Source organism: Malaclemys terrapin, chromosome 9 (assembly GCF_027887155.1).
Source record: "Malaclemys terrapin pileata isolate rMalTer1 chromosome 9, rMalTer1.hap1, whole genome shotgun sequence".
Lineage (NCBI taxonomy): Eukaryota > Metazoa > Chordata > Testudines > Emydidae > Malaclemys > Malaclemys terrapin.
In genome coordinates, this window is record NC_071513.1 from 30,467,915 (window position 1) to 30,756,272 (window position 288,358).

The window sequence follows — 288,358 nt, forward strand, 5'->3', positions numbered from 1 at the left end:
CAACCAGCTTCAGGATGGAGTGGCATGGAGCCCAGGTGCCCCTGCTCTCTGTCTCCTGGAGTTGATGCCCAGGCTGAGTGCCCAGGTTCTGTCTCTCCAGTAAGCTGTGGAGAGTGGCTTTCTGGCTGCCCAACATGAAGCCTAAAAATTATGTTTTAGTTCTCCTAAAATGGAATAATTCTTTAAATTTCTTTCTGTGCAAAATTTTTGGCTGTTTGTCCAAATTCAGGACATTTTAAAAAAAATTGAAATGTTCCACAAAAAGGGATTCCCTTTTATTCACTCAGCTCTGATATCAACTTTGCTCCCAGGTTACATTTCAAAGTTTGGCAAACCTTTGCATAGGTTATGTTCTGTTTTGGGGAGGTTGAGAAATCCTGATGTTAAGCTCTGAAGTGGTGGTGTCCACATTTTTGAGTTGCAGAAACAGAATTCGCCTCCGAGGGAAGTTAAGCAGTTGGAGCCCTTACTCCAGCCCCATTGATTCTAAATCCAAAGACAGTCATTTTGGGTACTATAAACCTTTTCACATACATTTTATTCTATTCATTGTAGGTTCTTATATGGCACCCATTACTGTAGTATCCGAGGGCCTTCCAGTAGTTCATTAAGTGACATGACTATCAGCCTCTCCCCAGGGAGAGAAGTGAGTGCAGTGGAGTGTCTTGTGTGGTATGGTGCTTTTTGTTTGTTTTTTATTATACGTGTTGCTGTAAATTTATGTTAGAGAAGGCAAGGTGAAAGAAATGCTCCTTGCACTTGGAGTGGAAGGTGGTGAGGTTTGTGATCATCCTTAGTTCCTGGGGGAGCTCAGACAGGGCCCTAAGATATCTAATTTAAATCTATTTTGCCCAGTACAGTTCTGCTGACATATTAAATATTATCTGTATTTTTCTTTTTGTTCTCTATTAAGGATATTTGCATGAAAACAGGATTCTTTGTTTAGCTGCTCATCAGCTCCTGCAGCTCATTCCTCACCTGAAATCATAATCGTCTCTTTGTGATGATTCATTTGCTGCTCTGAAAAGACTTAAGATGTCACAAAAATAGGATTTATGACTTCAAGGGTAGCTGAAACAGTAGGAACAGATGAATGTTTGAGAAACAGATTCCCCCACCCCATTCAAATACCTTAACAACAAAGATAAAAACTGAATCAATTGAGTAGGCCTGTTGATAAATTGTTATTTCCAACATTTTCTACAAGACATCAGCAGCTCTTTTAAAGAGTTTGTATGTCAATTTATTCACCAGTTAAAATGCTTTTCAATAAATTTTTGCAGCAGATCCTCAGATTGAATCTAATTAGGTTTGATTGGTTTAGAAACTGAGAAAAATATAACTATGAACCAATGACTGATTGTTTTGAAATTAACTACGTCAGCCTTTTTATACACATCTGAAACAATAGCAAGCATGTGGACCCTACAAATCCATGTCCTACGTTACCTTTCATATCACTGGAGTTCAATTGACTCCCATCTGAGTGTGCATTATAAGCATTCAGTTAATTTGCTTTTGTCACTTTGTATACATTGCCTCTTAGGTCTGTGTTTTGAGGAAGGATGTTAACCATCATTACAACAATAATTCTTAAATTGTATTCCACTCCCAGGAGACTGTTTCCCTAAAATGTGCAATGTTAGATTTCCCTAACTTGTCAGTGTTTCTGCACCTCTTCCACCTTGCAGTATATTCAGAGATAAACAGCAGCTCAGTTGCGTGCCTCCATGGAACTTTGAGCTAAAACCTATTTTCATTGTCCTATAAACAGACAGTCCCTAGAAGGCTGTAAAACTGTGTTTCCTGCCAGCTTGTTTTCCACTTTTCCAGTTTTCCACTTCCTCTATTTTTTTCTTCTCAGATCCTAACTATACGTATTGTGCTTGAGTCATGGCAACTCTTCATGAGATTCTACCATAGCAAACACAGTCCCGTCTCTCTACTCATGCATACTGAATACTGCTATTGTTTAACTAGAAAAATAAAATCATTAGAGTATGTATTCTCATCAAAATTAATCCAAGTAATCTGTTTTCTGTTAGGACATGTTTATTTTTCCAAAATACAGTTGAAATCAAATTCTGAGCAACACTTTTTTCATCTGTATATTTTGAACTGGTTTTTAATCCAAAATGATCAATGTAAATGTGTTAGAAGCAATTTTGTACCAATTTTGGTGTTATAGGCTGTTCGTCTTCTTAAAGTAGCCACAATAAAGATAACTTAGAACAAAAAATTTAATTTGTTTTATCAACTACAGTACTTATCCATTAATATATATTTTGGATAGTTAGGTCTCTAACAGAAGCCAATTGTTTTTTCTGTTTTTGATTCTAGAAGGAATTATATTAGTAACATTTTTTACAAACATTAATAGGTAGAAATATAACACTTTATTTTTATGTTAACTACTCAGGGAGAGGAATTTATAGGTAAGAATACAGTTATTACTGAGTTAATAGGAAGCATCTGCAAGTTATTATACTGAAACATACAGTATAGTTACATACCGTAAGTCTGCATCTAGCAGTAGGAAGAAACAAGTTGAAATGGCTGTGCTTATTGAGACAGATACAAATATGATCTCAATTGGAGTATTTGGATGACCAACTTTTTAGGTAGTTGGAACAGATTTGAGTACTGTATCATCAAAATCTTAATATCTGCCTCTGTCTCCCTACTCAACAACAACTTGGGAATGCTTATCCCCTATCTATATCCTGCCCCCACAAACACAAGCACCCCATTCAAATCCTCCACTCACTTGCAAATGGCTCATGGGAGATAAGGCCCAGTAACATTTCAGTCCTCCCTTCTTCAGAGACACCCAGGTGAGCCACTTCTCTTTTCCTAAATCAACACAGACCTATCTTCCTAAATCTCCCCAATAATTTATAAGGGAGGGGAGATTCTGAGCGATGGTCTCCCTGCTTACCTAACCTGCAAGGGGAACTGGTGGATAAATTCTCCAGTCTACTAGATCTCAGTGTCAGGAAGTTTTTCCTAAGACTACACCTTGGAGCAACACTATTAAGTGACCTGGAGGGATAGTTAACATAATATTCACTACATTCTTAAGTATAGCAAAGAGTTAAAAAAATAGCAGGAAAAAGGTATATGGAGAGAAAAAACTTATCCAAATCTTGTATTTTATATTCCTGCCATATATATTTCTCAATTTTCTGAGTTTTAAGTTTTGCTTTATATTCCCTTGTATGCTTTAGTCCATAAAGAGCCCTGAAGTTCTAATCTATACACAATCTCTTCTTCAGGTTTTCAATAAATATTTCTGGGATGTGGAATCATTTTAAAATCCTCATTATTAACTAACCAAGCAAAAGCAACACCTTTAATATTGCTTGTTTGTATTCAAAATTGGCGGTCATTAAAAGACCATTTTAAGCAACGTAGTTAGCAACATGGGTAGTTGATATAGGCAGTGTAAAAAGCAATCAGGCAGATTGTCATAAGCTGGCACCATGAACTCTTTCCTCCTTGCATTATTATAACTACTACTAAACAGATATATTATACTCTACAAAGTTTAGATTGAGTTTTGAAGATGGATTACAGGAAGCAGAGTTCAGTTTGGAATATAGAACAGATGTTATTCCAACTGGAGCAGCATGAGAAAATGCACAAATGGGAGAATGGAATGAGAAAACAAAAGCAGCAACAAGAAAAGATTGGGAAATGTATTTGGTGAATACAGAATGGAAGAGCTTGTCCCAATAAGAGCAAACATAAACAAACAATAGGAGGACAGTGAGAAAACTGGAGAAGGAATATGGAGGAAAGAGCACATCTAGTGATCAATGGTTCCATGTCTAGTTGGCAGCTGTTATCAAGTGGAGTGCCCCAAGGATTGGTCCTGGGACCGATTTTGGTTAATGTTTTCATTAATGATCTGGAGGATGGCGTGGACAGCACCCTCAGCAAGTTTGCAGATGACACTAAACTGGGAGGAGTGGTAGATACGCTGGAGGGTAGGGATAGGATACAGAGGGACCTAGACAAATTAGAGGGCCAAAAGAAATCTGATGAGGTTCAACAAGGACAGGAGCAGAGTCCTGGACTTAGGATGGAAGAATCACATGCACTGCTACAGACTAGGGACCGAATGGCTACGCAGCAGGTTACAGTGGAAGAGAAGCTGGATATGAGTCAACAGTATGCCTTTGTTGCCAAGACAGCAAATGGCATTTTGGGCTGTATAAGTAGGGGCATTGCCAGCAGATCGAGGAACGTGATCATTCCCCTCTATTCGGCATTGGTGAGGCCTCATCTGGAGTAATGTGTCCAGTTTTGGGCCCCACACTACAAGAAGGATGTGGAAAAATTGGAAAGAGTCCAGCAGAGGGCAACAAAAATGATTGGGGGGCTGGAGCACATGACTTATGAGGAGAGGCTGAGGGAACTGGGATTGTTTAGTCTGCAGAAGAGAAGAATGAGGGGGGATTTGATAGCTGCTTTCAACTACCTGAAAGGGGGTTCCAAAGAGGATGGATCTAGACTGTTCTCAGTGGTACCAGATAATAGAACAAGGAGTAATGGTCTCAAGTTGCAGTGGGGGAGGTTTAGGTTGGATATGAGGACAAACTTTTTCACTAGGAGGGTGGTGAAGCACTGGAATGGGTTACCTAGGGAGGTGGTGGAATCTTCTTTCTTAGAGGTTTTTAAGGTCAGGCTTGATGAAGCCCTGTCTAGGATGATTTAGTTGGGGATTGGTTCTGCTTTGAGCAGGGGGTTGGACTAGATGACCTCCTGAGGTCCCTTCAAATCCTGATATTCTATGATTCTGTCTATAGTACATACAAAGCTTGCACCAGCTGTGCCTAAAACTCTCTTGAAATCTGGTCTGTTCATACAGCAAGACAGTCTAATAATTTGCAGCATAAATAATTTTTTAAACTAATTTACCTGGGGCACTTAATATTCTGAAATAATGTTGCCTGCTATGCTGGTGGAAATATAGTTAACAAAAATCAACACAGTATTTCAATCGTTATTTGTTTTGATACACAGAGAAATGAGCTGAAGATAATGTATTTGGAATACTATATTGATTCAGACAATGTGAGTTGGGGCGGAAAGCTTGATTATGACACTGTACTTGAATTATGGCTGCATCAACATTTTCATAAGTTTATAACATGCAACTTGATTCAGCCTTAGTCTCAGCACAAGAGCAATTAAAATGTTTGTGCATCAATAAAAACAAGGCATAACAAACAACATTCTTTAAATGATAAAATTACCCCCCCAAAATCACAATTGCTTTAGCTTAATGAATTGTTTTATTTAGACCATTGATCAGGATTAAAATAATTGTTTTAAGGGGTGGATGGAAATGTAACACTTTTTATAATCAAGCAGTTACTATTTTTAGTGTGTTTTATTCTAAGTGCGGTGGGCTTCCTCCACCAATACTAGATATACATATTTATATACGCAGAGATATCTTCTTAGCAAGAATTGCTTATTCAAATTTGTGTTTCCCCAACATTATTCATTGGTCTTATATTGTTGCATATACTAGTCCGTTTGTATCCTATGGATTTTCCCCTTAGCAGCATCCGTAGGGTTGGCCTTGGTGCCCCCTGGAGTGGTGCCTTCATGGCGCCCAATATAGGGCCCTGCCGACCCTCCACCCCCTCATTCCTTCTTGCCAGCTATTCCGAAAGAGGGGTAGGAGGGTAGGTATTGGAATGGACATGAACAACACATCTCGAAGAACAACAGTTACGAGAAAGTGAGTAACCGTTTTTTCTTCTTCGAGTGATTGTTCATGTCCATTCCAACCAGGTGATTCACAAGCCAAAGCTTAGGAGGTGGGATCGGAGTCATGCATTGATTGGAGCACAGCGCATCCAAAGGTCGCATCGTGTCTGGCCCGTTGTGTAATTGCATAGTGCGTCGTGAATCTATGTATTGAAGACCAGGTGGCCGGCCTGCAGATTTCCTGGGTGGGGACTTACGCCAGGAATGCCGCCAAGGAAGCCTGGGCCCTGGTAGAGTGGGCGGTAATCGGCGGAGTGAGCACCCTCGCCAGGCCATAACACTTCCAAATGCAAGATGTGATCCACAACGACATGCGTTGAGAAGAGACAGGGAGACCTTTCATTCTGTCCGCCAGGGCCACAAAGAGTTGGATGGACTTCCGGAATGGCTTAGTCCTCTCTACGTAGAAGACTAGGGCCCTACGTACATCCAGTGAGTGCAGCCTGTGCTCCCTATTGGAGGAGTCTGGCTTGGGATAAAACACTGGGAGGAAGATGTACTGGCCCATGTGAAACTGGGAGACAACATTAGGGAGAAAAGCCGGGTGAGGTCTGAGTTGGACCTTGTTCTTATGAAAAACTGTGTAAGGAGGCTCAGATGTGAGGGCCCTGACCTCCAATACCCGTCTAGCTGAGGTAATTGCCACGAGGAATGCGACTTTGTATGAGAGAGAGAGCAGGGAACAGGTTGCCAGTGGTTCAAATGGAGGGCCCATAAGTCTGGAGAGGACTAGATTAAGGTCCCAGGCCAGGTTGACACATCTGCGGGAAGAGCCTGTCTAGGCCCTTGAGGAAACAACTGACTAGAGGGTTTGCAAAGACCGAGAAGCCGTCTATGCCCAGATGGAAGGTGGAGTTGGCGGCTAAGTGGACCCTTATTGATGACAGGGACAGATCTTGTTGTTTTAGGCGAAGGAGGTAGTCCAGTATGAACGGTATGGGGGCGAGCAATGGCAACTGACTGCGTTGCTCCGCCCAGATGGAGAACCTCTTCCACTTGGCAAGGTACGTTGCCCTGGTTGAGGGCTTTCTACTACCAAGGAGGACTTGTCTGACTTGATCCGAGCAAGACAGCTCCGCGGTGTTTAGCCATGGTGTATCCAGGCCGTGAGGTGGAGCGATTCTAGATTCGGGTGCATGAGTCGGCCATGGTCCTGCATGATCAGAGCCGGAGCCAGCAGTAAAGTAAGTGGTGCCACTATGGACATTCCCAGGAGCGACGTGAACCAGTGCTGGTGCGGACATGCTGAATAGCTGAATAGCTGACATTTCCTGTTGCCGCAAGTGGCAAACAGGTCTATTTGGGCAGAGCCCCAGAGACGGAAGATTGAGCTCACCACGTCTGGCTGGAGGGACCACTTGTGGCCATGGAAGATCCTGCTGAGACTGTCTGCCAGCCTGTTCTGCACTCCTGGGAGATATGATGCTTGCAGGTGGATCGAGTGCTCTACACAGAAGTTCCACAGCGCGGGGGCTTCCTGGTACCCCCCCCCGTTTGTTGATATAGAACATCGCCGAGGTGTTGTTCATGAGGACTGAGACGCATCTGCCTGCTATGTGAGTTTTGAAAGCGTGGCATGCCAGTCGTATTGCTCTCAGCTCTCTGACATTGATGTGCAGAGCGAAGTCCGTCTGAGACCAGAGGCCTTGAGTCCTGAGGTCCCCTAGATGAGCTCCTCAGCCCAGATCCGAGGGGTCTGTCACCAATGAGAGAGAGGGCTAAGGGCTGGCAAAGGGCACTCCCGCACAAACCATTCGTGGGTCCAGCCACCATAGGAGGAAGTCCAACACCAGGCGGGGCAAGGTTATGATGCTGTCCAGAGTGTCTCAGACTGGCCAATTCAGACTGCATGCACCTACGTGGTACAGCCATGTGTCCCAGCAGCTTTAGGCAGTTCCTTGCCGTGGTCGTGGGGAACTGACTGAGGCCCTGTGTGATGTCCCCTAGTGAGCGAAACATGGCTTCTGGGAGGTATGCCCTGGCTTGAGTTGAGTCTAAGACTGCGCCTATAAACTCTATCCTCTGCACCAGAGACAGAGTAGATTTGGCCTTGTTTAGGAGGAGACCCAATTCGAGGAAGGTCCTTCTTATGAATTCGACCTGACCCTGCACTTGGGCTCTTGAGCGGTCCTTGATCAGCCAGTCATTGAGGTAAGGAAAAACCTGTATCTGGCACTTGTGCAGGAATGCTGCAATGACGGCAAGCAGATTCGTGGTGAGCAGCGGCCACTATCAGAGGTAGCGTCTGTGATGTGGTACTATTGCGATGTGAAATTACGCGTCCTTCAAGTTGAGGGCAGCGTACCAGTCTCCCGGATCCAGTGAAGGGATAATGGAGGTTAGTGAGACCACGAGGAACTTGAGTTTCTTTACAAACTTGTTGAGCTGCCGCAGGTCCAAGATGGATCTGAGGCCCCGCTTGGCCTTTGGTATTAGGAAATACTGGGAGTAAAATCCCTTGCCCCTTAGCTCCTGAGGAACCTCCTCCACTGCCCCCACCAAGAGGAGGGACTGCATTTCTTGAATTAGAAGTTGCTCGTGAGAGGGGTCCCTGAAGAGGGACGGGGAAGGGGGTTGGAGGGGAGGGGGGGCACAGAATTGGATGGAATATCCCCTCTCTACCATGCAGAGCATCCAACGGTCTAAAGACATTCGGGACCAGGCATGGCAGAAAGGGGATACATGGGACAAGAAGGTAAGAGGAGAAGGATCCAGAGTCCCTACTGGTGAGCTGTGCTCGACCGCACCTTCAAAAGGGTGGTCTAGGCCTGGGCGGAGGTTTGGGCTGGCCAGAGTTTTGCCCAGAGGAGAGACGTTTCCTCCTTCTACCACTCTTGTTTTGCCTACGTGGAATGTCCTGGCGGTTCTGCAGCTGGTAAGGCTGACGGGCAGGCTGAAGCCTAAAATGCCTGCGCTGGGTAGCTGGCGTGTGGAGCCCCAGCGAGCGCAGAGTAGCCCTAGAGTCCTTCAAACTGTGAAGTCTCTTATCTGTTTTTTCAGAGAAAAGGGAGGATCCCTCAAAGGGGAGGTCCTGTGTGGTCTGCTGGACCTTGTGGGGAGGACCAGAGACCTGTAGCCAGAAGCCTTGCCTCATCACCACCCTTGTGGCCAGCGTGCGCGAGGCTGCATCCGCTGCATCCAGAGCCTCTTGCAGAGAGGCCCAGGAAACCAATTTCCCCTTCTCCACAAGTGCGGAGAACTCCACCTGAAAGTCCTGAGACAGGAGCTCTGCGAACTTAGCCATTGCCAAGCAGGTGTTATGTCCATAGCGGATTACAATGGCTGGTTGGCTGCGGAGCTGCAGGCCCCCGGTCAAATAGACCTTTCGGCCAAATAGGTCCAGCTTCTTGGCATCCCTATTTTTAGGGGTGGAGACTTGGAACCCCTGGCGCTCTCTCTGATTGGCCGCATTGACCACCAAAGAGTCTGGGGGAGGGTGGGTATAAAGGTGTTCATACCCCTTAGTACGAAGTAGCGCCGCTTGGTTTTCTTGGTTGTAGGGGCCAGAGAAGCGGGGGTCTGCCACAGATTTTTTGGATGTGTCAACTACTGTTTTTATCAATGACAGAGCAATCCTGTATGGGCCGGAGGAAGCAAGGACATCCACAACAGGGTCCAAATCCTCCTCCACCTCCTTGGCATGTTTCCCCAGGCTTTGAGTGGCCCGTCTCAATAGCTCCTGGAGAACACGGTTGTCCTCGAGAGCCAGGGCTATCGATTCCCCGTGACCGCTTCATCTGGCAAGGACGAAGATGAGAGGATGGATAGCGGGTCCCATTCGCTAACCTCAGCCCCTCTGGGGTCCCTCGTCCCTTGAGCTCTGGTGCCAGTGCTGATGGGGGATTTGGCACTGCAGCTGGTGCCAGGGCAGACAAATCCGGTGGTGCTGAGCCCGACGTTGCTGGTGGGGTCGAAATTGGAGCCCCTGGTGGTGTCATTGTCTAGAGATACTGTGCTGGAGCTGGTTGTGCCAGAAATGCCGCTCCCTCAGACGATGGTGCTACTGGCGGTGGTGCCAGCACTGTCTGTGGCACGAAAGATGCCGAAGACACCAACGCAGTCCTGGATTGCGGACCATGGACTTGACCCTGGCTCTGATGGTAAGCCCAGGGTGTTCAGTAGGACTATTGAGCAGACGGCTGCCACTGTTGCTGCCATGGTGCCGGGTATGGCTGGTGACTCCGTCGAGACCTGGACCTCCTGCTCCGTGATCTGCTGGAGCGATAAGAGCCCATCTCCGACTCCGAGGTCTCCAAGGAGGAGGACCACGGAGGCGCAGTACCCTGGGTCACCAGCGAGCAGTGCCGCGAAGCCAGGGAACGGTGCAGCCCTTCTGTCTGTGTGGGTGGTGGTGATGGAGACCGGCAGGCCATCATGGCAGGCTTGCCTCTGGAGTGGAACGGGGGCGCCCAGTCACCGGTGACTTATCCCTCCTCTGTGGGGAGGATGGCATCGGGAAGCGCATCAGGTCTGCAGTCGCCTCGAACGCCTCTGGCGTCGTTGGTAGCTGTATGTCCCCTTGGTGGTCCGGGAACCAAGGAGGGTTTGGACTCAACTGAACCCCGGCTGGGGCAGGAGTCATCAAGACCCTCAGTGGAAGGAAGGAGGGGGTGGTCTGTCCTGACACACCCATGGATACCGCAGACCCCTTAGGTTTCAAGAGAGGCGATTGACCCCTTACCGACCTCTTCTTCTTTACCGGCACTGGGGATGGAGAACGGTGCCATGCTGAGGCCGACTTCTTATGGCCCGAGCTGTGGCAGTACCGAGGGGCCTTAGAGTCCTTAGTCGGGGCCATTTCGCACGCTATTGGTGCCGGAGCACTGCACACCGATGAGGACGTGCTCAGTTTTTGAGAGTTCTGGGATGGAAACCTTGCAGATATGGCACTTCTTCTGGTGACTCTCACCAAGGCACCGCAAGCAGGAAGAGTAAGGATCACTCTTGGGCATAAACTTGCCACAGGCCTCACAGAGCTTAAACCCTGGAGACTCGGGCATACCCCAGGAGGGGGAACATTGTGTGTGGGGGAGCCCCCAAACCAACTAACTAAACTATAAGGAACAACTATTAACTATATACACGATATGCTATCAGAAACTGCTAGAGCGCTTGCTGTAGGAGCAAGCGAAGTTCCAGTTAGCTGTCACCAGCAGTAAGAAGGAACTGAGGGGGTGGAGGGTCGGCAGGGCCCTATATTGGGCGCCATGAAGGCGCCACTCCAGGGGGCGCTCAGGCCGACCTTATGGATGCTGCTAAGGGAAAAATCTTCTGGCTGGTGTGCACGCAGTGCACACACAGCTGGTTGGAATGGACATGAACAATCACTCGAAGAAGAAAAGCTGTTATTTGCACAGCTCTAGTGAGCAGTTCTCTGAAATTAGCCCAGCATGAAGATAAGTGAAAGGTGTATGAAACCACTAATTTTTTCATCTCAAATTTGTTTTAAGTGTTATTTTCACCATTTGTGAGTTTTGTTTGCATGAAAATGTGATCATTTTCATTAATAAAGACTATTTTAGGTGAAAACTACATTTTGTCTTCTGGGAAAAAGCATGAATGTTCATTATTTCTATAAAGTAAAATTATCTCTTTTGTGAAAAAAAGTCATCATTTTCACACTAGAATGACCCATTTAGAATTTCACAAAGATTTTAGGGAATCTTAAAATTTTACTGTAGAGGAATCTACATGAAACATTCATCTCCGGCCCCGCCCGCAACAGTTTTCCTTTCCATCTATTTTCTCACATTGTGTATTTTTCATACAGGTTTGGAAATGTTTTGCAATAAAGTCAGTCAAAGCCTAAACTCACCTAATGAATTCTAAGGTTCATATTATTTCACTTTTTGGTGAATTTTAAAAGAACCATCCTTATTTTAATATGTATATTGTAATGGTTGATACTGCTATAGGTCTGTATGAACTAGAAACAAAGTGTGTTATCAGTGACAGGAAAACAGTGCTAACATTCATCTTGGAACCTCCTATATACATTTACCTGTTTTGTTTTGTTTTGTTTTGTTTTGTTTTGTTTTGTTTTTTCACATAACTGTTCTACCAGAAAGCTCCATAAGCTATTTTCTAGTACAAAAAAATAAGAAAAAATATTTGGGGTCACTTTTTGACAAATGAGGAAACAAAACACAACAGTTGCCTACTGCAAATATCCACCACATCTGACCCAAATGATCTCTCTAATTTTCTTATAGTAGCCAAAAAACAGTGTATTTAACTTAAAAATCATACTAAAAATGTAAGACTGTGCTATGAGCGCTTAAAAAAAATTCCTTCTCCTCCATATCCACCAGATTAGCACCCACTATTTTCCCCTATTGTTCCTCCTCTCTCTATTGTAGCCTGCTGCTGTTCCTTAAATTTATCCTACTTCATCTACCACCTAATAGTTGCCCTCCTTAGTTCAAAACCACACAGCTGCACAAGGCTCACAGGAAGCCATCTCCATCATGCAAGCCCCACAATGTGGCAGCACAGAAAGAGTGGCCACACACAGGGAAGGCTTCTGTGTCCTTTGAGTCATGGAAGGTGTCTAAGTGTCAGTCTCAAGTAGATAGTGTATCTTTTTTATTTATCCCCTCCATGCCACCCTTTGTGCTACTTTAACACACACACTATTCCATAGGCTACAGCAGCCGTCACAGGGGTTCCACCGCAGCCCCATGGCCTGTTACTATGTTGGTGGCCTGGATTTAATTCAGTTCAGAGATGCACCTGAATTCTGGATGCTTAATCAAAGCTTAGAATGTTAATAAAAGGAATTAGCAGCAGGGGTTCAGTTTGTAGGGCTACTGAAATATAATTTAAAACAGTGCCATTATGTTTGTGACATTATGTTTTTACTTTAGTATTTTGAATATTTATAAGGCTGCTCCTTCTACAGTTAATAGGAGTTTTTACATTGTCTTTTACAGAAGGACCAGATCCTATTTGTAAATACAGTATCACACATATTAACCCTGAAAAAAGAGTTTTAAGGGGAGAATTTACCAGCTCTACAGAGCACAAGATGTCTTTAATGTTAAAGTGTTTATTAAAGATACAGAAAGTTTGTTTTACTAAAGAAAGAAGGTAAAGAAAGTTAAGCAAATTTTTGTGTGTGAAAGTTAATGTTCTTAGGGTCCAGGGAAGACAAAGCACAGACATGAAACAGGCAAGATGGACAGCTGAATTAAATGGCCATACTGCTTGTTATGCCAAGAACATAATCTTTATCCTCTCTCCATTCAAATACTTCTGAGATACACATTTTTTAAAAACCTTTCCAAAAAATCCCCCAAGAAAAGATATTTATAAAATTCTCACTTCACTAACTCTGTTATGTAATTGTTGGTTCTGAGAGCAGTGGAGACATGTGCCACCCCCTTCCCTCCCTTTGGGTGGGAGAACTCTGGCTCTCCAGTCCCTTCTGCTGTAGGTGGGCTGTCCCTCTAGCAGTGTCCTACTCTGGGGATCAGAGATGATTCCAAGATGGGTTTTGGTGAATAATTGCCCAACCAGTAAATATCAACCAGGTGTAGAAGAAGTGAATCAGGAAATTAGTAAGTATATCATCACCTTAGGGGGTTCAGAGATTTCCCATTCAAGAATTATTTATACCTCCCCAGAGCTGTTTAGAATGGATGGAGTACATTTATCTGACATGGGTCAGAAATTTTCTTGGAGGACCTCAGGCAATGGGTGGATTCATTTCTAGATGCCCAGAAACATGAGGGGATAGACAGGGGATAATAGCAGATTCCAGTCTGGTGGGTGTGTTAAGAATGAGCTGCTTGGGCATGGGATGCAAACAACATTGCATGAGACAGCATAGTGCATGCCTTGTGGACTGTGGGGCTCCCCTTATCTCCTCTCTCCTACCTTGGGTGAAGATGAGGGGAATGACTTGGGACTATGACTGCCTGCCAGGATCCCTGGGAAGGCACAGGAATGTAGAAAGGGGTATTGTCTTTATACTCATTCTCAGGTTTGTAGAATCCACAACCATTGGTGCCCAGTTAAATTCTGCAGTGGAAGGGCCTTGCCAGGTAGCTTAGTGAGTGGTTCATTATTGGTTTATAACTTAATAAATTTGCATTCTCCACATTTAACCATGTTGCGGTAGAAGGTGATTGCTGAAATAAATAATGTATGTGCATGTGTGGGGGTAAGGTCAAGAAGAGAATAGCTATCATAAGGATAAAAAAAATGTGAAGAGCTGCAGAAGTTAGCAAAATGATACAGTGGACAATCTGGAGGTAACTATATAAAGCAACTGAGAAACTGCAGTTTTTAACAGAAAGGTTATGGCTTGCTCCCCCCACCCACTTTTTTTTTTAAATGGAAAGTGAGAAGAAAAAGAGCGACAGTATCTTAAAAGGATTTAGCTCATTCTAATTTTATGAGGCAATTAATGGGAAGAATTACCCACAAATTCAGACATATTTCTATGCCAAGTTCATAGCAGTTGTACAGATTCTGCAATGCCTATTCTAATGTATGCTGTAAAGAAATCAACACTATTAAATATTCCTTCTGATTAATATTATTTCCATATTTTGTTGCACTAACACCTGCCATAAACCTTGCAAACTTCATGCAGGAAAGTGTCACAGCTATTGGGGTGTCATTGTTTTATCATCAGTACGTTTCGGATACACCATTTTTTAATCTGATAAAGTAATGTATGTTTGAGCCAATTTAATGTGCAATAAATACATACTTCAAACTAATGCTTTTGCTGTCATTTTGATTTACTATAATTTTGCTTATGCCAAGATGATCACATGGCCTGTTTAATCCATCTTGAAACACATTTTAAAATAATTCCACATTGGTGCAGTTGGCCAGAGTGGCTTCAGCTTCAATTGACTCATGACAACTGTGCAATTAAGAATCATACCAACTAAGAGCCAGCTCTCTTCTTTGACTTTAATGGGAGTTGGATGGGCTCTAATCCCTTTATTTATAGCGAAAAGCTGATGGTCACATGTCTGGCTTTATTCTCTGCTAAGGCACTTCCCACTGAGCAACAAAGTCTGTTTCTTGTAAAAACAACAAAGAGTCTGGTGGCACCTTAAAGACTAACAGATTTATTTGGGCATAAGCTTTCGTGAGTAAAAACCTCACTTCTTCGGATGTTTCTTGTAGTTGCAGCCAGTACATGCTTGTTATATTTTTCAGTCACTCCTAATGCTATATCAGAGTGGGTGCTTGCATCGGAGAGAGAGCTCATTCATTTAACTAGAAATAATACAAAACAGTAGTCTTATCACATAAGGAATTACCAGCAATCAGACTTCAGAGGATTCCTTAGTAAAACTGCAAAGATATTATATCAATTACAGTGTGAATGAAGTACATTTGGCGATGGCTCTGAGTGATCTTTTTTTCTGCAGCTGCCTGAAGCTTGGGATTCTTCCTCTATCGTACAGAAAGATGCCTGTAATATATCCAGCAAAACCTTATCTTCAAGGATATGAACCTCATCTATAACCCTTTCATTCGAATTTAAAGTGGGTTCCTGCATAAAGGGTTTTATCCTTCCCTCCTGATTCCTTTAAACTTGTAAAATTCTTTTTTCAATTTGTTTTTGAAACTGAATAGCCTAAAGGTGTGAGATAATGAACAGTTGCTACAGACAATCTACCTGCAGGCTTTCCACCAAGGTGACATTGGGAGAGTAAAGAGTAAGGATTTCTCTTTCTCACTAAGCTCTAATGTGTGTGAAACACATTTTGATACATTAATAAAGACTTTATATTTATATTTGACCATAAAGTAACTGGAGTCAACCAGTTCCAGAAGGAAAAGAATGACTATTAAAACACACTGAGCAGGAAAAACACATTATCAAATGAAAAAGGAAACAGTAATCTAAAATAACCTTAAATGAAACCTTTTCATGTTTTATGCTGCACTTTTCATTGTACAGTAGATATAGCATTCAGTGCCATTCACTGACCTGTCTCGTTATTCTGAGGCACATACCATGACTGTCTCACAATTTCCCAATTTAATTAAATGGGAAACAGCTTTCTGAGTCACATCTCAGGAAGTAAAGAACTTCTGCTCTCTCTCTTGCACACACTTATTTCTTAAACAATCGACCTTTAGAAGTGGAATCAGAAATGCTTTCTCTGTATAATAACCTTTTATCTTTTCTCTCACCACCTCCTCTGTCTCAGTGCTATACTTCCAAAAGTTCTCTGTCAACCCTCAGAAGTCAACTCTATTTAGCTTTCTAGATCAACTTGGAACATTTTATTTGTTGAAAGATCGCATATTCAGATTTATGTTGTACTTATCTAGACTGGGGATTGAGATGCTGTATTGAAACAGACATCTCGCAAGACAATTAAATTGCTAAATTAACTACAGAGTTCCATAGTCAATCAGCAAAAGGCAGTATTAGAGAGACATGACTGTGCAGAAGAACATTTGAGAATTTTCCATATTACCAGTCAAAATGCTGCTGCCATTAGTGTGACATTACACCCCATATTTTTCAAAGAAATATGGTTATGATATGAATATGGCATAACTAAGATATACTTTATGCAAGATGGCTCATATAAGATACCATTGGAAAGGTTATGATTTACTGAATGTGATTATCCAATTTGTATGCATGTATCATTTCTGTATCTGAAGTTAGGAATATTGACTACGTAACAATTACAACTGTGTGTGTACTTGGGGAAACGTCCACCAGACAGTAAACAATCAGCCTTAATGGGCCATTAGAAAAAGACAATGAGTCTTTGAAGATGTGGATCTCCCATCTGCCTGGAGTTCCTTATGGTGGGCACTGCAAATAAACTTAGGCCTTGGCTACACTGGCAATTCACAGCGCTGCACTTGCTGCGCTCAGGGATGTGAAAAAACACCCCCCCCCCCGAGTGCAGCGAGTGCAGCGCTGTAAAGAAGCCAGTGTAATCAGCGCCTGCAGCGCTGCACGCTCGCTTGCAGTGCTGCAAGCTATTCCCCTCGGAGAGATGGAGTACTTGCAGCGCTGTAAGAGAGCTCTCGCAGCGCTGGTGGCGCGACTACACTCGTGCTTCACAGCGCTGCCGCGGCAGTGCTGTGAATCCGCAAGTGTAGCCAAGGCCTTGGTTTCATAGTTGCTTTGACACTGCAAGGTCAGGTGATAAGATCACCTGATACAAAATACCACCTTGGACATTGTTGGTACTTTTCCTCTGTAGGGGAATGGGGATGTGTAGCAAGGTGGTGGGACATCCCACAGCCCCGCTGAGGGCTGAACCTCCCCTAATCCCAACGTGGGCGGAGCCACCGGGTCCGGCACCCGCCCCTCCGAGGTCACAGCCCCGACCTGAAAGTATAAAAGCTTGCCTGCAGAGCTCAGCGGAGCCCAGGCCAGCGGAGAGAGCAGACGTCCGTGGTCGAGCTCCCGCTTGGGAAACAGCCACAGGCCGCGACCGGCCTGCTGAGTCACCGGGCCGGTTGAGCCTGCTCCGTGCCAGGTACCCCGAGGACTGGCCAAGCCTGCCCCGTGCCAGGTACCCCGAGGAGGACTGGCCAAGCCTGCCTCGTGCTAGGTACCCCGAGGATGAGCCGAGCCTGCCCTTCACTACCTATCCAGAGGAGTCAATGCTGGTGGAGAGCACCGACGACACCAAGACAGCCCAGGTACCATACGAGAGGGAGTGTGGAAGTAGCCCGGGGGCAGCCGACCCCAGTCTGGCTGCTGCATTGCCAGAGCTGATGTCAGTGTGTTGCGGCCAGGATCCCCACTGACAGCAGCGAGTTTCCGTCGCTGCTAGGGCCCCGGGCTGGGACGCAGTGGAGTGGGAGGGCCTGCGTCCCCCCTGCCACCCACTCCTTGGGTGGCAGACTCCCCCCTTTTTCCCTGGCCTAGAGAGGCTGGGGGCTGCCACAAATTGACCCAGACCCTGCTTAAAGGCCTGGGTACCTGACTAACTGTTTGCTTGCTGCCCGCCCTGACTTAGGGCCTGGGCTGCTATAGACTTTGCCTCAGCCCTTGCTTAAGGGCCTGGGTTTTGCACCTCTGGACTCAGCCCCTGCTTATGGGCCTGAGCCCCTAACTGTGTGCCTGTTGCCCCGGACTACCGCCGGACCAGAGCGAGGCGGTGGGACACCCCACAGCCCCGCTGAGGGCCGAACCTCGGCCCAAATCTACTACACGTGTTACCAGAAGTGGGGACCTCTTGCCCAGAAATGTGGGCACGAGCCGTTGACCCCTGTGAGAAGGGGTCTGGGGGGGAGCGGTCCCCCACAGGAGACATGGATATAACCAAGCTCTTCACGCTCCTGACGGAGAGCCAGGAGCGACAGCAGGTGGCCCAGCTCCAGCAGCAACAGCAGCAGCAGGCCACCCAGTTCCAACAGCTCCAGCAGCTTGTCCAGCAGCTGGGAGCCCAGAAGCAGCAGCTGATACAGGACTTGACGGTGCAAAAGTGGGAGTTCCAGCAACAATGCTTACAGCAGTTGGCAATGGCCCGGCCCGTAGGGCCTCAGCCGGGAGATCCGGACGGGGGTCCCCGATTCACCCTGCCTGTAAGACTGACCAAAATGGGACCCCAGGATGACCCCAAAGCCTTTCTGGTGACCTTCGAAAGAGTCGCGCACGTTGCCGGGTGGGCGCCAGACCAGTGGGCCACCCTCCTGGCACCATACCTGACAGGGACGGCGCAAACGGTCTACCGGGATTTATTTGTGGAGGAGGCCAGAGATTATACCCGAGTAAAGGCGGCCATTTTAGATGCCTTAGACATCAGCCCCGAAACCTTCCGGCAGCGGTTCCGGGCTCTGTCCTACACCCCGGGCGCCTGGCCTCAGTTGGTGGCCCAGGAGCTGAGGGACCTGTGTCGGCAATGGTTGCAACCCAAGAGGTGGAACCCCGAGGAGCTCACCGAGCAAATTCTGTTGGAACAATTCATTCATATCCTCCTGTCCCGGGGGAGGGCTTGGGTCCTCCGCCACTGGCCTCCAACTGTAGCGGCTGCCGTCACCCTCATAGAGGACTTCCTGGCGGCGGAAACCCCGGTGGGGCTGGGTATGTGGGGCTTAATCGCCCCAACCCCGAGAGACGGGTGAACCCCCGAGTCAAACTACGGAATCCCCCGGGGAGTCAGGAGCCCCGGTATCGACGTCCCGAGGGTCCCCCTCGGCCTGCCCCTGTGGGACCCGAGAGCGAGACTGGCCGTGACCCGCGGAGTCCCCCTAGGAACCAAGTGCGGGGCTCAGCCCGACCCGGGCGACCAGAAATCAGGCCCTGTTTCTCCTGTGGGTTTCTCCTGTGGGAAGCGTGGGCATCTCCAACGCGACTGCACTGAGATGGACTGCAGCTTTGGGCATGTGTGCGCTGGGGAGAACCGTGCCTGACCCCTGCAGGCCGCCAAGGTCACCGTGCCCGTCGTTGTTGGAATTGCCAGACCCGAGCCCTGGTTGACTCGGGCTGTGGACAAACCCTAGTCCGCCAAAGCCTGGGCTTCCCCGAAGTCTCCCAGCTGGGGAACATCCTCCTGCAATGCATCCATGGGGACGTTTGACCTTACGCCAGTGCCCGAGTCCCACTGACGGTTGACGGAGTCACGCGGACCATGGTTGTGGGCCTGGTCCCGCGACTTGCTTACCCCGTGATCTTGGGGCGGGTCTGGCCAGAGTTCCCGGGCGTCCTAGGCTCCCATGCGCAGGAGAGCCCCAATATCACCCCCGCCTTGGAAGGGGATTGCCACGAGGACCCCCTTGAGGAAACTGAAGAGGCGGGACATCGGAGCCAGGAAGGAGGGCCTAAAGACCTCCCACTAATGCCGACAGATGACCCTCAGATCGCTACGCACTTCTGCCGAGACCAGAGGGAGGATCCCACCCTGAGCAGGGCCTATGAACAGTTGGCCGCGGTAGACGATGCGCTGATTGATCCCGCCCGGGCCAAGGGGTGGCCCCGGTTCGAGCTACGGTGTGACCGCCTCTATCGGGTCGACCGAGATGCCCGCACTGGGGAGGTCCAGAGACAACTGATGGTGCCCCGGTGCCACCGACGAGCAGTGATGAAGCTCACCCATGACGTCCCCGCAGCCGGGCACCTGGGTCAAGAGAAAACCCTCGCACGGATTCTGTCCCGGTTCTTCTGGCCTGGAGTGCACCAGGAGGTGCGAAACTATTGTAGCTCCTGCCCGGAGTGCCAGCTTGCTGCTCCCCCACGGACGGCCCCAGCCCCACTAGTCCCCATGCCCATTATGGAGACCCCGTTCGAGTGGGTAGCCATGGACTTGGTGGGACCCCTCCCGAGGAACTAGGCTGGGTTTTTGTACATCCTGGTCATAGTGGACTATGCGACCCGTTTTCCTGAGGCCGTCCCGCTCTGGAGCATCACCGCAAGGACCATTGCCGATGAACTCGTCAAGGTCTTTGCCCGCGTGGGCCTGCCCTGGGAGATCCTCACCAACCAGGGTACCAACTTCACCTCCCGGCTGCTGCGGCAGGTCTGCAGACTCCTTGGGATTAAGCAGCTGTGAACCTCTGTGTACCACCCGCAAACCGATGGCCTAGTCGAGCGGTTCAACCGCACCCTGAAAGACATGCTGTTCTTCCCTGAGGACCTGTGCCGATGGGACCAGTTGATCCCACCATTGCTCCTGGCCGTCCATGAGGTACCCCAAACCTCCACCAAATTCTCTCCCTTCGAGCTGTTATACAGCCGTTGTCCGAGGGGACTGCTGGATCTCATGAGAGAGACCTGGGAACAAGCCCCGTCACCCACTCAGGGCCTTCTCCAGTATGTCCTCCAGCTGCAGGGACGCCTAGCACAAGCCAGAACTCTCGCTCGAGAGAATCTGAAAGTCGCGCAGGAAGCTCAGGCCCAAACATATAACAGCGAGGCCCAAGTCCGCGAGTTCCAGCCTGGCGACCGGGTTCTCCTTCTCTTACCCTCCAGTGAGTCCAAACTACTGGCACGGTGGCAGGGGCCATATGAGGTGATCTGGAAGATTGGGATGGTCATCTATGAGATCAACCAGCCCAACCACCGGAAAAAAGCCCAGTGATATCACGTCAACCTCCTGAAACCCTGGCGGGAAGGCCTCTTGATTAATCCCTGTCCACCAGAGCCCGAGTTAGGGCCTCGGGTTACACCGACCGAGGATGTCGGCACACCGCAGCTCGGAGAGTCCTTGACTGTGGAGCAACGGAAACAGACAGGTGCCTCTTGCAGGCGTTCCATAGGATGTTCACCACCCAGCCGGGCTACACGACCCTCGTGTACCATAACATTCAGACGGAGCCAGGGGTGGTGATCCGAGAGTCAACAAGACCCCTTCCCTATCGTATGCGGCAGGTCGTCGAGGAGGAAGTCCGAGCGATGCTAGAGCTGGGCTTCATTGAACCAGCCCAAAGTGAGTGGCGCAGCGCAGTAGTCCTGGTTCCTAAACCGGATGGCACACAGCGCTTTTGCATCGATTTTCGCCGGGTGAATTCCATCTCAAAGTTTGACCCCTACCCCATGCCTCGGGTAGATGAGCTGCTGGACTGTTTAGGCAAGGCCCGCTTCCTCACGACCTTTGACCTAAGCAAAGGGTATTGGCAGATTCCTCTCTACCCCACGTCACAGGAGAACTGCTTTCACCACCGCCACGGGCCTCTACCAATTCACCCGGATGCCCTTCGGTCTCCATGGTGCCCCCGCGACGTTCCAGCGGCTCATGGACCGCCTCCTGCTTCCTCATCGGGAATACGCGGCTGCATACCTGGATGATGTAATCATTTATAGCGACCGATGGGAGAGCCACCTGGAGTGGGTAGCGGCTGTCCTGAGGTCCCTACGAGCCGCTGGCTTAACCGCCAACCCAAAGAAATGCCGTATCGGGTGGCAGAAGACCACCTACCTAGGCTACATGATTGGAGGAGGACAAGTGAAGCCACTTGTCGGAAAGGTTCAAGCCCTAGCAGCATGCCCACCACCCACTACGAAGCGCCATGTACGCCAATTTCTGGGACTGGCGGGCTATTACCGGATTTATCCCTGATTTTGCCTCCATTGCAGCCCCCTTAACAGAGCTCCTCACCAAAACCAGTCCCAGACGGGTGGAATGGACCCCGGAGTGTGACAGCACCTTCCGGGCCCTCAAAGACTGTCTCTGCCGCGAACCAGTCCTGTACAGCCCTGACTTTGACTGAGGATTCGTCCTCCAGACCGATGCCTCAGAGGTAGGACTAGGGGCGGTCCTGTCTCAGGAGGTGGATGGGGAGGAGCACCCCGTTATATATCTCAGCCGAAAATTATTCCTGCGAGAGACACTACACGGTAATAGAGAAGGAGGCCCTAGCGGTGAAATGGGCCTGTGACGCCCTGCGTTATTACAACCTAGGGGCCCCCTTCATACTAGTCATGGACCACGCCGCGCTTCGGTGGTTGGCCCAAATGAAGAACAATAATATGCGGTTAACGCGGTGGTACCTGGCATTACAGCCCTATGCTTATACCATCCGCCATAGGGCCGGTAAGGACCACACGAACGTGGACTTCTTGTCCCGCATGGGAGAGTTAGATGGGTCTGGCCCCGAGGGACGGGAACCAGCCTTGAGGGGGGGTGTGTATGTAGCAAGGTGGTGGGACATCCCACAGCCCCGCTGAGGGCCGAACCTCCCCTAATCCCAATGTGGGCGGAGCCACTGGGTCCGGCGCCTGCCCCTCTAAGGTCACGGCCCCGACCCGGAAGTATAAAAGCTCGCCTGCACAGCTCAGTGGAGCCCAGGCCGGCGGAGAGAGCAGACGTCCGTGGCCGAGCTCCCGCTTGGGAAACATCCACAGGCCACGACCGGCCTGCTGAGTCAGCGGGCCGATCGAGCCTACCTCTTGCCAGCTACCCCGAGGAGGACTGGCCAAGCCTGCCCCGTACCAGCTACCCTGAGGATGAGCCGAGCCTGCCCTTTCTTCGCCACCTACCCAGAGGAGCCAATGCTGGTGGAGAGCACCAACGACACCAAGACGGCCCAGGTACCATACGAGGGGGAGTGTGGAAGTAGCCCGGGGGCAGCCGACCCCAGTCTGGCTGCTGCACTGCCAGAGCCGATGTCAGTGTGTTGTGGCCGGGATCCCCACTGACAGCAGCGAGTTTCCATCGCTGCTAGGGCCCCGGGCTGGGACGCAGTGGAGTGGGAGGGCCTGCGTCCCCTCTGCCATCCACTCCCCCCTTTTTCCCTGGCCTAGAGAGGCTGGGGGCTGCCACAAATTGACCCAGACCCTGCTTAAAGGCCTGGGTACCTGACTAACTGTTTGCTTGCTGCCCCGCCCTGACCTGGGGCCTGGGCTATCACAAACTGATCCAACCCCTGCTTAAGGGCCTGGGTCTCTGACTTACTGTTTGCTTGCTGCCCGCCCTGATTTAGGGCCTGGGCTGCTATAGACTTTGCCTCAGCCCTTGCTTAAGGGCCTGGGTTTCGGACCTCTGGACTCAGCCCCTGCTTATGGGCCTGAGCCTCTAACTGTGTGCCTGTTGCCCCGGACTACCGCCGGACCAGAGCGAGGCGGTGGGACACCCCACAGCCCCGCTGAGGGCCAAACCTCGGCCCAAATCTACTACAGGATCAAACAAAGGTTCCCCGCCTTAAGTAAATTCTTTTTAAGGATGGGGAGAGGGGGTTAATCTGGACTCTCCTCTATTGCCTACCCAAGAAGAAAGACTGCTGAAAGTACCTGAAGGGACGAAGGAAGTAACCTGAGAGTAAAACAGGGGTGAGTCCAAACTGAGACAGGGGTCTAGTCTATAAGAAGAAATAACTCCAAGCTACAGAAACTCTGCAACTTGCCTAAAATAACATTTAGGGTGAGAAATTACTTCTTGAAACCAGTTTATTTAAGATCTTAAACTTAGTATCCATATTTTGTTTAATTTGCCCAGTAATCTGCTTTGTTCTGTTTGCTATCCCTTAAAATCTGCCTTTTATTGTTAATACATTTGTTTTGTTTATTATCAAACTCATTTTGTGCAATTTCTAATGGGAGGCAAGAAGTTGTGCATCTCTCTTTTCACATTGAGGGAGAGGGCGAATTTTGATGAGCTTGAGGTGTGCATGTCTTTCTATACCGTGCAAGACAATATATCTTTGGGTTTGCACTTCAAGGGAGGTGGGCACCTGAGTGCTGGGGCAAGTCCCTTAAGCTAAATCTTCCCAGAGCTGATCTCAGTGCCTGTGTCTTTTTGAAGCTGGATGTGGACCTGCCTGTGTGTGTACTAGAAGACGCTTAAGAGCCTGGCTCAGTAAGACAGGGTAAAGGGGGCCCAGACAGGGGAACAGGTGGGCTCAGTAGTATCCCAGCACATCAGGTGGTACCTTAAAGGTGGGCAACCCATCAAAATTAGTACTATCAAAGGGTAATCATGAAAACAACTGCATCAAGATTGTTGCTTATGTGAATACTCCTTTCACAGATAGAGAAGTTAATTTGATTGCAAAGGGACACTCATCTAGACAAACATTTTCAGGACTGAGACCAACTAAAGTAAGTATTTGCAATTAAGACTTTTTGCACACCCAAATCCTAAAAACTGAGTGCACATATTTTGCATGTATAATTTCTATAACTGTATGTGCAGTTTCTGTAATTGGGCACACATTTGTTTTTATGTGATTCTGAAGATTTGACACTTAATTCAGTTGTTTGTGATATATGCTCTCAATTTCTCCATTAAGACAATTAATATTAATCACTAGCACAACTACCACCCTTGGTAGATCGGATTGCCATCTACGTAGTGGAGAAATGGGGGGTCTGTGCCTGTGAAAGTTAGGGGACAAATTGACAGCACTGAAAACTGAAAGCCCCTTTCCTTACTTCAGGAAAATTAGGTTATATACTTAGGGCCATATAACTATGTGTCAGTTTGGCTATTATTTGTATTACAATACCACCTATGGGCCAGATGAAAATGGGGTCTCGTGTTATGCACTGCACCAAGATAGTCCCTCTCCTGAAGTATTTTCAGTTTAAACAGAAAACACAGATAAAGGATGGGGGGAACAAATTGTATGTACTGTAAAGCATTGGGCACACTATCAATGTAAAAATAATTTAGTATGAATACCACCATTATGCAGTAAAATTGGTTCAATATGACTTATGAATCAGGTCACCTACTGTCCACCAACCCCATTGTTTTAACTTGGGGGCCTCCTCCTACCGAGGCATCCCAAATACAGTTTGAGAGTTCTAATGGGATCCCAGGGAAAGGTAGGATTACTGAAAAGGAAGAAAGAATTTAATATATTTCAAACAATGGAGTGACAAAAATGAATAAAGAGGATAGGCATTTCTCCAGAAACTTTGAGATAATAGGCATTTCTTCCCACTTAGATATGTAGTAAGATAGAAGAGAAAAGCCTTCAGGAAATGACTGATTTAGTATTTAGGTCTGTCCAATTTATCTTGAATACTATTTTCAGTAATTGTTTAAGTTGATATATCAACATTTTGTAGATAGTTCAACAGCCTGATGAATGAAAAATTATAATTTGAGCATATCACATTAGTATCCCAGATGGAAACTGAAAAACTGGGATGGTATTCTTTAACAATGAATCCAGCTTGGATATTTTTCCCCTATGCATATAAAATACCTGCAACAGATACTCTTGTCAAGAGCGATATTATCTACATTTAACAGAGGATCGTAGTATAAAATACCTGACTATTCAGGGAAAGAAATACTGCATGTACTATAGAATAAGATAAGATATTAATCACTTACTAAGTTTCAAGTGACTAAAGCTGAGAGAAGCAAATGAATCATGGAAATTTAGCATTTAGAATTCATTTGAAAAATCAAATACAATGAATCACCGTGACAGCAGCATGGAACTTTGGGAGGATTTGTGCTGGAGTAGCAATGGTAGTAATAGTAAGTCAGTCTTAGCATAAGAGGCCTCTTTCACCCCTTCCCTGTCTTCATGAAACAATAATGAAAAGTGGGTAGTACGTGGAGCATCACAGAAAATTATAAATATTAGAAAACATTGTGTCTTCCTTGTTCTGCCTGAGTGACAGTAGTAGTTCTAGTTTTATTTACTTCCCTACTTTTCCTCTCTTACTGTTCTACCACTATCTCACAGGATAATGCAGTGGAAATTGCTGTTTTATTTAAAGCCATTTAATTACTTTCAGTTGTTATAAAGCAGTGGTTTTGGCTTTTCAGTTACAAATGTCTTGTTTTCCATTGCTCTTTGCTGTCTAATCTGTCCCTCTCTCTCTCTGTTTTATCTGCTTAAAAAAAAAAATTACACGAGAAAATAGATTATTTTAGTCAATTCAATTGAATAGTCATGAAATAACGTGTTGGTTGATACAATTATGGTATGAGACTTTTAGGGCTTGCTATTGATACACACACTTGCAAATAGCAAAATATTAGGAAGTCTTGAATGTTAATAATAGCAGGCCCTGGTGACAATTCGTTATTATTAATGGACCTGATAGAAAGCTTTTTGAAATCAAATTGACCATTGTTTTGTTACTAGCCTGTCTATTCAAATTTTATCGCCACTAAGTTTTCAGTGGAGTGTGGGGTTTTAACTGAATACTTTATTTGCAAATAGTGAACAATAGAGACATATTTAAGTATAGAATTTTTAAAAACAATTTTAGTTGAAGATTTGACCATTTCACTCAAAGATTTCACTGTATACTTAGTTTGGAAATTCTTTCACAGTATTACCTGAAGCAAAATGAACATACTGCCCTTATTGAGGTAAATGAGAAAGAAAAAGCTCTTCAGTGCTCTGAGACAGAGTTGAGAATACCAGCAGGCAGCTGCACAAGTTGATTTTTAAAGGGAAAATCCTTTTATAGTAATAATTTGACTTTATATAAAGAAGGGCCGTTTCATCCATCATCTCCAGGCTTTTTACAGTTTATGTAACACTTCTGTCAGTTTATGTAATGCAATGCTTTACAGACAGTTTATAGATGGGTAAACTGGGCAGAGTTTCAATCAAATTTTCATTTTATCTGTTCAATTAATAAAATATTAGTAAAAAATAAAACAAACATCCAATGCCAATCTCCCCACTAGCGATCCACCTCAAAAAACAATAAAGATGTTGTAGATTTGTAATAAATACTAGAGCTTACATACAGGATAGACATCATACTATTAAAAAGATAAGGGAAGAGGCCCTCTTCCACAGTATACGAGTGGTAGTGTAGGAAGGTATGCTACTTGTGAGGTGGATTTTGTTTTACACTAGCCTATAAAATAACTTACGTTTACTCAGACTATTTTGATCTAACATGCAGTAAAGGAGATGCCAAGCAACCTCAACTCCCATTGACTGATGGGAGCTGAGGCCATACTAGACTTCACTAGACTGGCCCATTAGATGAAAACCTAACAAGTACATTTTTATTGCTTCAAAATAAAGACAGGTGGGTAGTTTTTCCCCTTAATAGTTTCGTTTATTACAAGATCCATTTCCCTTGATTTGTGTGTGTGAAAAGAGGTAGAAAAAAAGGTGTGTATAAAATAAATGGCCTCACATATGGCATACTATTCCATTTTTGTAAACATCTCATTTGTGTGTAGCAGCTTATGCCAACATTTTCATTGCATTGGAATAGAAGTTTGTCTCCTACAAATCTCTTTCAGGCAGTACAGTATCTGCATATAGGAGGTGGTTTGCAGTCCAAGCAATATTTAAATGGGATAGAATTCATCTATGATAACAATAAGAGCCTTCGAGGAACAGTTTGCCTGACAGAAGGGAGTTTTAACAGCACAAAATGTTCACTAACTGCACTCTAAGCCAGGGCAGAATGGAATAGCGGCGAGAAAATGTGTATTCCCCCACCGCTCCCCCACCGAATGTTATGTGAACAATTTTTTTTTTTACACTGATATCTGATTTTCAAATGTGGTAATATATGACAATGATGATAGTGGGGTATTTTATAACAAGGTCTCAGTTAAAAGATTTTTGTGGGATAGAGCTGGATTTAGGAATAATCCCTTTATCCCAGGACTTGTCTACACTACACAATTAAGTCAATTTAAGTTGTGTGAACGTACAAGCCACCACTGCATGTCCAAAGTAGCAGCACTTGATCAGTGGTAGCTATCCCACTGTGCAACTCACCACTATTTAGTGCAGGGTGATTTAGGAAGGGTTTGCAATGCCTCATGGGAGCAGGTTCAGCATCCTATGATGCAGTTTTCTCCATCCTCTCATTCCATGGGCATCGTAGGATGTTTCATGTTGCTTTTCAAAAGCCTCTGTAACCTGCACATCCACCATCTCTGTCAGAAAGCATGGATCCTGTACTGCTCTTCAATATTGCGCTGAGCATTACAAACACAATGCATCTGATCCTGCAGTATTTCCTGAGCTGTGAGTCTGATGATGGTGCCTTGGAGGCTGCCTTGCTGTGTGCCATGGCATTTGTGGAGCAGCTGCACGTGGTGGACGGCTAGTTCTGTGCACAAGAAACGAGCACTGACTGGTGAGATTGCATCATTAAGCAGGTATAGGGTGACAAGCACTGGTGTCAGAACTTTCAGATGTGCAAGGCCACCTTCTTAGAACTGTGTGTGGAGGTTGTCCCAGCCCTTTGGTGCAGCAACACCAAAATGAGAGCTGCACTCATGGTGAAGAAGCGAGTGGCAATTGCTGCATGAAAGCTGGCACCACCAGATTTCTACAGATCAACCGGGAATCAGTTTGGAGCTGGGAAATTCACCATGGGGGTTGCTATGATGCAAATGTGCAGGGCACTTAGTCACATCCTGCTACGAAGGACTGTGACTCTGGACAATGTGCAGGAAATAGTGGATGGTTTTGCAGCAATGGGGTTCTCGAACTGCGGTGGGGCAATAGCAGGCACACATCCCCTTTTTGGCCCCAGACCACCTAGTGATGGATTACATCAGCAGAAAGGGTTACTTTTCCATGCTATTACTACTGGATCACTGGGGTCGTTTCATAGACATCAATGCGGGCTGGTCAGGGAAGGTGCATGACGCATGTACCTGTAGGAACACAGGTTTGTGCAGAAAGCTGCAAGCAGAGCCTTTCTTTCCAGACCTGAGGATTACCATTGGGGATGTGGAAATGCCAGTAGTGACCCTGGGAGAGCCAGACTACCCCTTCCTCCCATGGCTCATGAAGCCATACACCAGCCACCTCAACAGCATCAACTGTTGGCACTGCAACAACAGGCTCAGCAGGTGCAGAATGACTGGTGAATGTGCCTTTGCCTGTTTGAAGGCTGCTGGTGCTGTATACTCAGAATGTTAGGCCTCAGTGAGGACAATATCCCCATGGTAATAGCTGCCTGCTGTGTGCTTCATAATAACTGTGACGCAAAAGGGGGAAACGTTTCCACAGGGGTGGAATACGGAGGTGGATCAGCTGTCTGCTGATTTTGAGCAGTCAGAAACCAGGGTATAAGAAGAGCTCAATGAGGAGCTATTTGGCTTAAGGGGGCTTTGAAGGAGCATTTTAACAGTAAGCCTCAGTGGTGTGTGTTGTTGTGGGCTGAGCCTGGCTCTTTTTTTTTTTTTGGAGTGTACTATAAACTTCATAATGATTGCTATGTGGGCACTACTATAACAATGCAAATGCACCTATTGCTATTGTCTGTCAATGTTAGCAGCAGCCAGCATACGTTGGAGACTAATAAACAAATTCAGTTTCCATAAATAGATTTTTATTCCCCAACCATACAAACATACCTATGTAATGCTGAAGTAAACTTCATATATACAGGGAAGAGTATCTTTAAAGGAGAAAGAACAGGGAATTCACAAGCACAGACACCAATAAGGCTCTCACACCTGGGTGTATGTGCAGCTGTAATTTTGCGTGGTCTCCCCCCTGGTGGAGTGCCTGGAGCAATGCTGTGGCCCCAGTAGATATGTGGAATGTGGAAGGGACAGAGATACTATTGTGAGTGCATTCACTTCCCTTGATCCACAGAAGTTACAAGCACAACATTTTCACTTCCCATTGTGATTTAGAGAGAATGGTGGCAGTCCCAGTCCCATAGTGTGTATGGCCTGGAGGTCAGGGGCCAAGTTTGGACAATAAGGTGGGGGTAGCACTTGGGCATCAGTACAAGTGGATAGTGCAACTGAACTAAATGCTGGCACAGTTCTCCACAGGCTGTGGTGATTTTAGCCTCACTCATGAGGATAACTGAGGCTGAAAGGGAACAGCTCCTGTATTCATTTGGCTGCAGACCAGGTCGGTACGCTGCTAGCCTGTGCGTGGCAATGGTGCTTGCTGAACTAATTGCTGAATGGCGTGGCAAAGTATCCTACCACGGGGGAAGAAACAAGGCAATCCTCCCAAGAAACCTTTGGCAGAGGATTGCAGATTACCTCCAGGAAAATGTCCTAGAGATCTCTATGGAGGATTCACGAGACACCCCATAAAAAAACTGTTCCGCAGGTCCCCCTCTGCATAGCTATACAGGGGAATGAGAAGCAGATAGCAACTGTACCTTTACTGGTTATTTCACTACCTCTTCTAGCCTGATTTAAAAAAAAAAAAGTACATGAGGAGATTTCTCCCTGCAATACTGAAGCAAACCACAGGTTCCCTCCCCTGCATCAGGCTTGTCAGTGTTGGACTGCTGGGAGTGATTTGACTAGTCAGGGGTCAAAAGCAGGTCCTGGCTCACCATGCTACTGGAGCCCCTGTCACCTGTCCCACATACTCTTCCTCCTCCTCCTCCTCCAGCACCTCATCTTTAGGCAGGGCCATCCTTACCCATACGCAAAATATGCAGCTGCCTGCTCCTCCAGCCCCTGCTCTGTCTCTTCCCATGGCCCTGCCCCTGCTCCACCCCAGCCCCGCCCCCCACTTCACCCCTTCCCCTGAGGACTGTAGGAGAGGTCGGGCCTGCCCTGCACTCACTGGGTGGTGGGAAGTGGAGTGACCTGGCCCCAGCCCACTCTACTCTGCCATCTCGTGCTGGGGGGCAGTTTCCCCCCTGCCTCCCAAGCCTCCTCCTGCCCCCCCCCACGGGGGAGCTGCATAGGACACCAAAATGGCTAGGGATGGCCCTGTCCTTAGGGTTCACTGCAGTGGTGTGTGACTCCAGCTCCCCTGAAGTATCCACAGGGCACTTGTCATTGGAGATGGGCCGCCGCCAAGGATGGCATGCATCTACTGGTAGAAGCAGCATGTCTGCAGTTCTGCACCAGAGTAAATATTTGCCTCTCTTGCCTTTTGGTACACCTGCCAGAGCTCCTTGATTTTCACGTGGCACTGTTGTGTATCCCTGTGTACCTTTTCTCCTCCACACCCTGAGCGACCTGGTCGCAGATGTCGAAGTTCCTATGGCTAGATCAGAGCTGTGACTTCTCAGCCTCTCACCACTCCCCACAGCCCCAGGAGACCCACCACCTCCCATGTACTCCAGGCATTTGCTGTATGGAACTGGTATAGTCAGCTGGGCAGTTGCTATGTTTGCTTTCCACACCAAGCAAACAGGAAGAGCAATTTCAAAAATTCCTGGGACTATAAAAGGGGACAGGCATTTAACGATGTAGCTGGCTGCCGGGCAGCAGAGTTCAAAACTGACAAGAGTGGTCATGGTGGAGCATTGCTGGACCCCTCCTGGAGACTACTTAGGTCAACATAAGCAATGCAATGTCTTACTGCATCGCCCTAACTACATTGACCTAAGCATTACACCTCTCCTTGATGTGGTTTTATTAGGTCGGCACAGTGGGTGAGTTAAAGCGGTGTGAAAGACACTGTAGTGCAGACACCTTCGTATTTAGGTTGATGTAAACTGCCTTATGTTGACCTAACTTTGTAGTGTAGACCAAGCCCCAGAGGACTGACAGGCTATCTTCACCTTGCTCCCAGCCCCTGCTAACATGGAAGAAATTGATCATGTTGGCAATCTGAGGAAAGCAAACAGACACCTGGTAATCCCATGGCACCTTATAAGTCACATGTCAAAGTACGAATTGCCAGACAAATAAAACTGATATATGTTTTTGTACATCTCTTGTTCTTTCTAAGCCACTGAACTTCTTGGCTGTGTGTGGAAGGCAGGATTTAGAATATGTCAGTTCCATATTCAAACTAGAACCAAAAGAAACAATTGTTACTGAGCATGTTAGTTCTTTATATAGAAACATTGAGTCAAATGATTAGAACAGCATGGCTTGTTGATGCAGTACCACAGACAAAACCCATCAGGTTCCAAAGCATCATTTTTTGAATTCAAAGGTTATGAGATAGAGTATATATACCAAGCTAATAAAAATAATCTTTACTTAGATAGCTCATCAGTTTATTTGAAAAGGTATATGTCAAAATGAATTCAGTAAACTTCAGTGTGAAAAACAAAAAATAATTGAGAGTCTTCAGAAAACTACAGAGAAAAACTTTATATGATGAGTAAAGGATTCCATGTCCTTTGTGTCAAGTATCAAAGGGGTAGCCGTGTTAGTCTGAATCTGTAAAAAGCAACAGAGGGTCCTGTGGCACCTTTAAGACTAACAGAAGTATTGGGAGCATAAGCTTTCGTGGGTAAGAACCTCACTTCTTCAGATGCAAGAAGTGAGGTTCTTACCCACGAAAGCTTATGCTCCCAATACTTCTGTTAGTCTTAAAGGTGCCACAGGACCCTCTGTTGCTTTTTACATGTCCTTTGTGACACACCATATTGTCTATTTGTATAGGTTTCCTCTTGATTAGATCCACACAAACCTATGCATCACAACAGTGTGACTGTACCCAAATAGGACCAGAGTTTAATTCCCTCTGTAATGGTATTATAATAGTGTTATACTGACAGTATATCAAAAATCACAACAAACATAATATGTATACAATGATGTCACACAGCTCCCTCGGCAGGATCCTCACCGGACTGCTGTGTTTATGTCCTGCCATACTGGCCCCATGTTCTCTAGGCTTCTCTGGGTCTCAGTACGCTCCAGACTCTTGCTGGTTCCAATTCCTCTGACACTCTTCCTTGGTACAGACTATCTCGTACCCCTCCACAGAAATGGGATCTCCCAGTCCAGCTGCATTAGGCTCCCAGGAGCAGTCCGGACAACTATCTGCTCCAGTAGCTTAAACCCACTCTTTCCCAGAACTCCATCCTTGTGAGAGCTCAGAGTCTACAGTTTTACCTCTTCTGGGACATGTGATAGTTGAAGGAGACAGACATGTAGGCTTGGCAATGGTTTCTAAACATACTTAGTCTTTACGTATCACAAAAGATACAGATACAGACAAATATTAAAACCCTGTACGCTTCCCTTAGTCCGGACAATACTTCTCAGTGATAAGGAGTCTAGGATCCCCTTCCTGCACATGGCTGCTGCTTTGAATCATGAAGGATCTCTCTCGTATAGTCGATTTCCTTCTTTTTGGCTCGTTCCACAGTTGAACAAGAGCCCCTGCTATGAAAGCATGTCCCTCTCTCTCTCTTTCTTCTTCCCGAACTTTTTGTGAGTCACCTCTACATATTCACAGTCTTTGTGTTTTTAAAGGACTGTACCAATTTCCACTGCTTTACACCCCAGGCCCTGAAGGGAAGTTTGAGAACAATGGTTTACCCTAGCCTTTAGCCATCCCATTGTCCCACGTGCTCCCATTTCAATAGGAGCCATTCAGGTTAACGACTCTCCATTGAGTCTTTCCTCAGGAACCCTTGGAATTTCAGTGCAATACAGAGGTAAAAAGACAAGAGAAGGCAACAAGGCCCATACATTCCAAATGGAATTTTCTGTCTGACAAACACACATGTAGGATTCCCCAATATGAAACGGAATTCTTAAACTGTATATAGACAGATTCTTCAGATCATCACACACACATATATATATATATATATATGTTATATTTATCATCATAAATAAAACTGCTTGACTAGCCAACCTGAAATTTTTAACAGGGAAGAATGCATTTAGCAATCCCTGACAAATAGCACAATAATCCTTTTCCCAGAATCCATACTAGTGTGACTAATTCTTTATCCCAAAAGCTCAACTGCACTATGATTCCTGGTCTAATTCAGATTCATACTCTCCCTCTGGTGCACCTGTGGCTATAGGCCAGACTTCATTAAAGTTGGTGCACATATTAGGCCCTGCTGGAGCTGACAAAAATCAGATCTCTGTGTGCTGAACAATAATGGAAAAACACAGCACTTAGCTTATAGCTTTCCTCCATCCACTTCAAGACCCTTTTCACAGGCTCTCCTCCACCAGATGCATCATATTCTAAAATCTCCAATATATTCTCAAATTCAGGCTATGGCAAATAAACAAATCAGTAATAAAAACAAAGCCTGTTTGCAAATAACTTTAAATTAAGAGAAGCTACATTAGTTGAATTAAACTACTATGACTAGGTTGAATAGTAGTGTGGCCAGATGTCTGAATACAGCCAATAATCCCACGTGACAATCCCGTGGTTGTCATATTGGCCACGAGATCTTCAGCTAACTTGTAAAACATAATCTGTATCAATAATCAAGTTAACCACAGCAAATTGGTCCTGGAAACTTTAGTGTCAGACCAAGTAAGGTAATGTGTACACTAGTATCAATTCCACTTTAGCTACATTCTAGAACTGACTTCTAAGAACTGCTAGAGAGAGAAGCCAAATGCAAACAATTTGGCCACATCATTTGAAGCCCCAGGTTTTCAAACATGTCCATGCATGGCTTGATCTGTGCCTAATGCACATATGCAAGTCACGGCTGCATACACATTGGGTATTTTGCACACCATTTTGCATGTGTATGTTTGAAAATCTGAGCCACATTGTCATCCAAAGTCTCCTGCAAGCATGCAAACACACTCTCTACAGATGGTGGCAACTTTAGTAACTGCTGGCCTCAAAATTAACAGCACAAATCAAAGATCAGGGTCATTACCTGCCAGAACCCTGCACTCCTGATATAAAACTATCAGGAACCAGACATTAAATACTGCACTCTAGGCCTATGATTTTCAGTGGCCTATGCCCATGTAATCTCCCTCAGCCTGTACTAGAAGGGCTCAAAAGGAGCCATGGTAAGGAGACATAGTTCTTTGATATAACTAAAAGGCTTGAATAATCGGTTGTCTTTTGCTTAAAACAGCAAGGAGTTGTAATGCCCCTTTATCACAACCACTACAAAGACCACCTTACTTGGACTGACAGCCTTTGGGAGGAAGATCCATGCCAATGGCCACTTCATATCCTGGCAGCTAAAGTCATTTTTGGAACCTGGAATTGGGAAACACCAGGGCACATCATAGCAGCAGCAAATGCCTGTCTACTGGGTATCCCTGACACTATTTTCACCTCCCTTGTGTTCAGGGGCGGCTCTATGTATTTTGCCGCTCTGAGCACGGCAGTCAGGCGGCTTCGGCGGCATGCCTGTGGGAGGGCCACCGGTCCTGCGGCTTCAGCGTACCCGCCGCTGAATTGCCGCGGAAGCTCACGGCGACCGGCAGGCCACCCCCTGTGGCTTGCCGCCCCAGGAACGCGCTTGGTGCACTGGTGCCTGGAGCCACCACCTGCTTGTGCTGGGATCTGACTTAACAGTACTAAGAGTGCCTGGTCTGTAAGCCCAGAGCAGGCAGCATGAGTTGGGCCCAGCAGAAGAGCTCCCAGACCAGCCAAAAGGTTTTGAATTTATAAGTAATCCCTGCAATTTATGGCTTTTTAAATTCAGGGGGGAAATCCTTAACAAATGAATGCTCAGAATGATACAAAAATAACATTTTACGGATAATCTCATAAGAAGGCAGATGCTAAATTTGACAGACCTATGCCTCTGGATTTAAATTCTTCTGTTTTAAAATTAAAACATAAAACAATGTAGCAAAAGAAATGCCTTTTTTATTTCAAAGGTGCATTAAATAGCAATAGCAAAAATGGGTCTAGCTAGGTCTTTTTCTGAACAGTGGTTTCACTCTTCCTCCTTCAGAGAATTAAACACCTCTCAGCATTGCTGTCTTCTAGGGAAATCTAAATTAAAAGGTTATTGTGCCATTAGCATACACATTCCTCTCAGTTAAAGCAATGGATTGCACAAAGCTGCACAGGAAAGAGCAAAAAAAGCTCATTCACATTCATAAACTCTAACGATTGTGGCATTTGGGTGAAATGCTTTAAACTACTGCTCTCTTTTTTTCCCCTACTCCTCACACACTGTATATGTTCCTTCACAGACAAACTTAATTCACTGGAACAATTCTATTTAGCTTTAGAGATTATATAATTTGTCATTGAACCAACACACTAGTGGTTGAGGAGACAGAATTTTCCCATATGCTGCCAAAACAAAAGTATGAAATATGGTTTGGTTTTCATTAATGTATAATTAATGCCTTGAATTTTAATTACTTCAGCTATAATTTGGAAGGGAAAATATTCTTCTGCCAGAATAATACATAATATGAAATGGACATGCTTACTATTAATACCCACTGTTTATCTTCAATAATGAGCTCCTTTGATTGAGTAGCCTGCATGTGTCTGTCAGAATATAAATTTAGTGCTGCAAATAGAACCTATTCATTCTACATGGGTTGCAAAAATAAAACTGAAGTCTGATTTTTGAGCACAGTAGGCTTTCAATTAGGTTTTCTTTATACCTAGTTGATGTGAATACGGAAAAATACTATATGGTTAATGGCAGGGGATTTTGAGTGACATATTGAAATCAGAATGTACTTCCTAAACACCGATACTTGAAATTTAAACTGAACTGGAGAGATATGAGCAGGCAAATTTACCAACCTGCTCTACACAGACAGATCACAATCTAAAGCATCAATATCAGCTTGCTTCAGAAATTGTGACTAAATCTTTAATATTCAAACTGGTAAGTACTAAACCAAAGATTTGGCTTTAACTCATCACTATATCTAGTATCACTAATACAAGGTTTGTTGTACCTGACAGAGTTTTGGTTAGAACTGTGTAAAACATGCATCATGAACCCCAATAATGTGGAACATGAGACTGGTTTGGGGTCAGTAAAAACCACAGAAGTCTGCATGGTTCTTCATCATGCATCAGCTCTGTCTACTTGTTTCTAGATAAGGTATCCTCAAACAGGGTTACAGGAGAGCATATGGAAATAAGGGGACAGGGATATTTTTACTGAAAAAGATATTCATTAGAGAAGATAAAGTTTCACTCCAATGTCTGTCCCTCCTTTGCCACTTTATAATTTCAACAAATTAATCCTATAGAATATGACCACTTGATCCTAAAAGATTACTTCTATTCAATGCTTCAGGAAGGCATAATCCCCATACAGATACCTTACACATATAACCAAAAGATGACTCTCTGATTAGCACAGAATGTTTCTATGAAGTTCTCCCTTTTCCTCTCTCTCTCTCTCTCTCTCTCTCTCTCTCTTTAAAGCTCATTCTTTAGGTATAAAAAGACTTGTGGTACAGAACATTCAGCTCAGGTTTCTGGAATCCTAAGCTTTGTAAGTTAGCTAACCTGCAGATTTATATAGCAGATACTATAGTAAGGCATTTATATTGTAGCACAGTTCTAAGGAACAAAGGAAAGCTCCCTCACTCTTTTAAAGTAAAACATTTTAGCATTGACTGTGGCTTTTGACTGCTATGCACCTATTGTTCAGAGTTTTATCCTTGATCTTAGTTTGTTGGTGACTAATTGTGAAATCTCAAACTTCAGATATTGAACTTCCATATATAGGGCGGTTTCAGGCATTTTTTCTGGCTTTCCTGTATCATTCTCCCCCAAACAGGGGATTAATAGGCAGCAGGTTTAAAACAAACAAAAGCAAGTATTTCTTCACACAATGCACAGTCAACCTGTGGAACTCTTTGCCAGAGTATGCGGTGTAGGCCAAGACTATAACAGCGTTGGAAAAAAAAAAATAAAAAAAAAAAACCAAACCCCACACAGATAAATTCATGGAGGATAGGTCCATCAATTGCTATTAGCCACGATGGGAAGGATGGTGTCCCCAGCCTCTGTTTGCCAGAAGCTGGAATGAGCAACAGGGAATGGATCACTTGATGATTACCTGTTCTGTTCATTCTCTGTGGGGCACCTGGCATTGGCCACTGTCGGAAGACAGGATACTGGGCTAGATGAACCTTTCGTCCCAATATGGCCATTCTTATGTTCATTACAACAATAAAGTGTGACCAAAAATCCAAAGAACTGACAAAATATACTACATCCTGAGAAATAAAAATTCTTGAAGACTTTGTGAAGCTTACTTGGGTACAAAGTCTACAGTGACAGACTGGAGGTTTTTCTTGAACTAGTAAAACCAATTAGAAAAATCATAGAGCAGGGTAAAAATCCTGTTTCTTTAGGATGAGCAAAAAAATAGATATCAACATGTCTAATGTCAAGTGACAGAAACTGCTTACAGCCTTGTGAAGAAAAAGCTTAAATTTCAAACAGTGTCTCATGGGCACCACAACCTCATAAAAGCAGACAAGATTTAATAAAATAACTTGAGCCAGGCTATCAGTCAGCTTTTCATAGTTGGAGGCTATAGTCTCTTATGGAGTAGGAATGAGAGTTAATACAGCCCAAGAGACAAATTAAAGTTATTAAATATTTATTAGTTTACCAAAGCCACATTTAACAACCACCCAGAACAAGGAAGGGAAATACATAGTTTGACTGATTAAATCAATTCAACATGCAGGATGACAAGGATAGAAAATAAAACTTTGTTAGCAATGTCTTCCTTAAATAGACCCTGATCACACCTCCAGAACAATAAAATCTATCTGTCGCTAAGTCCCGCAGGACTGAACACACCTTGTCAAGTCCAATTCTTTACTCAGTGGAGCATTGGTTTTTTTATCCTCTTTAGAGATCCGTTAGGAAATTTGATTTTATCAGAGCCAGCCTTACCATTTGTGAGTGGGCCTGTGAAGCAATGTTTTGCCCCCCAAAAAGTAACTAGTTCCTGGCCACCATGATCACACTACTATTGACTGGTCTGAAAACAAAGTCAGCAAGAGGATTCTTTAGGGATATATCTTCAAACATAGATGACCTCCTTTTCAATTAACAATGAGTATGTGAAGGAGGAGGAAATAACCTTTTCGTTCCTCAGCACTCTGCTACTCAACAGCCACCCAGCTGGTTGTGCTGGATTCTGCATAAAGCTGCCAACATTTAAACAGATTTTGCTAAGGACGATTGTTCAAATGAGAGAGAAGTCTGTGCAACACTAGGTCCCCTGCCACTAGAGGACTGCAGGCAATTTCTAGTGAACTTGGTACTACATAGCACTTTGCAAACATTTAGTTAGGGCTTGTCCACACTTGAATGTTGTTGCGGGTTAACTTGAATTATTTCACAATAAAGCGACCAGACAAGTTTGTGTCTGTGAATCAGCTGGTACTAACTCTTGCTAATACACTCACTTTGGAAGTAGGTTTACTGAGTTGCAGGATGAGTATACACTCAACAAAGTAGATATGGCTGCATTGCAATCCTGAAACAACTTTTCTGCATCTGCTAATCCTCCCACTGTTATTCCACACTGCTTTGAGATCTTGCTGGATTGGCTGGTCAGTTTATCTGCATGCCTTCACTGCTCAGGGGTCCTCCTGGCCTTTGTGATTTCAGCTCATGGCAAGTTCATACACTTGGAGTCAAAGAATTGTTATATAACAACTGTGCCTCGTCCTTTGGGGCCCTGTGCTGCGGTCCTGGATTTCACTGCACATTAGGGAGAGGACTGTGTCCAGGCCGATCTTGAATGCACAAAAAAAGACCTACAAGTGACTATCTGGACAAATGCATGAGAGAATGCACTCCTGGGACCTGCTCCAGTGCCACAAAACTGGAAAGGCACTCCAGCTAGATTATAAGAATGTTAGGGACAATAAGAATATCTCTAGGGAGTTCACATGGACGGCAACTACCATGAGGAGCTGGACCATATATTTGGCAGAGAGACCACCACTGAATCATGGCACATTGCAGGCTTCTTATGCCAATCAGTACATAGGAGATTGATATAGAAATACAATATCTTGTCAATTCAATCAATCAATCTGCTGAAATCTGAGGCAGATGCAGTGTTAGAGACCGGAGATCCTCTTCCCCAAACACACATAGCCATAGTACCAACTTGAACCACTGACTGAGAGACAACCTGTGAAGGGGATTTCTTCCAGTAAATATTACATGCTACATTAGACTACAACTGTACTGGTGGATCAAACAACTCAGTTCTGGGCACCATTAGGATACCACTATGTTGGGCTAGCCTTCTTTAGCCTCCTTAGCTTTTAATCTCCCTACCTGATGCTCAAAATGGCAGCCATACCAGAGATTTAAAACACTCTGTACCATTTATTTCTCCAAAAGTGTGCAAACAACCATTGTTCAAGCTTACTCAGTCCAGCCCCACACCCCTTTGCTACAGTGCGTATTGCTCCTCATTCAAGGTTGCAGCACCACGTAGGTTACAAACGAGAGTGATTGAACAAATGGCATGTTGTAGCTGCAGATACACAAAAGAAAAGCACTAGAAATATTTTTCTGACTCACCGTGTCATTTGTGTCTTCAGCTTTGAGAAAACTTGAGCTGTTTTGAGAAAAGGAAATATTTTGAAAAAAAGAAAGAAATATTTAAAACCTTTTAAGGCATCCAAGCATACTCCCCCTTAGGGTTACTGCGGAATACTAATTATTTTGCAGTGGACTTTACACTGATCTGTGGTTGTTATAAGAGAACTTAAACCAAAGCTAATTCTCTATTTTGGCATGAAGATTGCATGGCAATGCAGCTGTCTTGGCAATGCCCATATAGCTTGTGGATGGTTCCCTTCCACTCCTGTACCAGCTCTGGGGGCAACATCCTGGCCCCCAACAGTGCAGAATTTGTTCTCAGGTTTTCCATTGTCTTTCTGAACATAATCGTACTCTGTCTTTTGGGGACACACCTCAAAGTTAAGTGAATTGACCAAGGCCACAGAGGGAGTCAGTATCAAAGCCAAGATTCCAAAGTCTCTTGATTTCAGTACAGGCTTATTCCTTAAGATTATGCTCTCATATATACTCCTGGACTGACCCCTTCTTGTGGGAATGGTTTACACTGGCTGCTCATCAGAGGAACCAGCTCGGTTGCATACAGACAACTGGGATAGACCTTGCAATGACCTTATTACCAAAAATGAAGGCTTTGGCAGTACTGCCCTCAAAGACATGAAAAAGAACTAGAAGCTTACTTTAAAATATTTTTCTTTGCCTTTCTAGGTATTCACAAAACAGGGGATGAGGAGGGCATGTGGCTGCTGGATTCTGGCCATAGTTTCAGTTCTGAACCTACAGCTCTTTGGATACAGGGGGGTGTCCTAAAAATCAGACAATGATTTGTATGCCTTAAAAAAATAGGCCCAACACAATGAATGTTTAAAAATGATCTGTTCACCCAAATCCAGATACCAAAGACTCACATAGGACATAATTTTAAGCAAATATTTTTCTTTGGTTTTGTTTTTATAATGTCCATATTTCTCCGTTCACCTTCAGCTAAGGTGAAAATGTACTATAACAGCTTATGTTCTACTTTGGAATCATTCAGGTTATTTCCTGAACAGACTTTAGAGAACAGACTTTTTTGCAGAAACAAAATGTGAATCACGGACTTCCCAGCATAAAACCCTAAGACACCATTACCAGTTTTTCCTCAGAACATCAGTACTGAGCCGATGAAAAGGGTTTGATGTCTGTACATTTCCTTTTGAAGATTTCAGGGTTAGGTAATAAATAAGAGTGGTATTGATAGACACCCCTTGTCTTCTTAGTGCATGCCACAATGAAATAAAAACTACCGGATCTATGGAATAGAAAATTATTTTTTCTCTCTCTATCACTTATGACTAACACTCTAGATATCCCATACCACTAAGATGGCTTAAAAGAGTTGCTGTGCTATGGCATCCATGGCAGTGGACCAAAAATCTCTCTTATGATGCATTGTTTCTCCACTGTATCTGAGGTTAAGTTAATTTTATTCAAGCATATTTAGTGATAAGTGCCTGCAATTTTCTTTCCCTACTGGTTTTTAACAGCATAACTGTAAAACATGAAGATACATGCTTCTATGATACATAAGTATTCAAAATTCTATTAAAAGCGGTAGCTTGTAAATTTATAGTGAGCAAGTAGGTGAACATATTCAGTTTCAACAGAATGAAGATATACATGAACCAACATTAATTCAGAAAACTTGGGAATGAAAAGGAGTTGGTATCAAATACTGTAAATTAAACAAAGGAATGAATAAAGTAATGCTTTATTTCCTTTGGATTTTCTTCCTGAGTACTGATATCAGAGTCAATGGATAAGCAACGCTAGTTTTCTTATAGATAAGAAACACAGGATTGCCTCTTTTTCCACTTACTGGGGAAATACACTCAGGGCCGGCTCCAGGGTTTTGGCCGCCCCAAGCAGCCAAACAAAAAACAAAAAACAACAACAAAAAAGCCGCGATCGCGATCTGTGGCGGCAATTCGGCAGGAGGTCCTTCGCTCCGAGCAGGAGTGAGGGACCGTCTGCCAAATTGCTGCTGAACAGCTGGACGTGCCGCCCCTCTCCGAAGTGGCCGCCCCAAGCACCTGCTTGGTAAGCTGGTGCCTGGACCCGGCCCAGAATACACTAGTATGAGCACTGCATTGGTGTACGTACCCTGGTGGTTACCAAATAACTGAATTCGCACAATCTTACCAAAAGAGCAATTAATTTATTCATATTTGTAAAACCATTCACTGTAAGGGTAACTGCCTCCCAGACATAGCAAATATGATTTCTCAAAGACTTCTGTGATGGAACACATGTTTAGAACACATGCTTTAGCAGAACTCTAAAGGCCTAGATATTAGCAAGTTACATCAGAGGTAAATTTTCATCAAGAAAATTATCAAATCCAAGGAAAGTGCATTTAATGCTGTCATAGTCTTCATTTCTTCTGAAGAATCATTCTAGTGTTGGCAAATTCATATTCAATGATGTCATGAACTATTTGCCCCAAGCCATTATTTGGCCAGAGATACACTGCACTGAATCTGAGAATTCTTCTTCTTTAATGTAGAGAGTGGAAAGGTGTGTCACTGCTCTCCAGTATGTAGAATATGCTAGAACCTACTCATTTTAAGATGCTAAATGCTTTGGAGCAGAGACTGTCTCTCTGTTCTGTGTTTATACAGCACCTAGCACAATGGGGGAACCTGGGCCATGACTCAGGCTCCTAGGTACTACATTAATACAAACAACAGTTTAATCAGTTTACAATGATTATAAGCCTCAGGCCTGAATAAAAGAGGTGTGCTATTACTGGTGATGATTTAAATTAAAATATTTGTCAATTAAGTAATTTTGGACTAGATTTCTATGTTATGCTACATTCATGCAGTTAGCTAGCCAGCCTGACATCCATTTGTGTATGTAGATGGATACTAAGCACAACAATTAAAAAACAAAGTATTATTGAAATAAGTGGCCTCAAAGCAATGGCACAGCAACTATAGAGCTAAAGATCACATATTTATATCCATATAGCTCATTTTCAATATTGTTCTAGAAGCAGGAAAGATTCTGTTAGGGTTGAAACAAGACCAAAAATGTAGCATAAATCTAATTATTGTAACTGGCTGCTGCACTCTAGCCTCACTTCAGAATTTCATATATGTTTTCTGGACGACATGATATTTAGAGTGGGTAAGACTCTTGTATAGCTAGGGTTGCTGGGTGTCCAGGTTTCAACTCAAAAAGGGACCCTGGCAGCTCCAGTCAGCACTGTTGACCAGGCTGTTAAATGTCCGGGCAGTGGGACTAAGGCAGGCTCCCTGCCTGCCTTGGCTCCGCGTGGCTCCCGGAAGCAACGGCAAGTCCCGCCTCCGGCTCCTAGGCATAAGGGCAGCCAGGGGGCTCTGCACATTGCCCCCACCCCAAGCACCAGCTCTGTAGTTCCCATTGGCTGAAAACCATGGCCTATGAGAGCTGTTGGGGCAGCACCTGGAGAGGGCACAGTGCACCTCCGCATAGGAGCTGGAGGGGGGACATGACATTGCCTCTGGGAGCTGCTTGAGGTAAGCACAACCCGGAGCCAGCACCCTTGCACCCCCCCCACACCCTAACCCCCTGCCCCAGCCCTGATCCCCCTCCCGCCCTCTGAATCCCTAAGTCCCAGCCCGGAGCACCTTCCTGCATCCCAAAGCCTTCATCCTCATCCCCACCACAGAGCCCTCACCCCCAGCTGGAGTCCTCACCTCCCCCCCACACCCTCCTGAGCCAGCCTGGTGAAAATGAGCGAGTGAGTGAGGATGGGGAGAGCGAACGACTGGGGTAGAGGGAATAGAGTGAGTGAAGGCAGAGCCTCAGAGGAGGGGCATGGCCTCAGAAGAGGGGCATGGCAAGGGTGTTCCGTTTTGTTCAAGGAGAGGGCTGGCCATCCTATGTATATCCCTTTTACCATTGGTTAAGGGTCTGTGTACAAGCATATATCACAGCTGAAATTGGCATCAAGAAATTTCTTCAGCATTTAGCTCCCTCCCATAGTTTGAAAAGCAGAGTAAACTAGTAATGAAAATATAAAGAGAGAAGCTATTTTTCTAGCTCGCCAACATTACTTGCAGCACAATTTAAGAACAAGTGTTGTTACAAATTTCTGTGCTTAAGATTTAAAAAACTGACAAAAGTCATCAAATATATACTTCATTAGTGGTATATGTCACAATACCATAAAGGAAACTATCACAATATGGAAGATCATTGAATCAAAGTGCCTGACAGAGCTCCATGGCAACCTTGCATACATAAACCTGCTAAATTACCAAGCTCTGGATTGAATTCCCCAGGAGTATATTCTTTGTTGTTATTATTTTCATTTAGAAAGTAATGTGTCAAGGTTCAAAAAAATTGAGTTCATAAAAACCAATCAAAGATTAGTTTGCGTTTAAAGATTAGTATGTTTCATACTGGCTCTTCTTTCTATAAATTACAACACCAGAGATCAGTTCAGCTAAAACAATGAGTTTGGGTTTGACTGGACTAGCTTTGGTGTCTAAAATTTAATATTGTTAACAATGGATAAATGTATTTGTTACCACTTAATAGGATTGTGAATGACAAACAATTCAGAAGACCTAGAAAAGAGAGAAAATACGGTACAAGATAGAAAGACTTTAACTACATTAAGCAATGATAAAAGATCATCAAAATTCTTGTTCCACTATAAATTTATTTTTTAAAGTTAAAAAAATGTTCTCTTTCCCCAATAAAACTCTGGATGATTAAATATAAAATTATCTACATGATTGTAGTAAATTTTGTAGAGTCATAACAAAAAAACCCTTTCAAATTCAGGATTGGGTGTTTTTGTGTGGTTATGCAAGATACATTTAGTTTTCCATTCCTCACAGTGCTTTGTTTTTTACTGTTACCATTTTTTTTTTAAAAAAATAGTAAAGAACACTGTTTATTCCATATAATGAATAATAGTTAAAAATAATTTGAGGATGAAAAGGAACTTGGGTATTTGAAACAGAACTTCTAAGACCTATTTGCTGGAAGTATGAACACTGGCAGTTCAGAACCTGAAGGCTGCCTTAAATTCAGATGCGGGGCTCTACTAACCCTTTAGACATCAGATTTGTGTTGGGTTTGCTGAGACACTTCAAAGAAAAAAATAAAATCTTCTGAAGCCATGACCCCTGATGGTGTGCTGGATGAACCAATATAAAGAGGAAATTGATCAATGCATTTGTAACAGGTTTTGACTCTCTTGCACTGGATGTACTGGGATTTCATTGACCCTCTCTTGCTCAACCAGCCAGGGTTTCCTCTCCCTCCTTTGCTGAATTAGGCTCTCTGGCCTCTTGCAGCACCCCATTGCAGTCACAGACTGAAGTCAGCTGTGTGTGTGAGAGGACTCCCCCAGCACTCATGTGCACACACCTTTTGGGGGATAAACCCAAAATAATACTGTCTTGCACTGTATAGAAAAATCTGCACAGCACACGCTCATAAAAATCCACCCTCTTCCTCAATGTGAAGAGAGATGTGCATGGCTTCTTGCCTCCCCCAGTTAAAAATTACATAAACTGGGTTTTATTATAAACAAGATATAAGTTTAACAACTACAAAAGGTGAATTTTAAGTGGTTAAAGGAATAGCAAACAGAACAAAGCAGATTACCTGAGTAAATAAACAAAAGCCGCAGACTGAGCTTGACACACTAGATAGGTAAAATACAAATTAACACATTCTCACCAAGTGATAAACAGGCTGGCAGATTCTTAAGGAACAAGTTGCCTTGGCTTTCCCAGGTTTTCTTACACAGGTTAAAGATCTTAGCCTGGGACCCTCACTTCTCACAGTTCAGTCTTTATTCCTCTGGTGGTTTCAGGTGTGTTGTTGTAGGTAGAGTGAGGACCCCCTCATGTTGTCATTGTCCCTCTTTTATATCTTCCCCACACTTGCTGGAAAGCTTTCTTGCAGCGAGCTGGGTCAAACAGTTCCCATTGTGTAGAGCTATCTCTCAGAGGTTTCTATCGCACACAGTTACTGGGGTAATCCTTATGCTTGTGTGCATGTCTTCAAAAAGCCACCAACATTGTCTGGCCTCATCCAATGTAGCACATTTGAAATACAGAGACATGGTCAATATTCCCAGCTTCAGACACAAAAGTGATACATGCATATGAATTGGATAAACACATTCAGTAAATCATAACCTTTCCAATGATAACTTACATGAGCCCTCTTGCATAAAGTATATCTTAGTTATACCATATTCATGTCATAACCATATTTCTATGAAGAATATGGGGTGAAATGTAACAGCACTCATAACCCTGGGAGAGACCTGAGTCTTTGGGGGTAGGGAGGGGGGGAGAGAGAGAAAAAAACAAACAAACAGGTGAAGCTGGAAGGGGTTCTGAGGGAGAGGAAGCTGACCAGGTATAGTCTATATTATATACAAACAAACAGCACTTTGAAAAGCAGAGAGAAGATTGGAGGGTGTGGGGGGAGGGAAGAAGAAATACTTCTCCATTGGAGTCTCTGTTGTACCACAATGATGCACAAAGAATAGTGTCTGAGAGAAGCTTTCCCTATTACTATCAAGGGATTAATGGAATGCTTATACGGTAGAAAATTTAACTGTACAAATAAGTGTAACATACCATGAAAGGAATACGAAGCAGGAATAATTGTTGAACGCTAAAGAAATGAAGGGCAAATTACCATATTAATAAAATAAATGTGGGGAGGTAGAAAAGTTACACAGCAGCTGAATTAACTTTAAAGAAAATAGCGAGAGGAAACCATTAGACATCAGAAGAGCTGCTCTACAGCTAGAGCAAATACAGCTTAAAGTTATTACTAAATAAATAGTAACTTCTCCCAAATACTCCTCAAAATGAGGTTAATTGCTGATATAAACACAGCAACATTAAAAAAAAATCCACAGGATAATGAGGAAACACAAGTTTTATGTGGTCTGAGGATACTGTGCCCAAAAATAAAACAGCCCCTGCCCCAAAGTGCTTACAATATAGGAACTAGATACTGAAACATTTATGCATGTGCCTAACTTAACTCCTGTGAAGTGTCCCTACATAAAGTTAGGCATGTGAGTGAGTGTTCACAGGATCGGGCTTTAAAAGATTGTTCTTCCCTCTCTCCCGCTATTTCCCTCAAACTAGGAAGGAAAGAATAACTATCCAAAAGTACAAAGGAAGAGAGAGCAGAATGCTGTTGGAAAATACTCCCAGGAAGCTGACACCTCCAGTACGGAGGTGTCAGCACAGAGATATTTTTAACACATGACAGACTTTTTTATTGCATGCCTGCCTGACACTTAAAATCATTTACCTCTTAAGATCTTATGTGGGGTTATTTTTTGGTATTAAGGTAATAAAACAAAAAAATGTCAGTGAGAGAAATACATTAAAAGTGGTAATGAATAGAAACACTTGTAATTTTCTAAAGGAGACCCAAATCAAGAACTGGAAAGAATCCTATAAATATAGAAAAATGAAGCCTCAGACATATGTGGTAACATATTGTCTTAAAATGCACAAGACAATTTTTCCTTAAAAGAAGAATTTATCTAACCACAAGCTGTGGGGATCTTTCACACACAAAATCAGCTATTTGTGTATAAATAAGATTGCTACCATAATGAAAGATGTAACAACAAATTCTGGACTTCCAAATGGGAGAGAAAAAATCCCAACTCATATCACCTTTAAAAACCCAGCAAAAATCATGACTACATGACCCAATACCTCTAAAATCAAGTGGCTCAACTTACTGGACCCAAATGGCAAAATATTAAAATATACTGCCAATACAAAACCAACATTCCCGATCACATCAAACCCAGATTACCTATCATGCTCTTGCTCATAACACAAGATAACAAGGGCCAGATCTTCAGGACCTGGTACAGTTCTAGAGGGAAGTGCATGAAGGTGGAGTTAAGCCATCATTACAGCTCCTCGATCCTGATTCTGCCAACTATCAATCCAGACCTGAGGTGCAACTTGGGGCAGACCTGAAACAGCTCCGAATTGCACCAGCTGGTGAGAGTCCTCAGTAGGCCATTACTGCAACCGGAGATTGCCAGAACAGATGACTCTGGCCACTTGTGTACATAGGGGACTGTGGTGTCAAAGAGCTGACTACACCAGCTTGGGGCTGGGGGTGTGGTGGGTTGGGAGGCAAGTATGAAGGCATTAATGCCAGAGAGAAGATTACTGTAGTCAGGCGCCAAGATGATCAAGGCTTGGACAATACACACCTGTGCGTGGGAAAATAGGTTTCTGGATATAAAAGAACATTCCATTAAAATACTAATTTATAGTAGTTTCCCTTAGATGGGACACAAAACGTCGGTTCAGAAAACAAGCACCAAATCAAAGGTAATTTTATCCTTTCCTACTTTCAATAAGTAAACTTTATAAAATGGTCTACAGGCAGAAAGTGTCATTTCATTGCTCATTGGTAGTATTAGTTTCATTCCTTCAATTTTTGTCCCTTTTTGAAATATGTTAGTTTTATGATTAAAAAAAGTGAGGAAAATGGAATGTATACATTTAAATGACTAGCAACACTACCAAATGGAACTGCAGCACTCATTATAAATCAGTATTGAAAATAAAGAGAATGGGTTTATTTAAAATAAATATTTCCTTGCAGAAAACACAAAGGCAGAAGATTACAGGGTAACAGGGGAGGTATTTTTTCCTTGCATTTCAGAGATCTTGTAAGTAACGAAGTGTGCACATTATGTAAGACAAACAATTCATCCATCTATGTGCTTATACAGCTCCCATCATTACAATATGCAAGCATGATATAAAGACATTTTTTGAAAGTTGAGTAAGAGAAGGTTTGTAAGAACTGCATAAATTATCAGCCTCTAAGTGTATGCTGAAGAAATGTGACATTTTGGTCTATTTTTTTCTTCTTATGCATGTTAAATATTTAGGGGACACAGTTGATTTTTTTTTTAAATCTGGGCTTGCTGTGGTTTGGAGGAATGCAGCTCCTGCAGTATGAGTGGCACTTGTAATTGTTAATGCTTCTATTTTTCCCCTTCCCCACTTCTCAGTGCCAAGAAAGTGATTGCTGACTATGTCCCTGAAGCCCCTTTCTGCTGCAAACTTCCTGGCTTTATGCCTTACCCAGCTTCTTCCCCCAGCTGGGCTTTATCAGCTATTAGCAATTTTCAATCAAGTCTGATACTCCCCCAGGTGCAGCCTATAAGGTTAATTCCAAGACACCTTAACCCTTTCAGTGCTGATGTGGGGTGAATACCCCAACATGGAGTGCAAGAAGAAAGAAGCTACAGAGAGCCAGTCCTTTCTTAGCCCTGCACTCCTGCAGATGAAGCTGCCACTCTTGTCACATCTGTGCGGTGAGCACAAGGTACAAGAAATCACATCACTGGTTTTGAGCCTACACACCCTAAAGGGGAAGTTGCCAGGTACAGAAATAATACAATTCCATTTATTATTCCATTTTATGTTACTGGTCCACTGTAATGATATATAACACCTAGCCCGTTGCAGCTCTGTTTAGAGGAAGCAGAGAGAAGACACGTTTGGAGTGTGGGTAATTTGTTTTCTCATCTCCTTTGCATTCCTTTCACCTCCTTAAACTAGAATAATGAAGATGCACTTCACCCATTTCCTCATTAAGTACGAGCTAAATCATTATAGGTCAGCTCCTCAGATGGTGTAAATTGGGACCGCTATTAAGTCAATGGAGATTGCCTGTTTAAACAGGCAGAGGAACTATCCCTATATTTGTAACAAAATTCAGAAGTCTGAATTAGTGATAGCCATTCATAATATGCCAATTCTTGGCCTTCTGCCTGATTGCTTTGCCATGCACAAGCATCCAGAAAGTTCCATTAATGGGGCAGATGGAGATTTCCTTGATTCCTATAGAAAGCAGGTTGCACTAGTTCTGCGCCACCTGCTCCTGGGCCCCTCCTGTCCAGGATAAGGGCCTTTTCCCAGGCCAAAGGAAGCTACATTCTGGCAGTCTTCACTAATTTATTGGCTCCTGGAAGCCATTACAAACCCACAGAATTTAAAGCAGTTTCTATGCTGCTTTAACTTATGCCTGGGGCTGGTTTAGCTTACTGCCAGCAGCTGTACCCTGGGGGCAGAAAGGCAGTTTCATCACCTTTTGTCAAGCTCCGCTCTGGTACAGCTGAAGATTTAGCTGGTTATATTGTCATGACATATTTTAACACGATATTTCAGTCATAAGCAAATTCTAAACCATCAGACATTGAATGCCTCACTTAAAATTTTTTCGTTTCTGCAGAATGAGTTCCAAGAGGATATATAGTTGGGGCTGTGCAAAACTTGGTGTTCTGCTCTATATGAGTTTATGAAAACAGTTTCGTTTTTTGGCCAGGCACATTCACATCCCTGAGAATTTCAGGTCTCAAGCAATGGAAACAAATTGAAAGCCAAACTCACCTGACACTGACAAGTGTCATGTCATGAATGTGAAATTATTAATTATGTGTGCTTTCTATGTGTCTCAGTAGGTCGTGTGTGCAAACTGGGCAACAATGGAAAACCACGAGTCTGCCCAGATTCACATAAAAGGGTTATTAAATTGAAAATGAGTTAACATTCACATGGTTTGGAATTTTGTTGACATTTTATCACAGCTCTATTTATAGCATACATAACCATGAAGCAGACAAGTGTGAATTCAAAGGGGAAAAAAAGATGAGAAAAAAAATACCCCCCCCTCAATTACTTTTAAATATTGAAACGATTATTATCTGCCATTTAACAGTATTAACTGTATAGTAGAAAAAGTCATAGCAAAAACAGTAAGACCTCATTGATAAGGCATTTAACTCATTTATTTTAAATAAGAAAGCAACAGATCCTCTGTTTAATCTTGTACTCTAGCTGAATCAAGGAAAAATCTAGAATAATAGGAGAGTGGTGACATACTTCGGATGATATCAACATGGTTATCATACATAATTTATACTCCAGTATAAATTAAATGTCAAATTAACTGATCTATGTAAATATAAACTGCTCTGCAGTTCTTTACTATTCGGGGGAAAATATCCAAACTAGAGTATTTTTTTTTCCCAGCCTACAATGTCTGCCTCTTGTAATGAAGGCTTTGATGCTTTTGGCAAATCATTTTAGTCATCATCAATTTGATGAAACTGTTATTTTTGCATAGTTTGATATTCATTTCTAGTTGAGGTTTATTTTCTGTTTATATTCTAGCCTGACAAGTGAAGCAGGGTAGAAAAATTTCAAAATGTCCTTGTCACAGAGAAATGGCTTACGATGCAAGAGCTACTGAAATCACACAAGAAATCCACAGCAATGAGGCTTTTGGACTAACCACTGTTTTAACTGGAAAGCTGTGCACAAGAAGAATGTTTAAATAATTGTGACTATTTCTAGAACAGGAATAAAAATAGTCACACAGAAGAGAGACCCGAAGGTTTTGGATAAAGGCCAAAAATACAGAAAATGTTTGGAGAAAATATTAATACTGTAGTAATTTACACATGTATAGTGCCTCAAAGATCTTACTCAAAACTTTTGTTTTCTTGTTTTCAGATGTTCAGTGTCTATATCATTCATAAGAACATAGGAAATGCTATATTGGAACAGACTGCTAGTCCAGCATTATGTTTCTGACAGTGCTCACTATAGGTGCTTTAGAAGAAGGAATAATCTTATTAACCCCCAATAAGGGTACAAATTAATACCATGCTGGAAATACTTTCTGATCCCAGCTGGTGATATGTGTATGCTAATGGTATAAACACTTTATAATTTCAACCTAATTAGTATATGTCATTATTACATCAACCTAAAAATAAAGAAAGAATATTTAAGATGTTTTATTGACAACTTTATTATAAGATGTGTGCTCAGAATGTTATATTTACAAGAGGGATGAGTGATGTCCTAAAATGCATTCAGGTTTGGTTAGTACAAGACAGATATGTACATGACAGATATGATCTGGAAATAGATCTTGAAATATGATGAAAGATTCCTAATATTTCTTTCTACTTGACTGAATATAGTGCAATAGTAAGTCCTTTGCAGGCTCATGTACTTTTGCTTCTTGTTCGACCTTTGTTTACATTCAGGAAGTGTACTGAAATGATGCAATGAGAAAGGGCAGGCTCTGCAAATGACCCTCATTCTGGATGCTCAAAATAAATATGGGTATTATCAAGTGTTGAACATTTTATTCAGGTCAAATGGAAGGATTTGATACATAAGCCAAGTACTATGGGGAACTTAAATTTTGTATTTTTCCACGAGGCGTGATTAAATGAGCTGAAATTATTAAAATACTTGGTGCAATGTTCTAAGCAGTTACAGTATCTATTTGCAATAGATATTTGTAATAGAGTATTTTAAAGAATTTAATTCTTGGTAATGCAAGAGATCTCACCTGTGGCAGTATGCCTTGAGGGGGAGAGACGTTCAGCAGAGGCACTCAAGGTATAAACAAGAGGAGACTGCTGGAAGAATATTCTCTGTGATGGGATCTCTGTTTTGGAACTCAGTCCACATCTTCATCTGCTTGTGCCCAGAATTGTTAACCTGTAGGGCATGCTTCTAAGCTCATATTTTTCTTTCTTCTTTGAGGCTGTTCAGGAGGATATGGGCTGAAATGCATATAGGTATGGGCAGCCCTTTGGTTATGTTGTGATTTTTAATTTATGAGAGAAGCACCCAATGCACAGGAAAGTTGTAGGTTAAAAGTCTGAGTAAATATGTACATAATTGTACATTACAGTAATTTAAGATAAAGATATATGACAATATTTTATGAGAACAAAAGTATATGCTTGTTTTTATAAGTAATTTTGTTTCTTATTTATTATCATTTTTGTTTGCTTTATATAATAACAGTGCTACAACGTGGTCCAATACATTAAGCTAAAATATTATTCATTTGAATTCCCACTTCCAAATCCTAGTTCCTATTCTGGGGAAGGCTCTATCCCACTGCCTTTATGGAAGAACATGTAATCTCTAAAGCTGCCATCAGCACTGAACTGTGGATGAGCTGGCAGGAGTTCACTAATACTGGTGTTATGTCATGTGTAACCTTGGGAACACATCTGCTTTTTCCTAATCTTTGGACCTGAAGTTTAAATGCCAGTCCCAAAGGAAGGTCTCCATCTTAACTTCACCAAGTTATATTGCCTCAAAAGGCAGAACTTTTTCCTTCCAGAAATCCCACAAGAAACTTTAATGTCCCTTTACCCTGCTGTGGAAAGCTAGGTTTCTCTCAGTTACTAAGAATTCTTGACTGCTTTTGGTTCCATGAACCCAAAGATGTGTGCACTGTGTTTTAACCAGCTATTGCAGCACTCCTCTGATATTTGTTTTTTTTCCAAAGCCAAAATCTATTTATTTTATATGTAAAGAGAAAGAGGATAGTTGTGTGATTGAGGCATAAATTAGCAGGACTGGGAATTGGATTAGATCTGGGTTACATTCCCAGCTCTGTCACAAACTTCCTGTAAGACTTTGAGCCACTCAACATCTGTGCTTCTCTTTCATCATCTGTAAAATAGGGCTAATAATACCTATTTCATAGGAATGTTGTGGGGCTTGATTTATTGTCTGTAAAGTGTTGAGGAACTTGGATGCAAAGCATCACAGAAGACTTCAGCACTAGCAATTCTGAAAGCGCTATATTTACAAAAGAGTTGAGCTCCCAAGAAGGCTTCTAAGCGAAGAGGCCAGATTTTCAAAGGTGATCAATGCCCAATAGCTGCTAGGTGATGGGCAATGTTGAAAATCTGGCTCATGATACTTAAGTCATGCTCAGATTCCACTACAAATTTCAGACAGGATTTTACTGCAGTATTGAGTGTTGTCAACACCAAATCCCAAACATTTGAAGAGAGTTGTACTCCAAAAATTCTAACATATTTGCTATCACATTGAAATTTAATTTTTAATAATCTGTAGTAATCTGAATTACTCATTCAGTATACAAGACAAGATTATTAAACCAACTCAGAAGAAGAAACATATTCAGTATCTGCATGTTATGCATCCAGCAACCTCTGATATAAGCAAAGATCTATTTTTGACACTAGGTCACAGCTCAGTTCCTTCAAATGCAATGTTGCAAAATTGCCATTTTTACTTTACGGACCCTTTTGCCATTTATTTTTGTTGCATAAATCATAAGTGGCTGCACAAATGTTATCCACTTCACAGAGGTCATAGCATTGACTAGCTTATGATAAAAAAAGGTTTTCCTTAATACATGGTTTATTACAGTAAAGTATAAGCAATTTGGTGCTCCCTTGTTTAAAATCAAACACACGAACAACCACATGCAACTTCTAAAACACAATCTCTATCAGTGTAAATTACTGCAGTTACACCAACGTACACCAGCAAAACATTTGGCCCAAGCTGTGTTCACCTATGACATTGTTTGCACCGTATGTCATTCTTTGTGATGTTTACGAATGGAGCTCCCCCAATTATAGAATTTTAAACAGTGAAAACACAAATGTATAATATTGATTAAATAAGTCACATGTATTATGGTAAATAATTGAGAATTTTAATAAGATGCAATTATATATTCCAGCAAGTAATAGATATAGAGCAATGGTGGGCAACCTGAGGTCCACACACAGCCCATCAGGGTAATCCGCTGGCAGGCCACCAGAGAGTTTGTTTACATTGACCATTTGCATGCACGTCCACCCACAACTTCCAGTGGCCGCAGTTTGCCGTTCCCAGCCAATAGGAGTTGACAAAGCCCTGGCTGGCTGGGATGATTTAGCTGGGAATTGGTCCTGCTTTGAGCAGGGGGTTGGACTAGATGACCTCTTGAGGTCCCTTCCAACTCTGATATTCTATGATTCTAGGAGTTGCAGGAAGTGGCGTGGGCCGCAGTCAATGTAACTGTCAATGTAAACAAACCTAACTCTCCCAGTAACTTTCTAGTTGTTTCCTTAGACTCCTGATCAAGAGTAAACAGTTCTTAAAAGAAAAGTCCTCACGAAGTTTTAAAATCATAGATCTGTGTTTCTAAGACACTGCAGAACTGCACAAGTTAGTGGAGTTGCATTATAAGGCAAAGTTGTGAGGGAGACCCCAATCAAAAATTGTACTAGCATTTTGAAGAGTATAAGCACGTTAAACTCAAAGAGTACAATCTTCCCTTTTATGTGGGTTCACACAGTTATGTATTCTTGTCATGTTCCTATGGAGCATGTGTACATCATACTAGCAGGGGATTACAGAAGATGAGATGCAAAGTCAAGCCCTTATAGAGGAAAAAGTGGAATGATGAATTGATTCCAACCTAGATACACAAGTAGAACCTGTAAGAACCCCTGCTGTAAGCAGTATGGTGGTTGAAAAGAACAGTAACAGTACTGACAAAGACAGACCCCACTGGATTACTAAAATGTATCACAGATCTTAAACTGAGCTACTCAAAAGTTATTGTGATATATAAACACTTATTGACCTTGATAAAGCACGCAGAATAGTCCAATATAAAGTGAGCCAAGACAACTTTATTCATGTACATATTTAAGCACTATGTAAAATGAGAAATACTGGCATTTGCCAGTTTTGGAAAAATAATGAAACAGTTACTCTTTAGCGCAGCTCTACACTACGGGGTTAAGTTGACCTAAGTTACGCAACTCCAGCTATGTGAATAAAGTAGCAGGAGTCAATGTAGCTTAGATCAACTTATTGTGGCATCAACACCGTGCTGGGTCGATGGGAGAAACTCTCCTGTCAACTTACCTTATGCTTCTTTTTCCAGTGAAGTACTGGAGTTGACAGAAGAGCGATCTGCAGTCGATTTAGCAGGTCTTCACCCACTAAATCGACCCCCAGTGGATCAATTGCCATAGCGTTGATGCATGGTAAGTGTAGATATACCCTTAGTGTTATCCAGTTGCCACACATTCTTTTCTCCACTACTGAACAGAGTATGAAACTACCAAAAGCTTTCTGTAATAAAGTCAACACACAAAGACAGACTTGCAGAAGGTATTACACATAAAGAAATGGAATAATATAGTAGTGCCACCTATGCCTGTCTAATTATATCTTTTCATTTATGGATAAGGGAAGAAAGGAATAGGAAGAGATATAGTGATTCAGTCACTGATACTTTTTTTTTTTTTTTAAAGGATCTCCATGTACTCTAAATTCTCCTACTCGGAAACACTCAGGGATGTTCCTTTGATATTTCTCAAACTGTTTGTCCTATTAGCAAATACAAAATAAACTGCATCCATTTATATGGTGTTATGCCAATAAAATTCCAGAGTTTAAACCTCACAGCTGAGATTCACAATCTCTCAAAGTATGCTGCTTCATGATAGACCCAAATGCTAAAGCTGCGCCTGCATTGGAGAATAGCACCGTAGCATAGTTATAAAATCTTTTATTTTGTTGTAGTATTATGCTCTTTATTACAAACAAAACACAATCCCCCCTTACAAACAAACAACCCTCCCCCCAAATGAAAACTTGTACAGTGACAAGAAAAATATAAAGATTTGGAGTCAAACCAATAATTCCTGATATAAATATGGTAAGCTCAGACAGTAAAACCACATCAAGATTTGTAAAGGTCTCTCTCTAAAGCATCTAATACTGGGGGACTGGATGCAATTTGCACAGCTGTGGGGCTTATGTCCTGGGGTTCCTATAAGAGCAGCAATTGTCCCAAATCTCATGGGAGCTCCGATGGTGATTTGTTTTTTGCATGAAAAAAACAAAATTGTTTACCAGATGTGTACAGCAGTCTTTGTATCTCTGCTGATCCACATTGGCCTGTACAGACTGTACATATTTTCCTAGCCTGTTGCAATCTTTATTTCCTTCATTGCGCTTGGTGTGACGTTGTGCAGTCTATATGGTTTTATAAAAACATGATAATAAGTGAATATAATGTAACTGGAATAGTTTTATAAAAACATGATAATAAGTGAATATAATGTAACTGGAATAGGCTTCATGCAAAAGGTCTCTTGTAAGGTATCATTACAAAGCTTATAATCTACTGAGTGTGATCATCCTATTTGTATAAATGTACCACTCTTGTATCTGAAACCAGAAATATGAAATATAACTCTGAGGGCCTGTTGTAATTATGTAAAGTGTGGGACATTAGTGGTGGTTTGGAATCTTAAGGACTCCCATTGTCTGCAGATGGCTGTGTTTACCTGTGTCTTACTGTTTGTGTGTGTGCTGGCAAGTGGGTAATGAAGTCTTGCAGTGACATGTGATCATGTCACCTGAACTGGAATCCATCTTTAACCTGGTGCTTTTCCAGTGGGGGGGGGGGGGTGTGGAAACCCAGAGGGATAAATCTTTTCCCGCCTTATGCAAAAGATATATAAAAGGGTGGAAGAGAACAGAGGAGGAGAGGAGCCATCATAAAGAATCCCCTAGCTATCACCTGAGCTGCAACAAGAGCTGTACGAGGGGAAAGAATTGTGCCCAGGCCTGGAAGGTGTCCAGTCTGAGAAAAAAACTTCCTGAAGCATCTCTGAGGGTGAGATTATCTGTATTCAGTTTGATTAGACATAGATTTGCGCATTTTATTTTATTTTGCTTGGTGACTTACTTTGTTCTGTCTGTTACTACTTGGAACCACTTAAATCCTACTTCCTGTATTTAATAAAATCACTTTTCCCCTTATTAATTAACTCAGAATATGTATAGCAAACAGCTGTGCATATCTCTCTATCAGTGTTATAGAGGGCGAACAATTTATGAGTTTACCCTGTATATAGCTTTATACAGGGTAAAACGGATTTATTTGGGTTTAGACCCCATTGGGAGTTGGGCATCTGAGTGCTAAAGACAAGCACACTTCTGTGAGCTGTTTTCAGGTAAACTTGCAGCTTTGGGGCAAGTAATTCAGACCCTGGGTCTGTGTTGGAGCAGGCGGGAGTGTCTGGCTCAGCAAGACAGGGTGCTGGAGTCCTGAGCTGGCAGGGAAAACAGGAATAGAAGTAGTCTTGGTACACTGGATGGCAGTCCCAAGGAGGTTTCTGTGATCCAACCCATCACACTTGGTATCTCCCTGGACTTGTAAATTAGCTCAATGTGTGGTTCCCCTACCAAACACTCACATTTCTAAATTGGTGCACCATGTGAAACAAAACTGAGCTATACATTTGTCTGTGGGTCTGTAGTTTCCCAGACAGACTCTTATGATGTGTACCTTGGGCCTGGTCTACACTACGAGTTTAGTTCAAATTTAGCAGCATTAAATCGAATTAACCCTGCACCCATCCACACAACGAAGCCATTTACTTCGACATAAAGGGCTCTTAAAATCGATTTCTGTACTCCTCCCCGACGAGGAGAGTAGCACCAAAAATCGACATTGCCGGTTCTAATTAGGGTTAGTGTGGCCTCAATTTGACGCTATTGGCCTCTGGGAGCTATCCCACAGTGTACCATTGTGACCACTCTGGACAGCAATCTGAACTTGGATGCACTGGCCAGGTAGACAGGAAAAGCCCCGCAAACTTTTGAATTTCATTTTCTGTTTGCCCACCGTGGAGAGCACAGGTGACCACGCAGAGCTCATCAGCACAGGTAACCATGCAGTCCGAGAATCGAAAAAGAGCATCAGCATGGACTGTACGGGAGGTACTGGATCTGATCACTATATGGGGAGAGGATTCCGTGCTAGCAGAACTACGTTCCAAAAGACGAAATGCCAAAACATTTGAAAAAAATCTCCAAGGGCATGATGGAGAGAGGCCACAATAGGGACTCACTACAGGAGCTCAGACAAACCTACCAGAAAACCAAAGCAGCAAACGGAAGGTCCGGGTCAGAGCCGCAGACATGCCGCTTCTAAGCTGAGCTGCATGCAATTCTAGGGGGGACTGCCACCACTACCCCACCCCTGACCGTGGATTCTGAGGAGGGGGTAATCTCAGCCAGGCCTGAGGATTCTGTGGATGGGGAAGATGATGATGAGGAGGAGCTTGCGGAGAGCACACAGCACACCATTCTCCCAACAGCCAGGATCTTTTTCTCTGCCTGACTGAAGTACCCTCCCAACTCTCCCAAGGCATTATCCCAGACAATGAGGCCATGGAAGGGACCTCTGGTGAGTGTACCTTTGTAAATATAAAACATGGTTTAAAAGCAAGCGTTTTTTAATGATTAATTTGCCCTGAGGACTTAGGATACATTCGTGGCCAGTACAGCTACTGGAAAAGTCTGCTAACGTGTCTAGGGATGGAGCTGAAATCCTCCAGGGACATCTCCATGAAGCTCTCCTGGAGGTACTCCAAAAGCCTTTGCAGAAGGTTTCTGGGCAGTGCCGCCTTATTCCATCCTCCATGGTAGGACACTTGACCACGCCATGCTAGTAGCAAGTAATCTGGTATCATTGCATGACAAAGCCTGACAGCATATGGTCCCGGTGTTTGCTGGCATTCAAGCAACATCTGTTCTTTATCTCGCTGTGTTCTCCTCACGAGAGTGATATCGTTCATGGTAACCTGGTTGAAATATGGGAATTTAATGAAGGGGACAGAGGTGGCTGTTCCTACTGGGCTGTTTGCCTGTGGCTGAAAAGAAATCCTTCCCTGCAGTTAGCCAAGTGGGGGGTTGGGGAGGACGGACATTGGCCCTGACCTTTTTGTGTTTGGCTAGCAGGGATCTTCCCTGATACCAGCCACGTGGTGGGGGGAGGGATAAAGTGATCTTCACACAGAATTGGATGGGTGGTGGTGGGGTTTAGTTTGGTTTCTGCTGCTGAACGTTAACAGGAAAACCGCAGCACTCAATGGGCTTTGCTTGGTATGGGAAAGAAGGGTGCTGCTTTTATGAAGGTTGCAGAAGCCGAATGACAATGGATTACCATGCATGCAAGCCGAATTCTGTTGCCTGGCCCTGCATCTGTGATCTCTAACACCAAAGCCGCAGGCACTCAATATAAGATGCAAAATGCAACCTTGTACCGAAATCACATGTGCTATGTAATGTGAATAGTGTTGTTCACGTGAAAGAGTATAAGCATTGTTCTGTAAAATGTATCTTTTTAAATATTTCTCTCCCTTTTTTCCCTCCCTCCCGGAGCTGCAAATTTTTCAAGCCTCCCTCCTCTATCCCGAAGGCTATCTCAGATAAGGTGGCAAAAAAAAAAAAAAACGCACACAAGACGACATGTTTTCTGAAATCATGCAATCGACCTGCGATGAAAGAGCTCATCTGAATGAGTGGAAGGACACGGTATCAAAGTACAGGAAAGATGCCGGTGAACATGAGGCCATGAGGGACGCTTGAGATGAGAGGTGGCAGGCTGCAACACTGGGGCTGCTGCGTGATCAAACGGACATGCTCCGGCATCTGGTGGAGCTTCAGGAACTGCAGCAGGATCACAGAGTGCTGCTGCAGCCCCTGTATAACCGCTCTCCCCCCTCTCCATGTTCCATAGCCTCCTCACCCAGATGTGTAAGAATGCGGGGCGCCGTGGGGGAAGGCTCCGTGCACCCACCCACTCTACCCCAGTGGACAGCCCAAGCAAAAGGCTGTTATTATTTTGAACTTTGGAAGTAGCCTTTTCCTTCCCTCCTATCCTCCTCCCAAACCCCACCCGGGCTACCTTGTCAGTTCTCTCCCTATGTTTATAATCAATTAATAAAGAATACATCATTTTTAAATGATAGTGACTTTATTTCCTTTGAAAGCAAGCTATGATCGAAGGGGAGAGGGTGGTTTGCTTACACAGAATGAGTCAATCAAGGGGGCGGGTTTTCATCAAGGAGAAACAAACAGAAGTTTCACACCATAGCCTGGCCAGTCATGAAACTGGTTTTCAAAGCTTCTCTGATGCGCAGCGCTTCCTGGTGTGCTCTCCTAATCACCCTGGTGTCTGGCTGCGCGTAATCAGCGGCAAGGTGATTTGCCTCAGCCTCCCACCCTGCCATAAAGGTCTCCCCCTTACTCTCACAGAGATTGTGGAGCACACAGCAAGCAGCAATAACAATGGGAATATTGGTTTGGCTGAGGTCTGAGTGAGTCAGTAACGTGCGCCAGCGACCCTTTAAACGTCCAAATGCACATTCTACCACCATTCTGCACTTGCTCAGCCTGTAGTTGAACAGCTCCTGACTACTGTCCAGGCTGCCTGTGTATGGCTTAATAAGCCATGGCATTAAGGGATAGGCTGGGTCCCCAAGGACAGCTGTAGGCATTTCAAAATCCCCAATGGTTATTTTCTGGTCTGGGAAGTAAATCCCTTGCTGCAGCTGTTTAAACAGATTAGTGTTCCTGAAGACGCGAGCGTCATAAACCCTTCCTGGCCATCCCACGCTGATGTTGGTGAAACGTCCCTTGTGATCCATCAGTGCTTGTAGCACCATTGAAAAGTACCCCTTGCAGTTTATGTACTGGCTGCCCTGGTGGTCCGGTGCCAAGATAGGGATATGGGTTCCATCTATCACCCCATCACAGTTAGGGAATCCCATTGCAGCAAAGCCATCCACTATGACCTGCACATTTCCCAGAGTCACTACCTTTGGTAGCAGCAGCTCAGTGATTGCTTTGGCTACTTGCATCACAGAAGCCCCCACAGTAGATTTGCCCACTCCAAATTGATTCCCGACTGACTGGTAGCTGCCTGGAGTTGCAAGCTTCCACAGGGCTATTGCCACTCACATCTCAACTGTGAGGGCTGCTCTCATCTTGGTATTCTGGCGCTTCAGGACAGGGGAAAGCAAGTCACAAAGTTCCATGAAAGTGCCCTTACGCATGCGAAAGTTTCGCAGCCACTGGGAATTGTCCCATACCTGCAACTCTATGCGGTCCCACCAGTCTGTGCTTGTTTCCCGGGTCCAGAATCGGCATTCCACAGTTATAACCTGCCCCATTAACAGCATGATCTCCAAAGCGGTGGGGCCCGTGGTTTGAGAGAATTCTGTGTCCATGTCCTCATCACTCTCGTCGCCGCGCTGCCGTAGCCGACTCCTCCTCGCCTGGTTTTGCAGGTTCTGTCTTGAGCTGAGCAGGCGCCATGCTTGCCATGGTATGGTGTCTGCACTGTTCACCCAGGAAAAAAAGGCGCGAAACGGTTGTCTGCCATTGCTTTCCCAGAGGGAGGGGGACGATGTACTCAGAACCACCCGCGACAATGTTTTTGGCTCCATCAGACATTGGGATCTCAACCCAGAATTCCAATGGGTGGAGGAGACTGCAGGAACTACGGGATAGCTATGAGATAGCTACCCACAGTGCAACGCTCCGGAAGTCGACACTAGCCTAGGTACATAGACGCACACTGCTGAATTAATGTGCTTTAGGGTGGCCGCATACACTCGACTTTATACAATTGGTTGCCAAAAATCAAATTCTGTAAATTCGGAGTAATCCCGTAGTGTAGACATACCCTTGGGACACTGCAGGAAACCAATGCTTCTGTGTCAAGTGACATGGAACCATTAACCAGGTCACCAGGAATCCAACTAAGGGTTTTTTTACTTTTGTTTTTTAAATACACAACCTCAGAAATCCTTAAAAAGTTATTCCAATATACATTACCTCAAACTAATGTCACCAATGTAAAATACTGCTAAAATGTTTCCTCACATTATTTGACTCATTGCAAAGCCACAGTATCTCGAAACATGAATATATGTTCAGAGTGCATTATAGTATATATATTACAGACAAAAGAGCAAGAAATTTTTAAATGTACCAGATGTTTAAAATAATTAAGTATTTTCAGGTGGTCAGTTAAATGATGTTAATACCTGCCCATGGCAAATGTTCTAAAGGATCAACTGCATAAACTTCCCACTTAAATGCAGTCCAATATGCTTACTTGAAAAAGAAGGGCCAAAGTTTAAAGCGTGGACCCTAAATTTGTTTACCTGAAGACTGCATTTGATTTTCTATTAACATAAAATTTAAATTTGTTCACTTAAAGGAAATACTGAGATGGTTACCTGATTTTGACATGCAATTGTCATGAATATGCACAATTCAAATCTTAGACAAGCTATTTCAGATCTTCACATTTATGGAAAGGTTTGAAACAAAATTGAAAATTTGATCTTAAATGGTCATCTGAATTTTAAACTGTAACTTCAGCAGGCCCACATTATTTTACACCTCCTAGATGTCATATAATAGAAATCATATTTCAACATTTTAATTTTGATTATGAAATGCTTAAGGTGCTTCTTTAAATTACATTGGATACCTGAATTTTCTATGCTACCCAAAGAATACTACTTCCGCATAATATGTCAAACAACTGATTAACAATCAATGATTCAATGGCTAGAAAGAATGATATATAGATCTCAAATTTCCTTGAGATAATATTAATACATTTGCAATTTCAAATTAGATATTTAGTGCAAATGATCAAAATGGTATCCTGTTCATGGGGGGGGGGGTAAAAAAGAGGTGGCTCATTATCTTTTTGATGATGTTACAAGTTAGCTTATGTATTTAGCACAAGCTCACTATATCTGACTAAATAATGTTTCAGGAATTAATGCTATGGAATATATTATGGATTTTATATGACAGACATTATTAGTATTCTGCAGAATTGGAATTCTTTGAATTCCTTTAATCACTTTGCCTCATATAACTATTAGCATTACTTATAGCTTGAAAACGTTGTCTCCTTCCTTCTCTAGAGATGAGTCAGAAACAAAAGTTGGGGGAGTAGGGAATGGGATAAATCATTTTTATTCATGTCTATGTTAATATTACAAAATATTATGATTCCATCTATATATAAAGTGGTTACCATTGAGAGTCACCATTCAACCACACTTATTACACTATGATTATTTCTAATATTCTTTTATCCAAGATATCACAGCAACTTGATATGTAGCTAGATAGGCCTAAATTGGAAGAGTCCCTTTTGCCAATATCACATATTAGCTAGATTAGAAAGAGAAGGTGGGTGAGGTAAATTGGTCCATAAAAAATGTTACCTCACCCACCTTGTCTCTCTAATATCCTTGGTCTGACATTGCTATAACACAGCATATTAGGTAGATGTCAGCTATCAAATCCCAGTCTAGAGAAATATAGTAGAGTGTCAGTAATCAGTACATGACACATACAAATTATACTATCTTTCTTTGAGTGCTGTCAAAACAAAACAAATCATAAGTTCTAGAGGGAAGTTTATGTTAAGGTTCATTGACTCATGCATAAAAAGTAATCACTATTTTTTATGAAAAATATTTTTGCTGAAGAAATCTCATTTCTCTCTTTTATGTTAATTAGGATGTCTATTATACAGGACACATCGGCTAAGGTCAGAATGCTTCTTCCTGTTCCCTCTTTGCACACAGTGCATATATATTCCCATTATATTTGTTTCCCAAACAAATGCTATCTTCCTTTACAGGCTATGAAAACCATTAACTACAGAAAACAGAGTAATCCCTCTGACTTTCTAGGACTTTCACATACTTTAGGGCTACTCTTTTAGAGTGAAATTCATCCCTATGGTGAGGGCTAGCAAAATGCCTTTGCACAACTCAATTCACCCAATAATTAAAACCTATTCTGAGGAATTTATTGGGAATTAAGTGGCACACAAACATTCTGCTGGCCTTTTAAACAGGGGTCAGTTTGAGCCCTACTGTATTTATAACACTGCACATCTGGCTAATGGGTTTGCTGTTAACAAAAAAATGTAATGAAGAATTTAAAAGAGGGGAATCTTAAGGCGTTATTTCCAGGAGGGTGTTCAATGTACAAGGGGCAGCATGAAAGAAGACCATCAGTATCAGGTTATTTCATTAGCAGTGATGTAATTATAGGGGCTGTTCACCAAACCCCTACAATACCAGAGGCAAGCACTGTAGGCATGCAGCAGCTAGGCCTTGTGAGGTGCTAGCAGCAATAGTCCCAGTGGCCAGACACATGACTAAGCGTTAGGGTATTTATTAGGGCTGGCAGGAAAAGGAAAGTTTGCAAATACCCTAGGTACAGAGGCTTAACAGTTACAGTTCAAAGTGAGCAACAGTGGTTGTTTTGGGTCACCACTAGTGTTGCCAACTTTCTAATCACACAAAACTGAACACCCCTGCTCCACCTCTTCTCCGAGGCTCCGCTCCCATTTGCTCCATTCCCCCTCCTTCCGTCACTCACTCTTCCCCACCCTCACTCACTTTAACCAGGCGTTGGGTGCGGGAGGGGGCATGGGCTCTGGGCTGGGCATGCAGGCTCTGGACTGGGGATGAGGGGCTTGGGGTGCAGGAGGGGAGTCTGGGCTAGGGCTGAGGGGCTTGGAGTATGGGAGGGGGTGTGGGCTCTGGGGTGGCTCTGGTGCAGCAGGGGTCTCTGGGCTTGGGGAGGGGTGAGTGCTCTGCTGGGGGCGAGGCCAGGGATAAGGGGTGCAAGAGGGGGCTCTGGGCTGGGGCAGGGGGTTGGGGTGAGGGTCTTGGGAGGGGACTCCAGGCTAGGGCAGAGGGTTGGGATGCAGGGGGGTGAGGCAGGGATGAGGTGTTTGGGGTGCAGGAGGGGACTCCAGTCTGGGGCAGAGGATTGGGGTGCACGAGGGGGGGGGGAGAAGAGATGTCCCGGTGGCACTTACTGCAGCTCCAAGGAAGAGGCCGCCAGGTCCCTGTGGCCTCTAGGCACATGGGCAGCCAGGCAGCTCTGGTGGTGCATGCTGCCTTCATACCTGCAGGTGTCACACCCCGCATCTCCCACTGGTCGCAGTTCCCAGCCAACGGGAGCTGCAGAGCCCGCACTGGTGCTGGGGGCAGTGCGCGGCACCTTCCACTCCCTGGCTGTCCCAGCACCTAGGGGATGCAGGGACCTGGCAGTCGCTTCCCAGAGCTGCACAGAGCTAGGGCAGGCAGGGAGACTGTCTTAGCCCTGGTGCCAACCAGAGCCGCCAGGGTCCCTTTTCGACCGGGCATTCCAGTAGAAAACCAGACACCGGACAACCCTAGTCACTGGGACAGTGCCTGGGGGCCTCTCTTCAGTCCAGTCTCTATTCAAGAGAATAGGCACTTGCAGCTTTCCCAGCCAGGATCACTTAGTATCTTTCATTAAGGCTCCTCTGCATTGACACACTACTCTGCTGCTCTCCTATAAGTCCGACACAGACCTGCACTCAGCTGTGATGTCTGGCAGTCACAGCTTGTTTGATACGTGGCTCTATATATAGTTCTTGGGGATTCCTCTCTGCATCTAGCTGCTTTCCAGTTCCTGCCACACTATACAGCTGTTGCTTCCCCACAGAGCCCAGGAACTTCCCAGTTCAGGACCCTTCACCTTACCTGGACAGAGGAAAGGGAAAAGCAACGGGAAGGGAGAGGGCTGATGGGAAACAGTTCCTGCTTTCCCAGGAAGAAGAGGATGTGCAGAGGGGGAGGAACTGATGTGATTTGTTGTCCCCTGCTTACTGGATCCATCACTATGACCTTAAAAATTGTTTGTATCCTTAAGTGAAGATGTCATCCTATCCCCTGGTAGAGATATACTATCTTCAATAATACTGGACCCATGGAGTTTTTACAAAATTTTATCGGCTAAGTGTGACCTATAAAACCCTCTATACCAAATGGCAAGGAGTATGTAAGTAATGTTACAAGAACATTTTGATTCTGATATGTATATTCTGGTTCAGCTTTGAACTGAACTATCTTGAGTAATTTTGTATTGCCTGCAAATTTTACCACCTCACTATTCACCTGCTTTCCCAGGGGGACCCTGCTATTTACCTTTCTCCATTGTAAAAATTGACCATTTATTCCTATCCTTTGTTTCCTATCTTTATCCAATTACTGATCTGAGAGAACTTTCCCTCTTATCCCATGACTGCTTATACTTTGCTTAAGAGCCTTTAGTGTGGAACCTCAAAGAATGCAAGTCCAAATGCTCTATATCAACTGAATCAGCCCTATCAACAAGCTAGTTGACTCCTTCAAAGAATTCTAATAGATTGGTGACGCATAATTTCCCATAACAAAAGCTGTGTTGATTGTTCCCTAACAATGTCTTCATCTAGGTGTCTGATAAACCTGTTCTTTACTATAGTTTCAACCAATTCTTCTCATACTGTAATTAGGCTTAGCACCCTGTAATTACCAGGATCACCTCTGGCACCACTTTAAAAAAAAATTGGTATTACTATAGATATCCTCCAATCATCTGATTCAGAAGGTGATTTAAGACAGTGTTTTTCAAACCATGGTTCATGACCCTCTACTGGGTTGTGGCATATAAGGCGCTGGGTCGCTTTGCTCTGGTCAGCACTGCCGACCAGGATGCTAAATGTCCTGTCAGTGGTGCTGCCCAGCTAAGGCAGGCTAGTGCCTACCTTTTCTGACACCATGTTGCGCCCCAGAAGCAGCCAGCAGCAGGTCTGGCTTCTAGGCAGGGGGGCCACGGGGCTCCGTGTGCTGTCCCCACCCCAAGCACTGGCTCCATTTTTGGCCAATGGGGACGGGGGCGGGGTTGTGCCTGTGGGTAAGAGTCACGTGGAGCTGCTTGCGCAGCTCCGCTTAGGAGAGCCAGACCTGCAGCTGGCTGCTTCTGGGGCGCAGCGTGGTCCACGGTGCCAGGGCAGGCAGGAAGCCTTCCTCTTCACCCTGGCTGTGCTGCTAACCGGGGACTGCCGGAGATAAGTCCACACCCCAACCCCATGCCCCAGCCCTTAGCCCCTCCCACACTCCAAACCCCTCATCCCCAGCTCCATTGGGTCGTGGGCATCAAGAATTTTCTTCAACTGGGTCCCTAGAAAAAAAGTTTGAAAACCATTGATTTAACCAATAGGTTACACAGAGAATGCCTTGCCACTTGTCTTATATCTGGGGGGAATCTAGCATCAGAACTTCCTGAGGAGTTCAGGTGTCATGTGCTTTCTATAAATTGTCCTGCTTACCAAGCAGGCAGACACCTTCAGAACCAGTTCCAGCTTCCAAACTGATTTAAGATATGGCAGAAACATTTGGAAGTGGAGGGAAGAGAAGTAGAACTCAAGGAGATTTAATTTAACTGCTAGCCAACACTTTCAATCTGTTAAGATAGACATATAGAGGAAAGGCACATTCTATGTAATGTGCATAGAATGTGCCTCCTCCTAACACACAATTGAAAACCCTGGCTAATTCAGCTAAATTGCTTTAAATCATATTATTCTAGATGTCTCTCTACTGACATATTGGATGGTGCTTTTAGGTGACCGAGAGGATATAGGTAAAAAAGGATGGTGCAATGCCAGGGGTTGTGGTTGAAAGGAGGAAATAAGGAAACAGTGACATCACTGCTGCATGTTTTTCAAATGGGACTGTGCACAGTGTGCTCAGGGCCATTCAGAATAGCAACACAGTGCAAGGAATGAAACTATTCTTGGGATTGCCTTCAAGAACTCTTTTCCTTAGGCTTCCCAAGAACTCAGTTCAATTCCAGACTTGATCAGTCAGGTATCCTTATTTGACACACAGCAATGCTGTGCTGAGTTGATCAGACTGAAACACACGGGGTGGATGCAGAGTACATCACAGATCCAAAGTTACACAAAACCACTCTCCCCCTTTATATACATTTACACATTTCATTGCATTTACTATAATATTGCATTACACATTTTGAGATGGTCTCAGTTTCTTTGTAGAAACCAATCCCCATACAGCATGCTTTGTCCAAGCACTGTTCATGTTTGACCTACGCTTTATCTCATTTTTACATTCCCAACTTATCTTATCCTTTGTAAAGGGTTCTCTGGGCATTCCTGCCCCTTAGCTAGGTCAGACATTCTGTTTCTTAGCTCACCGACGCATTTACTCATCTTAGTTAGCACATTCTGTTTTCAGCCTGCTGATCTATTTATTTCCCTAATTCTGTCTTCCAAGATTTCTATCTCCCCGCCATGTTTAATTATTTATGTTAAGCCAGGACTACAACTGCTCCTTTTATTTTTCTGGGATGAAAACCATCCTGACCCAAAGCTTCTCAGACTCGGATGTAAATCTTATTGTGTACAACCATTACAAATGTGTGGGGATACTGAAAGACAGAGGTGCCGACTCTGATTTTCCCGGGGGTGCTGGACCCCCGCTCCACCGCAGGCACTCCACCCCTTCCCTGAAGCCCCCACCCACACCCCATCTCTTTCCGACCCCTCCCTCTTCCTGCCCCCACTCCTCCCTATTCCCCCATCCAGAGCCTCCTACATGCCACTGAACAGCTGATAGTGGTGGGCAGGAGGGATGGGGAGGAGCTGATCTGTGGGGCTGCTGGTGGGTGCTGAGCACCACTATTTTTTTTGCTGTGGGTGCTCCAGCCCCAGAGCACCTATGTAATTGGCGTCTATTCAATAAGAGAGACATCATTTTTCACTACAGGCATCACAACCATTGCAGCACGTGTATGATCATCTGGTTGAGTGTCATGATAAACTAAGTATTAAAAAAACTCCACCAATAATCTTAATGAACAGGGCTTGATGCACGGGGCATTGAATTCAATCCTATACGCACTAACAGCAATATATGCAAACTATTATGGCAAATCATATGAGCATGGGCTTGCATATACCACCCAAAAATAGAAACAATGTACTTCCAAAATAATATCTATCAAAGCCGCTGAGCTAACAATTTTATGACCTCTTTCTCCTCATCTTCTCTCACCATGATAATGGTTTAGTGCCCTACTCACATCTGTGGCCTAATAGCCAGGCTCATCGTGGCTGTAGTCAATGAAAACTGACATTTTCCATATCCTGGGGTGAACATCACATTAATTAAACACCAAAGAGGTCTGTAGCCTTATAACTGTCTAGAATTTTGTTTAATTTATAAAAATCAGGCTGCTTCAGAATATAAACACATCCTAATATCAAGATCTATGCACATCCCCTACCAGTCAGTTCTACAATGAGACAACAGAATCTTTTCTACTTCAGTGCTAGCAGCACTAGCTCTGCTGACAGTAGATAGCAGTGGTGAAACAGATGACATTGAAAATCTGACATTCCACATTACCTTGCAATGAGAAAATGCCTTTCAGTCACAGACAGATCATTGTGAGCAACAAGCTACACCATGCTGTTGACTCCTGCACAATAAGGGAGAGGAGTAATGTCCACAAAAGTGAGTTTGTGCAAGAGCCCCTGTGCTGTAGATCCCTATACCACCCTGGTATAGCTGGGGATGCAGGAGCAGCCAGGTATCCTAGAAGATATGGATTGGAAGAGACCTCAGGAAGTCATCTAATCCAACCCCCTGCTCAAAGCAGGACCAATCCTTGACTAAATCATCCCAGCCAGGGCTTTGTCAAGCCTGACCTTAAAAACCTCTAAGGAAGGAGATTCCACCACCTCCCTAGGTAACCCATTCCTGTGCTTCACCATCCTCCTAGTGAAAGAGTGTTTCCTAATATCCAACTTAGACCTCCCTGCACTGTAATTTGAGACCATTGCTTCTTGTTCTGTCATCCGCCACCACTGAGAACAGTCTAGCTCCATCCTCTTTGGAACTCCCCTTCAGGTACTTGAAGACTGCTATCATATCCCCCCTCATTCTTCTCTCCTGCAGACTAAATAAGCCCAGTTCCCTCAGCCCCCTAATCATTTTTGTTGCCCTCTGCTGGACTCTTTCCAATTTGTCCACATCCTTTCTGTAAAGGGGGGCCCAAAACTGGATGTAATACTCTCGATGTGACCTCACCAGTGCCGAATAGAGGGGAATAATCACTTTCCTTGAACTGCTGACAATGCTCTTACTAATACAGCCCAATATGCCATTAGCGTTCTTGGCAATAAGGTCACACTGTTGCCTCATATCCAGCTTCTTGTCCACTGTAATCCCCGGGTCCTTTTCTGCAGAACTGATGCTTAGCCAGTTCTGCACTTGTCCTTGTTGAACCTCATCAGATTTCTTTTGGCCCAATCCACCGATTTTTCTAGGTCACTCTGCACCCATATCCTACCCTCCAGCATATCTATCTCTCCCGCCCAGCTCAGTGTCATCTGCAAACTTGCTGAGGGTGCAATCCATTTCATCATTCAGATTATTAATAATGTTGAACAAAACAGGCAGAGGGAAATCAGTTTTTCCATCAGCTTACATGTTAGCAGGCTAGGGGTTACTGGATAAAAACGTACATGGAGCCAGTGGCAGGGAATCCCATTACAGGGGTGTCCACTCAAAACAATGTGTCTTGAATAAATCCAAAATCACTTATCCCCCCATTCAGAATATTTTTTAGTTATGTGATGAACAATTAGATAATTTTTTTCCTCTCTCTCAATCAGATATGACTTTAGACCATAGTGCCCTTACAAAATAAAGTTACCTATTAGCATCAACCACCAGTCAAAGCATATACAAAACCGGACAAAATATGAACATTTTCCATTTGATCCAAAAATGACCGAATGTGCATGTCTTTTAATAGGGGTATTCTGAAAATGACCTAACATTTCACTCTATGTCAACGCACCTCTCTAATGTACAGATAGAAGTATAAATGAATTTTAGAAAAATATATATTGTTAAGAGCCAAATTTGACTAGCTTAATAGTCCATCTGATTACTGTGTATTAAACAAGAAAAACCTCATTCTAAAATCCTTCTGTTAAATTCAGACTACTCTGGGCCTATTGTCTTTGAACAGTACTGATCATGCAGAAATGCTGCAGATTTCCTTTCAAAATCTCCTTCTATTTTGTGCATTCTCCTTCTGTAGCTGAATGTTGGTTACCTAAGAAACCTGTAGCATGGCACTAGATTGGCCATTTTTTTAAAATATGGATTGTCAGCGTAGGCATAGTTTTATGTCGCTGAGGTTTATTTCTAAACTAGGAGATGTTGTAAGTAATAGTTTAAAAGTATGACTATTTACCATTGTTTATCATCATTCAAAGATTGATGACCGAGCCTCACTGTGTTAAGCAATGTAGAAACACAAGGAAGACATAGTCTCTTCCCTAACATGTTCCATACTCCAAGGGATAAAGTAGGATAGGGCCACAGTGTTTGGAAACTCCATCTCTTCCTTCCCTCCCTCATCCTCTCCATCACTCACTTCACTGTATTGTGTAGCCAGCTGACTAAATAATGATTAGGAGTCATCAAAAGTAGACAACGTACACTATTCATTAGAAATGGTAATAGACCCTTGTACAGACCTCACATCATGGTTATATAGTGTAACCTATACATGCACATACATGCAGCATTGCCCCAGTGGTTGAAACATAATACTGGGAGTCAGGAGACTTGTGTTCCACTAATGAAAAACCCTATGTATATGTCAGAAAAATGTATAAACTATGTATCAGTATTGCCACAGCTATAAAACTGGGATATTATCACCTTACTTTTATCACAGGAGTGCTATAAAACTTAATTGTATTTGTAAAGACCTCCAAGACCCTTAGATGGAAGATGCTGGAGAACTGTTAAATATTTTATTATTGTCATTATCTCTTAGTCCAAGGTTGCCATCTTTTGATCAGCCAGAAGGGATATAAAGGTGTTGCCTAAATGTTTCTTTAAGCCCTGCTGGTACAGAGAATGGGAGATTTGTCCTCCAACTTATCTCAGGTCTTTCCATAAGCAGCAGGAGCCAATGCTGAAATGCTAGGCTATCAATCTGACTTTCTCCTTTTTATTAAAACAGCAACAAACCATACCAAATCTTATCTGTAGCTGGACAGATGTCTCGTGTCCATTCAGTTTTATAGCTATACAATACTGATTCACAAATGAGAAGCAGTCATTAGAAAAAACTGTGTTCAGTTATAATGTTGCTGAGAATCAATAAAAACTGCGTTATTTACTCTGCTCTTATGATAAGCAAAAATGTAGCAACACATTATGCTTACTGAACTAAGCCTTTGTTAACTCATATTTGTACATAGCAACATAAAACAATTTCTTAGAACTGTATAAGTAATGAGCGCTGTACCTTAAACTAATCAAGAATGCATGACTGAGACTTACTAGGTTGTCATTATATAGCCTAGCTAGCAAAAACTTCACTTGAAACTGTAAATCACTGTACAATATCTGCAAACAGGCATCCCATACAAAGTAATTAAGAAATAATAGAAATCTGGAATGATTTATGGCTTGGGAAATGTCTGCTGAAACCCAACAGCTTTCTGACAAGAGTGAACAAGAATAGACCAGGCATAATAACTGTACTGGCAGAGAGTATCATTTCCTGACTAAGGAAAAACTAAAAGAGCATGTATATTACTTACAATTACTCAAAAAGCAAATAATTCAGGAGTTTGTGTCAAAACACTTCAGAAAGAACAGATTTTATAAAATAAGTTACCAATGGATTCTATAGCCATAAAGTATAGCCACAAAAAAAAGAAGAATTTGGTCTTAACTAGTTTGATTTGAGTTCTAATTTCATTGCTTTAGCTAAACTGAAGGTAGGAAATGTGTTTGCTACCTACAGGTATATTATGTTCTGCATGACAGGTAACCTACTGTAGTAGAGACATTGCAATTACAATGTGGAAAATCAGCTGTGAAGGATAGAGAAACAGAAAGCACAACAGTTGATTTTTGCCTTGAGCTAAAAATTCTTAATAAAAGTGAGGAAGGTATTTGATCAAATCAATGGATATAGTAGAGCCTTCACAGGAATAATAGAAGGAAGTGACGCACAAAAAAATTTAAGCTGAGTTTCAGGAAATATTTTCTAATAGTGGGATGCATATGGAAGACTTCCATCAGGAAATTGGAAGCTCTACCACTTCATTTAAAATTTTGCTAGAGAAAACAATTGAGAATATAATGTCGGGAACAAGCCAACATTGACTGAGAGCTGGACTCGATGGCCCACTGGTCTTTCCCATCTCTAACTTCTATGAATACCAAAAAAATGAAAGCTTAATTTCCAGTTTGTAGAATATGAGCTGGAGAGATGCAAGATAAGTTGTTTTTGTAAAGAAATCAAACAGTGAAGGACAGAAAACAAATGATAGTTACTGAGAACTATCAACAACTTCTCATAGAGAATCAGAAAGTGCAAAATGGCATCTTTTAGCTCCTACAGACAATAGAATACAATGTGTTTTCCAATACAGATAAATGAAACAACTACCAGAACAAGAAAAGCCAAGGATTCCTAACTGTAGTTCTGATTGACTGAGTGTTGGGCATTGAGTAAGAAAGTGAAAACATACAGATGAGAATAGGACTCTACTGATACGTGGAGTGAGAAGATTAGAGAACTTCCAGGAGTTTTTGTTTGATAAATAACATTTATCAGTGGATACATTAATGAGGAGTATATGGTCAGGTAAATAAGAAGGGAAATTTCTAAATCAATGTTTTTAAGCAAAAAGTTAGTGCTAATTCAACATTTCAGATTCAGGAAGTAATTTTACAACAGCAAGAGAAGAAAAAGTTACAAGGTGTGTTTATAAAAAATAAAAGCCATATTTGACTTTAGTGGTACTCTGCAGATGCATTATGGTTTATTCAGATAGATCAGATCCCAGGATCAGAGACCAAGTTTTTATAAAGCTAATAAACTGTAAAGCACTATGTAGATGCTACAACTATAACAAACAAAATCACAAGAACGTAGGTAATATGGAAGCAGAAATGGAATTTTTCAGATTAAATGAATGAGGGAACCAAAAATGCTTGCTTTGCAATAGCTAAAGATGTTTAAACCACTAGAATAACTTTTAAGCTTAATTATTTGCACAATAGCATAGTTACAAATAGATAAACAAAACAACTATATACATACTAGATATGGATGATCTGTAACTTTTGCATTTTAAATATTTTCTTGCAGAATTTCACCCTCACCCCTCAACATATGGGAAATACAATAAATCATCATCAGCAGACTCTTCCTGCCCCTGCTTCTCACACATGCAAATAAAAAAACCCATCACAACTCATAAACCAATACAGAACTGATTTTAGCCTAAAAGAGTCATTCAGGAAGAAACATCCCAACAATGAAGAATGTACTTTCTATTTCCCTTTACGTAAAATACACCACCGTAGATCCTACACTGTTAAGTAAGGCTTCTTAGGTTTTACTTCAGTTTGCCCTATGGACCATGTTTCGATATGATTCAAAATTCAACACAATCACGACAGCATAAACATTTTTAAAAGAGTGTATTTTGATAACATTTTAGGAGGGAAGTGTTTAATGATAAATTGGATTCTGTGAAATAATGAACCTTTTAATTTGTCAGGAATTTCTTAACACATTGTTAAGAAGGTAGGTAATGGCAAATTAATCAATTTATGCAATAGTTAAAATATAAATCATTGAGGTCTGACACAATGACCACTGAGGTTAATAGGCATCTTTTCATTTAATTCAGTGGGTCAGGACCTTTTTGCAGAAAACGAGAAGAGATCTAAAACAAAAAGGGTCCATCTTTCTTCATTTTTATTTGGTAGGGCAACTCCTCTCAAAATAAATATACCACCAATATACCATCTGTTTGTTTTTCAAATGGCACTACGTACATTCATAAATGCCTTAGCAATGAAATGTGACTTTCGTTTGAGGGGAAAAAAAGGAGTAACTTTACCATACAAAATGGGAAGGTTGACTTTAAACAATCTAAGACTTAATTCTGCAGCCGCTTAGGCACTTGCTTAACTGTAAGCATGCATATTGTCCCACTGAGATCAACAGGACTACTTATGTGCTTAAAGTTAAGCACATGCATAAGTACTTTCAGGAGAAGAGCTTGTAAGCTTTGTCATTGCACTGTGAAGTTTAGCTCTCTAATTCCACTATTTACTGATATTTTTATATCTTCAGATGGACCGGCTTGTATTTTCATCTATATCCAGTTGGAGTTAAATAAAATAATAGAAACTGTGTGTCAAATCTATCTCTACTAGCCAATGATGACACATGCTAAGTGGTTAACTACTGCTTATAATGTTCTACAAAACACACTGACATGGAACAGTCTCTGTAATATCATGGGAGCATTGAGTAGGACTATAATTTCCCTGTGCAGAAAACTCAAATTCTGTGCTTTCATTAAATAAAAATGCAACAATTTTCCCCATGTAAGCATGCTTAGGCCATGGTCTTGCAATTAGATCTCTTCAGGCAGACTCCTGCATCTGTGGCCAGAGCCTTGCTGACTTCAAAGAGGCTCCACACAGCCACAAGAGTCTAGCCATTTGGATATGACTGAAGGATGGGCCTTATCTTGTTCACGATTTAGCCCACAGTCCTGAAAAGACTCACATGCATGCTTAACTTAATGGAACTACTCATAGTGCACCAAGTTGGGTACATGCCAAAATCTTTGCATGATTGGGGGCTTATACCTTGTTCTAGTAAAACTTCATAATGTAAATACAGACGTTTCAGGAGCAGGGACGGATTAACCTTCTGTGGGCCCCCATGGAGGTAATGGAGCATGGTACAGGGAGGTCAGTCCCCAGAGTGAGGGGCCAGCCAGAGGCAATGGGGCATGGCATGGCAGGGGCAGCCCTTCTCCACCCAATGTGAGGGCACTATTTACAAACCAGCAGTTGTCAGACTCACAGTGGCCTGCCCGCCTTGTACTGCCAGCATGCCCCTTCCCCTCTGGGGTGGGTCCATGCCATGCCACACAGCCCCCCCACCGAACACCCCCAACTCCCTAGGCCAGAGGCCCCTCAGACCAACTATGCTCAGCACCCCCCCAGACCCACCCACAAATGCACAGTGCCCTGCACAACACCAGCCCTGCCCACAGCCCCACCACAGCTGCCCAGCACCCCCCACAAAACCCCCACTCCCTAGTGCCCCAACATACACAGATCTTCCCTGCCCCTTCACAGCCCAGCTCCCCCCTCATACACCCCACAGACCCACTCCCCCAAGCCCTGCCTCCTGGCCGCACTCACCAGCCCTGCTGGAAGGCGACTGTGTCTGCCAGGCTGAGCCAGCAGCGCAGCCAGGGCTGGTCCCAGGGCCGGGAATTGCTCTGGCCCCTCGGGAGTGGCGCGATCAGCCAGGCCAGGACCTGCCCCGGCCGGGGTCCCTCCAGATGCACTTGCCTGGAGGGCAAGTATGAGAAAGAAATTGAGCAACACTAGTTTTGTTGAAGATACAAAATATTAACAACTTGGTAATTAATAGAGATGTGAACTTAATGCAGATTTCCTGGCATGTGAAAGAGAATGCATCATTTTTTATTAAATTAATTCAAAATTCCCCTCAAATATGTGGCTAACATTTTACAACCTGTTACGCATACTCTGAAAACATGTAAAAAGCTTCACTAGGTAAAACTGACCTGATGTTAAATACTTGGTGAAAGTAACTCCGCAAAAGCAGCAGCCAATTTCCTATGCAAATTACTTATGCCCCAATTCTGGAAAGAGAACCATGTGGTCCCACTACTACACCTGTGTGGGACCCTCTAATTACTTTATAATTTTGTTTTTACCTTATTAAAATATTTAACGTTTTTATTTTACTCTATCAAGCCATATTATAGCCAGTTTAAGGAAAATAATTATAACATAAATTCTTCAGTTTTTACATTAGTCAAATATATTTTATTTAGCAAAAAAAATCCAAAATTATTATTAAAGCTGTTAGAGATTTGGATAGCACTGTCAGGAAAATTGGGATAACTAAGAGTATTGAAGTGAAGAGGAAAAAAAAATCAACTAAGAAAGATGGTCAATCTTGGAGACGTTGAAAGAAGAATGTGGAAAGGTGCCAAACAAATTATTCCACAGAGTCTGAATTTAGTGGGTGAGCACTCACAAAAGCTATTGTATTCCAAGCAAGAGGCCATGTTCATAGTGAAAGTAAGAGCACAGGGAAAGCTGTTGGAATGGAGTAATTTTAAATGTCAGAGGAAGGAGATAGCAATGATTATTGAGTTAGGAGGAAATGAATGAATGCTGAAGTAAAGATACACAGACTTGAATCCTTTAGATTCTACCTGTCCTATAGAAAAAAAATGGGCCTTTTCTACAGAGGTTTCAATGGAATTCATTGGATACATGGATAAAAAAAAATCCCTTATAGTACAGATAGAATTTTAAAGTGTCAAGATTTCAATCTCAGACTCAAGAATCATAAAAATTAAAAACTGAAGAGACCAATCAGATCATCTAGTCTAAGTTCCGTAACTGCATGTTCGTAGTGTTCCGGCATTATATCTCAAGAGCTTTGTTCAGACTAATTTTAAAATTACTCTAGTCAAAAATATCAAGTAGAAATATCAAGAAAAATATCAATTAGATGAGGGAGCTCGGGTTATAAAGGAAAGTTTAAATGGTGGCACAGATTAATCTAGTATAAACTATATTTAGTACGTATACTGTAAAGTTCTTTATGTCTTTAAAGGACTGTACAAACATGAATTAATCCACAGACCCTTGAAAGCAAGTATAATCACTTTAGTTTTACAGAAAATGAGTGTAAAAGGCCAGCAAGAATAATCCTAGACCTTTATAAATATTTCTTATGTTTAGTTGCAGCTATTCTAAATGAAACACGATGATAAACTGAATGGTGCTATACTCTTCTTTCAGGCTTTCTGAAATTTATTTGATTACAGGAAGTTATAGGGTTATATCCTTAACAAAGACACAGAGCAAGTAAGCTGAAGAAAGATTGACTGAAAGAGCATGCTATAGCACCTTTTGGGTCAGTCAAAACAATGAAGTGAGTTAAATGAGGAAGTATTTTTACTCCAGGTCCTATATCTTCCTACCTAACTACCGGCAGAGAAATATATTCTCAATACCTATTACCATTGTATTTAAAAGTTGGTCTATACTCCAGGTCAGAGGCATAATAGGGAAAATAAATCACTGAGGTAATCTGAAGAATATATTGTCAAATTTTTGTCTCATGCTGTTTGGCATCACATGTACAGAAACTTCAAGGTTTTAAATTCCATACTATTCAATAATCTGAAAGGATGTTCACAGTACTGAAAGGATATTACATTTGCATTTGAACTTCGTAAATATTAAAACATTATAATTGTCAAACAAAACTAGCTTGTTTTCTCAGGAAGTACAGAATTTTTTTTCCCTAGAATTCTTATTCTCAGAAATGTTTTCATTACAAAAGATGCATGCTTTAAGATCCATATGTTAAGTGCATGACTTGTTGGCCACAGCAGTTATATATCACCATTTCCACACCAGTAGATAATATCTTCCACCCTTGTTGAGGGGGATGTAGTTTAAAGCCCCTATGACACAAACCATCAATTTTTCAACCAATATTTGAATGTATCCACAATTTTGTGGAGTAGATAAGTGTGACATGTAGCTTTATTGTAATGAAACAGTTAATAATTAGAATTAAGTGATAAATTTTCTCTTCTCCAAATGTTATACATACACTATAGCACAGTTCTGCTCTTAGTGATAAAAAGCTGTTGGACTTCAGAGAAGACTAATTATAGCATTGATGCTCTAATGGGAAACTACTGCATTCAGAAAGGTTTATTGTTCCAATAACACCACAGAGATAAAGCATCTTCACTGACTAGAAATATCCCATAACCCTTAAGGCATGGAGGAGGACAAGAGAGTTTGCCATTGTCAACCTAAGACATTTACTGTAACTTAAAAGGACAAACTCGAACTCATGATAAAAAGTGAGTCTAGATGGTAATGTATTGTGAAAGCAAGTCGGCCAGAGACCAAGCAATCTGACCTAGAGTGACTTCATAATAATAGAATTGGTAAGGAACAACAGACAAAGTAGTCCAACAGGGAGAGAAATTCATTTTCAACTTTTTAGAGTAACGTAACTCTCCTTTAAGAAAAATACAAACAAGGGAGAATCAGAAAATGTTTCTCCAAACTTACTGAATGATGCAAGTTCCAAATAAGAGTACCCTTGACTCTGTTATCTTTTGGTTTCCTTTTACCACAATGCAGTAATAGTCAATACTGTCAAAGCATCTCCTATATTTTATTGTAGAAAGCATAAAATGTACCCAATTTATTGCATAAGAAGAGTGTGCTCCTTTACCCTTTTACTGAACAATATTATGTTTATACTATCAACTAAGTGATACAGGGTGGCTCTCCAATTTCAGTTTTTAACATGGCAAACAGTAATCCTATGCTGTTGGTATTTGCCACAGACAGCCTTGCTTTTTCAAAAGTCAGTTGTTTTGTGAAACATATTGATTCACACAACCAATTCCAGCTCCAAAATGTACTTTTGTGTTACTGGAACTCAGAATTCTCCTCAAGAAGCAAGCAAAAAAAGTCTCTTTACAAATCAATTGCCTCTTCCCCAAATCAGTTTAAAATTTAATAAAAGTATTGGAAATCTTGAGATCTAAAGCCCAAGCCTGTTTGTAAATATTGTGTTTGAACACAGATATGGGAAACAGATAGATCTCCTCAATTCCTTTGTGTTGACTGACATTCTGTGTCTCCCTTCTCCCCACATTTTTGACAGATGCTTCTACTGTCTGGCCTCCTCTGTGTTATGTTCTCTCTCCCCACCCCTACACAGAAATGTGACTGAACTCAGTATCCTGACAAGGCATTTAACAGTAGTCATTTTTATATAGAGGGAACTTCCTCCTGACCAAGAAAGAGAGAGAGGAAGGGTTTTTTGTAGGAGATATCAGTGCAGGCATTTCCTCTTAGTACGGGATGCACAGAGGCAGTACCAAAGGGAGGTTGACATTGGAGCTAACCAGAGGACTAACTTTCCATTCATGACTGGTAACTATTTAAAGTCAGTTTTGTTTTGTATTGGAACGAAACCAGAACGTTTTGAACATTTTTGTGAAAACAAAGTTGTGTCATAATATGCATTCTTGCATCAAAACCTGAAGGCATAAACATGGTGGCACTGGCCTGCAATATGGGAGACCCAGAGTGGGCTAGGATGAAGAACTGTGCTCTGAATCAGGCAGAGCAGGGAGATGAACCTGCACCTCCTAAGTCAGTGCCCTAAGTGAGAGTGTCATCGGGTCTCTCTACCCTTCCCTAACCTTCCAGATGAAAACTTTATTGACACTGATATGTCTCCAGCTTTGAAGAAACAGCATATTTACATACAACTTCATTTAGTCAAAAATGTTATGACCAATTGTAGTTGCTACACAGTTGCTCTTCTAGTTCCTGCTCCTAGTATTACATGTTCAGAAGCAGGACAAGGGGCAACTATGCCTGGTAGGACTTCCTTTTAGTGCTGGATATGGTGGGGAAGGTGAAAAGGGAGATGACACAGCAATGTTTCTTCTCAAAGTCATGTTCTCATGGCTGGTACCAGTAGGGTTGGAAGGCGCCTGGTTTTCAATTGGAAGGCCCAGTCAAAAATGGACCCTGGTTTGTCTGGTTGGCACTGCCAACCAGGCCGTTAAAAGTCCAGTCGGCAGCACAGTGGGGACCTGCGGCTAAGGCAGGCTCCCTGCCTGCCCTGGCTCCTAGAAGTGGCTGCCAGGTCCTTACAGCCCCTAAGTCCATGGGCAGCCAGGGAGGTTCCTCGCGCTTCCCCCGCCCCCAGCACCGGCTCTGCAGCTCCCATTGCGCAGGAACCGCACCCAATGGGAGCTGCAGGGGTGGCACCTATGGGTGAGAGGGCCACACACAGAGCCTCCCTGGCTGCCCATGCACCTAGGGGCTGCAGGGACCTGGTGGCCACTTCCTGGCAGCTGCAGTAAGTGACGCCAGGACCTTGCACCCTAGGCCCCCTCCCACATTCCAAACCCCTGCACCAGCCTGGAGTCCCCTCCTGCACCTAAACTCCCTCCCAAAGCCTGCAACCCCCACACGCCCCTAGCCCTGAGCCCCCCCCTGCACTCCAAAGTTCTCATCCCCAGGCCCACACCAGAGCCCACACCCCAGCCAAAGCCCTCACCTCCCTGTGCCCCATGCCACAGCCCTCTCCTGCACCCTAAAGCTTTCATCTCTGGCCCCATCCCAGAGCCCATACCCCCAACCAGAGCCCTCAGCCCCCTCTGACACTCCATCCCCCGGCCCCAGCCTGGTGAAAGTTAGTGAGGGTAGGGGAGGGTGAGTGATGGAAGGATGAAACGAGTGGGGGTGGGGCCTCAGAGAAGGTGGTGGGGCAGTGGTGGGGCCTGAGGAAGGGGCAGGGCAAGGGCATTCAGTTTTATGCAATTAGAGAGTTGGCAACCCAGAGTGGGACACTGGAAACTTCAAAGTCTAAAGTTTTGCTTCACCATGCCACGTATGCCTCAGAAGTACAATCTTGAAGTGTTGGTGGTAGCATAGCACCCTCATTGGAAGAATATACACCAATTGCATATACCACACATAGTCAAACAAAGGGCTTTGTGAAGAGAAAGGTCAATTTGAGACAGAATTTGAGCTTGAGTTAAAAAAAAAAAAGGAAGGAGGATGGGGGAGAACTGTGAGATGCAAAACTGAAAGGAAACAGAAGAGAGAGAAAAGTAACCTGGAGCCACATGAGGCACCAATCACCTTACACAGCACAAATCCCAGTCCTTTCTTCCTCCAAACTGACATACTAAGAGGCAGGAAAATTTAGTTTAAATCAACAATCAAAAATCAAGTTCACCACAGGATTTGAATTTAAAATGATTCCAATGATTGCTACAAAAGATGCAGTATAGGGCACTTCCTCTAACTGCATCAGCAAAAAAGGAACTAATGACAGTCAACAACTGCTAAGGTTGCTACTCCTGATCAGGGGTCAGTCACACCTGCTTATAATAGGGGTAGTTATCAGCCCACAATTTCAGGCACTCAGATACCAATGCTTTCCAGGAGTTCCTGCCAGTAATGAGCGAGGAACACAGACCCAAGTTTGAAAGTCTGTTGTAATGAACCACTGTGGAATACCAAATACAAAAATAAATATAAGGCCTTTTATGCTTAAGGCTTACAAATCAACCCACCAGCGGCAAGGAGTTTAATTTTACGGAAGATGTGAGAATGGCAAGAATAGTAAGCATGCTAATAAATCCTAGGCTACTGGATCGGTAAAGTCAAAATGGTACAGTGGTAGTTTTAATGGTGTCACAGCTCTGAGAGGCTGATGGAGAGTAAGTTCAGCTTGAACTAACCCTCTGAAAAGTGATTATTAATTTATCATGTTCATGATATTTTGATTCCTTACAATTAAAGCTCCAGTTTAAGATTCAGGATTTCTTGTGGACATTGGCTTTTATTAGCAAAGGTAAGGAGTGAGCCCCAGAGAAATCTAAAGCCCAAGATATATAGGTCATTAACTGATGGCAGTTTGTCACAACAACAACTGTTAGCTAATTCCAAGATAGGATTAATTTAGACATTTGACCAGTAAGCCAAAGGCTCAATTGTCAACCCCTGAGCTATCTTATCTCCATTTGCACAGATATAAAATATATATAGCAATCAAACTTACATCAATAGAATTGCAGTGCAAAGTGTTGCCAAATAAACACTAAGGTAGTTACCAAACCATCAATTTTTAATATAGAAGATGAACTATTGATTGTAGATTGTGATGAATTTAACACTATTTAAGTACGTCAAAGAATTAAAATGCAAGACATATGCAATCTGATAAAGATAACTATCACCAGATAATTTTTAAAAAGCAACAGAGGGTCCTGTGGCACCTTTGAGACTAACAGAAGTACTGGGAGCATAAGCTTTCGTGGGTAAGAACCTCACTTCTTCTTGCATCTGAAGAAGTGAGGTTCTTACCCACGAAAGCTTATGCTCCCAGTACTTCTGTTAGTCTCAAAGGTGCCACAGGACCCTCTGTTGCTTTTTACAGATTCAGACTAACACGGCTACCCCTCTGATACTTGACACCAGATAATTTTTGTTATCAAGTTTCCTTTGTCATGCCCTAGGGCTGGTCCACACTAATCCCCCACTTCGAACTAAGATTCGCAACTTCAGCTACGTGAATAACGTAGCTGAAGTCGAAGTATCTTAGTTCGAACTTACCGTGGGTCCACACGCGGCAGGCAGGCTCCCCCATCGACTCCGCGTACTTCTCTCGCGGAGCAGGAGTACTGGCGTCGATGGCGAGCACTTCCGGGATCGATCCCAGAAGATCGATTGCTTACCGCTGGACCCGGAGGTAAGTATAGACGTACCCTTAGTTTGATGCTGCTTAGCACAGACTGGGATTTAAAAAGCAAGGAAGAAGTTGTGTCCTTCTTTAAAATACTACTACTAATTTATTTTTATGCCACTGTACAGAAGACTTGCAAAAAAAGTTATGAAAACTATTCTCAGTAGCTTAGCAAAAAAAAAAAAAAAAAATAGATTTGCTCACCCTTCCATCAAGAGATTGAGAAAAATTAAGATATTTCATTTACCAATCCAAAAAAATTACTTGCCCTCGGTAAACAATCAAGTACAATTTTGTGAGGCTGATGTAAGGAAAATAACTGTTACATTGGTATAAGTAGCATAAGTGTAATTCACCCTTTTATTCTATCTGCCTAGTGGCTACCAAGTTCCACAACAGATTGATTCAAAAGGTTCTTGACCTGTGAATCGTTTGAATCACAAACATGACTTTTATAACTTTGTAGGACTTTTTGCATTCTTAAACAAAACTTTCTTTTTATGGTAATTTCCATATAAAGTATACACTGTATTAATATGGGAAAACCTTTTCTGACACATGCAGCTATTTATTATGTGGGTAAAAGGTCTGCAATCCAAGCTGATGAAATTGAGTCAGACAGAAAAAACAATGAGCTCTGCTCCAGCATACAGAATGCAATTTTACAGAGGGGAAAAATACCCAGAGGAATCTGTGAGAAAGGGCTTATATGATAAGTGAAGTCCAGCAGTATTTATTTGGCACTGGCTTCCCCATACCTTTTTCATAAACACACAATGAAATCATGGGACAGAACATTTAATTAAAATGAATTATTGAAGATATATCATATGACCTACAGCAGCTAAAAGTGGTCAAAGCAAACACTTGTTTTTTTAATCTTCAAAGGTTATTTGCCTATTGCATTTATAATAGGGGAGGAAATATTGTAATAATACACTTTTTCTCACCATGAATCCCAGAACCACAAAGAAAACAGATTTTAAGAACCTCTTCTTTAAAGTCAACTAAGTGTCTTACTTTGAGATGTTGAGGATACTCACCTGCTTACAGAAGTTCAAGGTATCCAAAGAGCATGGGGTGCAATAAATCAAGAAAGGCATAGTTAGTTAGGGGACAAATACCAACAAGTCCGAAAATCCAGTTGACTGATTTGGCCAGGCATTTTAGTGCACGGTCAAACATTTTCTAGTCAGTGATTTAAACTGAGAACTAAAGGCTTAATTCAGCCTGGTTTCCAAATGAATTTAATCAAGAAAGGGCAACTTCCTGTGCTTATAGCCACCCCCTGAAATAAACCATCTGCAGCTAATATAGCTTACTTACTTCAAGGAGATTCTACTTCTCAATGCCAGGCAGCCTCAGCTCCCCCAAGCACTAGGGCTAGTGTACTAGGGAAATGACTTAATCTATCACAGCGGGTCCAGCTTTGGTACACTGACAATCACTGCAGTTATGGCAGGCAGCTGTGGCATTTTCCTTACTCAAAACGAAAGAAAACGTTAACTCTCTCTCTGCCAATTCCTTGGCAAGGTATACTCACCCTATCACTGATGGGCACTTATACACATCATTTATTCCTACAGTACCTGTATGTCTGTGTCAGCAATAACACTGGACTACTGGATGTAATCATATTCCTAAAATTACTGAATTCTCAATATACATATGCGTATTACTCAGATGCCCAATAGTGCGCTAAGGGTTTTAAAAACAACTATAAGTTCAAACGCAGAAGACCTTGCTTTGTAAGGCGCTGAACCTACCATTCTAAAGGTTGTATCCATACAAAGCACCCCTGAAGTCACTGGGACTCCACGCAGGCACAGCTATACACCTGTCCACAATGAACTGCAGGGTCAGGGCTTAAGGACTAGATCCTCCCATCATTATTATTAATCATGTTTATTAGGGTAGTGCCTAAAGATCAGCCAAGAGTGGGCCCCCATTGTGCTATGTACTGTAGAAACACACAGTAGCAGACAGTTCCTGCCCTGAGTAGCTTACAGTCTAACCAGACAAGACAGACACAAGGTGGGGAAAGGATACAACACCTAAGCAGAGTGAACAGTGTGATGGTGGCAAACATCATGTTAGTGCTCTGATTTTTTGGGGGGCAGGGGGTTGTTAGAAGGGGATAAACTAAATGGAAAGATAAGGGGACAAAGAGGGGTGCATGGCAGGGAAGAAGGTAAAAGGGGCACGTTAGGGTTGCCTGGTCGAAAAGGGACACTGGCGGCTCTGGTCAGCACCACTCACTGGGCCATTAAAAGTCTGGTTGGCCGCCTGCAGTGAGCAGGCAGGGTGCCTGCACAGCTCCCAGGAAGCAGCCAGCACGTCCCTCTGGATCCTAGGCGTAGGGGCGGTCATGGGGGCTCCACATGCTGCCCCAACCCTGAGCGTTGTCTCCACAGCTCTCATTGGCCGGGAATTGGCTGCCTGGCCCTGCCTCCGCCTAGGATCTGGAGGGACATGTTGCCGCTTCCCAAGAGCCACCTGAGGTAAGCGCCACCCACAACCCGCACCACTCAATCCCTCCTGCACCCCAATCCCTTACCCCAGCACTGAGCCCCCTCCCGGAGCCCATATCCGCAACCCAAACCCCTGCCTCAGCAGGGAGCGCCCTCGTGCACTCTGAACCCCTCATTTCTGACCCCACTCCAGCCCAGAGCTCATACTCCCTCCCATGCCTCAACCCCCTGCCCCAGCCTGGAACCCTCTCCCAAACTCTAAATCCCTCGGCCCCAACCCTGACCCCAGAGATCCCTCCTGCACACCAAACCCCTCATATACCCCATCCCAGAGCCTGCATCCCCATCCGGAGCCCTCACCCCCTCTTGTAACCTAACCTCCTGCCCCAGCCAGGTGAAAATGAGTGAGTGAGAGAGACGGGGGAGAACGAGTGATGGAGGGAGGGGGGATGGAGTGAGTGGGGGCAGGGAAGGTGGTGGGGTAAGGGTGTTTGGTTTTCTGCAAATAGAAAGCTGGCAACCCTAGGGCAGGTGTGCAGGAAAGCTGAGGCAATGAGACAGACGGATGGGGAGGGAGACAGTTGTAACACACAGACAATTGGCACAGGGCAGATTAAGTCCAGTCAAAAATGTCAGAAGTTCTCTGAACATCTGAAGGTCCCTGTTTTGGCTGTATCTGCAGCCACCAGGCTGCACCCTATGGCTGGTTAGGTTCCAGCTTGCAACTTTTCTCCAAGACCACAGGGCAGGAGGGAAACTCCACGTGGGTCCTAGTGCCCCCAGAGTATGGCAGGTCCCCCCTGCACATTTCTAGATCCGAGGCATGTTAGTGGGAGGGATAGCCCTGGCTGGGCCCATTTTAACCTCTTGCCTCCAGTGCAGCAGTCTCTCCTATGTCTGCTTCTGCAGCTGCTCATGTTGTCATGTACGCCTTGCTCACAGTAGATACTAGCAGGTCAGGCCCCTGTTCCAGATATAGATGGACTACAAAGCTTCAATCACAGAGAGTGATACTAGAAATGTGTCTTCCATGAGATCCTTTAATGCATAGCCAGGCATATTTGTTATATGCTCAAATAAGGTATGTTACACACAGCACCATCTAGTGGTGAAACGCGATGGCTTCCAATTACACCTACTGGTTGAACTCCATATGTATTCAGGCACAGCCTGATTTCTGATCAGGGTCTAATTTTAGCCATTACTCAGGAGTATGTTTAATAAACAATGTGGCAGAAGGCAGGATGAAGATTACAGCAATTGTAAGGAGCTGATTCTGTAATCAGTAGCTCGCAGGTGGAATGCTGTGATCAATGCAGTGATCCAACTATATGCTACATGTTTCAGGACTGGTACTTTAGATCATCCAGTCATCAATAGGCCCCTGCTCCTGCACACACTTTTCATAGACTTTAATGGGACTGATTACACTGCTCTACAGCCAAAATGCGTCTGAAATAAATGTAGTCAAACTTTACTAAGTCTGGGTCACTGAGAACCAAAATGATGCTTAAAATTGTTGATTGGCTCTAGTTTTCAAGATATGCTATTGGGTCAGTATATAAGACCCTTGACTTGGGAATGGCAGAGGATAAATGAGTTATAAAGGGAAGGGATCTCAATTTAAACCAGAAATGACTAAAATACATCTTTGACTGAATCTATGAATAAATCTATGACTGGGTTTGGACAGTACTTGCTTTTTAGGCAAAACAATGAATGATGCAATCTGAAGCTGGTATTGCGTCATACATGATATGAATTGCATAATGTTATTCCTAGAAGTCACGGATGATGCAATCATAATGAAGCTTACATCACTCTGCTGAACAAATTGCCTTATATCAGCTCTAGAAATCATACAGTGTCGTGCTCTCTTATTTGTCAGTGTTTGATTTTGCAAAGGGACACATTTCTGTTTAGCCAAAGTGAGCAGAGATGCCTCGTACTTGTGTGAACAGTGCAGATAACTTCTGCTATGTTTGTGGTGAAGTGACTTTTGCATCACAAAAGCGCAGTATAACCACTATGGTTAAGAAAGCCTACCACCTTTATTTTGGCTGCAAAATTGGAGATCAGGGCAAGAGGTGGGCCCCACACATATGCTGCAACACTTGTGCAACAAATCTTCACCAGTGGTTGAACAGGAAAAGGAAATCTAGGCCTTTTGCAGTGCCAATGATTTGGAGAGAGCCAACAGATCAGACCAGCAATTGTTACTTCTGCATGGTGCCTCCAGTTGGGAAAGGTGTGTCAAAGAAGAAAAAGTGGACTGGGCATTATCCAAACATTCCATCAGCTATACGCCCAGTACCCCACGGAGAAGGACTGCTGGTTTCTGATGCACCAGAATCATTCTCACTTGAGTCAGACGAGGAAGAGGAAGAGGATGAAACTTCTGGTCCTGAACCATCAATGTCACAGGACCCACATTTTCTCCCATCCTCCTCCTCTGAACCACACCCCATACACAAGGTGAACTGAATGACCTTGTCAGGGATTTGGAACTACCCAAGAGTAAGGCAGAGCTGTTGGGCTCCAGACTACAGCAGTGGAATCTCCTGGTAGGTGATGTTAGGGTTTCCATGTTCCATGACCGTCAAAAGAATCTTGTCCCATTCTTCTTCATGGAAGGTGATCTTGTAGCCTGCAACAACATCGATGGTGTGATGGCAGCCCTCAACATCGTTCACGATCCAGATGAGTGGCGACTGTTCACTGATTCATCGAAGACGAGTCTTAAAGCTGTTTTACTGCATAATGGCAATGTTTTGCCATCAATTCCAGGTGGTCATGCAGTCCATATGAAGGAAACCTATGACAACATGAAACAACTTTTGAGGTGCATAAACTATGACCAACATCAGTGGCAGCTTTGTGGCGATTTGAAGGCTGTTGCTCTCTTGCTTGGTCTGCAGACTGGATACACAAAGTACTGCTGTTTTCTTTGCGAATGGGATAGTCATGCAAGAGATTCCCACTACATCAAGAAAGATTGGCCACTCCGACAGTCATTGGAGCCTGGGAGGAAAAGTGTTCAGCATCCACCACTTGTTGAATCAAGGAAGATTTTGTTACCACCCTTACACATCAAGCTGGGTCTGATGAAGAACTTTGTCAAGGCCATTGACAAAACACAAGCAGCTTTCAAGTACCTCCGTGGAAAATTTCCAAGGTTAAGTGAAGCTAAGATAAAGGAAGTTGTCTTTGTTGGTCCTCAGATTCGTGAACTTCTTCAAGATGATGCATTTGACCATGCACTGCGTGGCAAGGAAAAGACGGCATGGAAAGCCTTCCAGTTAGTGGCAATAAATTTTCTCAGAAACAACAAGGCAGACAACTACAGGTTGTTGGTGGAAAACCTCCTCAAGGCATACAAAAGCCTTGGTTGCAACATGTCACTAAAGATACATTTTTTGCACTCTCATCTAGATTTTTTTCCACCGAACTGCGGAGAAGTGAGCGACGAGCACGGCGAGCGATTTCCCCAGGACATTGCAACAATGGAGAAACGCTATCAGGGCAAATGGAGCCCATCAGTGCTTGCAGACTATTGCTGGACAAGTTTCAGAGTAACAGCCGTGTTAGTCTGTATCCGCAAAAAGAAGAACAGGAGTACTTGTGGCACCTTAGAGACTAACAAATTTATTAGAGCATAAGCTTTCGTGGACTACAGCCCGAAATGCATCCGAAGAAGTGGGCTGTAGTCCACGAAAGCTTATGCTCTAATAAATTTGTTAGTCTCTAAGGTGCCACAAGTACTCCTGTTCTTCTTATTGCTGGACAGTGACAAGAGATGCTCCATTTAATGAATACAAGAGACAAGCCAAGAAGCGCCAAGTAGACACTGAATAGGACTAAACCATGTACATAATAGTTTTTTGCCTTTTGTTTCATAATAAATTTTATTTATATAACCCTTTTGCTGATTTTTAAAGTGTTACATAAACAGGACAGGTGAAATATTATCATGTAAAGCAACCATAAACACATGAAAAGACCTAGGTTTACAATTTATGATTAAAACTCTACTATCTACACAATATACACAGACATAAAATATAAAAACTTAAATATCTTAGAAACAGTAGCCAATCAGTTGTTTTAATTGTCATATTTGAATTCAGCACATCAAAATACATAATAAATAGCACATTTTATCTCTGAAGCAGATGACTTCTCAAAAATTGTAGACCAGTGTTACATACACAAGTAAAATTAAAAACATGAATAATTGTTTACAGTATCATGGCTAAAATATATGCACATCTGTCTGGATCCACTGAACTCAGTTTTTATAAAACTTCATTCTAGTTGTACCTTTACTATCCTAAATTCCCATGCCTTTTTGGTGTTTACACTTAACTTGGGTCTCTTATCCCCCGTAAGCATCCCTTGTCCCAGCAATAGATATCCATCTTCTTTGAATATTTCCTTGTAAATCAATCCTTACAACCCTAATAATTTTGTTATTCCTCTCTGAATTCCCTAATGATGTGTCAAGATCTTTCTGGTAATGTAATAACCAGAAATTAATGCAATATTCCACATGCAGTTATACACATGGGGTGAAATCTTGGCCCCATCAAAGTCAGTGACAGTTTTGCTATTGACTTCAGTGGGACCAAGATTTCACCCAGTATTGCCTCTCTACTCTGATTTGATGTCTCTAGGGTACGCAGCCCAAAACTTGTTTTTTTAAAAAACTCTTCCTTCAAGCTACATGCTCATGTTTAATTTGCTGGCTAGATCCCTAGATATCTTTCAGCATTCCAGATTTCTCCCTTTTGCTGTGAATCTGGGAGTTTGGGGGATTATTTTTCTTCTTCAGATGCTTGTATCTGTCCATGCTTCTAAATTTTCTAGAACTCTTTGTATTATTTCCCAATTCATAGGATGTTTGCAATTTGGTATCAACTGTAAATTTAATTTCTGGGCTGTTTATTACCTTTTAAAAGGTAATTAATGAAGGTATTAAACAAGAAGAGACCCTTTGGTGTCACTAGACACTTCCTCCCCCTACTTAGTATCTTGCATTTTATCAGGGGGTTCATCAGTTCTCAGTTTAAGTGACAACACTCATATCCAAGTTCATTTTAATTCTGAGAATAATATTTTGTAAAACAATACCAAAAACTTCACTAAAATCCAAATACCTTGAACCTGATCGATTTCAGCTTGGCACAAAAATGATGGTGGGGGAGGGGAAAAGGTGGTTTCAAGGCCATCTTTGCACCTCTTTATATTCTGGGTTTGCCCCACCCAGTGTAAACTACAGTAGCTCCAAGGCTGTTTGGCAGCTGATAATAGTCAGAGCATAATTGTGATGTAGTCATGCCCACTTGCCTCAAGCCACCACCTCAGTTTAACACCAGGATTGGGAGCATTGTTGGCATAGAGCTTTTCAACAAGTTCTAACTGTAGATTTATTTTGTCATCCAAAATTCTTCACTAATGAAAACTTGACTAGATATTTAGGGTTTGAAACAGCGCTGTCCAAAGTCCTTTTTTGGTCCACCTTCACACAGGCTGACCCTCATCCCCAATTTGGAGAGACACTCTCCTACCCTTCTCTACCAATGCAAGAGGTGAAGTGGAATTAGTCAGATACAAGGAACATAATAATTCAGGTCTTCTAATTTATCCAGCCTTTTCAGGTCATTTAAGAGAAAGAAGAAACACTAATTCTGGCTATATGTTTCTATCATTGGTTTCATTCTCATTGATAACCCAGTGCTGACACAATGTTGTTGGCTGATCACAGAACTGACTTAATGACTTTTGTCAGTGATATTTAACACAATTGCTTCAAAGAAATTATCAGCAGCCTAATGCCATTAATTGGTCTTTTGTTGAGGTTACAAACATTGCAGAGCCAGAGTGACCTGGTGACAATATTGTAAGTTTAAAACATGGCTTGCTCTATACATTACATGTGAATCAATAGCAGAGAAGTGCAGAGAAGCCTGCCCTGGCATACCAGACAAACAGGAGGACACAAATCAAGGACATGTGTGAAAAGCTATGACAAAGTTTCATTAGAAGCCTGTGGAGTAGAGAAATTAAATCTTTATCTAATATAATCAGACAATACAAGCACTTCAAAGTACAGTACCAGGCAGATGTCTTTATTGTTGCTGCAGAGAGCAAGGATAGATAAAACTCCAAAGATTTTGGACATGCATCTAAAAATGTGAAAACCTAAATAGCTAAAATTTCTGTGTACCTAAAGCATCTCAAAATGTGGGTATCTAATTGTAAACTTCAACCATAAACTACACTGCTCTTCTATCACTAGCGTTCCCTCTCCCTTACAGTCCTGATCTTCCCTGACATCTCTGACTCATACACTTCAGACTGTCAGGCCAGAAGGAACCATCATGTTCATCTAGTCCAGGGGTGGTCAACTACAGCCTGTGGGCTGCATCCAGCCTGTCGGACCTTTTAATCCGGCCCTTGAGCTCTCACAAGGGAGGTGAGGTTGGGAGCTTTCCCCGCTCCGGTGCTCCAGCCAGGGATTGGGGTCGGGGGTTTGCCTTGCTCCGCTCTGCATGTAAAGCAGCTCCGGCTGGCTCCTGGAAGTGGGGCAGCCAGGGGGCTCCATATGCTGCCCCTGCCCCAAGTGCTGGCTCTGCAGCTTCCATTGGCTGGGAACGGTGGCCAATGGGAGCTGTTGGGGTAGTGCCTGAGGATGGTGCAGCGCGCAGAGCAGTGTGGCCCTGCCTTCACATGGGAGCTGGAGGGGGGACAGGATGCTGTTTCCAGGAGCCGCTTCAGGTAAGCACTGCCCAGATCCTGCACCCCTGAGCCTCCCCCTGCACCCCAGTCTCCTGCCCCAGCCCTGATCACCCTCCAACCCTTTGATTTCAGCCTGGAGCACACTCCTGCACCCCAAGCCCCTCATCCCCAGCCCAACCTCAGAGTCTGCACCCCCAGCCAGAGCCCTCATCCCCCTGTACACCCCAATCCCGTGCAGCAGCCGGCCCGCCAAACAATTTCCATACTGAGATGTGGCCCTCAGGCCAAAAAGTTTGCCCACCCCTGATCTAGTCTCACCTCCTGAAAATTGCAGGTCACAGAACCTCACCCAACCAATCCTGAAATAGACTCATAACTGCCGGCTGAGTTACTGAAGCCCTCAAATCACAATTTAAAGGCTGTCCTAGCCCATAGACAGTAAGGCCAGAAGGGACCACTAGATCATCTAATCTGACTTCCTGTCTATCACAGCCACAAAATACTCAGCGCCCGCACACTGAACTCAACCACCAAAATTAGATCAAAGCATTATGGCCCATGGCAGACTAGAGTATTATGTGCAACAGAGAGAAAATAGGAGGGGTTGAGGTGCACTAGTGCCTGAGGCCCCTCCCATGGCAGGATAATGATTAGGTAAGGTATACCCAGATAATCTTGACAAGTGTTCCACAACCACAAACTGAAGAGGAACATGAAACCCCAAAAAATCTGACCGAGAGGAAAATTCCTTCCTGACCTTACATATTGTGATCAGTTTGACCTGGAACCTGTGAGCAAAAATCAGCCAGATAAGCACTTGAGAAAGAGAGAATGCTTAGTGCCACCTCAGAGCACTGGCCCACCCCATTCAGTGTCCCAAGTGTTCCATCTCCAGTAGGCTGTACAGTGAGACCTATTGTATTCAGAAAATGAGTTTCATTCCGGCAACAGGGACTCTACTTATTCTCTTCAGATTTATACAGCCACTAACTTCAGACACCTTATGATAAAAGTTATCTGCAAGAACCCTGAAGTTCCGTTACAGCACATACAAAGTTACCAATTTTGACACCATACCGATAAAGGATTTTTTCCCACAACATCATTATTATTTTCCCCCTAAAGGGCAAGTTGGCTGAAAATGATTGAAATGCATATGGAGGCATATTAAAGGCAAGTGAGTAGAATGAGGAACTCAAAAGTCATACACAAGAAAAATATTGCAAATAGTCAATTTTGGTGAAAATTCTTTAATTTTTTTAAGTATTTATTGACAATAAAATATGCTAAAGAACTAAAAATTCTTGCCCTCTTGGGGTGTTTTAATACATCAATATTTTCTACAATCATAAATCTAACAGATAATATGCAACAAATTAGAATCATAGAATCGTAGGACTGGAAGGGACCTCGGGAGATCATCTAGTCCAGTCCCCTGCACTCAAGGCAGGACTAAGTATTATCTAGACCATGCCTGACAGGTGTTGGTCTAACCTGCTCTTAAAAATCTCTAATGATGGAGATTCCATAATCTCCCTGTTGTGGAATCCAGTGCTTAACTACTCTGATAGTTCAGAATTTTTCCTAATATCCAACCTAAACTGCCCTTGCTGCAATTTAAGCCCATTGCTTCTTGTTCTCTCCTAAAAGGTTAAGGAGAACAATTTTTCTCCAACCTCCTTGTAACAACCTTTTATGTACAGTAAAAGCTTTTTTATCCGGCATGTTGGGGCAATGTGAGGTGCCGGTAAGTGAAAAATGCCAGTTAACTAAGAAGGAGGGAGTTTGACTGTGGGAGGGGGCTCGGGGTTGGGGGTTGGGGCAGGGAGGGTGCTCAGGCTCTGCGAGGGTGTTGGGGTGCGGGAGGGGACTCGGGGCAGTGGTTTGGGGTGCGGGCAGGGGCTCGGAGTGCTGGATCGGGGAGAGTTTGGGTGCAGGAGGGGCTCCGGTCAGGGGGTTGGGACATGGGAGGGGTTTTGGGGTGCTGGATCCAGGGGTGCGCTCACCTCAGGTGGCTCCCCGCAAGCAGCAGCCTGTCCCTGCTGCTTCTAGATGGAGGTGTGGCAGAAGGCTCTGCATGCTGCCCCCGTGCCACCCCGAGCGCTGGCTCCGCAGCTCCCATTGGCCAGGAATCATAGCCAAGTGGAGCTGCGGGGGGGAGGGGTGCCTGCAGGTGGAGGCAGCATGCAGAGCCACCTGCCACGCTTCTGCCAAACTTCCTCCCAGAACCTGCGCCCCACACTCCCTCCCACACTCCAAACCCCTCATGGCCATTCCTCTGCCTAGAAGCAGCAGGGACATGTCGCCGCTTCCGGGCAGCCACACAGAGCCAGGTATGGATCCTACCGGCCCTGTGCCAACTGGACTATAAACTGGACTTTCTATGAAGATTAAAAATGCCAGTTAATAGACTTTTCAGGTTGGTACAGGGCTGGATAACACAGCATTTACCGTACTTGGAAACTGTTATTTCCCCTGAGTCTTTTCTCCAGACTAAACAAAACCAATTTTTTCAATCTTCCCACAGAAGTCATGTTTTCTAGACTTTAATCAGTTTTGTTGCTCTTCTCCGGACTTTCTCCAATTTTTCCACATCTTTCCTGAAATATGATGCCTAGAACTGGACACAATATTCCAGTTGAGGTCTAATCAGCATGGAGTAAAGCAGAAGGTTTATTTCTTGTGTCTGGCTTACAACACCCCTGCTAATACATCCCAGAATAATGTTTGCTTTTTTTGCAACAGTGTTACATTCTTGACTCATATTTAGCATGTAATCCACTATGAACTCCAGATCCCTTCCTCCAGTACTCCTTCCTAGACAGTCATTTCCAGTTTATATGTGTACAACTGATTGTTCCTTCCTAAGTGTTTATCTTTTGGTAGTAAGTATAGGTCAAGGTATCACCTCATCCCCATAATTTGTTTTTATTGGCAATACTAGTCTTTCACTGTAAGACTGGATTATGTTACCATTTACCCTCAAGAAAAATGTTTGTACAACAGTCTAACTACGTGACATGAAAAATTTAATAAATCTGATACATTTTTCTATGTAAATATTATTTTCCTTGACAACCAGCATAGTTTCCTCAGCAACAGCACTAAAAAAGAAAAACACAAACCTTTTAGCTGGAATCCCCTTGTATATGACATTTATTTCTCAAATATTTATAAGTAACAGCTTATTTGGATTGTTATGAATTGACATAATTATTGATATAAATCAAAATTTTATTTCCTTGTTCAAATCCACTGTTCGTTACCAATTATGTGCACTGCTATTGGCACTGTGGTACTTATTCCCCAAATAAAATAAATTTTTATTTCCCAATCTGACATGGCATCACTATTCTTGCACTTCTGATACTTACACAAGTCTGTGCAAGAAAGCTGAGTAGCAAGAGAGGAACACATTTCATAATGCACTGCTTGCAACATACTGTCTGGTACTAGACTTCCTGTCATCCAGCTGATGGCAAGTTCCTTGTTTTCTAAATGCTATCCATGGGAAGGAGCATGCATCCAATTTATAAGAGAGAGCACCTCATAATAGCAGCCTGGTAATTTGCCTGCTTACTGCGTTGGTATAGAGCATCACATGTTAGCCGCAGGCTCCGTTCAGGCAGTGAAAATGATGCTAGGTAGAACATCTTGTATCGGGCATCCTTGACATCCTGCGGTGAAGCTTGGCCATACAGGTGAACACAAATTTCTCAAGCACAAGGAATGCTGAGTCTTGAAGTGTGAAATCTTTCCCAAAGTCTGTGAGAGCATCAAACATCTTCACTGTCAGAGGCCTCAGCAAATGCCTCTTTCCATCCCCATAGAAGGCACATGTGAATGTGTGGAGTCCTATATGGGGAGGTAAAAGACCTTTGGATCTAGAGTTGAAGGGACTTTCTCCAAATCAATAATGCGACTTCGATTCCCAGCACAATTGATGAAATGCAAATTAACTAGCAGTTGTGACTTAAGACTGATGCCTATGACTGCAACATCTGTATCTGGGCTCCTAATGATCACATTCTGGTAGTCCTTGGCAGCATGTTTCATGTGAAGAAATAGACATGTGTCACATTCTTCATGGTCACCATTTACTTCATGAACAGCTGTGGCTGTCACTGAACCCTTCTGCACAGCCAGGCAGTGACAAGCCTACAGTATGGAAATATGCATCTCTTCACTCTGTGTATAAGAATATCTGAAGTACTTTCTTTTTGTTGCCATCAGAAAAAAAAACTTCTACTAACTGGTGGTTTTCTAGTCCTTTCTGTGGCTATGTATAGTTTGGGAGAAACCAATTCCACATTTTTGATGCTCATATTAGAATACTGATCTATGACAAAATCTTGATACTGATCTATGACTGATCTATGACAGAATCCGAGTGAGTACACTTGTACTTTCCTGCTAGCTTGATCATGTACAGTAAAATGGTGTCTGCAAGCTCACCAAATGTTGAAGGAACATCATGTAGTGCTTGGATGACAGACATTCCAACAAAAAATATTGCACCATTCGCTGGAACATGGTCAATACAGCAGTCTTCACCTTTGGATTGAAGCAGATCACGCAGAGCTGATTTGTTGTTTTTTGCCAGAGTATTGTCAGTACTAGCAAAAGGGCAGGAATCTGCTCCCAAAGAATACAACAAGATTTCCCTGAGATCAATTTTCCTACTTTGACCTAATACAATAAGTCTTGCAAAGTGTTTCTTGTCACTGTGAAGAATCACATCTTTGTTTTTCCATCAGATTTGTGGTGTTTAAGCACATATTGCTTGGTCGATGACCAAGACTTCATGCTTAATTTCAAGCTGTTCAGCTGTAGAAATACTTCTTTTCAGAGTAGTGTAGACAGTAGACATCTCTGTTGGTGATGTGTCAATGACTGGAAGGTAACAGATAGCTGAATTCTTGAGAAAGCACTGCCTCCTATTGCAGTGTGGGCAAGGGAAGGCAGCTATTATTCCCTTTCTTCAGTGACTGCCCAAGATTTTGGGTGGACAGAGGGCAATGGTGCTGCTTAGCAGCCCCTGAAGACAATGGATGGGAGAGCTGCCCATCCACCAACAATAGTGTAAGGACACTAGTCCTCACACAGAAGAGGACAGTGCTAGTAATGTAGAGCTGAAAGAGGACTCCATGGAGACAGACGGTCTGAAGTGATGGATATCCCACAGATTCAGTTTAGGTAAGCCTCTAAACTCTGAAATTTTTGGAGTTTTCCCCCATCACTAAGTTTATATGTAGTTTGACTGAATAAGGGCTGGTTAATAATGTGATTTTACATGGAGTTTTGGCAATACAAAAGCTGGTTTAGGCTGTGCTTTTACATGTACTATTACAGAGGCTTGTTCATAGTGTGCTTTTATATAGTTTGGGTATTGTGCTGCTGGTTTAAAACATTCTTTCACACACATATGTTGACTATAATGCTTGATGTTTGCAACTGTTTTTTGAAAGATATTACTTTCCCTGTAGGATAGTGTATAGGAATAAGAATCCATAATACTTTAGGTAAACTGGTGGAAACACTGATGGGATTTTAATAGTAAAAGCTGTGGTTAATCTACTGCCACACTATAAACGCCTCTCCACCCCCCCCCCCCACACACACACCAATCACAGCCTCATACTCCTTTCCTTTACTCCTGGTATCCTGGTTTAAAGCTGCATGCCTGAATGGGTGTAGAGTCTAACAGAGATTCCTAGGTTACTTCTAGTAGTTAAATCAGATGGCTTTTTCTGTCCCTGCCTGCCCTGATGTGCATATCTGTGTCCCCCTGTACTACTCAATATGCATAGGTGACATTGAATCAGGCGATTAAGAAGAAACATTACAGTTTATGAAATTCACCAATGGCTGGCTCAGGTCCTGGCATCAAACCATACAAAACACTCAATCTTAGGCATGTACGTTATGCATGACTAGGTAATAATATGACCCATCTCAGAACCTCAGATACCTCTATCCCTGGAGCTTTGAGCTACATGCTTTTCCACATTAATTTCATTATTAATAAATTATTGATTGGCACCTTTCAAACATCTCAGAAGTGCATTATTGATTGAAAAACTGTACAAATCTAGGGATCATTTCATTTCACCCATCACTGAAATGCAACCACCTCAGGGGCATACTCTTTGAAGATTAGAAAAGTTGTTCATTGTGTTTTAAGTGACAGTGAAGAAAGATACTCTCAAAGATGAACATGAGAACTACCAGAGAATGGAAGATTGACCCTAGGCATAAGTCCTTATTCTGTCAAGGCCCTTAGATGTCATTTAATGAAAATCTATACTGATGAGTGCCAAGCCTACATGCTAACTGTGTTTAGAGGTATGCCCGCTCCCTTGCACACTTTTTATCACTAGTGAATAAATGAAAAATTCCAGATATGTTGCACATCGAAATTCCAACCATCCATGGATGTTTGAATCCCTCTGCTCAAATTATTTGCTGACAAAAGGTTGGACAGTTCATATTTCAGTCAAAAACTTATTATAAACATATTGTTTAATTAGTTGTTGGATGACAACAGTGCATGTGGTGCTGTGCAGAAGAATTCATTTCTTACAATTTTACTAAGACCCATACAATAGAAAGGCTATTTACCTTACTGTAACTGGAGCTCTTCAAGATGCTTTTCTCCACACAGACCCCATTGGGTGTATGCACCCCATTCACATAAACCTGGAATCATTTAGTCAGCAGTATCCGGTGAGGCTGAGTATGCACCCTGAACACCCTTGCATGCCCTCCTTCAAGGGCATAAAGGGTGGAACAGCTCTACATGCCAACAATTCCTTTGCTAATACAGATATCCAGGTATAGGACTTTGCATCAGTGGGGAAGAAGGGCAGATCATTGAATCCATGTGGATAAAGGCATCTTGAAGAACTCCAGTTACTGTAAGGTAAGTAACCTCTTTTTCTTCAACCATTTGTCTAGATGGATCCCACTGTAAGTTTTTAACTAGAAATTACCGTTCACTTGCTACTAGTGTGAATTCCTCACTTCTCTTCACATGAGCCTGAATTTGATTTAAGAGAGACTTTTCACTGTTGTGGTCATTAATCAAAGATATTCCTCATGAAATACCACTGAAATTAGATAAAATTACTTACTGTACATATAAAACATAGGCAGAAATGTATCAGAGTGAAAATATAATGGAAATATCACCATACCTCTCAGACATTTGTTTTTACCCACTCACATTTAGTGTCTGATCATGCTAGATATGTTGACCATCTCTGGCAAGAGGCCTACTCATTTCAACAGGATCAACAACCAAAGGGGAAGTAAGGTAGCAAAGAGAGTTCAATAAAATGACTAAAATTATGATGCTACTGAAACAGGCCCTGAAGTTAAAAGTAAAGAAAGTAGAATCCGTGGGGTATGGATGCTACTCAGAAAACACAATAAAATATCAGAAGTCATGTGTACTACTGAACAAAAACTATGTGATCTCTCATTAAAAATAATTTCTATTCTGGAGGACTGGAAGGTAATGTATAATGTAACAATTTTACAGAAGGTTGAGCTCGACCTGTGAGGCACTGAGTGCCATAAACTCACAAAGAACAAAATGGGTGTTAAAAGCGTAGAGCACTTTGTAGGCGTGGACCCCAGCAATGTTGCTTCTGGGGCTGACCAAAAATGAACCAGAACAAAAAAAGTTGAAATACCAAAATTTTCTGTGGAATCAAAACATTTAAACTCAAAACATGTTGCTTTGGCATTTCCAGCCAAAAACAAAACATTTAGAGATATTCAAAATGTTTCATTTCAGTTTGTTGAGATAACTTGAAATGTTTTCTGTCAAGTCATTTCATGATTAAACTACACTATCATATTGTGGCACATAGCCACATGGGAGTTGTAGATCAAGTTGCCTGATGAACCCATTCTTTCATATTGACCAAGATCCCTGGCCAAAGTAGGTCTTCCATGATGTACCTGTAGTCATGGGACTCCCATAATGCACCCACACTGCTCTGTCAGAGGGAAGACTGTATTGTGTCATGGAAGATTAAATCCAATCAAAAAGCCCAGCCAAGAGGAGAAAATGGGGGCCCAAACTACAACACCCAGGAGGTACTGCACCAGAATATGGAAATGCAGTTTAATGTTGAACTGTCTCAAAATGAAAAGTTTTGGGACAGTTCAACAACCTGAAATATTCCAATCTGGGTCAAACTCATCTAAAACAAAATTTTGATTTTCCTGTCAGAAAACTGAAGTTTCAGCAAAATCAAAATTTTCAGATGGAAACTGCATTTTCCATCTGAAAATAATTCCAATTAAAAATTCCTGACTGGCTCTACTCGCTACAACTATTTTATATAGAACTGGTCAGAAAGTGCTTTTCCCTCCACTTTGCCACACAAAAGTTTTCTGATTTTCAGCCAATAAATGAAAACTTTATTTTTTTTGACTGCAAGTCAAAATTTTCTGTGGCAAATATACTTTTTTGAAAAAAAATCGCTTAGTCAAAAAAAATTCCCACTGAAAAACAGTTTTGTCAGAAAAATTTTGACCAATCCTAGTTTCATGTCTTAGCAAATGTCTTGAAAGTAGAGAAATGACATTAAATTGAATAGTGCCAAGAAGAAAAATCACTATAAAGAAAATGCACACATGAAACTATCTGAAGCGTAAGTTAGTGGCATATAATAACAAAAAATACCCATCTTTCTCTGACTCTAATTTTACTGTAATTTTATCTGATGAAATTACCAGACTTTTGTATAATTTGTCATCATTTTGATGCTGCAGCAGCTTGTTAATGTTAGTTTCATTTTCTTTAATAAAACTTCCCTTAATGCATTTGAGAAAGTCATATCACTTAATGAGCAAAGTAACAGGAAATAAAATTCTTATATCTCAAGACAATGTAATATATCACATATTGTTCATTCTTTAAAAGAGCAACATTTACTCAGAAATTTCAACAATCTACTGTATTTATTCACTTTTCTCCATTAATTTAGTGCACTCGAAGGGCACCACAACTGGGAAAATATTTCTACTCCCAAAGCTGCTCTAATAAACTCATGGTGAGACTTATGGGAGGGATCACAGAGCATCTGCTCCATAACTCACTAGAGCAGGTGCAGTGGGAGTAGGAGAGTTTAAGTTATCATGCATTACAGTAGGGGAAGGAACCTCCTATGGCCAAGATAATTCATCTTTCAGTTTCGGAGTGGCATTGATTCATTTTGAAAACCCTGTTCAGAGGGTCATCCCAGCATCCCCTCTCAGGTAAAACAGAGGGAGCAGCCACCATCCCCTCCCAGATAGACATGAAATCAGAACATGTGTTTGGGGGGAAAGGGAATGGGTTGAAGCACTGGCAAATGCGGTTAGGGCCATCTGAATAGTATCACACTATATTTGTGAGTAATCCTGAATGTGGAATGATGCTCATGAATACCCTCATCTTGGATAGGTTCTATGCAAACTGTTTATGCAGCTCTAACTGGGATATTTCTAGTACTTCAGTACTTGTCTGATCTAGTAGGAGGTATTGCTTTTCTGGCAGTACCCCCCAAATGAGGAAAATGCAAGGTATGTAAAAAATTAAAAACGAGAGTAGTCAAAGTTTTTTCAAATGTCAGAAAAGTTGTTTTGTTGAGTTTTACGCATTTATTTAAGTGCTACACTGGTTAAAATAAAATATTTTAGTGAGTTAAGGAGCATAACTTTTCCCCATAAAAGAACATGGCAATGAAGAACACTTTCATCATTAACACTGATCCTAACCTAGTGCAAAAGTAAAAGGAAACTCTAGTATCTAGTAAAATTACTGCACCTCAAATTATCACCTATGTGACCTCTTGGACACAGAGGAATGAGCACTGGACAAGTTTACAGACAGGGCAAATGAGTAATAGAAAATGAAGAGACTTTATAATGGTTCCAAAGGAAGTTTGTGGAAAACTAGAGTGCAACCTCATATTTTATGTGGTAGAGCCATCTTTTATCCATTAGTACCTCTTCTACAGAACCATGTCCAGTTCTGGTGTCCACAATTTTACAAAGATATTGAAAAACTGGGAAAGGCTCAGAGAAGCGTTACAAGAATCATTCATGAGCTAAAAACATGATTTTACAATGAGTGAACTAAAGGAACTCAATCTATTTAGTTTAACAAAGAGATGGCAAAGGTGTGATTTGATCTTAGATTGCAAGTCTACAGTGGAAAGAGCGATGCTACTTGTGGGTTAATTAATCTAGAATCTAATGGCTGAAAGTTTAAGTCAGCAAAGTTTAAACTAGAGACAAGTATAAAGATGTTAATTAACCATTGCAACAGATTATCAAGGGATGTCATAAAATTTCAGTTATCTGGAGTTTTTCCTATCAAGATTAGATGCCTTTCTAAAATTTAAGTCCTGACTCAGCAACAAGATGCTGGGCTATATCACGGGACAAAAATTCTATGGCCTGTGTTATGCAGGTGGTCACACTAGATGATCATGGTCCTTCTGGCCTTAAAGTCTGTGAAATAGGTTTAAATTAGATTGACTTTAAAATGTGTTTAATAAAACTTATTCACATTTGTAAAGTGCTTTGAGATACATAGTTTATATTAAGTATAAAACCATATTAGCCATACTTTTCAGATGCAGTAATTTAGACTCAGAAAGATTCAGCAAATGAGCTTGGAGACAAGGTGTCTTATTGGACTATGCAGTAGTTCTGCAATGAAGATTCATAGGTTCTAGCCTTGTATTTTCTATGATATTTTAGCACTTTTTCCAAACATTGTGAGGGAGGGTGGGCTGTTCCACATACATATTTGTGGCTTATTTAGATACACCTCTACCTCAATATAACGCTGTCCTCAAGAGCCAAAAAATCTTACCGTGTTATAGGTGAAACTGCATTATATCAAACTTGCTTTGATCCACCTGAGTGCGCAGCCCCGCCCCTCCGGAGCACTGCTTTACCATGTTATATCTGAATTCGTGTTATATCAGGTCGCGTTATATCAGGGTAGAGGTGTATGTAGTGAACAAGTGTATTTTATTAGCTGGATGCTAAATGTGGCATCACTCCATAGAAGAAGCCATTAGCTTGACCACATCCACTGAATTCTTTAATTACATAATCCGATAACACATATATCCTATATATTAAAAATTTGAATAGACAGACAAAATTGTGAGCCAGATCATCAGCTTGTTTAAATTAGCATAGTATACTTATGAAAACAATCCTATAGATTTTAGGATTTAGAAAAATCCTATAGTATTTTGTAGAAAACAGGATCCTTTCTGCAGAAATTTTAAACTAATCTGTAGGTTTTGAAACAGGATTATAATTAGTTAATAAATTTTATAATTTAGTTTAGATTTTAATAGAAAGTGTCTTCAGAATTTTTAGAGGTGATTAGTGTTATATTGATGTTCTATCTGATAAGATTTTTCACTAAGCAATGGAAAACAAGATCCCCACAGAACATTCATAAAGCTATTTCTCTGGGGACAGAAGAAAGACGGAAGCACAGCATGAAATCAGCATTCCCTTCCACACCTTCTCACTTGCAAGGATTCATGGTGATTTTGGTACTCTCCACTTGTAGAACAAGATGTTATTTGGCTGAGAAAGAGAAGACTCAGCTTGGATTTTTCATTGCTTGTGTACTTTGTTTTAATATTTAGTGCTTTTAAACATTGTTTTTCCTCATTCTATTGCAGACCAAGATACTGTCACATTCTTGTCAATCCATGATGATAACTGTAGATCTTTTGGGGGACGGAAAACATCTAACTGAAGTACACACAAATTTATGCAAATGGCATACATCCCCCCAAAAAAACAGTTATTAAATGACACCTTCTGTTTCATCCTGTCAGACAGGAGATGCTGATTATAGCTGCTGCTGCCACCCTGCCAAAGAACAGGAAAGTCAGTTGCCTAGTGGTCAGAGGCAGGAACTTGGAGTCGGGTCTAACTTCACTTCCCAACGTTAGCACTGCCACTTGACCTTAAGCGAGGTATTTTAACCGTCTGTAAAGAGAGTATAAAAAAACCTAACTTCCTCAAAGTGATGTTCCAAGACATAATATGTTAGTGTGCTTTGAGATTGTTAGATGAAAGAAGCTAAAAGTGCAAATATTTAATACAGAAATAACTCCGTTTATAAGAGCAGAAGAAAGCTGTTTGAACAAATTTTAATTTCACAATTCAGTTACCTCTAAACTACAGGATGCTGAGGCAGCTATTATGCCTCCAATTTTTACTTTTTTTCTTTTTGTTTTTGTTTTGCTAAGCTTATCCTTATCTCTGATTCATTCACTTCCCTCTAAAGTTAGATAAGAGAAATATTCTAGCTGAAGTGCAAAAAGCATGTTTAGAAAACAAACTGTCAGGCATGCTGAATTGTGGCAGATTCTATCTTTTTAAAAGACATTGGATATGAACACTGTTTTGTATTGCATGAACTGAACATTTCTTACCAGCCACACTGTTAACGTGCAGTTGTTATTCATACATAGAAATGGAAGCTGCATAAAAATGCAGCTATTATTTCTAGTCATATTCTTCTCTCAAATTTTATTTTTAAATTGGGAATTTCTGCAACTTAAAAATAAGTATTTCCAAAGATCATGGTGGCATTATGGAAAAATGGACAGCACCATCTTTTGCGCAACATAAGATTAATGTATCTGATCAAAAGTTATAATTCAATTTTATTTAAAAAGTGATGACTTTTTTTAAAATTTCCTCACCAGAAAGGCACAGGACACTGAAAAAACAGAAGTAGAAATTGTCCTTCGCTTTGTCCAAACAGTAAATGATGAGCAATTTTTCTTTAGTCGGTAAGCCTTGAGTTCAAGGCTCTGGACCAAATTCTGCTCTACTACACTGGCGTAATCTGGAGTAATGTCAATGAAGTAAGTGTTTACACTGATGTAGCTGAGCAATATTTGACTGTACCGCTTTTGTTGGTGACATTACTAACACTAAGGTAGTGCATAAGCTTTCTGCATTGTTTAGGTATTTGTGCTTTCACTGATACTTTCAGTGGGAAATATATCTGAACTCATGTCTTGGAAGAGAAACCTCCATTCAGGTCACCTTTAAAATGTATTGTTCTGCTTCTGAGGTGTCAAAGCAGGTTTAAATCAGGGAGTGGTTAATTCATGTTGATAGAGAAACTGGTGAGGCATTCTTTCCTATTCTGTTTTTATTGCCATTATGCACATTGTTCCTGTTGCTTTGAGCAGCAATAGTAAACGAAAAAAGAAGAAAACTTAAAACACACCTAAATTAAAAAAAAATAATGGAGATATCCTATCTCCTAGAACTGGAAGGGACCTTGAAAGGTCATTGAGTCCAGCCCCCTGCCTTCACTAGCAGGAGCAAGTACTGATTTTGCCCCAGATCCCCAAGTGGCCCCCTCAAGGATTGAACTCACAATCCTGGGTTTAGCAGGCCAATGCTCAAACCACTGCACTATCCCTCCCCCACGGGGAAACTGTGACGTTACACTCCATATCATTCATAGAAATAAGATATGTTTTATGCAAGATGGGTCATGTGAGATATTATTGGAAAGGTTGTGATTTGCTGAATGTGTTTATCCAATTTGTATGTCTGTATTATTTCTGTATCCAGAATTAGGAATATTAACTATGTAACAATTACAACTGTGTTTTCACCTGGGAAGTGCCCACCAGACAGTAGGCAAAGAGCCTGGATGAGCCATTAGGAGAACAATAGAATTTTGAAAATGCTAATATCACTCCTTCCTGAGAGGTTTACTGGAATGCTACATTAACACAGCAGGGTCAGATGACCGTGTCACCTGGTACTGGACAATATCTTAACTTGCTGGTATTTTTCCACTGCATAGGGATGTGGATCAAACAAAGGATTCCCGCCTTAGGTAAATCCTTTCTAAGGCTGGGGAGGGAGTTAATCTTATCTCTCCCTCCATTGCCTGCCCAAGAAGGAAGACTGCTAAAAACAACTAGGGGGAAAGGCAGGGTTGAGTCCAGACTAAGACAAGGGTCCAGTCTGTAAAGAGAAATATCTGGAACTCTAAGCTAGGGAAACTCTGCAACTTGCCTAAAACAACATTGAGAGTGAGAAATTACATTCTGTAACCTGTTTGTTGAGTGTATAAAGCCTAGTTTGTTTTATCTGCTTTGTTCTGTTTGCTATCCCTTATAATCACTTAAAATTTACCTTTTGTAGTTAATAAACTTATTTCTTGTTCATAACATAACCCAGCTTGTGCAATTCATATCTGGGGGAGGGGAGGCAAGAAACTGTGTATAGCTCTCTCCACATTGAGGGAGAGGGCAATTTTTATTAGCTTGTGCTGTGCGGATTTTTCTATATAACGCAAGACAATATTATTTTGGGTTTAATCCCCAAAGGGAGTATGCAAATGAGTGCTGAGTAAATCCCCAAGCTGATTCTTCCCACACAGTGCTGATTTCAGTCTGTGTCTGCAGCTTGGTGTGACCTTACGTATGTGCATGCTAGAAACGGTTTGAGGGGCTGGCACAATAAGACAGGGTGAAGAACCCAGGCTGATGGAACGGGCGGAACCAATGGGACCCCAGCACATCAGGTGGCATCCCGGATGGGGGGGCCTAATATGTCCCAATACCAGTACAAAATATTCTCACTCCAACAATATAAAAGCTGTGTCCAAAATCTCCAGCCATACTGTTCTTCTCATTGCCTCTTTTCCAAGGCACTGCTTTCAACTGCTACAGTCCAAACACACTGAAGCCCTGGTATAAGAACATATGCTTGCCCTGTCACTTACAAATTATTACTCTAACATAGAAGTACAAAACTGAATTTGAGGGTTGTGCAAGTGAAATGCCATCTCCAGACATCCTTAACCAATCTAATTGTGGTTATCTTGCTTACAAATAAGGAATAATTTTAACCTACTACATCTGAAAGCAATTTCCGCCTGGCGCGCAATGTGGTAATTATCTTCTAAATTCCTCATTCAATACAAGTGCATTAAGAAGTGATTCATTATCCACAGCCAAAGGAAAATTAGAGCCGCTTTTCATAGAGCCAGTGCTAATACATTGTTGCTTTTACTACTTGGTTACTGTATTTGGACCCCAAGCTGAAAGGAACTGAGTGCTCCCTGCAAACTATTGAGTAGCCTCAACCTGCAGTGCTGTCATTGAGAGATGAGGGTACTCAACTCCCTACACCAGTAGTTTTCAACCTATGGTCCGCACCCCCCCTGTGGGTCCGCAGACTATTTCTAAGGGGTTCTCAAAAAGTCGTCATTACCATAGAACAGTGGTTTTCAACCTGTGGTCCGCAGACCACATGGCATCTGCAGACTACGTCTAAAATTTCCAAAGGGTCCATGCCACCATTTGAAAATGTTTAGGGTCCCCAAATGAAAAAAGGTTGAAAACCACTGTCCTACAGGATGAGGCACTTTATTTTTAATCTGCTAAAGCAAAGTAGAATGCTAAATTATATAGCAGTGTTTCCAGTAGGAATTGTAATGAAATTAACTCATTTAATTTAGTCCACTGAACTACCATACATCGGAATGACTCTCACTCTCTATCAAACTGGGCTGGATTTTAACAGCTGACCTGGAGGTAAAAAGCTCCATATCACAACATTCTTTAGAGCAGTGGTTCTCAAGCCTTTTTTTTTTGCGGACAACTTGAAAATTGCTGAGCGTCTCGGCGGACCACTTAATGATCTTTCCGAATGTTGTTTGTACCGTTAGCTAACTATCGAAAAGCGCTTTGGATAAAAGCGCTATATAAAAAAACCCTTAATAATAATTAACATTTTTTGTTCTACAAATAAAAGCACAGAACTCATATTTTACTATCAATAGTATTACCTTTCTAATGCAATGAATGTGTCCTTTCTCCCCTGCCGTGGCAGCCCCGAAGCTGGGGCTGGGAAGGAGGGGGGGGTCTCTCCTCCGCCACAGCAGCCACAGAGCTGAGGCTGGGAAGGAGGGCTGTCTATCCCCACCAGCCACAGCCCTGGAACTTGGGAAAGTTGCCTCTTTCTCTGGCTCCTGCAGCCCTGCACGTCCCAAGTTCCCCCCATCCCCTCTTCTCAACCCACTGCCCCCTCCCACCTAGCCCTATTCCCCCCAAGGTCACCACTTCACCTTACATGTGTGTCTTCTCCAGGGTCCAGGCACATAATTAGTAGAGCCACACCTGCACGGCTCTACTAATTAGGTGTGTGGTCCTTCATTCTCTCATGTGCAGCTGCCCAGGCGCGCCCTTTACAGGGATCTATCCGCAGACCACCTGAATGGAGCTCGTGGACTACTGGTGGTCCACGGACCACAGTTTGAGAACCTCTGCTTTAGACAATTAGCATGAATTGCATGTAGCTGGCCTACAGTAATGCTGTAAGTCGATCTAAGTTACACTACTTCAGTTATGAAAGTCGATGTAGCTTAAGTCAACTTACAGCGGTGCCTATACACGCTGTGTTGTGCTATGTCGCTGTCCTGCCGACTTACCTTCCGCCTCTCAGGAAGGTGGAGTACAGACTTCAATGGGAGAGCGCTCTCCCATCAACTTAGCTTGTTTTCACCAGACCCACTAAATTGATACCACTGCATTGAACACAGCAGTGCTGATTTAGCAAGAAGTGTAGACGTGACCTTAGTCTCTACTCATAGGTTATACTAGAAAAGTGTCTTATGACTTGGAGCATGTGATAGGTAGTGGATTCATGCCAATTCTAGATTATTGCATCTATGGCCTGGTCCACACTAACCCCCCACTTCGGACTAAGGTACGCAAATTCAGCTACGTTAATAACATAGCTGAATTTGAAGTACTTAAGTTCGAACTTACCGGATCCAGACACGGCAGGCAGGCTCCCCCGTCGATGCCGCGTACTCCTCTCACTGAGCTGGAGTACCGGCGTTGATGGCAAGCACTTCCGGGATCGATCCGGGATCGATTTATCGCGTCTAGACAAGACGCGATAAATTGATCCCAGAAGAACAATTGCTTACATCCGGACCATGAAGTAAGTATAGCCGTACCCTTGGTGTTGTAGCATTAAACTGGATAGTTACTGGAGCTTGATTCTGCAAGATGCTTAGCTCTCCTCTAAGATCCTGAGTGTCAGTTTAATTTTTTATTGACTATATCAATTTATTTATGGACAACAGCAATGTTAGAACTGTAATTTTATAAAAGAATTGCAAAAGGGGAAAAGTAAGCATTTCATTTATCAATTCAATTTATACTGGGACGATGCTTTCTTGCAGGCTGAAATCAAGGCTTGACTGGAACTTTCTGAGACTCTCAGTCCTGGTGAAAAGAAAACATATAAAAGCAGAATGTTTTCTTGGGGAACTTTGTACATGATACATGTTTCATTGTCCTCCAAGAGCCAAGATATCCATAGATTTTAAGGCCAGAAGGGACCATTATAATAATCTTTTCTCATCTCCTGTATAAACACAGGGCAAAGAATTTTATCCAGTGATTCCTGCATCAGGACCATAACTTCTCTAACAGAATAAGGAGACATTTTTTTCCTAAATCTTCAATCTTGTTTTAAGGATTTTAAGAGACTGAGAATCCAGCATTTTCCCAGGCAAATTGTTCCAATGGTTAATTACTCCCATGGTTAAACATTTACACATGTCTAGCCTGTAGTATTCCAGGTGTTGGTTCAGCTTCCAGCTATTGGATCATATTGTGCTTCCTCCTGCTAGACGGAAGAGCTCCCTCTAATCAGAAAACTTCTACCTACAAAGGTACTTATGGACCATGATCAAGTCACTTTTTAATCTTCCCCTGGATAAAATGAACAGATTGAGCTTCCTAAATCTTTCACTGTAAGATTTTTATTCTAGACCTCAAATAAATTCTTGTAGGACTTAATCCTTTTCAATTGGTCAACATCCTTTTGAAGTGTTCGCACCAGAATGGGACACAGTGTTCCGGAAATGGTCTCACTAATGCTCTATACAGAGCATTGCCTATACTCCGAACAGAGTAATGCCACCCCCTTACTCCTAATCAATATTCCCTTGCTTATCCACCCAAGAATTACATTAACCCTTTTTGTTACACCAGAAGCTCATGTTTGGTTGCTTATCCACAATGAACCCTAAATCCTCACAGAATCACCTATTACACTTTGCAAAATACAATCGTCATCCTTGAAGTCTGACTACATTCTTTGTTCCTAGATATATGAGCTTGCATTTGGTTGTATTAAAAGGTATGTTGTTCAAATGACTCCATTTTATCATGAAATCCAGATTGCCCTATAGAAATGACCTCTCATTATTTGCCACTCCATCAAATTGCCATCTGCATACTTTATCAGCAATGATTTTATATTTTTCTTCCAAATCATTGAATCATTATACACCAGCAAAAGAAGCACACCTTGTTACCTTTAAATTATCAATGCTATTGATGGATAGAAAATTGCTGAACATTAAAGCACATAGCCAAGGATCAAAGAAAAAAGTAAACAATTTCTGAAAGATATAAAAGGACATACATTTACCTAGGGCAGTGTAAGGGATTATGGCTTTTAATTTTGTTGTATAATTTTCTGAAATGCCAACTCAATGTACCAGCTGCTAGGTTAAATTGCACTGCAGGTGTAATGAAGATGCTTAGAAATATGTAGAACTCATGCATGAAGAATGATTTTTTCTATCTTTCTAAAAATACATTTTTGTTGTGATAGACATTAATGAGCTCTGGCCTTTCTTAGAATGGAAAATACACAATCGTCTTTTTAGCAGGCTCATCCTATTCTTTAGGGAGTGTCATATTTTAAATTAAATTAGCAGACATGTTAAAAAGCAAGTCAAATAAACACTGAGTGAAACTGTTGAAAAACAATTACATCTCTCAATACTGGGGAGTTTGGAAATAAGAATGCATGTCTCAATCTATTATCATTCTCGTGAATCAAAGTCAGTTATGGAATCTATACTGTCATTACTAACAAAGCATAATATATCATATACTAACTGCATGTGATTTGTTAGTGTAATTAAAAGTTAAACAGACCATCTTATTACTTACCAGTTCCAATGACAGTAAGGATAAAATACATGGTATCAACTGTATTTTGATACAGTGTATGTTAGGTTAAAAATAAAACTGTAAACAGTGTGTTGATTTGAATTTCCCCATGGCTAACAATGCCAAGTTCTCAAAATCTCAGCCTCGGGGGAATTGTTTTCCCCTTTGATTCAGAATAGCAATGAAATAAAAAGTAATATCCCAGCTTCTCTAACAATCTCAAAGCAGGGGCCATGCAATTCAACTGCTGACACATTTAACAAGCAACCAGTGTGGGTATGTTTGCAAATGCTCCAATCTGCTTTCCTGAAAACTGCTTTTGTAGATTGAAAACACAACCACCAAAAAGGAAAATGTCACCACTCAACAAAAATTGGACACAGACACACTATAAAAAAAAATCCACTTGCAACAATTACTTCTCAGATATTCATCTCTTGTTGAAGTTATCTGGTCACTATATTTGTTTTCATAACTAGAGCAAAGACTTTTTATATTACCAACATTGTCAGAAAAATACATTCAGACCACAGCAGGCTAATTAGCATTCAAACTTATTACACTATATGACAAACTAATTCTTTGATGCATTCTTGTGTTTATATGCTAGTGATTTGCACACCGTTTTTTGTAATAGAAAGAGGTAGCTTAAATTATTTAAAACAATACATACAAGAGAGCTTTATGAAAAGGTAATTACAGACCACTGAAAAGAGACAGCAGTGATTTTGTTCTGGATTACTTGAAATTCTTAGGACACATTAGGAACATACTTGCCAAAGCAAAAACTGCTTCATCGACAATGAATTCATCTGAGAAGGGAAACTCACCTTTATTCACATTAATTGCTGGGTGATTTCACATTTCCATTCTTGTCAAGGTTAACAGGGATAAAGAGAGACTTCCTACATTCATAAAAAGAAAGATAATGTTAGTTTTCCAAGCACTTTCTACATCTTGCAGGAAACATATGCTATAAAATATAAAGTAGTTCTAGTGAAAATAAAAGTATGGTTCCTTGTCTCTTTCAATATTCAGATCTGGCAAGTTACATTGGCACTTGCTTGAACAATGCCACCAGGCTCATTTTGACAAAGATGAGTCAAGTCTGGTACTCAGTAGCCCTGTCTGCCTATTGGTAAAAAAGGTGGTATGTATATATGGGTTTTTTCCCCGCCTCGAGAGATTTAAGATACCTTAGCCTCCCACCTAAGCTACAACATTAAGACAGTTTGTGTTCGTTAAGGTGTTAAACCATGTTTGCGTGGGTGTTAAGTGAAGGGACAGGTTCAATTGAGTTAAGGAAACATGATTGAAAACCAATGCCCCCCTTTTTGGCCTATGTAGAGACAGGACCACTGATACCATTTTGTTCAGCACAAAGTTCATGTGAGTGTGATATAGTTACGTTATTGAACCATAAACTCAGATTAGTTCTAGAATGGTCTTTCTGGACCTTCTGACTGAAAGTGCCATTGACTCTGATACACTGTGGTGCTCTAGTTGAATTAAACTTGGATTTCTGATGATGATTTTTATGGTCCTCTAACTTCCTTGAGACTCTGCCCCTTGATTGCTTATAGTAAGTAACAGTATCATAGCCACATTATAACATACATTAATAATGTATTATGCCAAGAAAAGAGAATGCCAACCATCCTCAAATGGACAGAAGTTTTGTTTTTGAGAAGACATCTCTTGATGAAGGTGTTCTTGCTTCACTCACAAAAGAAATTGCTGCTGTTTCTGGAATTGTCCTCAAGTTGTTCAATGTCTTGCCCTTTTTAGGGAAGGTGATAAATAATGTGGTGGCTATTCAGGTACAGGTGCAGTCAGACACCCGTAGGATTCTGGCTTTGCTTAGCAGTTGAGAATGCTCTGCTGATTTTAAATGAAGGTCAATAGGCCATTTTGGTTAGCTATTATGCTTGATATGAAAGAACATGGGAGCTGTTTTGATGACAAAGGAACATGACTGAACTGCTGTCCAGTGGTTCATGTTATAACTAGAAGACATTGTAAGAGTCCATTACTGATTGATATCTCTGTACCACAACCTGGGGGTTTGGTATGTAGCATCTCAAGGATCTGTCCATCTTCCACTATGTGCAAAACATCTGAGGCCTCTTGGCAAGGTAGTTTGTAAACACATGATGGAGTATTATCAAGATGCCATATGTCTTGTCCTATAAATATTGCAATTTTCTCTTGAGGGTTATTTAGATAATAGCACTAACTAAATGTATCTTAGCTCCATATCCTCACCATGGGAAAACAGATATTGCAGCGCAGTGGAAGTTGCCATTGTGAAGACATTCTCATTTTTTTCATGTTCTATCTTATTGAATGGACTTGTTTACAAGGAGTTGAGGTAAAGATCTTAATGTCACAATAGAATTTTCCCTTTGCCTAAAAAGCCGCATAGTACAAAATATTTTGTGTCATGGTTTAGCGAGTGCACCCAAATTTATCACATGATGACCTGCAATACTTACATACTACTGATTACAAGGTTTGATTATTGAGATTCACTGTTAGCAGGGCATCTCTTCTACCTGCAGATTGTTCAGAATACAGCAACATATTTAGTCATTGGCCCTAATTTATGTTCTTTACGTTGACTGTCTATAAAGTGGCAAATTGACTAGTTTGATCCAGTTAATTTTAAAACCTTACATATTGTAAGCCATATATATATATTCAAGCCCCCTATTGATCAGTAGCTGAGCAGACACATATCCTGTATCCCACAATCACATTCTAAGTTGGCCTGTGAACATGCCTTTTTTGTAGTAGGCAGTAGGATGTAGAACTTCTTCCATCACAAATTTCTTCTCCTCAACTTAACACTTTCCTGTTAGAAATCTGGTTTTATTATTTTATTATTGACTCCATATTTTGCATTGGAACCTACTGGCTTTTATTTGAACATGATTTTAATAAAGTTTTCACGGTATTTAAACACATTTCAATATGCTGTACAGCACTCTGACATATTGTAGAGGGTGCTTCCAAAATAAAATGATTATTCTTATAAAGCAGCATGCTAACAACATTGGTTCCAGCTTGAAACATATTGCACATTGCAGCCTGCTTTTCTCTTTGGTGATCATAAATATCTTGTAGAAATTATTTGCTTTCCACATAAACCCCAGCAATTTCATAGCCAGGAAAAAAATAATTTAATGGTAATATGACAATATACAATTAAAATATTGTAGAGAAAAAACATTGGGTAACTGTAACAGTAATTAAATTCAGACTAATGTCTCTACAAAGTATAGGGCAGAGCTTATATTTAATTATTAAGAATTACATCTAAGTAAAGGGAAGATTTTTGTGAAGTCATAAAATAAAAAGTCTGATTCTAAGACATGCTGAGTATAGAATCATAGAAGATTAGGGTTGGAAGAGACCTCAGGAGGTCATCTAGTCCAACCCCCTGCTCAAAGCAGGACCAATCCCCAACTAAATAATCCCAGACAGGGCTTTGTCAAGCTGGGCCTTAAAAACCTCCAAGGATGGAGATTCCACCACCTCCCTAGGTAACCTGTTCCAGTGCATCACCACCTTCCTAGTGAAATAGTTTTGCCTAATATCCAACCTAAACCTCCCCCACTGTAACTTGAGACCATGGCTCCTTGTTTTGTCATCTGTCACCACTGAGAACAGCCTAGCTCCATCCTCTTTGGAACCCCTCTTCAGGTAGTTGAAGGCTGCTATCAAATCCCCCCTCACTCTTCTTTTCTGCAGACTAAATAAGCTCAGTTCCCTCAGTCTCTCCTCATAAGTCATGTGCTCCAGCCACCTAATAATTTCCGTTGCCCTCCACTGGACTCTCTCCAATTTGCCCACATCCTTTCTGTAGTGGGAGGGTGGGGGAGGGGAGCAAAACTGGACAATACTCCAGATGTGGCCTCACCAGTGCCGAATAGAGGGGAATAATCACTTTCCTCGAACTGCTGGCAATGCTTCTAGTAATGCAGCCCAATATGCCATTAGCCTTCTTGGCAACAAGGGCACACTGTTGACTCATATCCAGCTTCTTCTTGTCCACTGTAATCCCCAGATCCTTTTCTGCAGAACTGCCACTTAGCCAGTCGGTTCCCAGCCTGTAGCAGTGCATGGGATTCTTCCATCCTAAATTCAGGACTCTGCACTTGTCCTTTTTGAACCTCATCAGATTTCTTTTGGCCCAATCCTCCAATTTGTCTAGGTCACTCTGGATCCTATCCCTACCTTCCAGCGTATCTACCTCTCCCCCCAGCTAAGTCTCATCTGCAAACTTGCTGAGGGTGCAATCCATTCCATAATCCAGATCATTAATGAAGATGTTGAACAAAACCAGCCCCAGGACCGACCCCTGGGGCACTTCGCTTGATACTGGCTGCCAACTAGACATCGAGCCATTGATCACCACCCGTTGAGCCCGTACAGCAACTCCTAATCATGGCATTAAATCTCTCAGGAATGGGTCAGTAAGTTCAGGCTGAAAATTTCAACTAGCAGTGGAAAAAAAAGGAACAACAAAGAGATAAGAAATTTAAGTCTTGTGTGTAGTGAAATCCTTTTAAGAAGACAGTAGCTTGTTAAAAATAACTAAGCCAAAATGCACCCATCTGTCCTCTCCCTTATACACAATAGCAAAGCATCAAGTTGAATGGATCACTTATTTATCAGGATAGTGCTAATCTTCTTAACAACAAGGAGTAGGATACTTGCATATTGGGCAGGATTCACCTACGTGCAGCTGGTCTGCGCAAGTCTTCTTAGCTTAAATCTCATGTGTGTATGAGGCTAAAGGAATGTGTGCAAGGGGTCTCTCATTTGGTTTAGATTAGGCCAGTATGAGGAAAGGGAGATCACCTACATAAATCCCACGTACACTCCCCCCTACACACATAATTGTCATTCCAGCAGATAGGAACAACCTCCCTAGATGGGATGTATTGCAGCCCCCTGGCATACCTGTGTATTAAGTCAGTGGATTCTGGAAAACACCCGAACCTGGCTGCCGGTCTACACTAACACTTCCACTATCACTACCATTGGTGGAGTTTGCAATATTGTAGCAAAAGTGTGAAATTTTAAGGGGGGGGGGGGGAGAAAGTATTTTCAAGCATGACCGGTATTTTAGGTACCCAGCTCAGAACAACTTAATGATTATTAGAAAGTGTTGAACTTCTTCTCTCAATAGCAAACCAGTCTCCAAGGTGTCTCAGATTAGATACCCAAACTCATAAGTCACTTTGGAAAATCTTGGCTCTGGAGACCAAAATTTGTGTCACTATTAAGAGCTACTGGAATTTAACCAACCTTTCTGAAGTGGCAATAGGCCCATGAGTGTGAAATCCAAATGATGAACACTGTTTTGTGGACTTAAAGTACTTATCAGTTTAAGGAACTGAGTTAACATTGTTATGTGGACCAGAAATATGGGTGCTACAAGGGACTTAATGCAGTAGTTCCATGCATGCAACTATTGTGTTACTAAGCAACTTCCATGCTGCTGCATCAGCACTGGACATATTAGGATATTGCAGCTCCATCTATGTAATTGGAACCAGCATATATTTCATGCCAGTAAAGTTATTTTCCCAGGAATCATTGTATTCTCTCTTTTGAAACATTATTACAATATGCAGCTATACAAGTAATTTGTGTGTGGTAGTTTTGGTGGTAAAGGTTGGGGAGACTTAACAAGGTTACATCTGCTGTATAATTTAGGCGAGTAATGACATGTCTCCTTCCCATGTGTGAATTTCATTGCAGTAACTGTTTAAAGGCATATCTAACATTTTTTTAAAAGCAAATCCTCTGGTGGCAACTTAGTAAAGTTTTTCTTTCCCTTCCACTTTATGAATGCTTGATTTTCTATATCAATAAGTATTGAAACATCATTCATAACAAAAGGCTTTGTGTATATTTTTCTGGAGTGGAGCACTTTGATTTATCAAGAAAATCACATTACATAGATGAAAGTGAACAGGTTTAATCAAGTGATGTCTGGCACTACCCAGAATAAATCTAGATAACCTTATTTTTGTAGCTGTGACATTTGTACACCTGAAACAAGTACTCTTTCCTGATATTAGCCTATTATAAGGGTTTAAACGAATGTAGGCAGAAAAATGTAAAGCTGAAAAATGAAGTTTAAAATAGGCTACCGAATCAGAACTACAATTGGTATCATAAGCAATCATTACTTAACTATAACTTTCCACCATTTAACTATACCTTTAACCACTGTCATTCAGGCAAAGTAATGAAACCTAAAAAGACATATTTACTTCCCCTCCACTACATGTGGTTATCCTTTTTCCTTATGTTTTCTTCACAATATTTTTTTAACAAGATATTTGTTTCTAAATCAAACTATCCCCTCCATTCTCAGTCTCTTCCGTCTGCCAAACTGACTCACTGAGACCATGACCATTGTTTCTGATATCAAAATTCAGCACCACTGGCTCAATAATGATAATATAGACCCTGGGCTTTGGCATCACTTGACGAATAAGACATGTGAAAAGAAGTACAGGTTCCTTAGAAAGGGGAAAGCTCCTGTTTATTCTAAAATATTTTGATAATCAGCAATGCTGAGAAAGGCAATATAAAACATGTAAATATGTGACAGCAGTTTTAAATTGATTAACCTGCAGCTTTCTGGAAATCTTTCTTATTTTTCCAGACTGACTGCCAGATTTTCATCTTACATCCCGAAATATCAGGATAAATGTGTCACTGTGCTTACACATACATGGAAAACAGCAGACTTTTTGATTAATTTGGCAAAATAAACTGTATGTCATGATTTAGACCTTCTGGTCCTGTCATATGTTTTAAATTAATGTGGGGTTGCAATTTGAATCTTTTCATAAGTATTTAAACTGCTAATAGCAACCTCTACCCCTATATAGAGGTGCTCATTGATATTTTCAAGAACAATCAATAACTGACAGAGAAAATTCATGTTCCAAAATGAATTAACAAACAAGCTTCTTGAAAATATTTTTGTTACAAATGGACAGGAAAGATTTCTTTATTTAAAAAATGCTAATTACCTATTTCCAGAAACTGTACAAACATTTCTTTTGGAAAAATGCTTAAAACATGGCTTGGGAACAGGAAGAGTCACTCACTTCCTTTTTGTTGTGAGGAAGTTTATATTAAGAACAATTTTGTACATCTCCTAATTCAAGAGCAATACTAACCAATTACAGTTATAATCTTTGTAAAACTCTTTTCTGCTCTTATAATCTGAATAATAGATTTCTCTCAAAGATTCAATTTGCTTATCCAACCCATTTGAAGCCTCCCTATTTTTCCTATCTTCCACCATAACCAAACCCAACATAATCTCCTAAATAGATAAAGAATCTTCAGGGACAACATCTCCATGTTTGCTTTCTCAATAATATGGTTAATGGATACTTTTTGATCAGGCTGAAGTGTCTTTTCCAGAATCTGTCGGGACCCTTTGGGATGCGGTGTTCTGAAGATACCCATAACCACACCCACATGCGTGCCTCCCAAGCAGCAGGTAGTGGTGCTTAGCAATGCTGACCCCAAATGTGAAATTTGGTCTCGCCAGGATTTCCTCTTTATTAATGCCCCAGAGTACCATGAAAATACAGTTAGCACAAAATTTAATGCTGCTTAAGTGCAGTCTGAGGCTTAGTGTCAGAGGGTGCTCCACTCACTGCTTGTTTGGCACCTTCTCCTGGTCACTCTGGGGATTAGCTATGCAAGGTCAATGCCCCTTTTCATGGTTGTACACTATCACTCAGTCTCTCACTCTGATCTGCAGCTCCTCACTCATCCCAGGAATTGCAGCATCCTCTTCATGACTCAGCCCTCCAGCTAGGTCACTGAGGGCTTGTCTTCACTACCAGGGTAAGTTAACCTAAGTTACGCTATTCCAGCTACATGAAAAACATAGCTGGAATCAACACCATTTAGGTCGACTTACCCCGGTGTCTTCACTGCGTTGTCTCAAAGGGAGACGCTCTCTGGTCAACTTCCCTTACTCTTCTTGGGGAGCTGGAGTACCAGAGTCGACCGGATAGTGCTCGGTCATCAATTTAGTGGGTCTTCACTAGACCCACTAAATCGACACCCGCTGCATCGATTGCAGCAGACTCGATCTCCCTGGTAGTGAAGACCAGCCGTCAGTGTTCCCCTTTCTGGGGTACAATCCTTCAATTCTCTGCCACTCCCATAGTGACCCAGGCAGTCTTTCCATTTGCTGCCTCAAGTGCCAGTTCTTCAGTGACTGGTGGAGGAACCCAGGCCTGCCCAATACTGCAGGTTCCAATCTACAGATCCTGCACCTAACAGTTCTGGGTTTTCCTCTCCAAGCCCTCACTGCTCCTTGCCTGGACTGCTTCCTACAACTTCTGGTTCCCCTCCTTTCTCTGGGTATACCAAACCCTCTTCCCAGGGAGTAGTTGCCCTATCCCAGCAGCAACCCTTATGCATTGCTAGCTTCCTGGCTTTATAGGCCCAGCCTGTTCCTGCCCAGCTGAACCTGCTTGCAATTAATTCCCTGATCTCTGGCTCTCTCTCCAGGTGTAGCCCATGGAGTTAATGGGCCTACCTGGCCACCTTAACCCCTTCCAGTCCTGGGTGGGGTGGATGCCCTCATCAGAATTAGTCTACACTTAAAACGTATACTGGAATAACTATGTCAGTTTGGGGTATTATAAAAAAAAAAAAAAAAATCTCTGACCAACATAGCTATGCCAACAGAACCAATGTAGATGCAGCTATGCTGAAAGGAGAGTGCTTCTGGGGAGGTGGAAAACATCAGCTGGAAAACTCCTTCTGCTGGTCTATGCTGTGCCCACACTATGGCTATGCTAGCATAGGCTCTGTAGTGTACACATAGCATGAGATATCACAACAAAGAAAGCCACAAAGCAATATTAGCAGTAACATATCTGCTTGATCCAACCATTAAAAATAGCAGGAGGACGACGTGGTGGTGAAACTTAACCAAACTACTCCCAAACCTAAAAATCATTTTGTGGAGGGGGGGAGAAGGCTCAGGCGAGTACTTAGTCATTCAAAATGGATTCACTACTCCATTATTTATAATGCTGTAGTATACATACATATTTCAGAGCTTTCCAAAGTTAGAATGAATGAGATATGCCATATAGCTGTGGGGCAGGAAGAAGAAAATATCTTTTCACAAGTTATTGCAAAGCTATAATCATATTTTAGTTCCAGGGCCTTTTGCACTCACAGAATGTTACCAATTTATTTTATTTATAGTCATTTCTATAGGGCTTATTATATTAGTTTTTTTTTCCCCCTCAGAAAAGGGCATAATTCTAATGTGAGCTGTTGTGTGTTAAATGTCCAATGACTTTTGAAAATCTGGCCCTAGGTTCCTAGCTAAAATGGTAGTAAAAAAAAAAAAAGATACTTAGATTTTAATAAGGACAAAGAGTAGAACAGCATCTCTGGTGCACTTATAGCTAAACATACCACATCTTAGAACATGCAAATACAATTCCTGTCCCACTTGCTTCTTTTTCTCATGGCCCTAATTACCTACCACTAAACTCAAGCACTGTTAATAAATAGTCATAATATTTTTCACTTATCTGAAGATTCACACATTTTTAAAGCAATGTGTAAAAAAAAAAAAAAAAAAAAAAAAAAAAAAGATAAATTGATCAACATAGCAATCCAGTGAAAGAGATAGGTATAAGTACACAAATTAATTTTTACAGAAAGCACAGAAAAGTTAAAGTAATTTGTTCAGTGATAAACAGCAAGTCATACACAGAGCTCGAATTAGAAAGCTCAAATAATTATCATATACTTGAACACTACTACACTGTCCATCTTGGAATAAATAAATACATTCATTTCCAAGAGTAAAGAGAAGAGAAAAATATGTACCTCCATATTTTGAAGCAGGGATTTGAAATTTGGCAAGGGGTATCACCATGGTGTCAGAGAAATGCCTGTTGCCTTCATCATGAAAATTCAACAAATTTTGGCCAAATTACAAGCCTCAGAAAAAACTGCAGTTTGCACGTGTTCAGTAAAGATTTGTTGGAATTTGCAGCTAAGTTCTCTGGACTGTCTGTATTAGGCATGCTCCCGCCCAGGGCTGCAGGAGCTGAGAAGAACTTTCCCTGTAATTGTTTCATTATGCTGACAGAGGCTGCTATGGCACTGCATATGTGAACAGAGAGCAGAGATACTGTCTCTCCAATGCTTTCAATATTCCTGCTATTGGAGGTCAGGCAGCTAAAGGAGCAGAAGGTGGCCTGAGTAGAATGCAAAGAGATGATGCGTGGATATGGGGGATAGTAGCAAGAAGACAGAGGGTGGGGAGAAGCCTGAGAGAGCCAGGGGATGTGGGGGTGGACAGGAACAGAAGGGGAGAGGGGTAGGAACTGGAATGGGGGTGTATACAAAATAAGAGGAATGGGAACAGGAGCCAAGTGTTTGGGAAGGGAGAAAATTAAGACAGAGACAAGACAGGAGTTATTGTGGGGTGGATAGAAGCAAAAGGAAACAGACAGATTGGAGACAGAGGTGGAAGGGTCTATAACCACTAGAGAACACAACCCCCCCCGAACCTGGAATTGAAGCCAGGAACCCTGAATCTCTACATTCTTCTGCTGTCAGCAGATAGCTAGGAAACCCAAGAGCAAAGTGTGTGTGTGTGTGTCTCATCCCCCCCTCTACTGGTTGGTTCACATAGGGAATAACAGTTTACTGTTGTTAGCAGTTACTCAGTTCGAACAGTAAAGGTCTATACTATGGATTTAAAGGTCCAAACTTTGCTGATGACCCAAGCACAAAATCTTCATGGAGCCATATGATGGAATTTCTGTTTTATCAGTTGTTTTTAAATTTAATTTCCTATTTTAAAAGAAAAGACAACTATGTTAAACAAACATTACATTTATGAAAGAGTTAGAAAACAGAGTTAGAAAATTCCAAAAATAAGGTCTCAGACCCCTTGTGCATATATATTATGATACAGTCTATGATTACATAAGATATCCCCCGCAGACTGGGCAGCTGTAAGTAGCTTTGTGGCTCCACTGGGGATTGGTGGAGGGTAGGAGAAGGGGAAGAACTAACCCTTTGAGAATCAGTTAGTGCTCCATGGGAATAGAAGTCATCCAGATTGCAGAGCTCTGCTCAAGCTTAACGTCAGGATTAAGACATGAGGCTTGTATTGGAAGCTTTTTAAGAGCAGCGTACATATCTTCATACCTGCCTGTAAAGCACAAAGCATAGTTTTTTGCTATATGAATAAATATATTTATTTTGGAGACTATTTTTTTAGTACTTCTTGTTTGGCTTTATTCATTGCACAGTCATCCTGATTCGCATGCATAATTTACAAACAGTAGACTTGGGTGCACTCCTTGATCTATTATGTCTGTGATTCTCCCTGCAGTTAAGTTGTTTAAACTGCTGGAGTCAAATGCTACGACCATCTTGTGGTTTCTGAATCCAAATTTTCAAATGCTGAAACGTACAAAGTGTACAAAACTAAAATAGATCAACTAAAGCCAAATAGATCAAGAGGGTAACAAATCTTACAAATACAACAAGGAGTCTTAAAGACTAACAGATATATTTGGGCATAAGCTTTCGTGGGTAAAAACCTCACTTCTTCAGATGCAAATCTTACAAATGAGAGCAACTAAGTGATTACATTTTATAGAAAATATTCAAACAAGTATTTCTTCACTACTTTTGACAAAGCCTTTTTTTTCATCTTCACTTTCATATCCATCATATTGCTGAAGTAGTGATTTATCTGCTGCAGACTGCTTAGGTTAGAAGATTGTCAGTGTACACAAAGGCAGAGAACATGAACAGATTTTACCCTTGGAAAATAAATTACAGTATCTGTTTCTCAAACATTATAACATTTTTGGTGGCTCTATCACTGGTACTAGAACAAACTGCACAGTTCCAGCTAGTTTACTGGAAAGCTGCATAGGGAAGGAAGAAGAAATAATTACCCCTATTTAAAACCAAATTTAATTAATGGATTCAGTTTTTAAAAACTTATCTAATTTATCATTATTTGTGCCTGGTTGTAAAATATGTAGTCCCCTTATTAGTTTGCTCCTGCAGTTAAAGGGAACATGTACTTTCCTTATGAGTTGTATCTGCCTGATCCTTCCTTTTAATCCTGCAAAATTGCAGTTTCTGGAAACAGGAGACAATTATATTTTTTAAATAATGTACCTTTTAGTCTTCAAAACAATGTTATTAAAAGTTGTCAACATGTTATCTAGTGACAGTTAATTTGCAAAAGTTTAGAGGAGTAATTCAGTCAACATAAGTATCTGAAAGCCTTATTCAAAAACTCTTTCATCTAGTAACTGGGGTGGAAATCTCATGAAAATGTCCTCCTCTGAGTTTTCCAGTGCTTTTTGTTTTTAGACTGTTAGCCATAATGCAAGAAAAAAAAAGAGTATTTTATATTCCTGCTTCCTGTCCTAGATGAATCAGGAAGTAAAGACATGTAAAACTATAAACAAGTTTAAAAAAAATTATCAGACCTTTTCAAATTTCTAAAACTGTTTCAGTTCAGTCAGTTTATTTACTACCATTCATTCACACAGCCTTGCTAACTCCAATTTCCAATTACTTGTCAACAGATTCAGGTAACAAGGTATCCCCCCAAGTCAAATATCAACTTGAAAGTGCAGACAGGCAGTAATGGGATTTCTTGAAAGCTGCAACTGTATCACTTAAAGATACAACCCTAATATTGATGAATAAACAGGAATTTGGGGGATAATAAATAACTATGTGGCTCTTTACCACATCTGCTTTGCTCTTACTTTTCTACAATAGTTTTTTCTTAAAAAGCTATCAACATTTTATTTTTAAAATATTAATTAATGGCTTGGGTTTTTTGCATTTGATCTTACAGATGGGTCAAATTTTGAATAAGAAAGCCTTTTGAAGCAACTGAAAATATTATCCATATTCTTTTGTTCCAGAACTTGGCTCAAGTTCTTTTGAGTTGTTAACCTGGTAGTTTAAAGCAAGTAAGTGTAAGAGCTCATAGGGAAAGTAGAGCTGTTGCAGGCTTGGGCAAAGGACACCAAACAACAGAGGGAACTGGCTGAAAGAAAGAGTGACCAAAGCACTGCAATATCTAATGAGAGTGTGTTAAAACTATAGGCACAAGTACTGAGATAAAGGGAATCAATATAGAGCCTGGTTGCAGTAACCAATAAATGTTAGAAGGAATTGGCTGTGTTGGAGTGGCCTGGCAGCAGGCCCTGTAAGAAAGGAATCAGTTATTCAGTGATGTCAAGAGGCTAGAAGGTGAATTAAGTGTGCTACAGGTGGGGCTGGCTATCTTCCCTTTAATGGCAAGTCACCCTTTGACAGCACTGTACAAACACAGAACAAAAAGACAGTCCACAGCCTAAAGAGCTTACAATTTATTAACATAAAGCATTTATATTTGCAGTTTCCTGGAGAAGTGGTAGAAAACTGATATGGTGTTACAATTCCTTCATAGTTCTGCTAAAAATCTTAACATAACTCTTATTATTACAGTACACGTAAAACTGGGGTTGTACAGACTGATTTGGAGAAACAAAAAAGATTATCTCTGTCCCTTTTCATTTATAGAATTTATAGAAGTCCAATTAAACTATAAGGTTCTGAAAAATTCGGATACATTTCCCCCCCCAATCTTCCAATTCCTGTTTCTGTCTGGAACCAGATGTGCTGAAAGGCTTGTATCATTGTATACTGGCTGTAATAAATAGCCAGTTTTCCCCAGAGTGTAGATTTGAGGAATAGGCTTGAGGGCCCTCTAAAAACTTTCATGAGACATAGATCAGTTGGTTGGCCCCAGAAGTTAGAAAAGAGGAGTAGATTGGCCTATCAGCCAGTTACCTTAAGAAATGGGTTTTGGAAAAAGAGAGAAACAGCCACAGTCACCTCATTAGGAGATGACATTGGAAGAGGGTCTCTCTACAAGAAGATATTCCAACAAGTTGGGGGAAGTAGGGGATTTTGGGACTAAAGGTATTTATATGACTTGCCTGGTGGGAGTTAAAAGCAGATATGGATTAACAACTGAATTTTTCAACCCAAACTATCAGTGAATTTGAGGTTCATGCTCACTATGGGTATGTCTACACTGCAATTAAAAATATATGCCTGGCTCATGCCAGCAGGTTTGGGCTCAGGCTAAGGGGTTGTGTAGACATTCCTTCTATGAGGGGGAGGGTCCCAGAACTCAGGCTCCAGCCCAATCCTGAACATGTATACACAATTAAATAGCCCCATAGTCTGAATCCCTTGAGCCCAAGTCAGTTGGGCTGGTCAGCCACACATTTAATTGCAGTGTAGATATACCATATATAATTTCTCATCTTTCTACCACTTTAAGCCTTTGATACAAAGTTATGACTAGAGCTAAGCAAGCACAGAAATTCTATTTTATGGAGGATTTCAAGATCTCAAAATTTGCTTTTGTTCTAATTCCGTCAGAACAAAATCTGAAAATTTCCAAATTCTCCATGAAATGAAATTCTGATTGTTTTTTATTCATAGATTTTAGGACTGGAGGGGACCTTGAGAGGTCATCGAGTCCAGTCCCCTGCCCGCATGGCAGGACCAAATACTGTCTAGACCATCCCTGATAGACATTTATCTAACCTACTCTTAAATATCTCCAGAGATGGAGATTCCACAACCTCCCTAGGCAATTTATTCCAGTGTTTAACCACCCTGACAGTTAGGAATTTTTTCCTAATGTCCAACCTAGACCTCCCTTGCTGCAGTTTAAGCCCATTGCTTCTTGCTCTATCCTTAGAGGCTAAAGTGAACAAGTTTCCTCCCTCCTCCTTCTGACACCCTTTTAGATACCTGAAAACTGCTATCATGTCTCCTCTGTCTTTTCTTTTACAAACTAAACAGACCCAATTCTTTCAGCCTTCCTTCATAGGTAAAGTTCTCTAGACCTTTAATCATTCTTGTTGCTCTTCTCTGGACCCTCTCCAATTTCTCCACATCTTTCTTGAAATGCAGTGCCCGGAACTGGACACAATACTCCAGCTGAGGCCTAACCAGAGCAGAGTAGAGCAGAAGAATGACTTCTCGTGTCTTGCTCACAACACACCTATTAATACATCCCAGAATCATGTTTGCTTTTTTTACAACAGCATCACACTGTTGACTCATATTTAGCTTGTATATAACCCCTAGATCCCTTTCTGCCGTACTCCTTCCTAGACAGTCTCTTCCCATTCTGTATGTGTGAAACTAATTTTTTCTTCCTAAGTGGAGCACTTTGCATTTGTCTTTGTTAAACTTCATCCTGTTTAACTCAGACCATTTCTCCAATTTGTCCAGATCATTTTGGAATTATGACCCTGTCCTCCAAAGTAGATGCAATCCCTCCCAGTTTGGTATCATCTGCAAACTTAATAAGATATTGGCATAGAAAGTACGCTAAGTCGTTAATGAAGATATTGAACAGAGCCGATCCCAAAACAGACCCCTGCGGAACCCACTTGTTACGCCTTTCCAGCAGGATTGGGAACCATTAATAACTACTCTCTGAGTATGGTTATCCAGCCAGTTATGCACCCACCTTATAGTAGCCCCATCTAAATTGTATTTGCCTAGTTTATCGATAAGAATATCACACGAGACCATATCAAATGCCTTACTAAAGTCTAGGTATACCACATCCACAGCTTCTCCCTTATCCACAAGACTCGTTATCCTATCAAAGAAAGCTATCAGATTGGTTTGACATGATTTGTTCTTTAGAAATCCATGCTGGCTATTCCCTATCACCTTTCCACCTTCCAAGTGTTTGCAGATGATTTCCTTAATTACTTGCTCCATTATCTTCCCTGGCACAGAAGTTAAACTAACTGGTCTGTAGTTGTCTGGGTTGTTTTTATTTCCCTTTTTATAGATGGGCACTATATTTGCCCTTTTCCAGCCTTCTGGAATCTCTCCTGTCTCCCATGATTTTCCAAAGATAATAACTAGAGGCTCAGTTACCTCCTCTATTAGCTCCTTGAGTATTTTAGGATGCATTTCATCAGGCCCTAGTGGCTTGCAGGCATCTAACTTTTCTAAGTGATTTTTATCTTGTTCTTTTTTTATTTTATCTTCTAAACCTACCCCCTTCCCATTAGCATTCACTATATTAGTCATTCCTTCAGACTTCTCGGTGAAGACTGAAACATCTCTGCCATTTCCAAGTTTCCTGTTACTGTATCTCCCTCCTCACTGAACAGTGGGCCTACCCTGTCCTTGGTCTTCCTCTTGCTTCTAATGTATTGATATAAAGTCTTCTTGTTTCCCTTTATTCCCGTAATTAGTTTGAGCTCATTTTTTGCCTTTGCCTTTCTAATCTTGCCCCTGCATTCCTGTGTTGTTCGCCTATATTCATCCTTTGTAATCTGTCCTAGTTTCCATTTTTTATATGACTCCTTTTTATCTTTTAGATCATGCAAGATCTCGTGGTTAAGCCAAGGTGATCTTTTGCCACATTTTGTATCTTTCCTAATCAGCGGAATAGCTTGCTTTTGGGCCCTTAATAGTGTCCCTTTGAAAAACTGCCAACTCTCCTCAGTTGTTTTTCCCCTCAGTCTTGATTCCCATGGGACCTTACCTATCAGCTCTCTGAGCTTACCAAAATTTGCCTTCCTGAAATCCATTGCCTCTATTTTGCTGTTCTCCCTTCTACCCTTCCTTAGAATTGCAAACTCTATGATTTCATGATCACTTTCACCCAAGCTGCCTTCTACTTTCAAATTCTCAACGAGTTCCTCCCTACTTGTTAAAATCAAGTCTAGAATAGCTTCCCCCCTAGTAGCTTTTTCAACCTTCTGAAATTAAAAGTTGTCTGCAATGCAGTCCAAGAATTTGTTGGATAGTCTATGCCCCGCTGTGTTATTTTCCCAACATATATTTGGATAGTTGAAGTCACCCATCAGCACCAAATCTTGGGCTTTGGATGATTTTGTTAGTTGTTTAAAAAAAGCCTCATCCACCTCTTCCACCTGGTTAGGTGGCCTGTAGTAGACTCCTAGCATGACATCACCCTTGTTTTTTTACCCCTTTTAGCCTAACCCAGAGACTCTCAACACTTCCGTCTCCTATGTCTATCTCCACTTCAGTCCAAGTGCGTACATTTTTAATATATAAGGCAACACTTCCTCCCTTTTTCCCCTGTCTATCCTTCCTGAGCAAGCTGTACCCATCCACACCAACATTCCAATCATGTGTATTATCCCACCAAGTTTCAGTGATGCCAACAATGTCATAGTTGTATTTATTTATTAGCACTTCTAGTTCTTCCTGCTTATTACCCATACTTCTCGCATTTGTATATAGGCATCTAAGATACTGGGTTGATCTTGCCTCCCAGTTTTGTCCTGACCCTCCTTTCTCTCTGCCAATATAGCCCACACTCCCTCTCTTTTCTGACCCATCTCCCAGGTCTCCATGTTCCCCACTTACCTGTGGCTTTGCTCACCTGTCCCCATCGAACCTAGTTTAAAGCCCTCCTCAGTAGGTTAGCCAGTCTGTGTCCAAATAGGGTCTTTCCCCTCCTTGAAAGGTGAACGCCATCTCTGCCTAGCAGTCCTTCCTCGAATAGCATCCCGTGGTCGAGGAAGCCAAAGCCCTCCTGGCGACACCATCTTTGCAGCCAGGCATTCACCTCCATGATGCATCTGTCTCTATCCATGCCCCTACCTTTGACAGGAAGAATCGAAGAGAATACTCCTTCACCCATACTCCCAGAGCCCTGTAGTCACTATTGATCCGCTCAGTGTCACATCGCGCAGTATCATTTGTGCCCACATGGATGAGTAGCATGGGGTAGTCGTCAGAGGGCTGGATAATCCTTGACAATGCCTCCGTAACATTTCGGATACGGGCCCCCGGCAGGCAGCATACCTCCCGAGATGAAATGTCATGGCAACAGATGGGTGCCTCCGTCCCCCTCAGCAGAGAGTCTCCGACCACCACTACCCTACGTTTCCTATTCGCAGTGGTGGCAGCAGACCTCCCAGCCTTAGGGGTACGAGGCCTCTCCTCCTTTACTGTAGGGGGTGATTCCCTCTCTCCTGTATCAAGAAGAGCATAATGGTTACCTATTACCACGGCAGGAGGGTTCAGCGCAGGGGTGGAGCACTGCCTGCTGCCAGAAGTAACCAGCTGCCAGTGTCCACCCTGAGCCCTCTGTATCAGCAGTCCTGTGTACTGGGACAGCTACCTCAGCTGTCTCCACATAGACACTGTCCAGGAATTGCTCGTGGATTCAGATGCTCCTTAACCTAGCCACCTCCTCCTGTAGCTCTCCCTCCTGCTGCCTGAGAGATTCCACCAGCAGGCACCTTTCACATTGGATGGTCCCCACAGCCTGGATATCAGTAAGTGGAAATTGCAAGTTACAGTCTCTGCAAAACCACACCAGGGTCTGGGTAGAAGCATCCATGCTCAGGTGCTCTGTCTGGCTACAGGTGCAGGTGGGGGAGACAGAAGCAGTGCTGTCACAGATGTTGCGGGTCTTCCTAACCATAGTAAGCCCCCCTCTGTCAAACTCCCATCTGCAGCCCCCTGTCTGCTGAAAGGGTTGTTTAAGCAAGAAGTTTTGAATGTAGTTGGTTTATAGGTTTTAAGGGGAATAAAGGGAAAACAGATAGAACCGGCAAGGGACCCTTGCCCCCTTCCCGCTCCCCTTGGGAAACTCCCTGTTAGCAGCCCCTGTTCGCAAAAGCTCTCTGGTCACTTGTGCTCTGCTTTATAAATCCCTGGCCTGTATGAATGTCCCACCCACTGATTAAAGCTCAGCCACTTACCAGAGGCTTCTAGCTTTCAAACCTTCCTTTGAAGCTCACAGTTTCCAACTGCCAGCCACAGCACACAGTCCTTCAAACAACCAGCCAAACAAACAGACTGACAAACACAAGCTCAACACACAGCAAGTAACCCCCAAACACAAACAAACACACACTACAGACAGTCACTTACCCCAAAAGGGTGCTGTATTGCTCCTCCTTCACCTGGAGAACTCCCTTGCAAAACTCCCTGTTAGCAGTCCCTGTTCGCAAAATCAGATCAACTGAAATGTTTTGTTTCCACAAAACTGAATCATTTCTTTTCAATATTTACTGAACATTTATATGATATTATGATATTGTGACAAAGTTCCTCCTCTATCTTGGTGGGTCCTGCGCTTATTGGCAGATTTTCTTGCCTCAGAGATTCACCATGTGGGTTGGGGAACAGCCCAGAGACCTTCCCTCACAGGACCTTCCTCCTGTTGTCTGATAATGCTAGTGCTCCTAAGTCCTCCAGCAGCACACTCTCTCACTCTCAGCTCCTTGCGCCTCTTGCTCCCAGCTCCTCACACTCGCACCACAAACTGGAGTGAGCTCCTTTTTAAAACCCAGGTGCCCTGATTAGCCTGCCTTAATTGATTCTAGCAGCTTCTTCTTAATTGGCTCCAGGTGTCCTAATTAGCCTGCCTGCCTTAACTGGTTCTAGCAGGTTCCTGATTACTCCAGTGCAGCCCCTGCTCTAGTCACTCAGGGAACAGAAAACTCATCTGTGACCAGTATATTTGCCCTCTACCAGACTCGTGTACCCCACTGGTCTGGGTCTGTCACATATCCCTCCCCCCTGCTCAACGCCAAGGGGTTGGGCAGCTTGGGACGCCAGACAGTGCACACGTGACAAGCCATCGATGTTGTCATGACGACTCCCTGCTCTGGGGTGCACTTGGAACTGGAAAGGTTGGAGGGATAAGAACCATCTGGTCACCCTTGTGTTCTTCTCCTTGTTCCGCAGCATCCATTGAAGAGGGACATGGTCGGTCACGAGGACAAATCTGCGCACGACCAGGTAGTAGCGCAATGTTTCCATGGCCCATTTTACAGCGAGGCTTTCTCTCTCCACCACTGCATATTTTTGTTCCCTTGGAAGGAGTTTCTGCCCGTATAATAACTCAAAGGGGGAAAACCCAGTTGAGGCTTGAGGTACCTCCCGGATAGCGAACATAAGGTAGGGTAGTAGGGTGTCCCAATCCCTCACGTCCCGACTTACCAACTTCTTTATCATAGCCTTGAGGGTTCAGTTAAACCTTTCTACCAACCCATCAGTCTGTGGGTGGTAGACCGAAGTTCGCAGGGTATGTATATGGAGAAGCGTACAGAGGTCCTTCATTAGCTTCAACATAAATGTGGTTTCTTGGTTGGTTAATATCTCCTCCGGTATCCCCATTCGGGCAAAGATTCCCACCAGCTCTTTGGCTATAGTTTTAGAGGTCGTGTTCTGCAGGGGGACGGCTTCTGGGTAGCGAGTAGCATAGTCCAAAACAACAAGTATATATTGGTGGCCCCGAGCCGTCTTCTCCAGGGGTCCCACTAGGTCCATGGCTATTTGCTCGAAGGGGACATCTATGATGGGAAGGGGTACTAAAGGTGCCCTCAAGTGGGGACGGGGACTGTGCAGCTGACACTCCGGGCAGGAGCCACAGTACTGCCGCACTTCTTCATGTACTCTGGGCCAGAAGAACCGTTGTAGGACTTGTGCCAGGGTCTTCTCTACCCCCAAATGCCCCCCAAAAAGATGACTATGAGCAAGACTTAATACAGCATTCTGGTGTTTTTGAGGTACTAGGATCTGCTGTACCTTCTGCCCCTGTACTGGTGCAACCCGGTATAAGAGATCCTTCTTCATTATGAAGTAGGGTCCTGGTCCCTGGGTTTTCCCTTCCATGGGGACCCCATCTATTTCAGTCACCTTCTTCCTAATGTTGTCATACCTTGGGTCTTCTGCCTGGTCCCGTCCAAAATTTCCTCTCCCAGGGCTAATCTGCCCAAGATCTAGGGGCCCAGTCTCTGTTGCTTCTACTGGTTCAGAAGCATTAGGGTGGGGGTCAGACTCAGGTGCTTCTCCCTCCTGCATGGCCTCCTTTTCAGCTGCGCGGGTCCGCCTACTGACAAGAGCGACTCTCTGGCTTTGGGTCAGTATTCAGGTTCCCAAGGCCTTAGCTGCCCTTCTTGTCTTTCTACCCTGTCTGGGAGTGGAGAACAAATCTGGGGATATTTCAGAGAAGATTGGGGGTTGACAGTCTGCTGTGGATGCCTCACCAATTTTAGGGTCCCCATCTTTCTCCAATCCCCCTACTGGGAGTAAGTTTCCAAACCCTGGGAAGTCCCTCCCTATGTGCACCGGGTATGGGAGTTTAGGGACTACACCTGCTGCTACCTCAGTAGTGTTCCCTTGGATCTCGATTTTTACTGGGAAGGTGGGGTAGTAACTAACTGTCCCATGGACACATGTTATCCCTGTACATTTAGCCTGTAGCAGCTGACTACGCTTCATGAGCTTCCCTGAGATAAGCGTGATACCACTCCCCAAATCAACCAGTGCCGTGGTCCCTACCCCATTTAGTTTCACTAGTCTGGTATACACATGTGGGGTTAGTGAGACCCCCACAAGGTGGATTAGGGAGGATGGATCTGCCCAGTTCCCCAGGTTACACTGCATAGGCTCCTCAGCATTGGGACACTGTGCAGCTATGTGTCCCCACTCCCCACAGGCATAACATCTGTATGGAGCCCTAGGCATTCCCCAGTCTCTTGGTTTGGGCAGTCTAACATCACGATCCTCTTCTCCTTCAGTGCTCCGACTCTTTGTGGCCTCTGATGGGCCTTCAGCCTCTCTCTTTTTCCACCTGGGCCCTCCTGGTGGCCCAGTCACCCGAACTTTAGGGCTTGGTGCTGCTAGTTTAACCCGGGGTGCCTCTTCCTTAATTGGTCGGGTCAGCTCCCTCGCTGTCCTTCACCTCTCTACCAGGGCGACAACCTTGTCATAGGTGGTGGGTTCGTTCTGGCTTACCCAGGCATGAAGGTGGTAGTCCCCTCATGTATCGGTCGATGACCAGAACCGCTAGTATCTCTTCCAGACTCCGGGACTCTGTTTGCAACCACTTTCATGCGAGATGGATGAGGTCATACAATTGGGACTGCGGGGTTTTGTCTTCCTGCTACCTCCAACCATGATACTGCTGGACCCGCACTGCTGTCATTACCCCAGATCTGGCCAGGATTTCTGCTTTCAGCTGGGGGTAGTCTGCAGCAGCCTCTTAAGGCAGATCATGGTAGGCCTTCTGGGCCTCCCCACACAGGAATGGGGCAAGGATGCCAGACCACTGATCTCGAGGCCAGGCCTCCCGTAGGGCTGTCCTCTCAAAGGCCAGAAGGTATGCCTCTACATCATCCTCCCGTGTCATTTTCTGCAACCGATGGCTGGCCCATATGAGACACGTCTCATCATGGCCGTGTCTCATCATGGCTGCGATTCAGCTCTGTAAGGGACGTTACCTGGTTTACCAGTTCCCGCAACATAGCTCAGTCTTGAGCAGCCTGGTCCAACAGCAGGCAATTAGTCTCTTGCTGCAGCCGCACTGCCTCCTGTTGGGCGGCTGCCTGGACATGGGTAGCCTCCTGCTGGGCCGTGGTAGCTTGTATCAATGCCCGCACTACATCATCCATTGTGGTGAAAAAAAATAAACCCTCTCCTTTAAATCACCCTCCTTCTTCCGCCACGCACCCCAAGATCCCTCTCTGACACCAGTGTGACAAAGTTCCTCCTCTATCTTGGTGGGTCCTGTGCTTATTGGCGGATTTTCTTGCCTCAGAGATTCACCATGTGGGTTGGGGAACAGCCCAGAGACTGTCCCTTCACAGGACCTTCCTCCTGTTGTCTGATAACGCTAGGGCTCCTCAGTCCTCCAGCAGCACACTCACTCTCTCACTCTCAGCTCCTTGCGCCTCTTGCTCCCAGCTCCTCACACTCGCACCACAAACTGGAGTGAGCTCCTTTTTAAAGCCCAGGTGCCCTGATTAGCCTGCCTTAATTGATTCTAGCAGCTTCTTCTTAATTGGCTCCAGGTGTCCTACTTAGCCTGTCTGCCTTAACTGGTTCTAGCAGGTTCCTGATTACTCCAGTGCAGCCCTTGCTCTAGTCACTCAGGGAACAGAAAACTCATCTGTGACCAGTATATTTGCCCTCTATCAGACTCCTGTACCCCACTAGTTTGGGTCTGTCACAATATAATATAAAATAAAATTAAAAACAAGTCATTTCAAAAGCTAAAAAATCAAAATGTTTGATTAAAAAATACCAAAATGCTACTTAGCTACACTGTTGGAACTCCTCCCTGCCTTTTTTTCTGTGAAATTAAATTTCAGCAAAAATCAATAAGCTTTCCCAAAGCATTTATATTTTGACAAAACTGCATTTTCTGATGAAAAACTGTTTCTAAGTTTTTTTCCAACCAGCACTAATTATCATGATGGAACTGGAAAAAAATCCCTTGTTTTAATCCTATGGTAAACAACTGGTAAACATAGTGGTGTTGGAAGAGTGGAAAAATGGCATATTTAGAGAATTCTGGATAGACAGAAGTTTCTAAAAGGTGATTGTCTATTTGATTTTTATTATTATATGCATACAAAACTGAGAAGTTAGAATTCCAGAATGCCACATTTGTATTTTGTACAACTGTGAATATTACTTCTGAGAATACGAGGGGTTAAGCTGGACTATAATGATGCGGGGGTTGGCTCCCTGCTGTACCAATCATAGGAGTCTCCAACTGCCCCGGCACTTCTCCTTAATTCCTTTTCCAAGCCATTTTCCTGTTCTTTTGTGCCTTAATTTATGGAGTACCTGCACTGAACATCCGCTATACACTTAAATAAAGAGTTGTGACATATGACCTACCACCCGTCATGCTATGCATGAACGGAGCCCAGCTGAACCTGCTGTGAGGAAGGCGTATCCCCCCCTTCTCCTCTCCCCTCCCCCCCCCCCCACTGCACTTGGCCAATATGGCGGTAAGGGAAAAATTCCTTCCCAGCCCCGCTTAGTGGGGTGGCTAGCGTAATATCCACAGCAGATATAGTTAAACACCTGACATATCTGTGACCTAATTAGGGAGGGTGGGTGCTGCCCAGCCTGTTCCGAGTGATGAGGGGAGGGGCCACCACGTTGCTTGCTCTTCCAGCAGTTTTACTTCTCTCCTCTTCCCCCAAGCCAGAAAGCATTGCCTTCTTCTCCCAGCCAGCCAGCCAAACTCCTCCCTGCTTAAAGTGCAGGGCAGTGATTTACACATAGCTACTGGCAGAAACCTAGGTGCCTACAAGATTAGGTAGCAGGTGAGTGGTGATTTTGAAATAGTCAGTAGTGCCTAAACAGTGGATGTATAGAGGCAGCTAGGTGCCTAAATTCCTTTTTGGATCTTGCCCTTAGTGCCCAACTTCCTTAGGCTCCTTTAAAAATCCCAGCCTAAATTTTTATAACCCATCTTCTAAGGTGAGAATTCCTATTCCCTTCATCTTAAAACACAAATATCAAGATTTAGGTCTAATTAATTAGAAGCAAGTGTGTGGCATACTGGTGTAAAATGGAGGTGATGTTCCATGCTAAAAGGCCTGGAACATCAGTTCACTTTTACCATACTAGTAAAATACTTAGAGATTTTACTTGAGATTTTGAATGGTGATATGAAGCTATAAACACAAATAAAATATATTATACATTATCTGTGTGACGAATAATCCATTTATGCTCTATCTGAGGTGTGCTCCACGCCTCAAGATAGCATTCCAAGTAAAAAAGACTGTTCAGAGAGTGTCCATTATTAACTTTTTAATACTAGCATGACACTCTTTATCTCTGTCTGGAAATGTGCTTGAGTTAGCAGAAAATAATCTGTAGTTTGTAATTCACAAACTGGAATGCATACAGTGCATGCTTAAGCAACATTCAAGTAATGTACTTTTTAATCTGCCATGATCACTTCAAATATACTAAATTACTATTGGGGATGGCTTATGATCAGGCGTAAAGGAAATACTAACAGAAATGCTGAAGCTTTGTGAAAAGATTGAAGAAATATGGGTTAAATATAGCATAGTTGCTGCTAAGCAGAAATGACAGAGCTGCTGCTGTAACTCAATGACCTGATTAAGAGGATGCAGTGAGATACCATGGTCCTTGTCCATCTTAACAACATTCCACCATAAATTAGTTTATTATCCTCCTAATATGTAGAGAATATCTCTACTAAACTGGTAGTTAGATTGTTGCAAGGCATATATTCATGTGTTCTCTGTTGCTTCTTTGAAAGTAATAGGAAAATATCACAATATAGATATTAAGGTTGAAATCCAGAGTTTAGGATAGTTTTTTTTCTGGTACAAGGGTTAGTAAACATTAAATAAAACCTCTTAAAAACAGTAACAATGAAAAATAAATACATAAAAATAAAATAAAATTAACATCCCCAGTAACTTTCATATTGTTACTAATGTTATTCCCCAAACCAGGAGTGATTAAGTATATTCTAAGTGTACACTAAATTTACACCCATACAGCAGTCCTGGAACAAAGGTGGTCACAAACAGCATGCACTTCCTTCTTTCAAGAGTCTCAGAATGCTAGGTTGCCATGGAGTACTGAGAATCTAATCAGAAACTAACTTAAGAGAGTAAACTCTCCAGTGGCTAACAGAGACCCCCCGCCCCTTACATAACAAAACTGATACCACTGCATAGCATGTCTTCCCAAGATTGAACATCTTCTAATACCATGCAAAGAAAAATAGTTTGGAAGATCATGCCTAACAGCACTACTTTGCTGTAAGTATACACTATGGCTGACAAGAGAAAAGAAAATCTATAGTTACTATGTGGATAAACAAAATATATGGCACAGACCCTACCTCAGATTAGACAATCCAGAATGGGATGGATGAGTGCTCCGCTTAACTAAGGATTGCCAGTACTTTTAATGTGACCTTGACTAAACACCCAGGGATCCTGGAGTCTGAACAGAGTCCATGCACTGCCCCTGTATTTTGGGGACTCTAAGCACACTCTTGGGGTACAGATAATTTATTTAGTACCCCCGTACTCAGAGCTGCGATCACATGGCCTACTGCCCACTGCTGGGAACCAGAGGCAACCCCTCAGGTTCCATCAGGTTCCCTCCATAGTTTAAACACACTTTCTGAGAACTCCAGCCATGTGGATGATCTGGGCCCCCAGTTTACCTCTTCAAACGGCATGAAAAGAGCATAATAGAAAGACAGACTTTGCACAGGATTCTAAAACCATTACTCTTTATTTAATTGCATTAGAAACAGATATACACAACAATAAGGCATATCCTACAGGCATATCCATACCACTTCAGAGCATTCTTTAGGCTGGGGTCAGGGTCTTTCTGTTGCAGTGCATGACTTGTATTCTGAAAAGAATGGTTACTCATCTTTCATAATTGTTGTTATTCAAGATGTGATGTATATGCCAATTATACTAGGTGTGAGTGTGTCTCATCCTGACTACAGTTAAATCAAGGACTGCTTTGATAAATTCTGTTCTCCGGAGGGGTACTAGCATTGATTTCTCCTTTCTCACTTCCAGGCCTAGACATCGAAACAGGAGGAGTATTTATTTGATGGATACTTCCTCCACTCACTGACAAGAGCAGTCCCACAGCAGCCAGTTGTCCTAGTAGGGGTATACTTGGACATCAGCAGAGGTATGCTTCTAGCACCGACATGCATTTGTTTACACCCCTCAGTACAGATGATAGGCTAATGCATGGAACTGTAAACTGTAAGTGATCTCCTCCTACTATGAACCTTAAATGTTTTCTGTGGCCAGGGTGAATAGTGATTTGGAAATATCCATCCTTCAAGTCAAGGGCAGCACACCTGTCTCCAGGATCTAATGAAGGGATAAAAGTTGTAGCAAAGATCATGGAGAACTATAATTTCTTGATGTATTTGTTTAGGTTCTGAAGGTCCAGCATGGGCCTAAGACTCCTTTTGCTTTGTGTATTAGGAAGTATTGGGAGTAGAACCCCTTGTCCAGATACTGAGGAGGCCCTCATTCTATGGCTCCTAAAGAACATGTCTGCCCTCAGAACTGACTTGTGAGATGGGTCCCTGAAAAGGGAGTGGGAAGATGGGGAGTAAGGAGGGGAACACAGGATATATCCTGATTCCACTGTGCTTAGCACCCACTTGGTAGTGGTGATGGACTGCCATGAGATTAGGAAATGTGACAACCTGCTCCCAATGAGGACAATGTATACATAGAAGGCAGGTTAGAACCCTCCTGAGGCTGGTTGAAAACTGCAGACATAGAAGGCTGTCTGAAACCAACAATAGGCAGTCCCAGTCCTGGGTGCTGCACAGAAGGTCAAGGAACCTATCACTATCACACAGGGACACTTCGCCCCCAAGGGATATATTTCTGTAGTGCAGCAGTTGCCTGGTACCAATTTCCAACTATCTATTGGTACCAGGTGGAGAGACTTCCCTTCTTGGGGGTTGGTTTCTGCAGTGCAGCGGAGGGCCAGTGATGGAGCTGGTATAGTACTTGAGGCCAACTATGTCTAGACCAGACCCTCCAATCTCTCTATCTGCTCTTGTCATGATGGCTCCTACAAGAGCAGTCACCATCTCTAGACCAGTGTTTCCCAAACTTGGGACGCCACTTGTTTAGGGAATGCCCCTGGCAGGCCGGGCTGGTTTGTTTACCTGCCGCGTCCGCAGGTCTGGCCGATCGCAGCTCCCAGTGGCTGCGGTTCGCTGCTCCAGGCCAATGGGACTTGCTGGAAGTGGCAGCCAGTACGTCCCTCAGCCTGCACTGCTTCCAGTGGCTCCCATTGGCCTGGAGCAGCGAACCGCGATCGGCTGAACCTGCAAATGCAGCAGGTAAACAAACCGGCCCGGCCTGCCAGGGGCTTTCCCTAAACAAGTGGTGTCCCAAGTTTGGGAAACACTGCTCTAGAGGATGCTCTAGATTCCCTGTAGTTGGAGACTGAGAAACCCATTTCAGACTCTGAGGAGGAGTATGAGTACTCCGCAGGCCAGGGAGGTGTGATACTGGGTGGCATCATCAGAGATTGGGACCAAGATCTATGACTGGATTGCAATACCAGTGGCAACATAATGGACTTCCTGGCTATCAGTACTGCATGCTGAGGCAGAGCAGTTACTGTTGGTATTGGAGCTGACATCATGATAGATGAATGTGGTACTAGACCTGAAGTGGGGGGAGGGATAGGTCAGTGCTTTGAGCATTGGCCTGCTAAACCCAGGGTTGTGAGTTCAATCCTTGAGGGGGCCACTTAGGGATCTAGGGCAAAATAAGTACTTGGTCCTGCTAGTGAAGGCAGGGAGCTGGACTTGATGACCTTTCAAGGTCCCTTCCAGTTCTAGGAGATAGGATATCTCCATTGTTTTTTTTTTTAAAAAAAAGCAACTGGTGTCATAATGGATGCTGACACAGAAGGCAACATATTCATCATGTGCAACAGCTCTGAGAAGACACTATTGGTCTGATTAATCAGCAGTGGTGGTACTGAGGGGCTCAAGAGATCTTTTGCAGGTGTGTAGGCCTCTGGGCTGATTGGCCCATTGTGATCAAGGGCAACAGCTCTAGTGCTGGCTACAAGGAAACAGCCAGCCTTGATGGTACCAACTGAGGAACCAGACAGTCAATGGTTTTGCCTTGATGGAGCCAGTAGGGAGCAGTACTGGACAGCGCCAAGCTAAAGGGTGTGCTCTGCCTTTGATACCAAAATAGCTAGCCTTTGCAGCTGAGGATTCCCACAACAAAGATTTTGACAACATGGAAGCTGTCCCTTTCTTTGGCTTCAGAGGCTGAGAGGGCTTTGAGCAATGATGTCTCTTTGAAGAGTGCCTTGGTGAAGGAGATCTCCTCCTATCTCTTTCTTCTGGTAAGGCCAGGGGAACATTTCTGGGCAGAGAGGAACTCCCTGTAGTCGGTCGAGGTGGTAACAAGACAATGCATGGTGAAGGGAGGCCTCTATAACAATGTACCTGAGTGGTTCTTCTCTCACCTTCTTGTTTCTTGTCTTGAAGCCTTGGCAAATGAGACACCTGTCCCTGACATGATCCTCACTCAAAAACTTCAGGGAATGAGACCATTGCTCACGAGCCTCTCTGGAGCAAGGTTTGAAGCCAGGGGCTGTAGGCACAGGCTCCCTGCATACCAGGCAGAGTCTGGAGTTGCCTAATTTATAAACAGTGGAAGGAAATAGGTAAAGAAAAAGAAGGAAAAGAAAGAAAAGAGGATTTGAGGACCCCCTTATGAGTACCATTAACTAGGCAAAACACTAACTGCACATTCACAGAGGAACAATTGACAGTATATGACGACCACTGACCATGGGTGGTAAGCAGGAACTGAAGGGTGGGCAGGATGGCCCTGCCTTTTTATATCTTCAGTTTGAACCGGGGCTGCGGGGGTGGGGAAGCAACAAGGCAGAGATGTCATCACCCCTAGAGGTACTGCTAAGGAAATCACTTCAGCACCAGAGTACCCGAGGCACACACACTTAGTCTAATGGAAATATGCAATCACTTGAACAACAAGGAACTTTCTTTCCTCAGCTTATCTCCTCTGACCTGGCCAGTCCACCCCCTTCTCCTCTCCTGCCCAAAACTTCATGTGTGGCTCTCAGTTCCCACTCTGAGAGTCCTTTTAAAACTCCGACTTTGTCCTCTGTCTCAATCTGGTTTGGGAATTTTGCACTTCTGCACTCCTTGTGGACAAGTTGGGGGAAGTCCCCAGGTCTAGCCAGCCCATTGTAATTCAGGTGTTTCCATCTGAATAGGTGGTCTTTGAGTCCTAACAACATACTATTGACCCCTATCTGGAAAGGATGTAACACACCCTTGCCAGCAGTGGTGGACAAACAGATAGAGAGGCGTTCCACGATAAAGCAATTTCATAAAAACTTTGCAATACCAACCAGAATTCACAGGTTGTACAGATAGATTCCCTGAAGCACCAAACCTGCAAATAACTACTTTCCCCTCCCTCATATATGTAAATCACTCTTGTGCTCCTCCATTATTTCACTTCTCCCCCTTCCCTCAAACTCTTTCTTCCCTTGCTCTCCCAATTAATTTCACACTGCTCCAACCCCTGATGCTATCTAGATTTGGCAAGGATGCTGGGAGTAGGAATGAAACCTCATGACCCAACATAAATAAAGTCTGATGGTTCTTCAATCCTATCCCTCATTCATTTTGCCTTGTCTTCGCCCCATACTCCTTGGATTTAAACTATCCCTGACTCTAAGGGCCAGGACAGGAAAGGGAAAGTGGATTTCAGAATCTGAGTGTTGTTGGACAGTGAAATTTTGGAGATCAAGAAAAGAGAAATGTTAGGAAAATAGAGAACAATATAGGTAAGTTGGAGGAGAGAGAGCAAAAAAATTGGGGATGGGGGAAGTGCTGCATTAAGTTTGGATCAGTACCTCTCAGGGCTTATCCAAGCTGAACTGCAGTCTTTTGAGGTTTGACTATCACTAGCAGTTATTTAAACAGTACTTAAAGAATGGTACACAGACAACTACACATGATATATTGCCAAGTAAGACTAACTGAGTGTCTTTTTTTAATACTATTAGTTTTTGTGTGTCACAAAGTTGTGCGCGTTACTATCTAATATTTATAATACATTTCACACAGTTCTGAACATTTAATGCTTGTCTAATAAAGAATCTCTAAAATAGAATTAATTTGGTTCAAAACATGTTTTGATGCACACTATCAAAAGAATGGTTTAAAAAAAATCCCACCCTTTTACAGAGTCTGTACAAGGGCAAGAGGGTGTTTACACAGGAATTTAGCCAGGAAGCACTGTGTTTTTCACAGATATGGTCATTTAGGGAGGGTTTCTCCTCCAATATTTATAAGCTCTTCCTTTTCTCGTACCCACACTTAGTCAGACCGATACACCAAAAATGCTATCCCTAGTTAAAAAAATATTTCATACACTATGGCACAATGTTTTTTAAATAAGAAACTTCACTTTCTTTTAGGTAAGCACTTTGACACTTAAGGTTATTTATAGATATTTCACATAGTAAAGTGAGGTCTACTGCAATAAATGTAGTAAACCTGTTAAGGAAAATGTGAGCTGCAGGATACTTTCACAGTGAATCATTAGCAAAATCCACATAAGTAGTTCACCATTCATAATTTTGTAGCGAAATGCAGTATTGTTTATTAGCAGGCTTCATGCAAATCCTCATGGGAAACAAGATCTTATCACTTTATTTGTATGTGCTTCTCTGCATCTTAAGTTGCTGCCTAAGATCCCTTAGGATCATGTGAGGCTAGGTTATATCTGAGAGCTCTGTGCTGTAGTGCTGTATGTAAGCTTAGCAGCTGGGTAGTGTTATGGTAGCTGCTTTCCTGTGCTAAGCTGATTTACTTGTTTAAGGTCTGACCTCATCATCCTGTCAGTATGGATTCCCACCTATACAGTTAACAGCAGCTTAGCATCGGCTTGAAGTGCTAGCAGTATATTAGTCAGAAAAAAAGAGGGCTACTGGTATTTGTTCCTTTGTTGTCTTTTCTTAAGAAGAGGTGCTGAAACACAAGAGATAACAAAGAATCCATTTCCTTTCTAAAAGAATAGGCTTTTGTTCTTTTTTCCTGCAAAAATGTCAGTTTCTGGAAAGAAAGAGTTTGATGTGAAACAGATCCTAAGGCTACGCTGGAGGTGGTTCAGTCACCCCTCTCAAGGTTCCACAGGCACTGGAGGCTGCCTTCAGGAAGGATATGAGCATAGAGGGACACCGGTTCAGAATAGGTTGAAGAGCCACTCTCGGGACAGAAATGGGCTAAAGAAAAACAACAGTCCTGTTCACCACAATATACTGGCACCAGTGCCAGGTCCAACCCCTGTGCACCACCGATCTATTCAAACCTGGCATCAACAAAACCTCATAGAACAGCTGCGAGCAAATGAGGATATCCCCAAAGCAAGCACAGAGGAAAATTGTGTCAAAGAAGATTCAAGTAAAAATATACAGGAGCTGCAGATGATCACAGACGAAAATACAGATGAATCCACTGAGAGGTAGGAGTTTTAGATGTCTGTCCTGTGAAAGCTATACTCCAATCCAAATATTCCTAAATAATGTCTTTGTTTTTAACTAGAGTTGCCTTCTACATTCCTTGAACTTGCACTGTAAAATACAGATGTGACTGATAAAGAATATTTATAAACAAAAAAGTGTTCAAAATGAACCTGAGCCTTGCCATGCATTTTTTTATATATTTTATGCTTCGCATTTTTCATTTTTGAGATCTAGCTCCTAATGAATAAAATCTGTCACTGTTTCCTTTGTTACTGCATATAGCAGCTCCAAAAAGCATGTCAATTTGTTGCCCTAATTTGTTATGCATAAAAACAATGAAAAACGATCCATCACAAAACACAGTCCTCATTCTGATTTTATCAATAACTGCAACTTTGAGAAATGTAAAACGTTGGAGACGCACCCATTATGTTGTTGCCACCAGTCTGTTAGCATCTTCACTGCCCCTTTTTACTGCCCTCTTGATAAATATAATTAACCTTGAACCATGTGGAAAGGAACCTACTTGGCATGGCTTTGAAAAGGTTCATTTCAAATTATATTACCTTCACAGCTAATTTGCTACAGTGAGAGACTAAATACTCTCTGCAAGCTCAGGTAATGAAATATTACTTACAGCTATGAGATCTTAATGCAGGAAGCTCAGGGTATGAGTTATTTTAAAATGTTAATATTGAGGGCTAAGATATTTATACAAGTCATTTGACTGAGGGTGACATGTAATATGCTTATTTTATTTTTGCTGATTTTTTCTAAGCAGATACCAACATTATTTACAATACCACATAAAATTAGATCCAATCAAGTGTATATTTTAACATGGCAATTTATTTGTTGTATTTTGTGGGTTTGCTATCACTCTACCAGGAAAATTTACACTAATGAAAATGCAAGACTAATTTACCTAGAGACAGTTTCTGTCAGTAAGACACAGTTGACAGTTTGTGTATTTTTAGCAGTTATTTGTTCAAATTGTGAAATCTGGCATATAGGACATCTGGCACATACAGACTTAAATATGTCTGTACAAAAGAAGATGCATTCTGAAATTTCTTAGCTTGAAACTTCATTTCAAGTAGCATCTTAGCAGGCAGTGTTTAGTATACAAATTAATCACAAAACAAAATCAAATAGGGAACAGTGTATATAAACAAGTCACTGAAGTTCTCAAATGCAATCAGATCAGATAAAATTAGGTGTATGCAGGTTAACTTGGTCAATCATTTGTAAGAGGTATGAAAAATCTAAAATATAAGGTCAGAACATATTTTGTTGAGATAATACTAGATATTTGAACTGTTATGAAAAAAAAAGTCAACATTTCCTAAAAATTAAGTCTAAGTATAAATTTGCTGAGAAAGTATGTGAATGAAAACACTGCCAACAAGAAATGTATTGAATCAGAGAAGTGTCCACTGACTTTTGTGAAACTACTGACCATCAAATTTAAAAAAAAAAACTATACATTTTGACATTCTGTCCCTCTGAAGTGAAAAAAAACAACAACAAATGATCAAATTCAATTAGAGAAGTTATTAAGGATCTGTCTCTCAAAACAATATAGTCACAATATTTACCCTTTTGTATATGAACATTCTATCATAATGTGACAAAATTCTGTGACCTAACATTTCAGCCAATGAGTCATTTCAAGAATCTGTAAAAGTACTAAAGTCTACTTCTTTCTTAAAAAAAACCCCTACATAAAAATATACTGCATATGTTAGTATGTGCACACAGCGAAAACAAATCTCTCTTGACCCTTCTCCTTTTACAGTCTCTTGGAAAAGTTTTATACTGAGATTATCAATTTTTTACAAATATAAGCCTCTTATGAAATAATACAGCTATTCAAGCTATTGTTTTTTCCACAGAAATATTAAGAAAAGATTCTGCTTTGTTTTATGTTTTAAAAAAGCCAGTTAAACTTGAAAATATAAAATCTAACTTCAAGGGTGGAGGAATAACTTAAAATAAGTTTTAATACATACAAACAATCTTACTTTAGTACATACAAGCAATCTTACTTTAGCTCCCATATCTCAATTTCCATCATCAACCCCCCCCCGTATGTTATTTCCATGCCATACAACACTATACACAAACCACACACACTAATTCACATTGTCATTGCAAGAGTAGACGTTAAATACTAGGTGCACTACAGTTCATAACAAATACAAAGACTTTACTATGTTACCAATAGAGGTTGTTGCTGTCATAAACTGACCCATACATTTTCTGCTCTCTAATGCTCTAGTTGTTCAGTTACCTATGAAAGCAGTCATCTTAAACCACAAAGGACTTGATTTTTCCCCAGAGATGTTAGAAAGCCATGATTTTAACTGGAGTCACTGGGAACCGCCAATGCTCAGGACTTCTGAAATATCAGTCCCACTCAGTCTTCTGGATCTGCTTAATACATCTTACTACACTGTTAAAACTATGGCAGATTACCACAGCCATACACTCTAAATTTCACATCCGCGCCTGAATCCATACAAAAGGCGTTATCAACCATATCTCTTGTTTTAGGAGTGTAATGCCTCCACAGAAGTGTCTTGCTGCCATACTCTTTAAGTGTGCACCTGGAATCACTATACTATAGCCATGGGATCACTATACTATAGTAGGTAGCAATCAGGAGGTATGCACAATCCCAGTATTCAAAACACAGAAAGTGTAAGTACCATGATTTCTCTAACCATCCCTCTGCTCCTCTCTAGATTCCAGCTACAAATAGGGCTTCTGACGCTAAAGAAGAGGGGAGGAGTTCTAAGGGTCACTTTGACCATACCAGAGTCAGTAAGAACTCTATGATAAATGGGAAAGGACAGGAAACCAGGTCAAAACCTTTACCATAAACAGACTTTTGAAACCACTTCCATTTGACAGTGTAACTCTTCCTAATGGATAGGTTTTGAGACTTTAATATGATTGTCTTGGTCTCAGAAAAAAAAAAAGACATCTTGTTTTAGAAATCCAGCAGCCATGACATCAGAGGAAAGTACTGACTCAGAAGAAAACTCAGTGGATCATTTCTGGAGAGAGCAAAAAAGCTCCAAGAAACTATTCTGCCATGTCCATATTTGAGAACCAGTTGAGTGGCTCAATTCCAACAAATTTATTTAGAGCCTGGACTCCTTAGCTCTCCCAAGACCATGATTAATAAAAGGCCCAAGATGTGGTCTCCAACCTGGACTGGCAACATTTGTGTCTGTCATTATCAGAGGAACAAGCTCAGAGAACCATTCCCTTCGAGATATCGTCTGGCAGTGTCCTAGTAGAGGGTCTTTGATCTGCTAACGGAGAAACACTATAATGTCCAAGCTATCAACGCTTGGTTTGCATACTGATTTCAATTATACTTGTAAGAGTTGCATCTGCAAATCTGTAGAAGGGACAATAAAGGTGCAGTCAGCCATCAAGCCTAGCAATGACAGATAAAAATCTCACTGGCCTTCTATTGTGTCCACGGTCTGGATGAGATCTTGGAATCTGTCCTTGGTTCGAATTTAGCCCTTATATTAGTTAAAACCTGAGTTGGTGCCAAGGTAGATCTTGTATTTACTCACAGAGATCTTTAAAGAGGAATCAAGTCTGTGACAGGCATGAACTTCTCCAGTGCAATATTGGGGATTGTGGCCAATCATATAGATATACCTGGAAGATGGTATGATGCAGATAAACTGTAAACACCACCAAACACTTGCCGCTTGATTGAAAGTCAGTGGAAGCCTTTCCAGGGACTTCACTGGGCTTTAAATTAAGGCCCTGGTGAATACTACTGCTATCTCAGACATGCTGGCAGACTGTCATGAACCAAAGGTATTCTTCTAGTAACTATTGCCTGAACTGCTGAAACCACTTCTTATGGAATCTAGGTGAAAATTTCCTGCAAAAAACAAATGGACTCAAACCTGAAGTTCTGGCCAGGGTGTTTGAAGCTTTCATCTTTTCCTAAGGACTCATCTGTCTTCTAGTTGTAAAGGTCTGTGCCTACAGAAGACAGTAATAAACTTCAGCCTTGGGCCTCAGAAAGACCACAATTCCTTGAGGCAGTCAAGCCCTGAGAGAGAGATGGCAGTGACGCCAGAGAGATCAAAGGAAGTCCTGAGCGAACATTTGGACACATAAGCATTTCTTTTCCATTCCTTTTTTCTGGAATGTTCTGGGCTCAAGAGACAGCTTTGTGTCATGTAGATAAATATATTTCCAAATCTATATAGATATATCTACAACAGCTGATAATTGGTATTTCTCAATCTCAGGAACCCTAATTTATTCAATAAGCAAACTCTTTCAAAGTACGTGGAGGCACCTGTCTTCAAGCAGACAAATACAATAAAATGCTTGGTATTTTTAGGCCAAGCTGTTTTTGAGACACTATGAGCCAAAAACACTAGGGAGCTTTCCAAAAAGCTGAGAAGATAATACCTAATTTTTAAAAAGGTTAGCATCTCTAAAATACATGGTAAAATTTTCCTTACACTTTAAAAATAAATATCTATTCTGGTATCAGAATCTATATGGACAGTCTTATTTCAATTTGGCAAAATTAGGGGGAAGGGCACTAACAGATTTTAACAGAAATTTAGTTCTAATGTCAGATATGGACAGAGATAAAATGCAGAAGTGAAAGTCTGATAAATGGAGGCTACTTACATTATAGAAGTCAAGTTTTTGAGGGGAAAAATATACATACATACATAATAGTATACCAGAAGGGTGATTAGAGAAGGGAAAATGCAAAGGCTGCTTAGATTACACACTAATTGGAAGACAGATTAAAATTAACAAAATAGACTATCGAAGAGTGATCCCTGTAGAAAACCAAAAATTGACTAAACAAATAAATTCCAGATAATATTTTGTAGGCAACTTCCCACATCAAACCAATATATAACCTGGATATTAAATATCTGTTAGCTATATTTTTTATGAAAACATTAATCTGGAATTGATGCCTGATAGATGTGACTATGTATCTGGATCTGTGGAAGCATACAGTATCTACAAAAGCAGAGATGTATTATTCCACACCACCTGTGTATTGTTTAACACTATATTCATCCAGGTTATTGTACAGTATATGAGAATTAGAATTAACTGTGGTATGCAAGATATCACAGCTATTTCCATTTTTCAGCAGAGAGAGAACTGTGGTGTCTATGATATCACTATGTGTTACCTATGGGTAAATGTGAACACTGTCCAGGTATGGGGCTTTTGAAAAATCTCAGCCTTGGAAATTTAGATGTACAACTCCCATTAATTTCAGTAGGAATTTTCCCTCTAAATTGTAAGGTGGTTTTGAAAGTATTAGTACTGGTGTATAGTATGGTGAAGTATATATTCAGTAGGACTCCTTTCTCTATTGAGGCAATGTATTTTCTGTAGTTTCCATTTACAATTTTCAGTTATGTCTGGTAATTCATTTTGAAAGATTTTGAAGTTTCTGAGATTCCACTTGAGGAAATGTTGAGAGAATAGTCTGAAGTATCTTATAAGAAATGTGTAGTAGATTTCTTGTTTAAGACTGAAAACTCATTTAAATGTCAGCTACGTATGCCATCCACACAGAGAAACTTTATTACAAATCTTATTCTTCACTCTCCCTAATAGACATCTATCTATACTGTAGGGCAGTAGACCCTTCATATATTATCTATTACAGTGAGGGTATCTCTCTCATAGCTACTCAGGAGGGGGTGAATCCCATCACAGGTTGAAAAGGGAAAGTTAATTATAGCACAGGTGCAATCGATGTACCTAATGAAATGCATCTCAGCCACAGAGTGTGGGATAAGATTCATTAGGTAATAACTTCATGGACACTTGGCTGTGTTATGTGTGAAGAAGGCTATCTTAGACCACTTGAGAGCAGAGCCTTTCCCAAAGGGCAATGCCTATTGACTTGATGACATGGTGGTTGCATCCTGATAGGAACTCATTGGATAAAGTATCTGAGTGAATAATTTTAGAACAGTTTTAATGAGTCTTGCCTGCTGGATCCCAAAGTTGGGTCGAAAGGTTTTGGCCTTGCTCCACCAGAGAGGTTATAGAGATGAAAGAGGCCTATCTAGATGCTGAGGTCATTGAACAGCTCAAGAGATGGGCAAAGCTAAGGGTCAAGAGAGGAGGAATGAAGGGGAACCCCAAGCCCCAGAGGGCAAAGGCAACACATGAGGAGAAAAATTTCTAGACAGTTCTAAGTCCCAGGGACAAGAGGAGCTAGCAACACCTCAGAAGTTCCCATAAACCCATTACGGACCTTCAGGCAGCAATCAAGAACGCCCTGTGGTCTGTTTTTGTAATAGCCAGTATGGCTATATAAAAAGAAACTGCCCTCATATGGAATGCAGTTACCTGGCATGCTATTATAGCCTTGTTTGTGGACTGGGAGGTTCCCATAATAGGGTTGAACCCTACCATAAGCCATTAGATTAGGGAACTGGTAATAAAATCCTCTAGACTAATGGAATACGACTCTGACTGCTGGTTAATCCAGGGCAACAATAATAAAGGTGGGGAGACACTTGCTGGTACACATTTCCTGTATGCATGGTGAGATTCACATGTACCTGATTGTGGAGGTGGACATTGAAGTATGAGGTCAGCAGGGCCAGCTGAGGGTTGAGGTGGTAAGGAACCTCTCCTGGTCTGTAATTGTTGGCCAAAACTAGTGGTGTTTCATGACCCTCATACAACACAAGATATCACTGAGCTGATAGATGACAAGGTAATGCTGGCCCAGAAACCTAGGCTTAGGGCTGGTTAATCTTGCTGAATAGGCTGGAAGTAATCAGACACACCAGACAGGCTTGGCAATGCTGAAAGAGTCAAAGATGAGGTTTTCAGTTGTCTCCAAAGCCTGGAGGTGCAATTAAGAGACCAGACAGCTTATGCAAGAGATGTTGAAAGGACAAACAGGAAGCTTTAAAGCATCTTTAATGCCTGGCCATACAATTACAAAAGGTGAGGTGAGAGGTGGAGGAAGTGAAGGCCTCCTGGCAGAAGGTTATGATGGAAGAAAAGAAATAGGAACAGGAACTGATCCAAACCAAGATGGAGCTGGACCATATATCAACTGTTCAAAGAGGGGCTGGATATGTTGTGGGTAGCAAAATAATTTGGACCCTTCAACCCAGGAACAAACACCCGTGGGCTTGAAAAAGAAGGAAATTGGGTAGACCTCTGGGAAAAGGATGCCCTCAGTGAGAAGACAGAGGAGGCTGCACTAACGACAGAACCGGATTCTCACCTTGGAGAGACACCAGAAAAGGATGAGGGGAAAGCTCAGGGTACACAGATTGTTGACTGCTGATCAGGCCATACAAAAAGTCACAAGACAAAGAACAGCTGGAGGAATACTATCAAAAGAGTCTGCAAGAAAAAAAGATCTATGGGTTATGTGGGTGCATGAACTAAAGGAAGAACTAGAACAGGAATTTGGACCAGCACAGTAACCTCCAAAGAGTACCCCCAATGGGTACTGTTTAAAGGAGGAGGAGGAGGTAATGTGTGATGGGATAAAAACAATCACAGTCTGGAAAGAGGTTAATTATGAAATGGATGCAATAGATTACTTAATTAATTATATCTCAACCACAGGGTGTGGGGCTGGAAGGTATTGGGTGATAACTTAGTGGACACGGAGGCCCCAGAAAAGGCACGAAAATTCTCTCTGATCAGAGAAGCCACAGGGAGCAGACAAGATCCTATGAAAGGCTGAAGTGCCAGAGGCTGTTGAAGGCTGGAAGATCTAAGAGGCTTCATACCAGAGCTGGAGAGAGGCAATGGAACCCCAAGAAAGGGGTTATGCACCAGACCCAGAAGAGAGATTGATTCTCTTCAGGACTTTAGACTGTACTGGGACATCTGTTGCCCCAGAAGGGGGTTAGTTTAGCAACTTCTCAGCTAGAGGACTGAGTGGTGCACAAAGAAAGATGAATTGCAGGGGGCACCAGAGACAAAAATCCCTGCAAAATCACACCCTGACACAAGGGGGCACACTGGAGGTGAGTATGGTAGACAAGCACTACAGTTCTCTTTCTTTTTTGAATAAATATCTGATATTATCAGATAAAAGCCTCAGCTGACATTTTTCAGGTAGGAACATTATGAAAGAATTATCCATTTGATTGTTGCAATATCCCAACAGGTTGGGAGAGTGTAGAATATTAAACAATGGAAAATAAATCAATTAGAGTTCTCTGGTCCTAATTGCCAGTTCAGAGTAATATAATTTTGTCTTAGTTAATGTGGCATTTGCCAGTGGCACAGTCTGTCACATTTCTTATTAATAAAGGACCCTTTTGGGGATGCTTTCACACTACACACTCATCACGGCCATATACATTTTGCAACAGACATTCAGTGACACATGATGTCATTTTAATTTCTCAGGAGCAAAAGATCAGTTCCTATCAAAAAGGATGAGAGTTGATAATTTCTTTGAAAAGAGAACATATGATTTTATTTTTTTTTTAAACTGAGCATATTCAGGCCAAAAAAATCCTCTTTACTGAGAATACAACTCTGAGTATTGAACTTAAATTTCTAGACTGGTTAATAATGCTTGATAATAAATAAAAAGAAAAATTGATGAGTTAATTGAATATAGCACTCAGGAATTAAGACAGTATTGTTCTGTAAAATGTCATTATTTTAGTTATTTGAGCAGGCTACTCAGTAACTGTCTCAATGCAGAATGTGAGAAGAATAAAAATGACAAGGCACTCACTTTCCAACCTTAACTAGAACATGGATAGACCGTGATATATTTATTAGAACAGGTGAGCAACTACTGTGTTCAATATACTTCATCAGGAGACTAGTTCCCTGCCAAGAGTAAAGAGTCAGACTTGTAAAACAATTTCCTGATGCTTCAGGCAAAGTTTAGAAACTACTATTGCTAATCTCATCCAGCAGCAACCTTTATTTTTAAATGAAGCCATTAGCTGTTCTATTTTATCCCATGCTTTCTCTGAACTTCTAGTGTTGTAAAGGAAACCTTTCAACACTATTTGACATACTCACTAATGTAATAAAGAATGCTAAAAATGTGGCTAGACAAGAAATAGTTTGCCTCTGATCTTCATCAAGAGCTGAAAACTGATTTTAAAAGCGTTTACTGGATGTGAGGCAAGCTACATGTTACAGTCATTTAAGACAGAGGAAGAGGTTTGGAAAACAGCATAAATAAAATGGAAGGGTTAAGATTCTGAACACAATGCTTTCATCATTTCTAAGTGAAAAAGGAAACTCTAAACTATACCAAAGGTCTAACTATTATATTGGAGAAAAATTATAGAGTTTGCAGAAGATGGAAGTTCCTTTTCAAAAAGGATTTTAAGATTTCAAAATGTGGCTTCATTCCAACCGAACAACCCCCCCAAATTTAGAAATTCTCTGTAAAGGAATATTCAGGGGAAAAAATCATTTTGGGTCAAAACATTTCATTTTCACAAAATCAAAGTCATTTCAGAGCAAGAAGACAAAATGTTTCATTCTGCAAGTGTGAAAGGGAGCTGCAGTGGGAGGTGGGAAATAGGGACTGTGCAGAGGTAGCTTCCCTTCCTGATCTGAGAGCAATGGTACGAATCGTTGGCATAAAGGGTACCTTATACATAGGGCCCTACCAAATTCATGGTCCATTTTGGTCAATTTTACAGTAATAGGATTTTAAAATTAGTAGATTTCATTATTTCAGATATTTAAATCTAAAATTTCACAGTGTTGTAGCTGTAGGGGTCCTGACCCAAAAGGGAGTTGTGGGGGGGGGGGAGTCACAAGGTTATTGTAGGGGGGTTGTAGTACTGCTACCCTTACTTCTGCACTGCTGCTGGCAGCGGCACTGCCTGCAAAGTTGGGCGGCCGGAGAGCAGCAGCTGCTGGCCAGGAGCCCAGCTCTGAAGGCCCCGCTGGTGCCAACAGCAGTAAGGATGGCATGGTATGGTATTGCCACCCTTACTTCTGCACTGCTGCCTTCAGAGCTGGGCCCTCAGCCAGCAGCTGCCGTCCTCTAGTTGCCCAGCTCTGAAATAATGGTTGCAATACCATGATTCTCCCCACCCCACCCTTTTGGGTCAGGACCCCAGTTTGAGAAATGCTGGTCAGGGTAAAAGTACAAAAAAGACCATATTCCATGGGGGACACCAGATGTCATGGTCCATGATGTGTTTTTCACAGCCGTGAATTTGGTAGGGCCCTACATATACACTCTAGTAACCCTTGCTTTGATACACATGAATGGCCATGATCTGGCCCTTTCTCTCTCTCTCCCCTTCCCCTCCCCCCGAGAACTGTGAAAAAGTTCTTAATATTAAGTTCCCTTACCAAGATAAGACATTTTTGCTAAAAATCACGTGCAAATATAAATAAGTAAAGAAAAATGCATTGGTGAAATTTTATAAACTGAGAATAAAAATAAAATTAACGTAAGTATTAGAAGAAGCGTGTGGTCAGAATTATTCTGGAGGTTTCTGGAAATCTATAGCACTGAATGACAAACCTACTCTTTTGGTAAATTTGACACCACGATTTTCAAGCTTCCTTTTTATGAATTAGTATTTACCTTTTCTTATAAGTTTTCAACGCTTGCCTCTACAAATAGACTGTTCACTGGAGTCTCCAGTGTTGTTGTGCTTGTGTCATACATAACAGGGTACGCTTTCAGAGTGATGCACTGTGTTTTAGCCACATAACTGCCTTCAGTATTCTCCATGTACCATATACAAAAGGATGTTCAAGCAAAGACAGTCATACTCCTCCAATTGGCCAATTCTCAAAAGAATTTTTACACTGAACAATTTACATGACCCCATGAACATGGCTCACTAATTAACAGATTAGTTTTAATAGGCTGGTATTAGAAATCCTTAATTGGAATTTTGTATATTCCTTTAAGTGAATGTTTTCAATTGCTCAAGGAAGAGGAAAAAGGAAATAAAGGAGGAGACTCCACCAGTCTTTATTTCTGATTGATAATTCCATTGACATTAGGAGCATAATATGCATACCATGAGATGGGTAAACTTAAAAGAAAGACGTGTACTACTTATGTACTTATGACTTGCGTCTGATGAAGTGGGCATTCACCCACGAAAGCTTATGCTCCAATACTTCTGTTATTCTTAAAGGTGCCACAGGACCCTCTGTTGCTTTTTACTTATGTATTGACTGCCAGTGGGTGTATAAATGCAACAATTAGTATACATATACAAAAACAAGTATAAGACTCAAATCTGTTCTTGAATTCAGATGTTCTACACCTCAAGGTAAATGTGCTGCCACTTCATTAAAATAGACATGCTAACTTGCATCACTATAAAAAATTGTCAAAATATGTCTGCAATTACTTAAAAATATCCTCCTCAAAATCAGTAACTCTGGGACCAAAATCTCTAATTCTAAAAAAAGTTATGAGAAGGTAACCTGTATAATTTTGCACAATACCATTGACCTACAAGTGTTAACATATCTAGCCAGTCTTTGCAATCACTGCAGAAAACCAGGCCATCTGAAATATGTGCCTTTTTTTTGCTAAAACCACTAAGTGCTATCAAACGAAGGTCTGGAAAACCCAAGAAACTTTGAGGAAACAAGTGCATCATGTGAGTCTGAAATGAAAGTACATTTTTAACATATGACCTGTTATTTGCAAGGAGCGGTTTTCCACTTTGCAGGAATACTCACACAGACAGAACTCAAGGAAATGTCAGTTTCTTGTGATTTTTTCCTCTCTATACAGTATCTCAGATTATATAAACAGAAAATAATTTTAACATTGGAAAACCACTGTCCAAATAGAGCCAAATCCTAGCCTTATTTGTCAGCAAGAGGCACAGTACCCACTTTCTGACAATATAGCTATTGACCACACTGAACAGACTAATCTTAATGAGGGTTGGGCCAAGTGCAGAATAGGGCCCTAAAGTTTTGAGATCAGAATCTGATGAACAGCTTGAATGGAAGGGAAACTCTTCCTACCTCTCCTCTTGAGCAATCCTCTACAGATCCTGTCCCTTTCCCTTTCTTGTGCTATAGCTTTCAAAGCTCAGCAACACCCAGTTAAACTTGCTTGGGAAGAAAGAGAAAAGCCTAGGAATGTGGAGTGAACAAAAGAAGAAAAGAAAAAAAAATTCATTGGGGAGGAGTTAGAGACTATTGGGGGTGAAGTCTTCCCTAATGTTGCTAGAACCCCAGGTGTTACATTTCACTTCCACCCTAGGAAGGAGACAGAGCTGACTGAAAGTATATGAGTTGTGTGTCAGCCATCGGGTTGGGAAGGAGTCTTTCTGGAGCATCTCCAAAGAGCACAGAAGAAATATACAAGTCTTGAGTGCTCTGCCTTATGGAGGCAGAAATCATAGATATGGTTAGGCACTTAGTGAATCACATCTAGGTGAGGATGTTGACCAACAAAGTTAAATTATATTTTGTTCTAAGGCTCAAATTCTATCTCCTCTATTTCTGTAGTGGTAGAATGTAAAGGTCCAGGAGGCAGGCAGTCTGGCATAGTGGTCACAGCTGGGTTGAGGCCTGCACACCAGGTCGCTAAGCAGAGGTAGGAAGAATCACAAGAGCCAGATCCTGTAAGCAAGAATCAGGGTCAGAGTCAGGCCAGAGTTGTTGACAGGAAGTAGCACCAGGCTGGAATCAGAAGGCAAGAGTTAGAATCAAGCTAGAATCAGAGACTAGAGATCAGAGGCAGTACCAGGCTAGAATCAGGAGGCAGGAATCAGGGTGAGAGTCAGGCTGGAGTCAGAGATCGGAGATCAAAGTCTGGCATTGCAGCAAGCAAAGTCTGTGTAGTTGCCCAGATAACTTCCTGGGGCAACCCATGGGGTTAAATAGGGCACTAGTTACTTCCAAATCACTGGAAGGTCCTCAGTCCATTGGTTAGAATGCTCCCATTAGTATAAGTTCATAGTCCAGAGGCTAGAGCAGAATAGAGGCTGGAGCAGGAAAGAGGCAAAATGGAGGTGTTTCCAGGGCCTTTTATAGTTTCTGCTATGTTGAGGGAAACCCATTGTTTCAAACAAAGCCCTCAGCATAGCTGGTGGAAAATTAGAGGTAAAAGATGGGAGATTGGAGTCACATGGGCAAGTCACATGTCACTGCATAGTTTCACTTAGTCATAGCAGGAAAGTCCATTATCTGTAGATAGGTGTCTCCCATGGTCCATTGTGAGTTAAGTGTCCCTTGATGAGCCAATTAATTTGAATAGTCCCTTCAAGATGTGCAGGCTGAATACCTTGTGGGCCCAAACATTTGAAATATAGGTATAGCGCCAATACTCATGATTTCAAATACAAAAATTATAATGCATACAAATAGCATAATCATATTCAGCAAATCATAACCTTTCCATAGACATCTTACATGCCACATTTTGTACATGATTTGTTGCAAATATATAACAATGGTTGCAACAATCATCTATATAGTCATATTTTAATCAGATAACGTCACAGTAGGAGAATAGGGTGGAGATGGGAACTAAGTATGAGGCTAGTAAAAAGCAGCAACTAACCAAACATTGAGCATAGGTTAAGAGTAACACTGTCCCACAGCCCCTAGAATTGCACTAAAGGAAAATCCCCTTTACGTAATTTAATTTCTGAGAGGCAAAAGTGGTAGAATTAAGGCAGAGACAATTTAACAGGAACAAATGTAGCTAGATAGGCAGGGCAAGAACCAAGGGTAATGTTGGAAAATGAGAAGCAGATCATTCCCTCCCGCATGACAACCAATGGAAAGGGATTTCTTCGATAAGATTCTCCTGTAACATACTGCTAAGCTGGTGGGGTTCACTCCTATGTAAAAGTCACTCCAAACCTACTGGATCCCAGGAACTCCCAGAATGCCCTGTGCCTCTGCAGGGGGTTCGCCCTCCACAGCCCTCTGCTAACATAGCTCCAATGGAACTGTGAATTTCTGGCCATGATTTTTCTCTAAAGGGGTAGCCTTCAGAAAAATTAATAAATGTTACATTAACTTTTCTTTGTAACATTGTCAACAGACCTGAATGGCTGACTCAGCTTGTAAGTATTGACACAAGTGCTCTGGTGAATCATGTAAAGAATAAAGCTAATTTATTATCTGCCATTTCTTACCTTAGGAAACATGGGCCAGCACCAAAAATAGACAGCCAACCAAAACACATACCTCAGCTTGTTAACGCAGTCTGCATCACCAGAAAATACTAAGATTCAGGCCTCTGAGTCCCAACTTTGCTCCACCTATCTCCTGCTTAAGCCCCAGAGTGATTCACATTCAAGTGCTTGGCTATGACTACCCAGACACTTAGGAAATGAATTGGGGGAATGGAAGGGCTGCCTTGCTAGAGTGAGAGAAAGGATTTAAACAGGGGTTTCCCACCTCTCATGAGAGGTGCTCTAGCCCCTGAGTCATGAGATAGTCTGCTGGGGGACTCTTCAGTCTCTACCCTTGCAGCAGCTCCACAATGCATAACTAACAGATGAGTGATTGGAGCAGAGAGACTGGACCTGGGTTTTCCCACCTCCCTGGTGGGTCCTCTAAACATTGGACTGCACAGTCATTCTTTCCTTCTCTTTATCGCTCTCTGTGGTGCAACAGCTACAGTAGAACCTCAGAATTACAAACACCTTGGAAATGGAGGTTGTTCATAACTGTGAAATGTTCGTAACTCTGAAACTTATGGTTTTTTCAAAAGTTTACAGCTTTGAAACCTTACTATGCAGAAGAAAAATGCTACTTTCCCTTGATTTTTTTAGTACACCTCTACCCCAATATAACGCTGTCCTCGGGAGCCAAAAAATCTTACTGCGTTATAGGTGAAACTGCATTATATCGAACTTGCTTTGATCTGCCGGAGTGCACAGCCTCCCCCTCACCCCTGGAGCACTGCTTTACCGTGTTATATCAGAATTCATGTTATATTGGGTCACGTTATATCGGGGTAGAGGTGTAGTTTACATTTAACACAGTACAGTACTGTATTAGCTTTTGTTCCTTTGTCTCTGTTGCTGCCTTAATTTGTACTTCTGGTTCCAAATGAGGTGTGTGGTAAACTGGTCAGTTTGTAATTGTGGTATTTGTATTTAAATATATATTTAGGCCATAAAGAAGCAAGAGAGAGAGTGAGAGTATGTACTTTTGTGGATCCCATGCCTTTTGACTATGTACATTTGGGTCTTAAAATCAAAACTGTTATGGCCTATTCCAAGTTTTGTTGTTGACCTGCTCTATAAACTTGAACAAATAATCCAAGTTCTCTGTGCCTCAGTTTACCCATGTTAAAGGTAAGTATCAATTACCTACCTGTCAAGGACAATGTAAAGCTTAATCAGTGTTTGCAAACACCCATGATTTTTGCATGAAAGATGCTATACAGGAGCAATGTACCACTTTGCTTCAAAGCTCATTTTTCCCATGACATTATCTGGCACAAAAATCTCAGCTACACTATTTTACTATTACTACTGTTTAGATCATTGTATTGCAAGAGAAAATGTAACAGTGTTTTCATCAGAGAAAGAGGGCATGGACTGTCAACATTTGCTATGCTTCAGTCCCCCTTACAAGTTAGAAGTTAAGAGCAGAGGATGCCAATCTTGCAAAGTGCTGAGTATTTTCAATGCATATTGATTTTAATGAAAGTTGTGGAAATTCAGCACCTTTCAGAATTGGGCGATACATACCTGGATAAAAAGAAGAACTGGATTACTTGTGGCACCTTAGAGACTAACAAATTTATTAGAGCATAAGCTTTCGTGGACTACAGCCCACTTGCATCCGAAGAAGTGGGCTGTAGTCCACGAAAGCTTATGCTCTAATAAATTTGTTAGTCTCTAAGGTGCCACAAGTACTTCTGTTCTTCTTTTTGCGGATACAGACTAACACGGCTGTTACTCTGAAACCTGACATACCTGGATGTAAATGATAACTGATGTGTGAACCACTGAAAGGTAAGAAATCTTAAGTGTGGAAGAAAAGCTATTCTCAGATCTTTCATATGGTGTGTGTTGCCAGGGAAACCTTTTTTTTTTTTTTTTTTTTTTTATAAACACAATATGAATTTAGCACAGATGCTCCGCAGGCTCTGTGTATGTTATCATTTTAGATTGCACTGGAATATTAGGAATTATATATATATATATATAGAGAGAGAGAGAGATTCTCATATGAATTTATATATGAATTATATATTCTTAAATATTTATTATTTGAATATGTATCTGATTAATTATATTTTACCCATGTCCTGTATTTGCAGGGGATCTCTCTTGTGTTTTGTCTCATTTGCCACATTCATTGTGATTTTCTTGCATCTGGGACACAAGCTTAACTTTAAATGCAATTTTTTTAAAATATCAGGCTGCAGTTCTGAGTTTACACAGCAAAAGTGTTCACTCAGAGTTTCTTAAAATCTGATCCATACAGGTTCTGCATTTTAGATTATAAAATGTTGGGGGCAGTGATCTTATCTTTGCATGTTTGTACAGTGTCCAGTATAGTGGAAATAAGTCCACCTCTGGTGTCCAGACATTATAGTGGATGTTGAAAGAGTAGACAGTGTTCAGAGAACAGCTAGAAATGATTTGTGTTCTGAGACAACAAAAAAGCTCCTATCTTTACCTTCAATAATAATATAATAAAGTGCATCTAAGACTGTCATGTTAATCCATAATCTGATAAATTCCATGATGGGCAGTTACCTGCATTGACAAATTGCTCATAAACTCTAGAGTTGTTTTATTTTGTTTGTTAGTTAAATCTATAACATTACAAAAAGTTCTTTACCGATAAAGAAATGAAATGAGACGAGTGTCACTAAAATAAAAATTGTGATGATGTGTATATATTAGATTGGAACTACAATTTAGAATGATGACAACAAAACTCACCAAATCTTAAGTAGTGCTATGTAATGTAGAAACTGGACAAATTGTTGTTTATTTGTGGACCATGCCGTTCATTAAAATATCATTGGATAACAGGTGGAGAAAGAAAGAGATGCATAGTTGTGCAGCTGTAAAGTCTCAGAACTACCAGAACAGCTTGAGGCTGGATTGGGGAGGAAGGGGGAAATTGATTCTTGCTATGAGGCAATCTAGTTGCTGTAGTGAAAGGCACCATTTAGTTATGAAGCAGACATCAGCCATTCCACACAAATTATTCCCAAATCATCAGATTCTATCTTTTCCGGTGCACCAATAATTCTGAGATTGAGAATTTTCTGCTGATTTCCCTGCTCTTCAGCTCTGACAGCTTCTTATAATTCAAAACTGATGTAAATATTAAACCAAAGCAGTACGAAGAATTTTAAATCTGACACACAAACACACACCGCTTTGTGTTGTACCTTGTCAGAAACATTCAATCTTTTTATCTACTCTACTAAAAAATATCCTGCCATATGTCTACTTCAGTATTTTGTACAGTAAATCCTTACATTTGGCAATAGCAATTTTCCCAGTTTCCTATTGTAGTAACCCAGGCAGTTATTGTTGCTCGACCAGACAAAGTCTCAGCTTGTGATAACAGTCCCTCTAGACAGGGAAGGTTATGGAGGGCAGGGGGGAAAAAACACAACAAAACAACCACCATAAGACTGCCAGGGACTTTTTTTTCTTTTTTCTTTCTTTTTCATACATTTCACCATACCTACATGAATCTTGAAGGAAAACTAATGGCTTTAGATCACATTTCTGTTAAAATATACAAATAAAGATGCTCCGTATGAAGCTTTCATGTGAGTCCTCTAAGCCATAGCACTCAGACACATGCTCTCCATTTATCCTTATGAGCAAATCACTATCTAGTTCAGTTACTAGTTAGATTTGTTTAAATTAAGGCTTCATTACACTGTTGTAGTTAGTGTTACAATGCATTCAAAACTGAATTTAACACAACCGGCCACAAACGTGAAGTAAGGTCTGGAACAACTGTGCAATCTGTTTAATAATTCAAGAGTATTCATTTGTCAGATATAAAGCTCCTATTTGTACTGCACAAAGTATAAGAACATAAGAACGGCCGTGCTGGGTCAGACCAAAGGTCCATCCAACCCAGTATCCTGTCTGCCGACAGTGGCCAATGCCAGGTGCCCCAGAGGGAGTGAACCTAACAGAGATCAAGTGATCTCTCTCCTGCCATCCATCTCCACCCTCTGACAAACAGAGGCTAGGGACACCATTTCTTACCCATCCTAGCTAATAGCCATTAATGGACTTAACCTCCATGAATTTATCTAGTTCTCTTTTAAACCCTATTATAGTCCTAGCCTTCACAACCTCCTCAGGCAAGGAGTTCCACAGGTTGACTGTACACTGTGTGAAGAACTTCCTTTTATTTGTTTTAAACCTGCTGCCCATTAATTTCATTTGGTTGCCCCTAGTTCATATATTATGGGAACAAGTAAATAATTTTCCTTAATCACTTTCTCCAAACCACTCATGATTTTATATACCTCTATCATATCCCCCCCTTAGTCGCCTCTTTTCCAAGCTGAAAAGTCCTAGTCTCTTTAATCTCTTCTCCTATGGGACCTGTTCCAAATCCTTAATCATTTTAGTTGCCCTTCTCTGAACCTTTTCTAATGCCAGTATATCTTTTTTGAGATGAGGAGACCACATTTGTACACAGTATTCAAAATGTGGGCATACCATGGATTTATATAAGGGCAATAAGATATTCTCCGTCTTATTCTCTATCCCTTTTTTAATGATTCCTAACATCCTGTTTGCTTTCTTTGACTGCAGCTGCACATGGCATAGACGTCTTTAGAGAACTATCCACAATGACTCCAAGATCTCTTTCCTGATTAGTTGTAGCTAAATTAGCCCCATCATATTGTATGTATAGTTGGGGTTATTTTTTCCAATGTGCGGTACTTTACATTTATCCACATTAAATTTCATTTGCCATTTTGTTGCCCAATCACTTAGTTTTGTGAGATCTTTTTGAAATTCTTCACAGTCTGCTTTGGTCTTAACTACCTTGAGCAGTTTAGTATTGTCTGCAAACTTTGCCACCTCACTGTTTACCCCTTTCTCCAGACCATTTATGAATAAGTTGAATAGGATTGGTCCTAGGACTGACCCTTGGGGAACACTACTAGTTACCCCTCTCCATTCTGAAAATTTACCATTTATTCCTACCCTTTGTTCCCTGTCTTTTAACCAGTTTTCAATCCATGAAGGGATCTTTCCTCTTATCCCATGACAACTTAATTTATGTAAGAGCCTTTGGTGAGGGACCTTGTCAAAGACCTTCTGGAAATCTAAGTACAGACCCCTTCAAAAAACTGTAATAGATTAGTAAGACATGATTTCCCTTTACAGAAACCATGTTGACATCTCCCAGGTTTTTTTTTTTGTTTTTTTGTTTTTGTTTTTTTTGCAAAACACCACATTGATGCTTCATCTGTAATATATACAGGATGAACTCTTGAATCAAACGTAGTTCTGTATCGTTAATAAAATATCCTCTGTTATGTGCCACATGTGAGACCATTAGAGGAAAAAGCCATTATTTCATTCCTGCTGGTTACTACTGTGACATTTCATAAACCAAATTGATGGCGATCATTGATCTGATTTTCCTGTGCGTCATCTTTTAATATGGAAGTCATATCATGTATTTAAAAGAGGTTAAAAGTGCTACAAGTATGAATGGCAAAATATTTGTATTGTTTGTTACTTGTTTCTTTTGTAATCAGCCCATCACATTTATCGGGGGTTTTTGTGTTGTCCTACATAAGCAGATCCTTAAAATAAAACACTCCTGTCCTGAGTGTTACGATATACTTAAAGCTAAATTTTCAATGTAAGTATGGCTGGTACAAAGCAGGAAAGGATTGCCATAGCTTTCAGTGGTCTGTAGAAAACTCACAAGATAAAAAGGAAAGCAACAGGAAAAAAGGGTCCTCACCCAATAAAATATAAATATTGTTTCAACTTTGCCTGTCCATTTCTTACATCAGCACTTTACGTTGAATTTTCTCCAGTAGACTATGTTCAAAAGCATGTCTGCGTTTAAACAGGGGATAGTATATAGGACCTACCCTAAAAAAGTTACATCAGTTTTGGAATAACCATGTTTTGGTAAAAGTTGGGAGTACAGTTACTTAATATGGCGTACACCAGTGGTTCTCAACCTGCAGCCCAATCAGCACACAGCTATGGCCCATCTGACATCCCCAGGGCCATATAGGTAGTACATATATTGTGTGAATGTGGCCAGGGTCGGCTCCAGCTTCTTTGCCGCCCCAAGCGGCAAAGCAAAATTAAGAAAGAAAAAAAAAGATAAAGTTGCGATTGGTGGCAGTTCGGCGGCAGCTCTGCCTCACTGCTTCGGGAGCAATTCGGCGGGGGGGTTGTTCCCTCTGAGAGGGACTGAGGGACGCACCGCCGAATTGCCGCCGAACACCTGGACGTGCCGCCCCTTCCCGTTGGCCGCCCCAAGCACCTGCTTCCTTGGCTGGTGCCTGGAGCCGGTCCTGAATGTGGCCCACATAACACACAGAAAGCTGCATATGCAGCCCACAATGGTAAATAAGTTGAGAACAACTGGCCTACACCAACAACCAGTAGGAACATAGACGTTGGCATACAGGTTCAGACCAGGACCAGATGTTTCAGAGGAAGGTGAAAGAAAACTTGCATGAAAAATTAAGGAGTAATCTGCCTACAGAGAGCCAGAGCATGGCCTTTATACCACAGCCCTGGGCACCACATTAGCAACTTCAACAGGTTGTGTTTGAATCACTATTTTTATTGTTGAAATGCTCAAATAAAATCTACTAAAGAGGCACTTGTTTTCTTTTGCAGAAGTTCTGCTGGTTTGTTCCAGTTATCTTCATTGGTGTTTTATAATTCTACTTTTAAATTATAATGTCATTCAATTTATTTATTACTGAAGGAAGACCAAAATTTCAGTTTCATTCTGGTTTCTTTTTTAAAACTAGGTACAATATTTGCTACTCTTCGGTCCTTTGTTATGGAAGTTGATACTAATGAGATATTGCAGGTTTCTGTTAGCAGTTCAGCCACTTAAAAATTAAGTTCTTTAGAACTCTTTGATTAATAACCAGCCAGCCCCAACAACCAGTTGATCTTCAATTTATTACTTGGTTCCAGCACTACTATTTCTAGCACCTCAATTTCTGACAGAACCGCATCTTAACCTGCCAAAGTAAACCTTTTGAGGGATTTTTGTACAAAAACTGAGGACTTCTGGCAAAAGTCAGATATCCTGGAATAGTTTTAGCTAACACATGTAGAATTTCTGAAGGGCTTATTCATTTCTGTTTGGTTTGGCAATACTCAGAGTTCTATTTAGGAGAAAATCCCAGTATTAAGAAGAGATGGGCCCCCAAATCAAAATGCAAATGCTGCAATCACAAACTTTGAGAACATTTGAATCTCACGCAATTAACTCAAAAAAATTGATCATGATTAAAAAAATTAATCGTGATTAATTGAAGTTTTAATCACCCTGTTAAACAATGGAATACCAATTTAAATATATTAAATATTTTGGATGTTTTTCTACATTTTCATATATATTGTATTTTGTGTTGTAATTGAAATCAAAGTGTATATTATTTTTTATTACAAATATTTGTTCTGTAAAAATGAAAAACAAAAGAAATCGTATTTTTTCAATTCACGTCATACAAGTAGTGTAGTGCAATCTCCTTGTTGTGAAAGTGCAACATACAAGTGTAGATTTTTTTTGTTACATAACTGCACTCAAAAACAAAATAATGTAAAACTTCAGACCCTACAAGTCCACTCAGTTCTACTTCTTGTTCAGACAATCACTCAAACAAGTTTGTTTACATTTACAGGAGATGCTGCTGCCCTCTTCTTATTTACAGTGTCACCAGAAAGTGAGAACAGGCATTTGCATGTCACTTTTGTAGATGGCATTGCAAGGTATTTGCATGCCAGATATGCTAAACATTCGTATGCCCCTTCATGCTTTGGCCACCATTCCAGAGGACATGCTTCCATGCTGATGATGCTCGTTAAAAAAATAATGGGTTAATTAAATGTGTGATTGAACTCCTCGGGGGAGTATTGTATGTCCCCTGCTCTTGTTTTACCTGCATTCTGCCATATATTTCATGTTATAGCAGTCTCAGATGATGACCCAGCACATGTTCATTTTAAGAACACTTTCACTGCAGATTTGACAAAACGCAAAGAAGGTACCAATGTGAGATTTCTAAAGATAGCTACAGCACTCGACTCAAGGTTTAAGAATCTGAAGTGCCTTCCAAAATCTGAGAGGGACGAGGTGTGAAGCATGCTTCAGAAGTCTTAAGAGAGCAACACTCCGATGTGGAAACTACAGAACACGAACCACCAAAATAAAAATCAACCTTCTGCTGGAGGAATCTGACTCAGATAATGAACATGAACATGCGTCGGACCGCATTGCTTTGGATTGTTATCGCACAGAACCCGTCATCAGCATGGACGCATGTCCCCTGGAATGGTGGTTGAAGCATGATGAGGCATATGAATCTTTAGTGCATCTGGCACATAAATATCTTGCGATGCCAACAACAGTGCCATGAGAACGTCTGTTCTCACTTTCAGGTGACAATGTAAGAAGTGGGCAGCATTATCTCCTGCAAATGTAAACAAACTTGTTTGTTCTGAGTGACTGGCTGAACATGAAGTAGGACTGAGTGGACTTGCAGGCTCTAAAATTTTACATTGTTTTATTTGAATGTTGTTTTTTTGTACATAATTCTATATTTGTAAGTTCAACTTTCATGATAAAGAGATTGCACTATAGCACTTGTATTAGGTGGTGTTGGAAAAATTCCTTCCCAGTCCCCCTTTAAAAGGGGGCGACTAACGTAATGCCCACAGCAGGTCCTAACCCAGCCTGCCATTTGCCACTAGGGGAGGGAGGGTGAGTGCTGGCTTCCTTGCTGCTTTCACGTAGAGACTTGCCCCAACCAGGTTTCGAACCTTTATGCACACTCCGGGGGGGGGGGGGGAGGAGGGAGCGGGGAGAGGAGAGGGGGGAAGTCATTGCTGCAAAGTTGACCACCTAGAACCTTTTGCAGCAGTTTCTGACCTTCTTCCTCTGCCCCCCCCCCCCCCAACCACAAAGCAGAGCTGCCCTTCTTTGGGTAAGTCCAGACAACTTCTGCCCCCCGCCAATAGTTGTGGTGCAGTCATCATACAACAACATATCTTACTTTTGGCAAATCTCTCTTATGATGACACTATAACCAACTTGATAATATAACTTGAGCTGGTCAAATAGTAAAAGAAGAGATCCATAAATATTTTCTTGAATAAATGTAATGAAATCACTCTGACCTTATTCATAGGATCCTATTTATAATAATCTGTTGATGATGAGTTTAATAATAATAAAGATGTTGCAAATCTTCAGTTTTAAAAAATTAACCAAGAATGATTATTTTAGAAAATTCCTCCCCATAAAGTATTACTCATAATTATCCATTCATTATTCTCATATTTTAGAAGTTTCAATCATCTGCTTAGGGAGCAGAATCAATATGATGTGACCTAGATGCCCAATCACACACCATAAATAAAGAATTGCGAATAGGTAAAGTCAACATTTCACTATCAACCATACTTTGAGAATTGTTCATGTAATACTTGCAAATAACCTATGTATTTATAGAAATTGGGACCTATTCACAATAGGAAAAAGGTGATTCATCAGTGATAATCAGGATGGCCCATTTCAAACAGTTGACAAGAAGGTGTGAGTAACAGTAGGGGGGAAATTAACATGGGGAAATAGTTTTTAGTTTGTGTAATGACTCATCCACCCCCAGTCATTATTCAAGTCTAATTTAATGGTGTCCAGATTGCAAATTAATTCTAGTTCTGCAGTTTCTCATTGGAGTCTGTTTTTGAAGTTGTTGACGTTTTTTGTTGAATAATTGTGACTTTTAGGTCTGTAATTGAATGACCAGGGGGAGGTTGAAGTGTTCTCTGACTGGTTTTTGAATGTTATAATTCTTGACATCTGATTTGTGTCCATTTATTCTTTAGCGTAGAAATGGACACAAATCAGACATCTTGTCAACTGTTTGAAATGGGCCATCCTGATTATCACTACAAAAGTTTTTTTTCTCCTGCTGATAATAGCCCACCTTAATCAATTAGTTTCATGAGAGTTGGTATGGCAACACCCATTTTTTCATGTTCTCTCTCTCTCTCTATATATATATATCTTCCTACTGTATTTTCCACTGCATGCAGCTGATGAAGTGGGCTTTAGCCCACGAAAGCTTATGCTCAAATAAATTTGTTAGTCTCTAATGTGCCACAAGTACTCCTTGTTCTTTTTATTGTTCCATGGGCATCCTATTACATTGCCAGCTGCTTTTCAACTGAAGTGTGTGTGTGGGGGGTGAGAGTGTGTGTGTTTATGGGGGTGGGAGAAACAGTGCCTTTTTGGGGACAGTGTGTCAGCATGCTGTCTTGTAAGTTCAGACAGCAGCAGGAAGCAACCAGTGCTGAGGCAGGGGGAAGGGGAAACCCCAACATCAGCCCCCACCTCCCTCCCTGGGCGCTCTCTCTCTCTCTCTCTCTCTCTCTTTCTCTCTCTCACACACACACACACCCCACAGCATGCAAGGGCTGTCAGAAACCATGCTTTGAAAGGGGAGGGGCTCATGTCTCCAGGGCAGCCAAGTTCAAAACAGTGAGCAGAGCAGTCTCTTGAGGCATTATGGGACAGCTCTGAAGGCCAATTACAGCACAGAAAGCAATCGAGTGTCTACACTGGCAATAGAGTGCTGGAGCCTCTGCACAAATAGCCTTATGACTCTCGTCAATGTGGTTTTTTTTGCAGCATTGCAACTGAGTAGTTTCTGCGCACAAAGTGGCTTGGCAGTGTGTACACATCTGCAGTTTGAGTGCAAAAAGGTGCTTTACTGTGCAGAAACTTGCCAGTGTAGACAAGCTCTTACACAGAACTCTTCTTCAGGTTTGGGAAATTAACCCAGAGTGTCACTACTAAATACAAAGTGGAACAGATTGTTTAGCATAAATAGTTAACACATATTCCAAGGGACCAATCAACGTGAAGTGGCCGGTTAACACCCCTCCAGTCATAAGGAGGAAAGTAAGGGGGGAGGGAAGCAGCTGGGGATGTGATTGTTAGTGGGTTACAGATTGTTGTAATAAGCCATAAATGCAGTCTCTCTATTCAGTCCATGAATAACGGACCACTTCACCTTCACCACATTAGACGATAGTGCTAGCATTGCCAGCAATTAAAATGGTGCTTACCTTTCCACGGCAGGGGAAATTTTCATCATCACAAAGGGCCTTTGATAGTCTCACTCTCTCTACCACAGCTTAATATGTATTTTTATGAAATTACCTTGATTTCATTGCTCCATTAAAATTTTACAATCCAAACCATTTTCAACGGCAGGACTAAAGAACAAAGCTTTTAAAACACTGTATTTTATGTTGTTCTCCCCCTACCTTCATCCATACCTATCCATTTTTTCTTTCGTTTTTCCTCTTACTTTCACCACTTACTTCTAAACTACCTCCTTTGGTGCTGACTATAATCTTCTATGTCACCAGGGCACAATAGGAACGTGGTGGTTACACACATCAACATCACAAGTTATGTCCTGATGCCCCTGTTTCTATGGAACCAAAGGTTTGCAGTTACCATAGCCATCCCAACCTTCTATATACATCACTTTGGGGGAAGGGGAAGTTGGGGCAATATTATCTCTTCCCTACCATATGGATTAACTAAAGCTTCTCCTACATAATTCACATTGTTCTGGTTCCCATATTAATTGTTAGTGTTTTATGTAAATATTTTATTAAGGAACCACAACTGAAATTAGATAGCTCAGTAGCAGTGATGCTTTAAGTAAAGTTTCTGTCATTCATAACAACATCATATTAGCGCTTCAGATTTTATTTGATTTATTTTATATTTTTCATTGTCCAAATTCAGTTAAATGAAGTCTTAAAAAACATATTTGACAAAGAACCATTAAAATAGTGGACAGGCTATTACCACTGCATTCTTTCTAGATATACAAAAAAAATGTCCATCAACTTTAACATCAAGAATGGTATGCTTCTGTAAGTCAGACTATTTAAAATATAGTATTAAATACTTGATGTTCTCAGATAAAGACAGCCCCATATAATGTAATCTCAAATTGTAAAGATGATTTAATATAATTATTTCATTACCTTACACTCAGAGGCTAAAAACCTAATTCATAAAAAAGACAAAAATGATTTTCTGAATAATGAGTACATATGTCAAAAAAATAGGAAAAGGATTTTATTGCACTTGTAAAGTAAACTACATAAACAAAAGCTAAAAGAAATGCATCAACTGCCTTTTCTGAGAGCATGAATAAATAATATGCAGCGCAAGTTAACATCTCACCTTAGAACAGGACAGAAGCAGAAAACAAAATATTTGCATAGTCTTCCAGAAACTAACACAAATATAAAGAAGAGGGCTAGAAGAAGAAAAAGCAAGCTGTAAAGCAAAATAGTATTTTAAATAATTTGGGGTTATAGACATATTTATTGACATCTTATAGTTCTTTCTAGCATACGCACAGCCAATTCAGTCAGGGCGTAAGCTGGTGTAATTTTATTAGCTTCAGTGTAGTTGCACCTTCTTATACCAGGTCTGAATTTGTCCTGCTGTGTTCATTCTAATTCTCGTTCCTTTAGCTAGAGCAGGGATAGGCAACCTATGGCACACATGCCGAAGGCAGCACGTGAGCTGATTTTCAGGGGCACTCACACTGCCCGGGTCCTTGCTACCGGTCCGGCGGGCTCTGCATTTTAATTTAATTTTAAATGAAGTTACTTAAACATTTTAAAAACCTTATTTACTTTACATACAACAATAATTTAGTTATATATTAGACTATATAGACTTATAGAAAGAGACCTTCTGAAAATGTTAAAATGTATTACTGGCAGGCGAAACCTTAAATTAGAGTGAATAAATGAAGACTCGGCACACCACTTCTGAAAGGTTGCCGACCCCTGAGCTAGTGACTCAGGGCTAAAACATGCCCTCTAATATGTAGTTAATAATCAGCTGGAAAACACTTAACTTAAAGCTTCAGAATCTCCATGGCATCATCCCATTGAGTCACTGCAAGTAGGCAGGATGTCTGTGGATGTGGCCACATAAGGCCATTTTGGCTCTAGAGAAGTGTGGAAAGCTCCCAACAGTTTGAGGGAGACAGCATAACCACACATTTAGGAAGGGGGAAGGCAGTAACTGGTGTCAGTGCACCTACAGAAAGCCGAGAGTGAAACTATCCTGCCAGCCCACCCAGCACAGGGTGCTGCTTATTGGAGAGCCAACAGAAAAGCTAAGAGGTTGGCATTGCCAGGGACTAGAGAAAGAGAAGGGCAGTACATAAAATACTGGAGATAGGCTCATTATATTTAAATCCCGTTGGGTTTGGAGGGGGATGATCGCCACTCGAGACAGGCAGTACTGCCATGGCCATTGGTGTCAAATGAGGACTAACTGTATTATCACACATTTTATAGTGTGGAAGGTAACTCTCTCTGAAACAAGCTTTAATTTCAGTCCATTGTAGATCCAGCGTTCTGCAGTGTCTTTCACTAGTTTGGAGGAGGTGGAGTGTGTCTGATATATGTAGGACAATACGTTTCTCAGTGTCTTTATGGCCTGCGTGACTGAGCCAAACTCAGTCAAAAACAAAAAAAGGCTAAATGACCCCCCCCCCTCTGTCTTTCTTTGTTCTTTTTGAGACTAGCTAACCCATTTCAGATTTGTTTATCTTTTCAGTGAAATAGGCAGCCAGCTCCTCATGGTGGGAGGGTACTCAGCTACGGGGATGAGCACAGGCTGTACTGATGTAAGTGGTTTTCTGTGTAGTGTAGTGTTGCTGATTTAGATCCAGCTGGATGGAGAAAAGATGATTTTGGCTTCCTTCACAGCTAAAAAAGAATAAAACGGGTTTTGCTCTTTCCATTGAAATCAGAGATGATGATGCACCACTAGCATTCTAATCCTCTGCCATCGCACATCATCTGATGCGGTGTATCCTTGAAACATGGTGAGCAGTACTGTTAGTGAATGAGTGAGAATTTGGGGTCAAAAAGATTATTATAAAATTCTAGCTGACTGTCTAAGAATCTCACCAAGATTGGCACACCATTGTTTTAAATGCTGTACAAACATAGGAAGATGCTCTCTGCTCCAAACAATTTAAACTGTAAATAGACAAAGCAGCTAGAGGTGACAGAGGGGAAACAAGAAGCACAGAGAGGTGAAGAGGCTTGCCCAAGTCAATGGCAGAGCCAGGGACAGAACCCAGGTCCCCTCAGTCCCAGTCCTCTCTACTGGACCAGGTCTATGATAAAAAGGGGGAGATCCACATATAGAAGCTACCCTCCATCTACAGATCTTGAAGGTACATCAGGGGCATAGGTCATCAGAATCTTAAGACTGTTGATACAGCAAAGGTAGCTTTAATGGGATGTACTGGGGCATTGCTGAAAGAGGGCAGTTAAGTTGCATGGACATTAACATAGTTTTTTGCCATTTAATTACCTAGGTTTTTTTTTAAACAGGAATAGCTATATTGTTGTTAGGAGTTAATAGTCACTTAGGCAGTTGTAGCATATTCAGCCAGTCCTCCGCCCCCCCAGCATTTCCTATCCTGCAAATCAGCTGTGCCCCACCAGCCCTGCTTTGGCACACCTCCCCAGCCATGCCCCTGATCCAATCCATGTGTCCCGCTCTAAACTGGCCCCTCCCCACTTCTGTATCCAGACCTCCCCATAGCAAGCAGGGAATGCCTCTTCTTACAGCCTTCTCTCCCTCATATACAAATGTTTCTACTGGTGTTACTTTCCCAATTGGTGTTTACTATAACCCAACTTACACGGAGTGCTGGAGCGAAGGATAACTATATTAGAGTGGAATAGGTTCCTGGTTGTGTTTCATGACAGGGCTGGTGAGAGAAATTACAGGCATGGTTTCTCTTCCAAAATACTGACAGTTTTGTGTTTGAGAGAAAGATTCCCTGACTCCTGTACAATAGATGTCCCCTATCTCTGGGAAACAGTGAGGTGTCAGAGCTTATAATGTCTCTATACCATACAGTATACATTTAGCCATCAACCTGCCAATTTCTTGGTTTATGTTCTTCCAACACTTATTGCTTTCATGCAGTGTTGGGGTACACTAACAGAGCTGTGGGGTGCATGGGGTTAGGGTGCCCTGGCAGAGTTGTGGGGTGCAGGCAGGTTAGGGTTCAGGCACGTTGGGGTGCCCTGGTAGAGCAGGGGGTGCCATGCCTTCCTCACCTGAGCTCTCCCCCCACCTTTCATCTCCTCTACTATCTATCCTCATTCATCTCCCCTCCTCATAACTCCCCTTTCCCTTGCTGCAGGCACAAACCCCTCACCCCCTATTCAATGATTCCTCTGCCCTCTAATACCCCTTCCTTCCTAGGAAGGATTCACATGTCTAAGTTTTGTCCCTCAAAATACTTTGTTTACGTTCCCACCCAAAGAAACAAACCACAAACTTCCATCACTGTCCAGCATCTAGAGTAATTACTTTTTGTTTTCAACATTCTTTGACAACTTGACACGTCTTATCTTATGCCTTCTAGTCATTTTAATTTATTGTGCTCTCTAGAAAGAGGTTATTAAACTATTTAACAGTATGATCACCAGCTTAATGAAAATCACTGAGGAGGACAAGAAGAAAACTACACTGAATTTCTCCTTGAGAGACTTAATTTCTCACAATATAGTCATGTAATATAAAAGGTTAAATTGGATTATAAATCATGCATTGCAAGTAGTGGCTGCATAGTTCTCCTTGCACAATCATTAGAGTCTGTCTGTACCAAAAAAGAATGTGCAAAAATAATCACAAACTCAAATTCACTGTGCAAGATGTATTTTCTAACGTATGCGGTGAGGCAAATTCTATCTTGCACCAAGATCTGCAAGAGACTGGGGTTGCGAGGTGTTAGTAGCTAGTAACTGGTCCCTGCTCTCTGTAGCCACAGCATGAGTTAGAACAGAGGTTCTCAACCTTTTTCTTCCTGAGGCCCCTGCAACATTCTATAAAAACTCCATGGCCCAGCTGTGCCACAATTGTTTTTCTCCATATAAAAGCCAGGGCCAGAATTAGGGGGTAGCAAGCAGGGCAATTGTCTGGAGCCTTACACCACAGGAGACCCCGTGAAGCTAAATTGTCCAGGCTTCGGTTTCAGCCCTGGGTGATGAGGCTCAGGGCCCCGGGCTGCAGTCTTGCACGGTGGGGCTTTGGCTTTCTGTCCTGGGCCCTAACGAGTCTAATGCCGGTCATATTTGGAGGACCCCCTGAAACCTGCTTGTACCCCCCAGGGGTCCCCAGACCTCTGGTTGAGAACCACTGAGTTAGAATACTCATGGGACTGCTGGAATTTATGCCAGCTGAGTACAATCCTTAAATAGTGCAAAGTAGCTGTTTCAGAGAAAAGAATCTGCCTTTGCTCGTTACAGTAAGTAATAACTACATCTCTACCCCGATATAACGTGACCCGATATAACACAAATTCGGATATAATGCGTTAAAGCAGCGCTCCGGGGAGGGGGGGGGCAGGACTGCATGCTTCAGCGGATCCAAGCAAGTTCGATATAACGCAGTTTCACCTAGAACGCGATAAGATTTTTTGGCTCCCGAGGACAGCCTTCTGTCGGGGTAGAGGTGTATGTAGTAGAATCACCAGCGGCGTAATGCAAACCCAAACGGCATTGACTTTGCTGGAACTGCTCCTGCTTACATCAGGGTTTAATGTGGTCCTTTGTCATCAAATGTTTCAGTTAGTTCTGATGAAGAAGTGGGCATTCACCCACGAAAGCCCATGCTCCTGTACGTCTGTTAGTCTATAAGGTGCCACAGGACTCTTTGCTGCTTTTACAGATCCAGACTAACACGGCTACCCCTTTGATATGTAACTATAGTTCACCAATCAATCAACACCTAGATTAGTTTATTTCCTGAACCCACACAGGTATCTGTCTATCTTGTATAGATAGATTAGATTAGACAGATTTTACATGAAGATTTACATTAACAAATTTTGAAATTATTTTCAACTAAATTCAATTTCTGATTTTAAAAAAATTCAAAAATAAAATACATAAAATTTCTATAAAAACAATAATCAAAAGACTTAATAATTAGTCAAACTAACTGATACGATTATGGGAAAAAGAAAAAAACAAAGCAGAACTGAAGTAAAGATATCTCTATCTATCTAGCTAATTGAAGTGAGTAACCCTTCTTCCCCCCCCCCCCCCCCGCAGAAGATGCCTGGTAAATAGGACAATAATGTATCTGTCTTATTGCTTTAACATTATTTTACTGGGGATATTTTTCTGAATGATTGTATAACTTGCTATGTAGTCCAATAGCCATAACTAGAACCACTAATGGGAAGGGATGCAAATGTCAAATGAAAGAGGGAAATTACTGATGTCAGCGTCTTCAATTCCTTTAGCATCCCATTCTATCAAAAAATGTTTATGCTGCTCTGGGAAGAAGTAATGTGATTCCTTACATATTTACTAAGTTCCAAGTATTTCACATTCGGCACAGTATCAGGCGTGGGTAGAAATATCACCCACAAATGATCGAGGTGCCCCCATAAAAGTGAAATGAAAATGCTAATTGCATGATCCAGGCATGTTATTTTCTTCTTTCTGCTGTGCATTTGTTGGTCTACTGAGATGAACAAAAATGGTTTCTCTAAGTGCATGGACACTTCTCCTCCCAAGATAATATAAAGGAGATTTTCTTTTTGAATTTTGGATCACATGTTCTGGCTGTTCTTGCACCAGTGAGCTAGGGAATGGTGGTGCAAAATAATTTAAACAAAAACAAAGAAAAAACACCCATACAGGATGAAAGTTCCTACATAGAACAATAGACCACTCCATCTGCCTAGAAGGAGATCACATATTCTGTAGTTCTATAGAAATGTCAAACGGTAGTGGAGATGGGAAGGCAGTCAGCTACATGTAGGAAGTTACCACTTCTCAGGCCACAATACTTTAGGTGTAATAGTAACTTTACAGAGGCAAGGAGCATGCTGAGGTCTGTTCTGATTTCAGGAGCCTTCTCTAAGGCTCTAGTTAAACAAGAGTCTGGTTTAAATGAAAATATCTTAAATGAATTGTTCTGTGATAAATCCTACACTGCCAATGACTGCAGTGTGGTCCCCCTTCAAAACTCTGGAGGTCATTAGTTTAAGCTAATATTGACAAAATGAAAAATAATTTGTTTGACAAGGCTTTAAAACTTACATCAAAGGGGTCAAATGCACACAGCATTTGGCAGGGAACTAATGGCAGCGCAGCATGCTATCAAGGAGAAGCATGACGACAGCATTCTATGGAATCACAAGAAAATGCAAATGTTAAAATGGAAATTCACAGAATCTCTGGTGTTGTTACCAGTCTTTTTGGCTTATTAAAGTAGTTCAGATCTCGTCCTCTGCCGCATGTGACCAGAAGTTTGGTGCACAGAACTTGGATAATACAACACAGTGTCTCATATTCTTATGCCATTGATCTTTAAATATAAATTCTCTTCTTCCATAGGAAGTGAACATATGGTCCTTACAATATACTGGTAGGTGTGAATCTGCAAGGGGCAGAGCACTCTGTCTCTGATCCAGCAAACTGCTTAAGAACGTGACTAACTTTAAACTCATGAGGTCTGATCCAAAGCCCACTGAAGTCAACGAGAGACTTTCCATGGACTTCAGTAGGCTTTGGATCAGAACCACAAGTTGTTTAAGACAACACACTACTCATATCCTTAATAAAGGAGATAATTTATTTTAACCAATTCCAACACTGAGAAGTGACAAGATTATGTCAATAGTGAGATTCTTTGATGTATCAGGGACAGTTATCAGCAACTTTCACGACAACCCTCAAACAACAGCAGAAAAATCACTACTGTGCATGTTGACACTTCAACAAATAGTTTATTTCACTGATACTTTATTATTATTAGAGATTTGTAGCGGTCATAGCCAAAGGAGAACTGAACCATGTTATTTTCATTTTGCTCAATAAGATACTAGTGACAATTTTACATTAAAGCCTCCAGTTATATAATATACCCTAGAAAGCAAACTGTTGGTATAAAACTGTAAGGCAGGCACAGGATGTCAATACAAAAAAAAAAAAAATCACAACATGCTGGCTTAGATAAAGTGCTTCAGATAATCTACCATATTTAATTAAAAAAACCTGAACAATGGGAATACCCACAATCATTAATAATCTACGTTGCAATCATCCTGAACATTAAATTTTACAATTAACCATACAATTAACCTAATATCAGTATAAGAATTTGGGGACAACTTCCTGAGAATGTTTCAGGTAAAGTTATATCTTTTTGTATTTTCCTGACTAGTTCATAGAATGAATAGTAAGTTTATTGTTTGGACTGTTTATCAGTTTATGGCAGCTCTAAATGTTTTTGTATCCTGCCAGTGTTTCCAGCTTCTTTGTTTGCCAGTAGATTTTCCCAAATTGTATCTGGTGCAAATTATAGTGGCATTTCTTTATACATCATTGTGCTTGGGGGATGGGGGAGAGGAAATACAACTGCTGTACTTTTTTTTAATATATACATTTTGAATGCTACACTTTGAACATTTCTGTATAAATGCCAATGAGTACATTTCTACGTGTAATACAGGAGATAACTTATTTTAACCATTTCCAACACTGAGAAGTGACAAGATTATGTCAATAGTGAGTCAAAAACATTACTATAAGCAGGCAGCTAGAGCACGTACCATGTATTACAGCACTGTGAAATTACCAGTTTAAAGTTTGCTCTAGATGTGTTGCATTTCAGCAATCACTCAACAAAGCAAGAGAATCACACATATAATTATGATCAAAAGTAACAACTACTGAATGTACTACAGTTATTGTATTCCTTCCAGGAAATAGACATCTATCATTCTTATCATAATAGAAATTTAGGGCCCTGATGCTATAATAAGCTAGATGACACCAGACTCTTGTGCTTACATATGGAAGCTTGCAGGATTAGGGCCTAAGAAAATTACTATGTTTCTAATACAATTCTATCGCCTGCAATGTTTACTTTAGTTAATTAACATAAAATAATTAGTTTGGGAGGAAGGACACAAACTAATATTTGCTAAATGGAAAAAATTATTCAGTATAAGGAGCAGGAAAAGGAGCTGGGACAAACATGACAAAATAAAAATCTATCAGCACAGTTTAACATGACAAAATGCAAACAAATTACCAGCTTCTATAGGTGTTTCATTCATAAAACAAAAATGATCTTGTGACTAGAGCTTGGCAGGAACTAGATTTTCTGTTTAATGGGAAATTCCACAACTTTAAAAAAAATTCCATTCCAAAATGGAACAAAACCAAAACAACTGAAATTTACCATTAAACAAAGTTCTGGGGAAAAATTATTTTGGATCAATTAAAATGTTATGTTTCAATTAAATTGAAACATTTTGGTCTAATTTTGATTTTTAAAATGTTTTTATTATGCTATATAAAATTTTAAATCAAAGTTATTTAGAAATAGAAAATCAAAATGTTTCATTTGAATATGGTTGAAATGTAACATTTTGATCTTAATATTCAGTTCCATTTCTTAATATGAAATTTAATCAAAATCAATACATTTCCACAATGTTTCACTACCAATTAATAGTAAAATTTATCTGTGCCTTACCTTAAGTTTCCTTTCTTGGAGTAATAAGGTTCACAGACACTGGGTCTCTGCTTTCTGCAGCCATGGAAGATGACCGACCTTGTCAATCTGTGGCAGTGAAGGGTAGTCCTACCTCTGAAAAATGTAGGTTTATGGAAAACAGATCCTGTCAAACTAACTTGATTTTTTTTATGAGATTATAAGTTTGACCGATAAAATGTTGATGTAATATATTTAGACTTCTGTAAGGCACTTGACATAGCACCACATGACATTTTGGTCAAAACCCCCACAACCATACAAAATAAACATACCACACCTGAAACAGATTAAAACTGCCTGACAGGTCTCTAAATGTAATTGTAGATAGGGATTCATCATCAAGGTGGTCATGAGGCAAGCAAACTGAAACAGGAGGTAGGAGCAATAACCTGAACATGAAGGCCTGGTGACCCACAGTGCCAACTGGAAATGACAGCCCAAAAATTAGGACACAGTGATCCACAGCAGCTGCTGGGGAAGACAAACCAATACTTTCCCAATCTCAGGTGTGGCAGGAGATCCCTGTGATGGGTTGAGTCACAGAAATCCCCTTGTGAAATGCCACCTGATGTGCTGGGACTACCTCTGAGCCCATTTTCCCTGGCAGCTTGGGACTTCAGTACCTTGCCTGGTTGTGCCAGACTCATTAGCCTGCTACAAATACAGACCCAGGTTTGAACCACGTCCCCCAAAAGCTGCAGGCTTAACTGAAAACAGCTTAAGAAGTGCTCCTGTCTCCAACACACAGATACCCAATTCCCAATGGGATCCAAATCCCAAAGAAATCCATTTTACTCTGTATAAAGCTTATACAGGATAAACTCAAATTGTTCGCCCTCTATAACACTGATAGAGAGATATGCACAGCGGTTTGCTCCCCCAGGAATTAATAGTTTCTCTGGGTTAATTGATAAGTAAAAAGTGATTTTAGTAAATATAAAAAGTAGGATTTACGTGGTTCCAAGTAAAAACAGACAGAACAAAGTAAGTTACCAAGCAAAATACAATAAAACACGCAAGTCTAAGCCTAATACAGTAAGAAACTAAATGCAGGTAAATCTCACCCTTAGAGATGTTTCAATAAGCTTCTTTTGCAGATTAGACTTCCTCCTAGTCTGGGGCCAGCTATCACTCACACCCCTGTAGTTACTGTCCTTTGTTCCTGTTTCTTTCAAGCATCTCCTTGGGGTGGAGAGGGTATCTTTTGTGCCACCTCAAGACAAAATGGAGGGGTATCCAGGGGCTTATATAGTCTCTGTCTTGGAGGTGGAAACCTCTCTCCCCCCGAGTAGAATCACAGCTACAAGATAGAGTTTTGGAGTCACATGAGAAAGTCACATGTCCATGCATGACTCAGTCTTTAGAGGCCGACGCCATTGCCCACATGTTTGCCCGAATGTTCCCAGGAAAACTCAGATGTGGACTGGTGTCTATCAAGGTCCATTGTTAGTTAAGTACTCCCAATTACATGAATAACCCCTTCACACTATGCTTACCAAATCTGACTTAGGTGCTTCCTACAGCAAACACTTTAAATACAAGCATCGAGCCAACACTCATAACTTCAGATATAAAAATGATACATGCATATGAATATGATGAATACATTCAGTAGAACATAACCTTTGCAAAGATATGTTACATGGCATATCTAGCATAAAACATATTACAGTTATTTCACATTTACATGCATAAGCATATTTCTATAAAGCATTATGGGGTGCAACATCACAATCCCTAACCCACTATTAAACCTCCCAGGGTACATGACAAGGAATACAGACCATAGTTTCTCTAGGACAGCTGAAGACCTCCTAAACATCATTTACAATATTCAGTGCATTGTTGCCTGAAAGAATCTATTCTCTTTTGGTTTTTTGAGGTGGGAGGTGGGAGAGGAGGGTTTTTTTTGTTTTTGTTTACTTTTTGAGTCTTTATCTGATCTGGAATGCTGGCCTTCCTTTCCCATGGAGGAAGAATTCCCTTTGTTGAGAAGAGCATATGCATACCTACAGGAATCAATACAACACTATGGCCTGGTGTTTTCTGCATTGATTTGCTATGCTGCACTCTGTGAGGGTGACCATGGGAAGCTGGTGGGGATGATTTTCCTTCATGCTGCACACTCTGAAGGGGAGTAGGGGGGAAAGTGCTGAGGAGTATCTGCCCTGATGCACTCCGCAGATTGATGTGGCTTGAGGGAAACAGAAATCTCCTAGACAAGAATCTTCAGAAGACAAAGGGAATCAATGGGCTTTTCTTCTCTTCGATTAGTACTTTTTTGGAGGGTGGGAGGGTGATTAGAGGGGTCTCAACTTATGTGAGACCTCTTCTGAGCAGTTTTTTCCCCCGTAAGAGAATAGTTCACACCAGAGGTTTGTGCTAGCCTAGGTACAGTAGAGGGCTTCCCAGGGTCCCATGTTTTATTCAAGGAAGATTCCAGGCCATGATCTTGAGGTAGGCTGATCCCATCCTGGGGCACCCCAGGATCCAACCCTGAACATTCAAAAGGAGTTTCAGAGCCTCTGGTGGTGAAAGATAGAGCTTGACAATGAAATCAAATGTTTATTCAGTTATCAGTTTCTAAAAATAAAACTTTCAAGGGACATATTTTCATGTAAGGTGAGAGTCCGAGACCCTTACTTACCTGTGTGTGCATTTTGGTGAATTTTTGGTTATTATTTCTATATATACAGTCCTCACTTAAAGTCATCCCAGTTAAGGTTGTTTCATTGTTACATTGCTGATCAATTAGAGAACATGCTCTTTTAAAGTTGCACAATGCTCCCTTATAACATTGTTTGGCAGCCACCTGCTTTGCCCACTGCTTGCGGAAAGAGCTAGCTGGTGGGAGCTTGGAACCAGGGTGGACCGGCAGCCCCCCTATCAGTCCCCCACTCCCCTAAGTTCCCTGTGCAGCAGCCGCCCAGCAGGCTATCAATTGCCCAGCAGTTCAGCTGTCCCTCCCCCCCACTGCCATGTGCTATTCCTGCCTTCTGCCTTGGGAGCCTCCTGCTTGCTGTTGCCATGTGGGGGGAGGGAGGGGAAGAAGGGTGCTAATGTCAGGGTGTACCTCTGCCCCCCCCCCCTGCTTACCCCATCTCCATAGAGCAGGGGGTGGGGGTTGCGACAGGGCTCAGGAGGGAGGGAGTTTGCTGGCAGCAGCTACTGTCTCAACTTGTGGATCTACTTAAAAGGGCAGTGTACTTAGAGTGGGTCACAGTACTTAAAGGGGCAATGTGTGTCTTTCTCTCACATACAAGATGTATGTCTCTGTCTCTCTCTGCCATGCTGTCTCCCCTCCCTCCATTTGTGCTGCCTTGTAGAGTGTGGGCTACATTAACAACAATGTGTTAACCCTTGAGGGCTCAGCTGAGTGCTAGCTCATCATTTAGCAGCAAGGCATTCCCTGGGAAATATCCTACCCTCTTCCACCCTCTGACTTCACCACCTCAACCAAGCTTCACAATCATCATTGCTGTGTACAGTATTAAATTGTTTGTTTAAAACTTATACTGTGTATATGTGTGTACATTATATATATATACACACACACACACACACACACACACACACACACAATATAGTCTTTTGTCCGGCAAAAAAAATTTCTCTGGAACCTAAACCCCCCTATTTACATTAATTCTTATGGGGAAATTGGATTTGCTTAACGTCGTTTCACTTAAAGTAGCATTTTTCAGGAACATAACTACAATGTTAAGCAAGGAGTTACTGTATTGGGTTTTAGAAGATCAAAAAAGGCAGACAAAAGTAGCTAGGTAGCAGGGAGGCCAGCCTATTTCTTGGGTGTTTCTAAACTTCTACCTCTCACTTCAGAATCACTTTTCCCTACTTATATCACCCCCTGTAGAGCACATTCTGCTTCATGCCATGACATCTTATTGTTCTGACTGGGGATAACCAGCAACATTTGAAAGCACTTTTTTTAACAGAACCTCTAGAACTTTTGAGGATCACCAATCAACACTGTTTACCTATACCTAAAAACTGGACTACAAGTGAGTTTGTAGATGGCACTACAGAAGCAGCACATTCCATAGCTTAAAAAGAAGACAGAATACCACGTCAACAATAAGCAACCTGTAAGCTTTAATTTCCTCTCTGCACCTTCGCCAATCACTATATGCATGGTTAAGGAATTAAGACAACAATCTCATAGAGAAATAAAAAAAATATTGACACATCTTGCTATAACTCATGACTACTCCTGCCAAAGAGAAGATCGTTGTATTTTTGATCCTCCTCTCACTAATCTCCCCCAGAATGACTTAGCAGTCTGCAGCACATCAGACTTTCTAGAGGAACAAGGATATGCATTCCTACTTTTAGAATCAAAGAGCATTAGAATCCTCAAGTTCCAGAAGGGTACATTTTTTAAAAGGTAAGAAACATGCAATGCTTTTTAAACTTAAAAGGAATGGTCCCAATTAAATACAAAGACAGAATTAAACATACATGCCAAACCTCTGTGAACCCATTTGCTGTGTGGCATATGTGCATCCACACTAAGTTTGTTGGGCTTGTACAAATGCAACAGAAGTATTTGGCCCAGCGTTTTTTGCACAAAAATATACATATCTGTCGTATCATCTCCAATCCATAACCTCTGTTGTAATTCTTTAGTTTTAGCGTCTGTACTTAAGGTTTTGGGAAATTTTCAAAAACCAATGTCATTTTCCATAAGAGTATTATAGTTCCTATTACACATTACGCACTTAGGCCCCAATCCCCCCCAGCTCCTCCTGCCTACCAGCAGCCCCGCAGATCAGCTCTTCCCCCTACCTCCTAGTGCCTCTCACTTGCTGCGGATCCACTGTTCAGCGGCATGCAGGAGGCGCTGGTTGGGGTGGGGGAGGAGTGGGGGCAAGAAGAGGTGGGAGTGGAATAGGGCGTGGCCTGAAGGGGCAGGGCGGAGTTGGGGTCTTGGCGAAAGGGGTGGAGTGAGGGCAAGGCCTGAGGCAGAGCGGGAGTCGAGTACGCTCCAGTATCTGAGTAAGTCAATACCTATGCCTAATCCTGTAAAGACTTCGCAGGACTGGGACCTAAGCCCAAGGGGTTTTTGCCTTCCTCTGCAGTGTGGGGCCTGAGTCACTTGCAGGCTTAAACTAGAGTAAATACGGATTCTCTGTAAATTGAAATCATGATTTGAGTACTTCAGTAACTCAGCCAGAGGTTATGGGTCTAATACAGGAGTAGGTGGGCAAGGTTCTGTGGCCTGCAATCTGCAGGAGTTTTTAATTATTTTTTTTATTTTAGGTTTTTATTATTATTATTCTCAGTAGTCTTCTCACAGAGATTTTAAGGTGTCTGGATCCATTTCATTATATATTATATCTATTGATAAGTCACATTCCTGAGTCCAGTGTACTATAATCAAATTTTAAATGTATGCTCTTATGTTCACAAATAGTAAATAATTATTATTAGGTAGTTGGCTGAACAATTACAGAATCCAGTATAATTAGGCCAACAGGTAATCAGTGTAGATAAATCAGCTCTGCAATTCCTGTATATTGCATGGAGAATTTCTGTTAAATGAATTTCCAATTAAAATATTTATTCTGTATTTCCTACATCCAATGGGCTTGTTCAGACAATCAAACCATTACTGGTGATTTAATTAGAAAACAAACAGAAAAGAATATTGAATGCTTAAGGACTGCATGTTTATGGATTTTATGGTACAAGTAAAGTTTTAAAGGTGGGGTTTTTTTGGGTAATTAAACAAGAATTTTTTTTGTCCCTGGATCTTTGTTGTATTCAACGTAGTGCACATGGGGAACCACTTTATTCTGTTAAAGATTTGCTGCACTTAGGCCCCCACATTGATTTTTCTCAAGCTGCTTCTTCATAAATATAAACAAGGGGTTGGTTTAAACAGATGTGTAAGGGCACTGATGCAAGCAGAATTAGCACAGTAAACTCCACCTCATAATAGATTGGAGCTGATCACAACAGGCAATCAATAACATACCCAAAATATTTTCCAGGTTAAACATATTACATTTAATCCATGCTTCTCTTATTATATTGGGCAGAGACCACCACTTCTAATAGTCATATTCTTTTTCTTCTCTATTAGAAAAGGGAAGTGGTCAGCTGGTGTGTATAGCTGACAGGTGCAGACAAGATGAGATGGCAAACTGCAAAGATTTCCCACAATATAATTTCCCTACCCTCTGCTAAGAATGTATTTATAGCATTTGTTCCCCAGTTCCTCTGTGTATAATAGGCATTTGATATAATGTACAAAAGATCTGAGCACAGATATGCCTGCTAGTTATATAAAAGGCACGTCACCACAATACTAATGCAAAGAGACCATCTTAATTTCTTGTAAATGGGTTTTCTAACATATTATCAACCTTATTATTCTGTTTGCCAATGAAACGGAAAAAAATAAACAAAACATTAAAATCAAACAATGAAAACTTGTATTCTGTCAATAAGAATACATAAGAGAAGAAAAATCACCTCAAATATAGACAAATATCCAACTCAATTTTAATTTTTCTAGTTTGGTTACTAATTCAACATTCATCCCTCTCCTTCCTGGCCACTTCCTGGCCTCTCTTTCCTTTCTTCTATTGATATGGCTGTTTCTCTCCATGCTTCACTCTCCTCCAATTTTAACTCCTTTGCCCCTCTCCCCCATTGCAAGGTCATCTCCGTCAACTCCTAGCCGTGGCTCACCTCCCAACATCCACTTCTGCTTTCACTCTGCAGTACATAACTGCCAGAAATTCCATGACAGAATGACTTTCTCCACTACAAATTCATTTTTTCCTCCTTTGGTTCTGCCTTCCTAACTGAACAACTCTATTTCTTCAATTTAACTGAATTCCACTCTACAATCCCTGCTGCCTTTTCACCACCTTTGATTCACTCCTCAAACACTCACCCTTTCCTACCACCACTTTTCTGCATGCATAGAATCTTCTTGATTTCTTCCAATAGAAGGTCATGTAGCATTTTGTCAAATTTCCTCTTGCCTCAGCTTTTGCTTTCCCCTCTATAACACTCTCCCTCCTCCTTTCACTGTCAGAGAGACAGAATTTTCGTATCTGCTCTCCTCCTCTAACTCCTCCACTTGCCCCAATGATCCTACCATATCTGCTCATCTGCTCATCAATTCCCTTACTTTTCTCCTTAACCTCTCACTCTCCTCTGGCTCTTCCCCTCATGATATAAACAAGCTTTATTCTCTCCCATCTTAAAACTCACCACTTGCTTCTCCAAGTACTGCCCCATCTCCTTTCTCCCATACATCTAAAGCTCAATGAATAAGCGGCTACAATTGCTGTCTGGAGCTCTCCTCCAATTCCATACTAGACCCACTCTAATCCAGCTTCTCCCCATTGCATTTAGATAAAACCACTCTCACCAAAAAGTCTCTAAAAACCTCTTCCTAGCACAATCTCAGAACTGGTTTTCCATCGTCATCCTTCTTGACCTGTTAGCTGTCTTTGACACTCATCCATGCTCCTCTTTTTGAAATCTTTTCTTCCCTTGGCTTCTATGACTCTGTCTTCTCCTAGTTGTCCTCTTACCTCCAGTTGCTCATTCATAATTTTCTGTGGCGGATGCTTTTCATTCCTCCCCCCCTCCCCCCCGTAGCTTTCTGTGGAGGTTCCACAGGGCTCTCTCCTTGGTCCTAATATCTTCTTCCTCTATACTTTATCTATTAACGTAATCTCATTCACAAACACAAATTCAACCATATCGTTATGATGATGACTCAGATCTGCTTCTCTATTCCTGACCTGTCTCTTTCTGTCCAAATTAAAATCTCAGACTGTCTCTCTGACACCTCCTCATGAATATATAGCCATCTGCTCAAGCTCAACAAGTTCTAATCAATTGCTATTCTAAATTTAAACCTTCCCCCTAAACTCTCCATCAATTCTTGATCACTGCAGACACAATCACTACCCTGCCTGTCACTTAAGCCCATAACCTGCATGTTATCTTAGACTCAGATACCTCTCTATGTCCTCACACCCAGGTTATGTCCAAATCTTGCAGATTCTTTCTGCACAGCATCTTTATGATATGGCGTTTTGTACACTTATAAAATTTGCAGATGATACCAAGCTGGGAGAGGGTGCAAATGCTTTGGAGGATAGGATTATAATTCAAAATGATCTGGACAAACTGGAGAAATGGTCTGAAGTAAATAGGATGAAATTCAATAAGGACAAATGCAAAGTACTCCAATTAGGAAGGAACAATCAGTTGCACACATACAAAATGGGAAATGACTGCCTAGGAAGGAACAGGAGTACTTGTGGCATCTTAAAGACTAACAAATTTATTTGAGCATAAGCTTTCGTGGGCTATAGCCCACTTCTTCGGATGCCCATGAAAGCTTATGCTCAAATAAATTTGTTAGTCTCTAAGGTGCCACAAGTACTCCTGTTCTTTTTGCGGATATAGACTAACACAGCTGCTACTCTGAAACCTGCCTAGGAAGGAGTACTGCGGAAAGGGATCTGGGGGTCATAGTGGACACAAGCTAAATATGGGTCAACAGTATAACACTGTTTCAAAAAAAGCGAACATCATTCTGGGATGTATTAGCAGGAGCGTTGTAAGCAAGACATGAGAAGTAATTCTTCCACTGTACTCTGCATTCTTTAGGCCTCAACTGGAGTATTGTGTCCACATTTCAAGAAAGATGTAGACAAACTGGAGAAAGTCCAGAGAAGAGCAACAAAAACGATTAAAAGTCTAGAAAACGTGACCTATGAGGGAAAATTGAAAAAAATTGGGTTTGTTTAATCTGGAAAAAAGAAGACTGAGAGAGGACACGGTAACAGTTTCCAAATGCATAAAAGGTTGTTACAAGGAGGAGGGAGAAAAATTGTTCTTCTTATCCTCTGAGGTTAGGACAAAAGCTATGGGCTTAATTTGCAGCAAGGGAGGTTTAGGTTGGACATTACGAAAAACTTCCTAATTGTCAGGGTGGTTAAGCATTGGAATAAATTGCCTAGGGAGGCTGTGGAATCTCCATCACTGGAGTTTTTTAAGAGCAGGTTAGACAAACACTTGTCAGGGATGGTCTAGATAATACTTAGTACTGCCATGAGTGCAGGGGACTGGACTAGATGACTTCTCAAGGTCCCTTCCAGTCCTATGTTCCTATGATTCTATACATACACATAGCTAAAAATCACATCCAGATGCTCATCAGCCCAATTACTGGAACCTCCTTTTCTCTTCTCTTGACAAATGTAATCTTGCCCCACTAATATCCACTCAGAATGCTGCTACTAAGATTACTCTCCTAGGCCATCACTTTGACCATGTCACTCTACTCTTTGTATCCCTCAGCTGTCTTCCCTTTCTCTATCACATCAAACATAAGCTGCTTGTCTTCACTTTTAAGGCCCTTCATGGACTATCCCCATCTTAACTATCATCTCTCATTCATTATCCAAACATCGACTTCTGCCCCCAATCATTCCATGATGCCAACCTCCACCATCCACTTTTTAAAATTTTTAAACAAGCACCTTTGTGCTTTCTTCCATGCAGCCCCTTACACTTGCTCCATAATTAGGGCTCCTAGGAGTTATGGTAATACAAATAATTAATGAAATGATATAATTATTAATTCATAAAATCTGCTTCTCCGGTATGGTTTTCTGAATAAAACTGTCCTAGACATAACTTAAAATAATTACAGCACTGCAAGAGCTAAATTAAATCTGTACGGCTCTGTTCATGATGGAGTTGCCAAACTGAACTCATAGAGTTCAACTAGAATTATAATGGGAATTACAATAAATTTGAAACACAAGATGGTGGCTAGAGCATTGACCTTTATTTCCTGAACCCAGTCATCTGACCTTGGTCAGGGTTTTGTTACCATTCCTGTGACACTGTTTCCAGTGGTTAGCATTGCAGGGAGATAATTAGATACACAAATGTAGAGAAACTGAAATCATCTGCAGTAGAAAGACACATCAAGCATCAATCTAAATCCACTGCTACCTAAATTTTTATAAGCAATGTTAGTTGTAAAAAGGAATATTTAATGCTTGTATCTAATCTGTATCTAATCTAACCTGTTTTACAGGTCATATTTCAATGTGTCACATACTCCAGTTTGCTTAGTACATTTCTAGATGCACTGGTAAAGCAATTTAACTTGCTCACTGCATTAAACAACACATATTAGCTGTTTATTTGCTAACAGAAATGTTTACCTAGTTGAATTGGTTTTTATTTAAACAGATTACCATTGTAAATAAAGATAACATTAAATTACAAATTATATAGCCATCTACTACGAAATGGTACTTTTTCTATATTGGGAGAAGTGGGGAAAAAAAACAGGGTGAGGTATTCCTCCAAGGCTAGAAAGGAGAACAGCTGATACTGATGGTAATAAACCATCTACAATACTAATACACACAGACTACATCCTTTAATTTCCTAGAATATTATACACATGCAAGTGACACTGAGCTGATTGCCAACCAGTGAAAATCCGTATCATTAATGTAAAGAGATCATTGTATTAAAAATGTATTTGACAACAAAATGATGGTTTCTAACTTATAGATGTTTCCCCCCCCATAAAGCAATTATTTCCTCAGCTGTTTGTTAACTAAATGCACAGCATGCTTTTGGAGACAATATTACACACTAGTTTTCTAATTAATCATTCTTCTAATGATTTTCTTTGGTGATAATGTCATTTACATTTTGTAAGAGCAATTTCTTCTAGAAGCCCTTCATGGAAGCAAATCCAAACATAGAAGAGAATAAATGATGAGTGTACGCTATAATGATGTTTAAAGTTAGAATTTGGAGGTGAAGTTGAATGTGAAGCTTGAGGCACAAGCAATGGAAGAGGGGGCACCCAGTTCTATGTGCCATTAGCAATACAACATGTGTATGCCACATCACTGCTGAATAATAAATCCCAAAGTGCAACATTTGTTTAATGTGCTGTACTGAAAAGATGATTGACAAGCAAGTCTAAAGCATAATTAGAAACAGAATAGAAAAGACAGATGAAAGCTGAATATGTCGCTGATTAGTACTATAGGTTGGTTTAAAGGACAAAGGAATGGGAAAGGACAGAATATTTTCCGGTGAGTCATTTCTTAATCTCTGTTAAGCATGACATTGAATGTCACTCTCACGTTATTCTGCTGGACTGTTTTATTTCTCCTTTTGTTTATTACAAACATTTTATGAGAAAAGAGATAGAGATATTAAATATTTTATCTCAGTGTATCAGAATATATCAGTGGGACTATGGGGGCAAGTCTGTGACAGCACATTTGATAAGGTAATCATTCATTAATTGAACTGAGTAGGAGAATTCTATTTTTCTGAATCTGCACGTTACATTGGGCCATCAGCATAGCTATTATTATTTTTTGTTTCCAGAGGCACCCATATAGCCAGATTTTCCCACCCTTCTTCATGGTGTGTTGTATCTTACTCATTTCAATGGGATTCCTCAAGGAATAAAATACACTGCTACCTCGATATAACATGACCCAATATAACACGGTAAAGCAGTGCTCTGGGGGGGGGGGGGGGGGAGGGCAGGGCTGCGCACTCCAGTGGATCAAAGCAAGTTCAATATAACTCAGTTTCACCTATAACGCGGTAAGATTTTTTGGCTCCCGAGGACAGCGTAATATCGAGGTTGAATAAAGGTGGCAGAGTCCGGCCCATAGCCTACTGGGTGCTGTACAAACACAAAGATGACATGGTCCCTGCCCGAATAGCTCACATTCAACACTTTGTATTTTCCTCAAACATTCTGGGAATCACTCCTCCATTTTGAATTATCTGTATTTTGATTATTGAAGCAGGATACTTGTGTAACTCCCTCATTTTCCCCTCCTCCATTGTGATTTGTTAACTTAGGAGGAGAGTGACTCATTTTGGAGCGGGTTTAACAAATCACAAAAGCAGTATATAATTTATACCTTATTCTGAAAAGTCAGAGAAAAAAACATCAGTGTGATTGTTATGTAATGAGTAGAATGTTAGCGGACACAAGACTGGAACTCATTGAATTCTCTAACACTTAGTAAGAATACAATTTAGCATTAGTACTGCTGGTCTAAAATGTGAAAAGAGTTGTGAAAAAATGTTTTGTTTGCATTTGCCTACATTATTCCTCAGCATTCTGAAATTTTTTTGACTAGCTCTAATTATAATATTGTTTTGCTATAGGCATGTTTGAGACAGTTACTTGGCAGTCTTGCATCTCACTGTTGATTACCTGAATCTTATTACAGTAGTTTGAGGGAACTGAAAGGGATCACAGCACAAGGCGTAATGGTTGCACTTTTATCCACAGGCCACTCTGCACCACAAAGTAGAGACAATCATTGGCTGCTTTTGAAATTGTTGGTCTTAATGGTCTAAGCAAGATTCCAAGAGGTCCAAATTATTCCGTAATGAACAAAACAAAACACCAAAAGAAAACAAAACAAAACAAAAAACTAAGAAAAAAACCCCAACCAAGTTGCAGAGTGGTCATTTTTTGCACATATTATGGAGTGTCAAAAATGTACAGCTTCTACTGTGTGAAAATATAATTTTTGTAGAGGAGCTTTTTGTGGGATGGGGCCTAATTAAGTGGAAAATTGTATGCAATTCACAGTGACGTGAAATCTTTCTTTGGAAACATTTCTGTATTTTCTCTGAGTTTTTTCTTCAATCACAGGGTGTTTTTTCCAAGGTGTGGTTTAAGTGCAGATCCAGAGAAACTCTAGTCTTGCAGAGATTAGGCAGTTTAGCCACTAAACTCTTCAGAAACTGGATTTTTCAATGTGGGTTTTTAAAGCACTTACGTAGCTCTGCAGTCTACACTGTCTGCTGGAAACACCTACATGTATATACACTCAAAAAACCACCAAGTAAAATGATAAGTGGACATTTATGCACAAGAATATGTTTGCTAAAGATTTTCTTGGAAACATAAGTAGACAATTTTTATTGTATTCTAACTACACAGGTGAATGAAAATGCAAAATGAGGGAGAGGCACATGAAGTAGGCGGCATACCAATTTACAAAAGCAAATTGTCGCACAAGCTGCTAGGCAGTCATGGATTACTGCATGAAACAAAAACATTTTATAGCATCCATTTCCAAAATCAACCATATGTGAAATTATGCAACAGTTTAGCTTTCTACTATATGATTATGAAACTATACCAGATAATCAGGGGTGGGGCAAATTCAAATAATTTTGATGTTGTTTTCCTCCTGTCTACCTTTCACCATTTTTGTCTTTATGTGTTAATTAAAATAGTTATAACCATACCTAGAAGTTTCACTTGTCTTCAATCACTGTCATCTAATGTAACTATAATGTCTGTAAAAATAGATTATTTGCCAAAATTTACTCTGATTTTCTCAAAGAAAATCCCAACAAATCATGAAATGACATAAATACAGAATTGTATATAGAATGGCATACAATGAGGGCATGTCTACACTACAAATGCTTTGCTGGTATAGCTATAGCACTAACTATACCAGCGGTGCCCATAATGCAGATGCAGCTTATGACAACACTGGTCTACAATTTTTGAGAAGTCGTTTGCTTCAGAGATAAAATGTGCTATTTATTATGTATTTTGATGTGCTGAATTCAAATATGACAATTAAAACAATTGGTTGGCTACTGTTTCTAAGATATTTAAGTTTTTACATTTTATGTCTATGTCTATTGTGTAGATAGTAGAGTTTTAATCATAAATTGTAAACCTAGGTCTTTTCATGTGTTTATGGTTGCTTTACATGATAATATTTCACCTGTCCTGTTTATGCAACACTTTAAAAATCAGCAAAAGGGTTATATAAATAAAATGTATTATGAAACAAAAGGCAAAAAACTATTATGTACACAGTTTAGTCCTATTCAGTGTCTACTTGGCGCTTCTTGGCTTGTCTCTTGTATTCATTAAATGGAGCATCTCTTATCACTATCCAGCAATAGTCTGCAAGCATTGATGGGCTCCGTTTGCCCTGATAGCATTTCTCCATTGTTGCAATGTCCTGGTGAAATCGCTCGCCGTGCTCGTTGCTCACTGCTCCGCAGTTCGGTGGAAAAAAATCTAGATGAGAGTGCAAAGAATGTATCTTTAGTGACATGTTGCAACCAAGGCTTTTGTATTCCTTGAGGAGGTTTTCCACCAACAACCTGTAGTTGTCTGCCTTGTTGTTTCCGAGAAAATTTATTGCCACTAACTGGAAGGCTTTCCATGCCGTCTTTTCCTTGCCACACAGTGCATGGTCAAATGCATCTCAAAGAAGTTCACGAATCTGAGGACCAACAAAGACACCTTTCTTTATCTTAGCTTCACTTAACCTTGGAAATTTTCCACTGAGGTACTTGAAAGCTGCTTATGTTTTGTCATTGGCCTTGACAAAGTTCTTCATCAGACCCAGCTTGATGTGTAAGGGTGGTAACAAAATCTTCCTTGATTTAACAAGTGGTGGATGCTGAACACTTTTCCTCCCAGGCTCCAATGACTGTCGGAGTGGCCAATCTTTCTTGATGTAGTGGGAATCTCTTGCACGACTATCCCATTCGCAGAGAAAACAGCAGTACTTTGTGTATCCAGTCTGCAGACCAAGCAAGAGAGCAACAATCTTCAAATGGCCACAAAGCTGCCACTGATGTTGGTCATAGTTTATGCACCTCAAAAGTTTCACGTTGTCATAGGTTTCCTTCATATGGACTGCATGACCAACTGGAATTGATGGCAAAACATTGCCATTATTCAGTAAACAGCTTTAAGACTCGTCTTCCATGAATCAATGAACAGTCTCCACTCATCTGGATCGTGAACGATGTTGAGGTCTGCCATCACACCATCGATGTTGTTGCAGGCTACAAGATCACCTTCCATGAAGAAGAATGGGACAAGATCCTTTTGACGGTCACGGAACATAGAAACCCTAACATCACCTGCCAGGAGATTCCACTGCTGTATTCTGGAGCCCAACAGCTCTGCCTTACTCTTGGGTAGTTCCAAATCCCTGACAAGGTCATTCAGTTCACCTTGTGTTATGAGGTGTGGTTCAGAGGAGGAGGATGGGAGAAAATGTGGGTCCTGTGACATTGATGGTTCAGGACCAGAAGTTTCATCCTCTTCCTCTTCCTCGTCTGACTCAAGTGAGAATGATTCTGGTGCATCAGGAACCGGCAGTCCTTCTCCGTGGGGTACTGGGCATATAGCTGATGGAATGTTTGGATAATGCACAGTCCACTTTTTCTTCTTTGACACACCTTTCCCAACTGGAGGCACCATGCAGAAGTAACAATTGCTGGTATGATCTGTTGGCTCTCTCCAAATCATTGGCACTGCAAAAGGCATAGATTTCCTTTTCCTGTTCAACCACTGGCGAAGATTTGTTGCACAAGTGTTGCAGCATATGTGTGGGGCCCACCTCTTGCAGTGATCTACAATTTTGCAGCCAAAATAAAGGTGATAGGCTTTCTTAACCATAGTGGTTATACTGCGCTTTTGTGATGCAAAAGTCACTTCACCACAAACATAGCAGAAGTTATCTGCACTGTTCACACAAGTATGAGGCATCTCTGCTCACTTTGGCTAAACAGAAATGTGTCCCTTTGCAAAATCAAACACTGACAAATAAGAGAGCATGACACTATATGATTTCTAGAGCTGATATAGGGCAATTTGTTCAGCAGAGTGATGTAAGCTTCGTTATGATTGCATCATCCATGACTTCTAGGAATAACATGATGCAATTCATATCATGTATGACGCAATACCAGCTTCAGATTGCATCATTCATTGTTTTGCCTAAAAAGCAAGTACTGTCCAAACCCAGTCATAGATTTATTCATAGATTCAGTCAAAGATGTATTTTAGTCATTTCTGGTTTAAATTGAGATCCCTTCCCTTTATAACTCACTTATCCTCTGCCATTCCCAAGTCAAGGGTCTTATATACTGACCCAATAGCATATCTTGAAAACTAGAGCCAATCACCAATTTTAAGCCTCATTTTCGTTCTCAGTGACCCAGAATTAGTAAAGTTTGACTATATTTATTTCAGAAGCATTTTGGCTGTAGAGCAGCGTAACGGAAGGAGTTTTTCTATCAGCATCATAACATCACCTCCCTGACCCATATTAACTATGTTGACAGCAGCACTCTTATGGGTGTTTTGCCAGTATAGCTATATCGGCAAAGAGTGTAGCTTTTTCACACACTCTGACCAATATCACTATCCCGACAAAACTTTGTAGTGTAGAGCTGGCTTGAGCGCATGAGACACCAAAAAGAAAGGAGTATTTTCCATACCAACTTTAAAAAGGATAAAGAAAGAATAAAAAAGCTCCTCTGCATTTTCCTAAGAGAACACACCTAACAGCAACTACCCTCTCAAACCCCAGTAACCTTCCCCCTTATTTATATTTTGCACTTTTATGTGTGCATTTCAAGATCATCAACACAATGGGTTTCTGTAAATGAAGATTTTCATTCTCCAGAATTATGCCACTTCAAAATATTTACAAAACTTTCCAACTTATTTATGGTGTGCTACTTCTAAAGCTAGGATGCATTTTCTAACTAAACTAATTAGACTACAGACCCACGATATTTGTGATCCATATCATCCTAATCTAAAATGTACTAGGCCTACTGATTGCATTTATATTATATAATATGTACATACATATAACACTACTAGCTAATTTTTCCTTTAGCCAGAAACAATACACATTATGAATTCCTGAGAGCTCACTGTAACTTCGGAGATGGCAGGAAAGATAACACGGTAATGCTTTACAAATCTTTGTGCTCACATAGCTATTTGACAGAATAGCCAGATTATTGTTTAGGTAAAAGTATAAAACAAGTGGCTAAATGGAAAACACTTCTAAATTCCTTCAGCAGTATTACTATTCTGTCAGCATAAAAGTTAATGGAATGCTTTAGCAGAAATTTATTCGGTGGAGAAATATCACTGTATGTGCATTCTCAGGTGCTAAAACATTAAAGACACAAGGGTTTAAAAAAAGAACTTATCACACAACTTAAATACCAATTAAGGCATTTGAATCACTACTTCTAGTTAAAGCAGAAGTGTTCTTGAGTAATAGCAGAAGTGTTCTTTAGTAATAGTGGTCAGAATAACGTAAAAGTGTAATGGCATACAGAAGTATGGTTCAGTATTGGGGGTGGGGGGGGAGAGAAGAGGGAATAAGACTGGAGCCACTTCAACGTAGACTTAATTTGTGTAACAGCCAGCCAACTCTGTCTGCAGCCTCTCCATTGGATTTCTTCTCTGCTCGTCAGTGAGGACCCTATTGTCCGTGTCAGATTCCCCCAGTGGTGCCATGGAGCCGGGCCCATGCTCAGAAGGGGCCCCAGCCTGCTCTGCTTGCACTGTGCCCTAAGACCCCACCAGCCTGCTGGCTCCCCACCACTTGCTCCTCTTGCCCTGCCTGCCGAGGGCTCCTCTTCACCCAGGCCCCACCCACCGGCTTCTCTCTGCTCCCTGGCCGGACCCCAGTGAATCTCCGTCTCCGGGCAGTCTCTGCATCCCACCACCTGAGGGGCCCCACCTGTCTCCCTGGAGCTGAGCCAACTTGGACTGGTGCAGAATCCTGGTCAGTCTCAGCCAGTTGGGGGGAACAGTATGGGGGGCTTGACTGGTCCCCTCCAGGCAAGTGGGTCCTGAGGGAGGCTGGCTGGGGCAGGCCCTGGCCTGGCTGATTGCACTACTTCTGAGGGGCCAGAGCGATTCCCTGCCTCAGGACCTGCACTGGCGGCTCAGCCCAGCAGACAGTCGCCTCCCAGCAGGATCAGTGAATGCTGCCGGGAGGCAAGGCATGGGGGAGGATGTGTCTGGAGGGCCTGGGGTGGGGGTGCTGGGCGGTGAGGGGGGATCTGTGTATGCTGGGGTACTAGGGAGTGGTGGTTTTGTTTGGGGTGCTGTGCAGTTGTGGTGGAGCTGTGGGTGGGGGTGCTGGGCAAGGGTGGTGTTGTTCAGGGCGTTGTGTATTTGTGACAGGGTCTGGTGGGGGAGGGGTGCTGGGCATAGTGGGTCCGGGGGAGCTCTGGCCATAGGGTATCGGAGGACTGTTCCAGTGTTGGGTGAGAGGGGCTCTGTGGCATGGCATGGGTTCACCCCCAAGGGGAAGGGGCATGCTGGCAGCACAGGGCTGGGCATGCCACTGTGCATCTGGCTACTGCCGGTTTGTAAATAGTGACCTCACACTGGACCCTATGCTATAGGCCCCTGGCCAGCTGCTCACTCCAGGGACTGACCCCCCTGCACCATGCTCCATTGCCCACGGGGGGCCCACAAATATGTTGGGCGCTGGGCCCACAAAAGATTAATCTGGCTCTGTCCCTCTCTGATGTGTGATTTTATTGTACTGTGTCCAAGTCTGTACAGATCTTGGAAGGACAGGGAAACTATAATTAATACATTTTAAAAAATGATAAAAATGACCAAATATAGCACTTCTATGCATTTTTATCATGACTTCTGCACATCTGTGAGAAAAAGGGGAAATATTTATTTTCAATTTTATTTCTAAACTAGTGTCACGCCTGTGCGCAGAGGCTAACGCTTTTGAGGGTGAAAACTCAACATTTGAAGGTACCTCCTTGCTAACCCCTCCTTTGGGCACATAATACTTTGGTGCTTTTCACTTGGAACACGTGTACCTATAATGGCAAATCAAGTCAGAAATATTTCCCCCTAATCATAGCCAAGCAGAACAAATTTTTGATTATTTCTGCCAGATGAGAGAAGAAGCGCCCAGGCCTTACTTATACTGGAGGTGCTGAAGTCTTTCACAGAGATAGGGAGAAACTCTGGCAATAGGGAGGGAGTGGGACACTACACTGTAGACATGGGATGCACTGCTTGGGTGTAGAGAGCACCATGTAGGGTATATATCCTAGACATTACTATAAGGTGGAAGTAAAATATATGAAAATTAACTACTCTTTTAGTACAGTTTATCAATGGTTTGCTGTCAAACAGATTGTGTAGGGTCTCTCAGACCTCTATCCTGGGTCTGGTACTATTCAATATTTTCATTAATGACTTGGATAACACAGTGGAGAATATACTTAATAAAATTTGCAGATGACACCAAGCTGGAAGGGTTGCAAGCACTTTGAAGGACAGGATTAGAATACAAAGTGGCCTTGAGAAATTGGAGGATTGGTCTGTAATCAAGAAGATTTAAATGTATTTAATAAAGACAAGTGCTATACTTAGGTATAACAAAATCAAATGCACAAGTACAAAATGGGGAATGACTGGCGGAAAGATCTGGGTGTTATAGAGTATCACAGATTATGAATCAACAATGTGTTGCAGTTGCAAATAAGGGTAATATTCTGAGGTGAATTAGCAAGGGTGTTGTATGTAAGACAAGGGAGGTAATTGTCCTGCTATACCTGGCACTGGTGAGGCCTCAGCTGGAGTACTGTGTCCAATTCTGGGTGCCACACTTCAGGAAAGATGTGGACAAATTGGAGAGAGTCCAGAGGAGAGCAACAAAAATGAAAAAAGGTTTAGAAAACACAACCTATGAGGAAAGGTTAACAAAAAAACTGGGCATGTTTAATTTTGAAAAAAGAAGACTGAGGAGTAACCTAATAACAGTCTTCAAATATGTTAAGAGCTGTTATAAAGAGGACAGTCACCAATTTTTCTCCATGTCCTATGAGTATAGGTCAAGAAGTAATCAGCTTAACATGTAGCAAGAATGATTTAGGCTAAATATTCTGGGGGTAAACGTTCTAACTTTAAGGACAGTCAACAACTGAAATAGGTTCCAATGGAGGTTGTGGAGTCCCAGTCATTGGAAGTTTTCAGGAACAAGTTACACAAACACTTATCAGGAATGGTCTAGGTATAGCGGGTACTGCCTCAGCACAGAAGGCTGGACTAGATGACCTCTCGAGGTTCCTTCCAGCCCTATATTTTTGTGATTATATTATTTGATTGGCATCAAGTAGAGGCCCCTAGTTGGTCAGATTGTGGGTCATTAGTTGTCTTATCATCTTGCTAGAATTTTACTTGTTACTACTTCATGGGAAACCAGCTTAATTTTTATTCAGTTTCACTTTATGTATTGAGTGAAATTTACACTTGCTTCATTGCATACTAGATAAATGTATCATATGCAATTAAACGTCTATCATCAGCTTTCTCGATCTGGCATGAAGCACCCAAATTACAAGATTGTTTGTGACAGAGAGGTTTGATATCAAATACTTTTTGAATTACTTACTGCACCTACAGTTTGCCTTTGTGTAAAAAAAATGAAAAAAAAACTGCAGAAAAACCTTGACTGGAATAAATAAGGAATATATTCAATTCCTTAACCAGGAAACAACCAATACTCCCATAATCCCCAAACATCTACAAAAATATATCCAATCTAAATAGTATGAGTATGATAAAATTATTCTGTTTTCATCTTTGGGGGTCACAAAAATTGGTCTGCACTCTAGATGGCTAGACTGAAGGATACAGACATTATGGACACATGCAGAACAGAAGACGTTTCTTAGCAACAAGAACTACGCAAAAGCTTCTGGAACTTCTTATTACCTCAATTTATTATTTCTTCTATGTAATATTGGATTGCACATTCTGTATGGTTAACAAGCAGAATCAGACCCACAGTATCCAGTTCCATTGCACAAGACAAACTGAATAACTGCAGTTGTTATAAAGAAGGAAAGAATGAGAAATAAAATGAAGAAATTCCAAGGATGAATGGGCAGGGAAAATCTAAATTTCATTCCAAACTATTTAATGTGAAAAGGAAACCTCACTTTAAAGAATAAGAAAAGAGCTCATTCTGTTTCGGGGGGCAGGGAAAAGAGCTAAAGGGCATGTGAAAATGCTGCCTCCCACTCCAGCAGAATCTTGTTGACAGGCCTGCTCTCTTTTAAGTCAATGGAATACCTACCATTCACTTCAATAGAAGTTGAATTAGGTGCAAAAGTAATGGCCTCAGGTAGACTTTGAAGTTACACTTTCTCAAATGACTGGTTTACACTACAGACCTATGCCGGTATAACTACAGTTGCTTAGGGATGTGGAAAATCCATACCCATGAGTGAGTGACCGATATACTGACCTAACCTCCTCCCCTCCCCCGATGTAGACAGTATGTCAGTGGGAGGGCTTCTCTCACTGACTTAGCAACTGCCTCTCGGGAACGTGGATTAACTAGGCCCACCAGACCTCTCTCCCATTGGTTTAGAGCATCTTCATTAAAGCACTACAGTGGAGCAGCTGCTGCAGCGTTTTAAGTGTAGACTTGCCCTAAGTAAATAGGTTTTACACAATGTGGAGATAGTGCCAAAATACAAACACAAACACAAAGTGTCCAGATCTACACTAGAAAACTTTGCTGGCATAGTAATGTCAGTGAGGGGTGTAATTTTTGAACAACACATCTATAGAGGCAAAATCACTAGTGTAGATGCAGTTATACTAACATTAAAATGCTTTTGTCAGTGTAGCTAGTTTCACTCAGAGAACTGGTAGATGTTATATCAGCAACAGAACTCTTGCCTGCATAATGTACATTTATACTAGGAGATCTCTTTTACTGCGGACCTGATCTAATGCACACACACAATGGCAGCAACCCTACAGGACCAAAGTGTTATATTATGAAGACTACATTTGAAAACAGTAAAAGTGAGAAATTTCTTTAAAATGGAAGCTTTGATTCTACAAAACCAGAACATGTTGCTGAAAGACCTTAACATCATGAAAATTTCTTGTTTCTTTCACTTGAGTTTTCACATGCACAATGCATGAACCCAAAAGAACTAAGGTTTGCTGCTGCTTCTTGACAGCTTCAGGCCCATTTTAAATCCAAATATAACTGTAAAGATAATTTGCCAGTTTAAATGTACCAAGTAGCAGGAAAAAATATAGCAAACTAGATTTCATCAACACGATAAATGGTCAAAGAAATGATTCATCTTAGCTCAAGAAGAGTTAGGAAAGCGTAAACATCCATTAAAAGTTTCCAAAAAAAAAAAAAAAACCCCACATCATTTGGAGAGATGATTAAAAGAGCTGGGGAAAATAATATGCATATCAGACTGTTAAAGTCTGAATAGGAATGACCAGCAGATTAGGTACCTACTTGTTAAAAAAATAAAAAATCATGCACAGGGTAATATGGTATTCAGCAAGAAGAAGAGCAGTCCAATCATGAATTCATTGAGACTTTTCACATTACATTTATTGACACTTATGTGCTTGCTGATGAATTTAATATGATTTATCAATAAAATGTTTGATGGTCAAAAACCAGTGTCTTTTTGATGTGTTTTTAGGAGTATAATGTAATCTGTTATTTTTGTATTGAAGTCTGGGATTTGCGATGAACCTTTTAGACCCTGACACTTCTATCTTCATAGGGTCTACCCATGTAAACCTTTACTAGCAGGAATAGTTTTCTAATTGATGCCCATGGAACTGCTCTTTGTAGAAATTGCTGGACTTAGTTGTCTTTGCAGGATCAGGCCCACAGGAAATAATTCTAAAATCAAGTTTTTTAACTATCAGTATTGCATTAATATTAATAAATTGGTAAACGTACTTATGACAGTTGCCTAAAGCACACATCTGCTGAGTAAAAATAATTTAAAATAATTGGAAATACCCAAATTATATTTGCTGTATGATTTAATAGAATCAGCTTAGTAAATGAGAAGGAAGTAGTATCTGGAGGAAAAAAACAGCCCCACCCACCCCTGATTCATAATCTTTTACACTCAAATCTAGAATCCTCTACCTGACCTCATAGAACTCACTAAAATAGTGTAATATATCCTTAAAATTATTTATATTTGCCAGATATGAACCCTTTCTTTTTATTTTGTTTTTCTCTCGTAGAAAATATTTATTATAGTTACAATAAGTTTTAAAATAGTTTACAAAAGGTCTGAAGTATAATTAAAAGAAACAAATGGAAAATGACACATTAAGTCCACTCTCACCAGATCAATATATTTAAAGACTTCCTGTTATACTGCAATTTCCACAGCTCAATTAAAGATGAAGTGAAAAAGCATTCTCAGGTTTGATAGTGCTACAGTAACCGCATTTTCTCCTTTCTTTAACAGATTATCAATAACTAGCTGTTCACCCACTGGAATGAACACTAATGGCTCAGACGAATACTTCCAATCCACAAATCATGCAGAGCAGACATTCCGCAAGATGGAGAACTATCTCCAGCAGAAGCAGCTGTGTGATGTTCTTCTCATTGCTGGAAATCACAAGATTCCAGCTCACAGGTGGAATTTTCCTTATTTTTACAAGCCTTTATAGCCTGATAGTTCCAAGAGCTCAGATAATGTGAGTTCTCACCTTGTTCCTGATTAGTTATGAATGAATGGTTACAATAATTAACACATCAGCTGAAGACAGTTAAATGATATGATCATAGCTTTAAATTCATTATTGTAAATAGAAAGAAATTCAAGTATGAACCAGTTTCTCTATTTTGCTACAGTCAAACTTTAGAGAGATGAGTGAAACAAACAGAACAAACATACCCTCTGAAAGAAAATTAGATTACTTAGTTACCCTTTTAACTTCTCTGCTAAACACTGTAAGGATAAAGTCTTAGGGAGAAGATATGTTTCTCCAACACAGACAAATGAATTGTATAATAATTGGCTGAGTTATTGCTTCCCATTGAGATTATGAACTAATTTAAATCCCCCTAAAATATTTCTATTTCAAGATTGGTTCTTAGTGCCGTGTCTGATTATTTTGCTGCAATGTTTACTAATGATGTGCGTGAAGCGAAAGAAGAGGAGATCAAAATGGAAGGAGTGGACCCAGATGCACTGAAAGCTTTGGTGCACTATGCCTATACAGGTAATTCCTAATCTAATTCTCCAGTCTGTAAAGAAAGGTGAACACTGTCCAGTATGCAAACGTTTTTCACCTCATCCATTTTATGTTAGTTCTTAGATACATACTCAATACTAGAAAATATATTTGTGAAGTATGCTATTTACCAAATATGATGACAAAATAAAAATAACCCTCAACAACCCTAGCTAGCTCTTATTGTGAGGAAAAATAAGAATATATCATAGTTACAGGGTAAGCTGAGATTTTGTGTCCTCTGAGTGAACCCGTAAGGTGAAAGTTTTGGCTTCATTCATCTCTCTGAAGAGATGGTTCAACCCCTATGAGACTGGACCTCTGCGTGGTAAATTCAATTCAGTCCAGTTACTTTCATCTCAGCTGGGAGAAGCAGACTGTCTTGCTGCATTCTTTCCCTCCTTCCATGAGTCTGCATTGGCATCTCCATCTCGATATGCTTCTGACAACTGACTCAATCCCTCTTCTTACCTGTGTCAACATATTTAAGGTTTCAGAATCTACTTAGATCCTAGGTGTCATAACTATAAAGGGAAGGGTAATAGCTGTCCTGTGTACAGTACTATAAAATCCCTCCTGGCCAGAGACTCCAAAATCCTTTTCCCTGTAAAGGGTTAAGAAGCTCAGGTAACCTGGCTGGCATCTGACCTAAAGGACCAATAAGGGGACAAGATACTTTCAAATCTTGGTGGGGGGGAAGGCTTTTGTTTGTGTTCTTTGTTTGGGAGTGTGTTCGTTCTCGGGACTGAGAGGGACCAGACATCAATCCACGTTCTCCACATCTTTCTAAACAAGTCTCTCCTATTTCAAACTTGTAAGTAAATAGCCAGGCAAGGCATGTTAGTTTTCCTTTGTTTTCTCAACTTGTAAATGTACCTTTTACTAGAGTCAAGTATCAGGGGGTAGCTGTGTTAGTCTGTATCTACAAAAACAACAAGGAGTCTGGTGGCACCTTAGGTGCCACCAGACTCCTTGTTGCTTTTACTAGAGTGTTTATCTTTGTTTGCTGTACTTTGAACCTGAGACTAGAGGGGAGTCCTCTGAGCTCTTTAAGTTTGATTACCCTGTAAGGTTAATTTCCATACTGATTTTACAGAGATGATTTTTACCTTTTTTTCTTTAATTAAAAGCTTTCTTTTTAGAACCTGATTGATTTTTCCTTGTTTTAAGATCCAAGGGGTTTGGATCTTGATTCACCAGGAGTTGGTGGGAGGAAGGAGGGGGGATGGTTAATTTCTCCCTGTTGTAGATCCCAGGGGGGTTGGAACTGTATTCACCAGGAGTTGGTGGGAGGAAGGAGGGGGAATGGTTAATTTCTCCTTGTTGTAAAATCCAAGGGGTTTGGATCTGTATTCACCAGGGAATTGGTGAAGGTTTTTCAAGGTTTCCCAGGAATGGAATCCATTGAAATGGTGGCAGCAGAACCAGAGCTAAGTTAAGCTTAGAAGTTTTCATGAAGGCCCCTACATTTGTACCCTAAAGTTCAAAGTGGGGATCCAGACTTGACACTAGGTTTGGCTCTGTGGAGAATAAACCTCACTGGAGTGAAGCAGAGGGTGAGGGGGTATTCCCCTATTACTAACTACCCCCATTGTTTCCTTAAGGGACCCCATGGTATTTTCTCAGACTGTACCTTCTCTTTGCCATTGTTTTGTTTCCTGTTTCTCTCCTACCCCATCTCCAAAAAGCCTCCTTTGGTTCACCTTTATGCAGTCAGGCAGAATAATATCAAATAAGTAAACTGAAGTGCATGTGATATATATAAAAATAGACAACTCCCTCACACTCCATATCTTGCATGAATAGCTTATTCTTTTATTGGACCAATGTCTGTTGGTGAAAGAGAGAAGTTTCTGAAGCTGAGGAAGAGCTCTGTGTAACTTGAAAACTTGTCTCTTTCACCAACAGAAGCTGGTCCAATAAAATTATCTCACTCACCGTGTCTCTCTAACATCCTGGGACCAACATGGCTATATCAACACTGCAAGTAGATATACAACAGATATACAAATATAAAAAGATTCTGTTACTCTGAACTTGATTAGAACATCTGCTATTTTTAATTCAGACACAAAGAAGAGCAATAGTAATTTAAATTAATAAAGGTCAGATTCTACCTGTTACTTTGCTCGTGAAGTTATATGGGAGGAGCATGCTGAGAACCTTTGTGCTTTGGATGGCCCAACAAATGGCCAGATTCAACTTCAGCAACTCATCTCCTTCAGGGAGAGACGCACTGGCCCATTCTTGGAACTGGACTAATATAGTAAGGGGAATAAGATATACTCTTTAATGTCATGAACTAGCCACAAATTTGAAAAATTAACTACTGATGTTTACTTGAAAAAAATTGGTCTAAGATATTTTATGTTAGTAGCAGAGTATTTTCAGGCTTTCTAGTCTACTCTCCCCCCTCTTTTCAGTACAATTGCACCCCAATGTTTACATTAATTATTAATTTGATTCTGAGACCTTACTCAATAGCCAAAAAGACCAAACCAGAGAAGTGTGAATTGTCTTTTTCTTGCTGTTCTGTAATCTGTGGAGAAAAAATGTTGTAGAACAGATTTCTGTTACTCTAGCGTGCAATCCAATTAAAAATATACACAGCATTTAAAGTTATGCAAGCATTGAAAGGCTGCAGATACTAGCTCTTTGGGAGGTTATTCAACTCAGAAGAAAGTTCATTCTGCCATAGATACCAAAGGAGTTCCTTCTCCCATGCCTGAATCTTGAGAAGGGGGAAAAACAGTCTTCCAGAATGTAGCAGCACACAAATTACCAGAACACCATCCTTGCACAGGGAGATGATCCACCATTCATTCCATTCTCCCTTTCTTATACATGCACTATCTCATTGATTTGCTTTGAATGAAACAACTTTCTACAAGCATGAGCCTCCAGAATGGGACATGAAGAACTGTGGTTCATACCTGTTGAGTGGGTCCAACCTTTCCATGAATTATTTCAAAGAGAGTAAAAAATTATTTCATGGCAAACATAAGTAAAATTAAATTTTAAAAAGGGTACAGTGTAAGAAGGGACATTTAAAATATTTTCCAAGTGCCCATTTTATTTACTGTGTTTTGATATTTACATTAAAGTGGTAAAAATATAGAAGACTGTTTTCACTTTGATTGTCTTAGAACCTGTAGAAATATTTGGTGTTATGTAAAGAGATGATTGTCAAAAGAGAAAAGTGCAACTTACACTACAGATTTTACACCAATATCTAATAAATCTCACAACAATGATATAATTGAACAAAATTCATAAGCGTAATTCAAGGAAATGTATGAATGCAATTATTTTATAAAAAAGTTTAACACATTTTAGTTGGTCAAATTAGAAGAAAAATGTGATTAATATAAATTAAATGTAAAAGTCTTAAAAGTCAGATATAGGAAAAGCTTTAATTCATAACTAACATCAGAATTTAAATTAATCTACAGGCATAGTATTTTATTTGAAAATAAATGCATAGTATATAAGCATGAAATAAACTTTCCATGTTGTTAATATTAGTTGACCCCTTCAATACTATGTTGCATTAAACAGAGTCTACCAACCCCCTACCAACTACAAAATTACCAGTTTTCTGGGGTTTGGGTTAGTGGGTAACTCAAACAAGATGCCGTGAATCTCAGCCTAAAATTGCTCCCCATTCTGGCTGTTTCTAGATTTTCCCTGCAGGTCCTCCTCCATCCCAATCCCTTGATTCCTCTTTACAGAGATACACTTTATAATCCTTTATATCCTGGTTAGCAGTACTGACCCAACCTCAGAATGATTAACAAACATATGTCTGTATCTTGACTCAGAATTAGCATGGAGTGATATATCGGAAGTAGGTTGGTGACAATTAGATAAGAGCCAGTTGCTGAAAAATGCACACAGAAGGGGTGTAGGATGACAGCAGGCTCAGTTGCAATCTAGAGTAAAACAGTGGCTATGGAGGAGTGGTGATTCAACCATAAGTCTTGCCCAGATTTTCCACAGATTTTCCTCATGAGGAAAGGCTCATGGGGAAAAAAATGCAAATAGACCTATAGCTATGGCTTGTCCCAGCTTGTGTACACATACTTGTGCTAGCTCTCATCTGAGCTAACACACCAAAAATAGTTGCGTAGCCATGGTAGCACTGGCAGTGGCTGTGGTGGTACAGGCTAGCTGGCCCACATACAAAACCTTCTGAACCCTGTGGGCATATACATTGGGTGGCAAGTCCATGCTGCTGCCTGTGCTACCATGGCAATGCTATTTTTACTATGCTACCTAGGGTGACCAGATGTCCCGAATTTATAGGGACAGTCCCGATATTTGGGGCTTTTTCTTATATAGGATCCTATCCCCCCCCCCCATGCTGATTTTTCACACTTGCTGTCTGATCACCCTAATACTAGCTCAGATAAGAGCTAGCACGAGTATGCATATGGGAGCTGGGAATCACACCCACTGCTCATAGTGTAGTTGTAGCCATAGGTACAAGGGAAGTGAATGGCAAACCAATTAATGCATAATTTTCTTGATCTAAACCACACAGGTGTTTTAGAGTTAAAGGAAGACACTATAGAAAGCTTGCTGGCTGCAGCTTGTCTCCTCCAGCTATCTCAAGTCATTGAAGTGTGTTGCAACTTTCTCATGAAACAGCTCCATCCTTCAAACTGCTTAGGGATTCGATCCTTTGGAGATGCGCAGGGTTGCATGGAACTCTTGAAGGTGGCGCATCTGTACACAATGGTAAGATTAATAATCCAACCATTTTGAAATGGCAGTATGAAGAGCAGGCATGAATACTATATTGGATCTGCAAAATCAATGGGGTGATGGAAAGATGGCCAGGGGTTATTGCAGCAGAACTAGCTGAGTGCAGAGGTATATGGGTGCAGCAATTTCACAGACTGATGTAGAAGCTGTGCTCTCCATTTGCACCCTTGAGATCAAGAGACACTGAGCCTTACTAAGGTACCATGCATCCAGGAACTCCCAGTGCAGGAGTATCCTGCACAATGCCTAACAAGAAATATGTGCCACAATCCATCCTCAAAAGGAAAATGTAATAGGTGTAATTACTGGGATCAAATTGGGAGCTGATAAAAACATTAGAAAGAAACGTTTGATTTTGCTGTTTATATTATTGACTTGTTATTTAATAACTTGCTGTTATTAAAAAGAAAAAGTATTAACAGTCATTTTTTTATATTTGAAGAAGATACAATACAGCTTGCAAACAGTGTCCTTTGAAAAGTCAACAGTATTCTGGTCTAGCGGATGTCAAGGGAAGACAACAGTTCATCTTTACTGACTAACGGAAGCGCAAAGAAAAGTCCAACACTGCTTTCAAGGTGTAGGCAAACAATAAGAACAATAAGAAAGGCGAAAAAGAAAAAGTGAATGAGATTTAGAAAAAAAATACAAAAGAGTGGCAATTATTATAGCAAAATTAACGTAAGAGGAAACACTCAGAGGAAACAAATAGCAATTTTATTCTCAAACTATGAGCACAAAATATCAACAAATTTTGTAGCAGCATAAAGGCTTCACAATTCTAAAGCCATTCCAGAGATAGAATGCTTTTATATGCGGAAGTAAATTAATTTGGACATGGTGGCAAATGAGGACAAACACTGGGATGAATTTTAAGTCATGGGTTACAACTTTATTAAATTTAAAGCAGTATTACCCTCCTTGCCAACTCACATACCAGGCATTTTAAGTGGTTCCAGTGCAGGGTTACATGGTTCCTACCATATAACCCATAGACTCTCCTCAGCCTAACCCTACAACTCAGATCAGTCTTCGAAATCCTACCACCACATCAGTTTCTCTGCAAGGGGAACAGAGGGTACTAAAGGGGGAACCTTGGCCCCCAAGGACCACAAGGTCTGCCCATTCCAGGAGCACAAGGCCCATCAGCAAAATGTCAGGGTTTTATTTTTTATTTTTTACACTTCTTGCTTTTTTCCTTTTAACATTGGAAACTAGCTACAAGTTGTGACAAACTTACATCCGTACCAAGCACTACATCCTATTCTTATTTAACTCCTCCAGGATGCTCTGAGGAAGGCAAAATACCCACAAGACCTTAGCCAATTTGGCCCCTATGGTAAGAAAAAAATCCTTCCTGACCCCAAAACAGGTCAACCCTACTCCATCTGCAATAACACAGCTCTGAAGCTTCCAGTTCAATGTGGGAAAAGTGGGGCTGCTATAATGGATCAAAATGAGGCTCCACATGGCCTTGGCTAGGGTTTAAGTTAATGAAAGGGATTCATTAGGGACCAATCACGACCCTCCCTCTCCCAGCTGGCCAATGAGTGGCTGGAGACTAAGCAGTGGGAGAGGCCACCTCTGCATCCCCTCTCCCCCCGGTCTGTGTTCTCCTTCTCATTTCTACTGGAATCTCCCAATCACTGCTGGCCCCATCCAGTTTTTCACCCATTAAAGGTGCGTGATTGGCATGAACAGATTGATGGCACTGTTCGTGTCCCTTCCTATAATATTACTAGAACACATATATACACTTATAGAGTTTGTGGATCATTCCCAGGTGGGAGGGGGTGAATGTGCTGTGGAGGATAGGATTAAAATTCAAAATGATCTGGACAAAGTGAACAAATGGTCTGAAGCAAATAGGATGAAATTCAATAAGGACAAATGCAAAATACTCCACTTAGGAAGGAACAATCAGTTGCACACATACAAACTGGGAAATGACTGCCTAGGAAGAAGTACTGCAGAAAGGGATCTGAGGGTCATAGTGGATCACAAGCTATGAGTCAGTGTAACACTGTCTCAAAAAGCAAACATTATTCTGGGATGCATTACCAGGAGTGTTGTAAGCAAGACACAAGAAGTAATTCTTCCACTCTACTCTGCACTCATTAGGCCTCAGAGGGAGTATTGTGTCCAGTTCTGGGTACCGCATTACAGGAAAGATGTGGACAAATTGGAGAAAGTCCAGAGAAGAGCAACAAAAATGATTAAAGGCCTAGAAAACATGACCTATGGGGGAAGATTGAAAAAAAATAGGTTTGTTTAGTCTGGAGCAGAGAAGACTGAGGGAGGGACAGGATAACAGTTTCCAAGTACATAAAAGCTTGTTACAAGGAGGATTGAGAAAAATTGTTTTCCTTAACCTCTTAAATATTCACATGTATCCGGGAGCTGAGGCTTTCAGAAGAATATAAAATATATCAAGAATCAGGGTAAAGTCATGAGATTTGACCACACTGCCCAGATATTACTCCCCCCCCCCTTTTTCCTGCTACCCAGCTGGAGCAAATCTCAGCCTCCTGTTCTTGTTTACAAAATGAAGCATGGTGCTGGCGAAGTGGGGCAGAGAAAAACGCTGCAAGCCCTATATCGCCCAGTCCCTAAGTACTTAGAGGCAAGAAAGGAAACCTGCACCATCTGGAACCAATTTAGGAATAAATTTAAAAGAAAATTTGTTTTAAACTAGATTGAATCGGTCTTACAAAAATTTGGGGGGTAACACTGCACACGCCCTGAACTTCAGGGGAAAGGATTAAATAAAAGGTTCTGATTTTGGCCCATCACCAGTTGAAACGTAAAAATATCCAAAGTAAGGGAGCAATTAATAAAGGCTTATTGCAAATAGAGAAATTGCTTGCAATATGAGCTAACAGTAAACAGATTAAAAAATCAGCCACAAAAAAGCAAACCTGAGAACTGTTCAATTACTTTAGTTATTGATGCAAAGTATTAACAATTTCCTGCCTGGTATCTCTGTCACGCAGATGAAGCCTGTTCTGATAAACAGCTTGCACTATTTTTGTAACTTAAAGTGGATTTGTCTTCCTGTTCCTATTCCCTGGATATCACAACATTAGAGCAGGATGTGTATTAAGGACCAAAGTGAACACCTCCTTTAAACTCTCAATACTGCTATTTTTATATCTATTTTAAATACAATAACTCTTTTCAAGTTTCATAGTAATAAAGTCTCTAACATTACTATAATAAAATCTATAACATATTACTGCCCACAAACAAAATGCATGATATTTTCAGCTTTGAAAATGTCTTCGTCTCCTTGTTCCAGGTTACATTATATTTTCAAATATGATATACTACTTTATGTAATTATAGATGTTAATTTATCCATTGAATGCAAACATACCTGGCTACATGTGTACAACAAAGAATATCGTTAATTTATTTTCCTTACTGTTGACTTGTAATTAGACTTCCTGAAGTAGTGTTTTTTGTGAAAATAAAAATATTGCTTTGAATGAAAGATTTTAGGACACCAAGATTCATGGCAAAATCCTGCAGACCATGGAGAACTGTATCTGAGTAAGAACTGCAGGCCTGGGTCCCCAAGTATTTTAGATTTTAGTGGGAGAAATGTGTAACCAGAACTGAATGAATTTCCATTGTTCATAGAATATCAGGTTTGGAAGGGACCTCAGGAGGTCATCTATTCCAACCACCTGCCCAAAGCAGGACCAATCCCCAGACAGATTTTTGCCCCAGATCCCTAAATGGCCCCCTCAAGGAATGAACTCATAACCTTGGGTTTAGCAGACCAATGCTCAAACCACTGAGCTGTCTAACAAAAGGTATTGTTAAAGATAAAATTTATTTTCTCTTGCTATCTTGTCTGCCATTAGTAGTACAAATATGTGGTCAAGACTTGGCAAAGTTTACTGCAAAAGAATGCTGAGGTAAGAACTAGATGTGTTTAAGAAATTTGCATTCATCATATCTAACCAGCAATAAATTGGACACTCAAACTGATTGTATGCATTCTATTCCAGATTTAACAGTATAATTTAGCTCTTATTTTCAATCTTAAATTGTTTTAGAACAACATATAGTCTTTGTGTAGAGACTATGCTGGAATGGGGGAAAGGGGTGTGTGTGTGTAGCCAGTACTGCTTCCTCTTCTGAAACTGGGGCAGCATCAGGCCTCCTAAACTGGGTGTAGGGTAATTTCCTTCTTCTTTTGCATGTGCTTGACAATAGATACAGATTAATGGATTACAGAGAGATAAAGTCTCAAGTTAAATCAAGATAGAAAAGCACATACACGATTTTTAAAGATAAGTCATTTAAATCCGTGGTTCTCAAAGCCAGTCCACCACTTGTTCAGGGAAAGCCCCTGGCGGGCCGGGCTGGTTTGTTTACCTGCTGCATCTGCAGATTTGGCCGATCACGGCTCCCACTGGCCGCAGTTTGATGCTCCAGGCCAATGGGGGCTGCGGGAAGGGTGGCCAGCACATCCCTCGACACGTGCTGCTTCCCGCAGCCCCCATTGGCCTGGAGCGGCGAACCGCGGCCAGTGGGAGCCACGATCGGCCAAACCTGCGGATGCGGCAGGTAAACAAACCAGCCCGGCCCACCAGGGGCTTTCCCTGAACAAGCGGCAGACCAGCTTTGAGAACCTCCGATTTAAATAATCTGGATTTAAATCACTCTATTTTGATTCGGAGCATAAGAGGGAGTCAAAAATCCTGGATTCTATTCCTGATTTTGTCACTGACTCACTGTAAGCTTTGGACAAATCACTTACAGACTCATTTTCAGAAGTACTTAGTAACCATGCTTCTTATGCAGCTGAAACTCAGGTCATTGATCTCTGTAAAATGGGTGTAACTTGCTGGGGTTATGAAAGACCTAGAGAGTTGTTTTACTTCTAATCTTGGATCATATTAATAGTAAAAAAATCTTTAATAATCCTTCTATAAATTAAGAATGAATCATTCAATCTGAGTGTTTAATGCTCACAAAAGTGAAGAATGTATATCTCTCTGGAGCCGGGTGCTCTCCAGGCATATGGCGTACAATCTTCTCTAAATCATTGTTAATGAACTTCACCACTACTGTGCTTCTGTCCCTGGGCCTCTCTTTGAGCAGAGTGTAACAACTAAGCCAAAGTGTTTGGAAAGTTTGTTCATAACATAGCACAATGATAAAAAAAATCATTACCCTGTAATTCTGCTTCTTTGAAAATGTCACCACCCAAGATTCTTGTCCTGGGGCCTCAGCTTTCTAGTGCCAGACTGGTCAGAGATCTCCAAGGTATTAGATTGTTGACACTGACAGTTGGGTATGAGCTCCTCCCCTGGGTTCCTTCTCACGTCTGCCTCTTCCCCCTCTAGAACCTTAAATACACGCCTGAGGGAGCACCCGTAAAATTGCCAACTCACCAGGTTGCCTTTCCTTGCCACTGCTGATGTATCACAGGACAACAACTGAGCCTGCTAGGTGCTAGTGTGCTAAGGCAGGAAAAAACAGTTCTTCTTCTACCTAGTATTGAAATGCCAAGGCAACTATGATGATGTTTGAAACCTCTCATGCATGTCAGCCCTCCATGCCTCTGATGAGGGAGTGACCAATGGCTTGAGAGAGAGATGGAGCTGCCTAAAAATAGTTAATTTCCTCAAAAGAACTGGAGTAGCCATGGGGAAAAAAATCCAGCACACAGTTCCTGTGGGGGAGCTCTTTTGCTAACCATAAAGGGACTGACTCACAAAAGATTCTAGAGGGAGCTGAGGCAGCGGTAATTGGAATGGAAGACATGGCTCAGACCCAAATGCCAGTGTCTCAGAGAACAAAGATGTAAGATCCAGGGGAATTCTAACCTATCTTGTTAGTACTGGTGTCCTATTATTTATGTATTACAACAGTGTCCAGAGGCCCAGTTTGGATTGGGGGCTCATTGTGCTTTGCTCTGAAACAGTCCCTGGCCTCTAGATCTATCCTGTTCATACACTATCTTTAAAGAAGGCTAAAGTCACAAAACTCACTTTGATATCTCACTTATGACTTAAGTCACTGTCTGGAATTTACAAGTGAAAGGCTGGCAAGCAAATTTAGTATAAATCCTCTAGATCTTTTCTATGTAGTTCTCAATTGCATTCTACATTTCAAGTTATCTATTTCTTTTTAGGCATGAAAAAACTTCTTAAAGAAATTAATTTTGGCTGTACTTCAGAAACCATGTTAGATTCAGTAATCTGTAGAACATTGTCTAGATTCTATTAGGGAGCAGGCATATAACCCATGCAAAATGCATTCTCTGCTCAAATATTGTATCAAGGTGTCAATAACATGAGTTCATTGAAATCTATTCCTTTTTAGGAACACTTCACAGAAGTGATACAGAATCAGGAATTTCTTTTGCTTCCTGCTAGTGAAATAGCAAAACTCCTGTCTAGCGATGACATCAATGTACCAGATGAAGAAGCCATATTCCAGGCTTTAATGATGTGGGTGAGACATGATTTGCAAAGCAGGCAACGAGACTTAGGAATGCTCCTCTCTTACATTAGACTGCCACTACTCCCACCACAGGTATATGACTGTACAGTAACAGGTAATAGCTTTAAATCACTACCCTCTCAAAACCTTTCCTCGATGTGACGTACCAGGGTACAATCCAGATCAGTAGGGGGCTGTGTCACCCCTTCCTTACAATCTTGGGTGCCTTGCAATGCTTTGCTGAAGTAGCTCCCACCTGGGCCACTCAGCAACAGCCTTTTCAGTATTCAAGCCACACCCTGAAGGTCTGTGTGCCAGCCATCTTTGGGTTACACTGCAGCGTTCACCACCCTTGGTTATTCTGCAGAGTGACCCCAACACACACCCCAGTCTCAGATTTTCCCACAGACATGTATGTCCTGCTCAGCCCTCTCCGGAACAATACATATATTTTAAATCTGTTATTCCTTTAAGGGAATGAAATCCCAGTTTATTATCTCAAACAGTTATTCAGACTCTTCAATTTGAACACATCAGATTATTGTGATGCTCTGTACCTCAGGGGAACCCCCGAACCCCCATGTTCATCCTTATAATATGATTGTGTGGTAGCCAATGCAAAGTTTGTCATGTCGGGTGTCTTTGGAAGGCTCATGATGCACTGAGCATTGTTGTTTCAGTAATCTTATAGGTTGTAATTTCACGTATATAGTTATGAGGCTGAAAATGTGTCCTTATAGCTTAAAACAAGCCCAGACAAAACTCTCCAGGAGCAGAGGGGCAGTTCACACCTCATCAGGGCATGTATGGGACAAAACCAGCCCAGCCCAGGAACAAAGGACACTGGCCTAGGCAGCAACGAAGGATCTGTTGGACTCTTGAGTGAGTCACCCTCCTTCCCTTGGTCAGTTTGGGATTATGATGAGGTAATGCTCACCTGACTCTGAAGGGGCGTGGGGTAGCAAAGCCAAGAAGGAAGAAAGAACATGATAAAAGGGAGAGACATTTGCCCTGCAGTCTCTCTTCCACCTCCATCTACAGACACCACCACCAAGCTACTGAAGTGCTGATCAAAGGGGAGAGCCTGGCTGTAGGGCAATCAGCCAGCCTGTGGTGAGAGGCGTTTAAGTTTGCAAGGGCACTGAAAGTGTTAAGATCAGCTTTGACTTATAATCACTTAAAATCTATCTTTTGTGGTTAATAAGTTTGTTTGTTTATTCTACTTGAAGCAGTGCATTTGGTTTGTAGTGTGTCAGAGACTCTCCTTGGGATAACAAGCCTGGTACATATCAATTTCTTTGTTAAATTGATTAACTCATATAAGCTTGCAGCATCCAGCGGGCATAACTGGACACTGCAAGATGGAGGTTCCTAGGGTTGTGTCTGGGAACGGAGATATTGGCTAGTATCATTCAATTGCACAATCCAAGCAACAGCTGGCCAAAAGTGCTTACTCATGTAGCTGGGAGCAGCTTAAATGCAAGAGGCTGTGCGTGAACAGCCTGGGAGTGGGGGTTCTCAGCCAGGGTAAGGCTGGCTCCCAGATTCGAAGATTGGAGTGATCTAGCAGATCACCAGTCCAGATAACACCAGGGGAACGTCACAATTAGATAAAGCAGTAAAAAGTTTATTAACTATGAAGAAATTGATTTGAGTATAAGTAATGATGCATAAAAATCAGAAGTGGTTACAAGAAAATAGAGATATTTATTAATGCTCAACTATATCAGATTCAAGCAAAGTTTCTTACCACAAATTATTGACCAAACTCTGAGGTCAGAAACGCTCACCCGGAGTCCAGCAGTCTCTTCAGGGTGCAGTGAATGTGATAGACAGGGGAGTAAAAGTTTGTCCCTCCTTTTTAGAGATTCAGTCCCCCTCTTGAAAAATATTTCCAGCTGGGCACTAAAAGACAAAGAGTCTATGTGGAAGGATGTTCCCTGCTGGCTTTTTCTCACCTGGTTGAGCCTTCTTGGTTTCCCTCCCAGCTTGATGACTCTGTTTATTGCTTAAGTGCAAATTAAGGCAAGCACACGTTCCTTTGTCTAAGACATTCCTATTTGCTGATTTCTGTTTGGGCTGGGCTGTGGTGTTTGGAACATGTGTTAATAACAATATACAGGTAAATCTTATAACTTAAAATATTTGTGGCAACATTTTATGTAATCAGGATTATACTGACCAGCAAATTATGAGTTTTTAAATGATGCCTGAAAATGCATACTTTGTATGAAGATTACAATAGTGTGTTGGTGTTAATACAGGGGAATATTCTGTCACACACACACACACACACACACACTCACTATTTACAGTTTTGGGAAATAGCATATTTCTATACTAAAAAGATTTGATATTTTGGTAAACGGCCAAGTAATTATTATTGATTTTCAAAGGTCCAATAAAGAGAATATCATGAGGCCAATGTAGTTATTCATGCTGAAAATCTGCCCATTTTTAGAATACCAATCTACTGCATATCTACCTGAAATGTAGTGCTTTGTTGTATTTTCTTATCTAGTAACAGAAACTTGGATATCCTACAAACTCACTATCTTAAATCGCAAACCAGTTTGAAGACTGAATAATTTTTAAAAACACCTACAACTTTTACTGTCCTTGAATTTTAGCACCATATCACACAATATAGAAACCAGCTGTGTATATTTCATTACATGCATCATTACTCAACCTTTAACATTGAAATGGACACTTTATCAAAGGGAGTCACAGAGACAGCTGTACAATTCTGTAGTGAGCAGACATTTTATTTGTGATGTTTGTAGTAGAAACATAGTAGCTGTAGTGTCAATACATCCCAACATCAAAACATAATGCAATGTGTTGCAATGCATTACATGACATGCATTGCCAGGATATCACTTCATAATTTTATGGCTTTCTGATTCTCTAATATTTTTACTCTCTTCATTTCAACCATGCTAGTTGGTCAGAATCAGGGGTTGTTCCTCTTTCCTTCCTAGTTTTGTAAAGGGTATGAGGGGGACCCTTGTCAGTCTGATCTGTAGGTCAGAATATGAAGCGCTGATCAAACTTTTGATTCCAACACTGCATGTAGGTTCCCAAAGAGCATAAGGTTCTACAGTTGCAGGCTGGATATCGATATTGCATATATTTCTTTTTAAAAAGACACACAGACTTGTAATTAGTTCCTCTATTAGTAAAGTTGCCTCCTTTATTATAATGGATGAGCTTCTAGTCATGTCAAAAGGAGTTTTGCCATTGACTTCAATGGGAGCAAGATTGTGGCTGTTCATATGAGTAAATAAAAACCTTTTAAAGATTTTATTTTCTTATATTTATATTATTTTTTTACATTATATATTCTTATATTTACATTATTTTGCATCAGATAATTTATTTGGACTATGACAAAGCTCAAATGAAAGATGGACCCAAAAAGTTAGATCTGTGATTTTGTTTCAGATATTAATTTGTATCCCATCTTTTATTATTTAAATGAGTATAGATCAATCTGTTTTATTTCTCAGTTACTAGCAGATCTTGAAAATAGCCCAATGTTCACGCATGACCTTGAGTGTCAGAAACTTCTTATGGAAGCTATGAAGTATCATCTCCTACCGGAAAGAAGATCCATGATGCAGAGTCCTCGAACTAAACCTAGGAAGTCTACAGTGGGTGCACTTTATGCTGTGGGAGGCATGGATGCTACTAAAGGCAAGTTTGGAAGTTTTTTCAGTTATTTTAGGAACACCCAGATAATAAATGACAACGCAGTTATAGGGTTATTAGAAAGTTTCTAAACACAGAAATTTAGGGATGAAAGAATAAAAGATCCGCTCACTCTGTGCTCTGCCTTCTAGCAGGAAGACCCACAGTTGTAAGTAGTAGATTAACATCTCAAAGTTTAGACTTCAGGTTCAATTCAGAGGAGCACTCAAAAATTTAGAGGTTTATAGCAGAATTTTTCTGAAAAAACAATGAGAAGAAAATTACACTATTTCCTACATGTGGCCAGTTTGGAAATACAGTGAAACATTTTGTATATTGTTCTGGAACTTCGAGCTCCAGTCTCGACCAAATCCTGAAAGGTGAGAGGGAAAAATTAAAAAAAAAAAAAAAACCCTCAATATTATTGGACCATTTAAAAAGTATCATTTCATTACTGCTTCTAAACAAAGCAAATCCCATCTTTAAAGTAAGAGAACCTTTCATTAGATCCCTTTAAGGTGCAACAAACCCTTTTCTTCCAACCAGCCGGACAAAAACCCAAAGCATACAGGGTTCTCACACCTGAAGTCATGTTCAGTCACTATGGCATGTACACAACCAAAAAAAAAAAAAAAAAAATCAAGGAAATATCACTTAGCAGTTTCTTTTCACAGTCTGCATCCTATTCTTTAATGATTTACTATGAATTATACATAGAAATGTCATTCAACAGAATTCTGTGACTAAGCCTTTTCAAACTACTAAAAAGAGGCCAGAAGTACAGGTTCATGTGAACTGTAATACTTTTATGTCTGTCCCTTTAAAAATGGAATACTTCATACATTAGGGAACATGCTAATTAATGTTCAGCAAACCTTACTCTCACATCTACAGTGCATGAGCTTGGAAATACAATTATTCCAAAATGTCATAGGGCTACGTCACAGAGCTCCCACTCTTCAGAAAATAAGCAGCACGATAGGATGTTATAATTAGTTTCAAGACTAATGATTCGCTCCTTTGCTGCATGTAACGAATATTAATAGCATTTCAAGACAGTTGCCCATTCCACTTTTAGGTTTTAAAAGTATTACATATACTGAGTGAGTTCCTTTAAAATTACAGCTCACCTCCTAAACATCAAATATCCATAACAGCTAGCGTTATGAAGAGCAAGAAAAATGGTTAGCATGATTGATTTGTGTTTCCTGAAGAGTCTGAAATAATTGCAACTCTACAGGCTTTTAAATGTGAAACATACATGATGGCAACTATCACTAGATAAAGGAAAGAAACCGAGGCTCTTTCCTGAAGTCAGTTTCATCAAACAAAATTATATTGTAATGGCTGGATTTATATCTGTGTTTTGGTGAACAATATTAAGCATTAATGAACTGTGTAAATCATCTGCTACCAAGAACTGGAAGCTTAAAGATAAACTAGTTCCCCCCCCACCCCCCATCAAAAGAAAAAAAATTCCAATTTGTTTTCCAAGCAAGTACTATAAAAAGAAAGGACATTTTTAATGAACATGTGTACTTCCCATCAGTGACTCTTTTTACTCATTATCTTGGAAAGAATCCATTTGTTTGAACTTTCGCCTTTTGATGGTTAGGAAGTCAGTACTTCCCCACTTTCCCATGACAGCTCTGACTCACATCTTGAGCCTGCATTGGATTTGTAAGATAAAATCAACACCTAACTACTGTACACTACTACGACAACATGGAATGGGAATAAATTGTCACCTCTGCCAATAATGCACTTCTGTTAGGAGAACAAAAAAAAAACCCAACCCCCCCCACCCCCACCAAAAAATAAAAAAATAAAAATAAAAACAACCTATGGTACCAGGCATACCTAGTACCATTCATATTTATCAGAGGATATCATGAAACAGCTTAAAGAAAGATCAAAAGTAGGCTTATTTGCTGAAATTTTCAGAGGCACCTAGGTTCCCAAATCCATTGAATTTGAATGGGTGTTGGGTGCTTAACTCCTGTAGGCTCCTCTGAAAATTACAGCTGGTATGCACAGATACACTTTACATAGTTAATATAATTTCACCTACTTTTAAAATTAGTGGGTTGAATGTTTCTTTAAATCTTTTGAAATAATCAGACTGGAGGACTTTGGGAAAGCTCACCCATTAGGAGAGCGGAACAAACGGGTAGGGGTCAAAGAAATGAGTAGTAAATAGGCAAACAAAATGAAGAGAGCAGTGAAAGAGGTAGTGAAAGAGATATACAAATTCAGAATAAAAGGAGAGATTAGGGAAGATGAAGAATGTTTAAAACTAGGAAAATGGAAAAGATCAGAAGGGAAAGAGGGAGAAGCCAAAATATAAAAAGAAAACATTTAAAAATGTTATTTTAAACTTCTTGATCTTGTTAGTTCCATTGCCCTGCTATTCCTCCAATGTATTTGGATCAGTATTTCCAGATGGTCTGGTAGACAGCAATGCTTTCCATGGTGTTCATCAGAGCAGTAGGGATTAGTCAGATTAATTTCAAGAGTCACTGGATTTTGAAAAGCATGCAACAGCCACCAGAAGGAGATAAAAAGAGAACATTAGATATTGTTCTGGTTATTTCAGTACACTTAACAAGCACAGTGGTGGAGTCACTCCCAGCTGGATTTGTGAGAGTACTATGCAGTAAATTCTAAACCTTCTTTCCAGTTTCTTCCTGCTGTTGTGTTGGTGCCATAAACCATACTTTAATTGCTAATTACAGCTCTGTGGTACTTGCCTTCACTTCTATCAAAATTAGTAGATTTTATTCACATTAGGAGACAGGCAGAAAATCAATTTGCTTTTTCCATATGGTTGCCTTCAGGACCATGTGAATGAATCCACCCAATCATGCTAGAAGGGAGCTTTGGACTCATAGGTATGATTAACAATTGCCTCCTGCCTACCTTAGTTATTGGGCAGTGGCCTCCCTGATGCGTTAGATCAGCACTTATGGAAGCAACAGCAGCTACTGAATGACTGACAGGAGCCATTGCTTTGAAAAGGGTACATTTTGACTGGCATGGAGTCAGGGTCCTAATAATAGAGGTAGAAAGGAATCTTTCACTAAAAGCATTACAAAAAACACAGCAATGTAAAAAGAAAAAGTGAAAATACAGGTCATGTATTATTGCAGATTTGGGATTATTTCAAGGCCATGATGTGGTTGAAATTCGTGGTAACTAGCAGTGTGCAAGCACATCATTTTACCTTGTGTGTTTTTAATAAAGTAAAACGTACATCATAAACGTTGTTCTGGATGCACATGCAGGATTCATATACATTCATAAATATATTAAAGGGCAGATATTTAAACATGGCATCTGCAATTTTTCTTATGGTTGTGACAATTTAAGTACAAATATTGCTAGGCACCACAGTGCCCCGAGAGATCATACTCATAAGGAAATGAAAAGAAGAGAACCTCATAATACCTGAGTAACTCATCAATTTAACAACTTTGCAAAATTAACTATAGCCAAAACATTTGTTTACATCTAATCCTGAAGTCTCTAGTGCTTGATTTACTTTCATATGCCTGACAAAGCTATACCAATGCATTTAATGTGGCTGTCTCAGTAAGTCCACAATTTTCAACCTAAGAACTAGATCTCAATTAGAGTCAATGCACAGTATTGTCAAAGCCTTCAAATTTCATAATGGTATTTGTGAGGGGGGATGGGGTGTGGGTGGAGAGGGTGTTGGAATAGAAATTACTGAATGTTAAACACTAAGTACCATCTGCTATTTAAAGTTTTGATAATTATGCTTTTAACAGGTACCACTACAATTGAGAAATATGACCTTAGGACAAACAGTTGGATACAAATTGGTACCATGAATGGTAGACGATTGCAGTTTGGAGTAGCAGTAATTGACAACAAGCTCTATATTGTGGGAGGAAGAGATGGCCTGAAAACCTCTAATACAGTTGAATGTTTCAATCCAGCTACCAAAGTTTGGACTATAATGCCTCCTATGTCAACTCACAGACACGGCTTAGGTAAGAGTTAGAGTTACTGTACAATATACATTGCACCACATTTACAGATTAATACTGGTTTTAAGGATGATAATTGTAAATGTTAACTGTTGCCATAATTTTTAAAAATATTTACCAATAGAAAGCAATGGTTTATTCAGGATATTTTTCAAATCCAGCTACTTTCCCACTGCTATAAAATCCTTCCTTGTTATTATCCTAACAAACTTGCCCTGGCCTTTCAATGCTAATTTTGCTCTGAACATTTGCAAAAATATATACAAAGGTAAAAGTAACAAATTAGTAGGAAAATCTAAAATCCCATTGACAATCTAAGGGATCTATTTGCAATACACAATGGACTTTGCAGATGCCATTGACTTCAATTAGCATTGGGAGTGCTCAGCACATCTGAAAATAAGGACCTAAACCACTGGCAAATATATTTAATTAAATATAAGTGTGCAAAGACTAATATATTTACAAACACTTACATCCTATAGTCAACACACTTTACAACACCCAATGAATTTGTCCTTTCAATTCTATTGAGAAAAATATTCTTCTATTTTACCTTCTCCCATTGAGAGAAAGCTTATACAACTTAATATGCCTTCAGACTATATCCCTCTATACATCTTTAATGACTATGTGAAATCAACAGTAATCATACAATTGTGTATTCCCATTACAGAACAACAAAAACAGGGACAATTTTAAGGCTGGGTGGGCAATATAAGCAGGATTTTAAAAGGTAGAAAATCCTTCTTTGTAGAAAATTGTAGCATGTGAATTGAGAGGGACACAATTCTAGAAACATGTATTTCATGAAAATCTTTGAGCTGTTCACGAAGATAATCATTACAGTAAACACAATAAGAATAATAATTTAAAAAGTCAAATGACTGATGACATTAGATTCATAACCATTCAAGCAGATTTCATGGCATGTATTACCTTTCCACCAAGTACTCTGTACTGACAACACAGCTTAAAGTGCTCTTTCAAGTCTGTCAACTTCGCAACTATTTGCTTTGATAAGACAAGCAGGAGCTATATATATATATATATAAATAAATAAAATATTACATAAAACAGGTGAAATCCTAGCCACAATTAAATCTATGGGAATTTTACTGTTGACTTCAATTGGGCAGGATTCACCCAATATATAGACTATTATGTTAAAAACCAAATGCTTAAAGTTAGGTTCCTAAATCAGCCTGATTTTCAAAGCTGTCTTGAACCTATAGTTCCTAGTAGCTTCAGTTAGATTTTGTGTCTTTGAAAATCAGACCATTTATATTTAGGTCTGTAAATATGGATTTAAAAGCCTAACTTTAGGCATCCAGATTCAAATGAAACAAACAAAAACTAAACATACTATAAAGCATTCTCAACAATATGAAGGAAAAGGAAATGAGAAAACTCAAAGGCTTCATAGAAGCTGAATGAACTTGTTCCTGTACCTAAATGCACAGCATCAAATGCAAAGCTTATGTGCAACTTCTAAACATATTAATAAATACTACTACTACTACTATTACTACTAACCTGAAGGGTTCAGTACAAATGGAAATGGCCAAACCCTGAAGCGGGAAGTGTCCATGTTAAAACTGCTTCCCTGTTTATCTTGGAGTTAAAATCTGTGTTTTCCCAGCAGAAAAACTATATTTGGATAAAATGTGTGTGACTTTCATTCTGCTCAGTGTCATGTAGATTTTATATGAGGTGATTTTTCTGTAAAGACATTTTTAGAGAAATGAAAAGCCATAACTATAGCAGGCAATGAATATTAGTTACTGAAATGTTCTGATGTCAGACTTATCTAATTTTGTCTCTAATTCTATTTTTCAAAGGCGTAGCAATGCTTGAAGGACCAATGTATGCTGTTGGCGGTCATGATGGATGGAGTTATCTTAATACAGTAGAAAGATGGGACCCCCAGGCACGGCAATGGAATTACGTTGCTAGCATGTCAACTCCTAGAAGCACAGTGGGGGTTGCAGCATTAAATAGCAAGTATGTAAACAGACAAGCTGAAGGACTGGGGGTGGGTTGGAAGGTTATTTACTTACTTTTGCTCAGATATGTGGTGTGACAATTTACTTCCAATATTTAATAACTTCTTCTCTGAAGAGAACTTAAGATTGTATAATAACAGAAAGACATATCATCCCAGATCACACAACCTCAAAAATTATTGTGCTAAATATCCTTTCAAAGTTTCCCTTCATAAATTGTATCTTTATGGTATTTTAGCTATTCATAGTTACACTAATTTGAAATGATACCACAGTCATTTCAGAATTTTAGATTTTGGTCTTTTGATCTATTAGCTTTTTAAGAAATGTTTTCATTTTACTTCTACCTTCTAAAATCAGCAATAGAGTGCTGATACAATGTCTAGAAGGAGCCACAAGCTGAAAGCAATACTTGCCCACCAAGTAAATAACCATTGTAAACCTAAACCCCATCACCCCCTTCACTAGCAAGTCCAAAATAAGAATAGAACAAGAAACAAAGGGAAAAAATACTCAGTACAGAGAGAAGGAAGGAAAAGTTTTAATCATCAGGTTTGAAATAATTTATCTCCCCAGAACCATAGTTTTTAATCTTGTCAGTGTTTATATGGCCTTTCTTCCATCTAATCTAGACAAATTGAGTTCCATGCGGTTTATTGTTCCTGGGTCTTTCAGATGAGAATTGAAAATGGATGTTCAGAGACACTACAGATCCCCAGGAACTTTGCACAAAAGTAGACATTCTATCCATGCATCTTGGGCTAAAAATTGCCCCTCCTCCCAGTATTGTGTAGTGAGCCACACTTTATTTTCTTCTATTTTCCAATTTAATAAGGGGCTGCAGCATTTCAGCATTGGTGGAGCAATTCCTAAATCGGTATACAATAGGATCAATTTTATCCTCCATTCCCCACACACCAGTCAGGAAGCAAATTGGAAAACCAGCTGCTTTTGGAGAGAGGGGTTTCATTCTATGAAAGCCTCTAGTTATGATGTTATGTGGGGCATGGATGAGCATGAAAAGGTCCCCTAGTTCACACCCCTCTGCATCCCATGTTGCCAAATCCATTTATATAGCTTTCAAATTCAAGCAAAATTATAACCCTAAATATGCAATGGCAGAATGAAGCTGGCAAATGACCTTAAGAGTTTAATATATATGTTTACTCAGAACATTTAGAGAAGCAGAACTAGCTATTCAAGCCCATTTTATCACAGAGGAAATACCTTGCAGACATCCTCAGTATAAATTTTACAAGAAACTCCTTAGTGTCTTCTACATTGATATGCAGGAAATCCCTTTGCTAAAGAGGAAATCCAGCCCCATGATGTCTCAGGCCTAAAGCAATCCTGAAACAGGCTGCCTGGCTCCAACCTGACCTAATTTATGTCTGTTAGTTTTGTGAGGCAATCTACTGCACAACAGGGGATATGAGGAGTTAAACTATGTTTCATTTAGCTCCTACTAATGCCCTCCAACTTGGTGAAAGGCTTCCATGTAGACTTTTAAAGACCATCTCCTTTGTTTCCCCAGGATCTATTGTTTTAAAGCAGTGGTACTGAAATTAGAATATTTGACCATCAATTATTAACCACACCAGAAAACATTTTAATGGAGTTTCAATACACACAATGTGTTTTGCCCAAGGAAACACCTAGGAACAATACAAGTTTATAATGGTATTTGGTCTTTCCCCTCAGAAAAAGGGAGAGGTTAATCGAATATTTAATTTTTAAAACATGCCCATCATATTGTGCCTGCATATATTCTTACATTAAGAAAAAATATCCTTCGGGTATATACCTCCTCAGCCAAAACAACTGTGTAAGGAGGTGAGCTTTACCCATTGCCTGAATTCAAAAACTCGAGCTTTGAAGGGTCCAACCAATGAAGAGTGTGCCAGAGTCAAATAAACTGCCACGAGCATACAAATGTTAAAATTTAGGTGCAGAGAGTAAGAAGTTTGGTTTAAACAAACATTTCCTGACCAGCTCTAGTGAGACTATATCATCTGATTTCACCTGTAAAGATGGTTTTCATGGAGATAGATGATGATTTCTCTGGAGTGTAGGATAAACATCATGCAAGGTTTGAAAGATCAACATGACCTTGAAGAACTACATCTAAAAGTGAATAGGACACTCAGTCTTTCAAGCACACATTCAATTTTCTCCATTCAGGTACCATTAAATACACTGCTCCCTTCTGCACTAGCTATAATGTCTGAGCAATCTGTAAGTAGCAACTGAACAAGTCTAATCTGGAACCGAAAGCAACATGGATAACAGATAAGGTTCATATCTGAAATAAATTCTCACACTAATCACCATCAAGCCACTGCAGCTGCCTGGGAGCAACCCCCAAGAAACAGTGGGAAATCTAGAATGGCCCCAAGGTTTATAAAAGTTATTGAAAAAAGGCTGAAAAATATCCTGAGTCATGGAGCAAGCACCATCCTCACCATATTCTCTCTGCTCCCAACCAGTCAGCATCATTGGTGTTTTACCTGGATTGAACTTCAGTCAGATCATTTTAATCCAGGTCCTAATGTTAGCCAGGCACTGGAAAAAACAAATGATACCATACTGTTAAAAGGAAAATGTCATCTCAATATTAACGGCAAGACAGTGCAAACTATGTCACTATGTCCTCCAATAGCTTCACACAAGTTTAATAGAAAGGATGGATATAACAGGTCCCTGCTGAAATCTACCTTGAGGTCTTTCAGACACGGGGAATGATGTGTCTAATAATTTAACTGATATAAGATTATTTATTAAAGTTTTAAATTGTTAATGGAATAACATTGTTTAACAATGCCTTTTTTAACAAGTCAACCATCCAAAAACAAACATTTGTAGCATCTGTAGGAAAACAGTATTATTTTTAAGACTACCTGTTTCCTGTTTTGTCTCTTCAGATTATGTTTAATGAATAGCTCATGTGAAAAGGCTCTGTAATCTTATTTTTCTTTCCTATACTACTTAAAATACTTAATAGTGAGACATGCAAAAATATGGTAGCATTCTTTTCCTTTGAGATTAGAATCATATTCTCCAAAAAACACTATGGAAAAAGAACTCCGGTGTATAGTTAGTTCCAAATTTCAGTCTGATATTATTTTAAAGCATTTTAAATGAGGCTAAACAAATAAGATCAAATGAATGAGGGAAGACAGAACATGTTTACAACACTGTGTTATCCTTATGTGGATTATTATAGATTATATGCTGTTGGTGGACGAGACGGCAGCTCCTGCTTAAAATCCATGGAATGCTTTGATCCTCATACTAACAAATGGAGTATGTGTGCTGCAATGTCTAAGAGGCGAGGCGGTGTTGGTGTTGCAACATACAATGGATTTTTATATGCAGTGGGAGGTCATGACGCACCAGCTTCCAACCACTGTTCTAGACTTTCTGATTGTGTGGAAAGGTAAGGATTTTTATTTTTTTATATCTCTGGAAACAAATTTACTTACAGTACAACAAACAAATCCCTGAGCTTGGAACATTACATTTGCAAAATATATTACAAAAGTAAATTTATAATAATGTTAAGGTTCTGATTTAGCTGGCAGAAGTAAGGAAATTCATACCCAGGGAAAATGCTCTACCCTGCATTCACATTATTAGGTGTAGGTGTTGTTTTATAAAGTATATGGCTACAGACAATCTATTTTAAGTATTTAGCTGTATAATGAAATGGTCAGAGTTATTTATTTAGTAAGCAGAACCAAACACTATAGATGAATTTAAATTGATTTTTTTTGGGAGGCTGGGGTTCATATAGAACACAAATTAAAAGAACCTAAAAGTTTGGGTTTCTATATCCAGCAGGAGCAGAATCCTGCAAGGTTTTATCAGTCCTACTGATGTGTTACTTCTAGAAGGGCAATTGAATGAATTATATTTTCACCAAACCCCTACGTTGCATGTACAAACTATCATGACTAATGGAGGACTCGTTCATCCCTTTACAAAGCTGTTTCAGAAGCACATTAAGCTTGATCACATTTGGCATATTCCCTCCCTAAATTACTGTTCTTCAAAAGTCAGCTTCATCCCTATCCAGATACCAAACATGAGGCCTATGCACCATTTAAGTCCCACTTAAAACCTCAAAGCCATGAGCTAAATATGAATAGCAACAAGATATTACAAGATAGTTGCTGGGTTTGTATGCATTTATTGAAAAAAAGCTTTCAAATTAACCTTTTTTATGCAAAGATTTTTAAATGAACCTTATTTAAGCATATTTCCATAGGTGCTACCAGCAGATGTACAGAGTCTCAGAAAAATGCATACACTGGACACATCTTTTTAAGAACAATAATATTGTTATGTTATGTGCTAACCCCCACGCCCCTATCTCAGTTTGCAATATGAATTAGGATAAGAGTATGCTCATACCCTGCTTAAACAGTGACTTTTCTGGACATTTAGTTAGCAGTATTGGCAGTATGTACAAAGAACTGTTGGGAGTCTCCTGCAGTGTGATGCTTTGAGAAAGGCCAGGGAAACACTGGTGAACATGAAAAACACCAGAGGGGATAGACAGAATGGTTAAATTCCGCTTTCAGTTATAGTGGTGTAAATCTGGAATAACTTAACTCCAGGGGAATTGATATTTATACCAGTGTATCCTGAAGTGATTGTATAGGCAGTAGCAAACTGAAAACGTTAATGTTAAATTTACTGTATGTATTTTGAGTTGCCAACTTTCATAAAGATACATATTTGAATGAAAATAAATATTACCTACATGAGAAATGTTTCAGATTTGCAATGAAGTTTACTTTAAATGTTAACTCTGGCTTGAAATAGTGGCTGCATGCTTTATGAGCAAAGGGGAAGAAAAATACATTGAAATCTGCTTATCTGATTAAGCTACTGTCACAATATTATTGCCACACACTTCACATTATACAGCATGAAATAATTGCATCTAAGATGATAGGAGAATAGACAGGCTGTGACTATATCCTGTAAAATGAGAAAAGATTGTGTGTGTGTGCTTGAAGAGTCCTCTAGTGGCTAAATAAATATTAAACCATTTTACTTTTGTCTCTCTCTGCTGGTAACTGTAATTGTCCATGAATTGGTTCATTTTCTTCTGTATTATAGTTCATCTAATCTGAGTTGTTTAGAATTTAAAAATGCAATAATCATTATCTTACCTGTGACCAATTATTTTTCTAATCACTGTCATAAAATATCCTAGATATGATCCTAAAACTGACACCTGGACAACAGTGGCACCTTTAAGTGTACCACGGGATGCTGTTGGCGTCTGTCCTCTTGGGGACAGATTATATGCAATAGGAGGCTATGATGGACATAGTTACCTGGACACTGTGGAGTCATATGATGCACAAAATAATGAATGGACAGAGGTAATGTCATATAAATATATTAAAAACTTGACACGACACTAATTATTACAGGGACAACAGAGGTGAGTACATTAAAAACCTAAATAATAATTTACATATGCTGTACATTGGGACATAGAAAATCAGGATAATACTTTGCGTATGTATAAAATATTGGTAGTGCCTCATATCTGACATTAAGTTAATTCCCAAACAAAAACTATATTAAAATGGAATTAACACTGAGAGTATACGTTAATAATTTATAGTAACACACTATAGGGATATAATAATCTCAAAAGCAAGCAAATTCAGGAAATTCAGAGATAATGTTAACCTTAAAAGAAATCCAAGCATGTTAATGTTTGGTAGTCCACAAACAAAACACTCAAACAACTTTTACGTTGCTCTGTAGTGATGCTGTGCAATGAGCATACAATTATGATTAATGTTTATTAGCATTTGTGGTCCCAGATTAGATAAAGCTGATTTTTAAAGACAAGTGAGATTGTTTAAATGTTCTGTAAGGTATAAACAAATTCACACTTCTTTTAAGCTTCAATGCTTTTCTAAAATTTCCTCAACAGTGGGTTCTGATCACATTTATAATGGGGCCAAGGCCAGGATATGCTCTGTTGAACATAAGACTATTACTGAGATGTATTTGATCAAATGTTAAATACAATCCCCCCTTCCCAAGCCATTGGATGCCCAGCCATTTTCAGAGTCTGATAAGCAGAACACCTTAAGTATATAGTATACTGTTTGATTGCAGTTACAATTTAGCTGAATTGCACAACTAAATATTGTTTACTGTAGCTATGCAAATTTATACAATTCTAATGTGCTGTAATAATCTACAAGATTTTGGAACATACAAGAAAAAGGAAAAAATTTGATAACATGTGAATACAAAGGCAGCTTTAATCAATGAAGACTATTTGCTCCTAATATAATGTATCAACCACAGTGAAAGTAGAAGTGAAAGGTGAAAGCAAATACTGTCACTTTATAATAAACCTACTGATTCTTTCAGTTCTCTCTTTCTTCCTAAAAATTAAGTTTCACATAGATTCATCCCATTTGGTGGAATTTTACATGTTGATCAAAATACTGATATTTGCATACATTTAGTATTGCCTTGACTAATGTTTGTCACCACTGCCCTCTACTGGCAGGTATTTTAAGATGTACTCAACTTTATGATTTATAGACCAATGGCTCTCAAACTTTCCAGACTACTGTACCCCTTTCAGGAGTCTGATTTTTCTTGTGTACCCCCTAGTTTCACCTCACTTAAACTACTTGCTTACAAAAATCAGACAAATACACAAAAAAGTGTCACAGCATGCTATTATTGAAAAATTGCTTACTATCTTATTTTTACCATATAGTTATGAAATAAATCAATTGGAATATAAACATTAAACTTACATTTCAGTGTTTAATATATAGAGCAGTATAAACAAGTCATTATCTGTGTGAAGTTTGAGTTTGTACTGAATTTATGTAGCCTGTTGTAAAACTAGGCAAATATCTAGATGAGTTGATATATCCCCTGGAGAACCTCTATGTACCCCCAAGGGTACACATACAGCTGATTGAGAACCAGTGTTCTAGACCATCTGCTATTATTTATAGTTGTCGGAGATTGTCCTGTAGCTAGCATGTCCCGTGCTTTTGGTGCACAAGAAACTGAGTTTGCTCTCCACTAACTAAAAAGTCCCATATGGCCATGAAATCATGACAGCTTTCATTAAAATTCTGCTAACAGCAAGCATTGCATTTAAAACAAAATCACTCTTTTGCATAGTTCTGTTTAAACATATTTAATTATTTTACATATACTAGAAAAAACAATTGCTTTCCTTTGAGTGACAGATTACATGAAGTTAACTAAGCAAAGAAATGTGTTTCCTCCTTTTAGGAAGTGCCTGTCAATATTGGAAGAGCTGGAGCTTGTGTTGTTGTGGTGAAATTGCCATGATGGATGTCCCTGGTGTGAAATAAACCCCGAGTTCAGTTCCATAAAAACCATGTGACAGGAGGAGAAGAAACAAGTTCCAGAACATAATACAAACTACATACCGTATATACTCTTCATAATCCGAATATTTTTGGTAAAAAAGTGATGCATCAAAGAGCGGGGGTTGGCTTATAAACCACAAAATTTGATGATTTTAAACTCTGTGGAATCACTGAATTGAATATCTAATACATTGTCGTTTTGTTTACCTGCAGCGTCTGCAGGCCACAGGGAGCTGAGGGGCTCCATACCTGCAGACGCTTTAAGTAAACAAAACATCCCGCCAGCGCCTTACCCTGACAGGCTGGGAGCCAAAGTTTGCCAATCCATTTATTGATGTCAATACTGCAGCCTTTTAAAGTTGCAAAGAGTTTGTTTAGTGGACTAGACTGGCTTGAAAGGAATACTAAAAGAGCAGTGCTGCAGGTCTGCATGACATTTGACCCATGCATTTCACAAAAGGCTAGCCTTACAAGCCAATCAGAAAAATACAATGAATGATAGTACTATAGCACTGGTGTCAGTCTGTTACTGTGTAATTTGATTTCTTCATGCATTTCTACCAATGGACCTCTTGGAGCGTCTGCAGGCATGGAGCCCCTCAGCTCCCAGTGTCCGTGGTTTGCCATTCCCAGACACTTCCCTCAGCTCGCATTGTCTGGGAACGGCAGACCGCGGACACTGGGAGCTGGGGGGCTCCGTTCCTGCAGATGCTCCAGGTAAACAAAATGTCTAGGCCCACTAGTGGCTTACCCTAATGGGCCAGGAGCCAAAGTTTGCCAACTCCTGAAATACAGGGTCGGCTTATGAAAGGGTCATACAGTTTTTGCTATTTTTACCTAACCATCTTTGGGGGGAGGCGGGCAAGCTTATAAATGAACGGGCTAATGAACGAGTATATACGGTACATTCTCGCAGCTCTCTACTGGAGGAAGACTCGGATTTGAGCCATTATGTGGTTTGAGCACAAAACTGAAGTTTATCACCATTGCACAGACAGGTTTTTGCAAAACATGGATCATATGCAAGTATCAATATTTGTTACACTTGATACACAGTAATACAATAATATGTTTAAATGGTTCAAGTCTATTATAAAACTTTACTTCTTGTTGTTAGTGATAGATGTGTCACTGAATAAGACTTAATATACATTTTCTTGTCCATATCAGCAGCAATGTTAATATGTTTAGAAAACAAGAAATTTGTATTTAAGTGAAAAGCAGACACTGGATAAAATAAATCTTCAACAATAGATAACCATAACACTGACAACAACAACAAAAAAATCACAATAAAAGTTCCTTTAAAGTAAGTTTACATTTAATGACATCTAATTTCACAAATGAGAATATTTAGTGGATGTTTTAAAAGTATATAGAATCAAATTATATCAGAAAATTGTGGAACTGATTCTATGCAAAATTACAAAACCTAGTTACTAATTATAAGTGTGATACTGTCTAACTTTTCATTATTAAACACTATGACAGAATAATCATTTTTAGCAATATAGACGATTAAATTCTCTAACATTTAAAAATATCTGCCCAACAAGTCTGAAGAAATCATTCTTTTATTAAGTTTCTGCCACTGAAATGAAATCTCTTTTATAAAAAAAAAAGATAGCTAATGTAACTTGCAGTATCTAAAAATTGGTAATTTGATAATGTATTGATATGCACTAGTAGTATCCTGATCACACTCAGCCCACTAACCATCTGTCAATATATTTTAAAGAAATTTGGCTTTTCTTGGAATAATCAGCATGCATTAGACTTATCACTGGTAAAATGTTAGTGTAATTACATTCATCAAATATAGCTTACATAATGGAAAAATGTATATCATATTGATATGACAATCTATGACCTCAGCTGAAGAGTGCCAGCTTCCTCACATGTACAGAATAAAATATTGTAGTCAAGGAACATGGGTACTGTGTAACATTATGTACCATTAAAATAAGCATGTTTACATTTTATCTGAAACCATCTAGAATGCTAAGAATGAAGATAAACTTCACTGAATCAAAGGATCACTTGAAAAACAGCACATAATATTCAGCATGCATAACATCTCTTTCATGTGCCAGTTTATATGAAGGATTCCCCCCCCATTTCTGATAATTTTGTGTGTGGGAATTATACAGTAGGGAAGGTTATCATATATGTAAAATGTTCTATACTGTAAAACATGATATTTGGGTAGTGTCTATGTTAGCCTTTAAAACTCATCATTTCATTTATGAGAAAAATTCAGGGTAAAATAGTAACAAATGTGCTTTATGAATATGTAGACAACTTTGGGGATGGAATGTTGCATTTTCACATCTCTGCAATATGCTATTTTAACAGGCTTTATACTATATATATTGTGTAGAAAAGTTCTAAGACTTAGCAACCATGGGATTATTTATAAAAAAAATAAAATGTTTTTAAACTTGCAAATCAATTCACACAAATTATGTTTATAGTATGGCATGCTGAATTAAAATAAATTTTACTTTCTCTGCTAAGAAAGTCTCTATGCAATTTTAAACAGTATTTCAACAGTTGTGTGATTCCCAACTTGTATATATTTTCAACAATACTAGTGACAATGACATTTTCTTCCTAAAGTACTTTTATATAAAAGACCCAGTGTTAGTCATAGTAGCAAGTCTCTCCCCTTTCCTGGTGACACTGCATCAATATAGGTCATGTGTTCCTTCAAGTAGCTGAAAAATGACATTTTTAAGAGGATAGAAAATCTTACCTAGCCCTCAGCACACTAGACCCTGCTCTCCATCAGGGATCTGTGCTGTTTATCCTGCTCTTCTCTTGAGATAATCTCACTCTTTTGACATAACTGTACTGCATTAGGTTCAGGTAATAACCCAAGATCTACTTTCCCCCTCCCCCATGTCCAAATCCTTTAGCATCCTTACCCCTTTGTTCTGTGCGACCTCTAAGAAGGTTATTACAATGCTAATGCAGTCACATGAGAACCCCCTTTCTATGGATGCAGGAAGACCTACAAGTGCTCCCAATTCTTCTACAGAAAGCCCAGATGGTTCACTTGCAAAGTGCCGAGGGTTGCTATTTGACAAGTTTACTTAGAGGGGCCACTGTATAGTGCACTCCATGAAGCACATGGAATCTCACTTACTAATTACCAGTTTTGAATAGACTTCAGGTCTTTGGGTTTCTAAATCCAAATCACTTTGGAGTTATTCATTACTTAATCATCTGGCTAGTATCCAAGCAACAAAAGAGAAATCTGTATTTTTCCACATTTTATGTTTTATTACTATTTATGGAGTATTTATTTTACATGTAGCTTTATAAAAAAAAAAAAAAAACACAACCAAGGACAAACTCTCTCCACACTTTAAAAGTAAGTCAAATGTGGGACACACGACAAGGGCTCAGGTGCAAGAAGGGCGGGTAGGAGACATTGATGAAGTCACTACTTTTAGCAAAATAAATGCATCTCAGAGGGAGAGGAAGGTTCCTAAAAGGAAGGGGAAGATGTTCCAAGAATATAGAATGGGGTGAAAGAAGGCACAAAGCAGCAAATTGGAGGATCTAAAAAAGTCTTTAGAGAGAAGTGGGGAAGAATACAGGAATATAGGGTCAATGCCAAAACCCATGTTTTTTCTGGAAATGAAGGCAGAGGTGAAGAAGAAGATAATTATAAAGACCTTAGAAAAGGGAAATAAGAACGCTTAATGTAAAAGACAGGGGAAGCCATTGAGAGAATTTAAAGAGTACAAGAATAAAATAGTAAGAATTTATTAAGGGAAATTCCCCAGCCTTTCTGTATATTCTTTCCCCTCCTCCTCCAACCCCCAGTTTTGTTAGGAAATTACATAACCATTGAGAAGTGCACTCTTTCATTCTTCTTCATTTCAAGATACCATTGATCCAGCTATTAATACACCGTATATTTAGAAAGGAAGAAACAAAAAGTGTGATGGTATTGCGATACGGACATAGCTTTAATTAAACTAACTGTAGTAAGCCAGTTAAGAGGGGGTTGAAAAAGGTACTAGACAGATGCTCTCCATGAAGTAAAGCTTTAGGGATACAACAATTTTTTCCTTATTCTAAGGAAATTCCTAGTTTAACATTAGAAGAAAATAACTCTCTTTTTGTGGTGCTTTACCATTGTCGAAAGACATGGTATCATGTGGTTGACTTTGTTTTTGAATCACCATAAATAAGAGTGAGGAAAAATGTAGCGTTCAACTCATATCAAGCCTTTCAATTTCACAGCTCCAAGGCAACCTACTACAGTAAGCCAAAGCCATTGAAATGGATCTCACAAAACATATACTTGACGCTGGGAAAGGGTTTGATGAGATGGCCTTCTTGAAGGAGAACTAGACCAGATGCTGTTGAAAGAGGGGACATCTGACACACGCAGTATAACCTGCAGTGTACCAATTGTAGATCTTTCTCAAGTGAAGGAAGGACTTGATAGGATGGAGAAGAACAGAGAGAGAGAATGGTGTGTCCTACAGTGGAGAAAAATTAGCATATCTGCGTATACCTAAAGAAACTCTCAATGCAGACACAGAGAGGGAAAGGTATATTTTTCCCAAAGGAAAAAACTCTAATTTCTTATTCTCAATACTAAATGCAGCTAGTGGATTCTGGCAAGTTCCATGTTATTCTAACAGTATCTATTGACCAAAATCCCCATAATGGATTTTATGATTTTTCTAATTCTACAGCTGCATTAGTTGCCAGCTGCTATAGTCCTACTAGGGCATTATTCTAGTTTCACAAAGGTTATGCAAGTCCTGTAACATATCATTCCAGATGGTATTCAGACTCGAAGACCTGCTCTCCCCATGCCCATCCATAGGAAAGCCCTGCTTGCCAGTTCAGTTTGAACTGGGACAACATAACATGGGGACTAAGGATGAACCTGGTTGTAGTGAAAAGAGCATAAGGGTGAGGATGGGTGGGAGGAGATGGGGAAATTTGGTCTGTATGCATTGACAAAGAGCACAATGGAGAAAGGAACATGATATGATAAGTAAGGGGAAATAACTTGTTTAAAATAGATCTTTAAAATTTGAGTTTGAAAAATGTCTTTTTGCGAAAGGGATACTAAACAAGGTGAGACTCACCAGGACAAGTTTATTAATAGGACCCATTATTAATTCTTGAAAATCCTCAACAAATTCTAATACTACTCAAAGTGCACATGTTGTGTTCCTCTTCCAAAACAAAGTGGCAGAATTCCTGTTCTAACTGAAAATCTTAACACAACCTTAACTATGAGAGTTGCCATAAGTGCCTCTACATATAACATGCTCTGTCTCTTGATAACATGAAAGTACTACAGAGGAACTAAATGAATACCACTTGCCGGTAAATTTTAAAATGGAAACATGAATTCGCCCTTTTCCCAAGTCACATATTACTGGCATGGACATGTACTGTAATCAAACAGAATCTGATTTCCCCGGGCCTACTCCTTCAAATCTCTAGCATGCTCAGACAGTAAACAATAAAAATGGATTTTTAAAAATGCCTCTTCAAGATAAAGAAAATGTTAACCTCTTTAAAAGCAAGAAGGATTGAGACTACTGAAATGAATGTTTAAGAATGAAATCATGGTTACACTTGTATTCTGATTTATTTTTTAGGATAATTTATTTTTAGGGTGATAGGCTGAAAGAGTCTACTGTAAATCTAGATCTAGAAGTCTTGACAATCAAAAAGGGCAATGAGGTCAAGCCTGGATTACAATATTAAAACAATATAATTAAAATTATAAAAATATATAAACAGAGACAGAACTGATTGAACACTAATCACCATTTTCTCTCAGACTGAAGATATTTGTCTTCTGTTCTTCTACAATATTTGTAACTAACAATATTTGATAAATGCTGGAAAATGAAGGACCATAATCAAGGAAAGCATAAGCTTGAGAGACTATTGGAAAGAGGTTGTACTGAGACCCCCAAATCCAGAAAAAGGAAGATGGAAATGAGAAAAATGTAAAGTGGAGAGCATGAAGAAGACTATAAATTGTCCTAACGTGAGAGGAGAACATAGGTATCCCTTACAATGAGGCTTCTTCACTTCAGATTTCCCATTAAAAAAAACCACGAGTGGATGTAATCTACAATGATGGCAGAAGTGATTAATGGCTTTCATCATTTACAAACTACTATATGGCAGCAGCACATACAATCCTCATACCTGCCACTCCATCTGCAAACTCTATTTCTGGAGTAAGGTTCTAGAGAAAGTGATTTTCTCTTACCTCTCTGACCCAGTACTGCATTATCCCCCTTCATCCTGATTCTCGCCACTGGAGTGACTGCTACTTGTGCTGCCCCTCCTTTGTCCAAATCACTGAGTTTCTTTCCTCCCTAAGACTTGTCTTGAAAATTCCCTTTTCTATTTGGATTTTGAGTGACCCTCTTTGTAAAGCATTTTGTGATCATGCATATTAAGGATGTTATATAAAATTTAGTGTACAGTATGTGTAATATACCATTTCTCAAAAAAAGAGTATCTCCTCTATGTCAGGCCTTCCACTGGCAGACCAGCAGTAGCACTGGTCACAGAATCAGAGTAATTAGAGACTGTAGAAGGTCCGGACTCACCCCTGCGGCACCTCCTGCTGGTCGTCCAGGGAATTAGCTCACCAGCCTCCGGAGCAGCTTCTGCAGGCCGGTGATCCACCTTATCCTCTGCACTGGCCCTTGTATCCCTCACAGGGCCCTGGTGCCCCTTGCTCTGGGTGCTGCCCCCTGGCATTACCCACACACGCTGGGTCTCCCCTCCCAGGGGAACCCCCACCCACTAACCCCACCTCGCCTCAGGATAAGGCCACTGCCAGTCACCATCTAGCCGCCACTCTCTGGGGCAGACTGCAGTATAGGCCACTCATCATTGGCAAGGTTGGGTTTGGACCTGCTGCCTTGGCCTAGCCCTGGGTTGCCCTCTGCAATCCCGAGTACCCCTTGGCCTATTACCAGGCCGCAGCCTGGGGCTATCCAGGCTGGAGCTCCCCAGCCTTTCCCCAGCCCTGCTCCACCACAGGTACCCTGTCTAGCTCCCTGCAGCCAGGCCCTTTTCTCTCTGAAGGCAGAGAGAGACTACCTGCTGAGCTCCTGGCTCCTAGCCTCTTATATAGGCCAGCTGACACCTGATTGGGGCATGGCCCCAGCTGCAGCCACTTCCCCCAATCAGACAGGGTTTTACCTTGCCCTGCCCCAGCCCCCTGCATGGCTTTTCCAACCCCTCAGGGCAGGAGCGGGTGTCTACCCTGCTACAGAGACGTAAGAGAACTATTGGTTCAATTGGTTCACTCCCCCACCATATTGTATAAGATTGTTTCTATGTTGTTTAGATACCCATTATGGGCTTGGCAACTGAACCTAAATAGAACAGATAGTTCTCTACAGAATGTGATGAATTGGCTGAGCACAGATGGTTTATCTGCCACTTCTCTTTTCTCCTTATGATTAGTTGCTGAAAGTTGGGAAGAATGGGAAGCAGAGATAGGATGTCTAGGGCCCTAATAGGAGTGTGTCTTGAGACTCACCATGACTTAAAGCCATCAAGTGTTAGCAGCTAGAGAGTCTGCAACTACATTTATAGTCACTGAGGCTTTGTCCTTAAGAAAGGAAGAATGTTCCAGATGCTCATTAACTTCAGCCCTGTCAAAATAGGCAAAGATGCTTCTGCAAAGAGGTAACGTGAATGTTATTTATTAATAGGTTAGAACTGGATGGGGAGAAGAAATCAATAAAGGACTCATGTAATCTAAATTCTTCCTACCTTCTCACTGCATTATGGTGCAGACTTTTATTATGTGATTACAAACTACTTTGTTTCCACATAACCTCTGGCTCCCTAGGTTTCATGATGGACAATGCTACGTGAGGCATCAGTTCAATATTGTTTTTTATCCCCATCTTTCAATGTGTGGGCCTCATACTTTATTTATTGCTCATCATCCAAGCCCTGCACTAAATACAGAATTATACAATTCTCATGGGCCTTTCTAGGCCCTCATCACCATAACTGTGTGCCAAACAAAAAATAGCATCCCTCGGAAGAAGGGAAAGAATATCCATATTTTACTGATAGGGAACTAAGTCTAGGAGAGATCGAGGCTAATGTGCATATGTGATCACTAATTTTTGATGCTACACTTTTCACACTGCAAGTGCATGCAAAGTTTGGTATTTGAATCTCCCCTCCCTCAGTCTAGGAATTCTACTTCCTATGAGGTACAATACACAACACTTGATATTTTATGTAATGTCCTTAATATGCAGCATCACAAAATGTTTAACAGAGTCATTCATAATCCAAAAAGAGAAGTGATTTTAAATTATACTTTAAAGAGTAAAAATAAAACAGTGATGTGGCTAGAGAGGGAGCAGTAGCTTAAGAACCTCCTCTAAGTCAAAGGCTCAGTTAAACAGTACCAAATATTCTACGATTACAGAAATTAGATACTGAATCAACCATTTGTGTGGCCTAGGTCATTACCACATAGGTAGTTCCTATATTGCATACACAGCACAGTGATGAGCTTGGTATAAGATTCTAGATGGACTAGACTTAACTGTATCATCTCAAGTTTTGTCCAGACTAACTTAAATAAAGGGGAATTCCAGCACTTGATTACTTGAACAATACCAGAGGAGCAAAGATTACTTGCATTCAAATATTACCTATTAATTAGAAGATTGGATTAAATAAAAGGTTAGAACTGTAAGACGTTTTGTGGGAGGTTTCCCAATCTCAGGTACTGACAATACATGGATGAAAGTTAAATAGTATAAACAGACGTGGCTGAATACTATACTTCAGTGAATTTTGCTGCTTTTCATTAAGTATTTTATTTAACAAATAATTTTGTGGTGTTCAGCCAAATCTTCTTGGGTGAACAGTATTTGTAGAAGAAATTATTTAACCATTTCACAATTCAAATAATTGATTCAACAACTATTTTTCTGCTCTTTGTCCAGTAATAGCAAATAAGTAAGAGCCTGTCTGTTGACCTAAAAGCATTAGTTTATCTTTGAACTCAGCTCATGCAATGATTTTAACAGGAGTTAAAAAATGCTTTGCTTTTGTGTTCTCACATGTAGTTAGCTGTCAGCATCTAAAAATGCTAGTTGCCACTGTCATGCTTGTAGGTGTTTAGTTACACCTGAATGGGTAGAATCATTTTGTTCTGGTCATATTATTTTCTGTTCTAAAATACTGTTGGTATCAAGAGAAATTGTAAGTGTCTGAGACTCATTCTCCAAGATAATAGTGGGATATTTCTCCCTCAGTGGTCATATTCTCACCCCACTATGAACCCATACTTAAGACTATGGGATTGGATATGCAGATTACTTGTTTTGAGCCTGCAGCCTGATTACTAAATATGCTCAGAATAGATCCCATTTATTTTCCTTCTACACTCTCTCTCAGTTGTTAGTTCCCTGAGAAGATTTGTATCCATTTTCTGATAGCCAATGAGGGTTTGACCAAATTGAGAAGCTTTTTCACTGACCATGGTCCCTTTCCTGTGCTTGGACTTTAAAGAAATGCCAGGTACCAGATTATAAGACTTTCTTCAGCAGTTCAGTCCATTTCTAGTCCCTAATATTAATGTGAATGCTTCTCAGGGAGTTAAAATAGAAAGGGACAGAATTTCATAAAATGTCCCAGTGGCTGCCAATGAGTCTAACATTCTATACAATTGTAATGAGGATGCTTTTTAAAAAATAAAATGTTTGCTTACCATGAAGGAAAAAAGGAGGAAGGGTACAAGAGACAAGAATCAATTCTGCCCTGCTCTCAGAATATGCTCATATACACCTCTACCCCGATATAACGCTGTCCTCGGGAACCAAAAAATCTTACTGTGTTATAGGTGAAACTGTGTTATATTGAATTTGCTTTGATCTGCTGGAGTGCGCAGCCCACGCCCTCAGAGCGCTGCTTTACCGCGTTATATCCGAATTCATGTTATATTGGGTCGCGTTATATAGGGTAGAGGTATACTGCATTGATCACAAAGCAAATGAATGGAGAATAAACCTTACTTTTCACATAAAAGTTCTAGAGGTTTTCTGAATAACAGATATTTAAGCTCAATATGTCACAAAAATTAGGGACAGGCCCAAACTAAAATCTTGAAACTTTGTCATGTCTGGATTCGATCCAAACTTTGCAGTTTAAAAGTCTGTAAGAATATATTAACTATATGATTTTTAGCTTAATCATACATTTTGCAATATGAAGTTTGCTCAGAAGATGGTGCTATGTGACAAGATTTTTATGAAATCTCATTTTACCATGAAAATATAGTATTGTAATAAGTTATTTTAAAGTGTGAATAAAATGGACAAACTATCTTCCTCATTTTATAATACTCAGTCTACTGCCTTCTTGTCAAAGCCATCTCCTCCATTTCTCTATATTTGGCATAGGTATGTTGTTGAATTTTTACAAACAACTTTGGACACAATGCCAGGCTCTGCTGAAGTTCGTACTAGCCTCCTAATTTTCCCATGATTGTCTTAATGTGGCAGTAAACATGGATGATTCTATATAAATTTCATGATACATTCAGCAAGTTCAAATTAGTGTTTGAGTTTTTCCTTTTACTAGTCTATGAAATTGTGAATTGAAAGGATAAAAAGAACTCTTCCCAAAAAAGTGTGGGGGGGTGAAGTTTGGCTAATCATAATAAAAATCGTCAGAATGAACAAGATGATAACTACCTAATGTATAACAATCCTGAATACCAAGTACACAAACTATTGGTTGATAGTTGAACAAATTTCATTTGTTCGTTTAAATCAAATACTTCCAAAAATTGTATGATTCATTCAGCATATTATATACAGACAAGTGTAGACAAGAGAGGAATTTTCAGTAGTTAATCAGGTCTATATTATGGAAACTTTTTGTCTTCAATACTCCAATAGTTTCCATTAACCCAGAGCCCCATTCATGGAATATTTGTTTCAGTTATTCTTCTTGTTATCTGAACTTCTCCCATACTGCCATGTTAATTTGTTTGCCCTCTATCTCCATTTCTTCCAGATCCCACAACACCATTTGTACAGAAAACACAATCACTACTTATGTTTCACTGTTTAGGACATCCAGAGAGGCTCACGTCTACTGGTCAGTTTACTCTAAAACATAACGGACAACTTGGATGCTTTGCTCTAAAGACCACCATGCCTGGAGGAAAGTTGGGAAAGTTGTTCTGGGTAACTTGGCTAGTTCTGAAAACAAAGCAAAGAAAACTTTGTCTTTCCTTGATCAGTCTTACTTCTTACATTTAGTCTGCTTTTAAAATTTTACTTTTACAAGTACAAAAGATGACAATAAGCTTTGAAATTTAACAGCAAATTAGCAAAGATAGCCCTTACAGAATAGCTGTGCATAGACTTCCCCAATACTGCCATCTCACCCCTACAGAAACTACCATATTGGCTCTGGTACATCAGGTATCCTCTACGTGCGCAGAAGCAGGATTTGCTCATATGCACACTTAGGGTATCTTCACAGCATTAATTAACAACAACATAAGTGCCTATTCAAATACTGAACACTAATGCTGATGAAGTTCAGAAAGTATTTTAACACAAAAAGCAGAGGCCAAATGGACATCAATGTTTTTCAGTGATGACAATAGTTATACTATTTTTCATGAAGGGTTATCTCTGAATACAAATATTTATTCAGCCTTAATACAACACTAATAATGCAAACAAATATTATTCAAGGACAGCATTATTGGCTTTACTTACATTAAGAAATCTAGAAGCTGGGATTAGACGACGGGATGGATCACTTGATAAACTGCCCTGTTCTGTTCACTCCATCTGAATCATCTGGCACTGGCCACTGTTGGAAGACAAGATATTGGGCTAGGTGGACAATTGATCTGACCCAGTATGGCCATTCGTATGTTCTTACCTTCAATGCTTGAAATTTAGACAATTCTATGCTTGGAGTACATGACCTATGTTTTACCTAGATCTGTTTAAAAATCATAGCTAATATATAAGTGTCCTGCCATGCACTACCAGGTTTCTATGGCACAGTCCACATTTGTATTTTCAGAAGATATTGAAAACACACACCTGGGTCAAGCATAACTGGCATGCAAGCTAAAGCGTCCCTGCAAGCCCTTGATTTCTGAGGGAAATCTGTTTGAAAACACAAGATTTCTCTTTTAATTCAACAGCAAAAGAATCAATATTTTAATCATATTCAATATAACTTAAGAAACTAAGATGTACAGCATTTTACAGATAGTGAAAAAGAAGCCACTGCATTCATTAAAGTATAATGTAAACAGACATCTTTCAAAAAAAGACCATTTTAAGAAACGGAATGAAAATGGTACAATATCTTCTGTTTCTAGAGTGCTTATTCAGGCAAAATCAGCTGATGTTTCTAGGTGAAAAGGGATCTGTTAAGATGGGAAAAAAGTGTATTATAAATAATAAATAAAATAAAAAAAACTAAATACATAAATGAGAGAGAGAAAGAGAGAGAGAGAGAGAGAGAGAAAAGAAGCTCTTTCCCCCAGTTGCAGCCCTTCATGTGAGATTCTCTTTTTCTGAGACTAGATCCTAGATCCTGAGACACTGGGAACCTAGAATTCCCTAGATCCCAGAAGAAACAATGAACAGCATGAAAGATACAGCATGGCTTTTCTCTGTACATAAACCTTTCACAACAGTTTAAATATTAAAGAGTATATTAAGCTTGTAATCATTTCTCCTGCACACTCCTTCCTTCCTCCAGGAGTCCCTTATCAGACTGCTCCATGAAGAGATAGCTCCACCTGTCCCTCCTTTGACCTCTCCCCTAATTTTCTCCAAAACATGAAAGCCCCATTTGCCCTACCTCTGGCTACACTACCCCAGCTATCATCGGCTCCCCAATCCTCAAAGGTTTGTTCCTCTAACTCAACCAATGCCATGTCCCAACTTCCGAAACCCAGATGCCCTGACTCTTCAACTCTCCCATCCTCCCACTTCTAATTTTTAATATACCTACAGCTGCTGTTTGGCATTCCTTTCCTGTAAAAATTTGCAAGATGAGATGCCAACAATCAGTCCCAGCAGCAATAGTAGAAGCTCCGGACATTTAAAATAGAATTCCACCAGTAGATATCAAAATAGATTATATCAAATCTTCTAGATGAGAAAAATACTTTTATCTAGCTGCTGAACAACTCTTGATTGTAACTGGAAATGGTACGTACTGCCTGAGGCATTGCTGATAAAAAGTAGCACTACTCACATCCAGACTTGGAAAAAATTTTCCCCAGATAAAGCAAAACTCAGTCCAATCATGTTTATTAACCAGTTCCTTTTGTGAAAGAGGGTGCACTGCAGCAGTTGTATAACCAAACACATTTTAAAAAAATAAAAGTAAATGATCATGGCTTCCCTCTCCCTAAGGCTACACTGTATATACATCATTAACAACGTTTTGTTAGAATAGGGAAAGATTGGAGAGGTTGGGTCAGGAATTGACCCAGAAAAGTGAAGAGAAGGAACAAAGAAGAAGCTAGAGAGATTGGCTCAAAAAGAAATTGCGGGGGGCTTTCAAAATACATTTCATCTGTTAAATTAAAAACAATCTTATTTGATTATTTACTACACCAACAAAGAATGATAATCATGAAGAAAAGCAGAAAGCAACTCAGAAACATTCCTTTTCCTTTAGAACAAATGATATTCCACACTAAAAACAGCACAAGCTCATGGTTTTTTGCTAGTACAGCTACTTTGCTTCCAAACCAGGAAATAAAAGTCATAGTAATTCTAATAATCTGACATATATGCAGGTTACTGAATTTTATATTCAAACATTGATCGTTATAGCAGCATCTTATATTTCTTTCAGCATTTGAGACCCCAAAGAGCCTTACCTGACTCTTTGTAAAAGAAAGGCTACTTTTTTTTTAATTCTGTACATCAAGCTCAGCCTTTGAGAACCTCACTTTACATATACTTTGTCTGCTAGCGTCATTGTATTTGTTGTGTTTTGTTCACAGCCAATTTCGTTTTTCTACAGTACCTTGCCATCCTAAAGTACTTAAAATTCTCCCAGGATTGTCAGGTTTGCTCATCTCTCAAGAAGCAGATATGCGAGTTCTGCTACACTGACATCTTGTCATAAACATATTGTATCTAGAGATGAAAGAAAACTTGTGCAACAGTTATTTCAAGAATGGTGTTGGGAACTTGATTAGATAATAGTCACTATCTTGAAAGGTTTATATCCACGCATGATTTATTCGGAACCTTTTATGCTTCCTGGGGAATATGTCCTTGAAATATCTTTATAGTTCACTTGTTTTGATGTAGTACTTTCCCCTCAAAATGACTTGTGGGCAAGCCCACCTCTCTTTCATTGCACCTAATTATATGTCCTGAACATCCCAAAGCACTTACCAACATGATATTGATGTGAACATGTAAGCATTTGGAGAAGCCACTGTATGCTCAGCAGTTGCTCACATTCAGCTTTGGGCTTGAGAATCATTTTATGGAAAGAGAGAAGGTTGATCTGGAATCTTGTTATTTCCTATTCATGTATCAATGCACTAATAGGCTCTTTACATTCCTCATTTGAAAGAAGACACTTCTATGATCCTGCCTGGTTTTCAGAACCTTGTAGAATTGAGCCCTTTCAATGAACGCCTACAAACCACAATTTTTTGGCATTGAGAGTACTACTAACTAAGTCATTCTAACCTACAGGGTTGCTATTGAAAATGTTTCCACAGAAAACTACTGAATAAATTAAGAGTGAAAAATCAGCCAATAATAAAATCTTGTATTCTTTCAATTTCAATTCTTTCAAACTCCTTCCCCAGGTGCAGGTTTGGGGACATTGCTTCAGCTGCATCAAGCCCTGCACTTGAATATAACTGAAGAGATAGAATATGATGCATAGATGCAATATCATCAATGTGAAATAAATACCAAATGCAACTTGCCAAAAATAGAGGATAAAAGCCTCTTTCTGAAAGATATTTTTTTAAAAAATGCCTTGCTATGTGCTAACAGGATGTCAGGTCCATGATGGAAGCCTTAAGAGCTAATTAGAAAGTACAATTAGAAGATCTGTAAAAATACCTGCTGTCTACAGTATTAACATTTGTTACTTTCTCAAGGTTATAGTTAAGTTTTTGTCAATACTTCCATTACTTTATTTAGCAGTTTATAAATTCAAGCTACAAAATTCCCTGTGGGATGAAATTTGTCGTATAGTGCTGTAATTTGCCCACTTGGTATACAGATCGTATTTTTTTTAATTTGCCAGATTTCATAAAAAACCATTAGCTCACTTCCATGTAACAGCTGCTTTTTAAAACAAAACATCTGACTGGCATTTATTCCATTATGTAGATTATGCATTTTTCCTACAAATAAGGGTCCACCACAATTAGACAATATATGTCCACACAATTTTTATGCTATAATTAAGTAATAAACCATAAGTGAGTTTACTTCATTTCTGTGCAATTACTCAGAGTCTAAAATATCTGGAGGATGACTAGATGTGATAGCACCATGACTTAATGTGATGATGAGGCCAACATTCTGCCACAGGTGTACTAATTTCCCTACAGACTTGGAGACAACATGACACACACAAGGGCAGATTTTGGCCATTTAGCACAACTACCACAGTGCCCAAACCAGCAATTTTTACTTGTGTAAGTAGTCCTGTGGTTTCAATGGAACTATTAATCTGAACAATGATTATGTAGTGGTAGGGATTGCTACCCATCTCTATATAAGGTAACTGGCAGAAGTAGTCTAATATTTTCAACCATTAGTTCCTTAATTGCTTAATCCAGGCCAAGATGTAAACAATTGGTATTGTAACTTTATGTAGCACAGGCTGCGTTCTTCAGTCTGTGAGCTAAACCTAGACTGACTCTGTAAGTGGGTTTACATTGAAAACATGTATGTATGAAAACATTATGCCATTGTGCCCAGGCTTCACATGAATTTAGGAAAACATGACACTTTTGAATATTTAGTTTCAGTATCAAATGAACTCCAAACAAAATTAACAAAAATGAAAACAAACCCTGAATATGAGGTGTCTCAGACTGAAAGCAAAGAAAATAAAAAGCAAAACCACCACATTTTGAAAAGCTCAATTACTAGCAGCTATATCAGGCTTTCAGGTTGTGACTGTCCATTTTTTAAAATTAATTTGGCCTATAAATGGGAGCATGGAACAAAACAAAAACAAATTACTCCAATCTTTTTTTACAGTATGGACAATTGCATTAGAATTAGTATTTCACCACTAGCTAATAACAGCAATTTAATTGTTTGGATTATTTGTGGAAGGGGTACAGGAAGGAAAGATCTGACAACTTTCCTCCTTACAGGGAGGAAAGGCTGAAATCCCATACCTACACCTCAGTTTAATTCATAACAACTCCCCAACTGGGTGGGAGAAACACCGGCTGAGACCTTTAAGCACTAATATTTTTTTCTTATATTAACATTCTAACAATGTCAATCTTTGGTTTATAGGCTGAATAAATAACAGTATACTTAACAAGACATCAATTCTGCACCAAATTGCCACTTACCGACCTTCCTATAAAAACTCTGGAACAAAGTTGTCTTCTACATAAATGAGGAACCTTTGAGGATGCACAATTAGCGCTATTTGTTACCCATAGGGGATCTGGATATATAAAGTTCTCTGAGGCCTGGTCCACACTAACCCCCCACTTCGGACTAAGGTACTAAGGTAAGCTACGTTAATAATGTAGCTGAATTCGAAGTACCTTAGTCCGAACTTACCGCGGGTCCAGACGCGGCAGGCAGGCTCCCCCGTCGATGCCGCGTACTACCTCTCGCTGAGCTGGAGTACCGGCGTCGACGGCAAGCACTTCCGGGATCAATCCCAGAAGATCGATCGCTTACATCCGGACCAGGAAGTAAGTATAGACGTACCCTGAGTGTTGCATTCCAAAGTTGTGAAGTAGATATGGACAGAAAAGAGTGTATACAGCTCGGGATATTTTATAGTCTAGGGTTCAGGGTTTGGATTAGTGCTGAAATATCACAAAATTTCATTTTCAAAATACTTGAAGTCCTAAATAATTACTTGAACTCACAAAATTTCTGCCATTTTACTGAGGAATGTGAAGAGATCAGCTGTCCTTATGAGATTTCTGACAGCTTGGGCCACACCAAACATACATCCACAAAACATTCCCCTTCTGATTTTTAATGTATCCTAGAACTAAAAATCATATAGAATGGTTGGAACTGAGGCTTCATGTATTCCCCTATTTTGAGATTCAAATGATTGTCCCCTACTCTGAGATTCAGAATATGTGCAGTTTTCCTGGCTTGGCCTTTCTAACTCTCAGTAATTTGAGAGTTGATCTAGACAGTATGTCTGTGTTCTCCTCTAGCTCAGGTAGTCTTAGCAAGATTCCTACTGTCATTTCTTCATTTGTTTTTATTCCTGGTATCCTTATCCAAAGGAACTCACAAACAACCTCTTCTGGGATGGAGGAAATGTGCCCTCTACAAAATCCTCACTATTAACCACAAGCCAGCATATTTGGCAATGAGAAAAGGGACTCCTGAAACCAAAGCAAACATCAGATCTTGGCCAAAGTTTGAACCTATAGGCACCCATATCTTGATTCTGTGTGGTTACTTCACATGCTCCTCAATTTCTGATCAATATTTATCTTTATATTTATCAGGCAGCCCTAACTACTCCTGAGGTAATTCTGCACCAAAGAAATAAAAATTATGCACATAATATTTTTAAATTCTGCAAATTACATTTGTCAATAAATAAACGTGGCTCCAGCAAGACAGTGGAGAGCACAGGCCACTGGTTGCACTGAGGTGGAAGATCACCCTGAAGCCCCCAATTCCCCCGGTACAGGGTCTTGGCAGTGAGGCTGCACCTAACCCTGACACAGTGCAAGCACCGGGTCTGCCCCAGAAACACCCTGGCCCCGGCCCCTCTGCACCAGGAACACCAGATGTGGGTGGGCAGCCTCAGTCCAGCAGGAGCCAAGTGTGGAGCAGCTTAGCGTGGGGGGATCCAGGTGTGGGGTGAGAGGCTTCTGCGTGGAGCAATTTGGGTGTGGGTGGCTCAGTGGGACATCTGGATGCACAGGGACTTGCTGGGGGATGCAGGGACAATGGGACTTGGAAGGGTATCCAGGTGAAGATGGTTGGGGCTCAACGGGGGGGCTGGGTGTGGGGAGATGGGATGGGTCTGGTTGTGGAGAACTCAGTGGGGGGGGGGGACCAGGTTCTGGGGGGGTGGGGGTCCAGGTGCAGCTGGTTGGGGTTAAGTGGGCTTGGGGGTCTGGTGGGGGAGGCTTGTGGGGGGGTGTTGTAGGGTTTGTCAAGGTGAGAGTTTGATGGGCCTGCTTAACAAGGGAGCCCCGGCTGCTACCCAGGGGATGCCGCATGTCAGGCTCCCGCATGTCAGGCTCCCGCTCCTGCTCCCACCCCGCGATTCCTCTATTCCTTTTCTTTCCTATCTCATCCCCCTCCCTCACTGCTCTATCCCCCATTCCCCTCCTCTCATTCCTACATTTCCCTCCTCCTGCCCTATTCCAACCCCTTTCTTCCCCCAACTGCTTCACCCCCTCCTTCCCTCATTTCCCCCAGCCCCTCATTACCGAGCCCCAACACTGGAACTCACTGTTGCACAGAAAACAGGAAACACACAGAAGGGGAGGTCAACTGGCATTAGGACCCAGGAGGCAGTGTTCAGCTGCAGAGTCAGCAGAGCAGAGATGCAGCCTCCTTAAGCTAGGCAGCTCTGCGCTTGCAGAAATGAAGGGAGGCAGTGGCACATAACTCCATGTGCCCCCCATGCCCAGTCTCTGACAATCCCCCCCAAAACTGCGCTCATGGTCATAGTCCTCCTCAAACCTCCGCCCCACCGGCGTGGCTTCCCTGACATTTTCAGCAAGGAAGCACAGGAATTCTGCGGTGAGGTGTGTTTTCTGTGGGCGTGCAGTCCTGCAGAATTCCTCCAGGAGTAACTAACTCTGCTGCTCTGCACTCGTCAGCCAGCTGTAGGAAAGATATTGTACGCTGAAGGAGGACACTCCTCCTCCTTACCTGCGCTACCAAACCCTGCTTGGGGCCTGCTTAGGAAAAAGCTATTAAAATCAATAGTTTTTTGCGCATCTGGTCTGATTTCTTGCAATAACCAATTAACTGTATTAATCTCTAAAGACCTTTGGGGCAGAGAGAGTTGTTCAGTTTGTTTTTGAGTGTATTTTATCACTCATTAAAGACATTAACATTTAGTAGTCTTATTACCAGGATATAATTGGATTTATCCAAATTAAATTCTGCAGAAAGTAACACTAATTAAATCTATTTGCCACTGAAATTCAGATGCTGGGCCATGCCACCACAGGGTTGCAAGAAGGGAATAGTTTCTTTGAGGTCTGTAGAGAAATTTTGTCAGACTGTTATAGCCAGGTCAGCATTCCCTGTTTTCTAGTGTGTGAGGACTGCATCAGAGAAATGGTTATGCCTTGTGTCAGGATACCTAACATGGCACTCCTCGACTGTCACTTTAGGATGACTCTCAAGCATCACTGCCCCTAGTAACAGTCAAAGAAAATTGAATGAATGCATCACTGAGGTCTTATCAAATGCTATTGATTTTAGGGAGTATGTAGAGAGGTTTTTGGGAAAAGACCACCAAAATCTCTCTCCTAAATGAACCTGAAGCATGACTGCCACCTCTGAAGCATGACTGCCACCTCAGGACATCCAGGATGGTGCTGAGTCCATAAACCTGGATAGCTGGCAGCATGCACTATGCACCCTTACAGCACCAAGCACATGATCTCAGAAAGGGATGATCCTGGGAAAGCCTGGACAGATGGCAACCCTAACCTGAAGGCAGAGTAGGGCAGAGCAACGGTATCCCAATATCTGCAGAAGACTGTGGGAACGCTAAATGTACCAGAAAATTTTACAATTTGTATTAGGGGTAGAGTGTAAATTAAAACTGATTGGGAATTTTCCATAGTAATATTTTGTTAGAAAACTCCATTTCTACAATCAAATTTTTCCACAAGAAAATGTTGCCGAAAAAATATTGATTTTCTACAAAATGTTTAGTTTCACGTTGGTTCAACCCAAATCAAAACACTTTGATTTTTGATCTAATTCAATTTTTTTTTAATCAGTCCAACTTTGAACAGCATCTTCCTATTGTGGCACACTGCTTCATGGGAACTGCAGTTCAGATTCTTGATGCTCCACTGTGACCAATGGACCAGGATCTCTGGCTGGATGACATCTTCCATGATGCACCATGCATCTATTCACATACGCTAAAAGTCCTAAATCTCTTCCTGCCATTGTGGCTCATTAGTATCCAGGAGGCTTCATACCTAAACATTTTTGAGATGTAACTACAAGAATAGAGGGGAAGGGTAAGCATAAGGACTAGTAATTAAGAATTGAAAGCAAAAAACATGGCTGACAGCAAAACCACAGTTTAGTTAGACTGCACACAAAACTACAATCTGAGACTTGATGACCAAAAGGAAATAAAATAAACTTGACAAAGCACCTGTAACAGCTATAGAACAGTACTGATCAGTCTTCACATGATGCCTCTATTGCCATTTGCCAGAAGGTAATACCACAATCAAGGTAGTTGATTTTTATATATTTACAATGTCCTTCTAGCTAATCTCTACGCCACACATGGTTTAGGCAAAAGGGATATGTTAGACTTATTTTCTTTAAACACCAAAAGAAACTCATCTCTATAAGAGGAGGAGAAGGAGGAGGAGGAGAGAAGAAGCAAACAACTGTGTATATGACTGTGAGATGAGGATGAATGAAAGGAGAAAGGGGAGGAACTAATGAAGCAAAATTAAATGGACTGAGACAAACTTACGTTGAGTGATAAATTACCTGTATAGTAACATTTCATTTAACGCATGCCAAATTTTACTCCCTTTGCAGTCAATGCTCGTAAGAATTCCATTTTCCAATTACTGTCCCAGAATTTTTTATACTGACTCTCAAAATTCTCTTCCATAACTTTATTTAAATTCTTCTTCTTCCATTGAATTATAGTCTGAAGTTTTGACCTGCACATACACTTGAATCTTTAGAAATTGTTAATTAGCTGCTATGACAGAGCTTTTCCCTGTTGTTCTTTATCCAAAGAGTTTCTTTCATTCAGTTTTCTATTAAGACACTGTCACAGGACAGGGCTTCTCCCCAGCTTGCTAAGGGCTCGCTGCTACACCCACAGTCTCTTTTAGGCAAGTTTGTTGTCTAAACTTCTACAAAGTTCCTCAACTTACTCTTTACATTTTAGGCTCTTACTACTTCCCAGGGGACTCTGGCAGTCCTGCTTCCTGCAGCATCTTAGCTCTCTCGCTTCCCCTTTCTCTCAGCCAGTTTTGACTCACTGGGTCTCTTCCTGACCCTGTTAGCCCCAGGTGCAATCCCAGCCCTTAACAGGCCCAGTTAAGCATACCTGTTCTAGCACAAGTAAGCTGGATCTACTTCAGTCACAGGGGCTACCCAACCTATAATAGACACATTCTTTGAATGTATGATTAAATTCTGCCCTTTGTCATGGGTTTAGCTCCACTGAAGTAAATGTAGATGTAAGCCACCTGAATCAGAAAGTAGAATTTGTCATTTGATGTCGAAGACCATCAGCATTCTTTATACATCAAGAGTCCAGAACTGTAAGATAGTACTATGCTCAGTTAAAAGAAAAACTCCATTTATAAACAAATTGGTCTAAGGAAGATTAATCTGATTTCTAGATTGCATTAATGTGAACTGATAATTTCAAATTTTCTCTATGCATTGATTGTGCATTGAAAATTTTTTGTAATATCATACCATTGCTGGGCTGAAGATTAAGGTAATGGTGAAGGAATGTAAGAAAGGACAGCAGACCCCCAATGGATTACCCTGAGCTCTAATACACTGATACGTAGTCTCACTTCTCAGATATTTCAGTGGCCTTGACAGTGAACATCTGAACTGTGATTGGAGGTATCTGAAACTATCGTTACCCAAGAAGCTGAAGGATGAAAAATTAGACCCATTGTCCCTTTAGAGAGTGTAAAGCTCTTCTCTGGGCAGCATAAACAACACAGATGCTGTAATCTATGTTGGGGACATAGTATCTTGCCAACCAGCACTGGAGAGGTCTCATTCTCAGCCACACGAATGGAGTCACACTTAATGGAGGCCACCTAGATCCACCAGACAGAAGAATATCATGGACTCACGTGAATCCTCCAGTAAGGGCTCTACAGTTGTGAAGGTCATAAGGTCTGCTTTTGGCAGAAACACTTTCCCCAGCACCGAATCCAGGACTGCCTGAATGAAGTCATGTCCTCGGTGGGAATAGTGAGAGATTTCTTTCAGTTGCTGAGAAGCCCAACTATGGAAACAGACTGCAGGGTGTTTGCATGGCTTTTGCTGGAACTCTTTGGGATGATGCTCTGAGCTACCACACACCTAAGTAAGAATAGACATGGATGTCCTCTCTGCACAGTTGGGCTAGCACAGCCGACAGGCGCTTTATGAAGACTTAAAGGTACTGCAGAAAGTCTGAAAGGAAGGAACTTATATAGATAGTGTGCCAACTGATGGCAAATCTCAGGTATTTTCAATGAGAGGGATTAATACGGATGTGAGAACAAATGGGGTTGAAAACCACAGCCCTAAACTAGTGTTAAAGAGATTGAGAAGGCATAATGAAGGTCATGGTAAACATACAGAATTTAAATCTTCAGATGAAGGAGTTCAACTTCCTGAGATCCAGAATAGGTCAAAGGCTGCCACTTTTCTTTAGAATCAAGAAATATCTGGAGTAAAACCCCTTTCCTTGAAGTGTCAGTGGAACTTGTTCTTTCATACTCCACTCCAGGATGGGCCACACCTCTGTCAAAGAAGGATTCCTGAACAGGGATGGAGAAAGTGTTTGGGAGGTGGCTTGGAGTGAAATTGAATCACATAACCCAGTTGGCTCTGGGTACAGTAACATCAGTAGGCTGATGACACACAGCTCTATGCCTCCATTTCATGACTCTCTGATGGTATGGTTGCTCATTTGTTGAGGATTCTGGGTGAGATCAGGATTTAAATGAGGGCTTATTTACAAAAGACAATTATATAAGACAATAGTGATGCTGGACAGATGTAGGAGACAATCAGAAGAAACAATGGAGGTGACATCACTTCCTTTTCTTATGGAGGTTGTAAATAAAGAGTCTTATTAGTGGTCTTAGCTTGAGTTTGCGTCTTCAGATGCTCTGACAGAGCACAAATTTGTTGACTTTGAGGGCATGCTGCCTTTTTACTACGGCTTTCTTCCTGAGCGTATTTGTTGGGTGAGGGTTAGTTCTGTTTCTTTTTTGGGGAAGGATTACAATAAGGGAGATTTATGTTTAAGCATTTTGACATAGAAAACTCCACAACAAGCAAGCACTCTGCTTGATAGTATAAGGGGAAAGAGGAAAAAATTGCAGCATTTGAACAGCATGAGAAACTGAGGGTTGTATCTTATCAAACATTTGACCTCTCCTTAAAATAAGTCCAGAGAAGTGTTTTAAATGAGTGTAAATAATACTCAAACGGTGCTCAGTAATGGTGTTGCATATTGCTGATTATCAACACCTGTGTGCTCTAGGAGGCCAGATTTTTAAGTCTTGTAATTGGAATATTGAAGACATGGCATCTCACATGTATTTTGGATTTAACAGCAGGGAACTTTATTCACAGCTGAGAAAACTAATGAGGAAATATGTGGTTCTTGCTAAAAAGAAAATATTATCCTTATATATTAATTCTATAAAGTTTTCTGTCATTTACTAAAAAAGACTAATGGGAGATGGATTTAGTTAGTTAAAAATAAAAATCTATAAACCTTAATTACTTGTTAGGACACAGTATCAAGATGCTCAAATGAGAACTTCAAAAAGGCAAGACTTTTCCCTTCTGTGTTTATTTACCTATAATGACTTGCAATAGCTGAAAACTGACTTGTCAAAGGTCATGTCTGCTTAACTTGAATTTAAATTGATCTTGAGGGGTTTTTTTTAATTACACTTTTCTGAATTCAACTGCTTTTCAGGTGACATGTTAACAGGGGAATTAATACCTACACCAATTGACTAGGACAGGGGTCGGCAACCTCTGGCATGTGGCTCGCCAGGGTAAGCACTCTGGCAGGCTAGGCCAGGCCAGTTTGTTTACTTGCCGCGTCCTAAGGTTTGGCCTATCGCAACTCCCACTGGCTGCAGTTTGTCGTCCCAGGCCAATGGGGGCTGCGGGATGTGCTGTCCTCGGCTTCCCACAGCCTCCATTGGCCTTGAGCAATGAACCTCGGCCAGTGGGAGCCGCGATCGGCCGAACCTGTGGAAGTGGCAGGTAAACAAACTGGCCCAGCCCACCAAGGTCTTTCCCTGGCGAGCCACGTGCCAGAGGTTGCCAACCCCTGGGCTAGGATGACAATCACAGTACTTATATAGTCCCTGCTCTTTCTGCTGCTAGTATGAATTCCTGTGACAAAGTAGCACTATCTCGGTCTCCTTCTCTTGGCCAGGACTCTCCAACACCCCTTCAAGTGTTATATCAAGGAGGGAGGGCAGAGGGTGCAGTGTTGTGGGATGGCAGCTCTCTCATGATGGCGTAATATTATATGTACAAGACTTTCCCCAACTCGGATTCCTCTGGGTGGCAGTATTAGGAGGGAAATCCTTTGTCCCCTTCCTGCCACTGCCCTCTATCTGAAGATACAAGGGTATGAGCACCCCCTCCTGTATCATGGCATTGTGAGGAGAAGAGATGGCTGAAGATGTTTTATTTGTCTCAATGATAATAAAAGGGGAGGAAAATGCTACCTTAAATGTGAATTGAACACATGCCACAGTGCTCCTCCACACCCTGCTCACTGTATTTACCAAGATGTGAGCTGAAGGCTTTATAGAATTTTCAGAATTAGCTTTTCAGACCATCTTACAAATAAAATAAAGTTATGCATTTTAAACTATTTAGATACGTACATTCACTTTTAAGTCTCAGAACAGCAGGCCTGTTTTAAGATATTCCCAGGAAACAAAAAATCTTCATTGAGACTCATTTTAGGTTACAAACACAGAATTGTTTGAGCATGAAAACCTTACTTGAAGATTTATAAACATGTCTAAGGGAAAATTCTAAGGGAAAATATTTAACACTCTTACCTTATTTATTTCATGAATACTCCCATTTCAATAAGTGGGCCAGATCCTCAGCTGGTGCATAGCATCAAGCTGCCTTAAAGGCAAGGTAGCTACATCAATTTACACCAGTGAGGATCTGGCCCAATGGGCCTATTTGTGGAACGAAGTACTACTCCTTGTAATCATAGCAGAATCTGGCTGTAAGTCAAAAGGATGCTTAAAAATATATTGTTTGAAAGTCTAAGAATTCAAAGGTAAGGTTCCACAGTCAGTCTCAATTCTGCCTCCATACCCTTTGTATTTATTTTTAAACACTCAGACAACAGGCCTTGACTCTTACTCAGTGTCTCTTATTTACCCAGGAGATTGGCATCGAGATGGAGATTTATATGTTGAATACGATAAGACAGCTGAATATGTGGAATAAGACAGGGCTTTTATACTTAGCTTTCATATAATTCCACTGCCAAATGGCAGATAATTGTGAGTGCTGGCGGACTGGATGTGGAAATACTGCAGTCTCCTGACAACAATGGGAATGAAAGGAGAAGAGAGAGAAATCATCGATCTGTACATGGAAGATTAAGACAAAGTGACTAGCATAATGCCAAAAATAGGTGTGTTGCTGTTCCCGAAGGAGGATGGCAGGTAACAGGAGGAAATCAAAAATGCAGTACATCCTACAAGCAGTCTGTCAGCAAAGCTGCTCTGGGACCCAGGCTAGACTTTTCAAGTTGCTCTGCACAGTGGCATCACCAATGGAAGGCAGAAGATTGCTGTTGTCCCTGTGGGTGAATCCTCCCACAGGGACGACTATCACCAAAGAAGTACAAACTGTACATTAAATGCGATATGTTCAGAAAGGCAAAATTCTAAGTCTGCTGTTAATATCAGCTTGAAGGTATATCCAGTTTCTGAATGACTTTTTAACATAGGATGTCAGCAGGTAAAATGGATATACATACTTAATTACTCTCTTGGCTATAATTTCTTTGCATAAAGCTGTGTGCATTAGAGGATATAATGGTTTGTGCCTACTTAAAAGGAGGATGGAGCTCTGTATGCATGGAAATTTAAATGGAAATCCATTACATACAAGGGCATACTTGATTTGGGCTGCCTGCATGCAGCACAGTGTTAAGTCACAATTAAAGCAGGAAAGAGAAAGGTCATTATATTTCCCAGAGCATTTTAATATTTCAAAATTTGGTTTCATTCTGATTCAGAATGATCCCCCAAATTTCCCATGATTAGGAATGGGGTACAGACCCTGGAAGCTCTGAGAGTCTGGACTGTCAAACAGTTGCAAGTCTGGAAGCTGCTACTTTCCAGGCTTTCAGTTCCCCAGCAGTCCACTAGGTGGGCCACCAAGGAGCCAGATAGGTTTCTGATGGAAACTGAACATTGGAAAAGTCTGATGGAATTTTTCCAATGGATGCTAGTCACAATGATGCATCAGCATGTCAGTGTTACATGTAGTAAAATTACACAGCAATGTCGTGTGACAATTCAGGAATGCTACAGTGAAACCTTGATATGACAGTGCAATATCATTGTGTAGATATGAAAATGAACACCATGACAATATACAAGTTAGTTCCTCCTCCTAAAGTCAATGGGATTCAACATTTGATATTGCATTAAATAGAACAGGCTCAACTCAGATCCCCATCTTTCACTATCTTATCCTTTAGTTAACCTACCCCTATTCTTGATATGTTGGGGTGGGGAGGGGTTGCACATAAAAGATGCTATGATATTTTTGTTAAGAAATCCCACTGTTTGTTCTTCATTACCTAAAATTCTAGTAGAGTTCCAAGTTTCCCTCCATGTCTGCCCTTTTTTGCCACAAGTATTACATATGACCTTGAAGGGGATTATTGAAGCATTAAAAAGTGTTTTATTTATAAAATATATTCTGTTCCTTTCTCTGTGCATATTACACAAAGATATAATTGCAACTTAATAGGCTTTTATGAATGGGGATGTACAATTTTTTAACTTAGACTGATATTACTTGAAAAAGGTAAATTAAGCATTTTAAAGTATAAAGACTGTAAGAAAATGGAGAGATAATTCAAGTCTGGAGAAGAGTTATGCTACTCAGAGGAATCTGAGAAGCACTCATTTGCATTTCTGTAATCAGTTATAGGGGTTATGAGGTGTCGATTATGTTCCATGTGTGACCTTTTTAGTTTCTAGGTAATGTACCTCAATTAATTGTCTGTGGCATCGTAAAGAACCCTTTTCACTGCAGCATGACTATGAAAAGCAATAAAATTCTTCCTCTGCAGCTGAAGTATGAAATGCACAACTGACCTTAGCACTTAGCAGTAGCTCACTGATACTAATGCAGACCTTCTATTGGCATAAATTACAATGCAGTCAAGATTTGACTAGCTCAACTAATGCTTTCCTAGTAGACATGGCAGATTTTTGTAAAGTCACAGAAATGACCATGCTTTGAAATTCCTGTTTCAGTCCATCAGTTCAGCTGTGCACTAGGAACCAATTAAGAATTCTGCTTTTAGTGATGCTGAATGAGTTACCACTCTGCGTACCAACATAGCTACAAGAGTGTAAGTTGTTATGAAATGTAAAACAATTATTCAGTAAAATCATCACCTTTTGGGGGTAGATGTGTCAGCCAAAATCTTGGTGTTTAAAGTCTCCTGCAAATACAGTGGGAAAACAAATACTGAGTAGGTGCCACATGAGAGAAATCTTGCAAGTTGACTTCACAAGCCTTTCATTTTAAGAGCTCTAAGTATATTATGTGGTAGTGGCGATCAGTGCTAGGTGAATAGTTGAGATTGTTTTTTGTAAATTCATTCCAAATCACACTTTGACTCAAACATGTCCTCAGTCATCTTCTTCACTATTCTGTAAACATTTATGAGCACAAACTGACATTTCAAAATGTTCCTGGAAAACTAATTTTGGGCCTCTCACTGAATTTTGTTTTGTGCAGAAGCAGAATTATTATAGCAGCATTTTGGGTTTGTCATTTCTGAGATTAATGAAAGAGGAGGGTAGATGGCACTGCAGAGATGGAGCAATGGAGGAGGAAAGAGAAAAAAGGTGATGGAGAAGGATACAGAATAGATGAAGGTGGACTCACTCAGCACTGGAGTGACAGAAATGATAGGAAACAAGACCCAAAAACCTTCTGTAAAGGACAAGTAAACTAACATACCAGTGAAGAAGACAGACTGGCTTGTTGCTGTCATTCACTACTGGGGAAGCTGGCTCTCCTCTGCATCAGCAGGGGAAGTGATGACAGGACAGAACACCTGCCAGGGCCCAAGTGCAGCATCCTCTATTATCTGATGTGCTGGAGGTGGTCTCGTGGAAATTATTTTACCATCTATAAGGAAGATACTGTGCTATTTGTTTATTTTTGCTTTAAGAATGGATTAAATCGAGCCAAATATAACATTTTAAAATATTCTCCCCCTCCCCCCCCCCAGATCTCCCTACAAGTTTTTACTCCACCGGCTTTCAAAATTACATTAGTTGAATGTCATGCTACATTATCACTATACTCAGTATATTTTACAGAAATTCAAGTATAGTTCCAGAATCTGACAAATAATATTAGTTTGCCAAGTGCTTCTTGGCTCTTATGAGAAAAATGTTTTTTACTTAAGAAAATGTTTTTTCTTAAGTAAGCTCCTTGTCCAATTACTTTAGCAGTTGAAACACACTTTCAACCTTAAACCTTTTTTTTTAATACAAGTTAGACTCCTGTATGTGTGTGTATATATATATATTTAATATGATAGAGCAGGGGTCGGCAAGCCGCGTGCCAGAGGTTGCCGACCCCTGCAATAGAGTTTAAGTTGCAGGCAAATATACGTGTTTTGGTCTTTATTACTTTTCAAGAGTATTCACATTTTTAAACAATTAGAAAATCCAGAAAATTCAAAATTAAGATTAAAATTATAACAAACCTGAATGAAAAGTATAGAAATTTGCTAATTTGGTATTCAAAACAGCCTTCCGCCTCCATATTGATGCCTTGAGAAAAATAAACTCAGACTACCTTATCCATCTATCCACCTTCACCTCAAAGAGTTTAATCTCTTTCCCCTCTTTTTTTATTAGAACATTTTTACACACAATTACCTAGTTTGCACACACAATTGTGCACACACAGTTGCACACCTAAATTATTTGATAATCTGGCCCTCAACCCAGAACCTTAGCATAGTATTTGCACAGTTCATTTCTTCTGTGACCATGTTAGCTACTTCATTATGGGATAAAGAGGGAGACATATGAATTATTTTCATGAATATCACATGTACCTCAGTTTACCTGGTTGATATTATCAGACTACATGGGGTTAAAGCAAAGGAGGCTGTTAGGGAGAACAAGCAGGAAATTAAACACTATCAGAGACAAAATAACTCCAGAGAGAATACCAAAGGTCCTGAAGAGAACAATGGATGAGCTATTAATAGAGAAATGCCAATCTACCTGGCTCCAGCCATGGCCAAATATTTATTTTCCATAACCCAGAATTTAGGATCAAAGACACACTAAATCAGTACCTCACTTCCACTAGTTTTTCAAATAAATTCCCCTGTTGTGGACAGAGTTCACACTGGCTGGTCAGCGAAAGAATCAGTTCAGTTACAGAGAGCCCGCTGGGAGCACTTTCATGGCAACATAAATGTCATCAAAAGCAACTGGGGCAGCCCTATCCACCACAGCACCAAACTCATCAGCCACAGTCCTCAGAAAGTGGGGGATCTTTGATTATCACTTTCAGGCAAAAGGACAGTTTGGGGATATGAAAGAGAATAACATGGCATCTGAGGAGACGGATTGAAGAGACAGGTTAGAGATTTGAAGCATTGCATAAACCAACATAGGCTCTTTAATGGTAACTTTTCCAGCCTATCAAATCATTTAAAAATACTGAAATTATGATTTATTAATATTAATAATAGGATTTAGAAAGTGATAAACTAGCTATTGGGGATAATATGGTACCTTTCATTTCAATAAGGTATGAAACACTGATCTTTAGACAATTTATAGGAAATTCTCTGCAATGTTTGCTTATGCTGTGCAAGGCAGCACCTAGCTACATTAAAAAAAAAAACCCACACACTTTTAAATTTAGCTGAAGCTATTGCAAATGATCATCCTACTAAGACAGGCAAAATATCAAGACCTTTTTTCTTATACTACACGTGTGACCCACAAATCAATAGCCAAAATGGTTAGTCTAAGTCCAGTGATGCTACAAGAAAGTACTTGTAGTTGCACTGTAGCATCTAACACCTTCATACTTCATTAAATTCAAGGTGAACTATACTCTTGGTTTCACCTACTGTAGTATACATTCAGTAATAAGGATGGAAGAACAAAACAAAAGTTGTGCTCTGTAGAAACATTTCACAAGACCTCCTGCCAGTTTTAGAACTTTCAGAAGATACATTTGTTATGGGCATAACATTGCTGTTATAAAGTTTAGTGATATCACATAGCTGTACAATTGTTTACATAAGCTTCCCTCCTCCACTTTTTAAGAATATAAGAATGGCCATACTGGGTCAGGCCAAAGGTACATTTAGCCCACTATCCTATCTTCCAACAGTGGCCAATGCCAGGTGCCACAGAGGGAATGAATAGAATGAATAACCATCAAGTGATCCATGCCCTGTTGCCCATTCCCAGCTTCTGGCAAACAGAGGCCAGGGACACCATCCCTACCCATCCTGGTTAATAGCCATTGACGGACCTATCCTCCATGAATTTATCTAGTTCTTTTTTGAATGCTGTTATAGTCTTGGCCTTCACAACATCCTCTGGCAAAGAGTTCCACAGGTTGACTGTGCTTTGTGTGAAGAAATACTTCCTTTTGTTTGTTTTAAACCTGCTGCCTATTAATTTCATTTGGTGACCGCCCCCTAGAGTTCCTATGTTATGAGAAGGAGTAAATAACACTTCCTTATTTATTTTCTCCATACCAGTCATGATTTTATAGACCTCTATCATACTCCTCCTTAGTCGTCTCTTTTTCAAGATGAAAAGTCCTAATCTTATTAATCTCTCCACATACGGAAGCTGTTCCATACCCCTAATCATTTTTATTGCCCTTTTCTGAACCTTTTCCAATTCCAATGTACCTTTTTTGAGATGGGGCAACCACATATGCCCACAGTATTCAAGATGTGGGTGTACCAAGGATTTATATAGAGGCAATATGATATTTTCTGTTTTATTATCTATCCATTTCTTAATGATTCCCAAGACTCTGTTACCTTTTTTGACTGCCACTGCACATTGAGTGGATGTTTCCAGAGAACTATCCACAGTGACTCCAAGATCTCCTTCTTGAGTAGTAACAGCTAATTTAGACCCCATCATTTTATACGTATAGCTGGATTTATGTTTTCCTCTGTGCATTACTTTCCATTTATCAACACTGAATTTCATCTGCAATTTTGTTCCCAGTTACCCAGTATTGTGAGATCCACTGGCCATCACCTACAGTCCTCAGCTTAAACCTCTCCAACGTATCATCAGTGATCTACAACCCATCCTGGACAATGATCCCTCACTTTCACAGACCTTGGGAGGCAGGCCAGTCCTTGCCCACAGACAACCTGCCAACCTTAAGCATATTCTCACCAGCAACCACGCACCACACCATAACAACTCTAGCTCAGGAATCAACCCATGCAACAAACCTCGATGCCAACTCTGCCCACATATCTACACCAGCAACACCATCACAGGACCTAACCAGATCAGCTACAACATCACCGGCTCATTCACCTGCACGTCCACCAATGTTATATATGTGCCATCATGTGCCAGCAATGCCCCTCTGCTATGTACATTGGCCAAACTGGACAGTCACTGGACAGCAAGAGGATAAATGGACACAAGTCAGATATCGGGAATGATAATATACAAAAACCTGTAGGAGAACACTTCAACCACCCTGGCCACACAATAGCAGATGTAAAGATAGCCATCTTACAGCAAAAAAACTTCAGGACCCGACTCCAAAGAGAAACTGCTGAGCTCCAGTTCATTTGCAAATTTGACACCATCAAATCAGGATTAAACAAAGACTGTGAATGGCTATCCAACTACAGAAGCAGTTTCTCCTCCCTTGGTGTTCACACCTCAACTGCTAGCAGAGCACCTCACCCTCCCTGATTGAACTAACCTCGTTATCTCCATACTGATTTATACCTGCCTCTGGAAATTTCCATTACTTGCATCTGAAGAAGTGAGGTTCTTACCCACGAAAGCTTATGCTCCCAATACTTCTGTTAGTCTTAAAGGTGCCACAGGACCCTCTGTTGCTTTTTACAGATTCAGACTAACACGGCTACCCCTCTGATACATGACTCCATGCAAGGCACTGCATTTAGCCGTATGGAATGGAAATCTATCAACCCCATGAAGAAACTTGCACAAATACAGACAAATATCATCTTCCTTTCCAAATGCAAATGGATGGACATCATACCAAATGGACTGAGGGTGAAAAATCCATTGCTATCTACATACTGCACAGACCACAGTGAGAGATTATGCCATACACTATCAAGGAAACTGAGGAACCACCTGATCAGCATCCTATACAGCAAACAGAAAAACATCAAAAAAGAGCTCTCCAACCTGGAGACTTTCATAAATAACCAACCCTCCATACAAATGGACTTTACTAAAATAAGACAGGAGATCTACATTACACACTTCACCTCTCTACAAAGGAAAAAGGACCGTAAGCTGTCTAAAATCCTACCTGCCACATGGGGCCACAGCAGGTGTACCCCTAACTCACCCAGCAATATCGTCAATTTATCCAGCTGCACACTCAACCCAGCAGAAGAGTCTGTCCTATCTTGGGGACTCTCCTTTTGCCCCAGCACCCCCACGAACATGATACAGTTCTGTGGTGATCTGGAAGCCTATTTTCGCTGCCTCCGACTCAAAGAATACTTTCAAGATAACACTGAACAGTGCACTGATACACAGATACCCTCCCACCAACAACACAGGAAGAAGAACTCCACATGGACTCCTGAGGATCGAAATGACAGTCTGGACCTATACATAGAATGCTTCCGCCGACATGCACAGGCAGAAATGGTGGAAAAACAACATCGCTTACCTCATAACCTAAGTTGTGCAGAACGCAATGCCATCCACAGCCTCAGAAACCACCCTGGCATTATCATCAAAAAGGCTGATAAAGGAGGGGCTGTTGTCATCATGAACAGGTCTGACTACCAGAAGGAGGCTGCCAGACAACTCTCCAATACCAAAAATTCTACAGGCCACTTTCCTCAGATCCCACTGAGGAATACACTAGGAAACTGCACCATCTACTCAGACTCCTACACTGACACAGGAACAAATCAACATACCTTTAGTGCCCCGTTATTCTATCTACTACCCAAGATCCACAAACCTGGAAATCCTGGATGTCCCATCATCTCGGGCATTGGCACTCTCACTGAAGGACTGTCTGGATATGTGGACTCCCTACTCAGACCCTACGCCACCAGCACTCCCAGCTATCTCCGTGACACCACTGATTTCCTGAGAAAACTACAATGCATTGGTGACCTCCCAGAAAACACCATCCTAGCCACCATGGATGTGGAGGCTCTCTACACAAACATCCTACACACAGATGGAATACAAGCTGTCAGGAACAGTATCCCTGATGATGACACAGCACAGCTTGTTGCTGAGCTCTGTGACTTTATCCTCACGCACAATTATTTCAAATTTGGTGACAATATATACCTCCAGACCAGTGGCTCCGCTATGGGCACCCACATGGCCCCACAATATGCCAACATTTTTATGGCTGACCTGGAACAACGCTTCCTCAGCTCTCGTCCACTCATGCCCCTTCTCTACCTACGCTACATTGATGACATCTTCATCATCTGGACCCATGGGAAGGAGACCCTGGAAGAATTCCACCATGATTTCAACAGCTTCCACCCCACCGTCAACCTCAACCTGGACCAATCTACACGGGAGGTCCACTTCCTAGGCACCACAGTACAAATAAGCGATGGCCACGTTAACACCACCCTATACCGAAAACCCACCAACCGCTACACCTACCTTCATGCCTCCAGCTTCCACCCCGGACACACCACACAATCCATCATCTACAGCCAAGCGCTGAGGTACAACCGCATCTGCTCCAACCCCTCAGACAGAGACCAACACCTACAAGATCTTCACCAAGCATTCTCAAAACTACGATACCCACACAAGGAAATAGAAAAACAAATCAACAGAGCCAGACGTGTACCCAGAAGCCTCCTGCTACAAGACAGGCCCAAAAAAGAAACCAACAGAACTCCGCTGGCCATCACCTACAGTCCTCAGCTTAAACCTCTTCAACGTATCATCAGTGATCTACAACCCATCCTGACAATGATCCCTCACTTTCACAGACCTTGGGAGGCAGGCCAGTCCTTGCCCACAGACAACCTGCCAACCTTAAGCATATTCTCACCAGCAACCACGCACCGCACCATAACAACTCTAGCTCAGGAATCAACCCAAGCAACAAACCTCGATGCCAACTCTGCCCACATATCTACACCAGCAACACCATCACAGGACCTAACCAGATCAGCTACAACATCACCGGCTCATTCACCTGCACGTCCACCAATGTTATATATGCCATCATGTGCCAGCAATGCCCCTCTGCTATGTACATTGGCCAAGCTGGACAGTCACTGGACAGCAAGAGGATAAATGGACACAAGTCAGATATCAAGAATGGCAATACACAAAAACCTGTAGGAGAACACTTCAACTTCCCTGGCCACACGATAGCAAATGTAAAGGTAGCCATCATACAGCAAAAAAATTTCAGGACCAGACTCCAAAGAGAAACTGCTGAGCTCCAGTTCATTTGCAAATTTGACACCATCAGATCAGGATTAAACAAAGACTGTGAATGGCTATCCAACTACAGAAGCAGTTTCTCCTCCCTTGGTGTTCACACCTCAACTGCTAGCAGAGCACCTCACCCTCACTGATTGAACTAACCTCGTTATCTCCATACTGATTTATACCTGCCTCTGGAAATTTCCATTACTTGCATCTGAAGAAATGAGGTTCTTATCCACGAAAGCTTATGCTCCTAATACTTCTGTTAGTCTTAAAGGTGCCACAGGACCCTCTGTTCTTTTTACAGATTCAGACTAACACGGCTACCCCTCTGATACTTGAGATCCCTTTGTAACCCTTCAGTCTGTTTTGGACTGAAATATCTTGAGTAGTTTTGTATCATCTGAAAATGTTGTCACCTCACTGTTCATCCGTTTTCCCAGATCATTTATGAATATGCTGAATAGGACTGGTCCCAGTACAGATCCCCAGGGGGGCACCATTATTTACCTCTCTCCATTCTGAGAGCTGACCATTTGTTCCTACCCTTTGGTTCCTATATTTTAACCAGTTACCATCAATGAGAGGACCTTCCCTCTTACCCCATGATAGCTACTTTGCTTAAGAGCCTTTGGTGAGGGACCCTGTCAAAGGCTTTCTGACAATGTAAGTACACAATATCCTCTGGATCCCCCTTGTCCACATGCTTGATGACCCCCTCAAAAATTCTAGTAGATTGGTGAAATTGGTGATTTTGTTTTAAAATACTTTAATATTATCTTTTCGGTGAGAGTTCTGGCATGTAAAAAATCATTATGCAAGTCTTCAAATTACAATGTTTAACTAAGCTTATAGCTCAAGCTGCTAAGAACAGTTTGAGAAACAATACAATACTTCACCAATAGGGGCCTGATTCTGCAACCACTTACAGCAGACCCATTGAAATTGAAGTGCAAAGCATCAGAGGGTAAGGTTCAAGTTTTACATCTACTTCTGTCATTAGCACTCTCAAATATTTAACCTAAACTTGTTTGGCATTCCATTTATGAAATGTACCACTTAGTTCTGTTCCTTGAAAAATTATCAGAGAGATATTCCATTTTCAAACAACAGTGTATTAGCGTTCATTAGGAATTATTGTATGGTATTTTAGAGAACTCAGTTTATTTTATGGATAAAATAACTAAATTTCTGCCTACAGTATTTCCCAATGAGCCTAAACAAATGGGATTTCATAATAGTATGCCAAAAACTATATTAGTACAGTATGAAGTAGTTCAATAGTAGGTACTATAAATATGCAAATACATTTATATGAAAGAGATATTGATTAAATGAAAATCATAGATAGGAAGCCAAATCTCAGCAAAATTTGCTACATTAACTCATTTTTCTAAATTTCAAACAGCATTCCTGTTGTGAAAGTTTATTTTTCCAAGATGATATATCCAATCTGAACAATTTCCAGTATAGATGTCATGACTCACTGGTCTCAATTTGCAGGTTTTATAGGAACAGTCATGTTCCCATCCTCCATCTGGCAGCCTGCTAATGCTTGCTTACCTGGGACCCATGAAGCCCAGCTCCAGTTTGAGGCTTTTCCCCTGCTGTCCTATTGGCAGAGTCCTAGAGCAACTGATTGGCCTACTGGCTCTACTTAAGCCAGCAGCAGAAACAGGAAACTGTCAGAACTGGGCTCCACCCTGTTTTGGACTGTGTGCCTTGTGCTTCATGCTCCTTTTCCCCTGGCTTCATTTCCTGGCATCCTGACCTGGCAGGACTCCTGGCATCTGATTCGGGGTTCTGACCTCCAGTTATCCTGAGCCAGCTTACTTTCATCTTGTGACTGCAAACTCTGTTTATGACTACTAGGTCATGACCTGCCTGGTTGTGACAATACGTTTCTTGGAAACCACAGAGAATCCAAAAATAAATTCTGATGCCCATTGATATATTTACAACACAATTTTTCCCAGAGTAAAATCAATAGTTAATGAAAAAAAGTCAGCTTACTGAGATACTAGTGACAAGCGTGATATAAAGACTTAGATGACAGATTATTTATCCCCAAAGTTCAGCGCCACAAAGCTGTAGAACAAAATCCTAATATGTGTACAGGGATACCTATATGAGGTTTGCTTTCCCAGAAAATTTAAAGGCAGAGGCCTATACTGTAGCTGGGCTGAAATCTAAGTGCTAAGCTTTTCATAGGAGCCTCTGAAACTGTGTTCAAAAAATTAACATACATACACGCAGTTTGGCATCTGACACAGTTAGCAGATAATTGTGCACATACAAATCATATGATCACTGTAAATTCCTTTTCTTTTTTTGGTAAACAGGTGCACATGCAAGTTCTGGGAGTGCGATTTAGATGGTTTTTCTGAAAATGTGATCAATAGGGCCAAATTCTGACCTGTTTAAAAACACAGGTAGAGGGAGGAAGTAAAAGATAAATTTTCAGAAGTGCCTAAATGACTTACTTAGAGCCTAAGTCCCATTTTCAAAAGTGACAGACTCCTAAGTCACTTAGGTACTTCTGAAAATTTTACCTTAGATCTTGAGCCTTGTCCAGTCTCTTACCCACAAGGTTATCTCTTCTCCCAAATGGAAATAGAATAATGCCTTAGGGTATGTCTATACTACAAAATTAGGTCGAATTTATAGAAGCTGGTTTTATAGAAATCGTTTTTATACAGTCGATTGTGCGTCCCCCCCACATAAAATGCTCTAAGTGCATTAAGTCAGCAGACCGCCTCCACAGTACCGAGGCTAGCGTCGACTTCCGGAGCGTTGCACTGTGGGTAGCTATCCCACAGTTACTGCAGCCTCCGCTGCCCATTAGAATTCTGGGTTGAGATCCCAATGCCTGATGAGGCAAAAACAGTGTCGCGGGGGATTCTGGATACATGTCATCAGTCCCCTCTCCGTGAGAGCAATGGCAGACAATCGTTTCGCACCTTTTTTCCTGGGTTACCGGTGCAGACGACATACCACGGCAAGCATGGAGCCCGCTCATCTCAGCATCACCATATGTCATCTGGGTGCCAGCAGACGTGGTACTGCATTGCTACATAGCAGCAGCTAATTGCCTTTTGGCAGTAGACGGTGCAGTATGACTGGTAGCTGTCATCGGCTATCTGGGTGCTGGCAGACGTGGGACTGCATTGCTATACAGCAGCAGCAACTTGCCTCTTGGCAGCAGATGCTGTATTATGACTGGTATCCATCGTCGTCGTACTCCTCAGTGAGTTCGGTCAGAGGCACCCGGGCAGACATGTTTTGTCTCCTGGAGTCTCAGTCCTGCCGGCAGTCCGATTGCACCGTCTTATCGATGATGGCTAGCAGTCGTAATGCAGCATCTTCTGCCAAGAACCCAGAAGATGCCGATGGCTGTCAGTCATGCTGCACCGTCTGCTGCCAGCCTAAGATGTAAAAGATAGATGGACCAGATTTGTTCTGTATTCATTTGCTTCCCCATCCCTCTGTGAAATCAACGGCTTGCTAAACCCGGGGTTTTGAGTTCAATCTTGGGGGGGGGGGGGCATTCTGTGTGACAGTTGTTTGTATTTCTCCCTGATGCACAGCCACCTTTGTTGATTTTAATTCCCTGTAAGCCATGTTGTCACTCTCCCCTCCCTCCCTCCCTCAGAAAATAGTTTCGTGCCTTTTTTCAGCCCAGGCGCCATAGCACTGGGATCATGGAGCCCGCTCAGATCACCACGGCAATTATGAGCACTGTGAACACCATGCGCATTGTCCTGGAGTATATGCAGAGCCAGAACATGCCAAAGCAAAACCAGGCGAGGAGGCGATTGCAGTGCGGCGACGAGAGTGATGAAGAAATTGACATGGACATAGACCTCTCCCAAAGTACGGGCCCCAGCAATGTGCAAATCATGGTGTTACTGGGGCAGGTTTATGCGTGGAATGCCGATTCTGGGCCCGGGAAACAAGGACAGACTGGTGGGACCGCATCATGTTGCAGGTGTGGGACAATTCCCAGTGGCTGCGAAACTTTTGCATGCGTAAGGGCACTTTCATGGAACTTTGTGACTTGCTTTCCCCTGCCCTGAAGCGCCAGAATACCAGGATGAGAGCAGCCCTCACAGTTGAGAAGCGAGTGGTGATAGCCCTGTGGAAGCTTGCAACGCCAGACAGCTACCGGTCAATCGGGAATCAATTTGGAGTGGGCAAATCTACTGTGGAGGCTGCTGTGATCCAAGTAGCCAACGCAATCAAAGACCTGCTGATATCAAGGGTAGTGACTCTAGGAAACGTGCAGGTCATAGTGGATGGCTTTGCTGCAATGGGATTCCCTAACTGTGGTGGGGTGATAGACGGAACCCATATCCCTATCTTGTCACCGGCGCACCAAGCCACCGAGTACATAAACTGAAAAGGGTACTTTTCAATGCTGCTGCAAGCCCTGGTGGATCACAAGGGATGTTTCACTAACATCAACGTGGGATGGCCGGGAAAGGAACATGATGCTCACATCTTCAGAAACTCTGGTCTGTTTCAAAAGCTGCAGGAAGGGACTTTCTTCCCAGACCAGAAAATAACCATTAGGGATGTTGAAATGCCTGTAGTTATCCTTGGGGACCCAGCCTACCCCTTAATGCCATGGCTCACGAAGCCGTACACAGGCAGCCTGTTCAACTATAGGCTGAGCAAGTGCAGAATGGTGATAGAATGTGCATTTGGACGTTTAAAAGCACGCTAGCGCAGTTTACTGACTTGGATAGACCTTAGTGAAACCAATATTCCAATTGTTATTGCTGCTTGCTGTGCGCTCCACAATATCTGTGAGAGTAAGAGGGAGACATTTATGGCGGAGTGGGAGGTTGAGGCAAATCGCCTGTCTGCTGATTATGCGCAGCCAGAGACCAGGGCGGTTAGAAGAGTACAGCAGGGCGCGCTGCACATCAGAGAAGCTTTGAAAACCAGTTTTGTGACTGGCCAGGCTACGGTGTGAAAGTTCTGTTTGTTTCTCCTTGATGAATCCCCCCCCCACCGGTTCACTCTACTTCCCTGTAAGCTAACCACCATCCCCTCTCCCGTTCAAGCACCGCTTGCAGAGGCAATAAAGTCATTGTAACTTCACATTCATGCATTCTTTATTAATTCATTACACAACTAGGGGATAACTGCCACGGTAGCCCAGGATGGGTGGGAGAGGAGTGAAGAACAAGGACACGCTGCAGTTTAAAACTTTAAAACTTTAAAACTTTAACACTTATTTAAGGACAGCCTTCTGATGCTTGGGCAATCATCTGGGGTGGAGTGGCTGGGTGGCCGGAGGCCCCCCTCCACCACGTTTTTGGGCGTCTGGGTGAGGAGGCTATGGAACTTGGGGAGGAGGGGTGTTGGTTACACAGGTGCTGCCGCGTCGGTCTCTGCTCCTTGTGCCTTTCTTGCAGCTCAACCATATGGTGGAGCATATCAGTTTGATGCTCCAGCAGCTGGAGCATCGACTCTTGCCTTCTGTCTGCAAGCTGACGCCACCTATCCTCTTCAGCCTGCCACTTGCTCTGTTCATCCCGCGATTCAGCCCGCCACCTCTCCTCTCGTTCATATTGTGCTTTTCTGCACTCTGACATTGACTGCCTCCACGCATTCTGCTGTGCTCTTTCAGCGTGGGAGGACATCTGGAGCTCCGAGAACATATCATCCCAAGTCTGCTGTTTTCTCCTTCTAATCTTCACTAGCCTTTGCGAAGGAGAAACATTTGCAGCGGGTGGAGAAGGGAGAGGTGGTTAAAAAAGACACATTTTAGAGAACAATGGGTGCACTCTTTCACGTAAAATTTTGCTGTTCACATTACACAGCACATGTGCTTTCGTTTCAAGGTCGCGTTTTTCCTCTTATATTGAGGGCCTGCCGGTTTGGTGTGAGAGATCACTCACGCAGTGCCAGGCAACAGAATTCGGGTTTCAGGAAGCCATGGTAAGCCACAGTCTTTTGGCTTTTTTAACCTTCATAACATGTGGGAATGGTTTCAAACAGCAGCGTCCTCATTTCCCATACCAAGCACCCGTTGGGTTGGCCATTTAAAATGGGTTTGCAATGTAAAAGGAGGGGCTGCAGTTTCCAGGTTAACATGCAGCACAAACCCAACTAACCCCCCTTCCCCCCACACCCAATTCTCTGGGATGATCACTTCACCCCTCCCCCCCACCGCATGGCTAACGGCGGGGAATATTTCTGTTCAGCCGAGCAGGAACGGGGACCTCTGAATGTCCCCTTAATAAAATCACCCATTTCAACCAGGTGACCGTGAATGATATCACTCTCCTGAGGATAAAAAAGAGAGATAAGGAATGAATGTTGTCTGCATGCCAGCAAACACCGGGACCATACGCTGCCATGCTTTGTTATGCAATGATTCCAGACTACGTGCTACTGGCCTGGCGTGGTAAAGTGTCCTACCACGGCAGACGGGATAAGGCAGCCTTCCCCAGAAACCTTTTGCAAAGGCTTTGGGAGTACATGAAGGAGAGGTTTCTGGAGATGTCCCTGGAGGATTTCCGCTCCATCTCCATACACGTTAACAGACTTTTCCAGTAGCTGTACTGTCCGTGATTGCCAGGGCAAATTAATCATTAAACACGCTTGCTTTTAAACCATGTGTAATATTTACAAAGGTACACTCACCAGAGGTCCCTTGTGAGCCCTTAGGGTCTGGGAGCATGCCTTGGGTGAGTTCGGGGGTTACTGGTTCCAGTCCAGGGTGATAAACATATCCTGGCTGTTGGGGAAACCGGTTTCTCCGCTTCCTTGCTGTGAGCTTGTGACGTTATTGATATAATCTGGGACCGTATAGATCATTGTTGCAACCAAGGTCTGGTAGTGGCACCCAGATCTTGTATAAAGGGGGTCAAATGGGGTGTCTAAGACACGGTTATGGTTTACTGGTTATAATTATGCTGTCTATATGTATGTATCAGTTTTGTAGTTGAAGTTAGGAATATTGGCTCTATACTGTCTGTATGGCAAACTTAGGCTATGCTGCTGGGTGACATCCCAGACAACATGGTGTTAGCTCTGCCTAGCCTGCTTGATGGCCCATTAAAGGACCATCAGCTATACAATGGACCCATTGAGAGAAGGCAGATACGCCTTGTATCTCAGCAAAGTATGCAGGGACTGGCCCATGTGACTCCAGACTCCATCTTGCTGTAATTTTCCACAGTAAGAACAAAGGTGTTCTTACACCTGGAAAAGACTATATAAGGCTGATGCCTCATCTCCATCTTGTCTTCAATCCTGCTTCTTACCTCTGGAGGGACTTTGCTACAAGCTGAAGCTTTGAACAAAGGACTGAGGACCCATCCCAGCGGGGGATGTTCCAGAGACTTGATTTGAACCTGCAGTTTATTCCATCGCTGCTGCAAGCCTGAACCAAGAACTTTGCCATTACTGTATGTAATTGATTCCATTTAACCAATTCTAACTCTCATCTCTATCCTTTTCCTTTTATGAATAAACCTTTAGATTTTAGATTCTAAAGGATTGGCAACAGCGTGATTTGTGGATAAGATCTGATTTGTATATTGACCTGGGTCTGGGGCTTGGTCCTTTGGGATCGGGAGAACCTTTTTCTTTTACTGGGGTATTGGTATTCATAACCATTTGTCCCCATAACGAGTGGCACTGGTGGTAATACTGGGAAACTGGGGTGTCTAAGGAGATTGCTTGTGAGACTTGCGGTTAGCCAGGGGGTGAGACCGAAGTCCTCCTAGTCTGGCTGGTTTGGTTTGCCTTAGAGGTGGAAAAAACCCCAGCCTTGGGCTGTAACTGCCCTGTTTGAGCAATTTGTCCTGAGTTGGCACTCTCAGTTGGGTTCCACCAGAACCGCATTGTCACAGTGGCGTAGTCGTGCTTGGATCCACAGAACCAGGTCAATTAAGCTTTGGGTCAGAACCCCACGCTGTCCAAATTTGAGTTTTGGGATTGAGAGTTTTGTTGGTTAAAGAACTGCTGCAATGGCTGAGCAAAGAGCATATGAGGGACTTGGCAAAAAAGCCCTGGAAAATTTGTGTTCAGAAAAGAGGATAAGCTTTAGAAAGAAAGCTACAAATCAAGAACTGAGAAACCTGTTAATAGCCAGTGATCAGGGGGCAAGAGCACAGCCCTTACCTGAGGCTGCAGAAGAGGCAGAAAAAATTAGAATGCAAAGGGTGACAAGTAAACTGCAATTTGAGCATGAACAGAAGCTAGCAGATCTTCGATTGCTGGAGAAGCAAAAAATAGCAGAATTAGAAAGAGAGAGAGAGAAGGAGGCTGCTGAGAGAGAGAAGGAGGCTGCTGAGAGAGAGAAGGAGGCTGCTGAGAGAGAGAAAGAAGCCGATCAAAGAAAGAAGGAGGCTGATGAGAGAGAAGAGAGAGCTCGTAAGGGACGTCTAGAGCTGCTCGCTGCTGAACAGGAGACGGCCAGACTTCAGCTCCAAGTACTGGAAGAGCGGAGAAAGTCATCCCCACCTGGTACTCCACCTCCCCCCCGCCATGAGAAAAACTGGGAAAGGATGTGTCCCATTTACAATGATACTGAGGATATAGAGGAGTTTTTGTCTACCTTTGAACGCCTCTGCAATCTGTACCAGATCCCCGAGGGTCAGCGAATGCCTGTCCTGCTGACCAGACTGACTGGAAAAGCCAGGGAGGTATTTAATGACTTGGGGGAACAAGAAGCCTTGGATTATGGGCAGTTTAAAGATTCTGTGTTAAGGCGATTCAAGGTTACTCCTGAATCTTACAGAGTTAAGTTTAGAGAGTTTAAAATGTCTAAGGATTGTACTTTTGTAGAATGTGCTCATAAGCTGATGGGTTTTGTTAAAAAGTGGGTTGTGGGGGCCAAGGCGCATGGGAGTTTTGAAAAACTGCTGGATTTGATAACTTTGGAACAGTTCTTAGACATTGTGCCTGACCATGTGAGAGCAGCTGTGTGTGACAGGGACCCTGAGTCAGTCCTACGGGCAGCAGAGATTGCGGATGCCCACACCCAGAACAGGGCTCGAGAAGGGTGTAAAACCCCGGGGAAAACTAATCACCATTCTCCCCAGTTCAAGAGGAGGGAGGGATTTAAAAGTAAATCTGTCCCTGACTCTTCTAGAGGAGTTCAAGGGGGCCCGGAGGGTAGGAACTCTCATCCCAGGACGGAACAGATTACATGCTATCACTGTGGTATGCTGGGCCACATGAGACCAGATTGCCCGACCCTGAAGGGCAGCCCAAAGCCAGCAACCCCAAATGCCACGATAAATGCCAACTCCATTACCCTGAGCACTCAGGCTGAACCAAGCCACAACAGCTCCACCTTAAGTTCAGGTGCAAGCACAGCAGTAGCTAATGTTAACCCCATCGTCTCCAGTGGCATGGGAGGAGGTGATAAGCTCACCAGTTATGTCAGGACTGAGGCATGGCAGGGGAGTGAGAGGTTTATCATGGAGGCAAAGGTCAATGATGTTGAATGCACGGGATGGCGAGACACTGGCTCGGATGTAACTATAGTCAAGGGACATCTGGTGAAGCCGGAGGACATGCTGCCGGGGGAGTATGTGACGGTAGTGGCGTTATCCGAGTATTCTGTGAACCTGCCGATGGCCAGAATCCACCTGGAGTGGGATGGCTTTAAAGGGGATGTGAAGGCTGCCGTCCGGGATTTGATTCCGGCTGATGTCTTGGTAGGAAATAACATATTGGGGGTGCCTGGCCAAGTTAATGTAGTGACCAGGTCACAGAAAGAATTTGGGGCTGGGGCAGATACCCTGACTAATGGCAGTGAGGGGGGCAGCAACCAGACAGAGAGTGCCTCTCAAGATGGATCAAGTGAGGGTTTATCTGAAATATCAGAGATGATTCTGAATCCAAACAAAACCCAGAATAAATTCATTGTGGCTCAGCAGAGTGATGTATCTCTAGAGAGGGCCAGGAATGATGCTCAGAGTCAGGTCCCAGCCTGTGAAGAGAGAGGCAGGTTTTTTATGCAGGATGGGCTGTTGTATAGGGAACCACCTAGGGGAAGGAAGAATTCCCAAGCAACAGCTCGCAAACAGCTTGTGGTACCTGAGAGTTACCGCAATGATTTGTTGAAGTTGGCTCATGATAGTCCCTTTGCAGGACATCTGGGTATAGGCAAAACGTGTGACAGGCTAGAGCAGAATTTCTACTGGCCTCACCTTTCGGGGTCAGTGAGAGATTACTGCAGGAGCTGTGAGCTGTGCCAGAAGCGTAAGGGGTTAAGGGGGCCTAGCAAGGTGCCCCTCCAGCCTCTGCCCATTATTGGGGAAGCTTTTGCCAGAGTAGCTGTGGATATTGTGGGGCCACTCCCTAAACCTTCCAGAAATGGGAAGAAATACATCCTGGTGTTGGTAGATTTTGCTACCAGATATCCGGAGGCTGTAGCCTTGGCTAATATCGAGGCAGAGACAGTGGCAGTGGCCTTGTTCTCTATTTTCAGCAGAGTGGGTTTTCCCAAGGAAATATTGTCTGACCGTGGGTCTAACTTTATGTCTGTGGTTTTCAAACAGTTGTGGGAGTTATGTGGGGTGAAGCACCTGAAAGCCGCTCCCTACCACCCCCAGACTAATGGTCTAGTGGAGAGGTTCAATGGAACCCTGAAGTCTATGTTGAAAATGTATGTGGATAGACGCCAGAATGACTGGGATGTTATGCTGCCGTATCTATTGTATGCATACAGGAGTGTGCCCCAAGAGTCTACAGGGTTTGCTCCCTTTGAACTGCTCTATGGGAGGCAGGTCCGGGGGCCCCTAGATTTGGTTCGTGACTCGTGGGAAGGTAATGTGGAGGAGGCAGAGCAGCCGGTGGCCGAGTATGTGGCTCAATTCAAGGAGAGTTTGCAGGAGATGATGAAGTTGGTTGAGCAGAATCTGAAAGAGAGCCAGGATACGCAGAAAGCCTGGTATGACAGAGATGCTAAAGAGAGAGCGTTTGAAATAGGGGACATGGTGTTGGTGCTAGATCCTGTCAGGAAGAACAAAATGAAAGATGTTTGGTCTGGACCCATGGAGGTAGTGGAAAGGATTAATGAGGTTACCTATGATGTGAGGAAGCCCCAGGTCCAGGGAAGTGTGCAGACAGTGCATGTGAACAGAATGAAGGCCTACCATTCAAGGGAGGTAAATGTGAACACAATCTGTTATGCTGAGGAAGAGGCAGGATCTGCCCCTTTAATTGACATGGTTGCTGAAAGCCAGGAGGAGACGCCTCTTGAGAGCATTGAGATGGGGGAGGATTTAACCCCCCCTCAAAGAAAGGAACTGCTGAGGCTGTTAAAACACCACAAGCAAACATTCTCCAATAGGCCAGGGCTCACAGATAGGATGACACACTCCATTCAGACGGTGGGTCCCCGCCCAGCCCCTAGCAGAGCTTACAGGGCCAAGGGAGAGATGCAAAGACAGATCCAGGAAGAGGTGGAGAGCATGTTGACAATGGGAATAATCACCAGATCCCAGAGCCCCTGGGCCTCTCCCATTGTGATGGTGCCAAAAAAGGATAAGACCATGAGGTTTTGTGTGGATTACAGGAAGCTAAATGCTATCACCCAGCCTGACCCTTACCCCACACCCAGAATAGAGGATCTACTGGATACGCTGGGAGGGGCAAGGTTTATAAGCACCCTGGACCTGACTAAGGGGTACTGGCAAATACCCCTAGATGCCGAGGCACAAGGAAAATCCGCTTTCATAGTGGAATCGGGCCTATATGAGTTCAAAGTGCTGCCCTTTGGGATGCGAAATTCAGGGGCTACGTTCATGAGACTTATAAATGAGGTCCTACGGGGATTAGAATCTTTTGCGAGGGCCTATATAGACGACCTGGCCGTATTCAGCAGTTCGTGGCAAGATCACCTGAACCACATAGGGATTGTGCTGCACCGGCTCAGGGAGGCCAATCTAACGGTTAAGGTTTCTAAATGCAGAATGGGAGCTGCTGAGGTGACCTACCTGGGGCACAGGGTGGGCAATGGGCAACTGCGCCCAGAGCCTGTAAAGGTAGAGGCCATTAAAAACTGGCCAACCCCTAGAACTAAAAAGCAGGTCCAATCCTTCATTGGTCTGGCCAACTATTACAGGAGATTTGTGCAGGGATTCAGCGACATTGTTGCTCCCATCACAGACCTGACGAAAAAGGAAAAACCAGACCGGGTGCTGTGGACAGAGGCCTGTGAGCAGGGTTTTCAAAGCATAAAGAGCGCTTTGGCCAAGGAGCCTGTTTTGGCCAGCCCAGATTTTGAAAAGCCCTTTTTATTATGTACAGACGCTTCCAATATTGGGCTGGGGGCAGTGCTGATGCAAGAGGGGGAAGGAGGGAAGAGACATCCCGTGGCATATCTAAGTAAGAAATTGTCCCCCACTGAGCAAAATTACGCTACCATTGAAAAGGAATGTTATGCCATTGTCTGGGCTGTCAAGCAACTTAAGCCCTATTTGTACAATAAAAAATTCACTGTGTTGAGTGATCATGCCCCTCTGGTCTGGCTGCACAGGGCCAAGGGCAACAACTCCAGGTTGCTGCGTTGGAGTTTAGCCCTTCAGGAGTATGAAATGGATATAGTCCACATAAGGGGAAAAGAAAATATTGTAGCTGATGCATTGTCCAGAGTGGAGAGCTCTTAGGATGCAGTCAGTGATGTTTGTGACATCCCTTCCTGCATCAATTTTGCGTTGGGGGTGTGACGTTATTGATATAATCTGGGACCGTATAGATCATTGTTGCAACCAAGGTCTGGTAGTGGCACCCAGATCTTGTATAAAGGGGGTCAAATGGGGTGTCTAAGACACGGTTATGGTTTACTGGTTATAATTATGCTGTCTATATGTATGTATCAGTTTTGTAGTTGAAGTTAGGAATATTGGCTCTATACTGTCTGTATGGCAAACTTAGGCTATGCTGCTGGGTGACATCCCAGACAACATGGTGTTAGCTCTGCCTAGCCTGCTTGATGGCCCATTAAAGGACCATCAGCTATACAATGGACCCATTGAGAGAAGGCAGATACGCCTTGTATCTCAGCAAAGTATGCAGGGACTGGCCCATGTGACTCCAGACTCCATCTTGCTGTAATTTTCCACAGTAAGAACAAAGGTGTTCTTACACCTGGAAAAGACTATATAAGGCTGATGCCTCATCTCCATCTTGTCTTCAATCCTGCTTCTTACCTCTGGAGGGACTTTGCTACAAGCTGAAGCTTTGAACAAAGGACTGAGGACCCATCCCAGCGGGGGATGTTCCAGAGACTTGATTTGAACCTGCAGTTTATTCCATCGCTGCTGCAAGCCTGAACCAAGAACTTTGCCATTACTGTATGTAATTGATTCCATTTAACCAATTCTAACTCTCATCTCTATCCTTTTCCTTTTATGAATAAACCTTTAGATTTTAGATTCTAAAGGATTGGCAACAGCGTGATTTGTGGATAAGATCTGATTTGTATATTGACCTGGGTCTGGGGCTTGGTCCTTTGGGATCGGGAGAACCTTTTTCTTTTACTGGGGTATTGGTATTCATAACCATTTGTCCCCATAACGAGTGGCACTGGTGGTAATACTGGGAAACTGGGGTGTCTAAGGAGATTGCTTGTGAGACTTGCGGTTAGCCAGGGGGTGAGACCGAAGTCCTCCTAGTCTGGCTGGTTTGGTTTGCCTTAGAGGTGGAAAAAACCCCAGCCTTGGGCTGTAACTGCCCTGTTTGAGCAATTTGTCCTGAGTTGGCACTCTCAGTTGGGTTCCACCAGAACCGCATTGTCACAGAGCTATCTTCATTGTCTTCATCATCATCTTCCTTGTACCCCGAACCCATTTCCCTGTTGCGTTGATTCTCCATTGATGGAGTCAAAGCACAGGGTTGGGGTAGTGGTGGCTGCACCCCCTAGCATGGCATGCAGCTCCGCGTAGAAGCGGCATGTCTGCAGCTCTGCCCTGGACCTTCCGTTTGCCTCTCTGGCTTTGTGGTAGGCTTGCTTAGCTCCTTAATTTTCACGCGGCACTGCTGTGTGTCCCTGTTATGGCCTCTGTCCTTCATGGCCTTTGAGACTTTTTCTAATATTTTGCCATTTCATTTACTGCTACAGAGTTCAGCTAGCACTGATTTGTCTCCCCATATGGCGAGCAGATCCCGTACCTCCTGTTCGGTCCATGCTGGAGCTCTTCTGCGATCCTGGGACTCCATCATGGTTACCTGTGCTGATGAGCTCTGCGTGGTCACCTGTGCTCTCCATGCTGGGCAAACAGGAAATGAAATTCAGAAGTTCGCGGGGCTTTTTTTGTCTACCTGGTCAGTGCATCTGAGTTGAGAGTGCTGTCCAGAGCAGTCACAATGAAGCACTCTGGGATAGCTCCCGGAGGCCAATACCGTTGAATTCCATCCACACTAACCCAAATCTGACTCAGAAAGGCCGATTTCAGCGCTAGTCCACTCGTTGGAGGTGGAGTAAGGAAACCGGTTTAAAGAACCCTTTAAGTTGGAAAAAAGGGCTTCGTTGTGTGGACGTGTCCAGGGTTAATTTGATTTAACGCTGCTAAATTCGACCTAAGCTCATAGTGTAGACCAAGCCTTAGTTATAGCTTTATGAAATGGGGAAAAAAATAAAGCTGTAATTGTTTTTGTCTTTCCTCCTACATTCTGATAGTGTTCATCAAGTTATACTATCGATATGGAATTGTATTAATGGAAACATACCAGCTCCTTCATACTACCTGTGCTAGTAGATGGGGAAATTTTTGATATCTGGGGAGAATTTTGGTTACTGCAGCTTGTCAATTAAATCAAGACCCAATGGCCATAGTAGAACATTTAGATTTATCAAATCTGAAACTCTGGAATTTATTACCAAAATTTGTGAAGCACTGATTTTCCATGCTAATTCACTATTACTACACCATGCAAGCAACATTGGGCCAGATCCTTCTCTTATCCAAGATAAACTGAGAACATTCTGTTAGTAGAAGTAAAATCAAACCTATTTCTACATTCAAGTCTATTTCTTACTTTATGAAGCTGCATATAGCAACATGTTTTGTTGCTGCATCTATTAAGATATTTTGTAGATTTATTCACAACAAATAGCACAAGTTAAAGTGATCTAAAAATAACTTCCCATGGGGAAGAAAAGAATCAATCTGAAAAAAATAAAAATGAACAACACTGAAAGAGAGAGATATTGGTGTACGTATGTATCTGTTAGTCTGTATGTCCATCCATCCAATATTGGCTCACTTTGAGCAGCTCAGGTAACCTATAAAATAACTTTTCCTCCTAATGTTGCATGTGACATTGAAAAAATGTCCATTTAATAGGGGAATCAGTGCAGGTACAGTAAATGATGTGTAAAATTGAGTAGAAAGTTCTTTACTTTTTCTCCATATTTATTGTTACCAACTATTCTTGGAATGCAGGAGGTTGATAGAGCATTCAGTGGCGGATTCCATCCATGTGTAGCTTATTTTCATTAAACAATATAGTTTTGTGTCAAAGGAATTTATGTTCAGTTCTGACAAATTATACTATATATGTCTTAGATGTAATAAAAATATTTTTGATCATCCAAGTTTTTGAGAGTCATTTATTCATTCTGCTTTCCCTGTTCAGCACATGCCCTTCAGTTCTTCTATAATGGCACTTTAAGCTGTTCTTTCAGCAGAAAAATATAGGAGCAATTTCTCTAGCTAACAATTATGGCAACCCTGGATCTTGAAATACTAGTAATTAAAAGGAAATGAAACAAGTTATAGTTATCATGAAAGTTATTTAAACATTTAATTACATCTGATTACAATATTTCTACAGGTTGCATTATAACTATAATGTTCTCAAGTGAAAAAAATTACAACTAAATCATGGTTTGTCTGCCTTTTGCCTTAAGTGCCCTCCATCCCCCTTACTTCAATGTCCAAGTTTTCCTCCCCAAGGTTGACATGAGGGCTCAACACACATGCAGTCAGTGATCTTTGCCTACATTTCTTTTGCAAGATGATTTATCTAACTCACAGAGTTACGCTAAAGACATAGAAGCCTGAAGTCTTTATAGAGCAAATCTCAAGATATTTAAAAAAATAATAATAATAAAAAAAAGGATTTAAAAAAAAAACACAAAATGTGTGTGATTTCTAAGTTGATCTCTTTGAAATACTCAAGATTTCTCTCAACTATATTTTGCTATAGGTAAACACAATTTCCTCTTACCAGTAAAACTTATTACATTAATTGCCTCATATCTAGCTCCAACAACCTCAATTACTTTTAAAGTTAGCATTATTTCTAAATAGGTAATATTAAACATGTTAAAAATATGCATTCTGCAGTTAAGTTATTTTATTAGTATTAACTCAAGTATGTACTTCCTGAGAAGCATTTAGCTGAATATAACTAAGTCATCTCTTGGGTAAAGTAAATCTATGTAAGGTGTATTCTGTAGGTCACGTTCACAATTTCAATGAATGGCTACTTGAGATAGAAAAATATATTAAAAACTGCTTTCACTCTATCTCAAGAAGCCATTAATTTCAGGTGTTATGACAGTTGTATTCTTGTTCTCTTTCTGGATTTTGAAATTCAGGACTTTAGAGGAATGAATTAATAGGTGCTCTTAGAGACTACCAGTTCTTTCTCTCAGTTCTTTTTGTCAGGGTACGTTAGCTTCATTGAGCAAAGTGCTGAATACGCACCTATTTACCTAGGTTCCTCTTCTTGGCAAAGTTATTGTGGGGGTGATCCCGGCTCCTGTAGAAGATATGAAACATCTAACAAAAAATGCAAATTTGGGCTCTTCTCCCCATTCAAGAAAAAATGATGCATCTCCTTTGAGACATTTTTGCGATTGTATACTATTGCTTAGAAGCCAGAACAAAGTTCATACATTGTCATGTAAACATCTTATAGACAATTTTTTGTAAGGCATGTTTGGCCATATCAGTTTGTAAAAGACATCATAGCATGGCAACTATTCAGCATGCACTGGTTAACCCCTAGTCAGCAACCTACATCTACAGGCTGTTTCCCTTGGGGATCCCTGTGTAGTGGTCCTTGGCCATCTTAGCATGACTCCATGTTATTTCCCAGTTTACAATTTCTTTGGCAGTACCTTGTTCTGTCAACAGAAATATCCTTCCTGAAATTAGGATAGAGTCTATCTATAGAATCTCCTCATGTCCTTTCCACTTTCCTTCACATTCTTCACTTGTTTAGTAGTTAATTATGCATCAACTTAAAGTAATTTATCTCATTTTCTTGGTTCATCCCTATTAATGTTGATGATAATGAGACAGTAAGACAGGACAGATGTAGATACTTGTACACTAGTATTAAGCTATTCCTATCCCTTGAGTTGTAAATATTTTCCATGTTAAGCTGTCTGTGCTCCACTCTCAGTCAGCCACAAATGCCTTGTAGCTCTGTATGGCTCGAAAGCTGGTCTCTCTCACCAACAGAAGTTGATCCAATAAAAGATATTCTCACCCACATTGTCTCTCTTGTAGTTGTTTAATCATAAATCATTTTTGTAAGTTTCATGGTAAAAGATTTTCAATTTAAATTGGCTTCTTAAGAATCAACTAAATGTATCATATTCTTTAAAGACCAAACAAATATCTTGTTATACTTGATAGTGATTACAGATATATATTTCTTATCAATTGCATTTCTAAATAAATATATAACATGGTCCAAACTATTTGCAGTATTCTTTATAGTCATTGTTTCCTTGGCAAGGAAACTTCCTCAGACTATGGGTTCTGTTACAAAATGCTTTAGAAAAGCAGCTTGAGAACTAAGGTTAAGTTTTAACCAATACTTTTAGCTTTCTAGACATACAGTTTTAACAGTGTGGCAAATTGCCGGCATTACTATGATGGGTCTCGCACTTTCCCTTCCGGGGGGGGGGGGGGAAAGGGTGTTCAGGATGCCATTTCTTGCACCTGAACTGGGATATTAACTGCCCCACTAGTGTCCTAGAGGAGGGGAGTGGAGAGGGAGGGACCCGGGCCCGCCCTCTGCTCCAGGTCCCAGCCCAGGGGCTCTAAGGATAGCAGTAAACCACTTGAACTAGCAGTTCCTTCCCCTGAGCTACTTCCCTCTCCTGCCCTTCAGCTTGTGGGGGCTTCCTGCCCTCCCTCGGCACAAGCCAAGTGTCTCTTTACCTAGGGTCTTGGTCTTCTTAGCCCCCCGCAACACTTCTCCAAACTTCCCTCTGCTTCCCTCCAAACTGTTCTCTGCTCCCACACCAATCCTCTCTGCTCCAACTCCTTCCCCTGTCTGATTGAAGCAGGGTTTTTTTATCAGGTGACAGACTTCAGGTGCTCTAATTGGCCTCAGGTGCTCTAATTGGCTTCAGGTGCTCTAATTAATCTATAGCAAACTTTCTTCCCTCTACAGGGAATAAGGCTCCCTTCTAACCCTCTCCTGCTGCCCTCTGGCCATGCTGTATCACAACAGTATATTAAATGTTAGTTTGAGCATGTATATAGAATCACACATGAACATTTCTGAATAAAGCATATTATGTATAAGAAAAAGATAAAGAGTATATTACTTCATGACAATTTTGCAAGTGTCTGATTATTTCCCCATCTAGCTAACTAACTGTTGTAGTAAGAGGAGGCCCTGAGACATAAACCCTTGTATCAGAGGCCTGGTATGAGACCTAAGGCCTGAACTAAAGTAATGGTCAAGACTTTGCTAACATAAAGCAAAGTTAAGCTGTGAGCCAGAGGCAGGCCCTGCTCACAGAAGCTGGCAAGGAAAGGCTGATGCTGCAAAAAGAGACATACCTAAAAGGTATTGGACACCAGATATCAAACATTCGCATACTTGTACATTCCACACTTAAGGAACAAGCTGACCCATCCCAATGACAGGGCCAAAAGGGTAATATGATGGATAGAATTGTTTTGATCGAACCAACATGTACAAGGTGAGAGGCGGCACCTTACAACGTAGAGGGGTTGTACCTTGCTGAGTAGAAGTGTTGCACCTCAATACGTCAGGAGTGATGTGTAACTTGTTTGTTTGTACCTGTATATAAGAATGTATCCCTGGGGTGGTGTCTTTGTCCGGCCGAGGGGGCAGTGGAAAGTCCCGCCACTGACTGAGCCGGGTTCATTGCCAAGAAGCACTTTCTCGTAGTATGCCCTGAATTAGGCTAAGAAACCTACACGGTACTGCCATTGTGTCCAACATCGCAATAAACCTAGTCGACGTGACTTTGCATCTTACTAGACTCTGTGGTTACTGGGGGTTCTCTTCGGGTCTGCTGGGTCAGCTATCTGCGCAGAGCTGGGGCAGCACACAGAGGGAACACACGCATGCAGCCAAGTGATATCAACATAGGAGAAAGCAGAGCACCACACCGATAGCATCTGACAACACTAGCATCTGACGTCGACTAGGTTTATTGCGATGTTGGACACAATGGCAGTTCCCTGTAGGTTTCTTAGCCTAATTCAGGGCATACTTCTCCTGTTTTTTCTGTTACTTGTTTGGCCAGCATGCCAGCATGCTGTCTGAGCCCATCTCACTGCCATAGACATGAGTTGCAAAATTCTTGCTTTTTTACTTTTAATATTGTTTCTCAGAGCCTTGGTTTCTACCATTGCTCTGCATATGCCAGGCCATGTTTCCCCACTCTCTTTTTTAAATTCATATGGACCCCCCTTACTGGCAATCCAGCCGGTCCAAGAGTTATCAAACTCCATGGGGATCATAAGGGAGGGGATCAGGGGGTTTCCTAGCTCGAGGTTTGCTGCCATGTTAGATTGCGATTCTTACCACGGCAGGTTCGCTTACTCACCAGATCAGCAGTCGGGGTCACCAGTGTTGTCAGATGTTACCGGTGTAGTGCTCTGCTTTCTCCTATGTTGATATCACTCAGCTGCGTGTGTGTGTTCCTGTGTGCTGCCCCAGCTCTGCGCAGATAGCTGACCCAGCAGACCCAAAGAGAACCCCCAATAATCACAGAGTCTAGTAAGATGCAAAGTCACACCTTGTACATGTTGGTTCGATCAAAACAATTCTATCCATCATATTACCCTTTTGGCCATGTCATTGGGATGGGTCAGCTTGTTCCTTAAGTGTGGAATGTACAAGTATGCGAATGTTCTGATATCTGGTGTCCAGTACCTGTTAGGTATGTCTCTTTTTGCAGCATCAGCCTTTCCTTGCCAGCTTCTGTGAGCAGGGCCTGCCTCTGGCTCATAGTTTAACTTTGCTTTATGTTGGCAAAGTCTTGACCATTACTTTAGTTCAGGCCTTAGGTCTCATACCTGGCCTCTGATACAAGGGTTTATGTCTCAGGGCCTCCTCTTACTACAACTGTTACCCAACCTAAAACTATTCTTTGAAACGGAGATGTCGTCAGCCGCTTGACACATCAGAAATTCAGGCCTAAAATCCCAGCATAAAATGTGCTTGCACCATTGTGCTGTAATCTGAAAACCTTACTACTGAAAGTTAATCTAGTGTATGAACAGTCTGTTGGAGCTCTGCAAATAAGAGCACATTGCACTGCATATATGCCTGTATTTACAAGACACTGCAGTTACCACTAGTATAATCACTTCAATAGTTTGTAAACTGTTACTCTCTTTGGCCTGACTGAACTCCCTGCAGTGCAGCAGTTCACACTTGCCTAAAAACATTCTGTCCCCACAGTACCACAGCCACAAGATTCAGCTAGCGGGGAGCCATGCTGAAGACCAGCTGCTACTGCTTTACCTGCTTCCTCTTGAAGGGTTATGAGCAGGAGCGCCTTTTTGGCACCCTAGGCGGTGGAAGGTCCCGCCCCCAAAATGGCGCCCCCGATGGAGGCAGCAGAAGGTCACGCTCCCAAAATACCACCGATGACCACAGTGGCTGGATGTTCGGCCTCCATGGTCGCCGCCCCCCAAATGTCAGTGCCCTAGGCGACCGCCTAGGTCACCTAATGGGTTGCGCCGGCCCTGGTTGTGAGGGCAGACGCAGCACCACATGCCCCGACCTGCTCTTTGTCCACATGGCAGAAACCTAGTGCTGTACCACTTCTGTTTGCAATTTTACATGGGGGAAAATAAACAAAAGGTATACTTTGAAACATGAAATTGCAAAAAAGAAAACTATTAATACATAAATGCAAAGTGCTCAAACTTTCAGCAGTGTGGAACTGTCCCAGTGAAATTGTGTACATTAATGAACATCCTTTTATGAAATTCTGGTAAATACTTTCCCTCTATGGGTGAGCGGTATCCTGGGAAACATAGCTTTCCTATCCCTAGAACAATTCTGACATCTTTGATTTCCTCTTACAAATTAGATCACTCCTAAGCATTCAGACAGTAACATCATCAAAAACAGATCCAGCTGACTTTCTGTAGGGGAAATTATGATGCTCTAAACTTGGTAATCTTCAGCTTCATCCTATTCAACCAACTTCATATTTAATATTTTTGTTTAGT

At 41.3% G+C, this 288,358-nt stretch overlaps 1 protein-coding gene across 4 annotated transcripts; it reads left to right on the forward strand.

Annotated features, from left to right (window-relative positions):
* Window positions 1-24,225: 24,225 nt before the first annotated feature.
* KLHL4 (kelch like family member 4) lies at window positions 24,226-234,252 on the forward strand. 4 transcript variants are annotated; one of them, XM_054040749.1, is made up of 13 exons: window positions 66,871-66,896; window positions 132,457-132,510; window positions 139,107-139,224; window positions 202,624-202,797; window positions 203,250-203,386; window positions 207,942-208,138; window positions 214,508-214,720; window positions 218,140-218,326; window positions 222,112-222,336; window positions 224,175-224,337; window positions 227,563-227,775; window positions 229,564-229,735; window positions 231,642-234,252. In XM_054040749.1, exons 4-13 carry the CDS (start codon window positions 202,655-202,657, stop codon window positions 231,699-231,701), a joined length of 1,710 nt encoding a protein of 569 aa, XP_053896724.1. In that variant the 5' UTR covers window positions 66,871-66,896; window positions 132,457-132,510; window positions 139,107-139,224; window positions 202,624-202,654; the 3' UTR covers window positions 231,702-234,252. The 4 variants fall into 4 exon arrangements, with proteins under 4 accessions (XP_053896726.1, XP_053896724.1, XP_053896727.1 ...); XM_054040751.1 differs by lacking the exons at window positions 66,871-66,896; window positions 132,457-132,510 and adding an exon at window positions 24,226-24,268; XM_054040752.1 differs by lacking the exons at window positions 66,871-66,896; window positions 132,457-132,510 and adding an exon at window positions 144,185-144,596 and having other exon boundaries at window positions 139,120-139,224.
* Window positions 234,253-288,358: the final 54,106 nt, after the last annotated feature.

Bases quoted from the DNA above. Each gene is read 5' to 3' on its own strand.
- KLHL4 (XM_054040748.1), top strand. From the start codon at position 144,178: ATGTCAGTTTCTGGAAAGAAAGAGTTTGATGTGAAACAGATCCTAAGG. The intron at 144,597-202,623 runs GTAGGAGTTTTA...TTTCTTTAACAG, and splicing joins ACAGATGAATCCACTGAGAG to ATTATCAATAACTAGCTGTT. The intron at 208,139-214,507 runs GTAAGATTAATA...ATTCCTTTTTAG, and splicing joins TGGCGCATCTGTACACAATG to GAACACTTCACAGAAGTGAT.